The sequence below is a fragment of the Aythya fuligula genome, chromosome 5 (genome assembly GCF_009819795.1).
Source record: "Aythya fuligula isolate bAytFul2 chromosome 5, bAytFul2.pri, whole genome shotgun sequence".
Taxonomy (NCBI): Eukaryota; Metazoa; Chordata; class Aves; order Anseriformes; family Anatidae; genus Aythya; species Aythya fuligula.
The window spans coordinates 10,235,152-10,479,549 of NC_045563.1; the positions used below are offsets into that span (position 1 = coordinate 10,235,152).

Genomic DNA, 244,398 nt, shown 5'->3' on the forward strand with positions numbered 1-244,398 from the left:
CCCCAAAAAAAAACAAATGAGAAGTTTCTTTACTGTTTCTTTCTCCACATAAAACCAAAAGGCGCTAAAAGAAGGGAACAAAATAAAATGTAGGAAAGGGAGCTTCAAATTGACAGATATTAGCCAGTGGTGATTACAGGGTGGGTCATAGTTGTGGTGTAGTTAATGAGTGGTTCAGATTGAAAATTTATGCCAGGTAAGATGCTATATGTGCACTTGTGATGCAAATTTATGATCACTGAGTTAGTTCCTAAGATACTACACGTACTTCAAATAATGCTTTAGCAATTTTCAATTACAGAGCTGAGGAAAACAAGCTAGGGAAAAAAACATGAATCACTTCAGGATGTGCTTCTTCTTAGCTATAGAACCTAGCACAGTGGAACTGAGCTACATCAACATGCTGTCAGGTCTCTTAGATGTTAATGGAAAAGCAAGAGGAGCTTTTGCAAAACTGCCCCTGGAGCACAGTTAACTGCACTTTTAGGTAAACTTCACCTACTTCAATTCTAACACAACATCTGACTTGCTTCATTGTCTAATAGGAAAAGGAAGTACACATGGGAAACACTGCTGGGTTATTGAAATTGCACTTTCTGCTGGAAATTAATGCTGTCTGCAGCTGGGTCTTTCTTTGTTGTATTTCTGTTGTAAATTTCTTCGACTGTTTCAGAATACTCCTTCCTATTTGTGATCCTTAGCAGACGACTCTCTGCAAAGGGTAAGGGAAGTAAAATTGCTGTGTATCTTTCCATTTTTTTCACTTGAGGAAACTGACAGTCAGGTGCTTGACTCAAAAGTAGAAACCAACACACCCATCAGGTGATACGTGCAGTACTATTGATATGCTTTTTGTTCCTCAGTGGAAGTATATGCTACAGCATAGAAAACTGTGAGATATGAAAGGAGTGATCAGTTTACTTGCAGCATTGGCATCTGTAACGTAGCCCTAGGTAGAGAAGCGCTACACAATGCTATCTCTGCAGTGAATACTCATTTTAGAATGTGTTTTTTTTGAATGTGCTCATTTTGTATGCAAATGACCATTTAAAACCAGGGGTTTTGTCCATGTAGGTAATACTAACCATCCTTCACAACTCGACACTGGTAGAGGAAATGTTTATTGCTTATTGTCAGGTTGTGGTGTATTCATTTAGCCGCTGCCTCTTTATATTGCTGACATTTCTAAAAGGAGAGGATTAAATTCATGCTTTGTGTAGTGAAGTAGTTCCCAATTGTGCTTTTCATATGTTGCCTATGATAAGGTACTGGCAATGACAAAAACGAGCTTTTACAGTGTTAGTGGAACAACAAACTCCTACAGAGTTTGAAAAGCCTCATTCAATTACTGCAGCATCACCTTGACCAAGTTTTGCTGTGGCGTGCTGTGCTTTGTTTTTTTTAATCAGTGCAGAACATGAAAATTCAGAAACAGAGAGCTACCATAATGACAATGCTAATGCAAGATGTTTTGTTTGTTTGTTTGTTTGTTTTTACCATTTAAGTAGTTCTGTATTTGTACCTCGAAGCTCGGTCTTAGAGCTACAGTTCCTCATCGTGAAGCTATGAGATTTCTAGAACGTAAATTTCCAAGTCTTGTCTTACAGCTGAGAATCTATCCCCTGCATGCTAATAAAGAGTCATGGAATACTCTAGAAGAGCAAAATACAGTCAGAGCCAAGGAATCATTAGTCACAGGGCCCAACCTACTTAACCTCTTTAATGTATACCTCAGGGAAAAAAAAATAAATGTGTCTTCATGTTAATGGGGAGGATGAGTAAAGTTGCAGGAAATGATCTAAATTAACTAAAACAGCTGAAGTTGTCTCCTGTGTATCTTAATCATGATAGTAAATCATTGAAGTACAAATACACCCTGATACTGAGCTGCTATGTGTGTGTATTGCACCTTCATTTCAGTCCCCAAAGCAGAACTATCAGGTGCTTGTTAGACACAGGTGATTATGTGTGATGTCACCACCAGATGGCTGCAATGAAACTAAGTGAGGAAATCAACATCTGAAATCTGTTGTTTCATTCACGGAAATCTGTAAAGCTACTAGGAAGGAAGGAATAGTAAGATAGGAGATTCCCTTAGGCATTAAATATGTTGTTTAACAATCTGGTAAACAGGAGCAAGAAGAAATTACAAGATAGTTCTTGAACAGCAAGCTCTTCATCCTAATTTCATTACCTTTAGCAACTAACATTTTGCAGCTAATACTCTTTATTTTAGACAGCCATGTGACTGATTCGGTAATTTTTGAGGAACTCATAAACAAGAAATTCCTGAATTCTGTTCTATTGCTGCAGGCAAACCACTTAGAAACAATTACTCTCCCCTAACTCAGAATGAACTGACCACGGCAAGAATGGATTCTTTGGAAATTTTAATTAAATTCTGTTAAATGTACTGCACTTTCTTTGGCCGTGGATTAACAGAATGAGTACTCTGCCTGCGTGTGGAGTTTCCACCCTTCTACCACAGTGCTGTGCTTCTCTTGGTTGTGCTGATACAACAGTTTGTGAATAAGATTGGGCGTTTTTTAATAATTCTAGGTTTTTCTCTAAAGTAGGAAAGCAAGCATGTAGGGTTTTTGTATGTTTTACTTTGGATCCATCTACAGCTATTTTCACCATAGTTGCTTTATAACTTGCATTATAACAGACTTTTTTTTTCCTAAGAAAGTGGCAGATGAATCAGAATTTTATGTCCATTCACTCTACCAGCTCTCCTAAGTCCCTTACAATAATTTAGTGCAAGTTTCCTCCTCACAGCAAGTGACACACAAGATCAAAGAACCGTCTCTCCTTCAAGAACTGTCATCACTGTCAACACTCACAGCAATAAAAAGAATGCAGAACTCCGCCCTGTATACAAATCAGGAATGTCAGCTTGAGCTTCCGCAAAAAGGTAGAAGCTTGCTTCCTTCCTCTGTGGCAGGATGTCACTTGCTCAAATTTCTACTATGATTTAATTGGAACAAAAGCAAAAACGAACAAGTAGAGAATGGACAACATCTTGATGCTCTATTCTTGCAGAAAGAATACTTTCAGTTTCAGTAATAAAGGATAAGTTTTCAAGTGTTTCTTCAAATCAGAAGTTATACTGGTTGTCATTGAATGAAAACACTTTTAATTATGACCTTCAGAAACTTAAAGAACAATTTTTTTTTTAATTGGCATGACCTTTAACTACTCAATATCCATATATCATCACACTAACTTCAATTATCTGCTGAAACAAACAATAGAGATTTCTTCAGAGCTAATGAACTGTATTTGGTAGGAAATGATAATAAGATTCTGTGGGTGGTAGAACTAACAGCAGTATACTGAATGAATCCCATCTGTGATGACTACTTCTGCCTACACAGATTTTTCATGCAGTATCAGTTGTAGTCCTTTATTTCTTGTTTTAACCTGCTGTGTTTAGCATACTTTTGATAATATTAAGAATTACTGCAATTAAGGGGGAATTCTTTAGGTATTAAGTAGAACTGTTGTGAGGTATTTCATATGGAATGCTTTATAAACAAGCAAAATTGCAACAACTAAACTGAATACAACTAGAACGTTATTAAGAGGGGAGAGGGGATTAATAGAACGGAATAGAATGTGAAAAGGCATCTGATATAGGACCAAAAATACATGGAAGAATACTTTTTTCCCCCCTCTGCACTAGAAGCATTTCCACTTTTTTGATTAACTCCATACTTGCCTTGAGTATGCGCATACCAGTCTTAAGTGATACTGTTTTGCAGCAATGACTTTTTAGTCTTGATGCTTCAGATCTTTTACTTGAGTGTACTTGTATACAAAAATAGCCTTCTTTGAATTCCCCTGTATCTGAAATGACAGTTCTCCCCTTAGAGTCCTTTGTAAGTCATGTTGTATTCCATGCATCATATCAGATAGAGCTTGGGAAAAAAAAATTGGTCCCAGTTAGAATCTCTAAACTTGTTTTTAGCAAACAATAACTAGCAAAAAATTAAATGTTGCCTTTCTATCAGGAGGCTAAGAATTGCAGACATACCAGTCTTAACAAAGGATCTCAGTCTGTTTCAGTAAACACTAAGACATAAATACTTTTTAGCATACTTTGATTTAATTAATTCTTAGAATCATGTACCGTAACAAAAATATTTTCACTTTGCTTTCAGATTATGCATTCTTTCTTATTAATGCTAACTATCACACCCCTTTTTAAATGAAGGCTAGTAATTTAAACATGTACTCAGGCCTGTCTGGGAGGACAGAAGCAGAAGGCAAGAAAAAATTGTGTGGAACTTTCATATAGCAATGGGAATAAAAACAGAAAAGACGAGTTACTTTAACTTGTGCTGCAGCTTCTCCTTTTACAGAACAGAAATACTGGTTTTGAATTTGAGACATAAGCAATATACAAACCTTTAAACTAGCATCTAATCATCTCCAAGCAAGTAGATGATTATTGTGTGTACTCCACCGTGAAGAACGTGGTCCTTTCCATTCTTTCCAATCTCCTGAGGTTCGGCTGCATATTGTGATATCTTCTTTGAATAAATCAACCTAAAATAGATTTTAAGCATGTACTGGTGATAAATTTTCTACTGTCACAATTTCTAAAGCTTTTAACTCAGTCATTTTCAAAAGGGTTCCATCAATACCAATACAATTCGTCACCATTTGCTGTTGACATTCTGTTTATCCAGTTAACAATTTAAGTAAACCTTGTCATGGCATCATAACAGTAACAATAGGAATTATCCAGAAATACCGTTCTGGAAGGTTATGAGCCAAAGGCACTTAGGAGAAAAACAACAACAACCACCAACCTCTCTCATTAAGTTCCCTGGCCTAGAACATCATTACCCTACCTGGAGAAGCAATGTTTATACAGTTAGTAGGATGAACCTTAAGCATCAATATGGTATAAACAGTGGGTATTTTCACTTATAGCATGGAAAGAACACTGCAAATATGTTAGTTTGCATCTGCTGGTTGGATTGTGAGAGTGCAGGTGCTCTTCAATCAAAATGCAATACTAAAAAATGTCTCTGACAGAGAAACTTGGATTCAAAACAAATTGTATACACCTGTATAGAAAACAGTAATGCTCTGACAATCATTTGTAATCAAAAAACCCTCAAAGTCATCACTTACATTTTTTAAACACATTATACATCACAGAAATGTTTTCCATAGAGGTGTATCTTAAACCATACCTATGTCCTCTTTCCCAACTGTAATGGTATTTTATCTAAACAGATTTGATACCTTGTACTGTGTTTTTGGAGTCAACTTACCTTCTGTATTCAGATCTATAAAATCTGATCAATGAACACACCAAAAAAAAGGTAAGGAATGCTTTTATTTCCAGTACTCTAGTCCTAATAATTTGGTGGCTTAAATACTGAATATAAACAGATTATTATTTCTTTAAAAAACACACATTTAGTTTGGTTTATAATTTCATTCTCCTACCATATGTGAATATTGTTTTTTCTGCAAGCCTCCTTTGCACATCACCTTGTCTCAGTAATTGCTGAAATCCACCCTCAAGCATATATATGTGTGTATATAAAATCCTTAACTACTTACCTCAAGTAAGCTAACCAACAGTAAGACGTATTCTAGAAGAAACGTATTTCAAATTAGGCATTACTGGGTTTGAGTATGGGAATAACACAAAATGAACACAAATTGGCATCAGATCCAGTGGTAAGCATTAGGGAGCAAAGCAGGATGTTTTCAGTTATAGTAAATAAAGTAGTTGCCTATCTTAACCAATGAAGTGATGATTAACAGAAAAGTTGAAGATTAGCCCGCCATTCCTGCAGCATGGGGTTAAAACTAATCTAGTATCACAGAATTCTTTGTTAGGCCTCTGTCTGGGAGGGAGTATTTTAAATCATTTCATACAGAAATTGTCAAGAAAAGTTGAGTCCTTGACTCACTGCATCATGCATGAGATACCTAAGAACAATTTCAGACTTACAGGAACAAGTGAAACAGATGGACTCGACCTTAAGACATGACCCATCCTTCTTCCCCTCAAACTTTAGAAAGTGATACATACAAAACAAACTGGCATATAAAAAAAGGAATAAAGACTGAAGGATTGACTTTTTACACTCTCCCATCTTTAACTATCATTTCAACTAACATCCCATCAGCTAGTTAGTCACAAATGCTGCCACACATAGCCACATTTAGAATTAAAAAAAAAAAAAAAAAAAAGAAACATCTTGAGAGCCTGACTATAAACCTAAAGGTACAAGCAGAGAGAATCTCTTCCAGGAGATCTTATTGCTTTCCCTCCTCCTAATATAGTTAATGCTTTCTGCATCACAAATTACAGGGAGCAGAAGATTTTGCACCTGTAAAAAGAATGGCGTGTAATGTCTTATACAGCTATATCTTCTGTAGCTACACCATAAAAAATTAACAATACCTATTACTGTAAGAATTTTATAAGAATGTATACCAACACATTCCCAATGAGGCCAAAGCATTCTCCACTAAGTATGCTTTCTTGCATCATGTGTGTTGGATTAAGCATGTAATTTCTTTAAACAATAACATAAATTGTATCTCTAATCCACTAAATGCAGCGCCAGAACACATGATGTATCAGACATCCAAATCCCCAAGAAGTGCACACAGCTCACCTATAAGCAGATCATAGGGCTTCAGTTCTGCTTTAATTATTATGCTCCTTTTCAGAGTGATGCACTGTGTGCATTGTGCTGTGCAAACTTTAAAACATTAGTCATCTGGTCCAGCATACATTACTTTAGAATATTACAAGGTGGGGATGAAAAAGTATCTTTCTCCTATTCACGTGTCTCAAAGAGTGTATACAAAACAGACATCAAAGTGTTTCCTTTAGGTTATTATTTATAGTTTATCTCTGAACTGGTTTGGTGGGGTTGGAATGCACCAGCTATACACGAATTCAAACAGGGCAGCGTATGACTATTGTTCGGTATCAATTCCTTTTTGTTGCGTCCTTAGGAAATATGCTTGAATCTGGAACGAAAGGCTACTAAAGGCCATAGTAACACGTTTAAATACCTTTCCTTTAGACACACACATTTACTTTACACAGTATTTCAGTGAAGATTTTAAACTAGCAGTACCATCCGGTACAGCACACTGCACCTGCAAGCCTGGGAAGTTAGAAGTACCTGCAAAACTCAGCTTCTGAAATCGCTTACCTGCTCCTGTCCAGTTCTTCCAGCATTACAGCAAACACAAAATCTACTTTTTGGAAAGAGAGTTGTATTATGTAATAAAGTAATCCACTAAGCTATTTAAAAAGGATAGATTAACATTTTTGTAATACACAAAGACAAAAAAAAACTAACCGACTGCTACTCACTTTTTAGAGATTTTATTTAGCCAGAAGTGAGGAAACCCACCCTAACTGTGGCTATCTCAAAGCCTCCCCTCTAATCTCAGCTAGTCATCCAGGCTCCATCTTTAATCAATACGAGATAGGCACCTTCAAAGACCAAGACATTGAGATAGGGGGATGAGTATCTCGGAATGGAATGAATTGCCTGCAGAACTGCCTCTCTCCCTTCCCTCCCATCCCAGCTTATCTACAGAAGGAGCCCAGATGATGGATTTAGACTACACGTCTAACTTCTAAATTACTAAGGTTGGATGAGAGATGTATCCCACCCTAAATGTTTGACCTCCGAGAACATTTATTTCTGTCTATAAATAGTAGTACCTGTTATTTAAAATAATCTCCCACAAAATGAAGTCTTAAATTAATTAAAAATAAGCACTTATTTTCCTGTGACACCTCTGAAGCCTGAAAACATTTTCCTATGTTCCAGAAAAGCACCTCAACCAGTTAATGCAAAACTGGAGAAAGCTTGGATCCAAGAAGGCAGGAAAACTCATTTCCATCCTCCTATGTATGCAGGAAAAAAAATCGAGCAGGGAAAGTTCAGACCTGGTAGCTTTAAAAATCTAAAAATTTGTACATTTGAAAACTTGGCCATTAGCTACTTAAAAAATAACAACGAACAAACAACAAACCACACACCAAAAGGAATTGGAACCTTGTCGACAGTGCTTGTAAAAAAGTTCATTAGTTGTCCAGTCTCCCATCTGCATCTTTAGGAAACTGCTTCTCCTAAGAATGTTGTGCATGGTCATATAAAAGGCCAGCCAATTTACTAACTACAGTTAATATACTTTTTTTTTTTTTTTTTTTTTTTTAATAAATCTGTGTTAAATACAAAACATACTTTGATATTTTTTTCTCTGTGTACCCATGGAAGTATTTTCACAAAATATTGATGATAATTCATACATTTTGATCAAGTTTCAAATTCCAGCTAAACAAGAGCTCAGCCCAAAGCTCAGAAGTTAATTATACTGCAAGTGTGCAATAGCAAATCTTCATTTTTAATGAATATAGGTTGAACAAAGATCTGTTAAGCTCATAGTGGCTTCAACAGAAATTAAATAGTGTTGCTCTGTTGTGTTTTTTTTTTTTGCCTTTTTTTTTAATACCAAGCAGACCAGGTATTTGCATAATATGTTTTAATACCAACAAATTAGCATAAACACTTACTTTCCTTTAGAAAAAGGCCCACGAATTTAGAGTACCTCTCGCAAAGAATGTATTGGGAAGCAAGTAACTTGGATTCTGCATCTCTGGCTTTATCTGCTTCCACCAGCACTCCAAATTCTCTTGCCTTATCTGCTCAGGCATTCCTCAAATCATGTCTGCTTTCACACAACCTCACTTATCTGAAACAGGCAACTGGCTTGTAGGTATCATTGGCCCCTTTGGCCAAGCAACATAATTTCTACAGTTAGACCAGTAGTTTAGTATGGAAATGCTTGGGCAGCATGGAAGAAAAACAAAAGTACATGATTACAAGTGAATATTTTCCTGCTCACAGTAAACAAAACACCTGTTGACGTTTTAAGTCAGAATAGTTGGAATCGGAAGGTTTTATAATGGCTGCTCTACCTCTCGGCCAATAAAAGAGTGATTCTTGAGAAGATTATTCTGCAAGAAATATGCTAATTTACCACAGTACAGGCACAATTTTCAGTCTTATGATTCGTGAAGATTGGTTAACTTTTTTTTCTTTTTATAATTTCTATGGGAAAGTGGAGATGGGAAGGGATGAAGCAATAGGTTTTGTGTTTGTTTGTTTGTTTTCCCCAAGGCAAGTAGAAATAGGAGTTGGAGCAGACTTGCATATAAAGTATGTAATAGACCTTTTAAAGGCATTTCCTCCTAGTCCACAGTATCCAGTCTATCTGGTTGCTGAATAGGTTGGACCTGCACCAGCCAAAAGCAACTTGTCTTAAAGGCTGACAAAGGTTTTATACCAGAGGCCATTATTCCAGTGGAGGCACTGCGTGGAGGAGTGCCTGCCTTCCCGGTGGCAACTGTCTACACCCCGTTCTCCCAATTTTCATTGTGTCAGCACTCCTGCCAATGCAATGGGAAAGCAATACCAGGGTAGTATTTTTAGTATTTCAGCTTATATTAACAATCAGTGGAAACAGGGAAAAGTCAGCTATGACGTATGCCTGCAAAGAATTTATAAGTTAAGAATCTCTGGTTAACAAAAAAATATCTGACCTGGTTAATTAACAAGACAGTAACTTTTAAAGAACATTTGTGACAAAGTTTCATAATTACCTTGTTGATAAAGTTAAGAATTTCACCACAAATACTGAGAAAAAAAATCTATTCTGTTATTCTTTTGTTCACTAAAGTTCAATATCAACTTGCTGAAGATAAGTCCACCCCCGTCTTTTGTTTTAAGATAATTTAACTACGATCACCTTATAGCCTGTTTTATTTCAGGTCAGCTTAATTGCAGAATTAATACCACTATTCTCAGTAGATCTGAAAGTTATTTATTAGGTCAGAAGTATCACATTCTTACCTATTTCTAAAGCTGTGTGTGGGAGGTGGAATCATAGCTTACAAGAAACCGAGTATGATAATAGGGGTATTGTCAGCTAGTAGCACTCCAAATAATACTTGCAAAATAATTTCAAACCGACAAAGTATTATCTTGTGATGCTAATCAGATTTTCCTGTAGGACTGAGAGAAGCAGCAGCTTTGACTATCACAATGTTCAAACCAGATCCTGTAAATTCACTGAGAGGGACACGTCATGAGGGCTTAGGCACATATGCATTAAGGTAATTTATGCAACTATCTGTTACAGAATCTTATGGTATAGGTTAAATTTAACACACAAGCTCATGTTTGAGATTAATATGCAATTATCGTCGATATTATCTTGCTTAGCCTCAGAGACCTATGCAAACAGTACCTGAGGTCCTCCCCCAAACTTCCAAAGTTAATGTGTGTTTTTTTTTTCACTCCCAGCCGAGATCTGTCGCAGTGCTCTACAAGCAAAGTAACAAAGGCTGGCGATCAGCCACTGACGGGAACGGTGTGGGTCGATGTGTTTTCCAGATTGGGATTTAAGACTCACAACAATATGAAATTTGTCTACATCGCATGTGCGGCAGCACTAGCATATGGTGCTGTTTTGACTTCGCGTCGTGCCTGGCTCCTTCCAAGCTGTTAACTCTCATCTTGCTGCCGCAGCTCTCGGAAGAGAGGCCCTGGCGAAGCGAAGGAACCAAGGCTGGATATTAAAGAGGGGAATGGAGCATGGTGGAGCGTGATGCCAGGCTCCTTGAGGAGTGAGGCTGTTATGTAGGGTTTTGTACCACAATCACACAACCATAGCGTGCTTTGGGTTAGGAGACACTTGCAAGACCACCTATGCCCACTCCCAGCCACAACCAGGACCCCACTGCCCATCTTGAGGCCGCCCCTCACCAGGCAGGGCACACCCCCCCTCCATCATGGCCGCCCCCCTCAGCCCGCGCTCCCCACGCCCCCTCCGCCCCGACGCGCGCTCCCGCGCCACTCCCCCCCCCGCTTCCCCCTCCGCCGTGCCCGCGCCTCGCCTCGCCCCGCCCCCGGCGCTGCCGCCCGGGCCAATGGCGCGGCGGCGGCCGTTAACCCCTGACGGGGCGGCGCGGCGCGGGCGGAGCAGGAAGCGGCGGCGGAGGCAGGAGGCAGGCGGCGGCGGGCGGGGGGGGGCGCTGGGAGCCGGGAGCCGGCCGCTGGGGCTGGGAGCCGGGCGCTGCTGCTGCCGCCGCCGCCTGGGCCCCTTGGTTCCGCCCGCTGCAGGCAGCGAGCAGGGCACCGGGCACCTGTCACCGCCGCCAGGCCGAGCGAGGAGGAGGAGGAGGAGGAGAAGGAGGAGGAAGGCGGCCTCCGGGCTGGTGCCAGGCGAGGCCCGGTGGTGGTGGCGGCGGGGCTGGCTGAGGAGCGGCGCTGACGGCGGCGGCAGCGATGATGCCGGTGAGTGGAAGGGGCTGAGCCCGCCCTGCCGCAGGCCCAGGGCCGCGGCACCCCCCGGGCTCCGCCCGTGCCCGGCCCCCGGCGCCCCCTCGTGTCCGTGGGGGGGGGGGGCGGTTGTTCCGCGGTTCGGGGGATTGTTATTTTTTTAACCCCTTCGAAACACCCATTTTTTAAAAAATTAAGGGTTAATTGATGTTATTTCCCGCCGGGCAGGTAGCTCTGGCTCGGCCCGGCTCCCTTCTGGGCTTCAGTCGGTGACCCCGCGGCTTGCTCACGGCAGCTGCGGCCCCCCCGGTCCCGAGGAGCCCCTGGGGGTCGGGGCTGGAGGCACCGAGACTGAGACACGAAAGGCTCCGGGGGGCACTTGGGTCTTGGGGGGGCCCTCCTGGGTGCCCCGAGGGCTTAGGGGGTCCCTCCTGGGGGTCCCCCTGGTTGTGGGGGTGCCGTCCTGTCAGGGGAGTGCCTCCTGGGTGCCCTCCTGTCAGGGGGTCCCCCCCAGACCCTGCCTCTCTCCAGCGTGGGCTGAGGAGATGCTCTGGGGAAGGGCTCACGTGTTTGCGCTGATTCCACGGGAAAAAGAGGGTTTTATTTACAGGTCCTCTGCAGTGCTTGCAGCCCAGATGCCGCCGCAGAATGGGTTTCGGTTGGGGGATAGGGTGCTTTGCTCCGAGGCTGAGAGGAGGAAGCGAAGAGCTTCACCTGGACGTAAAGTTTCAGGCTGGGCAGCGCAGGCAGCGATTAAAAGCAGGCGTTATGGCGAGCTCGTCGCCGTGCCTCAGCTTCCAGTTGCCAGGTACCAAGACACCGATACTGAGAGAGAATTCCTACCAACAGATACCAAAATCCCCAAATTCTTCCCCAGTATCACCTGCTCCAGCTGGCCGTTGGCTAGCCAAAGCAGCACAGAGGTAACCGTCAGCTCTCCCAGCTTCCAGCACACCTTGGGTTGTGCTTTACGTTCATCGCATTCTTACCGAAAGCCCGGCGTGCCAATGACAGGCTAGGTCATCAGGAATGTATTTGCTTCCCATTGCTGCCTCGTGTGTGTTTCAGGTGAATGTCACAACTTCCGTAGTGCGGCGCTTGGCTTTCTGTAAAAGTCCCTCTTGTGTTTGTGTTGTGTGTGTTTTTTTTTAACTACTGGATGAGTGTTTCTGCCAGTGTTGTTGCCTTCGTGCTTGTTTAAATATAGCAGTCGCTTGTGGTTATTTGGAAGTGTTATAAGATTCAAACTTGTGTTATGTTTTTGAAATGTACTTCAAAGCGTTTTAATACTGGCGGCTGAGTCTTAATAAAAACAAATTACCTCGCTGCAGTGGTAGTAATGTTCCAGATTAGAGTTTACTGAATCTGAATCCTAGAATAATAAATATTTTGCCTTTCTGAAGAGCTTTTAAATGCTGTTACGGACTGTCTGTCAGAAGGTAGTTGGGAACATGTGCATTTAAATGGACACTTTGACAGCGCCATTAGTCTGACAGGTTTTTATCCCAAGTATTTTATTTCTGGACTGCAAGGATGGGGGGGAAAAATACTTAATGGAGTCATCGGCATATAATATCAAAATAATGTGAACATGTGGCTGTGGTACTGGGTGATTATTTTTTTTTTTTTGAGATTTCTTAGTCTGAAAAGGGAAAAGCTTGTACTCTAACTAGTTATGTGATGGAATTCCTTGTATTCAAATTCATAGAAACATTTTTTCCTTGATCCTCTCTTTTTTTTTTTTTTTTCCATAATTAGCGAAAGTATATAATAATAGTAGGAGGAGAGACTAATAATACTACAATTATTGAATTGTAACAAGTGGGCATAGCTACAGTTTTCTGTCAACAAATTGAAATGTTTGAAAAGTATCCAACTTTTCTCATTTTTTTAGTGACTTGCATTTATCACAGTTGAAGTACTTTATTGAGGCCGTTTCTGGATTCATAATGTTTTTACATTCCATACTGTCAATTTTAAGAAAGAAGTCATATCTGAAGAGTAGAAAATTGAATTATTGTGATATATTTGTTTGTTTGTTTGTTTTCCTTTTTCCTGTGTGGTGGATTTTTTTTTTTAATGTGGGAATAGAATTACTTCTGAAAGGTTTCATCATCTGTGATTTCTTTTGCTGACAGGTTCTATATAAATACATGTTGCTTACTCTAATTTGTTTTTATGAAATGTAAAAGCAACTTTATTGGTAGTTCTGAACACAGCTTGGCTTCCAAGGAGTAATGAGATGTGGACTGCGCTTTGGTTAATTCTGTGTGAAACTGCAGCTCTTCTTGAAAGATCATCCCTGAGGCATATTTTATATTAGACTAGACAGTACACAAGTGGATCTTGAATATTACAATGTGCATTAATATCTTCCTAATCGCTGCACGTGTTCCTGATCTGTGAAGATAGATAACAATTGATAAAACACAAACCAAAGATGGGTATCTGCAGTGGTTCTCTTTGAATTAAGCTGTCTTCCAGGTGAATTATAAAAAGGATATTTTTTTTTCCAAATGACTATATGTTTATCGTGTATTCAGTCTAAAACCTTTCCCAGCAAGTCCACAGTGCTCATTGTTTATTTCTAATTTAAAAGCAAAATATTTTCAAATCAGTGTGCACTGTTCTCTTGCTTAGAAAGGTCACTGCTAACATAATTCTACATTGTGTAAGTCTGAAGGAAGGCATACACTGTCATACACTTAGTACTAGGAATTTTCGGTGATGCTGAGATAAAATATATTGCAATTAATTCATAGCTGTATAATTAGCAGCAGTACTGATATCATCCTTGTTTGCTGAATAAATGTGAACTGACTGCAGAGAATAATTTGCAAGTTTATCAGCCATTATTAATGGAGTTATTTATTGCAACAAAGCTTAAAGGCCATTTCGTCTCTTTTGGATCATGTCACTGTTGTCTTAGGATGTCAGGATATGGCCTATTCTATGGGAAGTGTGAGTTCATAGCCTTCAGCATGTCAACAAAAGGGATGCTTTGTAGGCTACTCTGATGCTAGAACATGTAAATATACTTAATAGAGGCTTGTGGATTCTAATGAAACATGAGAAAATTCTGAGGCACATGATTGCATTTAGTGATGAAGAGAAACTAATAATGTAGATCAGATTGTCCATTATAGACTTTAGAGAGGACAGGTACTTAACCTGAAAGCAAAATGCCACTCCATCAAATCAAGTTATGTCAATCTACCAAGTTAAAGTTTGATGTAAAGTGCAACTCTTCTTACTATATTATAAAAAGCATTCTAGCTTATTCTTCTAATTTTTATATTAATACAATGTACAGGTATGTACATCGTGCTAAGAGTTGCTCATACATAGAATAAAGACATTGTCTTTTTAAGGAGAATTTGCAGTCTAATGCTCTATGTTAAAATCAAAGCTCAGATATCTTCTTAAACATTCAGGGACTTTTAGATCTTGCCAGACTCCAGCAAAGTCATTTATTTTTATTTTCCTTAAATTGTTGGAAAGTGTTGTTTTTAGGTATTTTAAAATATCATTGTCACTTCCATAAGCGTCTTCTTCATTAGTCTTGTATCCTGTGTCTCACTGGTTCTTAAATTACAAGACTTTTAAGTAAATAAATACTATAAAGTTTTAACACTTCATGCTGTTGGGTTGGTAGGTACATTTTTCTGGTAGTTTGGAAGTCTGCCATTAGAATCAATTAAACTTGGCAGCGTGTAAGAATCTGTAATGTATTAAGGATTATATCCAATTGAATGTGTTCAGTGTTTTGAGTTACTGAAAACAATTTTTTATGACAGGTAATAGTAAGAATATATTGTGCAATAAGGGATGCGATCCTTCAGGGGTTGATTTGAGTGTCAAAACCCTTAACGCTCTCAAGGGGACAAAGTGTAAAATCTGTAACAAATCAAAGGACAAGCAAATACATGAATTGTTTAATTAAGAAAAAGAACTGTCTTGAACCCAAATTTTTAGTTGCTTCACCTAGATTTTAAGTCACACTCTCTTTTTGCTTCAGCCTTGCCCAGAAGCTAAGTGTGTGTGATCTCGCCTGTGTTGGAGCGTGCAGGTTTATCGCGATGGTGCAGTAGGATGTTGGAGCGACTGAATTCCTTTCAAGGCTGAGGTTTCACAATGCAGATGAGCTGAATTCACCATTTCCTGTGGCCAGTGGAAGTGCCTGTTTCCTTCTTCCTTGCTTCTTGCTGCCCATTCCCACCGTTTGCTTTGAGCATGCTGTACTGCTTGCCTCAGGAAACTGATCGAGGGCACTAAAAATAATATAAAAAATGCATCCAAAGAATGCTGAAGATATAATATATACACATGTGTATGTGTATAATTTGCCAGACTAGTGCATTAAATCAGTTCATATTATGACTTCTATTGTCTGTGCCAGTACAGGAGGGAGCAAGCTGTTTGGCTGAGAGGGACAGAAGGGAAGGGGGAATCTTCCTGTTTCAGCCTAGGGTGGTTACTCAGGTTAGTCGTAAGGTGGTAGAAGCTGGACCCTAAGCAACGTATCTTGAATTTTGTTCCCTTAATACTTGCTATATCAGTAGAACAGTGAAATTAAACTGAACGATGTTATTATACTGCCGAGATCTTCAGAAATAGCAGTTATGGCTTTACCAGTTTTTACTTTTTTTTTTTTCTTTTTTTGCTTGTGAATCCAGTAATGCTTTATCTGTGCTCCCTGAAACGGGAGCAAGTGAGGGCTTGGGGTGCAATGTGTGGTCTTAGAGAAAGTCTGGAGAAGCAAATACAAAAGAAGTTGTGACCAAAGAAAATAAAATTTAAAAAAAAGAAGTGCAATGTTCAGGTCGAGGCCACTACTTTGCTGCACATTTTTTTCCTACTTTGCAGTATTATGTTCCTTCTGGCTTCTGCCAATTATTCTCACCTAATCTCCTAAGATTCATAGTGTAACTTAGCCTAGACGTTCACTAGTTGGAAGTACAGTTGAGATTTTTTGATTTCCAATTCATTGCTTTGCTTAGCAGCAGAGTTGTATTTACGGGTGAGGAGACTGCAGCTGTAAAACTGATATTTTATTTAAGGAATTCCAACCTCAGCAGGTAACAAGAGTTCATGTAATCTAAACTCATTGCAGACGGTGTGTTTCACCTATATATCTGCCTACTTCAAGTTTGACCGAAGGATTTCAGCTTTCCCATGACTAAAATATTGCTCACAAGTCAAGGCTGGGGGAAACTGAGGTTTCAGGTGTGTGTGTCACTGCAGGGGCTGCTGTGAGGCTGCCTTCCCTGCTGCCCCCTCTCATGCGCTGGTGTTTTTCTGAATCAGTGCTGAGCCACTTTACTTTGCTAACTCAGCAGGAAGTTGTTTGCTTTTTTTTTTTTTTTTTTTTTTTTTGTCGGGGTACTTTTCTGCCAGCTTAGCACACCGAAACCGCCTCGCTGCGGGGTCAGAGAGGCACCGGGACCAGCACAAGAAAGGGCAGAAACGCGGAGGTTGCCAGAAGGGCGTAATCGCTTTTATCAGCTTACCAATGGGATTTTCAGCCTGAAAGAACTCCAGGGTAGTGCACGAGTACGCTGAGATACGCGTAGAAGATTTTGGTATGTGGTTTGTGTCCCAGGTGGCAAATTTCCCAGCTCTCTGAAATGAAAACAAGAAAACAGTGCAGTGCCCCAGGGCTCCGCCAGGCTGATCTAGGAGAATTTTACAGATCCCAAATCCTATGGGTTGACCTCATGCACGTAAGTGCAACACATTAGCTAGCATCTGAATGAATCGTGTTCTGCTCCTCTCCTGGGAGTCAATTTTTGACTCTGAGACTGGCAAACATCACTCTCCCCTGAAAAAAAAAAACAGAATATATCCATCTAGATCTCCAAAGGTGAACAGCTGAGGGTTGTGAGAGTTAGTGTTGGATAAAAAAAAAAAAAAAGGCAGTATTCAGGGCTTCATTATTAATACATAGACAAAAGTAATGCTTGTGCTGCTCTTTGATCTTTAAGGAAAAGAAACAGGGTGGTCTGAGACCAGCAAGATTACCATAGCCATTAAGTGTAGTTTTACCTGCATATAAATGTTTTTGTAGTTTCTCCAGAAAGCTGGGTTAAATCTTAGTTTAGAATAACAGGTGCAGTTTAAGTTAGAGATACACTTTGAACATGTTTGCATGAGGAAATCTTTCTGTAATCCACTTTCTTAATGCAGTTTGTCTGACATGGTTCAAGACAGTGAGTGCAGCACCTGTTGGCATTCTTACTGCTCTTCTGTAGGTGGGACTTGCAGTGCAGCTCAACTTTTTTCTTTTTCCCAAAGCTTACTGCTCTTGGGTGAAGAAAAATAAAACAGGCTTCAGAAAGTATATGGATATCCTGTAAAATCTTAACCAATATCATGGGTCAAAATCCAAGCCCATCCCATCTAGCCAAAGACAAGTGTTCAAATAGCTCAGACACTTCCTTTGAAAAGATAAGTAAGAAGAGGGTACTTGCACGTTTCTATAGAATATTGAGTGTTTGTGAAATTGTTCTCAGGCTGTAAGGATTTTGTATAGAGAACAACACATTAGCCAGAGCACATACTGTGTGCTGATGTGGTCAGCATAGAAGCTACCACCTCTAACTGCGTGAGATACTTGGCTTTATTAGAAATACTCAAGCAGGGTCCTCGTAGCTCAAGTTGTTGTGCAGATGCATTGACAGAGAGAGGTTAGATTTTCCTGCTGTGTACTTAAAAACAGCAAGTTCTTGGAAATGAAACAGTTTTGTATGATTCTGCAGGCTAATGAATGGGCTAACGAATAGGTTAATTACTATTCAGGCTCCAAACAGTGGGACTGTATGTACACTTTGGGAGATGACTGAGTTCCTGAAACAGTGTCTTATGAAAATAAACTGTGAAACTCATCTCTGTATGCAGCTTCATCTCTGCATGCGGCTCTGAACGTCTCAGCATGCCTGATGCTTAATGTTCTTCCTCACTGCTTTATTGTCCCAAGTTATCCGAGTTTTGGAAAATTTTAGCTACACGTCTGAATCATGGTTTTCTGCTAGTGGAAAAAGATGTGTAATGGCTCACCTCCTTTACACTTGTTAATCATGTCAGCATCAATGCAGTCATTTCAAAAACCATGCCACTTGGATTGGTGTCTACTAGCCCGTGTCACTGGGAAACGTTTGCAGTCCTTTCTCTGACTAGCTTCTTGGAGTACTGATGCTGCAGTGTGTCCACTGCTCTGTTGTCATTTACCAGCACTTCAGCAAGACTCCGTTTGCTTACGGGGAATGTGCCATAAGAATCAAGGCTTTACATTGACACAAAGCAGTTCAAAGTGCGATGCTTGCAGCCCGTTCCCCCAACCCAAATTCCTGACTGCGGCACTTTCTTTACCTTTCTTTTTCGGATGATGGATAGCAGTAGTGTTTGCTTTTGTAGTGCTGATAGGAGGTGAAGTTCTGAACTAGGTTTAAATCAGCTTGAACTATAAGCTGCTCTATTGACCTCAGTGTGCTTCTGGGATCCAACCCAAATACTTAAGTTGACACATAAATTATATTATTTCAATATAAGTCCTTTTGCTCATTTTTTGTTAGAGATAAAGGCTTTTGAATTTCAATTCACTTTCACATTTGCCTACCTTTAGATTTCTTTGATAGCATTTTATATAGACTTTTGGTTTTACATTACGAAATTTCAGTCAGAAAAAGCACTTTGGGGATGTATAAACTACACTAAATAAAAGAACTTACTATACAGCATTTCCAGTATTTGTGTATCTGGAGTTTTCCTAACATTCAACCTAACAAGTCTTTGACTGTGATTTGGGTCTTCTAGATGCTACTGCATTATCCCTATTTACTGCTGCCCCTATCCCCAGCAATCCTAGCTGATTGAGGAAAAAAAGTGTCCTGAAGCAACCCGGTACTATTCCGTTTGCGCTCCCAGAGCTCGGAAGAACTGATGACATAAAATTGTAAGTGAGCATAATCTGGAGCATGCAGGTACTTGCCTGTACCTTTTCAGAAGCAGGATAAAGCTTTTGATTGGCTTTTTCTTGCTGTTTAACAAACTACACAGAAATTTTTAAAGGAGTGAGGTCTCAGCAGCCTCTTCCAGTGCTCAGGGCTGAGCATATCTTGGTTGTGTCTGAATTCCTTTGTCATCCTTTTCTCTTCCTTTCACCACCCTAACGGGGGCCAGAGTTACTCAGTTATCCTCCTCCTGTCAAGTACTGCAGTTTTTTTTTTTTGAGGAAAAGGTGTCTTCTGACATGGGAGCGGGCACAGTAGCACGAGTGTCCTCGTGTAGGTAGGTGTGTGTGCATCGGGGTGCGGGGCCTGGCTGGGACAAGCTCCCTGGTGTGCAGGGGGCTAGGAATGCCCCCCTGCTTCTGGCATCCTCTGGAGGACAACAAGGAGAAAAAAAGCTTCCCCTCTTCTCCCCCAGGAAAAGCATGCTAGGTATGTTCTTCTTCAGAAGAACATTTTTTTTGAATGTCTGTATTTAAATGTACATATTTGACATATTTAATTCAAATTCTTTTATGGCTTTGATTTTTCTCGAAGCTTTGGGGAAAAAGGAAACACGCTCACTACAACGCATCCTCTGCATAGGTGGTTGAGCTCACAGTTGGTATAGTGTAATAGAACATGATATTTTTACCTCAGTAAAATAGATTTCAGAAATATGTAAACTAAACTGTCAGTTTGCCTAAGTGGAAGTGATAAGTGAATCTAGGTACCTGTCTCATTAAGTATAATTAATTTAAAACTAACTTTGAAGAAAAACGATCATAGATGTGTGAGCTTCCTTTCTTTCCCCAGTATGATCCATGGATTTTTGATCATACTGCAGAAACTAAAGGAGACTGTATATAAAGCAAGCAAGCTGATTGTCTTATTGAATGTACAAATTCTCATAATTTTCATCTGGAAGTTAAGGTGCCTATTTAGTTGAAGTTTCCACAAGTGTGTACAAGCCTGGCTTAGAGGCCCTTTGTGTAATCACGCATGTTTGTAGTTAAGCGTGTTCAAAATCAACGAATTGCATGTATTAGGCATTTACAATAAAGCTTACTTAGGAGGAGCACAGAGGTGAAAATAGTGAGAGGGAGATTGGGTGGCAAAGTGGAATCCAAGTTACCGAAACAAGTAAAAGGCTTAAATGTAATGATACTATAAATACGGTGTTGGGGTTTAAAGAACAGCAGGAGTTCAGAAGAATTATACTTGTGTGTTGCTTCCTTGTATGGGCTGCTCGCATCTACCAATTTTAATCTATAGATTTATGTCAAGTAATTTTCTGTTCTGCAGTTGATGTAGAATTGTGCTTTATGGAATTACACTTCCAGTTCTACTTTATATTCTTTTTCCTACATCATTCCATGTGTTTTTCAGAGGCCATTAATGTCTTTATGATAAAGTGCTTTAGTAGGATCATAGACTGCGTTTTACTTTCCCGCTGAGTGATTTATGTCATCTGCAGTTGTATAGCATTGCTGAATATGAGCTTTGTTACACAGGGCAAGTCTTCTTGGACCTTATGTAGTTGCTGCATTTAATATAAGGTAAGAATTTATACCTGTGAAAAACTTCATGCACCTCATCTGCAGTTAGAGCATTCAAACCTCTTTACGTGCTGTGTGGAGGAGGAATCCCCTTATTTCTTTAACGTAGAGTTTTGAGGCTGATAATACATTACGCAACCAGAGGATGTAGCTGTGGTATCCTTATCTTCCTCTCCCTCCTAGATTTATAATTTCCTTCCTAGAAGTAACAGTTACAAATCAGTCAGCCACATAACTGTACTGGATCAGATACTCAATTTAGAGACAATATGCTTATGGACCATATGAGAAAAAGGAAGGGGCTACACTGTGCTTGTATGGCTTTTATTATTTATCTGATTTAACGAAGTACATACAGACATTTTCAATTACTTCCGAAGGGAGGATGACAGGATAAAAGAAGGAAGTCCAGTGATATGTCTTTTAAGTTATATGCTTCTTTTAAAAGATCCTGATCATCCAAAGGGCTGGTGGGCTTTAGATTTGGACCCTCCCATATACCTCCCAAATGCACATGTATGTTAAGCCCTCCTATTAATTAATACCAAGTAAGGTATTAAAATTTTTTGATTTTTTTTGTTCAGAAGCATTCAGCTTGTAGCAACAGTTGGAAGATGGGCACAACGTGTGTTAATATAGGCCCAGCTTTGCCTCTCAAATATTTATTCATGTGATACAGTTTGTTTTTCTGGCAGATAAAGATACGATCTGCTTTTGGAGAACAACCAGCTTAGATTTTTTCCATCCTTTTCGAAGCAAAACAACCCTTCCCTTTTAAGAAACATTCTCCCATTTCAAATTTATTTAAAATGTCCTCAGTTCCTAAGAGGTTAATTTTTTTTATTTTTTTTAAGTTGCTGCATTTTAGAAATCTGAAATTATTCTTCTGATTATATTCCCAGTAAACCTATCAAGGGTACTTGTTTGCTAAGGAGGAAGGAAGACTGCATGGGATCGGAGTGTTTGCGTTTCTGACAAAATGCATTAAGGGAGGACAATGCTATTTCTGAATGTTGAAGCAGGCTAAATATGGAACCTTACCAGTTTTTTCTTCCTTCTGCCGCTGCTCGTGGGGAAGGGTAATGTAGCAGTTCTGTGCATCGCAAATTAAACCGAGAACCTACTACTCTTCCTTCTGCAGTTCATGCATAAGGTGCTACACAGAAAATGTAGTTTATAATCTGCTCTGAGAGAGATGGGTTGTTTCAGTTCTGCTGTTTTTTCATACTGTGGGTATCTTTGTGTGTTTTTGTTCCCCCCACGCTGGGTCACTTGCTCACTCGTTCTGTTTTCTCTATTAAGGGAATGGGTCAGGCAGAAGAGCGCGCTTTGCTGCTGCAATGGTAGAGTGAGAGCTGAATGCACTGTTGGTGCCATCTCTGTCTGCCTCACTCTGGATCCTGGGTAGTGTTGACAGGAATGATGATAAACATTCCCTGTCCCTTGACATGAAGAGGCAATCAGAAACATAGTTTACCATTTTATATTCTCTGCTGCTTGAATTACATCCAGCAAGAAGAAAGACTCTGCCAAGAATGGAGGAGTGCTTGAACTATAGTATTTTTAGGCGTAAATACACGGTGGATTTTGTTGTTGTTTTGTCTTTAAGCTGGTTAGTTGTCTTCAAAAGTTTCACTAATTTCAGGAAAAGCATCATGTAAACATCTTTGGTAGATGCTAGCATCGTTTGCTCTTTGAACTTCTGCTCCCTATTGCCCCCTTCAATGGAAAAAATCACTTCTGTCTGTCCTGAGACAGACAGAGCCTTATATGTAAATTTACTTCGGATGAATACTTAATGTTTTTCATTATTCTAACATCAAACAAAGATGACTATTGCACAATGAGAGGATAGCAGAACTCCCCTACTGCAACCTTGCCTAATTAGGCGAAACTTGATCTAGCCTATCTTGTTCCTGTCACAACTGTGGCCTGTCTTGTTTCCTTAGAACATCTTATCACTGCTCGTCAACGCTGCTTGAATTCATGTGCCAGCAGACCAAAAATACTCCATTGAAGTGGGTTTTCACCGTAGTTGCTGCACAGAAACTGCTCTAGGCTTTAGCTCTGCACTATTATATTTCTATTCACTACTATTTACACATGAAGAATATTTTAAGGATGGTTCTTCACAATATTATTAAAACACCAAAAGAGAAATCTTGGCTATCAGGAAAGACTGGACTTAACTCTAAAAACTGGACAAAGGACAGAGTTATAAAAAAGAAGGTGGGATTACTTTGCTTTTTGTTTCTTTACTGTAAAATAATACACTTTGTGATTTTGTCTTGTAAAACTTAATGGTGATTTCTTATAATGGTTTAGAATGTTGTATGCGGGATTTTTCCTTGAAAATCAGAGACTATTGCCTTATATGGGTCTCTTTTGTATATGAAATACCTGAAACTTTAATTTTTACCTTGTGTAAATTCAGTTAAGTGTTTTTTTTTTTGGGGGGGTGGGGGGGAGAAGGGAGGATATTCTGTGTTTTTGTTTTTTTTTTTTTTTGATTCAGACAGAATGGATATCTGACAGGAAAATAGAAGGACTTTTAATTTTTAAATCTTCCATGTAAAAACTCCAGAAATGGACTGGAAAGAGTAATTTTCTATTATGTGCAATTTCCACCCTGATGATGGAAGGAAAACTCTGCAAACTGCCTGTTGAATCCCAGAGGTTATATTCTGTTTTCACTTTTTACGTTTTTGCCAAGCCAGATCTCAGATTGAATGGCTGGTATTCCCTGGAAGCAATGTGCTAAACAATCAGTATTTTGTTAATGCTTTCCACTCCCTGGGAGAAAGCTGTGGCTGTCCCTTCTTATTCTGATCTATTGAAGATTAAAGGAAAGAGTAGCACTGATTCTGGTCCCAACTTTACATATGGGTGTGGGTCTGGAGACTTCAAAAAAGTTGTTCTTTGTTTGTAAAATGGAAAAGTGGTGCTCAGTGCCCCAAATAGTCTTTATTAATTGACCAAAGGCACATCTTCAATGAAGATCTTATTTTAGTTGGTCGGTTTTTATGTGGTATGGATTTTTCTTTTGAAAACTCGTAAATGAAAAGGCACAAATATCTGTGCGTGTCCTATAATCTTTTGATGAGATTATTTTCTATGCAGTAGTTTGGTCAGGCTTTTCTGGAATTCAGTGGGGTTTGGATGACTTTGCAGTAGCTGTTGACAAGGTCGAACACAAGACTGTAGAAACATCAGCACCTCCCTTTCCTTAGCCTTGGCCAAAATGTTTTTAATAATTTGAGAACACTCAGTTCTGTGATACAAGTTCTGTGGGACACTTCTGTTGCATGCATACTTTGAAGGCTCTACTGCTCTTTCAGGAAAATTAACCCCAAACCTCACAGTTAACTCAATTCTTCTTCAGCTTTGCCTTGTGTTGTCATGATGAGTTGTCTTTCCAAGTATATTATAGTATTTTATAGTGTTGCTAATTCCCACATGCAAAAACCTTAAATAAGATTTTTTCCACATATCTCCCACCCAGAAAAACTAAAATTTTTTTTTTTGGCTTTTTAATCTGACATATGGTTCCTGAGTCTTTGAGGGGGAGGTCCTGTTTGTAGGGTTTGGTGTGTTTGTTTGCTTTTAACTTCTCTGTTTGAATACAGCTTTCCTTTTTTCTTTCTGAATGGAAAGCTGAGATTCATATTTAATAAAATGATGTCTGAAGCTGAGTCATCTTGAATTAATTTGGTTTTGCTTTTAATTTGTTGGCAGTTCACCTGAGTTTACTGCAGAATTTAAAGGAATTACAGTTGTATTGTTCTTCAGCATCATGTCTTCTTTAATGGTTTGGAAAGTCAAATATTTAATAGTATTTTTAAACATATTATTCATATCTCATCAGCTGGTGAACTGTTGTTTCAAGCTTGTCATATGCTTGTTATGTGATGTACTGATCACCTTGACAGATAGGGAAGATTTAGAGCTGTGAATGTGAGCACTGAATTGTGCTAGATGATGAGATGTGCTTGTAGTGTCACAGCCATTCCTCCCTTCTCCCCCAGGAGATTAGGGGGCCACACCTCATCTTGTACTGGAGTTCCCCACTTAACTCTGAACCATTTGGTTTAGAGGATGCTGAGTTGGAGATGTGACAAATAGTGGAAATCATGTTTGTATTTTACCAAACTATTTATATCTCAGCTTAAGGACAAATGGAGCTCAGGAAAGAGGACTGTACCAATGTAGCTATTGTTTTGATCTTGAGTCTTGCTGTTGCCCGAGTTTGGAATCACTGAATCACAGAATATCCCAAGTTGGGAGGGACTCACAAGGATCATCGAGTGCAACTCCTGCATCCCCAGAGGACCACCCAAAAATCAGACCCTGTGTCTGAGAGCATTGTCCAAGTACTTCTTGAATTCTGTCAGGCTCAGTGTTGTGACCACTGCCCTGGGGGGCCTGTCCCAGTGCCCGACCACCCTCTGGGTGCAGAACCTGTCCCTAACCCCCAGCCTGACCCTCCCCTGTCCCAGCTCCATGCCGTCCCCTCGGGTCCTGTCGCTGTCCCCAGAGAGCAGAGCTCAGCGCCTGCCCCTCCGCTCCCCTCGTGAGGGAGCTGCAGGCCGCCATGAGGCCTCCCCTCATCCTGCTCTGCTCGGGGCTGAACAACCAAGGGGCCTCAGCTGCTCCTCGTGCATCCTCCCCTCCAGGCCCTTCACCACCTCTGTAGCCCTCCCCTGGACACTCTCTTAACAGTTTTGTGTCTTACTTTATGTTTTGTGGTGCCCCAGACTGCCTGCAGTGCTGGAGGTGAGGCCACAGGGGCTCAGAGCAGGCCAGTCCCTCCCCTGGCCCTGCCAGTAGCACTGTGCCTGATGCACCCCAGGGTGCAGTTGGCCCTCTTCACACTTCTGCTGTGTGGTTTGTGCATTTTCAGTATAATCCATTGTTTAAGGAATTCTCATTAACTAAATATGTGAACAAATGTTATTGTATTTAAATACAGCAAGTGTTTGCTAGTTTTTTTAATAAGTTAGCAATTTTGTTTACTTCACGTAACAACCAGCACAGAATTGATGTGCTTGCTGATTTTTTTTTTTTTTTTTTCCCTGCAGGTGCAATAGATGAATTTTGCTGAAATTAGGCAGGCAGTAACAGATGAGGGTTTGTCATTCTAAGATTTACAGACAAAATGTATTCTAAAACATAAAAATCTGAGTGCCCTTGATGAGGCCAGCAAGTGTCATAGAAAAACTGTGTCTTTCTCAGAACTGCTTGATTCTGAGATCAGTCTCCTGTTTGTGGGTAGTAGTTGGCAAAGACTCCTATAGCAAATCAGACAATACCAGTTTGCAAGGTGAGAATATTTCTCTGAACTGTGAATGCTAGTCTTTCAAGAAGTTTCCAACTTCCACCTTTTAACAGTGGCTGTGTATATCATGAAAGATGGTATAATGGCCTACAGTATTTTAAATAGTGGAGCAGAATTATTTTTTTATGGAAAAATAAATCTTCGCATTTAAGCGGTACGTTGCTTTCAGAAAGAAATGTGCTCAGCAAGAATGTGTTTGTGTATCTAGATGTATCCCCGAAGCCTCTTACGTGGTAACTAGTGTCTTGGCAGTCCTTTGGTGGAATTATTTGCATCAAGGAGCAACAACAAGATCTCTTGCTGTTCCTCCAGATGTAGCAATTTAGGAATCAAGCCAAGAGATAATGATGCAGGGATGTTGAACTCATTCTGTTGCAAGTGCCAAATTACGTTTTTCCACTAGAAAACATCACAAGAGGCATGTCTTATATTTCTCTAACTTCAGGCTGTGTTTCTTTAGCTCATGACGTTAAATATTGCACTTAGACAGATTTCCTTTTAAATTAATAGATTTATTTGTAGTGCAACTTCTTTTTAACCTCTTTTTATTTTTTAACTTTGCCCTTTTCGGCTTTACCTGTTTTCCCTTTTGTAGCCACATGTTTATTGCCCATCTTTTAAATCAATTTATCAAAGCCCCAGCTGCTGCTTGCTTTCAAAGGAACCATCGGAATCTAAAGGAAAGCATTCCAGTGTTGTGACAAGCAACAAGCAGCCTGTATAAAAATGATGCCAGGAGAGCTGGATGTGGGTTAACAGCACTATGGCTTCTAATACAACAAAGTATAGGATTGTAATGTCTAAATGATCACTTCTATCTTAAGCAGATGCTAGAGACTTAGTATTTGTTTGGTGAGTCGTGTGTTGTGTTTTTTGTTTTTTTTTTTTTGTTTCTTTTGGCCCCATTTATGTCTTGCTTCTCGCAGCCTGTAGAACACCATTCGAGTCTGTGGGTTGCTCGTGTTGTTTATACAAGCATCTAGTCCTTCTAGTTGCTATTGTTTCATTAGGTTTTGTTTTCCTGGAGCACTGGAAGCCTTCCAGTCAGCTACTACTATACCTTTCATTAATAATCTGCAGACCTGTCTTGTGTAGTTGAATATATTTAAATGCCTGATGATAGTGCTCTTTCCTCTAGCAAAACTGCTGGCTTATTTCTCTGCCATTACTGAAGTCTACCTCTGGAAGAGTAAGAGACTCCACGTTCCGTATCTATAACTGGTGCTGAAGCTTTTTCTCTGTCAGTGACAAAGAACAATAAAGTGTCCTAAGTATTCCTTCAGCAAATAAAGAGCAAGTATGTATAGGTTTATGAAATAGTCTGAATCCTGCTGAACACCTGCTGTTAGACATGAAAGCTTATTTACTGAAGAAGACAAAGGCAACAGTGGTAAAGTTCTTGAGAGGAAACATCTGTGGGGTTTTCATTTAATTTTTTTGGCTTTATCCTCTCCATTAAGCTATTGCATATGTGCAGACATTACAAAATTGAAGGAAGATCTTATTTTAAGACTTCTTTTAATGTTCTACTTCCATATTTCTATAAGAGGTATTAAATATATATTTTTAAGTAATTTCTGTGCTCTGTGAAGAGAAGGAATTTAATACTCCATCACCAAGTTTCTTGGTACAAGTATTGACTGACACAGCTATCTTTTTCTTTTGGTTATGTAACAAAGTTGTCTTGCGCAGAGTCCTGTGAAGGTGGATGTCGAGGTAGATGTTTCAGTGACTGCAAAGCAGCAAGTTAATGATGCAATTATTTTATGAGCCTGTGCAAAAAAAATGCTTTTGTGAGTCTGCAAAAAAAAAAAAAAAGAAAACTTTACTCATTTCTGTATTCTTTGCAAACTGAAGACTCTACTCCACTTCTTTGACACTACCTTTCTGCATTTTACCAATGTGGTCTATAGGCATGACTGAGTCTTAAATTTTGGCCTAAACTCAAGTTATATGTAGCTTGGATGTAAGGAAAATGTGTTCCGGAATATAGAACTTGTATTGTTATTTCTTATCAATAAGAAATTACGTGGGAAAGGGGAAAAGACATTAAAAGGAAGAAATCTCCCAATGAAAAGCAATAAGAAATTTGCTTTCTGTCTTGATAATCTTATATGAAATGTCATGAACATACTGCAATAAAACTTTCAAGAAAACTATTTTTAAAAAGTATAACTTATAATGATTGGGACAAACCGTGCTGGTGAATAACTCAAAGATTTCTTTTTAATATATGGAAATGAGATGGTTAAATCTTACTCCTTTTCAGGTGTTTACATATAAGAACATCAGACTTACTTGGGATTTGTTCTAAAAATCTCACGATATAAAGAAATAGTTATGATTTGAGTCAAGAACACATCTTTAGGTGGTTTTAATTAAAACAGTTTTTTGTTTATAATTTCATAGTCTTATTTCATTCAAAATATAATTGCTTAAAGCTTCACCTAATCAAGTCCACAATCTTAAAAAAGAGAATGTTCATACTGCAAAGGAAATGAAATTCTGCTTTGGTGCTGGAGATGTGCAACTAGAATTTCTACAGCTTTAGCTGGTGCAAAATTTATGTAGTGGCATGAATTCTGTGCAAGCTAACTTGCACAGAATGATTGATAACCTGTGACCTTTTTTTTCCTGAGCATTCTTTGTGCAGGGTTGGGAATGCTGGCATGTCTCATCACCAAAGGGTTGGTTTTCCACCTCTTCGCAGTTTTTCTTGTGTCGCATGAGCTGATTTTTCTAGTAAATGAAAATGTCAGTCTTAATCAAAGTTTGTTTGAATGATGGGACTTTGGAATTTCAGTAAGATATGCTTTTGGATGTTTCAGTTAAAGCTGTATTGTAGTTGCACCTTAAATATAGATAAATACAGAGAATGGCTGGGCTCCCAGGCCAGCAGAATCAAGGTTGGGAGGCTATCAAAATGTGTTGGGAGATACTGAGGTCTCTGCTGTGTAAAAGAAGACTTTTTTTTTCTTTGACTATTCTCAACTTGGACTTACGGCAGCTATGGACTTAACCATGACTTTATCTGAAATGGCAAAGCACAAGCTCCTGAATGGATTTTTTTTTTTTTTTTGAATGCTTCATTAGGGGGAGATTCCTGGTGAGAAGGTAATGCATTCCAGTTCCCACGAAACAAAGGGAATAAAGCAGGCATTGCTGCCGGAATTGTTCTGTACTTTCAGTCCATTGTGTGTCAGTGTTTTAATAATACACATTTTGTATTTTTGAAGCATCTAACCACTTTTCTGCTGGAAGAGGTGGAGGTTATTGGTTTTGTTTTTTTAAAACGTTTACACAATGAAGTTTCTAGGCTGGTTTAAGGAAAAAAAAGCAAATGAAAAATCTGATAAGACTAAACAGCTGCTTGTGAGTTTAGCCATATTAAGTTATTCGGTATCCAGTGTATTCTTAACTCACAATCGGATAATTCTAAAGATGGTAGAAGTTCTTAACAAAAAAGATCTATTGTCCACTGTAGCTTTAATACCAGGAAAAGGAAAGCAGTGGATAGAAAAAAAGTGGGAGAAAAAATAGTGTCTTTCATGTTGTCAGGATGTTTTTTCTTCTTAACCCTTTCTATGCTGTTTGATCTTCATTTTAATCTTTCATAGACGGACTTTTCTAAGTGACTTTGTAGTTGTGGATATAAAGTAAGTTACCTTTGAGAATTGGAACAGTTTTCTGATCCCGTTTTTGTCAGGAACCCCGTGTTTGGGTGGAAGCGTGGCTTTTAGTTAAAAGGCAATCATACTTAAAGCAAAAATCAGGTGAATTGATCTTCATCCCTAGAACTTATTGGTTCTCTTTTTTTAGTTGAATATTAATATTATTAGTGGAAATCAACTCTAACATGCTTTAAATCCTAATATTTCAGCATGTCCTGAAATACTATTTTTTGGTTGCTTTCTGAAAGCTTAAATAATTCAGTTTTCTTGGAGTAGGGTATCAGGAGATATGTGCTTAGATTGGATTTTGTTAGCCTGAAATGCCAGCATTTGGTGTGTTATCGGAGTTAGTAAATTAACTTGTGTGTAAGGCAATGGAGAGACTTTATGTAAGGTTTATTTCTACTCAAGCACCAGTGTTTTATGTCTTGGTAGCATAAGGTAATCTTGGAGTAAGATGTATTTCTTTTTTTCCATGAAAATTGTTGTTAAAGAGGATTTAATTAAAAACATCCCTGTTCTTAATTTGAGGTACCAGCAGAAGATCAAAAGCATTGCTTTTTTTTTTTTTTTTTTGTAAGATTGCAGAAAAATGGTGAGGAAAAAAGACTTCATTCAGAAGTTGGAGTTCTTAACTTTCTAGGCAATTTTGCAACTAAGAACATCAGCTGCTGTCTTCTGTTCTGTTTTTGTGCAGTTCTCCTACTTTTACTGTACTAGGGGAGTGCAGCTGGAGCTGCAAAACAGGATAGCCTGCAGAAGCTCACAGAGAACAAGGGATGTTGGACTCTCACTTGTGGCCCTGTGGGACCTTTGCCGTGGTAGATGAGTTTGATGAGAAGAAAGCATAAAAACACCTGTTCAATGTATGGAGAGTAGAAAAACTGGTGTAAAGGACTGATTTGGCATCAGTTTCTTGATAAATGAGTGAAAAGCAATAGGGAGGAAGACTCCATATCACAATGGGGAAGTGAAAACTAGAAAATTAATGCATAAAGATGACATGGTTAAAGCCATAGAGCCATAGGCTTGAAAAATCATTTTTTATACATTGTGACTTTTTTTTTCAAAAAAGAAAGGCACATTAATGAAAACTTGAGAAAACCAACAGCCACATTTCCAAGCTCTGAGAGTATTAGCTGCACCAATTGATAGAAGAGATTATCCGTGCCTTCAATATTGTACAGTAGTACTGTGGATGGATCTGGGACACAAGACTGAGAAAATAATTGGTGTGAAAGATGTCTGTATTACAGCTCATAATGATAGGTATGCTTGTGTTACCGTGAATATGAAATCCAGGGAGTCATTGGAAATAACTGGGTAAGGGCTGTGATGGCCATGTGGAACTTGAATTGGTGGCCAGGTGTTCACAAGAGATAATTGGAGATGGTCAGGGTTTCAGATTCATCAGTAAGGGATCAGGTCTGGACAGATAAAACTGTCTCATCTCTCTGGAAGGTGCCTGTTGAAATTTGTGGGTGACATTATCAGTCTTTGGAAACAGAGGAGATGATAAATGAGGATAAAGATCTTGAGGATTTATCCCTCCCTCCTATTTCCGTGAGAAATGGCGGGGATGATTATGTGTGCCCTTCAAATAACCCAGGAAGTACGATGGGAGAGAATTGGGATGGGAACAGAGAAGCAGAGACAACATCCTAAGAGGAACACGTGCACCAGCCCGACTCCGTTGAGCAGAGAAGATTTGGGAAGGATTCAGAGGCTGTCCTAGCAGGAGCTTTTCAGGAAGCTGAGAAATGAGTGAAACAACGGTAAGAGTTCAGTTGTGAGGCTGATACAGCCCATCTGGCACGGGAAAGACCTGAACTGTGAAGGAATATATTAGAGGTTGGTGGAGAAGAGTAGAAAGATTCAGGAAATAATGAAAGCTGGAATAAAGCCATTGGTTGGGAAGCAAGGCTTGCAGAGGACAGCAGCAGACAGGTAACATCTGCATCTGTATTGAGGAAAGGGTAAGATTTGGAGCTTGGTATTACTGTGGAAACCAAGTATAATTTAGAAGCACTGAGGTTACATTTCAGATCTTACTGTGTGCCATTGTGTCCACACTTGAAGATTTTTGATGATTGAATTGAAATGTTGCTATGGTTATGATCTCATTTTTAAGAACATGCATTTCTGCAATTGTTCATGTTTGGAACCCATTTAAAATGAGAAGGATTTACCAGTTTCCTGTATCCTAATCTTGGGCTAAGAACATTTTTAATACTGCTAATTTCTTTCAGTGGGTGTACTGTCTATTTCATGCGTATGCCTCGCTCATATTCTTCAGCAGGAAATTTCCAGGCTCCATCAGTGCTTCTTTGTATTTTATCTCCCTGAATTACCTCGGATTATTATTCTGCCTTCACCATAAATAGGGATAGCTATGACACTGACTTGAAAATCTAATTAATACTGCAATATGTTAATAATTTTCAATATTTTGAGTCTTTCTTTGTATGCTTCAGGCCATCTGCTTCACAGTACAATGCTTCAGTTTCCACGGTGTTACTCCAACCACCTGTTAAAAATAAATACAAATCCTTACTTAAACGAGTCTGGGGAGTAGTGTGATGGCTGCAGCACCTTGCTGCCTCGTTAGAGGGACACCTCTCCCTGGGCTGTCCCCCAGCCGGTGCTGTGGGTGACAGTGTGCTTTGGAGAAGGCAGTGCTGGGGCAGGCTGAGAGCTGAGGGAGCTGAAAATGTTGTGTTTGAGGTACAGCAAACTTGGGCCTGCTCTTGCAAAGGGGGGACTACATGTTTATGTTGTGGTTGAGGTTTGAATTTATGGAGAGTTGGCAGAGTTGTATGGGATAACTTGCACCTCCAAGGCCTTTCTTCTTTTTCAGCTGGTCTGCAGATGTAGGCAGATAACCTTGAATACACGAAACAACTTTTCTGGGGCACTGTTATCTTTACAACAATACAGAAATCGAAACTTGGAAGCCATGTGAAACCACGTGATGTTAAGCTGTGCCGTTTAGTCTTTCACAACGAGGTAACAGGGCTTTGGGACAGACCATGAAGAAGCCTAGACCTCCTCTTGATTCTGGGAGTGCCAGTGTCTCTGAGCATTCTCATAAAAACTTGGTTTTCATCTTGAAATTACTGTCAAGTGTTATAGGGAAATCACTTCATAATACTGACATTAATAATTCACAGGTTGGTGTTTAAATTAAAAAAAACTATTGGTTACTTTTTTTTAGGTATACCTGAAATGTAACTGTGGAGAAAAAAGTCAAACAAGTGTTTTTTATCACTCCTGTGGCTAGGAGAAGAGCTAGCTAGTTCGAATGGTGGCAAGGAAAGTTTTGACTAGACTTTAAGGAACTTTTCCTTCCAGCAGGAATCCTGGGGTGGATGGCTGAGGGAAGTTGTGGAGTTTCCACCATGAAAGGCTTTTCAGAACAGGTTGAACAAGCATCTCTGCAGCATGATGGAGCTAGAGGTGATCCTGCCCCAGGCCAAGAGACTGGCTGGGATGACCTCTACAGGTGGCTTCAAAGCCTGTTTTTTTGTGTTCATATGTGACACTTCCCCTCTTAAGTATGAGGTCAGATTCCACTACTAGAATCTGTATTAGGTGTTTATTGTGTAAAAGATTCCACAGCCACTGAGGATTAACCGGGCCTGGACCTTTTTTCATTTGTGGAGAAATAACACTGAGCTGTAAACAGTAGGTGGTTCCAGACATCTGCATTATTAGCTGTGGTTGCATCCTAGCTCTACAATAGCTCCTTTTAGAGCTACTCTTGGAGAAACTCAAGGGTGAAGCTCTGGTACATCTACAGCCCTGGATGACTGCTGCTCGCATTGAAATGCAGTTACTGTGAGAACTTCAGGGTACTGCATACAAGCTTGGCAGGTTGAGGGAGAATAGGAAGATGGGTTGGAACAGCCTGCAGGTCTGCCGAGGAGACTGAGGGCTGGGAACCCGGGCTTTCTTGGGACTGGTCCCGTGCTTACTTCTGAAGTTGACGGTGCTGGGATGGAGTGCTCCTGCTCAGTATCCAGCTGTTACTAGTGCTCATCTCCAGTTTGGTGCATGTAATGTGTCCCAGTAGTGTTCTGAATGTGTTTGTTGTTTGTTTTTTTAAAGATATGCCAATGCAAATTGAGGCACAACTCCGGTTAAGTGGCGAGTGGTTATTTAATGAAGAGCTGTTAAATAATTAGGTTTTATCATTGTGGTTCAATATGTGATATTAAATCTTATTTACAGAGAAAGTTCTTTCAGAAAGAACTTTTTCTTTCTTTGTCTTCCTCCTAGAAGACAAAATTAATAATTTTGCCACATTCATTAGGGACATCTATTATGGTAGCTATGTCTTAAACATCACATATCTCCATCCCCCTAAGTTTACAGAATGGTATCATGACTAGTGTACTGATAGTAAATTGAGGCGCCAGAGAGTGAGGGAATGATAACATAGTTAAAAATACTTGTTTAATTTTGAGCAGGAACTGAAGGCTGAGTATCTTTCTGACAATTTAGTGTTACATTGAAAAACATGCTTCTGTATACAACTCTCAACGGGTCCTCAAAACAGTCCCACTCAGGCCTAAAATGAATCTTTTTAGTATTATTGTATTGGGACTTCGCTGTTTTGTTTTTGTTTCCTTACAAGCCCCTCAGCTGGTAAGGACACGCTTCCAGCTCTTGCAGCAAATGCCATAAGGGCCTACAAACAAATTCATCGAGAAGGCTCTGTAAGGGAGAGGTCCCTGATAGAGGGGTGCAGCAAACAAATGTATTATTAATGGCCATATCAGAACACAGTGCACAGAGGGGATGAGGTGGGTGAAGTTGATGTGCAGTTCTTGAATGCTTGACTTTGCAGCAAGGTACCTTTACTAACATGAGCAGGGATGGGAATAGCTCCAGCTCTGTGTGTTTGTGCACACCTTTGCTTAAGGTGGAGCAAAGCATTTGAACAAAAGTTTACTTCAACTGAGCTTAGTGCTCCCTCTTAGAGCTACGCTTGCTCCTTTATAGATTGGATTGTACTCTTTCTTCTTTCTGTTTTCCTTGATGTCAAGTTCTTTTGAATATTGTTAAGGTGGGGAGGGGAAGAAAAACTATTTTGTGGCAGCTTTCCAACTGGAATAGCTGGGAGCAGTTACTCGAGGGAAAGTTGTCCTTTGATGTTGTACAAGTACAAGTCAGGAGAGCATGCTTAGTGCCTCTGCAGGCAGGTTGCGTGTGCATCTGGTCTACACAGCAAGTGCAGGGTGGGGGCTGGAGTAACGTGGAAACAACTGACTTCTCAGAGGTTTTACCTCTAGCAAGTAACTAAACAAATGCAACCCCTTGCAAAATGTGACATTTCTATTTCCCGTTTGTATGGTGGTTTGGTTTTTACTCCAAGGCTTCCAATCCAATGAAATGTGAGTGGATCTTCAGACAAGTTGCAAAGGGTTGCCCACCTGTGGAGCTTTATGTTACTTTACAAAGTATTAATTCATAGCATTTAAATGTTGCAAATAATTTCAAACATCTATTATAGCAAAACTCATTCCTTCCCTCCCAGCCTCATTGTCAGACAGAACTATACCACTTTAACTGAAATGAAAGAGGAAAAACAAACACCACCAACCAACCCCACCCTCCAAAAACAAAACAAAAAGAAAAAAAAAAAAAAAGAAAAACCTTCCATTCACACTTACCAAAAAAAAAATCAACACAAAGTACTAAATCATTTGCTAAGTTAGAAGAAACTGAAAACTATTTTTATGATAATATTGACCAACCATAAGCATATAGTTCCATTTACAGAGGGTTTATAAATCTTACCCATATTCATATTCTTGTCATGTTTCTGAATATTCTGCTACTTTTTTTTTCTTTCAGATGATATTAACCGTGTTTCTGAGCAACAATGAGCAGATTTTGACAGAAGTTCCAATTACACCAGAAACAACCTGTCGCGATGTAGTAGAGTTCTGTAAAGAGCCTGGAGAAGGAAGCTGCCATCTGGCTGAAGTATGGCGTGGAAACGGTAAGCAAAATGTTTGGTGGAAATTGGTTTAAATATTTGTCACAATTAGAAGAAATGGTAAGGCTGACTTTTCAGTATCAATAATTTCTAATTGTTCTAAAGCTTTTTTATTTTCTTGGCAAACTTTCATGCAGAGTGTGGTATTTAGTATCTGTAGAGATTAATGCAGTTCTTGATTATTTTTTTTCCTCGTTTTCCTTTCTCAGCATGGAGTATTTGATAAAAGGCATATGTAAGATGTGTTAGTCTTTTGTATTTCAGATCTTCAGATTACATGAAGTATTCAGTATCTGCCTTTTAAAAATGGGGGGGAAGGATGGCTGTATTTTTACTTCTACACATCATTTATTTCAAATAGGCATACGGCATGTTCAGGGTTGGAGTAGGGTTTAAATAATTTGTAACGTCAGCGATGATCTTATACAAGAAGTGAGTGAAGGTTACCATCTGGATTCTTTCCCATCCTGTTTCCTCACTGTTACCCACATGATAACAACCTGAAATTTAAGAATTGGTATAACAGAATCATAGAACTGTATAATTTGTATGGGTTTTTCTTCCTGGATCGTAACTAACAGAAGTTCATACAGAATTGTGCCAGAATCATCTCCAACTTCTTCATGGAAGTGTATTGTCAAAAATTCAATAACTTCCCTTGGGGCAGGTAGTAGTGCCTGTCTTCTATTTGTGTTGTAATTGTTATTTCACAGAATGATGGGATGAGCAGTCCTTTTCAGGATTGTGTCAGAAAAGCCCTATTATGCATTCTGTTTCTAGATGAGTTCTTGCAATTAAGTGTAGTGCAAGCTTCCAGGTTATGATAGTGTATCAATATATGAGTAGGATCAGTGAATGGCTGAGGATAACAGGTAGGTTCTTACCTACCTCAATTACTAAGGTTACCCCTGTTTAAGCGGTTTGTCATCTATTCTGTATAAAGAATGAGGTCATAACTTGATATAGAATTCTTACTTTTTTATAGAGAGGGGTATATTTTGTTCAGGGGCTGTTTATTCATTTTGTCAAGCAGAGAAGTTTATTGCATTATTCAGATGCCTGTGGAGCTTTTAAGTATTAGCAAACTAAAATAGTTTCCTACTGGGATATCGTTTCATTTTTTAATGGTTCTAAGACTTTATAAGGAGAGAAGGTGCCTCGAAGTTGTTTCCTAATTAGATGGGAATTTGTAGAGTTTAGGCAAGAGTAAGCAGAAGGGAGGCTAAGCATGTTTGCAATTCTTGGCATACAAATTCAGCTTGTATTTATAAAACTGTCTTTAAGAATAAAACTTATAGGAAGGTTGCTATTTATTTTTTTTTTTTCAAATTAGAAGTTTAGGTTACAAAGAGTCAAAATGCCAAGTATATAACATATATAAACTGGATCTGCATGCACTCACTTATCCCTAATACTTTGCAACCACTGGTCTGTAAAAGTGTAACATATATGGTATTATTTGTCCTTCTGCTTTCACAATACTTGGAGGGTGTACTTTGCAAAAATGCAGAGAATGTTGTCAGCTAGCTTCAAAAGGTGACTGGAAATTCTAGCCAGTGATCCACAGCATCTTTATGGGGCACTTATGCCTTGCAACTGTGGCAAATGTAAGCATGAATTTTCTATAATGACTTCAAAGACTGGTAACATATTTTATTTGCGGATATAACGTTATTTCTGAAAATGTTGGATATCTGAAGCTAACAGTTTCTATGAAATGGAAAATAAAACTTACCTTGGGAGATGTGATGGAGGAACTAAAACTAAATTTGGGTATCTATCCTGTGATTTGTGTGTCTTTGGTCCCATTATAGTCCATGAAGATCTAGATCACAGAATCACTAGGTTGGAGGAGACCTCCAAGATCACTGAGTCCAACCTCTGACCTAACACTAACAAGTCCCTCACTAAATCACATCACTGAGCTCTACATCTAAACGTCTTTTAAAGACCTCCAGGGATGGTGACTATACCACTTCCCTGGGCAGCCCATGCCAATGCCTAACAACCCTTTTGGTAAAGAAGTTCTTCCTAATATCCAGCCTAAATCTCCCCTGGCGCAACTCTAGCCAATTCCCCCTTACTCTGTCACCAGGCACGTTGGAGAACAGACCAACCCCCATCTCGCTACAGCCTCCTTTAAGGTATGCAAAATCCTAGAGGGAATAAAATTAAAAATAAATAAATGAAACACCTGCTTACATTTCTGGAGCTCTCAAACAGACCTGTACTGTCAGCAAAAAATGTCCTGCACACTGCTTTTAAGTCTGTCTGACAGGAATTTCAGGACAAGCATTTTGTTTGCTTTTCTTAGATGTAGGATATCATTGTAAAATCTGTGTTGGTGGTCTCAACTTCTTTCCCCAAAGTCGGTGGATACTAAAGTTTCTGAGTGAAACAACTTGAAATTTCTTTTAAGGAGGGTGGGATGATAATTTTCCTTCAGCTGCTCCTGGGAGCTACATTAAGCTCCTTCCACTCAAATTCTAAAAATAATTCTAGCCAGGAGCAGAGATCTGTCACAGAAAATATAAGACTAAGAAGTGAAAACAACTCAAACCATTGGTTTGGAGTGCGAAGTGGGAAGCAATTTGCAATGAAACTGCTGTATACGGTGCCAGTGGAAGAGTATTTTTTTTAATCTTTTCTGTTGTTGCGTGCTAAAGAAATGGTTGAGGAGCTTCCGAAGAGTTGTAAAATAGATTGGGAGCTGTTTGTATTACACCTAAGAAACTGATTCTTCTTGGAGTTTCATGACATAAGTATTTGGTTTATGTGCATTTGGTTTTATTATTTCCTTCTCTGTTCCTATTCTTCTCCAGTTTCTTTAGGTGATTAATAGCTGAAAAAAGGCAACAGCGTTTGTGCCTGATATGTCAGCTAATTTTGTAGCACCTTGTGTTTACTCAGCTTGAAGTTTCCTTGCTTTGTATAGAATTCTCAGGCTATGGCAGGAGGAAAAGAAATATATTCCTTGTTGCCCAGCTATTGCGAGTCATGGTGGGTAAGGAGGTCAAAAGATAGGTATGATGCCAGGAACTTGTAGTGCGTTTCAAAAGAAAATGGATTTCAAGCTTTTAAATCTGTCCATTACCCAATTATCCACTTCATTTACATCTGGAATGGCCTTTAGCAATTGATATTGTTGGTCTTCCTGAATTTAATTACAGCCTAGACGTGAGTGACTGAAAGAAATGGAAGTATACTTGTAGTATACAACTGCAAACCTGCGTAGGTAAAGATGCTTTTCTGATCTTACAGTGAACTCCCAATTATGGACATAATCCATTACTTTGTGTTCTGGTTTCCTGTATAGCAGGCATAAACACATTTTATTACAGATGACAGAATACATGTAATCAGAATAAGAACAAATTATGAAGCCTAAAAATTACTCTGTTTTAAATATAAGATATATAGTTTCAACAGAACGATTTTTTGCAATTATCTATTAAAACACCGATGCAGTATCCGTGTTTTGGTCTTTCAGGATAGCTAGAACTCACCCAACCTGAAAACTTTTGCTTCAAAGAAAAGGTGTCTAGCTCATTGCTCAAGTTAATCTTTGAGAATTTTTGTCTAACTAAAAATTGAATAGTTTTTGCAAGTAATTTTGAATTTATACATAGATGACATTTTTTTCATTTTTCATAGAAATAATTTTTTTAAAATTATTGTTAAATCATAGGGATCAATCCTATTAATTACTCCTCCATATACAATCCTATTAATTACTCCTCCATATATATTCTCCTATTTCACCTTCTTTCTTTTCTTCTATTTGTGCAATTACTGACAATTATGTTTAAAGCTGTAACAACTAGAAAACATTTAACTGAAACGGTTTTTTTATTCTTAAAGAGCAAGTATTTCCAGAAAATGCTCCTTAGTGCTACCCAAACTTGCAGTAAACGTTAGACCAAGTTTTCTACCTGCAATTTTTTGAGGTTTATAGGCTTTAAACTGAAGGAAGGAACAGGGACTTCAACTCTTTGTTTCTTGTGTCAAATGTTAATGTCCCTTTCCTCTTCCTCTTTATTTTCCGAGTCTCTTTCACGTGCCTAAGTTGTGCCAAATGATTACAAAGTCATTTTTCTTCTGTTTCAGTACTGCTGCAGCTTGCTCTCTAATTTAGGGCTTCGTATTCCAAATTGTTTTGGTGGAAGTATTGCAAAAGAAATAAAATAAATAAATAAATAAAAAGAAAATCTTTCCCATTTCTCTCCATGGTCATGTCTGGAAAATTATTAGCCTTCATTCTTCAAGTCTATGATGTAAACAGGATCTTTTATTTTGAAAAGCTCCTAAAGCTCCTGGGATCAGGGCCTTACTAGTAAAGGGAGACCTGCTTAACCAGCAGCCGTGCTGCGACCACTCCTCACGGTGCCAGAATTAGCCCAACCCTGTTCAGACATTCAGTTTCTTGGTACTCATTATCAAGCATCATTACTTACTATATTTAGTTGACAGTCTTTTTATTTAGGAAAAATTCCTGAAGCTTCAGATCTTCTGTGTCCTAAAGTCCATGAACTAGGTATTTTTTAGGTATTTTACCATTTGTGGTCTTTAGAAGATTCTTGCTGCAATTTTAGTGGATGTGCTTGAAAGCACTTGAAATGTTACCTCGCACGAGGAGCTGAAAAACCTGAAAATCATGTTTTTAAAATTCCTTTTCAAGAACAGAGTTTTAGTAAGTTCCTGACCTTAACCTTGTATGCACAGACACTGTTTACAATGTTTCTTGGAGCCCACATGAGTGAGGGACAAGAAAAGGAAAATAAAAGCTTCTGTGTTTTTAAATATGGTGTTCTGTTTTTTGTTTTTGTCTGTTTCCTTTTTTGTTAGGCAAGGAGTTGGCTGATGAATAAAATTTGCTTCTGTTTTAAATGACCCTTCCCCACTGAAAGCAGTTGGAGCTAACTGTGGCTGTGTTGTGTTAATCGCTGTACTTGGAGTCCTGTAAAATTCTTTAAGGAAAAAAAATGGATCCAGCATGCACACTAAATAGTAAATGAATAACAGGGCTACACAAGGGTATTTTTTTTATTTGTTTGGATTATGAATTTTGAAAAATCTTCAGAAGCATTAGCAGTAAATGTAGTAGTAACATATTGACAATTATCAAGACTGTAATAAAGAAGAATAGTACGTTTCTTTTAACCTTCAGAAAGGTGTTTTATTGGGTAATTCCAAAATTGAATAGCTTGTCTCTGCAAATAACTTTAGATATTTCATTGTATATTTACTGAGTGTTTTTCAAAATATCCTTTGCCTGTTTTCTAAACTTGATCTTGCACGTGTTGGATAATGGGATTATATGGGTCACTGTTGCATTCTTCTGCCTGCTCTTTTTGTTTGGCTTCTCTTTTGCTTCCCTATTTTTCCATTCCATTAGAACTATTTTCTCCTTCTTCAAAGACCTATCCAGAAATACTGGAATGCTTGAAGCTCTCTTTACAACGTGAATAGCTAAGGATAAATAAAGGAAAAAAAAAAAAAGCTACTAGGGAGTGCCCAAAGGAGGGCTATGAAGACAGTGGAGGCTTGGAGGGGAAGATGCCTGAGGAAGGGAGGATGTACGAGGAGCAGCTGAGGCCCCTTAGTTGTTCAGCCCCGAGCAGGGCAGGCTGAGGGGAGGCCTCATGGCGGCCTGCAGCTCCCTCACGAGGGGAGCGGAGGGGCAGGCGCTGAGCTCTGCTCTCTGGGGACAGTGACAGGACCCGAGGGGATGGCATGGAGCTGGGACAGGGGAGGGTCAGGCTGGGGGTTAGGGACAGGTTCTGTACCCAGAGGGTGGTCGGGCACAGGGACAGGCTCCTCAGGGTGGTGGTCCCAGCACCGAGCCTGACAGAGTTGAAGCATTTGGACACTGCTCTCAGACACAGGAGCTAATTTTGGGGCGGTCCTCTGGGCACCTGTAGAGGACAGAACCCCCTGGATATCGAACATGTGGCTGATGACATGGGATTTTGCTTGATCTTAGGAAGTCTCTCAAAGCCTGACTTGGAAGCTAGAAGGGTAGATAAGGGAAAGGATCAATTTCTGCTTATTCTGTTTCATATGCTGCTTCCACAAGCATATGCTGCTTGCTGCTACTGGAAAGAGAAAACAGGCCCATGTGGACAGGTGATCAATCCACAGAGTTGACTTATGTTTTGATGCCTACTATAATCAGTATCATTTTATCTGTATCCTTGGCTATTTACAGTGTAAAAAGACTGGAAATAGAATAAGGAAAAAGCATGTGGAGATTTTTTTTTTTTTTTTTTTTTTTGAGGAGGTGCCCTGGAGGTGTTTTCCTCTGCAGAGTATTTTTAATCAGTTTTACAGTTTTCAGATTAAAACAAACAAAAAACATACACACCACTTCCCCCTCAAAAAGAAGGGGGGAAAAAAAGATTATCTAACAATCCAAGCTTAACAAATGTTCTCCAAAATCAAATGTTCTTCATGGAGAGTAGTATTTGATAAAATGCAAGTGCAAACAGTAGTATTTGTAGAGCTGTACTTGATACTTTTGAAATAACTGTAGAATTGAATGAAACTGAATAACTGAATTTTTCTAAAAGCTTGCTACTGTGTATAGAAAAGAAATATACCTATTACATACCAGATATTATCCAATAACAATATAATTATAGTGTTATCTTCTAGGTGTACCTTCTAGTATGTGAATTTGTCTGATCTTGTCATAAAATCCATTGTATTGGATTATGTTTTTTCTGTATCTTCAATGTAAAACACTTCCTTTAGTTCTAGCTGAAAACTCCTTTCCCTGGAAGGCATAGTTTTCTTGGAATTCTGCTTGATTTGAAGGAAATGACTAATGTAGAATGGGACACGATCTTGGCTTTTTCTTTTCTTAAATGGTTTAAAATACAGTGCCTTAGGGTGTGCTCATTTGTATGTTGGGGAGATCTTAGCAAGGCATTGATGAGATCAGGGTGTTTGACAAGACAGATTTTTCACAAGATGACTGCAATAATAAATACATTTTGAATCAAGTGATCTAAATGCATCGTCTTCAAAATATTTCAATGAAGTATCCCAGTAGTGTCAACATGTGTATACATTTACACAGTTCATTATATATATATATATATTAAAAAAAAAAAAGGTAGCTTGTAATGTGTTTTGTCTTCTGTTTTTTCCTGTAATCCATCCTTCCAAACTTTCTTGAAGGTATGTCATATATCTTTGTATCATTTCTGTCATCTTGCATCAAATGGGTTAAATTAGAAATGTCTAACATTGTTGGCAGTGTTCTGCTTGGTAGGAGATAGCGTGGTCTGACTTTTGGGGACATAAAGGATTTTCCTTTTAACATTAAAGAACACAAACTCCACCTTCTGGTTTCCATCCAAGCCTGTTTTTCTGTAGTAATGGTGGCTTGTATGAAGTGTATGTAGGACAACTGATTTAGATCTCTTCTAATGTCACTGTTTCGTTTGTTGTATTCTGATCAGGAGAGGTCTCTTAATACTGTGCTTAGTATTAGGAAGCTCTTAAGCTTTTTCTTACCTTAAATCAAAATACTTCAAAATAAGTTAAACAATAATTATAGAAACAGTGAAAATTTTTCTTTTGAAATACTTACTCATTTTGAGATACTGTATACATAGTGCATAGCATTCTAGTAATAGTAGATTTGATTTTGAAGAAATAACTGTACTATGAGAATGTTCTACGCTTCTGGGGAAAACAAAGATTACTGTTGCGTAGAACAGCCTTTATCTCTTCAAAGATTTGCCAATAATTTCACATGTACTAGAAATTAACATCCAGTCTAGTGTATTGGAGTGGAAGTACCCACCCAAGTTCGTAATAGGTGAAATGTCAATACAATGACATGTTTTTTTGTCTGTGTGGAAGCCCTGAGGTTCAAACAGAATGTATCATCTGCATAATAGAGCAAAATATCCATCTGCTGATGGGGAGCAAAGGTGCAAAGATCAGCACTGTGAAAAAGGTTGTGTTGAAGAATTCCTGACATAGCTAAACCAGAGTTTGTAGACACTATTAGTTTTTGTATGGCTCTGCAGACTGGTTATGTATTGCTGTTAAGCAGTGACCTGTGTTATAGTAACAAGCAAGCTTTTAACACAGTGCAACTACTTTCTGTTGGTGTATGCTTGCTTCTTTGACTTTGCATAAGTGAAAACACATTGGATGGACTGAATTACTACAAAAAAAGACATTTGTATTTTTAATGTTCTATAAAATTTTGCCTAACTTAAAATAGTTGTGATAGATTTGTTTATTTTCTACTGTTTTTAGAACGTCCCATACCCTTTGATCATATGATGTATGACCACCTGCAGAAATGGGGTCCCCGGAGGGAAGAGGTGAAATTTTTTCTTCGTCATGAGGAGTCGCCAGCTGAAAGTAATGAACAGAGTAAGTACACTTACCTTCTAATGCTGTTACCTAAATATCTAAAATGTTTTCTGAAGTGATTTCAATTATCAATTGCTCGAGTAAACAGTAGGTATAGGCAATCCAACTTCCTTACACTAAAGTCTTTTTGAACATTGTTCAGTGTCATGTTAATTGATGTTCTCAAATTCCCTTATCTAGAATAATTTCTATCAATCTGAGTAATGCTTTTGTAGTAAGATTGGTTTCTATTCTGCTTAGTACTGTTCCAAAAATGTTTGTTATATGAGACACTTAATGCATTTTTGCTTTTGAGAGAAAGTCACAATGTTTTTGAGAGGGTGGGATTGTGCTTCCTGACTTCCTGCTCTTTCAGTTGCACCCACAAAAAAGATTCAGTAAACTAATTTGCATCCTTTAGAAACAAATCTCTTTTACAGACATTGTTGACAGAGGTCTTAGAAGCTTTACTTTCTCTGTACTTTCTGTAGATATATTTATTGGTAGTAATAATTCACACCTTGAAAAATCCCTGGACTGTCTGTATTTGCAGAAAAAGTCTATATAAAATTACATTATCCATACCATATCCATAAATTACAAAATCCATATTACATTAGGGGCTTTCTTTAAAGACTGGGATAAAAATTAAAGTATTTTAAGTTTCTGATTTAAGTAGTATAGACTACTTAATTTATGAGAAGATTTTTGAGACTGTGCATTATACTTTATGGCTCTCAGACTGCCTGAGAGAGAGGAAAGGAAACTCAGAGTAAGTTGTATATTTGCATGCTCAGACAATCCTTACTCATTCAACTAACCTGACTACTTATGACAACCGAATTTCAAGTTTTGGCTAAGTCCTTATTGCTTTGAGCTGGGGTTTCTTTTCATATCTTTAAGTGGCTGATGGTTGCTTTGAGTGCCAGAAGTAGCAAGTCCATTAATATATAAGGATTTACATATATGTTAATTAGATACCTTGTAAAATACTTAGTCATCCTTTGGGCAATTCTAATTTAAAGTATGTTAAGAAATTTAAGATACACATGAAGCCACATTTAAATGTACAAATAAATGTCCCTTCTGAAGCATGCAAGGCCTATTAATTCATTATTGACCTGTGGATCAATTTGAAGAATAAAGTTGTTTACAAGGCATTGCAGAAGCTTCCTCTTATATATTAATTTATAGTACTTTCTGTGGAGCTGCTTCTTGACACAGAAGTGTGAAACTTCAGTAGTCGTTCTCAGTACATTCCCTTTCATAATATCAGTGCCAAAACACAAGCCAGAAAATTGGGCCTACATGTCTGTACCTTTAACAGAGGAAGTCTGTGAAGTTATGTCATATTTCTGCTGACTCCACTGTGTACAGAGAATAACCTAATGAGAGAGTCAAAACCAGCAGAATGAAAATTCATAGGTAAAATGTTATGTAAAAAATAAATCATGAAAAGTACAGATTAAAGACTGTGAACCAGTTGTGTTGAAAACTGAACTTTGCACTACAAATGATGCTTCACTTTTAGGTGGACGACAAGCCCAGAACCAAAGAAATGGAATAAACATACCTGTGGAAAAGCGTACAGAGAATGGGGTAAGTAATAAATCATACAGGTTTTTAATGAACTCAAATATTTAAGTTTTAAATTTTTTTGGTTTGCAAAATCTCTTGTAGGAACCAGTGGAAAATGTTTAATGCCTTTTCTGTTGTGATTTTCATGAACATTTTCTGTAAATTTTCTGCCTAGAAAGAAATTCACTTCTGTGAAGTAAGAAGCCATCAGCCTCGTTAATTACTGCATTTTCTCACCTGCTTTCCTCTCTCTTATTCATCCTGTGTGAGGAAAAATGCAGCTATATTACTCTTGCGTATGAGTATTGCCTGTCCAGGCATCTTTTCTTGATTATTTTTTCTCACTAACACTGATTTAGACTCGTAAGGTAAAACATGAAAATATATCTATGGATTGGAATGTTTTCAAACACTGATAGAAGAGGTACATACCCTTCAGAGTCATCTCTTTATACTGGTTTGCATACTAGGTTCATTTCTATGCTTTTAAAAAAAAAAAATCATTTTACAAAGTTGCTGATTTAAAAAACATATTGCATAGCATAGAGTACCTGCTTGGTGGCATTCAGTGAATTATGGTTTGAACATCATCTCTTTTACAAGTAAAATACAGGTTGTCTGTTTCAAAATTGCCATGGCTTAAAAACCTGTTCCAGAGTTGGAATTCCCTTTACTTTCTTCTCTCCCTTCTCATCCTCAATTCTAATAAAGACTCAACAGACCATAATCTGTTCTCATTCACTCAGGACCATTTTGCTGCATCTTCTGAGGCACTTTAGATATAGTTGATTATTCTTTAACATTTTTGAATTTCAAGAAGAGCTCACTAATTCATAGTTGTATTGTCTGTTGGAACACTGTTGATTTCTAAACGTGCCTTAGAGCTCTTTTGTCTGGGTAAAGTAACACTTCAGAGAAGTTTAAAGACAAAACTAATCAGATTTTTCAAGTTGAGATGTCTTAAAATATCAACTAAAATGTTAAAATCAATTGTGCAGGTTAAGTGACTCTGTCCTTGTATATTGCCTAACAACTGGCATCTAAAATCTCATACGTATGTTTAAACATGCAGCAGCGAAGTTACAGTTTCTTTTTTTCCATTCAACTGCTTAGTTACTTTTCAGCTTTTAGCAGCTGGTTTTATATATGGCATGTGGGGCTAGTGGAAGGAATCTTTTTCCCTATTCAAAACAGTTAATCATGTATTGCTTTCTATATTCCTTTTCTGTAGAGAACACTAGCTGATAACATCATCTACGTGGATCTGTTTATCCTGCTTCCATTGTCATATTGACAATGTAGTGAGATCATAGTACTCTAGTATGCTAAGGGAGCATAACTCTTTAATGACCTTCCGAGGTCCATTCCTCATAGCTCACATACTTCGTTTGAGACGACAGTTTCTGGAAATCAGAACTAGCATGTGCCTTCTAATTGTACTTCTTGGCAGCACTGAACTTTGTGTTTAGTTTGATTTGCTGTTAATTTTGTGGGTAAAGCTCAGACCTGGTAACTTGATAAACACTGCTACTTGTGTGCCATTCATATTTTTTGGCCACAAAATTAAGAATTATTAGGGAACTGATCATTTTTAAAATACACTTTTAGTAAGTTCATGAAATTACTAAAAGATGAGAAGGACATGAAGAGATTTTATTATTATAAGTTTTCATGGGTTTTATGCCATAAATGGTACAAATCAGGTTCTAAAAGTTATAAAATTCAGATTTTTCAACTGTACCAAGTTTTAAATGGGAGGGGGAGGGGGGGTAAAGAGGTGGCTTTGGGATCAAGGATTTAATCAGCTTACACTTACGTAATGCATTAGGCTTATTCATTGTTACTGGCATGCTGAATGTTAGACTAGCCCTAAAATCAATACAAGCCAATGAAACATTGAAGAGAGCTCAAATCTTACCAAATATTCGGCATTAAGGTATCTTTTTACTACGTGTATTGTTTTTTATGATGAAATGATTGATTTGTATTTAATATTGGGGCTGAGTTGGAAGTGTGACATGCATAGAGAACTTTTAGATACATGTTTGCTTTCATGTTTGAATCAGTAGTCTTGGAAAAAAATTATGATCTGTCTGGAATTCAACTTGGATAACTTCATGAATTGATATTTTGTCATATGCAATGTTCTTTTCTGTTCTGTGAAACTCCTGTGTGCATGATCAGCAATTATTTAAATAACGGTGAACTTAACATCAGAAGATTACATAAATATATGAATTTTATCAGATAATCTTCTAAATGAAGATTGAATGTTAAAAATGGAATAGGCTATGTGTCTTCAGACCATGAAATGTGCTTTGTTGTGAAGAGAATACTTATCTGTAAGTGCTCATCTGAGAGCTTTGCATCTCCATAACAAAGTCTAAGGAAAAATTATGTGAGTGATTCTCTTATTCCTGAAATGACCTCTCGGTGGGTTTGCTCTTGTTTACAATTTTCCTCTTGGAAGTGGAATTACGCTGTAATCAGGGCCTGATCTCTTTCCACCACTATCCTGAAGGTATACTTATGTGGAGATAAGACTTACATAACTACACATTTTCCTTTGCTGGGGAGATTGGTTGGTGTCTCGAGGGATTCACTTCTCTGAGAACAGCTGCCTCTTCCATTCTTTTGCATGTGTAGCTGAGCCAGTTTGATTTGGACACAATTTGTAACAAGGGAAATTCTAATTAAATATCAGGGAAAGTCTTTTCTCAATGACAGTAGTCAGGCTTTGGAACAGATTACCTGGAGTCTGTGGAATTTCATCCTAGTGGAGGTTCAGAATTTAACCTAATTTGGTCCTGAGCATCTTTGAGCAGGGTTGATTGAAATTTATTTTTTAGATACTGTGATCCTCATTATACTGATGCTGCAAACTTCCTTCTACCATTTAGTCATTTCTTGCCTTTTATCAGTGGCCATGAAACAGTGGCTGTAGAATGCTGGGTTTTGTTTTCTTATAGATGTCCTAGCATGATCCAAACTTCATTCCATAGAAATGACAGTGGTCTGAACACAGTGAGAAAGAGCAAATACGGTTCTATCCACTGGAGGTCAGTGGTACACAGGAGAGGGACTGGGAGCCACCCTATCAGTCATCAGTAGGAAAAATGGATCATAGTCTTATATAAAGGAAGTTCTGGAAACAGGACTGACCTGGTGATGACAGTTTTCCAGATGAAAAGGTAATCTAATGATTGAGAAATTCATTGGAAATGAGAAAATGAGAAAGCAAATGCAAGTCAGGAGAAAAAAAATGGAGTGCAGGGACACAACAGAAGAGAAGTGTATGAGACAGAATAGAACTCTATTAGTGTGATGAAAACAGTCTGTACATGATGGCAGATAACTCATTTGCAGGAAATGCAAATTTATATTATTTTTCTATTCTTAAACTTCTTCATTTACTTAGGGAGAATAAACTATCAGTTTGTACTCTTATGTACCATTCTTTCTTCAATTCATTTTGTTTTTTCTAATACTAAAATTGCCCCACTCCCCCACCCCCCTTCAGGGAAACTGGTATCTATATGCTTTTACCTTGATACTGACGAAAGCCTTTGACAAGAAATGCAAGGAGGAACCTGATTTTATTGCTCCCCAAGAAATTTTTGGCTTCAGTGTAAAACAAAACCCCTAACTGGACAATCAGTCCTTTAAATTTTCTTTGTCTTGAAACTATGACCAACACAGATAGCTGAGAATTAACTTCTTTTTTGCTGTTAGATAACAGAAGTGAACGTTACTGTTCAAGTGGCTCCAGTCAGGCTTTTTGCAGCAGGTTTGCAACACATAGCCCAATTGTTTTAGTATCAGGAGAACCTTATAATTCCATGCTCATGGAATTTCCATTAACAGGTAGGTAAAATCTTCAATGTTTATGTACACACAAAGCGCTTTTAATAGTACTGATTTAACTTGGGAGCAGTTACGCTCTTATTGGCAGAACCATCCAATGCAATCAGTGTCTCTGCATTAAAAGTAGTAGTAAAGAATAGTAAAGAATATACACTGCTTTTGAGTTCATGTGGTAAGGTTTGTCAAACTCTCGGCTTAGAATTTAGATAGATATATAGCTGGTACCAAAATTCATAAGTGGAATTTTTTGTTGTTTATTAATTTTCATGATACGAACGATACAACTGCAACCCCATAAAAAGGCATTAAACATCTTATATCCAGTTACACAATTAATTTTTTTTTAAACGTGTTCTAACAATCTTCTGATAAGCTTAAAAAATGGCTGAACCATTTTTACAAGGTTAGTTGTACAGCTTTCCACAGCCTGTCAGGCAAAGATTTGCCAAAATCTAATTGGGACACAAACACACACACACACACACACACAAACAAGTTAACTTTTTTAGTAGTAAACTCAAGAGAAAACTGAAAGAAGGGAAATATATTATACATAATTGCTTAAAGTTTCTCATTTGAAATGTTGAGGGATAAAGAGCTTAGTCGGAAATAGAAATTGCTCTTCAGATCTGAGCTACAAATACAATTTGATAATAGCCTGTAAGTATTAAGTACTTCCGTTCATAATATTTAATGATGTATTTGGAAGAGGCTGCCATTCACATAAGGCAAGTTTTAATGGCATTTGTTCAAAATGAGCAAATGACAGTGTCAGTCGTGGAAATCTAGATCCTTTTAGGGGTCTCATAGCATAGTCTAAACAAAAAAATTCATTAAAAGATGACACACTATTCATTCCTAAAATTCTTGTCAGATAGGGGAGCCTTACCTGTACCTTCAGTTCAGACATCTACTAAGAGCTGGGGGTCAACTTAGCAGATTTGACCAAAAAAAAAAAAAAAAAAAAAAAAAAAAAAAAAAAGAATAATAATAAATCAATAGAAAAGCTAACCCAACTAAGAAACCTCAGGGGAGGGAGGGGGAATTAAATTGGGAGAGGGAGGGGGGGAAGGCAGTCTAAAGCTAATTTTGTTGCAAAAAAAAAAAAAAAAAAGTCCCAGTCTCTTCACACCTTGGTAAAGGGTAGTTTGTCTGGAAACATCTGTACAAGTTTAGTAACTGCGTGATCTCATTGGAAGAATTTACATGAAACTGTAGGGAATTCAGATGCTCCTGACCTGGTACTTCACTCTGAGGCTTTTTATAAGCTTTTTAGGCAAAATCACATCATTCTGGGATTTGGAATGTCACGAGCGGTGTTTTGATGGGTCCTGTAGTTTCTCAAATGTAACTTCATCCAGTATAAACTGAAATACTAGATACTGACACGCTATGAAAATAATCGCCACGTTTTATTTACTATGTGACCATTTTTGTGTTATAATTTTAATTAAGATGGCATAAATTTATGACTAATATTAGTTCTTAATATCTAACTTCATTTGCTTTGAAGAATCTAAAGATAATTTCTCTTACTGGGAACAGGAAACCCTCTTGGAACATATGAAGGGACTGTTTCCCTACATGTCTTCTTTATGTATTTACATAATTTTTCATCTCTATAGACAGAGATACCAAGCATCTACTTAAATGGCTATGGATGTGAGAGAGACTTGCACTTTTTACTCACTTCTTGTGTGCGTATGGATATATTTTAACCTTGTTTGTCTGCTGCCTTCTCATTCATTTTAAATTCCATTCAGCTCTCGCTGTCCGTTCGCCATTCCCTGAGTATTGGGGTCTTGTAGTGTTCCTTGTGTTGAGTAGTTCTTTTGTTCTTCTGGGCACCAAAAGATAGTTCTGTGCAGCAGGTTACAGGGAACAACGATGTGCTACTCTGTGGAAGCCAACAGGTGGCTTCCCATATTTTGCAGGGGAGGAAAGACCTAAACTGCACCATTTACTCAATTTACACCTTTAGTTCCCACTTCTGCAGGTGTGACTTTGTTTTCTCTCAGGCATGGCTCTTTAGTTTTACAGCAACACTTAGTTGTGGATGTCTGTGGAAGAGGAATGGTGAAAAGTCCTGTCCGGTTTGCTGAACCTGAAAGTACGGTACATCTTTATCTATTTCTCATCCAGTGAACTTGGCCTAATAGATTCATACTTTTCTCCAAATTTTGAACTAAACAAAGCTTGTGGAGAATTGCCTCCAATTGTCACTGCGCATTGAGATCCAAACTTGCTTTTATATAAAGGTGGAATAGTTGAGAATATAGGGCTGTGTGAGCTGACACATAACATTTATTTTATGACCTAATGTGCGTAATGTTACCTGAAGAGCTCACTTGTTACTTCTCATAACTTCTCATAAGGTGTTGCTTTCCCAGTCCTTACACCGCTGCTGTAAATTTTAATGCCCTTTGCCATGCTTGTATCCTTCTGGAGTTGCATTAGTATAATTTTAAGTTAAACCAAATATTTTGATACAAATTTATTGCAATGAAGATGGGACTTGCCCTTTCCCTTACTTCAGTAGCTCCTTACAGGAGACAGATTATGAAATTCACTGTGTCAGTGCAGAGCTCTAAGAGCTTTAAATGTTCAAGCTTGAGAGTTCAGATTGTCCCTCTGTGTCTGAGCATCTTTCAGTTCTGAGCAGGAGACTCTTCTGGTACTTGCAAAGCCATCTGCCCCTTTTCAGGCCATCTTCAGTCATCTCTTTTATGCAGCCCTGTTGTCTGCAGACTAGTGCTTCCTCAGCATGCGTGTGTGGTGGCGTTTGCTTTTGTGCGTGTGTGCGTGCACACGTATGTAGTGCTGGCCTCCTTTCTTTGACGCACCCTCACTTGTTCATTTAGTTTCCTGTCCATCTGGCCTTCGGACACCTAGCGTACCTACTTCCCACCCCTAGGTTTTTGCCAGGCAAGAGAGCCTTTCCTTTTCTCTTTCTCCACAACTGCCTCCTGATCTAATTGTACTTAGGTTTGTTTCCCCTGCAGTCTTCCTCACATCAAAGTACAGAAAATGAAAGTCCCCGTGGCTAATTTAGGAGCAGGGGAGTTGAACTTGTTTTTCTTCCCTTATTCTTACTGGATGATCTTATTCTATAGCTCATACCTTTTCATGCTTGCTAAAAATAAGCCTCTTTATGTAGCTGGAATATTCACTTTATCGTGCTTTGACATACAGTTGTTCAGTGTCCTTATGGAGACCCATTTGGCTGGATCTCTTGTGTAAGTGCACTGAATCACGTTGAATTCTTTTCTTGAAAGAATGGGGAGAGAGTGAACTTGCATGCAATTCATGAGTTTTATAAGGTAAATTACAGCTTTCTATGTTTTTGTCTTGCATGCTATTATCATTTTTATAGACATAAGAAACTGGTAGTGGATTTTAATATTTTCTTTCATATTCAGCATTTAAAAATCCTGAGTTCTAGGTTTTGACTTGCTGCAATCTTCTCTGACATGAAACTTCTTGATGTATGCTATTACACGTGTTTTAGCTTCATTGCTGGCTCAAATATTTATCTTTTTGCATGCAGGATTTAGGAAAAAGACAAAACTAGGTAGTGAAGAGCATTATAGTAAACACCGATTGATAGTCTTCTGGAAACAACCTTTTCTATTTTGACTGCACTGTTTGCGTTTTTATCTTAGGCAGTGCTAGTTAAATAAACTGCCTTTGTTAAATTTCAAGTGAACTTTCAAAATTTGAGTTTCCTGTCACTTTAAACAATTAAATTAAATACAAGAAGTAATGATTTGCCTGATCTTTTTGGTATTCATTTTTTTTCTTCAGGGTTTGTAATACTACAAGAATAAAAACGGAGCAAATAATTTGTTGCCCTTTTAAAACTAAATTTTCTGTGTTGTCATATTTGCAGTTTAACCTGGTAACTGCGAATGAAATGTGTATTGCTCGACATTTTCCATTGAATATGAGAAGTGCAGTGAATCAAGCTGATCACAGTTGACAGCTGGCTTGATCTTGCAGTGATTAGGTCTTTCACTGCTGGCAAAATCCACTAGCCTTTTCCGTTAGCTGATTGTTGATGAATGCAGAGAGACAGTTTTTCATATTGATAAATGATTGGGGAAACATTTATTTCATATGGAATAATATTTATAAATATCCTACCTCCTATTGATTACACTGAGGCAAAAAGCCATACAAGAATGCATAAGATGCGTGTAGTTGTTGGCTTGGTTTGCTCACAGCGAACGGTTAAGCAATTAAGTGTAGACAGAAAATAACAGAAAGATGGAGTTGGAACATGCTGAAGCAACACAAGTGTTTACAGCTGATGGGCAGTGCTGCAAAATAAAGATGTGCTCTCTTACAATTACGTGGGAAAATAGCAAACAGGTAATTCATTACTTTTCCAAAGTTTTACACTTTAGTGGATGTTATTTAAATACGTTATTGCTTTCGAACTTCTTTAAGTGATTGTGGGCTTCGTTATCACATGGCCAGAACATAGACTGGTTTGTTTTTTTGTAAATGAAATTGAGTCAATCAAGATTTTGGCTGATGATTTTGCTATAATTTTTAAGTTATAAGACCTTACGAAAAGTTAGTTACTTCGAAGTGTCGTGGTCAACTTTTGTTTTTAGCAACTTTAGTTTTGTGGCATGTGCAACACTATGCTAAACAGGATATTTATTTTCAGTACTTTGGTTGTTTTGGAAATGTCCTATTCTGTTGTTCTCATATAAACAATATTACAGCACCACAGAACAACTTCGCAGTGAAACCATTACTTAAGGGAGGAATAAACATCTATTTGTTCCTAAACGTGTTATTCTGACGTATAAATAAATCTTAACCATAATGAGGTAGCCTATTAAAATAATGTGTTTTTCTTTAAAAAGATATTTTTTTCCGAAAGACTCACAAACATACAGTTCCAAGACTATTTTTAAAGAAACTCGAGTAATGTATTTTCAATGTGGATTGAAATGTGACTCACTAGTTATAATTACTCTGAGTAAAAGTATTGGTATTGTAAACAGGTCTGAAGTTGTGTGCACGACTGATCTGGTACTCCTAAATGAATGCAAAATTTCTTTTAAAATAGTTTTATTTTGTTAGAGAAGTACAAGGTTTGCTTCAAATCAGCTATTGGGTACTTACGTGTAGCAGGTTTTCAATATGTGCTTAAATCCAATTGTAACTTTGAAAATCTATTTTAACGTTCTTTTAATTTTTGTTTTGTGTAATTACGTTCTGCCTTTCCTTAGCTGCTCTGTCCGGAATAGAGGACAGTCTCACTTGGGAGATTTCTTTAGAAATATGTGTAAACAGTAGTAAACAAGGGAAATCTAGAGTCTGTGGCTTATGCTGAATAGACTTTAAATCTTTATTATGTCAAATTACGTAGTTGTATTAGCAAGTTGGAGGAATTAACAAAGTATTGTACTTTAAGGAAAGATGTTGGGGTTTTATCAAATATAGATAATGTGAGACTTCTCAGCAAATTGTAATGTACCTGAAGTAAGTTTATCAGTTCTAAGGAACTCTTAGTTTGTTCATTTGTGCAAATAAAATACTGCTTTTATTACAAATTTATGAATTAAGTAACCAGATTACATTTGTGATGTTAATTTCAAATTTATTTGATTATCAGGAGATAGCACACACTAGTTGTATTTTTCTGTAATTCCCAATATTCTGGGTGCCTTTTCTGGATTTAATTAGCTTGTTCATTTCCATTAAGCTTAAAAAAAAAAAAAAAAAGAGGAAAGAAAAAAGAGGCACATGCTATTGTCATTGGATTCTTTAAAATGGATTTCTGCTATCGGCATATTTCTGACCCAATTAAAAAAAATGCCAGGCAGAGCTGTGGATAAAGCCATTAAACTGGAAATAATGTCATCCATGTCGAGATCAGCAAAAAATCTATTTTAGTTTAAATAGAAACATATTTTCTTTCATCCCTTTATAGTGTTATGCGTGATCTTTCACATGAGATTAAGTTGCTTTTGTACTTTGCACTAAAATCTGGTTGTATGAAAACTGTGCTCAAAATCCATTAGCATTCTTAGCTTTGGAGATGTGCAGCCTTTTTTGGACCGCGGGTCAGTATTTTCAGAAATGTAAGTGCATCAGAGTTGGTCATCTGCAATAGATGGCTCCATTCTCTTCTCCTTTCCTCCTCAGGTAGCACAAGGAAACCACATGCGTTTTATCCAAGATAAATTTAATACAGCACTAGTAGAGTACAGAAAAAAAAAAAGCTCCCATCCCTTCCATGTGTTGTCCCCATTGTTATTGTTCTGCTGAGGACAGGTACCAGCAGTGTGCAAGGGCTGCTCTGATCAGACAACTTGAGAGATTTAACTGGGCAAGTGAGAGCATCCCCTAAGCTATGGTGTTTTGAATGAAGGTTAGGGCAGAAAAGTTCTGTGTGGCTGATGGGCTTCTCCCATGCTAACTGACAAGAACAGCAGAATTAAGACATCTTTTGCTAGATTGAGCAATCGAAGCAAGCTGTTCATTTCTTTCCTGCTCTGGTAGGTTGGCAGGTGAGCAGCCAGAGCTGTTGAGAGCCAAAGCTCTGCCTTTCCTGTATGTGCAGAACGGAGGAGGAAAATGCAAGGATGGGCATGTGAGAGGAGAGCTCCAGGGTTTTGGGAAGGCTGAGACTTCTTGGAGCCTTGATCCCAGTCTGGAATTCACTGGCAGGAGAGCGCGCCAACCTACCCTGTTTGTTTTGCGGTTGTCAGTTGCTTTGTGCTGGAAGTATGGTCATCTTTGTTCATGCACTCTCACACTTAATCTCAGAGCGATCAGTTCTGTGTCTGTGACAAAGCTGCATGGGGTTGGCGGCCTTACAAAGGTAAATTCTTGGTCTTGAGGAAGGTTTGGTTTTGTCCTGGGAAGGGAGAACTACCTAAAACTGCTACAGATTATAGAGAGCTGAGTCTTTCTGTAAGTGCTCCTAAAAGAGAGCCTTTACATTGTTTTGCATTTCTGTGTAGGTGTTTTAAGGTTTCTCAGGAGCAGTTTGTGGTACCTTTCTGGCCTTCACCATCTTCCCTATCATGCTGGTGAAGATAGTGACTTCTTTTTGACATGGTACAGCTGCATGTCTTACTGCTGGAAAAAAAATTTGCTTCCTCCACATGGGGGAAACTTCCACCTTTTTGATATGCTGCTGTTGTCCTAACCTTGATGAAGATTTTTTTTCATGTTTATTCTGGTAGGGGGTATGATTATTTTTCCCGTAAGAGACCTTTTGGGGAGAGAGTGGAGTGTGTGTGTGTGCGGAGAACTCTTAAGGGACGGCTTGTGTTTGTTTTGTGGGGGATTTTGTTTTATTTATCTCAACATCCCATTTGGCCACAATGTCCCTTACCTCTGCTAGAATTCTAGAGAGGCAGCCTGCCCTGTGCTATAAAGCACTCAAAGTGTAGCTAGCTTGTGGCTCGGTTTTAACGCACCATAGTATGTGGTGCATTATCTCCAGTATCTGCTCTGGTATCTGCTCTGTATTGGCTTCTCAGTGAAGTAATTGGTGGTTAAGAAGTAGAGGGATACGAGCAGAAGACTTGTGGGCAGCCCTTTTGACAGCCAGCATCAGAAGCAGCCATCCTGGTGTCCAAGCTAGGATGCAGACTGTCTCACCTGCCTGCTCACTGCTTGATTACATTTTATCTAGGTCATGCTGGCTAATTGGCAAATAGAGATTTAACCTCAGAATTATCTCTGACCATGGGAAGTGTTAAAAACAAGGAGAAGGATAGACTTAAGTACTAAAAGAAGTAGTAAATTAGGGAGTAAGTGTAGAGGTGATGATAGGAAAAAGGCTAGAAAACGTGAGAAAGTTCAAGTACGTGATTCATGGCACAGGAATACACGTAGGAGAGGGTGGAGCTCGGCTAGTTTCAGGAGGCTTGAGGTATCTGAACCTAAACTTTCTAGTGCAGAGCTTTGGGAACAGAGCTGAATTGTGTGGGTGATGGGTGTGAACACCTATCTGAAGAAGAGGGAAGGAGTAGATAAGGGAAGTTAATGACGTGGTGGTTCTTGCAAACCTAGGAAGAGATCTGAGGAGACACTGTACAGGAAGTGGTTGATAAATTCTTGGTCTGTTCTGGTTTTCTTTTTCAACGAATTGACTGAATTACGGTTTACGCTGGCTATTTTTTGAGTGGTTAGGTGTTGCCAAGCCTAAACGTGATATTGCCAGTCATTGAGGTGGTCTGTGAAGCTTTTAGACAGTTGTTGTTTTCCCTTAAAGCTGGTATTTCTGAAATCATAGCAGGCTCAGGTGTGGGTGTGGTAGATGTTTTATTTTCAAAGTAGCTTTCTGTTCTTCCTAATGCAAACTTAGAAAATCAAAGTATCTTTGTCTATTTCTCTGCCTTACTGCCTGATCCATAAAATCAAATCACATCCTCATTATCATCTCTTAAAAATAATCTATTTTGAAGTTCTGTCTCCTGGCTTTTTGATTTTAATATTGCCATGATTAGATTCCTCTTCAAAAATAACTTTCCAATGGGAGTAAAAACACAGAACCAATTGGAATCTGCCCTTGTGGCTTAAATGTTTGACTACAATACCTTCTGCTTGTCAAGGAACTAAATTGAGTGCAGATGCAGTTTTTCCTTTACTGTTGCGGGTTGTCAGTGAGTAAACCATTTCATAATAGCTCAGAAGCACGTGGACTGAGTAAAGAGAGACTGAGGAGTTTGTGACGATAGAGCAGCATAGTGTGAGGACAGAAATGAAGGAGGATCAAGAAGACGAACTTTGAGTGACAAGGCTAATGCGCAGAATTCATTATTAAAGGAGGTTCTCCCTCTTAATTAAATATCTAAGGTATGACTTGCTCTGAGGCTGCTTGTAAACTGGTTTCCAAACTATTTAATTACTGCTGTACCATTCATCTCACCTGTCCCAAAAATATTAATCATCAAATGGTAAAATACCAGTCTCTAGTAGGAGGCTAATGGCAGAAGCTGAAAATGCAGTTCATTACAAATTCTCATCATGACCTTTTAAAGTGGCATGCTAGACAAAATAAATACAATTCTCTTAGAAATTCTTGTAAATTTTAAGAAATTAGGGAATATAAGAGTAAAGTATTTTTGTATGAAACATCTGTAATAATTCCTCAGTGCCTAATATGCAGTGTGTGTTCAGTGTGATTTTATTTAGGAGTTCATCTCTGTGTGTAAATGCTTCTGTGAATCAATGAAAAGAAATTTACAATTCAGCAAAATTGTCTCCTTTGATGTATCACCATGTAGCAAATGAATCTGCGGAATCTGGAGGAGTAGATATTTGTAGTGGCTTTTTTGGTACCTCCTTTAGGAGGCAGTTCTGTGGGAGGTAGGTTTCTTTCTCTGCAGGAGAGAGGAGGAGGTCTAGACCTTAAATGTAATAGGCTCGTGTTTGTTATGAAAGGTGAGTCACTTCATGTATGAAATCGTTCATACTGGTTATTAACTGTACAAACTTAAGAAACAGGGAAACCAACAACCTCATTAAAGAACTGAGCACATACCCTGATCCATTTGCCTTGCATAGCACGAGGTTCTGAAGAAGGACTGAGACGGACTTCTTCCAGTGGTGGTATTTGCATACAGATTATTACGAGCCAACTCAACTAATACAAAATGCTCTAAGCAAATGGATTCAACTAGATCTCTGCAAGAGAAAGATTCACTAATTTCCAGGCTTTGTCAAAAATGCTGCTGTCCTGTTGTGGAGGCATAAAATCAGCAACAGTCTTTCTGAAAATACCTGACTTAATGTTGAAGAGGAATTCTGCTTGGTCAGTGTGCTGCTTTTGCCATGTGGATGAAAAAGAGCAAACTGCGAGTGAAGCTACAGGTTTAAAACTTTGTTTCTTCAGATTCTTCTTTTCTTTCCTAGGTATAATGTAGTTATTTTAAGTGGAAAGGTCATACATTGGTATTCAGTGAGGTAAACGTGAAGACATTTCTCATGGGGCATTTATAAGAATGGCTAATTATAACTGTTTTCCTGTGTTCTCAATGCTTTTCCCTATATAAAAATTTTCTAGACATTGCACTTTGTAAATGGAATATTTTACTGAAGTTAATAGCTTTAAGGAGAAGCTAATATTTATTCATCTCACAATTCTTTTTATTTCACATAATGCAAAATGTTGCAGTACCTTTTTCAGGCATTGTAAGATACACTTTCAAATATGCTTATTTAAAGTAGTGAAAATTCTGAGCTTTTGGGTCAAACTATTTCTTGTAACTGGTGTTTTTACAAACTGGGTTCTTATAGTCATTGTGTACTGTGGGTTACAGTTTTCACTTAGGAAATCTGTAATTTTTACAAGGTAAGATGGCTTGCTTACCTTGAAAAATGCATAACCCCTGTAGGCTTACTACAACTAGAGTCTGGGTGTATATTTTAACAAGATTTCTTAGCAATGTAAACCATGTATTTCTTGGACAGCGTTAGACTGAAAAGTATTACTAGAAATAGAATGAGTTGTCAGTGTAAACTTAAACTGATCATCAAAGTAGAAAGGAGAAGAAGCATTGGGAATAACTTTCATAGGTTAAAACTTGTTTCCGACTGTTTTTGAAACAGAGCATATGTGTATTGGAAAAACACTACTGCTTTTTCCCTTATTTTGACTTTTTAAAATCAGCGATCCAGAGGGTAGACTTCAAACTGTTCTGAGTCCCTCTTAATACTTCCCTACAGAGTCAGAGATTTAGGTTCTTCTGATGGAAAACCATGCCAAAGAAGTCAGCAGAGCCAGAACACCTCCTGGGAGCAGCACAAGTACACACAAGTTGTTTGGCCTTATTAAAGAATGTTGTGAAGAAATCATCTATCATAAGTCATGCTAGTTAAAAATAAATAAATAAATACACACTATTAAGTTCAGTCTTTTTTTAATTACTGTGTTCACTAGCAGATTTGAAATAGAAAAATCTGTGCTTTGGATGGTTTTTACCTTTTGTTTCAGTTCCACTACTCTATACAGCTGTATCTGTACATAAATACATAATTTTTTTGACTGACCTCTGCACCAAAAATAATTTTAATTACTGATGACTATTAAGAGGGTTTGTAATTTCCAGTAAGAATTAAAATTCTGCTCCATAATCTATTATACAGAAAATCTTCAAAGAAGGACAATAACTCTCTATAATGAAATTTTAGTCTGACATGTCTATATTGTACATTTAAGATACAACAACTTTTAAAAGTTAGCGTTCCCAATCTGGCTTGTTTTAGTGACTGATCTTGAGATGTATTCAATAATTACATGGAGAAACATGAAACACTAATTGGAGCTCAAGTGTACAAAAAAAAAAAGGCAATCTATTTTAAAACAAATATTTTCCTTTCCTGACTGAAGCTTAAAGAATCAGTTCCATATTATGCATTGGTTGGAGAAATGATATTTGAGCAATTTGTAGGAATATGAAACAAGACACTCAGAGTGGCTGAAATACTTGGTGTCAACAATATTTTAGAGGAGAATTTTACTTTGCCTAGAGTGGAGCACAGGCATTGTAGGGGATCTTGTCAGATGGGATCACTACAGAACTGTGTTGGAAGTCACTGGAGTGGGTCCAGAAAAGTAGAGCAGGTTTCCTCTGGGATCAGGTTTGATCTGATTTAAAATCTGGTACTTCCTTGATTGGTGTGGGGAATGTGTTTAGTGGGATTTTTAATTTTTTTCCTAATCTATAAAACTTTTAGACTACATTCTACTTTGTAAGCACTCATTCAACACACCTCTATTCTCAGTATATCCAAAACTTTTAATTCTTTTTGCTTTTTCAGCAGTGATGTACTGTGAGGGGTATAGGAAATCACGTAATTTCAGCGTGGCTTACTAATAGTAATTGTCATGTAGTTTGGTGAAGATACTCCATTGTTTATTCAAGTATTGCAGTGTGGTAGTCTGGCTTTTGTGTTGATCCATCACCTGACTGAATTACGTTTAAAATACCTTCCAACAAATGTTGGACTGCTGTGAACTTTCAGCTTTGGGGCATAATTTTTCAAAGGCTGGTATTCTCTTTCAGGAAAAAAATGTGCAATCCAAAGCCTGTGGCTTTTTTTTTCCTATTTCCTTCTTTCTGTCTTCCCTTGAGTAGCAAAGCAGGTATTTGCAAGTGTCAGCTTCTGGAATTTGTCTTGTTAAACTGCAGTCTTTCCTGTGATTGCATAGCAGGGAAAAAAGGGTTGAATTGAAGTAATTTAATGTAGTGATTTAAATTACTTATTTTTGGTGGCAAAACTATGAACATACTGAAACAGGATATTCATCTTTGGAAACACACAATACACACAGATTGTCACAGAATTGTATAAATTTTAAATAATTTTCATAATTGCCTCTGTACCCTGACTTCTGTAAATGTGTTAGTTTTGAAATGCAAAAAGGGTGACAAAACCCCACTCCTGTCTATGAGTTATTCAGTACAAGGCCTTAAACACTTACAATTTAGACCAAAGATTACTATTTTTATAGCAATTGTTAGCTGCCCTTCTTGTTCCTACCATTAAGCTTTTAAATAATGGGATTCTTTGCCATCTCTGTATTTGCCAGCCTTAGCGTAGAATTCCCATCTCTTTTTAGCTGTGCTAAAGCTTTTTGTGTGTATTGTATATGTATAAAGTCTGTTTATAGAAAAGGGGAAAAGACTGTATTAAAGCCCCAAATAGGCTGTTGCTGTAGCAGTACTATTACAATAAAGCACTGATAAGAAGAAATTTGGAGAAATTGTTCCATAGGTCCGGTGCCCCACTGGTTGAGCAGCGGGGGCACAGTTACTAATACTGCAGCGCCGTTACCTGCACCACCATTGCCATGGAATAATGCAGGCCTGTAGCACACACACTGGACTGTCACCTCCTTCACCCTTTTTCTTCATCCCTTGTGATCTATTGCTGTGTGGTTGACCTCTAAACAAAGCTGTCTTTGCTACTCCACCAGAGTTCCGATTTGCCAGTGTTAAATCTTCATCTAGCTTTTTTCCCCCCATGATTTTTGTCTTTCTCCAAAGCTTGCTTTGGTAACAGAAGAGGTGTCATTGATAATAAAGATTTCTTTCCTTTTTTTTTTTAAACCCCAAAGATCTCTAAATGCTCGTCTACATTTCGCTGACCCCAAAGTAGAACAGCAAGCCCTGTGTGGAACAACTTTTATCTGAAATCTTCCTGCGGTGCTTCCAGCAACATTTCTTGTCTAGGATTATTGCCATTCTGCTCAGTCTGTCGAACTGAAATCAGCAGCTAAATAAAAATAAATCCTGACATCTTTAAATAAAGGCAATACAGAGTTTTGTTTTGTCTTTTTTTTTTTTTTTTTTTTTCTGGAGGGAGGGGAGAAAGCTTCTCCATATGGCACTGGTTCTTCACTTTGATAGAGGTGGATTTGGGGTTGGGGGTCTTCTCTTCATTCAGAGCTTGCACAGTAATGGCTAATTAATTATCCAAAGTGGATCACCTTTACTCCACTTCACTTTGCACAGACTGTTTTTCACAGGTTCTGATCTTAAATGCTTCAGTCTGCCCAGAGAAGCTATGGCTGCCCCATCCCTGGAAGTGCCCAAGGCCAAGCTGGATGGGGCTTTAGACAACCTGATCTGGTGGGAGGTGTCCCTGCCCACGGCAGGGGGTTGGAATGGGTGGGCTTTAAGGTCCCTTCCAAACCATTGGGATTCTGTGACATTTCACAGTCTTGGTATGTGAGCTTAGTGACAACCTCTTTTAAGGGTTCTCGTGTGTACTTGTCCTGCACAACGTAAATAATGCTAAACAACAGAATCATCTAGGTTGGAGGAGACCTCCAAGATCACTGAGTTGAGCCTCTGACCTAACGCCAATAAGTCTTCTACTAAACTGTTATCACTGAGCTCTACATCTAAACATCTTTTAAAGACCTCTGGGGATGGTGACTCCACTGCTTCCTTGGGCAGCCCATTCCGATGCCTAACAACCCTCCCAGTGAAAAAGTTCTTCCTAATATCCAGCCTAAACCTCCCCTGGTACAACTTTAGCGCATTCCCCCTCGTACTGTTAATTCAAGCTGCCAAGGTACCTACACTGAAAGTGTTAGCAAAGGGAAGAAGCTTCAGCTTCCAGTTCCTGCTTAATATTCCTGCTTGCATGTCTACTATTGTGTGTGTTATATCAGCAGTGGATGCCAATTCTACAGAACATCTTAAGAAAGCAAATTTAAATGTAGCATGAGGTCTCTTTTCTCCTCTTTGTTTTGTCTCTTAGTGTTCCTCTCTTTCATCTGCTTTTCCCCTTCTTGCTTTTTCTGTCGCTGGTATGTGTGTGAACTGTGTCCTTTCTTTATACTTTGGTCTTCCTTCCTCTCTAACAGCTATCCATCATTTTTCTTCTTCTAAGGACTGGGGAGGGAGTGTTAGCCTTCCTCTGACAAGTGGGAATTTAGTTTCTAACATCAGAGCATTCCGTGTACATCACCACGTTGATGTAATGTTTTGTGATCTACAGGTTGGGAATCCACGTGTTGAGCTCACTCTCTCTGAACTTCAAGACATGGCAGCCCGACAACAGCAGCAGATTGAAAATCAGCAGCAAATGTTGGTTGCTAAGGTAATAATTAGCAGCAAACAAAATATAGGGATTGTAATAAATACAGATTTCTGTCAGTGTGTGCAAATGTGGGTTTTGGGGGTACAGATCAATGCACCCAAGTCACTTTAAATAAGCTTAAGTGGTTAAAGAAGCAACAGTTGTGTGTCTTTATAAAAACATCGCTAGTTTTTTTCTCTTTTGTGAAGCCCACTTTGTTATCTGTAATAGACCACCCACGACTCTATATTCATATATACTCGCTCATTCACTTCGATATAGTAACAGTGATGTGAGATGAGAATGTGCCCATTTCAAATATATTCATGTATTATATTTCTGAAGTCTGAGGTGTGACAATCTAAACAGAGTGGGTTTAATGTTTTTGACTTTGTTCTTGGTGTTATAAAATACAGTACACATGGGATGCTTGGAGTATGGCACAGTGTCTTTACAAGCAATAAACCTAACAATTCTCTTTTTTTTGGTGGAAAAAACATAGAAAAAGTAAATATTTTCACTGTGTCCACCAGGAGGACTGTCATTAAGTACTGGAACATTATCTTCTAGTAGGCCAGCTTGTGTAAATGTTCTGTTGGGAGTGCTTGGTGTTCACTGAGAAGCTTGATCGCAGTGTTGGAAGTTCATTTTGCAATGGTAGGAAAAGTATTAATAGCAGCAGAAGCCAAATGCCAGAAGGAAGGTTTCACTGATAGGCTTGATTCTTCAAGCAATACATAGTTTCACAAATCTGCAAAATTGATGTTTGGTCTAAAATTTTGAATTTCTTACCATAAATTTAACAAACTTATTTTAAAGAGGTATTGTTTTTCCTCAGGAGGACAAATGTATGTTTTAACTAGATACAAGTTTTTCTGATTGCTGGGAAAATAAGCTTAAACAAACCCCAAACCAAACAAAACCAAAAACCAGTGATCATAGAGATAGGCTTTACTAAATACAAGGGTAACAAGTACCTTTTGTCTTTTATTTTGTTAGGAACAACGTTTGCGTTACCTGAAGCAGCAAGAACGTCGTCAGCAGCAGTCTGTTTCAGAGAGTGAAAAGCTTCAAAAACTTAAAGAACGTGTTGAAACCCAGGAGACAAAGTTGAAAAAAATCCGTGCCATGAGAGGACAAGTGGATTATAGCAAGATCATGAATGGCAATCTGTGTATGTGGGATTTCTAAGTATACTATTCGATTTTATTTGCTGTTCACTGTATATCTGGCAAATAATGTCGTACACTGTAACAGGATTTCACATAGAACATTTATTTGTCATACAACGGTTGCCAGAAATTTCTAGGAAACTTATACATGATGTAATTTATTATCTATTTTTATAAAGTCATAAGTAATTAGAGTATCTGTTGTAAATGTTAACAATTCCTGATGCATTATAAGTAGTTTATTATGTGTATGAATACACCAGGTTTAAAACCAGTATGTTGTTCTTAGCAATACCCGTAGAATTAAAAATTATCAGTATCTTCTGCACTTGTTTATTATTGTTATCTTGTTAATTTTAGCAACTGAAATTGAGCATATAAGTGCCATGTTCCAGGAGAAGCAGCAGGAGCTACAGGCTGCAGTATTAAAAGTGGATCAACTTACTCAGCAACTGGAAGACTTACGGAAGGGGAAGCTGAATGGGTTTCAGTCTTACAATGGACAAGTAACAGGACCTGCAGCAGTAGAATTAAAAAAATTGTATCAGGAGCTACAGGTAAAATATTGAGAAATACAGTTTAAATGACAGTTGAAATAAGTCATATTACTGCCTTTATGGGTGGACACTTTGTTCTGTGATCTGATAAAATTGAAATATCAGGATGTCAATGCAAGCGTCCTCTTAAAACAGGATTTCATTAGCTTTCAAAACTATTTCTGTTGTTGCTCATACATATAATGGGGCAAAGTGTGAAAGTGTTCTGAAGGGCATTTCTGAGCAGTATGGAAGATACTGAATGTGCACAAAGTACTTGTAATCTCTCTCCAAAAGCAATTTTCATTTCAGTGCCTTTCTGATTTGCAAAGAACTGGATATAGCACATTCCCTTAGATTTTGTCTTAGCTTGGAGACGTGACTGGGCAGCAAATAAGAGTAATTTAAAAATATATTGTGAAAATATAGCTATAAGGAGAATGTAAATAAACAGAAACACATAGGAAGTATCATTTTAAGAAAATAATCAAAATTGTAAGCTGAGCTATATTCACTGCACTATTCAGTATGCTATACAGCACACTAATGTAGCTACACTATATTCGTATGTTATTCACTGTACCACTATCTTACATCTTTATCCAAAAATATTGGTACATCTGAAGAGTAGCTTTCACATCAATAATTAACTATTCCATTCACATTGGAATTTTGTCCAGTTTTTGTTTAAAATTTACAGTATACTTAAGAATACTTAATGTGTCAGGATGTCATAGTTGATTTAAACTATAAAGGTAATCAGTCTCCTTATTTACTGGAAACCTGCTGTGAAGGCTTCAGTTTAATCCCCATGCAGAGAGAAAAACTGGTATCCAGACCGGGTGCTAGCAGTTCAGTTAACTTCTCTTCCAGGCATCAAGAACTTGTGTGGAACTGGAAACAGAATTAAGAGCATAATTTCTTGTACAAGTTTGATATCACTTGTTTTTAGTTTCCATGATATTCAAACTTCCATTGTGGTTAAATGTAACTTTTAACAAGTGTTTTCTAGGACTTAATATTTCATTTTGGAACTGCTTTATGAAATGTGTTTTTGCCTAATTCTTTAATCCAGTTGGTATAAATGGGATGCATGCTACATGCTTACGAGGTATCCAATAGCTTGGCAAAAGATAGCATGTCCTAATGTTTTCTTTATAACAGTTAGTTGTTCATGGTAATTTGACAGGCTTTGTGGAAGCATACAATCAGATGTCAGAACATGGCTGATCCATGTTGCATCATATTTTATTTTTTTTAACAACATGTTAAAAACAACCTTGACAAAGACAAAATGAAGTAACTGTCCTAACAAGTGCTGTTTTTTAATGTTTTTTTTTCTCCTTTCAGATTCGGAACAGGCTTAATCAGGAGCAGAACTCCAAGCTTCAGCAGCAGAAAGAACTGTTAAACAAACGTAATATGGAGGTGGCCATGATGGACAAGCGAATCAATGAGCTGCGTGAACGACTATACAAGAAAAAAGTTGAGGCACGTCAAAAAGAAAACATTCCTGTAAGATAAACTATTCAAAGGGCCACACTTTAGTTTATCAGCAGCCTATTAATTCTACATAGAATGTCACTCTATTCCCAGCTGAGTAGTACAGTTACATGTAAAGAGCCCATTATAGAAGTAGTAAACTTCTTAACATAGTTTTAAGTTTTTCCATAGATAAGAGAAAACTGCTGCTTTTTTGTGTGCGTGTTGTACACGCCATATTTGTAGGAAGTTTCATTATGGGCTGTTTTTTAGAGCATAAAGGCATCAAAAAGGTAGGTTTTTTGTTTGTCTTTGTTTTTCCCTGGAACAGAAAAAATGATAAAAATGTAATAAAGGGTCTGATAAAATTAGCAGATAGTTGTCTGGGACTTTGACTAGAAATCAGTAGACATTTTGTCTGAGGACTAGAGACATCACTTATGGATTCCCCTGTGTATTCCTAGCTGGAGGTGTTGATTTCAATACATAAATTTATTCATTTATACAAAAGGTACATTGAAAAGAGACCTTTAGCAGTAAAAGTTTTCTTCATGAAAAGTATGTGCTGTGGCTGAGAAATTTAATTTTTGAGGTGTTAGTTTTAAGGAAAAAAAATTGTCTTCCTAGTTCTTTATTTTTTTTTTTTGCATAACATGGAGTAATTTATTAAAGTGAATTAGCTACAGTGCATGGTTCCAGATAATTAAATTCAGACCTCCTTTTCACGCACAAATGCCTAGATTAAATGGAAATTCACGTTTCAATTTGTCTGATTTTTAGTTGAATCGTATTAATGGAACTTCATCACCCCAATCATCTTTGAGTGCTTCAGGACGGGTGGCAGCTGTAGGACCTTACATCCAAGTTCCAAGTGCTGGCACTTACGCTGTACCAGTAGATCCAGTTAAACCACAGTCTCTCACCATTGCTTCTAGCTCAACACACGGGAGATCAAAATCTGGTAAGCACCTAAGTGTGATGATCGTTAATATATATTATTTGGAAAGGAGTAATAAGAAAGGGAGTAATTGTAAGAGATCCTGTGTTGAGATAATTTCTGTAGCAGAAAAGGCATGTTTAGATGTGTTCAAGTTCACTGGACAGTACTTGCTTGGTATGAGCCATTTTCACCTCTTTCCCGTGAGTTTTTCTCAGAAGGTAGAGTATGTTTTCTTTGTGATTTTACTAGGTGGTAAAACACTAAAAGGATTACATGTTCCTTTACAGATTTTGTGAATTAACTGTTCTGTCTTAATAGCTTTTGAATTAGTTTGTATGTTTGAATATCATAATGAAATCAACTTGGTGGCAAAAAATATTATAAACAACTATTCATAGTATATGCACAGCAAACCAAAACTAGTGAACTAGTAAAAATAATACTACTTCCCAGAAGGAGACTAAGTAGGAGAATGCAATAAAACTATGGGAAGCTTTTGCTCCTACAGAGAGATGAGTATTTGTGGTTCTTAAAGCATTTCTAAAGTGGCATAACCTTAGCATTGATGGTGTTTACTTCTGTCTGCCTTCATTAGTGAAGGAGCTGCCCCTCTAGAGTATTCTGCATAACTGAAATTGATTCCCATGTTTCCCAAAATTAATAATTCTATCTGTATTGTAAAATAGAAGACACTTTTTTAAATTTACATTGGAGACTAACAGAAGCAAGTCATGACACTTGTGCATTAAGTTTTCATTTTGGTGCAGCTCCCTTGTGTGCTCACATCTTAGCAAAATCAGAGTTCTTAATAAGTGGCTAGCTTAACATGCATAATACAAATAAATATTGATTTATAAATACAAATAAATATACATAATAAAAATAAAAAATGCACAGTCCAATCAATCTAATCACAGGACTTGATTTAGCACGATCTTCTGGGAGAGACCTAGAAATGAGATAAGAGATGAGACTGCTAGACCAAAGCTTCTGCAATATTCACATGCATTCCAATACTTAAAACTGGATACGCCAACAAAGCTTGCAAGATGCTTCCAAACAGGGAGGAAAAGATTGAAGGAAAGACTATCAGAACCTCCCTAAGTCTGTAGGAAAGAACAACAGGAACCCCAAAAATCCCAAAGTCAGGAAGTGAACATAAACAACAACAGAACTTTAAACAAACAAACAAACAAAAATCTTCACATTTTCCAATGATATTAGTGATCTAACAATATCTTTAGTTTGATTCAAAGGCTATAGAAACCCAATCACTGCTTTTATTGAAAAAATTAAGAGTATGGAAGGATTTAATTGTGAGGTGAAAAGACAGATTTGCAGCAGTTTTGGATTTGGATATGTGAATTCTTCTCCAATGTATGGGACAGTTCATAACTTTTAAGTTCACAAACCAGAAATAATTCACTGTTTTATAAGTCTTAACGTTACTAGAAACACATCCATACTTCTGGACTGACCTCACAAGGTTTTAAGATCTACGAATGAGAGCTCTTTGATTTTTATAAAAGTACTTATTCTACCTTAGGACTGACTTTGTATTTATTACTTTGAACATACTTGAAAGAAGTCCAGTAAGATAGATTTATTTTAGGAGAATTTTATATGCTCCCTGGAAGAAATAAAAATGGGATTTTTTTTCAACTGTCATGCTTTTGTTTCTCATTATCTGTGTGTTCCTGTTCTAATTTCTCCATTGTCATTGTTTTAATTTTTCCACTACTTTTTTTTTTCTTTCTTTTTCTGTGTAACTGGATCTGCCTTGGTGTGTCCGATAGAAACAGACTGGGGGTGTGTGAAAAAATCTCCAGACACCTGGAAGGTTTCTGATTTAGACATAATAGCGGATCCTATTCTGTCACCTCCCACTTCTCTTCAGTCTGCTGTTCACAATGTCATCCGTCTGGCACCTACTCTATTTGACACCCAGCACTGTGAGTCCGTAGAAGATACTTGGCTAGCTAAGAACTCAGTTTTTAATATGGTCATCTGAGCTCTTGCATACAGATGCATATTAAACAGCATCTTTAGAACTTGTGTTGTGGGCTGGTATGTAGTAGATGCTGTTGAGATGTAAAATTGTTCAGAAGTTGCTTTTCACATTTGAAGTAAATGGATTTGTGGCAAATTCATCCTTAGAGTATTGCAATAGCATTCTAGGGATGAATTTTCTTCATTGAAAAAAAAATGAGAATTATTATTAGAAAATTTGTGGTAAGCACCAAAAGATGTTCTAGTCTATCTCGGAGCAGATAGATGTATATATACACATTTAGCTTGAGTTATTTTGTGTGAAAGTTTGAGAGTTTCTGTTTTGCACTGGCCCCAGAGGTGGGATAAAAGCTCACCTTGTCCAGGTCAATAGCAAGAATCTTGCTGATTTCAGCAGGACAAAAATGCTATACTTGGCTTATACCTCAGTTGCTGTAGCAAGTATCATGGATCCAGACCTACAATAATCTTTAGGTAAAATCAGAGAAAATACACAGGAACTTGTGTGTCTATGTCACTGTCTTATTTATGTAAATACAAATCTGGTTGGTGGGAGTTGAAATGCACTGGGTGTTGGGTAGTCTTACAGGCAGGTAGACAAGAGGGTACATTTGGAAGAGAAAATGAATCCAGCTGGTTGAAGTGGCTGTGGGGTGGCTGAGAGTCAAACCAAAGGCAGAAGGGAGATGCTGCGTGGTTGCCTCCTGTGAGCACCTGGTGCCATACCATGCAGTTGGGGATCACAACAGCAGCTTAGTTAAGTGCATGAGATCCACCTTGGGTTGTGACAGTACATGAAAGGTGTGCTCATACAAAGTGCGTGACAGTTGCCAGTCTGCCAGACTGTCACATGAAGGACGTGAAGATGGGAGCGGTTACACTCTGTTACAGAAGCAGAATGAAACAGAAGTGAAGAGGAGAGAGGGTCTGGATTTAAAAAGGATGAGGCTCGTGTAGAAAGTAGTGGGGAAGTTAAATTCAATGTAATTAAAATATTTTATGCACCTTGTTCTTAGACTGTCATCTATACTAGACAGAGGATGGCATGAAATCCTATAAATAGTCTTGCTGATTCTATTTTCTAGGGGCTTAAGAGTGAAACGGAACAGGAAACATTGCCTGGTTGTAATTTGATTTTATTTTTTTTACTATAGGCTTTTGCTATGAGTTTACTATGGGGTCCAGAAATCTCAGTTAATCTCCTCCCCCCACTTAGTTGCCCTGGCCTAGTAAAGTGTTACATGTCATCTTTAAATGCTCCACTAAGTTAACTGCAGGCGATAGGGAAGGAGAAATGATCTCTGGTCACTCTAGAGACATCTAAAGTTTGATCTGTCAAAAGCAGATTTAAGCCCTAGAATCTAGCCAAGGATCTGCAGAGTTACTGTAAGCCAGATCTAATTATAAAATGATTTAAACTCTCTCACTTGGGGAACAGAAAGTAAATAGTCTGTTGCAGTTAATAAAGTAATGTATCAAAGCATCTAGGATTTGTTAAGGATTTGTTGCTGCAGTTTACATGCAGCTGTGCATGATTTTTTTTCATGCAATGAAGATAAAAGTCCAGGACTTGTATTTTGGCACTGTGACTTCTTGTTGTCAGCTGACCTTATATGTTTCTTTAAAATTAAATCTCTGAGGCAATGCTGATCAGGTGAGTATGTAGAGGAAAAAACAAAAGGTAAGTTAGGAGCCACATCCAGTAAAGGAATGCAGGCTTTTGTTCTACCACATTCTTAAAATGAGTTTTACTTCCTGTTATGAGTCAATGAGCCCACTAACAATAGGTTAAATTTGGAATAAGTCCACATGGAGACGTAGATTTAACGTGTGTCATAATTTGACAGTGTTCCTGGAGAGTACCAAAGGAAATACGCTTAAGTGTTTCTGTAAAGACTTCTCTGAACTTAACTTTGCCTTTTAATAGTAAAATGTGCAACACTCAAAGCAAAATTTTAACAATCTTTTTTCTATAGGAATTTGTGGTACAATTCAAATGTCAAAGGCTAACAAACAGCATGTTATATATACAGTGATTGGGCTTTGGGTATTGATTTCTGAATCAAACATAGCACTTCATCTGATTTCTGGAATCAACTTAATCCTGTTGTAATCTAACCTGTTCCATTTCGCGTGTTGTTATTGCTTGTTTACAATGGTGGTATGGATTATTTTAAATAGTGTTTTCATCTGTTTTCAAGCTAATGATGGAAATTGGCCATTACTTAAGCAGAGCTCAGCCCCTGTGGTAAAACCCCCTCAGATCTCCAACACAGACTGGAAAGAATCGAGCATGGACACTGCTTTAAAACAAGGAACTATATCCAGCCAACCTTTGCCAACTTCAGTATTAGGAAGTACTGATAAGCTGGTGGGTTTACTCTGCGGTGCATTTTTAGATCTGTTTTGCTGAAATTATGAACCTTTGGCTGCCACAGCCAAACTTGCTTCAGATATCTACACTTTTTTTTATTTCTCTGCTTATAAGTATTTAAAATGTCACAAGTGAAATTACCTTTGTATCCCTTCCCCCCTTTTCCTTTGTATTCTTAGCAGATTACAATTGATGGATTTTTTTTTCAGCCTAAGTAGTTTGTTGATAGAACGTTCTGTTCTTTCACATATCCGGTTTCCCCTTTTCTCCCCATTTGTTTGTCCTAATCCTCTTCCCCACCTTCCTATTTTTCCAATTCACATCTTTGTTACTGTTTTTCCTTGGTGCAAATTACCACTTCTCAACATGCTCTTTCTCTTGGGAAAAAAAAAAAGAAAAAAAAATAAATCCATCCTCCAGTGAGTCCACTGGTGGTGTCTGTCTGCACTGTTGTTCTTGTACTTCATGAATTCTTTAACACTATAATCTTTAAAGAATAATGGCCTTGTCTTTAAATTGTTTTGGTAAACTGTCACTACTATCACATTATACATTATCAATTACCAAATAGATACTGAGGTCCAGAACCTAGATCTGGTCATTAAGGCTTTGAAAGTACTCAAGTAGTTCTGGATTCATATTAATGTATTATAACTGAAGATGCTTCTAAACAGTAGGTCTTGGTGGTAAATTCAGGTAGAATCGTGTAGTGTTTAAGGAAGACAAATTACTTACACTGACTCCTTTCTTGTCACACATCATTAGTCTGTTTTGTTGAATGAAGAATATTCTTGCTTGCAAGTATTTTATTTAATGAGGTGTTACACTTTTTTTTTGTTCTTGCATAGGGCCTTGACCTGGGGAAAGTGCCACCAACAATTCCTGGTGTAAGCAAGCAGTTACCTCAAAACTATGGGACCTATCCAAGCCCGGTTCCCTTAGGAACAGGTTCTACAAATTCTCTAGAAAGAAGGAAGGATGGAAGCCTGCCCAGACCCGGAACGAGTATAACAAATCGGCAAAGACCTGTTCCACTCCCGCCGCCAAGCAACGTGCATCAACCCAGCTCTTCACAGCAGATTCAGCAGCGGATTTCTGTACCTCCCAGCCCCACGTATCAGCCTTCTGGCCCCCCCTTGTTCCCAGGAGGAGATGGCAGGCCAGAACTGCCTTTAACTGTGGCCATCAGACCTTTTCTAGCTGATAAAGGATCAAGACCTCAGTCTCCCAGAAAAGGGCCACAGACAGTGAACTCCAGTTCCATCTACTCAATGTATCTTCAACAAGCAACACCACCAAAGAATTATCAGCAAGCTGTATATAATACCTTAAATAAGTCAGTAAAAGCAGGTAGAATATACGTTAATTTTTTTGTCATTTGAAATAGACTATTAAAATCTATTCATTAGGCTTAGTTTATGTATCAATATAAATGACATCTTGTTTGATAAGCCTCTCTAAATCCGTGAGAAAAGTTTTGTGTGCTTTTTTGTCTGTAGTATGGCAGCAGAATGATCCCATTTCTTTTGGGGGTGATAAGTAAGCATACGTTCAGTTGCCTTTTATTTAAAACAAGATAGGAATAGAACAATACAGTCTGGATGCTCCATCTATGCTTTATAAGTAAGTTGAAAAAAACTGTGCATAGAGAGTTGGTGGTTGCCATCGCCAACAGGTGAGTACTTATTTTTGTTTTGATGGATTCCAACATAATTATTTTCTGTACTAGTGTCAAACAAGTAGCAACAAAGACATCTGGTTTATTTGCAAATATTTTATTACATAATTTGAGAATAGTTCTTCACTGTTTTCCATTGTTTTTTCCTTCAGTTTATGGAAAGCCTGTCTTACAATCTGGTTCAACTTCACCCTCGCCGCTGCCATTCCTTCATGGTTCTTTGCCTGCCCAGACTCCTTCACAGCCACAATCTCAGCCTCAGACTGAGGTCTCTGAAAAAGATCAAGAGCTGGAAAACGCTCCACCACCCAGTGAAAACAGCAACGTGGAAAACATTCCTCGTCCTCTCAGTCCTACAAAGCTCACACCTATCGTGCACTCACCCCTGCGATATCAAAGCGATGCTGACCTGGAAGCTCTGAGGAGAAAATTGGCCAATGCTCCTCGGCCGCTAAAGAAGCGTAGTTCTATCACAGAACCAGAAGGCCCAAGTGGACCAAATATACAAAAATTGTTGTATCAGCGCTTTAATACTCTTGCTGGAGGAATAGAAAGTGCTCCTTTCTATCAGCCAAGCAATCCCCAGGACTTCATAGGCATCTTAGCAGATGTTGATAACGGTAACGCCAGTACCAATGGCAATATTGAGGAACCCATCTCCGTGCAACCTATAGTTCCTGTTCCTGATGAGCCACCCCCTCCTTCATCAGATGCCAACGATAATGAATTACCTTCTCCTGCTACTGAGGAACTGATCAGCACTGAAACCACAAATCAAACACCTGAGACAACTGAAGACAACAACAACAATGTTGCTATAGTTCCTTCTACTGAAGAGTCGTCCAGTCCCACACCTGAGGTCAGTTCTCCAGTAGAAGATGAAGTTCCTTTGCAACCTGCTCTTCCTCCTCCAGTTCCTCCAGTAAGTAACTAAAAGACAAATTTTGAACTACGGAATTAGCTGTGTGTTAAGCTTACCCTCTTCCAGTTACGCTTAAGGTTAAATGGTATGCTTGCATTACGAGTTTTGATACTAAAATAGTAATATAAAAAAAATGACTCCAAGGAATAATCTGATGGAATAGCTTCTTTACTAGTGGAGTTGTTTAATAAGGAAAAAAGACACAGGCAACAGGAGGTTGTGTATGTAATTTAGGATGTAGAACTTCATCTGGGATATAGTATTGTTGTAGAAGCTCTGTGGTATCTGAGATATCATGAAAAATAACTTTTCATTTCCCCAGGGCTACAAAGCTAACTGTTTATATGAACCTATGAATTGCAGTGGAGATTTTTAATTTGCATACAAGCTGAAAAGCTATTCTGGGAGAAATGCATTCCTTTTCCCCCCTCTCAGTAGAGAGAGGTGAGACTAGGGCTGACGAAACTAACAGAAACACAGCTGACTTGTTTTAGCAGAAATGTTTGTTTAAGGGATTTGTCTCAATTTGAATTGCTTTCCAAGTCCTCATCCAGCACCAAAGTCTTTTCAACACTAGTTGCCTTTGTCAATACCAAAATCTACAGCATATGGAGAATTGAAGGTGGGGAGCAAAACGAATTTTATTCTTAGTTGTTAACATGACTCATTTAACACTGATTTCAAAACATATCTCTACTTCTTGACTCACCTAGAGTTATCATAGATTCTTTAGCAGAAACCTTGCATTCCTCTTACAATTTGACTGCAGTGTGCACAGGGCTTTTTGTGTGCATTTTCCAGGACAAGTGAACCAGGATACTTCTGGAAGAGTGGAGTATGTTAGCAACAGATATTACTCATATCTTGGGAGGCTTATTTTCCAAACCGAAATAGCCATGCTAAACGGGCGTAAATGAGAACAGACCTTGTGATGATACAGACTAAACACATTCTGGAAAGCTCTAATTAATAGTAGATTTTATTTTTCTGGAAAGTGGCAAGGACATGAATGATGCAGAATATTCTCAAACACATTTAAATGTGCTTTGGATCTTGAGGATGTTTCTTCTGATTACACCATCTAGAATGTTACATAAAATAGCCTTATGGACTTTTTCTCACAGCAAGTCTTTTTGGTACTGACCTACAGCTGACAATTTAACTAATTTAAGGCAGAAATTCCCCTGAGTAGAAACCAATTCTCATGTTTAATTGTCACGCTTTCTAGTCTAAGCTAAAGTAGTGACACAGTCTCAGACCATCTGCCAGAGATGTATTCAGCTCATATTAGACACAACTAAGATTGTGGTGCTCAAAAACCTTTGGCTTAATACTTTTGTCCCTTGTACTTGTTACCTTTAAGTAGGAGCTTCTAGCATGCTTTCTCATTTTAAACTGAGTAGGTTACAGTAAGGTATTGAGTATTCTATTAGTAGACTGTAATAGAAGTATTTGCATAGTTCTTACGGCCATCCAAGGCAAATGGAATTCCTCATCGGCATAAAAAGTAATGAATGTTTTTTAACACCTCTGCAACCTGAAGTAATGCTTTAAACCTTCACTTCCACCCAGACCAAACGTACCAACCTGAAGAAACCTAACTCGGAAAGAACAGGCCATGGTTTGCGGGTGAAGTTCAATCCATTGGCTCTTCTCCTAGATGCTTCCTTGGAGGGAGAATTTGATCTTGTACAAAGAATCATATACGAGGTGAGCTTCTAAGCAAATGCAACCTCTTTCAAATATTAAAAAAAGAAAACAAAAGTGCTGAACTGTTTTATATTTTCAATAGGTTGATGATCCCAGCAAGCCCAATGATGAAGGAATTACACCTTTGCATAACGCAGTGTGTGCTGGCCATCACCACATTGTGAAGTTTCTCCTTGATTTTGGGGTAAACGTAAATGCAGCAGATAGCGATGGGTGGTAAGTAATAAGATTTTTAACTTAGCATCTAGAAAAATGCTATTTTGATGCAAATCCAAAATGTAGTGGAGACCTGTTTGAGGAACAATTTCCTTCCCTGTTTCTCCCAGTAAATGAGCACTTTCTAATCTCCAGATGGTGACAAACTCAAATGTAGAGCTCCAGGATATTTAACCCACGTGCGATCACCCTTGAATCATAAATTATACTGTATTTTGTTTTTACCTTTTAGGTGCATTTTGTGTTTACATGCTGAAGTGATTTAAATAATGAGCGACAAAAGTTTATGCTTCATTTTTATGTAACCCATCCACAGATTGTGTTTCTGAAGAATAGGTCTAGCCTTCCAAGCAGATGTAGCACTTGTAAAGAGTTTGGAGATAGGAAACCATGCTATGCCAAGCACTTGTTCCCCCACCTTATTTTATAATTCAAATTCCCTCATATTGAAAAATATCCTTTTATGTCCAGCAGTCCTGCAAGCTATGAAAATTGCTATTTTTGTTAACATCTATTTGAAAACGTTTGGCTTTACTGGAGTCAGGTAAGCGTTGGAATCCACTCCAGGTTGTTCAGCAGGTTTAGAACAATGCACATATACACTATAATCATAAAGAGCAACTGGCTTTAAAAACAGACGGACTAAATGCTGTATTGCAAGACAAAATAGGATTCCTGGAACTTTATTTTTTTGATGCCTACACGTTTGCTTTATTTCAGGACACCTTTGCATTGTGCTGCTTCTTGCAATAGTGTTCATCTGTGTAAACTACTGGTTGAATCAGGGGCAGCTATTTTTGCTTCAACTATAAGTGATATCGAAACTGCTGCAGATAAGTGTGAAGAGATGGAAGAAGGTTACATTCAGTGTTCCCAGTTCTTGTACGGTAAGCTGTGATCAGACTTTACAAACTTTTTTTTTTTAGCCTTTGTAAAATTCCTCCCTTTCCTGTCACTCTGAAACATCTGCTTAGGCCCCAGACTTGAGAATATTGCCCTGCATGTTTTTTCAAATATTAAAAAAAAAAAAGTCTTTTGGTTATGTCGCTTACAATCCTTGCCTTCTTTGCTCACAGGTTCCTTCTAATGCTAATTTTTAAGTATTAATTTCATTTAATTTCAAGGAAATGTTTGCAGTGGGAGGTTCTCACAGTAACAGTGAGTTGTCAAGTATCTCAATAAAGACATTAACTTCCAGATGCACAATTTTTTAGCAGATTACATTGAGACATATTTTGCAAGAAAGTACCTCGATGGAGCAGAGAAATTTAATTTACAGAGAAAGGCTAAAAGCTTTGTTAAGGCTCTGTATACCTGACATTGTACAGATTTACAAAAGCTTCAAGTGTTACTATATAGAAGATCTGTTACAGAATGTAGGCCCATGAGAAACATGCACCAGACATCTGCAAAACTATTTTCCTTATTTGAAAAAAAAAAAACAAAAAAAAACAACAACAAAAAAAAAAACACACCATGGTTTCCATTGTACATATATGTATATATATATTTATATATATGAAGAAAACAACCACCACCACCAACAGCAAAAAAAACTCTCATGCTCTAAATTGTTTTTGACTATTCTGCCAGATTTGATTTTGTCACATAGTTAAATTTCTGAAGTTGTTTCAAGAAGTGCTGAAAATTGTTCATGGAATGGTATTAATGAGACTAATATTTGGGCCTCAATGTCCACCCTAAACATCTCAGAGGGGAAAAACAGGTTATTTTACCGTTTAGTGTATTGTCTAATTTGTTGTTAACAGGAGTGCAGGAAAAGTTGGGAGTGATGAATAAAGGAGTGGTGTACGCTCTGTGGGATTACGAAGCCCAGAATAATGATGAGTTGTCATTCCACGAGGGCGATGCCATTACTATTCTGCGACGCAAGGATGACAATGAAACGGAGTGGTGGTGGGCCCGCCTCAATGATAAAGAAGGCTATGTGCCTAAAAATCTTCTTGGGGTAAGTTCTAAGTTACTTTCTCCTCTCTCTTTTTTTTTTTTTTAATTTTGAAAATAGGACCACAAGATGGATCTGTGGTCAGACTCCCTCTGTGCACCATCTGAACGCTCCACTATTAAGCTGTGCAAAGCAGAGTATCCTTATTCTGTCAGGCCTCTATTACTGAAAACAGAAAGGAGAGGCTACGATTAAGAGATTAGTCCTACACTTATTTAATAAGTTATTACAGCCTAATATATACTAAGTATAGTAAGATTTACTTCCCTTGGTTAAAAGATAAGGCCCCTGTGCAAAGTACAGTGGCTTTATTAGGCAGCTGTAGGCTTTAGCCCAAAAGTTTAGGAAGGTTTTTAATACCTGGCACAAGGTAAGCAATATATTTATACAACTTTAAAATGGGAAGAAACTTTGAAGGTGACAGCTTCAGGAAAGTTACTTACGCTGTGCTCAGTCAAACGTAACACTGCTATCACAAAAGACCAGGAATGTAAGGCCTCTAAGTGGAGCAATACAGAGAACAAAATGTGTAAGAAAGCCTTATAGAGCTTGAAGCAAGCTCTCTCTAGGGCTAAACAGGGAACTCTTGTACTTACGTAGATATGTCCTGTAGTGTAGTTTCGGTGCTCTTTGAAGGAGTAAGTCAGTCCTTGGCTTCCCACTGTTGCTGGTTTAACTTTTCAGAAGTAACTTAAGAACATGCTGTAGCTTAACAAGCAGTAACGCATCTCACACCCATAAAACGCTTCATATCACTCAGTTCTTTTAAGTACCCTTTGGTTGTAATTAAATTGATTTATATTTAAACTGGTATCAACCATGCAAAGCCTAATATTTTCATTTTGTTTTTACAGTTATATCCACGAATAAAACCTAGACAGCGAACCCTTGCTTGATTTCAGTCATACAACAGTGCAATACCTTGATGGTAACTGGAAACTTAAAACATACACTGGAGCCATTGTTTTTGATCATTTCACATGGAGAAATAAAACTATGATATTTAGTTTTAATGGTGCTTTCTCTTGTTAAATGGACAGCATCCAAGATTTTCCAGATCTGCAGTTTGTAAATGAAGATTGTTTTATGTGACCCACCACTGATGAGGAGAGCGGTATCTCCACTACCTACAGTGTTCTACCAACTGTTGTCTAAAGCAGTGTATTAAGTTAAAGTTCCGTGGTAGGAGCTTTCTTGTGTTAAGTGTTCAGAGGTGTCATTTGCGAAGTGCAGATACGCTGTCCAGTTTGCTCCAACCCCACAGTAACTGTCCCACGTCAGGATTTTGGATATTTTGTTCAATACCAGTGAATGTTGAGTTCTCTCATTGCTGATCAGCTTTTTGGGTTCTAGGACACAAAATCTTCACCTATTACATGCATAAGTACGTAGTCACCAAAGCTTTATGAAGGCTAGGATTTTAAGTGTTAACGTGCTTACATACTTAAATCCTAGTCTAGAAAACCCCAACAAAAGCTTTACATAGTCTAGCATCTAGTATTATTTGCATTTAGACTCAAGCTAGAAAACTAACCAAACAAACAGCATTTGTACGCTTCTCAAAGCCCCTAAGGAATAGGTCACTTGGTGTTATATTTTCTTATTATTCAGCCTACAGCACCAGTGTTACCTCTACTAATGTAAAGGTTTCCCTACTAACCACTGCAGTTTGTCCATTCAGGACAGAACAATTATAGTGAACTTGCAGCAGCTTAAGGGATTTGTATGTCTGCATGGATGAAAGTGCAATAGTTGAGAAAGGTAAGAGTCAGGTAAGAGTTATATTGTATAATTTGAAGTCTGCCCAGGTCAGTCTAAAAGAAAATATGAAGGACTGAATAGAAGTAGAAAGTGAGGTGTGTAGATGCTAAGTCGAGGAGAAGAAAGAAATGAGGTATAGAGAGGGATTTAAGAAAGGCAATATGTAATTTTTAAGGACAGTTTCTGTGGTTCTTGGCAGCCTACATCTGTTGCCAAGGCAAGTTATGCAATAATCTATTCCACTACATTGTAGTTTCAAGCAAAAAAAAAAAAAAAAAAGCACTTCACTGGAATTTTAATTGTACATGATTTTATATACCAAAAGTATATTTTGAATTTCCCATTATAAGTTGTAGCCATATTTCTTGTAATTTTCTCCCATTAAACAGTATGCAATTTAATTAATTCTTCATGTACAAGTTCTGTGTATAATTTATATATCCATTTCTGCAGTGCTGTAACTTGCTTTTACCACAGATTAGCGTTAACTGTATATATTGTGGTGAAAAGTGAAAGGGTATTATTGTTGAAGAATTTGCTACATGAATGTGATGATTTCAAGAGCCTATGATACACTAATTCAGAGAACATGTAAATGTGCACAATAAAGTACTGCTAAGGCATGGCTGCATTCTCCTGTTTTTTAATAGCAACTGTGGACATGCCATTGGTCATAGTCTACATAAAAAAAACTTACCTGTATAGCTTCTCACGTTCTGTTGATGCAATTTCCTCATTGTTTTACCACTTGCACAGGAACTGACTTACCAAATAATTTTTAAAGCACCTTACACTATAAACTGCAGTATTCCAACCGTGGCAAATAAATACTTGCCTAGAAATGCTCTGCACACAGGCTGACAACTGAGCCTTGCGTGCTTGTTGAGGGAGATGGAAGGCAGAAAGACGCCTGGTATACAGCATGTGTAGGCAGAGGATTCGTGCCAGTAGTTTTAGCAAATTATCAAAGCTTAAGATCAAGATTAGGGTGCTGCCTATAACAAGTCAAAGCTTTCAGAGTTCAGACAGAGACCATACTATCTATCATTAAAGAAACTACACTGTGAAAGCATCAGCTCATTTTTTAAATAAGTGAATTAATTTATTCATTTTTGTACATTAAAATGTATACAATTCCAGATACCATTACAGTTAGATTAACAAAAGCTAGTTACCAAAAAGAAAATACAAAACTAAAAATTATTCTGGAAGCTTAGTTATTACAGATGGGAAGTTTCAAAATCATGTAATTCCAATTTGGTGGTATTTGGTGAGATGTGTTAAAAAAATCAATTGACTTCTATAAAATCATATCTAAGGCAGATTTTATTGTACATTGATTTTTAAACATTTGGATAGAGGGAAAAACCTGAGATCTAGACCCAAAAGCTATTCTCTGCAGAAGAGACATATACCTTTGTTTGCTTTTTGTGGCAAACAGTATATATAATTGTTACTATAAAAGTTGTGCTGTACATTAGCTGTAGTGCAGGTCACTTTCATATTAAGTGCCAATAAAGGTTTAACAAAATATACAAAGTCTTAAAAGGTGAGACTGTTTAAAGCATTAATTGTATACATATTGCACACTATAGTGAATACTCATGGTTCAAAATAAAACATTGCAGTTGCCAGATCTTACAGAATGAACCACACTGGAATGACAAAAGGTCAAGAAGAACAAGTGTTACCTAGCCGCCAGGTTAGCAAAGTGAGAGGCAGGTCCTTCAAGGCTGGTGTCTTCCCTCCAGCTGCCAACAGTCTGCTGTTCTTACTGGTCCCGAGACTCATAAAGAAGTTTTGTTGCCTAATATAAACACAAAACATTACTGTATTGACTGCTTGAAGTTTCACTTCTGCTACAAAGCTCCTTGCAAAGACTTTACACCTCCCTCCCTTACCTTATGCATAGCTGCCAGCCAGCTTGCTGACAACTTCTTGTTAGAGGTGTAGTCTTCACTGGCTGTAAACTTCATCTGTGTTAGCTCCTCTGATCCTGGTACTTTATACTGTAGAATCATACCTATGGCACGAGTATTACCTCCTGAAAAAAAAAAATCATGAACAAAACTTCACAAACTAAATAAACACAACTTTTTAGCTAATAGTCACAGTTGAAGACAGCTATCTCACCACTTGATTCAAAGCACTAAAAACTGCAAGTGCACCAAGTGCAGCATCAGGAGACTGTGACAAAAGGGTGTTAATGCCAGGCAGCGCAATGTGCAGACTCAGTATTGTCTAGTTCTGTCACTGAGGCAGAGCCTGTAGAAGCCACTAATTACAGAGACAAAACTCTTGTATTTCAGTGTTACCATCTGCCTTCTCTTAAATAGATACCGTGGCTTCACAATACAGCCAGCAGTTTCTAAACTGAACTACTCTTGTCCAGTTAGACTGGTATCAAACAGGGATCCTTGCTTGATCCCAAGTCTGGCACATCAGTGATAAGCCCCACCAAATTTGGCAAAGGTTGAGAAAGATGCTTCCACAATAGGAGCTGGCAAAAACTTTGTTTATTTCCTGAAGGAAATCCACTACAAAAGACATTGCTCTGACAGCAGCATGGTAAGAAGTTGTTTACATCTCTCCTACTCTAGCTGCACAGATAAACCAAAGCAAGAATACAGAAATGAAACAAAAGCTTTGTGTAAAACAGCACATTGATCCTTCACATTCAGTTACTGGCTTGCTTATTTACTGAAGTAGTAGCCACGAACTAAGTCACAGGAACAGCACCACCACACACAGAAGGACATTTTGCAAAGTTCTTTTTACAAAGACTGTTTGCACAAGAAGGTCCTGGAGGCCATGACAGTAATATCCAAGAAGCCAAACAAAGACAATCCTGGTCTAAGCAATGTGATCAAAAGCCTGCAGACAGCATTTGCAGACACAGCTATTTCCTCCTCTGGTAGGAGAGACTGCAATCCAACTTCATCACTCGCTCTCCTGCATCTACCCAGTCAGCCTAACAGCTCGTACCAGGTACTAGGCAGTACACACACAATATATTGCTCATTCCTGGTGTACAGAATTCAGCACATCTCTGCTAAAGTAGGTGATGGGTAGAAGTCCTCCCGCTTCTAGCACAGACATGTACATGTAGTCTAAAGGAGGAATCAAGTGTTTTAGTTCTCCTCCAAGCAGTTACAAAACATTCATTCTCAGTTTATTAAATAGATGGGAAGGGATAAATACATGAACATAACTTGTCTTAAGTTGAACAGCTATAGATCAAGCAAAAAACTAGCACTGCAAGGGAAGACAGATGGGAGAGGGGTCGTAACAGCATGCTGAAGTGAGTCATGCTCACACAAGGTACTGGCGATACCTTCAGTAATATGCTGGCTCTCCAGAAGGCTGGTGTAAGTGTGAATATCTTTTTCTACCATCAAGAAGGAAGGCAGGCAGGCAAAAAGATAAAGCGATCAGAATAGTAATGAACAAGAAATTACAGGAGCATTAAGCAACTCTGCAACACATCTGATTGATTTGAATACCAAGTTCATTAAAGTTAACATGCTGTACTGCCACTGCACGGACTGTCCAATTAAAAATTCCAGCAGTGACAGAGATGTTGCTTACTAAGCAATTATTAAAATTCCTGACCTTGTCTGCTCTCATTTCAATGAAATCATATTTAAGTTCATCCTGAAATACTAAGAAATCTGTCCAGATACGAGGCAGTTAAGTAGCTACCAAAGTATTCCAAGATATTAGCAGTTTCACTTAGCCAACCCTTCATCTTGAATGAAATTAAGAAAGCATAATATATATATTATCTTTTTTTTGAGTAGCTTCTCTTACTCTCCTCTAAGTTGTTTGCACAAATAGAAGAGAAATCTTAGCTGGATTCTGAAACAGAAGCTAAGACTGATAGCTCCCTCCAGTGAGCTTTCCAATCCATAGATGTTTAGCAAGGAGAATGGATCAGACCAGGTGACGATCACCTTTATCAAGAAGTTCCCCCATTATTAAAGTCCTAAAGTAATGTCTGAATTCTTGTTTCACCTAAAATCCCATCAGCCACATGGACAGCTTCCATGCACTACACTCTACTCCGAGAACCACTGTAATACAATGTAGTTACACCTGAGCTACCAGAAATGCACTGTCTAGCTTGAACAATAATTACCACTTCATCTTTTTCTTAATAGTCAATTTGTATTTAATGAAAAAAATTACCTCCAGGAGTAAATCCCTCTGTAAGTATCTGAACAGTTGAAATCTGTACAATTTCAATTTCATAGTGGCTGTTTCCATCCAAAACCAGGTATCTATATGAAAAATAAACTGTTATTAAGTTTCTTGTTTACAATATCAAGTCCAAATCAAATGAATTAAGTTAGAGTCTCTCATTGACTGGTAGCCTGTATACTTCACAGAGTGAGGAGGGAGCAGAGCCAAGCAGGTGAAGTTACTTTTCATTGAAGTGCTTCGCTTAAGACAAAAAAATAGAGAACTGTAGAGCAATTTGCCTGGAGACCTTTTCAAAATATTAAATGCTTTCCTCCAGAGTTACAGGGCAAGAAGAGAACGTGGAGTTTGAAGTGCTCCAGCCAGCCAAACTCTAGGGATGACCAAAGCAATGCTCTGACTGTAACATTAAGAAATACTGTGCAGCACTGGACTCATCATTCTGAAACGAGTGTTTTTTTTCAGTAGCTATAGATTTTTTTTCCCCGGTCCTTCTTCCGGTAAGCCTTTTGTTAGCTGTCAGAAACACTGAACTGCAGTGCCACCAAGACATTATCAAGGAGCGGAGCTCTGTCATTCCAAGGCATTCCAGCATTTCTGCTCCTTGCTGCTTCTGGAAACAGTCTTCACTGAACAAAGCAAGAGGAGTGCTTCACACCTCCGAGGGCCCCTTTTTCACACTGCTATTAAATTCACACACCCTTAGCCCAATAATATAATATACAATAACATTATATCCATCCTTTCAGTCAGATTATTCTTCCAGTATCCTCACTGGAAGCTATGCTTGTATTTTGTTTGGGTTATGATAACAATATAGCCGTGTTCACAAGTGCAATTTCTATCAGTCCTCCTCACCTCTGATTGTTGGAAAGTCGACAAACCATGAGCTCAGATTTATCAGATGTTCCCAGAGTTACAAAGAACGAAGCACCTGAAAAGAAATGTTTCAGTATTCAATGCAGAGTTTGGGAAGAAATATTCAAGAATCAAAAAGGATACTTACTGCACTGATTCGGCTCAATTAGGAGACTAACTGGAACATTAAACTGACATAAACTGATAAACACTGACAGGACATTCAAGTATAGAAAGGTTTTCAGTTAGTTCTGCACCATATGACCATTCACAATTACGATGCAATTCCACCTACACTGTAGATTAATCATGTAAATCATATTTCTAAGATAAATCTTTCAAAAATAAGTACAGATTTGGAGAAAAACCAGACGATCCTACCTTCTTAAAATTACACAGAAGAATCAAATAGCAGGATGTGACCTTTAGCTGCATGCTTAATAGATACTAAGACACCTCTCTCACTACTGAAGACTAGCTCAGTCTTACTTTGAGGTCAGTGAATTGCAGCCTTCATGTTGTATTTCTCTGCGTGCTCCAAACAGCTCCTCTGGCATCAGGAAAGTCACCTTAACTACATGAGCCAAGTGATTCATAAAGCAGACTACATGCCTACCTCTTTATTTCCTCCATGTATTGTTACACTCCCTGTATTACCTAATCCCAACACTGTTGGTCTGGGAAATCAAAAAACAAAACCAAACATACGGCACTGTCAATTGGCCTGTGAGCTATCTCCACAATCTGAATTGTGCAGCCTCAGAGCTTCACCTCACGATCTATTTCATAATAGCACCATGTCTCACTGACCCTCAGTATGGGGCCCCAGGCTGCTGCCGACATGAGACAGAGAGGGACCAGCAACACAACTGCCATGGAGATCAAAATCGCCATTTCTCTGAGATCTGAACCTCCACAGCAAGGCAGGAATAACTACAGACGTTAATTGCATAACATGAATGCAAGCACGACTTTTTTAGTATTTATTTTCTTATATCTTCAGGTTAAAATAAATATTTTTTAAAAGTTGTCTTCTGTGCATGGTTAAGAATGATTTGTATACTACCAGGGACAAATGTAGCTCTGTCTAGACCTAGAATCTCCGTAGGAACAAATCAGACTGCTAATCAGAGGCGTGGTTTAGCTTACCAACTATACACAGCTGCATCACGCTGAGTGAAGAGCCCATCAGAAGGCCCCAAACAATTAGAGAATATTTTGAAAACTGAAGATTCAGCTTTCTTAATATAATTGGAACATGAATTGCTGTATTGCATGTAGCTTTAATGCTGTGCAAAACTCACCAAGCTTACGACCTGCCATCAACCACAGCCATAGGCCATGCACAAGATCAAAGCACAGCATCCTGTTAATTGTTTTAAAAATGTCTGTTAAGCATTTTCATCCTTATTTAGCGTAACTAACAGAAACAGCTAAAAGGTGGACTACATTAATAAAGTGCCAACCACACACATCTATCCTCAAAGGCATTAAAAACCCCTTTGTCTTTAAAGAATTCTGTAAATACCTGACCCAAATCATACACTTCTTGCTAAATAAGCTGATAATATAAAATTAAATGGCAAACATGCAACAACAAATATGCATTTTAAGGAGACAAAACTGCAATGTAGCAGCTCATTTGACAAAAATTAGTCTTGCCAGTTATCAGATTTGTTTAACACAGCATCTGAACAAATCTAAGTGAGATTGAAACAGCATATATGTGCACTTGGTACTTACCATTCATGAGCACTTTAAGCTGCTTGTCATAAAACTCTGTTTCTTTCTGAGAGATGAGGGCACATTCAGCACACTGGCGCACGGGGTCCACAAAACACATGCGAGGCAGAGGCACTTTTTTACTGCAGCATTTGTCGCAGAAGCACTTTCCACATCTTCGGCAGTGATGCTAAGCATGAGAGGAGATTTTGTTTATTTACAAAAGAAATTATTAGAGAATAATTTGATAAAGGTCCCCCATTAAACATCCACCTCCCCAAGAAACAGCACAGTTTCTCAGGTGTAAAACGTACATGTTGAAGGGACAGGACAGTAGTCAAGTGGTAAATGACATCGAGCTGCTGTAGTGGTAGAAAGAACTCTCTGAAGACTGAACCCTGAAGACTGCGCGTAGTATGAAAAGCACTACAGGCCTTTGTTGGCACTCTGCCAAGAGACTTTTAAATCAGACCAGAGAAGACACTGAGAGGACCCTCCCAAATTCCTCGCCTGTCAGTAGAAATGCAAGAGAAGAGTAGTTTCTAGAACCCTTCCTACTTCCAAGAAGAGATCTCTCAGAGCTTCAACTGCAGATGCTGTTCTTCTCCCTCAAAACTTGTTCTCAAGTTTTTTTTCCCAGGGAAAATGCTAAGAAATTCCTAAAACCTAAAGCCCCATCTCTACCAGAAATATCAGGCAGCATAGTACAAATCCAGCAAAGTTGTAATAACAATCAGAGCAGCTCCCAAACCTTCACCGAGTGGCTCACACTCCATCACTACTGGGGTGTTACAGTCCCAGTAGTTCCTCCTGATGCAAGTTTCCATGTGATGACAGTATCTCAAGCCAGAACAAGTACTCCCAGGCAAGCCAGAACTGATTTGTGGCTCAAAGCAAGTTTCAACAGCTTGATACAAGGCACTGATAAACTGCAGTTCTGATCACTGTTAGACTTTTCTACCAAGTATTACGCAAAGTTCTCTGAAGCACCTATTACCTATGGCTACCTCCATTTACTTCCCAAAAGTAACACAAGTAAAATACAGCAGCCTGATGAATTACTGCTTCTCAACCAATCCATGCTCTTAACTCATCCAACTAAAAGGTAAATAAAAAAGTCTATATTCTCTTAGTTCTTATAATGTTCTTCAGTCTTTCTGAAAACTTCCATCTCTCTGGTACAGCACGTCAATATGTCTGTTTTAAAGTTTCTCCTTCCTTTTCCCTCCAAACAATACATTACAAATCATGACCTAGGTCAATGCACGCAAGTCACACTTCCACATCTTTCTGCACTTCCACAAGCAAATGCTAAACGCCCATCAGTGCAGTAATACAAAGAAACATTATTATCTCCTAAAATCATTGTTGGCTTCTTTTGGGAGACTGCCAAACCCCGTTCCAGCAGGTTTTCTGACAGCAATATTCTGTAAACCAGCAACAATTCCATAGTGGTCCGCTTTAAATATGTTCATTACATAAAAGTGGTTTTTCTTCATGCAGGGAACCTAATTATGGTTCACAGCAATCAAGGCAGTTTCTACTTTAATCAGAAATTCCCCTTTCCTGTTGTGAGATCAGTTGTGTTTCACTTCTAGAACAGACGGACAATCTGACTTTTGGCTCTCCACATTTGAGCCATACAGCCCTTTAACGTCAGATTGCAATTCATTACTCCTGAAAACATTTGCTTACATTTCCACAACTAAGCTTATCTCCCAGGACACAGCCATGTTAGTTCATCTGGTTTCTGTGTCAGTACTGATGTTAGCAGCCTTCTCCAGCGTGGGCTCCTCTAACTCTTCCTTTGAATGTAAATCCTGTGGGTACACAGCATTTGGGAAAAGCCCAAACAGACTGAGCAAGAGGAATGTCAAAGAAACAGAACATAAAAAAGAAAAAAAAAGTCCTCTACTCAGAAAAGGCAGAACAGAAAGAAAAACTATTTGAATGTACAGCAGACTTTGCATGATATTCTACTGAAATCATCCACATTTTAAACCAGAGCTCCATATTAGCATTTTGCAACAGTTAAAACATTGTATTTTGTTCATTTCTTACCTTTCTAGTTATGAAGTCAAATTTTGTATCACACTGCATACATCTTGGGCACTACAAAACAGTACAAAATAACGTTAACTAACAACATTTCTAGATTTTTAATCGTACTACTACCACATGCAAAGACTGGGCTTTATTGTTATTCCCCAAAAAGAACTGCCTCCGAGAAGTTTACATCCTTTAATCTTTTTCACCACAGTTTTCATTTATTTTAATACAGATGTAGCAAAATAACGTCATCCCCACTCACAAGACAAAAAAAAAAAGCAGCCAAACTCATTCACCCTAAGGAATACTACATCCTGTCAGCAGTCAAAACTACATTTCTGAAGTTCTTGTCATGCTTAATTACGTTTGGCTGTCCAGACAGTCATATATTCTGGAGTTAACTATGTTTTCATGCAAGTTGTCATCCTGTTGTGATGCTCTGTTGACACTCTAAAACACTGTTTACGTATTTTATTGCTCTCAATACTTGCATATTTTTAAAACACTCTAGGAGATTTTTGGTTTTCTTCCAAGCCACTAGGACTTATTTTTTATTCCAGCTACAAAATGTCACTACTTCCTGAAGCATCTCTTTCCTAACACAAGGTTACGCCCACGCTCTTCCCAAAAGAAAAGCCAGAAAAAAATTGAGGAGGCTTCTCTCTCCCAACTGAGTGTACAAGTACAGGTCAGCAGCTCTGACTTGCTTAAGTACCAGAAGAATTCAGTGATTGTTACAATTAACATTTTCTGTGCAGAAAGTCACCTTCCGCAGGGCTGATACTCTGAAGTCAGATTGCTTAATTTTCACAACTTATTTTTATCCACTGTATCAAAAAAAAAGGGGGTTGGGAGGAGGGAACACTCTCTGAGGCTCACAAGTAATTACTACCAGATTTATTTGCAAATGTTAATGCAAAATTACATCTCACATCTGAATCGGAACATAGTTGGATGATTCTTCAGTGAGTTTTGTTAACTCTGGAAACCTGAACTCTTCAAACCAAGCTTTCACAGAGTTCAGCAGAATGTCATCTTAAAAACATGCCCTAGGCTGAGCAGGTGTCATTTGCTAAGCACACAGTTATCACTGTTTGCCTTTAATTAATACATTTCAATACACAACCCTCTATCTTCTAAGAATTCATTCAGGTTACAAAAGTTTTGGAGTCTGTTTCAGGGATTTCTGTTTCACCACATTCCCAATCACTGTCACAACTTCTACAACAGTAACCAAGAAAACACTACAGCAGCTACGTTAAAAAAAAAAATCTTTAGAAACTTTTTAAGTAAAAGCTTGTTCGTAATTTACAACAGTTTATACAAAGCATTCTCACATCTAAACAGAAGCTTAGCAAATTAGAGGGTACCAGCCGTCGCTGCAATGGAAGAGAAATAGCTACTCTGCAATATTTGCTACAGGAAGCTCTTTCTAAATCCCAGACAAAGGAGAACCAGCAGTGTTCCTGCACTGTCTCAAGTAATGCACTGAACCAAGGCACCCAACCTCCCCTTTTCACAATGGCCATATAAAAGCTTATTCTGATATTCGCTGATTAATAACCTTGAGCACAAGACAACATCAGCATTCCCAAGGTTTTCTCTGTAACATGTAACACTCTACAGCTTACACCATGTTTTGCTGTGCACCGATCTTCATTTAGTGTTTTAGTTTTTTTCATGTATGGAGCTTAATTGTTTGCCCAGAAGCTGGGCAGGGCAAGGATTTCAAAATACTTTGAATTTACCAGGAGTATAATTCATTTTCATAATGAAAATTTGTAATTTTGGTTCGAAATCAGAAAGCAGAAGCCACAACCTAGGGGGAAAAAAGCTTTTTTTGTGTATGAAACCTTAATTAGGTTTCATACACAATGTTGGGCAAAACGTAAAATCTGTTTTCAGCAAGTAACGGAATTACCCATCTTCTTATTTCCTACAAACTACAGAAAAATATTTCTGAATTCCAGACCCTTCATGATAACGCTGCCTTACATAAAGTGCAGTCAGAGATAAGTCACAAAGTGAAATGGCACGCAGTGGCAGAAATCACAGAAGGCTATTTTCCTACCAAAATGTTCTGACACAAGCAGAGTCAACATACTGTTCCTTCAAGGCACTTCTGCTTTGAGTAACCAAACCCAAGAGAACCCGTTTGCATAACAACTTCACCAGGGAGCTCTTCCCAGGCACAGCAGCAGCATTTCCCCGGAGGTGAACCCTTCGTGTCCGGCCACGCGCTGACACCAGCACGCGAGCACTGAGCTGCTTCAGTTTGGTAGTGCATCGGCAAGAAGATAGTGCAACACCTGAGACACTTCTCATGTCCTCAAGACACAGGCTTTTTAAGACTACTGCAACTCTGATTTTTGTTTTGAAAGTAGAAGCACTCAGATACAAAATAAGATATTAAATAAAACCCATATAACGAGTATATTGATTTAACACACAGCCAGCATACTGCTCATTCTGGCGGATTGCTGCTGTCATTACTTCAGCAAGAAGAAAACGGAAGCACCAGCAGTCGTTGGCTATCAGCATTAATTTAGAAGTACTGAGAGCAAGTTCAGCACAAGTAGAGAGGAACTTCTGATGCATTTGCTGAAGCACGGTAACAAATTAGCGTAATTCCTCAGCCCCAGAGGTGAGAACAGTGCAGGTCGGCAGCAGGCTCTAGTTACACTTCATGCGCTGTATTTGCATATCCAGTAACGAAGCGATAGATGCGATGCAAGCTAACACCTGGCTAAGCACATTAACACAGCCAACATTTACCAACATGGACGTCTGCAAGCTCATTGAATCAGAGCTCAACGTGCCTGACAAGCACAGCTGGTGCCAGCAGCAGATGCCTTCTGATAACAGCAGGACTGTGCGCAACCGGTTCCTCGCCGAGGCTGTAAGCTCGCTGGGGTGCGAGAGCAGCCCTGTCACGCAACCACCGAGCGCCTGAGCCACACCAAGCTGGGTTCCATCGTATCGTTCTCCCATCGGCTGCTCTCTGAGGCAGGCATCGCTCCTCGGCCACCTGAGATCTGGGACACAGCCTGATGCCACAAGCTCTGTCCACCTCTGCATTGTAACACCCGAATTTTACAGTCCATGACTTCCCCCACCAGCATATCACTTGTTGAGCTCTTCTGGGGATTAGCAAGAAGCTTTGCTTCAGACCCTTGGCACATGCACTGACCAACACCTTAAGCTCTGTCTCAAGTTTAATCATGTTCACAGATCTACACACTATTACCAACCTCAACTCCTTATTCATTTCAATTTCACTGAAAGACTACCAAAAACGTTTTCTATAGTCCTGCTTCAGTCTTACACACTTCAAACTCCTCATACTTAAAGACTCAACAAGAACATCCTGATATTTACAGGCTGCACAGTCTTGCAATACAAAGTTAGAAAACTTAGCATGTAACTTTGGAATACATTTAAGTTTAACAAAATTACTAACTGCCATAACTCCTAGGACGATCATTTGACTTTTAAAAAACAAATCAGAAGACATTTCCTGCAGAAAAGTACTCAATTTACTGGTACACAGCAGAAGTCAGTGTATTTGAAAAGCCAGGTCAACATTGGGTAATACTCGCCCTTTCTCTTGGGGGAAGAAAATATGTTCTTTATTTTACTGGACTAAATCACTGTCAAGAGCAGATGTTCTCGTTGAATCCACTAACTAGCTAAGGCTGCCTCTTAAATTTGATTTTATTAAGAAAAAGATGAGTTTATAACTTCCTTGTTATACTTCCTTCCCTGTACACTGCATACTTAAAGAAAAATTTGTACGTGGTAAAAGCTAGTCAAATGGATGTCTGAATTTCAGTACACTTTGAGGTAAAGAAATACAGTAAAGCAACTTTTTCTTTCTTCACAACAATAGATGCACGATTAAGAATATGAGTGAACACAAGCATTTAAAACGTTTGCCTACAATACACCTCCTCTCAATAGCAAGTACATCTGAATTTGATGCAAAGGCAACATTCAGTCACTAATCATCGTTCTGTCGAACACACCACAAAGAAAGTCGTCTTAAGCAGAATGAATGCCTGCGGTACCAATGTGATAGAAAATACAAATTCACACCATGCACCACATTATGTCTATTAATTTTAGATACATCACTTCTTAAATACATCTAACTAGCTTCAATAAATTCTACAAATCCTCCCACAGCCTGCAGTTGAATTAAGATGGTACTATGTAGTAGACCTGGAAGCACCATTTTTTATTTACATGGAATTAGTCGGCTATAATTGAGAACTGCCCAGCTATAAAGCTACACTGTCCGTCTGGGAGGAACCGGCTTTCAATTGGAGATAACTGTTAGACAAATTGCATCCACTGCTGGCGATGTGTCAGCACTCAAGTTTCCAGATAGCTGAGGTCAAGGTACACAGCGCATCGAAAGTCACCTACCTGGCAAAAGCAGACTGCACACAACGCCCTGAGAAACCACCCCTTATCGAGTAACTCCAGATCCCACTTGGCTGCACGCTCACCAATCGATGCACACCTGGGCACCTGCATCTGACACTGCTCTGGTCACCGAAAACTGCACTGTAGCTATGCTTAAGGCAGACAGGCAGTTGCTACTGACAACAGGGAGGATTTTGTTCTCTAAGGTTGGAAGAGACTAACTTGCAAGAACTCCAGCAAGATATTTTATCTGCTTGCTCGTTTAAAATAGGTTGAAAAAGTGACTTTCCAAAACAAGATCATTATTTCAGATGAAACTTGCAACTGGCTTACTAGCCACAGCACTTTCTGCCAGGGAAGGCTAGGCTCAGTCGCTGCAGTGAAGGCTCAGTGAGTGGCAGAAGCTGCTGTAGCTGAGTGACTCTGCTGGTGTAGTAACTTTTACACCAAACTTTTTGCCTCCAGAGATACCCGGTAAGGGCAAAATTTTCTTCCTTTCTGCTGACCTACAGGGCAGCGTTCCTGTATAACACAGTCCAACCAGATCCCTATCTGGCAAAGAACGGGTCTGTTTAAAGGCTGCCTGCTTAAGTTCATATTGGCTCCTCAAAAAAAAAAAAAAACTCCAGTCCCGTTTAAATGCATTGGCACGTAGCCACACCACAGAAGGGAAATAAGTAAACAACTGATTCTGAACTCTGTGAGCATCTAGCTGCACGGACCAGCAACAAATAATGCATATTATGTGAAATGTACAAGACTGTCACGACTACACAGTTTATTTTAAAAGTGTTTAGAAGCAAAGCTGACTGAAAAGATTTTGTTTTAGATTTATTTAACATGCAGAACAGAACATTCAGACTACGTGCCACAAAGGGTGCTCTAACGCAGCCTTTTGCTATATTTTGTGTCAGTTTTTAAAGAAACGCTCTTCAAAGTTAGCTTTATTTGTCCACAGAATATCCCGAGGTGGAAGGGACCCACAAGGGCCATCGAGTCCAACTCCTGACTCCACACAGCACCATCCAAAAACCAGCCCGTGTCTGAGAGCGGTGTCCAAACGCTACGTTGAGCCCTGTCAGGCTCAGGGCTGTGATCACCTCCCTGGGGAGCCTGTCCCTGTGCCCAACCACCCTCTGTGTGCAGAACCTGTCCCTAACCCCCAGCCTGACCCAGCACGGGACGGGACGAGCAGCGCCGGGAGCCGCCAGCCCCACGGCCGGTCCCGCCTCAGCGCTGAGGCGAGCCCGCGGGCGACCGTTGGGGGACCGTTGGGGGACCGTTGGGGCCCGCAGCCCCCCGCCCAGCCGCGCTACCTCCTTATCGGGCACCCAGGGCGGCTCGTCGAGGCCGAAGGGGCTGCGTGCGGCGCGCAGCTCGGGCACCATGCGCAGCCCGCTGGCGGAGCGCACCAGCTTCTTGGCATCCGCCGCCTCGCTGCCCGACATCTTCTGAGCGCCCCCCCCCGCGGCTCCGCCACCGCTACTCGCCCTCTCGGACTGGCAGCTCCGCCGGCCAATGGGAGCCCCGGGAACGCGGGACGAGCGCGGCGCAGAGCCAATAGGAAAGGGGGGTTGGGAATACCCGCCCACCCGCCGCGGGCGGCCAATAGAGGCCGCCGCCGCACTCTGGCGGCCAATCGCGTGTCGCTCGAGGGGTGGGGATGGAGCGGGGTTCCTTGCACGCCCCTGTGGGAACTCGAGGCGCATGCGCAGAAGGAACGGCCGGGCTCGCAACCCGGAAATGAAGGGCGGGCACGCTTCGGCCGCTCCCCCGCCTTCCGCGCTCGAGGTAAGCACGGCAGCCAATCAGCGCGCGGGACGGGCGGAGTGGGTTCGGCTCCGTTCGGCTCCGTTCGGCTGTGCTCGGCTGGCTGCCGCCGAGCGCCGCTCTCCCCCGCCGCTCCCCTCCCAGCCCGGCGGCAGAGCCCCGCCCCACGCCCCGCCCTCCCCCTGAGCCGCGCCTCGCCATTGGCTGCGCCGGGCGGAGAGGAGCTCGGTCAGCCTGGTAACAGGTGACGCTGCGGGCGGGCCGTTTGCCTATTGGCTGCGGCGGCTGTGAGGGGGCGGTTGGGGGTGGGCTGAGGTGGCCCTGAGGGCGCTGAGGTGGCCCGGGGGGGGGGCGGCCATTTGCTGGGGGCTGTGAGGGGTTAAGGGCGGGTTTGAGTTAAAAAGTTAAAAATTAAAGCCCTTAACGGCACCTGAGAGGGCTGCTCTTGCAAGTCGTTGTTACTTGTGGGAAATAATTGATAAATAAAGAAGAAATAAAAATAAATACAAGAAATAATATAAAGAAATAGATAAAAAAAGAACGTTCCTACAAAACGTCACGCTGAGTCACACTTACTGCACATAGATCTGATTAAAAAATAAATAAAAACAATGTAACTAACCGCCTGAATAAATTAACCTGAATATAACGAATACAGTTAATTAACCCCCTGACGCTGTGTGCCCCCAGCGCTGTGGCAGGAGATGGACTGGGAGCAGCTGGAGCTGAACCCCAGGGTGGTCGCAGCCCTGAGGAAAGGTAACGGCCGGCCCCTGCCCGCTCTGCGGCAAACTCTTTCTTGTGTGCATGACTATAAAGCAATGGAAAGTATTTATAAACATTCCTCTAATTTCAGCTGACATAAAATCAATAAAAGAAGTTTTAAACCTTTCTGGAGCAGACTTGCAAAGACTGATGAAACTGTCCAGTGCAGATGCAGAGTGTCTGCTGAAAACCGTCTCTCACTCGCTGAGGAGAAATTGTATGCTTACAGGTAATACAATCAATACAAAAAATGTTCTTAAAATACTGTCACTGGGAGAAGATACAGTTTTGGTTCCTCGCTGATGCAATGATATGATTCTGAGAATGAAAACGTGTTTTAGTTTTGCTATAGCGGTTTAATTACCCTAAGGGCTGCCTCTGTGAGACCCTGAAGATAGATGGAATTGTGTCAGTCATTCTTTGGGATTATGCCAGTTTAAAACAGGACAAAATAATACTCTAGTCTGGAAAACTTGATTATATGAACACAATATTTTCTTTTTCTCTCCCTCTTTTTCAATATTTTCCTTTTGTGCTAAGACTAGTTAAAAAGCTTATATGACATCTTATAAACTACATAAACTGATTGGATAAGAAAATGTCATTCCAAACCAAGCAGGATTGGATAGCTCTTCCTATACAAGTACTTCATGGCTGCACTGTACTTAGAATCTATTTTCTTGTGATCAAGGTGTATCTTTATGCCTTGGCCAGATGCTTGCTACACTGTTTCATAGCCTGCTATAGCTTTCTCTTTCTGTAATTGCTCTGCCTGAACCTTGCTGGCAAGATTTTCCTGGAATATATTTTTTCAGAGACACTTCTTTGAGACAGAGAAAGGAAAACAGTTATAGGGGAGAACAGGGTTCGGTGTAAACGACCAGTTTTTGAAGAGGCGTTTCATTAGTAGGTTTTGCAGGGGAGACCAGGCTGAATTAGAAAATTTGTCAACAAAGCATCCCGTGTAGATACAAACCTGGTATACAGTGTCAGCATCTATCTATTTTGTATCATTGTGAGTTAGAAAGATACTAAATAAAATTTTCTTTTTCTTTCTTTATTTTTTTAAATCCTTGAAAAACTCTGCAGCACTTCAGCTCTACCAAGATAAAGATCATTTTGCCTCCCAACACCAGAAGCTAAGCCTGGGATGTTCGGTACTAGATAACTTGTTAAAAGGTGGCATCCCTTTAGTGGGAATCACAGAGCTTGCTGGAGAAAGTTCTGCTGGGAAGACTCAAATTAGTTTGCAGCTGTGCCTTTGTGTGCAGTATCCTTACAAATACGGTGGATTAGAGTCTGGTAAGTACTAAAATATAAATATTGATTATTAAATTTGCCTTTTAGAGGAAAATACTGTCTTTAAGAATGCCACCTGTGTATTGAGGTAAATGTGCGTATTCAGTGAGTGTCTTCCCCTTCTGCCATAGCATTAGTTGTAAGCTGCTTAGTAATGCAGCATCACAGAGAGAAAAGCATGCAGTGCACACGCCCTGCATCACAACGTAATTTAATACAGAATTACTGTCGTCTATTGTTTATCTGCATGCCACTGCGGGTAGAACTAAACACACATGCAGACAACTTAAGAAAAGTGTCACTGTCGTAAGTACTTATTGACTCCTCAGGTAACAACCACAGCGAAGCAGCCTGTCAGGTAATTTACCACAAACATCTCAGGTATATAGCATACATTCCCTAGCTGACAGTTTCAAATTCTGTAAAATACTTAATCTGATAACAGTAATTGAAGTGTTTAACAGAGTAAAACTGATGGAAATCTAGTTGAAGAAAGTATTGTTTGTAGCTGCCATTTTCCTATTTTGGCAAAAGTATGTAGGTGTATTTTTTATTATTTTTTTTTAACCGTCTTTATCACGTTGATCTAATTTATAGTATTTTCTTTTAGTATTATATGCTGTCTTAGAAGGGGGGAGATCTGAGTGACTTCTGAGAATTCACTGTGCTGATAGGCTGCCTTAGGTGGGTTTTAGCAGTGATCTTGCTCATCCTTCCATGCAGCACTGGGTTTAATTTGGCAGTTCTGTCGTTTGTTTTGAGGAAACTTAATTATTTCTTGTAATGTATTCACCCACATGGAAAAATCATGGAATGTCCAAATCATATTGCTTAAAGAGCAGAAATTAGCCTTTGGCTTATGTTAGTTTGCTTTAAGTTAATTAATCAGAACAGAAGCAAACATATTCTGTTCAATTCCATCCTGTGTTGCTGCTAACTGCTGCAGATAGTATGGGTGCAAACAGATTTTTATTTATGCCCCAGGACTTCTCCCTCTTTACGTTGAAAGAAAGGAACAGGCTAAACGGAGTACAGAAAAAGGTGGCACTCTAGTCTCAAGACTGTTCCTTGCAGGGCTATTAAATGGCAAATCCTTCATTATTTGTGTTTGAAGTTGCTTGATTTTTCTTGTGCTGTTTTGGTGCTGTTATGATTGCTTTGTTGTGTTTGTGTTCCCCATCTGCCTGCTCTTAAATATTTCATGGCTATCAAAGGTCCGGTGAGAGAACCAAAGCATTTTGGAAGAGCTGACAAAAGTTTTGAGTGTATCAATTAAACTCTAGTATATGTGCATTAAGAAAATCTAGAACAAAGGTACTAAATGTGACCTATTCTTTTTTTTTTTTATATATATATACTTTCCTAAGTAGGAGCTGCAGCATAGCAGATCATCGTCATAGTACATCAGAGCAGATCTGTTTGAACATTCAATTTAAGATTCTCAAACACAATCACAGTTTGACTATTAATTTATTGGATTTATTGAACTCTTTTGTGAAATCAGAATTCTTCAAAGAGAAGGAAAAAGATACTGAGTTAAAAGGTGTCGCACAGAACTCTGTGGTGGGTACAAGATTCTTAAGAACACTGTAATGTGGGCACTTCTCAATTAAATTATAGCCTTTTAGTTTGTGTTTCAGTATGGTCAGAAAGTAATTACAACTTGGAGAACCCAGGGTTTCATCTAATTTTCCAAAGTTGTAATTTGGTAGAAGGTAATTACTCTTGTCAGGCTTTTAGATTCTAAACAGCAGCAGCAAAATGTGAAGTGCTCTCTTCAGGCTTTGTAGTTTTTTAAAGATTTTTTCAAATTCAACTGAGACAAATTCAATATGGCTTGTTGAGAATTGCCAAATTTTGGAGGTGGGCAAGGTACAGAAGGCAGAAATATCCAGTTGCAAGAGTTGGAGTGCTAGAGCAGTGGTATCCTAATTCTCGCAGTTTTTCACTCAGTGTTATATCTTGCCATATCTTAGACTGCGAGGTCTTAGAAGAAGATGCTGTTTGCACAGCACTTAGAGAACAAAACCTCAATTTCTCTGCAGTCTATAACTGTGGAATGTGGTGGACTTATGTGGAATACAGGAACTGAAAGGTTAGGTTAAAGTATGGGACAGGTTTATTCTGTAGGAAATCTGAGGATGAAAAAAAATGTTTATTAACCATCAGAGAGGTTTGGCTCTACTTATAGGATATTTAACTTGGTGCTAAAACATAGCTAATTATTTGAAATTGTGTTTTTTGGTGGTGGTTGGCTGTTTTTTGTGTGTATGGTTTTTGTTGTTGTTTTTTTTTTTTTTTAGTACTAGAAACTTTCCTTCTCTTAGGTGGAAACGTTGAAATACATTCCTTTAGACAGTACGGATTTGCCGTGTATTTCCTACCTTTGACTTGGTGCTAATCTTGTTTACAATTCTCAGCTCTAGAAGGCTGGCAGTAAACCACGGAATGAGGACATCCTTTGCCTCCAGGCCATCTTTCTGCTGGTCTAAGAATGTCAGTTATGGTCTATTGCATATAGGCTGAATTTATTTAATATGTCCATATTCATGAGCAATACATGAATATAATGTGACGTGCATACCTATATTAGAATTCTGTACTGGGAAAAAAAAAAGTTAGCTGCTGATTCTTATTAACAAAGCTGGTTTCTGGCATGGCAGATTATGCTCACAGGACTGAAAATCCTTCCATTATCTGATGATCACTTGCAATTTTTTGTGGTGGGATTTTTTGTGCTTTTTGTTTGCTTGTTTTGGGATGTAGTTTTTTTGATTGTTTTGTTTTTTGGCCAACAATAAGTATAACACATTTATCTGCCTAAATACTAGTAAAGCACTAAGATCAGATAAAATACCTAGTTTCTGTTCGGTTGTTGTGGAACCATAAAAAAGATGCTTCTATGGTCACCGAGGATGACTGATTTCTTAAGTATCTCCCAGCTTCCTCCTCAAAAGTGATAAATATGACTCCTGAGTTGCTGTTAGTGTTGACAGCTTCCTAATAAGCTGTAAATAGCACGCTGCCGTGGGCCTTTCTGTTTGTGTTGTGCTAGTCTCATTTATTTAGGTTATGACAATTCACTTATCATTAAACGTATGTGAATATTATTAAGTGCTTTGGAGACATGAGTAGGCATCACTCCTTAACATCGTGTTTAATTATTTTAGTTATTTGTCAGTTTCTCCTAGCCCTTGTTACACTGATGTGAAGCACCTTCTGTGTTTCTAATTTACTGGTGTATATTCTTGGTAATCAACAGTTTCATTGTGTCACAAATGTGAAGCTGAAGAGCCTTGATAAAGGTCCAGCAGGAAAGAGAGCTGCTTCCATTTTATTGTGAAACTCTACTTTGAAGCCAAGACAAAGTTCAGCTTACATATGTTGTGTGACTTAATTCTCTTAATGTTCAAGATGAAAATTATATTATTGTTTTCTAAAATGAGCAAATTTCAGGAAAATGGATAAGGTTGTTCCTGTGTATATTTTGGAGAAATCACGGGTGGAACAGTTTTGTTCTCAGAATATAATATCTGCGGTAGTAAATTTAAGTGAAGGCAGAGAAGTGTTGCTGCAGAGTAGAAGTTTAGCAGGTGACAGAAGTAAAGCTGTTCTTAAAAAGAAATAATCATCTTTTTTACAAGTGCTTAAGTAAAAAAAAAAAAAAAAATGTGCTCACCAGATTTTAAAGTTACTGCTATGATTGTAAGAAGAGGACAGAGTGTATCTATTGACCAGGAATTTTAAATCTAGGTTGCTGGACCAGTGGAGCAGAGGGGACCAGATACTTGCTTCTCCAGCTGTTCTTTTTTGCTTCCAGGTATTATGGCAGTAGGATTACCTTGCTTGCCTTGACTTACTTCTTAATCATATACAAATGTGAAACTGGGATACAGCTGTGCATGTGTTTGTAACACAGTAGGATTGGTTGGATGGTTTTATATTTTGCTTTTACCTTACATTTATTTCTGTCACTGTTCTTATTACTGTACTGAAATCACTTGCAAAGGTCTTCAGCAGAATCTCACATTTCTTTGTCTTCAGATGAGTTAATTTTAGAAAAACGTATTTTTTCAGCAAGTTTCTCAAGTTTTCTGTTTAAAGTTGCTGAATGTTGCAATAACTGGGTTGAAATACTGTTATTTAAACAACAGAGCATTGATCTATTTAGAAATACAAGCCTGCATTTGAAAAAAAACATGAAGTCTGAAGTGACAAACATTCCTTCTTTTTGAAGTAAACAGAAGAGAGCACAAAGGATGCAGTGCTTAAGGCATCTGCCTTTTAAAAATCAGATCTGCTCTCAGTATAAGCCATTATTTGTGGTGAAGAAATCACTGTCTTTCAGAATCAGGCGGTGTTGTGCTAAAGGTAATCAGCTGTGAATAAGGAAGGAGAAGTCCAGAATGTTTTACTTCACAAACTCTTTTAGCCTTAAGATATCTCAGCACAAGTTAGCACAGCTTTTGTTAGCATGAAATTCAGAACCACACGCGCTTAAGGCAGCTGCATATCTTGGAGGGTTTTCGCTATTTTTGTTTGTTTGCTGGTTTTGAATTTGCACCTTAATAATTTCCAGTTTTGTAACTTAAATGTTGCAAGCCATAATTGGCCTATTTGAGCAACCACTGATGCTGGATACATGTAATGCCAAATTTGTGATTACAAGTTTGCTGCTTTTTTTTTACTTGCTAGCTTTTTAGAAATGGTAAAACTGAAAGTCTGGTTCGGAGTGCAGGAACTGCAGTGATTTATACAAGAATTTATGGAGGGGTTGGGGAATATTGAGCTGAAGAAGGAAGTTTAGTCCTAAAGAAAATTAGCCTTATGCTCATCTTTGCCTAATATCAAGGATTCTTAGAAATCAATATCCACTGTTATGCAGGTGTCCACCAGCAAAATATTTTTTTTGATATTGTAACCATTAGTTTTTCCTTGGTCCAGTCCTGAGCTCATCCTGTTTCTTAAAAAAGACTTAATCTTTAGGCATAACTATAATTTTCAGCTGTTTTCAGGTAGTTCTGGCTATTTCTGCAGTAATGGCAATAATTTTATTAAGAAAATATTGCACGTATTTATTTTCTTGCCCCATCATGTTTGATGCATATGCTTAATTTTCTCTGCAATAATGCATCCTTGTTAACCAGAAACCACAGTAAAAATACATAGACATCAGTCACAGTAATGTTAGTGAAATTTAATGTTTTTCTTATCTAGTGTACCATTTTTAAGAAGAGTTAGTTGGAATGAGTTTGGGTGAGTGATCCTCTTTAAAATGGTTAACAAATTATGGCAGTAAGTGCCCCTCCATAAGTAAATTTGACACCAAGAAAGTTCAAAAGAATGAATGAAAGTAAGCAGAACACTGGTCTAAGGCAGGCCATGCAGTATGACTCCATTTGTGGGTTGGATAAATTATGGTGCTCCTCATCACCCAAGTTAGGGAGGCAGGCATTCGGCAGCTGTGCAAAAAGTGTCACCTAGTGGATTACTGGAGAGTATAAAAGTGCAGTTGTGTCAGCAGGCACCAGTAAAGCACCTGGCAACCACTTTTGAGTGTATAATTCATTATTTTATTTTTGTGCTGTTGGGAAAGCTGCCTGTGTAAGAGCCCTGCTGTGATAACAGAGCTTGTTTCCTTCATTATAGGGGCTGTCTATGTTTGTACAGAAGATGCGTTCCCAAGTAAACGTTTGCAGCAACTCATAGATCAACAGCGTAAGTTGCGTGCAGATGTTCCACCTGAAGTCATACAGAAGATCAGATTTGGAAACAACATCTTTGTCGAGCATGCAGCAGACCTAGTAAGTAGGAGCACAGACTGCAAATACATGATTATAATGCTACAGTCCAGTAACCACAAGAGTTTTTTGAAGCATGAGACCTTTCAAAAGGCTACAAGTGAACTAAGATCTATAACAAATAATTCTTAACCTCTGCAGTTAATGTTAAAGAACTATTACAATGTTTTATTGTGAAAGATATTTTAAAATAACTATTAATATTTCTTATAATGTGGTTGGTTTTCACAAGGTATGCTTATTAAAATGTGGTAAAGTTTGTTTGTTGTGGTTTAACCCTGGCAAGCAACTAAGTGCCATGCAGCTGCTCTTCCACTGCTTTATGGGGGAAAAGGGCAAAAGTTAGAAAACTCATGGGATGAGATAAAGGCAGTTCAATTAGAGAGCGATATAAAAATATATATAATTTTTTATTTTATTTTTTTTAAGAAGTAAAGAAGTGATGGAACATCCCTTTGGCCAGTTTGGGTCAGGTGTTCTGACTCTGTGCTCCTTTGCTTCTTGTGCACCCCCAGCTCCCTTGCTGGCAGGGCAGTGTGAGAAGTAGAAAAGTCCTTGACTCTGTAAGCACTGTTTGGCAGCAACCAAAACACTGGTGTGTTATCACCACTTTTTCATCATAACTCCAAAACAGCAACATATGAGCCTCTACAAAGAGGTTAATTTATATGAGCAAAGAGGTTAATTTAAATCATATGAGCCTCTACAAAGAGAATTCATTTCATTGCAGCTCCTGGAGAGATCATTACTGAGTCTGGAGGCACCAGATAAATAAATAAGCAAAAGGTGTGGTGTGTTCTGAGTGACTTTTAATATAACACCAGAATCAGTAAAAATGAAAAGTAAACAGGTGGAAGGGAAGAATGCAAAAAATGATGCCTGCAATAAGTAGTGGCACAGCATAACTGCAGTGCAGCTGTCTTGCCCTTCTCTCCCTGTTAGACATCTGTACTGGGTCTGGCCCATGACATCTCAGTAAACTTGGAAGGAAAATGTTCTGCATTCTTGCCATGTAGAAGCCATGTTCAAGTGCTGCTTCTTTTCCTAAGTGGCCATGAATATGCCATTTATTGACAAACCATTGCAAGTTCTTTTTTCTGTAAGGCTTAAAGTAGCACGTCTTAAAACATTGCAATTGCTGTAGTTTTTTCTTAATAGTTTGTAAATGAAGAAGGTACTGTACGTTGCTGTAATATACTTGCCACTTTCACTGCTGGGAAGAAGCTAAGCAACCTTTGCTGTGTACCTTCCATTGGAAACATTAATTAAGGCTCTTATTGTAATTTCTGAAAGCTGTAGAGTACATTATTGTTAAAAGGAGAGACTCATCCTACAGTAGTACACAGATCTCTCTGAAAAGTAAAGAACTGCACTCACTGCTAATTAAAACAACTTTCCAATAAATTATTATAGTTCATCTATTGCTATGTAGAGATTCTGTTTGTGTGTTTGTGTGCATCAGTATACATAAAGTATACATTGTACCCCACAGAATATTTCCTAGTTAAACTTCCTGCAACTTAAATGCTTGGTGACTTCAAAATATTCAATTAATGAAAGTTTTTAATAAAAAGGGATGATATAGGTCACAGATACTCATATTAATAAAACTCTTCATCAATATGGATTTGATGTAGCAGCTGTATTTTTCACTGTCAATGTCACTAGTGGAACAGCAGCATAGTCTCTAACTGCTGTTTTGAATATTTAATGCTAGTCTGGAGTTCTCAGTGAGAACCATGCTGCAAAACAGGAATTGTTCAGGATTGTATTATTGCGTTCTTGAGATTTTGACATGTCTGTGCATACTTTAAATCAGAGCTGCAAATTACTGCAGTACATTATGCATGCACAGATAGTCTCTGATGTTTTATTACAGAAAATTGTGTCTGTAAAAATAATTACTAGCGAGACTTGAAGATCAACGAACTCATTTTATGATGAGAACCTTCATCAGCTTGCATTTCAGTGATGAGATCTGTAGCTACAGAGTAGAGTAGAGTTATTGGAACCTTTTTAATGCTGTTTGTATTTTGGGGTAGGACACCTTCCACAACTGCATTACTAAAAGGATTTCCCTGCTGCTCAAACGAGGCATGGTGCGGTTGGTGGTCATAGACTCTATCGCTGCGCTATTTCGATGTGAGTTTGGAGCTTCGGATTCTGTTTTGAAGGCTCGATATTTGCAGATGTTCGGAGCACAGCTTCACAGTTTAAGCACACGATTCAGCACTCCGGTTGTGTGCATTAATCAGGTATGGCATCAGAAGTGCTTCTCGTTGTATGGGGACCATTTCATCAGTTGCTGTGTGCGTGTGTGTAAATCTGTGTTGGTTAGATTTCTTGTTATTGTGTTTAACAGTCAGGTGAGTCTTAATAACTGATCAAAACTTTGTTTTCTGTAAATAGATGTACTTTAAAGTAGTAATTTTTAACTTTTGAAAAAGTTAGGAATATTAAGCTTTTATAGACCATTAATTCTCTCAAAGGAGACTTCCATTAAAGCTAACAAAAATGGGTATGTACAGCAACTGTGCAAGGCACCCAGCTGAACTAACAGAATTCTTTTGTGTGCTGGCTTCAAGTGCTGTCATCCTGTAGCTTGCTGTTGGAGCTCTGCAAGCACAGTTTTATCTATCCAGGGGAGGGTAAAATGCCAGGGACTTCGCTGCAGTTTTGTATAGCTCAGTGGTTCTGTGTAACTGCAGAGATTACTAAAACATCACAACGCAAGCAAGCTGACTTGAACCAAAAAAAGATACAGCCTCAAATTCCTTAGTGTTTAGCCTCCAAACCAGCTGTAACTCACATGCTAAGCAGTGTGGGGAAAGTGGCTTTTTATACAATTAAAAAAAAAAAAAAAAACACAACTGAACATAGAGTCTAGCTATAAAAGAAAACCTCATGGATAAGGCATAAAAATCTTTGTTCTGTGCAGAAAAAGCAATAAATTAAGCTCTTGACTCAGGGAAGTTCAGATTAGTACGATACCATATTAGTGTCTGGACTCTATTTTAGAGTACACAGAATATGATTCAATAGGTCAAGTCTGTAGTTACAGAAATAAACTGACTACAATATTGAGGAGGATTTGTAATGTAATCATTTCTGTACATTATATACAGAAAATAAGTACCTATAGCTTAATTTGCTGTGTTTTCTGAGGAACTTGTGCTGAAGAATCATGACACTAAAAGACAGCATAAGGAATCAAGAGGTGTGGATTTTGTCACTAAGTTGTGGTCAAAAGCAAACTGCTCCATTAGGCAAGGACAGATTTTTGTACTTTTTTTTTTTTTAATAAATTAAAAAAAAAAATCAGTAGTTAAACTAACATAAGCCGTAGCTAGCATAACTCTCTTCTAGCATGCCTTGGAAGAGTAAGGGTTCTTCTAACTTGTCGTAATATGTGATCTGTAAACCAATAAGTTGACTTAATGATACTAAATCATATCAGTATTGTTGATTAATATGTTGAATTTTGATGGCGTTGTTCCCTGCCCTGCTGATTGCTAAAAATCAAACACGTGCCTACAGGTCAGCCACAAACGCTGTTGTTTTGCTCTAGGTGACCGACGCAGTGGGCGAGTCAGAAGCTGCTCAGTGTGGCTGTGGGTAAGTCATCTGCAGGGGAACGTAACAACGTCGTACAGCGTTTAACCACTGTATGTTCCTGTAACTCCAGTACCAACTACCAGTGCATGTTAAGAGCAGCGGTGCATTTATTTACCCAGCAGTGCTGTATTTCCTAGAGATCAGTAATAGCTGCTGTGCCCTACAGTGGAAGAAACCATCATAAACAGTGATGTGGTAATTCCTAATCAGCAAGTTGAAAGGACAGATTCCCTGGAGTTAATGGCCGGTATACTTGCCAGCACAAGAGGAATTTTGCCTCTCTTTATTGATATAAGCAAGTGCATTTTCTGTTTGCTCTGAAAAACACAGCAAGCAAACCTTACGGGTTGTTTTTGTTGCTTAAGGAGGAAAATTATAACTATCTTTTGACACCAAGATATTAATGAGATTCAAACATACATATTTGTTGTTTGAATCCTAATGGTAAACTTCATTTATAGATAAGCTAGGAGCTACATAAATGTGTTTTTGTGAGGAGTTAATTACGTCCTCCAGATTGAGGAACTGACACAGAGCAAGAGTAAGGCTGCTTTTTTCCCTGGTTATCTTGATATCTTGAAATTCTTTTACTGGAGAGGTTGCAATCTCTCCAGGAAAAAGAAAAACAAAATCTGTTTTAAGCTTTGTTGAAAGTAGTACATGAAAGTAGTGCTGTATCTACCAAATGTTTCTAAATGTAAGTTTTAATGGAATTCAGGGCCAACAATTCCATAACTCAAATACTTAAATTCAAACATTTTCCTAATATTATTTTAATGTCACAAGAGAGAATCCCATCAAAAAAGGCAAGTATACATGGCAGTAGTTGGAAGAGTGACTGAATTACTCTGTACAAAGGCACTTCCAACTATCACCTTGTTACAGAGACCCTGGTGTGTAGCACTGTGAGTACACCCTGTGAGCTCCATTTTTGAAGCCATACAGCTTGAAATGTAGCAAACAGTAGATGGCTTCTGTTGTAGCAAAACTACATTAGAAGAACCAAAGATATCCCCTATTAAATTCATACATGCAAAACTCTGTAATGCTTTCTTTATAGTTCAGTGGATAACAAAGTCACTCCAGCACTTGGAATAACCTGGGCAAATCACCTGCTAATGAGACTGATGGTCAGCCGAGTATCACAACGCGAGCAGTTGTCTGGAGCCGTGTTTCACCACACTGGAAACGTGAGGACTTTAAGAGTGGCTTTTGCTCCTCATCTACCTCCATCCTTTTGCTGCTATACAGTAGAATTGGAAGGTGTGAAAGGAATAAAGTAAGTCCTTTGTATATTAAAACTTCCTGCTCCAAAAGTGTATTGAAACTGCTTTGCTTCAGGAAGGATCATTAATAAGATGCAATTCTTCCTTGGTGGGGGAATGGATGCTGAACTCCATGAGAGGTGATACGACAACACATTATGCGTTTTTTACAGTATGAGAAGGTCTTTTTATATTTGGATATATTTACTGGTGTTTCTAGTCCTCATTCTGCTATAAAGCACACAGCTGTTCTTCTATCAGCAGAGTCACAGAAGCAACCATTATCATAAAGCAGCTATCTTTTTTTAGAAAAACTATATATTTTTTAAATCCTGATATTAAAAAGTACCGGAAGGTTACTTGATTTTAACGTCTTACTGCAAGAGCTAAAATTGTACTGGTTTTGTACATATTTTGAGGAAATATGGAGGAAATCTTTGAGGAAATGTCTGCAGATAATTTGGTTCTTTTCCACTCCTTTCCCATTCCCTCCACTCATAGCAGAAGCCTAGTTGACCTCTTCCACTTAAATATCAACTACACACCCAAATCCCCTTGTTCTATTTTCCCCTATCTCAAACTGCATGGTAACCACACGGTCTCAGCTCTGTTCTTGTTCTTCCTGATTCTCTGCACTACTCCGTTTTGTTGGATAGAGGGAGCATTCTTGATTATCTTCTGCATCTCTTCCTCCAGCTGTAGTATCTGTCTCTACTGCTTTTCTCAGAGGAGTTTGGTAGAGCCTTACATGTTTTTCTTTGCATCTTTGTACTATTTATCACATCTTTTTTTCTGCTGGCCTCAAGCCTACTGCTACGATGGGTGCTTTTTCTGGTCATCGCTGCATTCAGGGCCAAAGAAAGCCAAATCAAGTTATTCATCCACAATTTCCAGAGGCTTTAAACCTTACTCTGCCTATGTTATGTGGGTGGGAGCTGTGATCAGTGGTTGATGCCCACTTGTATTGTCCTTGTTAAGCTTTTAAACAGATCCCTTCCCCCCAACACCCTTCTCCTTGCTTCCCCAGATCCCTAAACAGGAGCAGTGTCTGCCATGTTAGAGTCCTGGGTTTCTGTTGTTACATTTCTCAGTTCTGTCTTTAGGTAATTAGCACCTTTTGTTCTCCCTACTACACTCAAACCTTGGACCTGAACAAAGGAAACACAAAGCAAGTAGAATAATGCTGCTTTGCGTTTTTCTGACATCTCTGCAGTCACCTCAGGGGACCTTGTGCAATGATGTAGCAAGTTGGGTTTAAAGCCCTATTTAAAAAAAAAAAAAATCTTCATTATGTGTATTTGGATGTGACCAGTCTCTATTTTTTTTAATAAAATCCAACCATGAAGATTTTAAGTCTTTGCATACTCAATTTTAGGAAAAAACTGAGATCTTCTCAGTCTTCCAATCCTAATGGTCCATGCAGCATAGGTAACACTAAAATTCTCTTCCATTTCTCTTTACCTGGGACAGGGACCTTGACTGGTACAACGCTTATCCTCTTGTAATTTTTTTTTTTTAAAGCCACACATGGATGTAGCTGATAAACAGGAATCAGCCTACCCCTATCCAGTGAGCCTGCCTCCCTGTACAACACACTCAGAGCAGGTTGATAGACATTATATGATATTTTGATAACTTTGTTTGCAACCTGACTGCCCATAGCAAGGTGATGTTAAATAACCACAGGTGTTGCTGCAATGTAAGTTCCAGTTTACTTGGAAGAACACATTATCAAATGATTTAAATAACATCTTACCTGACCCAATCTTCCTGTCATTGCCCATGTTGGTTCTCATCTGGCTCTCCAGCTGCAATTTTAACTCTGAGTTAGCATATGGTGCAGTGAGGTTCCTAGATCCCAGTCACAAACAAAACCCAAACCACTGAAATGTAACCGACCTCCAAGCTTACAACAGTCAGCATGTTCAGCTGCAGTTTCTACCCCTCTTGTCAGTGTCACTTACTACCAGCCTCTGAAATGCTGTTCTTGCATCACTACAGCTCTGGGGTGCAAAGACTGGACAGCCCAAGTTATCTGATGAAGTATCTGCCTTGTGTTAAGTGTCAAAACACACAAGTTTTAATAAATGCAATTTAAGAACCTTCCCTTTATACAGCTTTATTCATCTTTGGATTTCACAACTGAGATTTGTTTCTATACAGGAAAAATTGAACTAATTTTTTTACAAAGATGATTTACATTCTAGAAGTACACTCATCTTTACCCTGTAAGACTGTTTTCAAATATTTCAATTTCTACACTTTGAAAAGAAATGTTAAATGACACGTGAGAAATTTTGAACAACTTTGAATTAATCTACAGCTCTGTGATGTATTTAGAGAGACCTTTTTCAGAAGAAACACAGAGTTCTAGAAACAGATTTCTTTTGAAAAGTAGAATTAAAACAAAGTTAATTTGTGCTCTGCAAAGATAAATTTACACAACTGATGCATTAACAAAACACATAGTAAAACACATTAAACAATCTCATCACAAGCTTCTTCGTGAAATCACAGTGAATTACTACTATTTGTTACAAATAACATTTGTTATGGGGTAAGACAAACAGGTGAACTCTGAAGTGGATTTCTTCCACAGCTGTAACAAATTGTAAGTACACATGGAGAGCAAAATGCAGCATCTTAAAGCCAATTTTAGCATGTTAAAGTTTTTAATCAAATATTAAATCCACAGATCTAAAAAACAAACAAAAAACCACTGATATCCTCAAGAAGGATAAATTGACATTAAAAATAGTTACCTGGTTTTGTTGTGTTTTTGTTTCGTTTAAATCATGCCCTAGAAAACAAAATACCATTGCTGATTGCATAGAACTCATCTGGGTGGAATACCTTACAGTGTAGAGTATCACAGTATTACAGTGCTACATAATTAAACCTAAAAAAAACAGTAACTTTCCATCCATGAACTGTGACTCGAGTGAATCTGATGAATATAGGGAGCCTAACCTAAGGATTGCTCCTTTTAAAACTACTTGACAGTGCTTATTCCGTGATGTCTAGAATTTTAATCTCTTACTTTATCATGTGCCAGCACAGCCTTTAGAGCACCTTTGAGCTTTTTGATGTAGCTGAAGTACTAAATGAACTTCAACGCTGGTTCTCTAAGCAGCTCTAACTAAACCACACAGTATAGACAAGTTTTTCAACTTCCCTATAGGCATAAACTTTTTCTCAAAAAACTCAAGTCTTTCAAACTCCGTTAGGTGGGGTGGCATTGGTTTTCATTTCTGGTTTACTGCTGTGAGCCTCCCCCTTCTTAAAAACAAAGAAAACACCACTGACCTTGGTTATTCAGTGTACAGAGACTACAGTGAACGGTTTGAAAAAAGAGAACCAAAGGTAAGTGTTCAAAATCTCCCTCAATTACAAACCACTAAAATAAAAAAAGGAAGAAGAGCCAATGTTTATATGAATATTTCTGTCTGTGACAACGTGAAGTTGCTAAAAGGAAACTGTAGGCTTCATAGTATCACATCACGTTTATTCTCTAAGTACAGGCAGACATTACCAAAATGCCATTTTCTTAGCAGCTTTCAGACAAAACACATGACCTATGGAACAAAACTAAACTAACTTGAACTCCTCAAAGTACTGCAAACACGCTTTTGATGAAGCACTGCACACATCTATTACTGTATATTTACAACAGAACCACACCATTTTCAAAATTACTGGATTCAAACAGTATGTTTTAAGTGCAACTTTCTCAATAATAAAAAAAAACACAACACGATTTTAATTTACCACCATTCAGGAAGGTTTGGGGGGTTTGGTTTGTTTTAAGGAAAGACACAAACTCTAATGGGCCCCATTTTCCATTGTTCCTTCCAACTGCTCTCTGCTGTACTCCAAGCACAGACATGCCAGCAGTAGCTAAGTTATTCCTCTCAAAGAGGAGCTAATCACCAACCAGTTACATTTTACAATAACATTTAGCAAGATCAAAACTCAAGGACAAGTATTGCCAGTGTTACTGAAGTGTGGTGCACAACCAGACAGATAAAGGACAAGAGGCACCTTGGTACCAGTAACAATCTGCGTGTGATTCTTCCTACATGCAACTTGCCAACTGTACACCTCAGAACCAACCACTGTTAGCAGGAGAACCTAAAGTAACTGGCATAGTCTGAAGTTTTTGTAACCTTTTTTTACAAGTTCACCTTTACAATTCTGAACAAAGAAAACCAGACCAGATTAAGAACAAGCTGGTACTGCCAAGGCTGTGGTTTTCCTAACAAGATGTCTGTCAGGTCTAAAGATAAATTTTAATTTTCTGTTTCATCAGAGCTGTTGATTTAGTTTGTTACTGAAGACACCCATGAATTATGCAGTCAGTTGGTTTTTTTTTGGTCTTGTACTTTATGCAGACTGTTAGCTACAACTGGAACAGAGGAAATTCAGAAAGAAAATCTTCCATAAAGGCAAAGTGAGAAGCCCACCTGAAATTGCACTGTACACAAGCCAAGTCATGACAGTAATTCATTTGTGATCGAACACAAGGAAAGTTGACCTTAAATTTGTTTTTGCACTTTACAAGTTTCTCTCAAACCACAAACAGCACACTGGCTCTAAGCTATAAGGTTATTAACAAGTTCTTGGCCATCATTCTTGGGGATCTATGGATTGGAGAATTCTTGAAATTTGGATTTCTTCACTGAAAAAAAAAATCTTTTAAATGTAAGAACTGTTTAATAAGCTGTAGCTCAACAATTCAGATTTATCTTCCAACACACTTTAAAATGTAAGGGTTTAAAACACTTAAAAGCACAGTACTGGTAATGCCACCAACAGTAAGGGCTATTTGAAATCCTAAATGAGAAAATCCACTCTGTATGGTCTTGCATTTTAGAAGCTTTTAGAAAGCATACATTTAACCATCACCAGGGCTAAGTATTTTCTATAAGCATTTCTATTTAAACAAGTCTGCAAAAAATATTCTTTAAGGATGAATGTGTTTGAAAATTTTCAATATATTTTTTAAATCATTCCTTATTACCAAATTCAGTTGTGTCCAAGCAGCTTTTTTTTTTTTTTTTTTTTTTTTTTTAAAGGAAAGTAAGTCAGACTTTTATAAACCTCTCCAAGTGAAGCGTTTAACTCTACAGAACAGTGTTACGAGGCCCGCTGAGCCACTCCTATAGCAGCAGCACCGTGCTGCTGTGAACCAAGGTGACCGTAATACAGGGCTACGTGCACTCAGAGCTTCTCATGGTGCTGCCAAAGGGACAGGTGACACTGCTGCAGGCTGCCAGAGCAGTCAGCAGCTGCGGCGGTTCTGGTGTCTCCCCACGCAGCCTGACAGCCTGGTCTACGTACGGTTCCTTCTACAAAGCCAGCTCAGGCTTTGTGCAGAGAACCAAATTCACCAGTGGGTACGTGTAACACGTTTTGCTTTAAGGGGAAAAAAGGTATATATATTATATATTTTTATATTAAGCTCTTTAATAAAAGATTAAAACTCGAGAGTCTACTTTATATGAGTATATACTGTTAAGATAACAGAGCAACAACTTGTTCTTGCTCAAGATCACTAATGAGTCGCACTGCTCTGTGCTAAACTTCTACAAATTAGCAGCATCGTATCTCACCGTTTCTAAACCGTCTTTATAGCAGGTATACCATACGCAACTTTCTTCGAAGAGATGCTAATAAGGTACCTCCTGGTAAACATAGTCAAGTGCATTACATATACAACTTTTTGCACCAGTTACTGTAACAACTTAAAACCAGATGCAAAACCAGTCAAATACTTCTAAGAAGTACTAATTCTAACGACTCTTCACAGCCTGTTCAAACTCTAAAACTTGTTTCTCTCTTTCACTTGGTGTTAACCTAGAATGAATGTTCCAGCTTTTCCCAAAGTTAATTTTGTTCTGCATTTTCCAACTCACAACTATGACCACAAATACATTTTTACACTTGTTTTACTTTCTCATCCACTCCACGTGACTTTTTACAAAAGATGAACAAAATTACAAGCTTTACAGAAAAGCAAAAGGAAATACTAGTATCTATAAAATACTTAAAACATACATACTTAGTTCCAGCAGCAGTCCTTTATACAGACAGCATATATATTAACCGTAAGTAGATTTAACATGGATGTGTGGTCAAACAAGTTGCTTGCCGCCGGTGGCCATCTAGTGCTTCCTCTGGGGCCCTTAGATTTGAGTGGTCCTTTGCACAGCAGCTACTCCACAGTGTAACAGCCCAGCCTGCAGTTGCCTGCTTCTGCTGTCATCAGCTATTACGGAGAAAGGATTTGGGATCAGCGTAAGGAAATGTTGGAGCACTTTCAGCGTACAGAGAATGGGGCTGTGAATTCCAGTGGACAAGCGAGAAAGTCAACCTGAGGCTTGGCGTTTCCCTAAGAGCAACAGCAGCTGCTCTGGGACAGCTGCAGTCCAGCACTTCAGTATCCTTCAGCCATACAAGATAAAAGTCAAAACGTTTTCCATTTGTTCTGATCAACGTGAGCTGACCTATCTCCATTGATTATTGTGCCCTAAGACCTACGTCAACAAGTATCAAAGTTATGGTCACATGTATTGCTATTCATGCTATCTAGATATAATGTCACCCCAACCGTCTCTTTTGCAGAATTTAACAGCTCAGTCTAGTGGTTAAGGAAGCCATGTCTAAGTGCCGTTTTGCCAGCTAAGGTTTTTAACATCAAAATAATCAGTGGTGCAAGAGAAATCCCCGCCAATGCAGTGTGCTCAATTTGAACTTACACGGTAATGCAAATAATTTATCCTTTTCCCCAGCACCGTATATATTTATTGCTATACATTTCATTTTGCCCACATTTTCAAACAATTTGCATTTTGGTATGCTTTAAATATGTTCATATTTTTACAATTTTTTGGCTGCTGTAATCCTCAGACCTATTAAAGAAAACATAAGTAGCATGAATGGGAGCAGTGCAATGAGCAATATACACCTATATAGTTTTCCTTTAGAAGAAAATACCCACTAATGCCGTGTTTAAAATTGTCCCTATTTAGAGAAGTAAAAACAGCAGTCCACTGAAAAAACAAAAATAAAAATCTACAAACTAGGTGTTCCTATACATAATGATGAGGAACCAAAGCTTTGAAGGTCTCAGTGCTTCTTTATTCACAAAGTATTAGCTAGCTTCTGTCCAAGAATCTCAATGCGCCAAATCAGTATGACTGACACTCAGAGCTCTCGAGTCTGTCAGACAATTATTTCGTTCCTGTGTGAAGGGGGGGAAAACAAAAAAAAAAGAAATTATGCAGGTGCCCAGATAGTTCAAGCAAATAAACAAAATTACTAACTTTAACAAATAGGAAGAAACAAATACAAGGAACTAGAGAGAACCAGCCTTGTTTATGTTGTTTTGAGGGACTTCCTTATTCTAACAAACATCTTTTCCCCTGATTTTCAACTACAGTACTGAAACAGACCTACTGAGATCAATATACACCCTCTAAAACCCTAGCCCAAGTCTTACTCAAAGCATAAACACCCATCTGTGGGAACCATCACAAGTGTCCGTAGCAAGTAAACTAGAGAAGTTCACAAGTCGATACCTGCTTTTAATACTGCACGTACACACAAAGATAAATAACTCATCCGGAATAACTCATCACTTACATACTAAGAACTCTAGGGCATGATGTTACAAAACCTTTGACTGTTGCTACAAAGAATTATGCTTTACCCTGATGGATTTTTTATTCTTGTTTTGGCTAAAGTTCACTCTAAGCAAAGATTAGCATACGTTTCACACCACAGAAACCTCTGTAGTACATTCATTAGAGATAGTACTGTTAAACCTTTATGCCACTCCACAGCAAAATGAGAGTCACACAATTTGGGTTTATTTGCTGCTTTCGGACAAATAGTGAGGAAGATCCTCGTGTACAGTTTCATTAGTACTGAAGAAGTTGTATCTCCCTAAAATTAGTTGCAGTTACTGTGTTAGTACAATGCACAACACTGTTTAGAACACGGAACACTGCTAGCATAAATGACAATATGGGAAACGCTGACTTATTAGGCAAAAACAAGAAATGGGAAGTAGCGATCGGGCACACCATACACAGTTAGGCAAGATAAGCTTATTTTAGCTGAAGCAAAAACTTAGCAGGCGTGTTTTAGAGACTATTCCTCTACAACCTCAGCAACAACTGAAGTAACGTTTAAGGAAATCTGAAAACGTACAGCAGTTAAGGTGATGGGGCCCTTTTCAATAAAGATGCTTAAGAACAAACACTTAGCAACTGAGTTTTACTAGTTCTTCTTGTTTTTTATTTTTAAAGCAGTGTTTACAAGGAGGTAAGATTTCAGAAGTTTCATATCCATCTTAATAGTTAGACAGTCCAAAGCCAGAGACTGCTTGATATCACAAAAACTAATGGTCTTTACTAATCTGACTTAAGTACTTGCTTAAGATTAATTCACAAAAGTGTTAAAGCATATGCTCAAGACATCATTTAGTAAACGTCTTGCTGAATTAGGATCTCGCCAATCACTGTTGTTTCATTATTTATCACACTTTTTTTTTGTTTTTTAAATCCCAAACCCTACCAATGCTATCTATTTTTGTAAGAATATCGTAGGGCTTCTTACTTGAAAATGATCTTCAGTAGCCTTGCCACCCATGTTAAGAACATTCAGAGAACTGGCACGCTTCATGCTGCAACCAGGACAGTGAACATGCAAGGATAAACCGATCAGAATAGCTGAAAACTAACAGCTCTAAAAACACACGTACAACAACGACCAATGCACAGTTAAGGGAGTTTTAACAATGCCCCCAAACTGATCGGAGGAATACCCCTTAAGATAATTATATGAATTAAAATATTTATTATATTCAGTTGTTAATTACATCTAAAACAAATTAGAAGCTCCTCAGAGCTTAAACACTTCAGGCAATTGATTTAATTGCAACTAAAAATGAAATCTCCGTTTTTAAAGCACATCAAATTAATACACTGATTTAACATTAATTTTTAATTTGCTAATCCTCATTTTCATTTTTGTGCAGCTTCTTACAAGAGCATCAAAACATTCAAACATTTTAGGCAAAAGTGGTGAAACAAATTTGTCACGTTGGCAGTATTTAACTTGGAAAAAGTAAAACAAACATTAGTTTAGTACTTTCTGCCTCGTCTATATAAATGTCCAAAATCTGTTATTTCAAAAAAACATTTTAGTATATTTTATCTTAAGCATTTCAAGGTGAGGAGAAATAAGATGGTTGCTGCTTTTATCTTTGGTCGTGCTGGCTTTACAGTGCTTCAAGCAGTGGTAACAACAACCCTAGAATACTGTACTGAAGGCAGCGGATGAGGAAAAAAAATGTAATCACCTATACAGGAACTACTGAGAGTCAAAATATCCCTGCATTTCCAGTAGTATCTACTGGTGTTTGAGGTAAGGATTAATAATTTATTTCCATTTCTAAAACATATATAACATCTAACAACAATATTTTAAAGTGTGTGTAATGAAATTCACATTTCTGTGAATTAGTCTGAAGTTTCAGATCCCAGTGACTACAACATCAAGGTCTGATGTTCTTAATCCCAAGGTATCTGTGCATTACTCAGAATGCCCTGGGTTTGCCTTGATTTTTGACCAGCTCTTTAATGAGTTAAGAACTCCTCAATGAGAGCTTTGAATGTTCATTGTTGAACCATACACAACAAAACGAGGCACGAAGCCTGCAGTGTTACCTACAGCTGTACCAGGTCCACACAAAGTTTCCGATGCCTTCCAACAACATGGAAAGGTTTATCCACACAGACCACGTTAGGCACTAACCAGTTTTTCTTTCTACTGAAGCAAGACAACTAACAGTCAAGGCCTAGCATGTGTTTTAAGTGCTTTCATAAAGCAAAGGCTTAGCAGAAAAACGAACCAAAACGCTAATGAACACAGGCAACAGCTGCTATGCAACACACGCCTTCTGTTTGTTGTTTTTTTTTTTTTTTTCCTAATAAGGAATTTGAATGTTTCAAAAGCCAGAATGCACACAATTTAAAATATTTGACATGAGTGTTAGCAACAACAAAGCAAAGACTCATGCATAGTATACACCTCTCATTTATTCAAGGAAATGTGTACAGCAGAGGTTATATATGGAAGTCAAAGTTAATTCGTAAAACACAGAACATCAAACTCTCATCAAAAAGAGCATAAAGGTTTATGGAAAACATTCCAGGGAAATAGAAAAATTGTAATTGTAAAAAGGTGTAAATTTTTACAAGTGGATTTATGTCCTTGCTGAAGTGCTAATTAAAGTATTTATCACACCACTTGTGAGGTATGAGATTTTTATTTTTAGAAATCAAAAACTTCAATCTTTAATTAAGAAATATTTAAGAATGTCAGTCTGGCAAATGCACTTACATTCCATGTTAGAAATTTGAACAATTAACAAGGACACTGAATTGTTTTTCTGCTGTATATGTAAGTGCAACAATGAAAGCTTTTTTTTTTTTTCCCCCATTTTAAATTACAAATCTCAACTGTTCTGTTCTATGATAAAATTTTATAAGTGGAAAAATTCAAATCTAACTCACTATAAGCAAAGTTAAATCACTGCAGAACTGAATTCTGAAATACGGTAAATAACCAAAGAACTGACACCATGCTTCTGCTATTGTATGTTTCAATGAACAGTTCTTAGGAGGTTTGTTTTTTCTTAAAGTAATGCAGAAGTCTTTTTGACAACAGATTTCCCTGGTAAGTTTTCCACTTTATTCTCTTCAACCTTCTGTGCCAAGCAGTAAGATGAAAATTAAGTCTCTTGTTCATGCTGTGATAATAATATATTTCTATTTGAGTATTTCTCATTTAGAATCAGACCATTTACTTATTACAGAAGCACAGTATAAGCATCAGGTGTAAATAAATTTCAAAATAAAGCAGCCTTCATAGAGACACCAGCAGGGACTGCAGAGTATATCACTAAGAAGGGAGCCACGTAAATCTTCTACCTAAACTGGCTGAGTTGGTAGCAAAAATGACATCTATATATGCTATGGCAGTATTGTAATATTCAGCTCATAATTAAATATCAAAACATCTGCATTATAAAAACTTAAAAGCCCTTTTAGTAAACTCAAACAGAAAAAAATATATTTAATTCAATTTACTAAAGTTTCTCCAGAAAATTAAATTAGAATGCCTTCTTAGAGTATCAATATGTACAGCTATGCTAATGATCTACAAAGCTGGTGTTTAATACCAGGAGTATTAGCTGTTTTTAATAAGAAATGCAAATATAAATTAGGATTTAAAATCTTCTATGTCTTACAAGAACCGAAAGGTAATATTTGTCAACACGCTCAATGTGCATACCTACATAAACGGCTGCCAATACAACACATTTATTACATGTTTTAAAAACAAACTATTCTTTGAGAATAACAGTGAAAACCAAGAAGATTTTGTCAAAAAGGGAATGCAAGAAAGATATTGCCATCTTTCCATATTTCTTTCATACTAATGTCTTTATTTGAGGAAATATCTGCTGATACAGACCACACAATGCAATTAACGTTATGTGGGTAGATTACTTTTATGTTGGTCAAATAACGTTACAGAAATGCAGGCAATAAAGAGGGAGAAGAGTTTTTACAGGACACTGCAAAGACAAATGTCTTCAAGTAGATGTAACTAATGTACTATATATAATCATGTACTTACTTCAGCTGCAGAAAAAGCGAGCTGTCTTTACTACAGTAAACAGGGAATAAAACTCTGGCTTCTAAGAAACTGAAGACCTTTCCATGTCTCACAAAAAGGAGGAGCAAATGCAGAATTAAATCTGAATATAAGCATATATATCCCTACAAGGCTGCACCTGAACTGTGATGTATGAACTTTAGCCAGAACTGAGTAGAAACATAAAACCAAAGTATAGCAATACTAATACTGAAAGCAAGAAGAAAATTCCTTTGTTCTTTTCTGGCTTGCACTTGCATATTTTCTATAACTCCTCCTACATCTGCATACTTCTTTCTTCTAATTACATGTTTTTCACAGTTTATTCCCAATCTGTCATCTCAGAGGCAGTTCTCAGTTATGTATCGATAAATGCAAAGGGAGTTTTGACCTTGAATTTGATTCAGTGCCTTCAACATCAAGTCTGCAACAGCTCAGCAAAAAAATTTCAATTAAAGATTTTAAAAATCAGATCAAGCTGAAGTTGAAAGTTGCCATCATCATCTATTCTATTACTCATAGATGCAGTCAGAAGATAATCCAAGCTCTCTAATTTAACTGTTTTAAAACAGTTCAAATTCACATTGGCAGAGTTTCCTATTAACTAATTGAGATCCAGTTTCCCACAGCAAGGGAAAGCTGATGGCATGCTGGGGGGTTAAAACCAAACCAAACCAAAAACCCAAGGAGTGCCATTATGAAAACAGGAGTACTAAATTTTTAACACTTCAATGTGTCTGCAGCAGCCAGAAAGCGATGAATGTTTTTATGCATTTACTAGAAATATACATATACCCAAAACCATAATCATATGGTAATTAGGAAAGTGTGAAAACTCTGAATCAATAAAATTTGATGCTGAAGGTCAAAATGTTTGAGATGCACAAGTAGGTTCAAGCTTTTCAAAATTCTCCTCTGCTCTCTGAAATCTGGGTTTTCCCAAAATACTGAGAAGGGCTCAAGTCAGTAATTTGCTTTATACTCACAACAATATGTTAATATATTAAAACTACAGAAATCCTTGTCTTAGGTTTACTGTATTCAAGCTTTTATTGTTGAAAAACAAAGGTAATATTTATCATCCTTTATTGCTGTGTGAATAGGAGAACTTTACTACTAATACTGACCAATAATTCTACAAGGCTTGTTTATTCAAGTGGCTAATGCAATAAAAAGGGGGAAAAAATAAAAATTGAGTTAATTCTTAAAAGCAAATATAATTCCTCAGACAGTAAAGAACTTTCATTATATGCTTAAGATAAGTTTTTCTATTTTATTTTTCTTTAAGATTCTATTCTACATGACATGCAGTTACCTAAGCAGAGAAGAAAATACTGCCTTAGGTACTGCACTAGGCTACAGCGGGGGCACAGAACGAGGGCACACCAGCACAGCTAAGAATAGATAATTACCCTGGATTCTTTGGTTCACTGTCTCGTGAACTTCCTCCCTTCAGCTTTCTAACCAGCTTCTCACTGCTGCGTCTAATGGAAGCACGAAGTTTGCTAAAGGAACCACTGCGTTTTAAAGATCCAGTGCCATCCTGAAAAAAATTGAACAAATGTGAAACTGCAAGAGCCTTTTGCCCTCCCCAAAACCTGGTTACAAGTATTTATTGATATTAATATAATCTTGGTACAATTACCTACATAGAGAATACCATATAGCTACAAGTTTACCAATCCAAAATGGTTCCTTCCATCAAACTGTAACAAAAATTTCTGAATTGTGAAGACATGCTCAAGCAATGATTCATAATAATTAGGAAAAAAAAAGCCACAGTATGTCAAACCATTCACCATCACCATGTTACCATTTCATAAGAACGCATCGTGTTTAACAGAGTACAAGCCCCAAGTGAAAGCATTCCATCAATCTAGAAAGAAAACTGTTTTATTTTTTTTCTAAATATCTATGGTACTTGCAAACATGTTTATTTAATCCTAAAGTCATTATGCAAAATATTTCTGATCAGAAGCATGTATGGTTAAATTGCTGTGCATCATTTTAACTCTCACCAAAGAAAACGTAAAACATGACAAAAATGCATTTTTTATATATTGCGTTCATGTTTTACACAGCTGTGCTCATCCAAAGAAATTTCCAACTGAGCACAATTCTGTTGGTATGTTTTACTCTTAAAAACAAAAAACAAAACAGTTTATTAAAAGTGACCACTTCCTACCTCAGAGATACCCTATGTGATTATGAAAGGAAGAGTTGTGGAAGAAGAAAGCAAAGTGCTACTAAGCAGACCAAGACAGACACCTGAGTTGGAGTGAGTTTATTAGAAGTTAGAAAGACAAATACACAAATCACTGAACACCAAGATTAGTAGAGAAAAGCATAATTGCCAAAATTTCACACAAAGACTAAACAGCAATGCTACTTTAGAATAATCATAAGTGAAGACATCCAGAGTTCCATATTGATGTTAACCATGTAATAGGTCTCTACATACATTTTAAAGCACTTGGAGAACATGCCTTACTTTTACGTGTTTTGTTTTTTTCTTTTTTTTTTGTTTTGTTGTGGTGTTTTTTCTCCTGTAAAGATCACCATCATGCCATTTCAATAATACCTTGTGTGATACTTTTAACTACCTTTTTTTTTTTTTCCATAGTGAACAGCTACTTATAAAGTTCATTGTTACTTCTTTACTAATGTATTACACAGCAAATGGTTGTAATAACATTTTGTATGACTAGATACATATTTGGCAAAGCTACACGTGTACAGAAATAGAAAACCAAAAAAGACACCAGCACTGAAGGAATGGCCAGTTTACAGGGAAGTGTAGCTCTGACAAGAATCTTAAGGGGTTTGCTAAAACACAGCAGTCAGTACTGAAGAGAGAAGTTAAAGCTTGAAGATGGTGCACGCCCGTCATGCAGGAGACAGTATAAGAACCACAAAAGGCATCTAGGCCTGTCAGAAACGGAGAGAGAAAAACTGAATGAAACTGTTGGGAAAAATTCAACAGTTTTCAATTTTGAACAGTTATGTTTACAGTATTTCTAGGTCACGCTCAAAACTATTTTTTTTTTCCAGAGTATTTGGACTGCGCTCAAGTACAAAGTGCAGGCCCTTGCAGTTACCAGAACATGAAAGTTTCTGCAGTTCAGCCTATATCACTGATGTGCAATGTACAAACGAGCATGAATGATGCTGGGCATTCATCACGTTAGAATTGGTACAAAACATAAAACATCTTTAAGAAGGGAGAGCCTTGATATTGCATTTTGTAAACAAGGAAAGGATTTTTCAGCTGACGTTAATGCAAAATAAAGGAAAAAATAAAAAGAGGAGGAGGAAACAGAACAAGGTGCATTCATTTCAGCTTTAACTTCTGTCAGGATTTTCCTCAAACAGAACTCTAAGAAGAACGAGGTCTGCCCCTAGCCTCCAGACAAAATTCTGTTCATTCCCTTAGGGAATTAGAATCCACCTAACTTTCAATTCGGTCTCTCAAATATGTTTTAAAACATTTATGTGTATGCATAAACACATACAAATATACATATATAAAAAAAATCCAAGTGGAAACTTCTCTCCTTTCACTACTGCAACAGGGCAGCTGAAAGAACTTGCCTTTAAAAATAATCTGGGGTTCAATCAACACAATCTCAACTCTTGGTACAAGTGCAGACACCACTACCTATACTGTCGATGTGTGTTGAGAGCCTTTATCTACAGCAACTGGGGCAGACAGCAATCAACATGAGTTTTGGAAGTGGCAAAATGCTGTGCTACCGAGTGACTGGGAGATCAAAATCTAACCAAAGAATAGTTGTGTCTCAAATCCAATTGCAAATGTTGGTCAAACTTTTAATATATGCTTCTGTTTGGGAGGGTTGAATAAACTGAAATGTAAAATTCCAGTTAGAAATATTCTATCAATGAAGGATCAATTATTCCTATGTTCTTAAACCAGTCATGTTGCAGTAGTCACAATGGTCCAAAGACCAAAGGCAAGACAGATTTGGTATGCACAGAGTATAACTTTTTCGCTAACATATTCAGAATAAGTAAACGAGCTTTTGGGTACTTCAAATCTGAAATATAAGCATCAAGCTTCCGATTTAAAGACTGACTGTAGGACTAACAAAACACCTTCAAAACATATTCAGGCTAAAAAAAATCCTAAATCCAGTGTAAGCAAAACCAGCACCAACAACAACCAGAGATATCGATTTCTATGGCAAAGTTTAACTGCTAATTTTTACATCACTCAGGGAATGAGATCACCTTTCTCTGTTTGCTTCCAGCTCCCCACCATTATCATCTCCTGTACTTTACAGCTATCAGCTACAAGGCCCATCTGATTTGACTGTCTGACGTTTCTCACTAAACTAGAGCAACTTTGACCAGCTAGTATATGGTAACAAAATTTACTGCTTTCATTTCACACCCGAAAATGGACTTCTTTGCCCCAAAGCCCAGCTTTTTGAAATATCTTTTATTATTCTAACCCATATATTTCCTTACACTAAAAAACTTTACCTTAAATTAAACATTATTATACCATGAAGATTTTTAACTGTCCTCCAGCTGGCTGCAAAATCAATTTACAAAAATGCCCATCTGATGTACTTTCATTTTCTTAAAAGCGGTGTAAGAGGGGACAGATTTATTTTCTTCTTTAGAAAGTGACAGTGATAAAAAAGACAGATACACTAAACAATAAGAATCCTGAGGTACAAGAACAAATTTAAAATATTTGCAAAGATAATTTGCTAGATTTCCAATTTTTGGTGTTTTTAGACAAAATATTTCATTGAATATTCAAATATCTTCTTAGATTTAAAGGACTGGCTTCATGAGAAACATTTAAAGATGCACAACCTTAGCTAATTTTAATTGTTAATGACAGATCTGGTTCAATATTTCACTTGTTTTTGTAAGAATATATGACATTACATTAAAGCACACAGTGCTTACTAGGAATTTCATATAGAAGTCAATTACAACGTCCTCTTCCAACAACAAAAAAATCATTGTTTGATGCTCTACAGACTCCATCTATTCTCTCTGACAGCAAAGAACATGAGTCAGCTTGAGCACCTCAGAAGAATCTAAATGGAAAAGGCAAGCCTTTCTTTAAACTCTACAGACAGCCTGATTAAAAATCTATTATATGTTGTGAATCAGAATATTTTGTCTGGAGGAAACACACAAAGGGTAAAAAAACTACACCATATATGTACAGGGAAGAACAGCACTGAGATAGAAACGCTAGCAGTGTGGAGGGAGAGAGAGTTGCCCACTTATATATAACATGTAATATAAATTCTTAAGAGGGAAAAACAAAAAGTAAATAATGAAGACCAGAATAAAGCAATGCCACTTGAACACATTAAAAAAGAAAAATTTGCCTTGGGAGGAGAAAATTTAATTTTTCAGATCAAAAAATTTTATCACTGAGTCCCATTCAAATATTGACCTAGAAATACTGTCCATTGTTTTTCCAGAAGGCCCTTTCAATCCAAAACCTGCATGCTTGTTTAATTAATGTCAATAACAGAAAAAAGTTTTATCCATTTAGAACATACAGTCATGCAAAGTACAGCAGAAATTCAGGGAGGAGTACAGTACACAGTTCTAACGCTGAATGGGCAAAATTAGAGTTAAAAAAAGTTATCCAACCTTTCTTTGGATTTATTAATGATGCAGTGTTATTCACGAGAGATGCTGATTGACTGTCTTGGCACTGAGAACACCAATGCCAAGAAAACAATGACAAGGAGATGAAAGAAAAGACGGAAAGAACATTCTCCTTTGAAACTAAACCAGTATATGTTTTACCAAGGTTCCTTTGGAACTTGTAGATTTCTAAGATTTGTGAAGCGTGGCTTAAAAACAGACAAACAAGCAAAAAGATTGCTATTGTAAGAGAAACGAAACTTCAGAGCACTCAGTATTGCAAAGTAGGCTACTTCCCCTCCCATAAAGCAAAAGCAGGCAAGTACACCACTTCTATCATCCAACAGAGTGTTTTCAGCAGAACTACAGCTGGGAGTTAGTTAACAGTGCAGTAGATATCCCATTGCTAGCAATGGGATAAAGCATGGGAAAGCTGGTGTGGGAAGTCAACAGGTACATAAACCTGACCAATAACTGAAAGGTTGCACTGTCTTTGAAATAAAGGAAAACAGTAGTTAGAAGATGTGTATGCAATCACATCGTGTGTGTGTTTTTAATTTGTGACCATCAGTGTTACGCTGTGAAGCCAACACATAAGAAAAACAGAAACAAGCCCTGACTCCAGTTAAGTTCCAACATGGGAAAGTGATAGTAATATTTCACTTAAGAAATGTGAAATTGCTGTCATTTTCTTACGTGATGGCATTGTGTATTCAAATGGATTGTGTAACAGCCTGAAAAATTACGCTGCTTCTTCTAGTAAGTTGTGTAAGGTGGAGATTGGAATTATTTTAATATTAGGCTCATCAATTTACTTTAAAACCTCTAACACTTAATACATCTCCATAGCAAATGTGATTCCAACTGATGCAGCACTTTCAAGGAAACATTTAAACTGTGGGCAAACATGGCATCGAAAGGACAAAAGCAAAAGCAAAAGTTTATTGCCAGAATATTTCTACCAGTAAAAAGAAACCCACTGAAAAGCAATTAAACATCAGACCATAACCAGGACACTCAATCAGCATTAATCAACTCAGAGTTAAATTCAACTGCTTGGGATTCTTTAAGAAATTTCACCATTCAGGACAACAACAGAAAGGATGTTTTAAAGTTTTAAAACATTACATTTGGTTTTGATATGATCTTATGAAAAACAAGATATTACTCTTTATTTCTTAACTGATTCTGCAGAATTACAAAAAAGGCAAAGTAGATCAACCACGGACCAATGACGATACGATAGGCTGGTGAGGATTTGTGATGGTGATACCTGATCTAGGCTATTTTCTTTAACTGTGTACTGTACTTACCCCATTCCATTCTACGCTCATACTCACTTCCTCGCCTCCATCAGGCCCACTCTCGTATTTTACCACATCAACATTGAGGCTTTCTCGGCTTCGTCTTTTTTCTATGCTCTCAGGGTCATTCAGCACTTCAGCAACTCTCTGTTTATGAACATTGTCAAGACCCTGAGAATTTGATAAAGCAGAAAAAGGTTTTATTTTATTATTTGCTGTACTCATCTGCAATTCACACAAAATAACCATATCAACAAACAAGTCAAATACGCAATTCCATTGCTCTGAGTTTGCTTTCAACAACTACCTTTTGCATCTGAATACCTAATTCCTATACACAGTTGCATTTTATCTAAGATACTGCCATGACACAATACAGTATTATACCCTTCAGAAAGAAATACAATAGAAGATAAATAATAGAATAGCATAATAGAAACTAAGCTTATAATAGGCAGAACAGACTAGATATACAGACAATAAAGTATATTTAGGCATTCTTTAAAATAAGCTATCGATTACCAAGTAATCCTTTAGATATCTTTAAGTGATAAAATACTTTCTATGAGGTATTTTACCCTGCACTAAAAGTAGTGCAGGGAGAAGTCTTTAGCACAGAAACTAGAATAAAAATAAAGCCCAAATCATGTTCACTTTCTTTATAACAAACCTAGTCCACATCATAAATAATTTTTGCTGACAGGAAGAGATCCCAGAAGAATACCCTGCACATACAAAAATACTCTGCATTTTTTACTTTGCAGCATCAGCAGCAAATAAAAGAGGGCATCTCTAGGGCAAATCCATGAAGTCCAGCACAACGTAAAAAAGAATACAGAAACCATGCAGAAATTCTACCTATTCTGTTTTTCCACAATGTTACATTCTAAAACAGAATTTATAACTGCAAATTTTAAAAATAGGAACAGGAAAAGACAAACAAATGAAACTGATTCTAAGACTTGCACCGGTCAGTGATCACCTGCTCAGAACTAACCACACAGGCAAAAGATAGCTTGTCAGTATAAGCAGACAATTATTCTTCACTGTGATTATCCAGTAAAAAGCGATGAAATCCACTGTTAATAGCTTACAAAAGCATTACATGTCACACAGGGTACTGGGTACACTATTTCTGATTTGAATGTAATCAGAATTTGGCAATTCTAAAAGGTAAACAATAATACACTTTTGACACATTCACTCTTAAATGCAGAGCAAATACATGAATAACAATGAAGCCTGCTGTCGTAGTGGCATGAAGAAATCAGGTTGTTGGATCCCAACAGCTGCTTTCCACTAACTGAAGAGTTGGACAGCCTTCCCTAATGGAATTCTACACACGCGGAACCATGAAACCAATATATAACAAGTGTGTATTTTCATTTCCATGAGGCCATATGGCACAGAAAAGCGATTTGAGTTCACAGACGGCAGAGTAGCATAGACTCAAAACAGCTTTTGTACCAATCCTTTTAGCAGCAGCTCATAAAAAGCATAAAGCTATTTTAATTCACCACTAAGGTGGTGATAACTCACATATGGACTTTAGGCTCTGTTCCAAAGCTATCATCTCATTTACCTCATGTATTTAAATAAATAAATAAAAATAATTATAAAAAATTATGAAAAACCACCACCACTACCAAAAAACAAACAACAACATATGAGGAGGAACTGCACTTTCCAAATTTGTTTGATTTTGTCAGGAAAGAAGAAGGGCAAAGAAAAGAACTTGACTGGTCTCCAAAAACCTAGCACGTACATCCCAGAAGCTAAGGCAAACAAAACATGCATGAAGGAGAACAGAGCCACGGAGGACTGATGCTTTTCCGCACCTAAGAACAAAAACACCTCTTTGCTTTTAGCGCAGAAGGGGAAAATGCATTAACCCTGCCTGTTCTTTAATGCCCTTAATAGAAAGGTAGTGTTCAATGCTGCTAGGAAGACAGCAATGTCTCCTAGATACCCAAGGCTAATGCTGCTTGTGATGTGACATATGAGACACTAACGGTGTATATATTACATTACACACCAATGAAGTTTTCTTTTCAATATGCAAATATAACTTCAAGCAATTTTTCTTTTCCTATACTATCATATTATGCCAATTTACCTTTGCTGTAACTACACTTTAAAAAAAATAATCAAAAAAATCACATGTAATGACAACAGTAAAACTAAGCACCAAAGGAAATACATTAAGATATATGTTGCAATGCACATTCATTTCTTATTTTCAAATCACATTTCAATGACAGACACACCAAAAGTGAACCATCAGTAAGAACGTAAAGTCATTCTCAATAAAATAAAGTATCTGTGTTGACTATTTCCCCCCACCCCTGAATTTTCGCTGATGAAGAACTTTTTTCCCACATTCATGCCTTGCTCTTAACAGTTTTTCCATTTATTTGGCAAACACTTTCTGGTTTTCCACCACTGTTTGTAGAAAAGTGAACTTGTGTCACCTTGTGTCAAAGAGAGCTATGGCTGAATTCACTAGGAGAGCAGGAGATTTGCCAGGTACCTTTTGCTCTATCACTTTTCTAAAAGTCTGCTTGTATAATGCACCATACACTGAAAAAAAATCATTCTTTAAATGGAAACTTCAAATTAGTATAATCAATTAAATAAAAAAGTACATTATCAATAAAGATATGGTCCATCATTTAAGTGATTTTACTTGAACTAAGAATTTAAGTTTAGAATTTTAGATGGCCACATAAAAAATGCTTCTGAAAAACATAGATCTTATTTACTATTTACTATTCCATAAGAAGACAATTAAAATTGAACTTTCCAAGTTTTTTTTTTGTTTTGATTTTCTTATTTTTGCTTTCCATCTCGACCATCCTTGTTTGCTTGTCCAGCGTTACATACTTTCATATTAGACATTCTATGAAATCATTTGAAAGGAAAGGAAGAAAACAAAAGCACTTTCCTATCTTTTAACACTGAGAAAGGGTTACTTGAACAGGAGATTTGACAACACAGAGACAGCCTTAAAAAAAAGCGGAGCAGTCTTCCTCAAACTTGAATCACCATCCTATTCTCTGCAACCGATAGGTTTGTAATGGTCTTCCAAAGGTTAGAGTCAAGCAGTCTGCACCAGTCACAGTCAGTGAGGGGCAGAACAAGAACATCTGTAAGTTTGACAGCTCATTATTAGCAGTGCATCTCAGACAGAACAGCAATACTGGCAAAGGAGATTATCAACACAAACTCTCCATTCTCCCTTAGCTACAGTTCATCTCCCAGGGCATGCATCCAGCTGAGGACTGCTGGCCAACACAAGGTTCTCCACTTTTCCATTTTCCACATAATTTCACCCACAATTTCAATCATGTCCCAGGTACATGGTGTCACTGCCACAGCAATTAACTGTTTGGATGGTATTGATTTATCACTAGATCAGACTGAAATTCAAGGGGGACACCAGGCACCAGCCAGCGAATAGCTAAATGTTTATATATTCTGCATGTATGATAGATACTGAAGCTGAAAGTCTGCATAACCATAATGTAGAGATAGCACTGAGGGGAATTTTCATACTTGCCTGTTTACGAGATCTCATTGCTGCCTCTTCTAATGTTTCAGCAGCTTCAAATTTGCCTTGCCGTCTGTAAAGTGCTCCAAGGTTCTTTAAGGTAGTTGTTACTGTTGGACTATTTAAAAATTAATACATTAAATTCTTTATTAGTTTGCGAATTAAGAAAACATAAATGAATATATCCACATTTTTTTGCTATTATTAAACCTGAAATATACCATACCTTATTCATGTACAGGAAGTATCTGTTAAGCCATTTCAAACGGCACTACTAGCTCACGCTAGGATTAGTCAACAGCTCTGTACCTGAACATTAGTCACAAGCCTCTAGAACTACCCAAGAGAAAACTGGAGTGCCATATCCTCATGTTTCTGAGATGCATCTCCAAAGGTTAAAATTTAGTTCAATCTTGATGTGTCCAGCTGAGTAACTCCGAAGCATCCAGAAAATATACATGCTCATACATACAGTGACTGTTACTGTAGCATGCATTAGTCACAAAACAAATGAACAATTCCTTTCATCAGTTATTAGTATCTATTTTCAGTTTCTGTGCAAACTAGGTTTGAACAATAAAACTAAGGAAAAAGATAACACATTTCATTAACAAGTCTCACACTCCAAAACAGACGTTTTTGATTCAATGGCACAATGAGAGTTAGAATTAGCTCAATGGCAATATTGTTGCTTGAAGGTTTGTTTGCTCCTATAACAGCAGAGGAAGGATTTCCTCATGCATTAGAACAAACTAGAACATGAAAAACAAACCAACAAAATACATGGCACCTGGAGCTCAGGGCAAAATAACAGGGCAGATTTCAACAGTACAAAGGTTTTTTTGCTTGTTAAAAGCAAGAATTCAAGTAGTGAAGAAAGAAAAAACCCTCACTGAACATCACTAGTACCGGCTTGCAGGCTTTTCTTCATTCACTGTACCATGTCATACATTAAAAAGACAGTTAAGGAACAAAATTAAGACAAACAAAAAACATTTCACCAACTATGATGCAAACTGAAATGCTTGTTACTTGTCTTCCATTTTAAAATACACAATTTCGTTCTCACAAAACTAATATTCTTCAGGCTTTAGAAACTCAAATAATGCAGAAGTGTAGCAATTTATTTTTTCTTCTGCCAGCTAGAAACCCAAGGCTCAGTTATTTTAATGTGTTCAGCTCTGGAGCCCTCAGCACAAGAAGGTCATGGACATACTACAACAAGTCCAGAAGAAGACCACAAAGATGATCAAGGGGCTGGAGCACCTCTCCTATGAACACAGGCAGAGAGAGCTGGGGTTGTTCAGCCAGGAGAAAAGAAGGCTCCAGGGAGACTTTACAGCAGCCTTCCAGTACTTAAAGGGGGCCTACAGGAACGCTGGGGAGGGACTCTTGGTCAGGGAGTGGAGTGACAAGGGAGAAAAGGGACAAGGGAGAATGGCTTTAAACTAAAAGAGGGTAGATTTAGATTAGATATTAGGAGGAAATTCTTCACTCTTGAGGGTAGTGAGGCACAGGAACAGGTTGCCCAGCAAATCTGTGGATGCCCCATCCCTGGAGGTGTTCAAGGTCAGGCTGGATGGGGCTTTGGACAACCTGATATAGTGGAAAGTGTCCCTGCCCATGACAGGGGGTTGGGATTGGGTGATCTTTAAGGTCCCTTCCAACCCAAACCACTCAATGTTTCTATGATTATTTGCACAGTCTCCTTTTTTCTTCTGGTCTTCTCTACAGGTTTTGCTGGGGCAATGTCAGAGAGAGCATGTGTGCCAGCCAACTGTATAAAAAGAAAGGTGACCTACACTAGATCTCATCAGCCTAGATTAAAAGCAGCCTCAGGACATGAAAACAGCTACTGTCTGTGTTCCTGAAACCCAGTTCTGGGCCTGAATATCTAATACTATAGTTTTTGTAGCCCCAAGCAAATTGCTGGTTTGTTTTCGTTTTGAACATGCTTTAATCTGACATTGTTGGACACTGCATGCTGCTATCTGGTTTGTCCTGTAAAAAAAAAATACCTACCTATCCACTTTGCAAGCTTTGTACCAGCCACCATATTCTCCAAAAGATGTGCCATCTTTTTGTTTTCCCTAAAAACAAAAATAACAATATTTAAGTTATAAATCAATTATTTTTATTTAATAAAAACTCCATAAAATTATGATGCCAACGGCCTTACTTTGCATTCTTCCCTCTCTTCTGCATGCATCCAAATAGGCTTATTTTCATCTGATGAAACAGAAGAAAATACTTTATAGAAGTACAAAGCTACAAAGCATTCATTGCAATATTTTCACCCTTCTGAAATAAGGCTGAGAACCACAGAGTTATGTGACTACCGCAACAGAGAAAATCATTGTCTGTACTACAGAAAGTAGCACAAGATCAATAAAACTTTCCTCTTTTACAGTTTTCCAAATCTGTCTTTTTGTTATCTGAACTTAGGAACAGTTACTTCTGAGAAGCTTTGAAACCCATACATATTGACATCAATTTGTCATGCGCCTAGTTATGTGCTAGCAAACACACATTTTTTTCTCTTATCGTACCAACTGTTTTGACATCTGAGTGGTGCATATGCTACCATCAGAGAATGTAATGAAAATTCTTCTCTCTGATTTATAGTTGATGATGAAATGCATTTGACTCCAATGCACAGTGTAAATTACAGTAAACACTTCCCCCCATTCTTTAATTGTATTAATGAAGGACTTGTATTAACAATATATTTATAATGTCATTAAAAATCTGTACTGACTTTTCTGTGAATGAAAAGTGACCTATTTTTTTGACTCTATAAAAATAGCAAAATTAGTTTCTGTTGTGCATAAATTATGCCAGAAATATGATGCATAAGAGATAAACCTAAACAAGTTTCCCTCATTTAAGAAAAACTCTCCTGTTGAAATAAACATTATTGTTGTATCTAAACACTTTCTTATGATGTGTTTTGCAGTACTTCAATGCATTTGTAATCTCACTTTTTAAATCTGCCTCAAGCAGACAACGATTTTAACCAGGATACAATTGCTCTCCCACAGATTTTATTTATTAACTACAAAAAATCAAATACACATTCAAATCTAGGGACTAAGTTACTTACCATCTACAGAGCCAAATTCCCGTTCATGAGCACGAGTAAGAATCTCTTTGTATAAAGTTTCTGCTTGCTTAAATTTGCCTTGTTTTAGATAGCAAGATGCCTAAAAACAAAATACCCCCCCAAAAAAAGGTATCAGCACACTGTTTTATTTAGGTTCAATAAATAATATAACAAATACATTCTGAATGAAGGTATGTTCAATTCATCAAAAAATGTTACTTTTTCTTAGATTTATTTATAAAAGGCTTACCAGGTTATTCTTTGTTTTTGCAACATTTGGATCATCTGGTCCCAGCTTAGTTTGGTAAATCTCCAGTGCCCTCTGATAGTAGTATTCTACCTCTTCGTATTTACCCTGGTTCTGGCATAGTAAAGCCAAGTTATTTAACTGTTTGGCAACATCAGGGTGATCTTTCCCCAGCACCTGAAAAATCAAAAAGCTTGCATTAAAACATTCTCCAGTCATTATATCATGGTTTAGAAATGCATTAGTTAGACATGACCCATTGTATTTTATTCCTCAAGAACTGCAACATAAGGATGATGAAAGCAAATCTTGCAATAGAAGGACATGAAAACCACTCAATTCTATTACAAACTGAGAAGGCTGTAGAACAATTTGCAATAAGATCTATGCTATATGTGCTATATTATGCGAAGAAGTCTGAAGATGCAGATACTCAGTCACAAGGACTAGAATAAATATCCACAGACTCAGAATAACCAAATTAAAAGCTTTACTGATATTTATTTTTTTAAATTACAATACTCTTGTCAAATCAAAGATTATTCAATCAAAATGAGAGAAAAAGGTAGAGAGGTTTATTAGAAAATACATAATTTAGAATATACCCAGAGTGCTCTAACAGCTCTGTAGGACTACTGAAATTTAATACCGTTTTGTACTTCAGACATTGGTAACTACTGTGATTAATCTGACAGATCTATCCAAATAAAACATAAACCAAATGTAAGGATGTTTACTCCCACCCTTACAAAAATCCATTCAAAGGTGCTCTATTTTTTTCAGTCATACCTTTTCTCTGATTTCCAGAGCTCGCTTACACAAAGGTTCTGCTTCTTTGTACTTTCCACGTTTACCATAAAGTACTGCAAGATTGTTTAGAGTTGCTGCCACCTGCCAACAGAATAGAAATATTACTTATTGGAATTTGCAGATACAAATATCTGACAAATACCATCAAAATTAATGTATCTGCAATGCACTGATGCTTTCAAATTTTCCACAATGCAGACCTCTTGAAATTTGCAAATAAAGAAATAAACATTGCCAAACAATACACACATAAAAAGAAATCTAAAAACAAAAACAAATAAAATCATAAAATAATTCATTTGTGGAAATGACATTTAGTACATTCTTGTCTTACAAAGTTACCCATCAAAATTATACTCAGATCCACCTCACTTTGACACAGGCTGCATGATGTGAGATACCCCAATTTTAAACACCAAGTACAAGTGTTTGATTTATGTTTCATTTAAAGGCAGCAGCAAAACAAATCAGAAGTATGCCTTCATTTCAAGTTTGAGAAAGTGATCTGAGTAAGCAAATTTAAAATCTTTTAATCTCCCATAGAAGATCCATGCAATCTGATCCAAAAATCAAGTAAGTGCAGATGATTCGTGGTGAAACAGCATCAAATATAACCTTCAAAAGGCACATTAAATATTTAAGAGAAAATGAAGAAATTTACAGTGTGACCTCCTACCTGTGCTGCTTAGAGATAAGCCAGGTCTTAAAAACTTTCCTGTTGAGTTTAATATTAGAATGAGTTGGGGGGGGAAAAAAAAAAAAAAAAATAAGCAGTCAAAAACACAACTAAAAACATGATGTTGCATGTATACAAACCGCTGGATGATCTTTGCCCAAAGTCTTTTCACGGATAGCCAAGGCATCATTCAGGAGATTTGCTGCGTCTTTGTACTTGTTCTGGTCTCTAAATTTTAAAAAGAGTCATAATTAATATCGGGGATTCAGAAGAGAAAATCATAACAGTGAAGCTGGCTTCATTACTGGCCTAAAGACTGGCTACTACAAGAGAAGAGTAACTGAGAATACATTCAGGAACCAGGAAGCGAAAACCTGAAGCCCGTATCTGTAAAGTAGCTGGGAGATCGAGGACCTTCCATTCTCCAATTTCTGTCTCTAGATCATCTGTAAGTGGGTAATCAAGACATGCCCCCTCGGTAAACCAAATAAATAAGCAAGCTTCACTCTCAAAACAAAAACACAGGCAAAAATGCAGCAACTTGTTTGTCTTTTAGCATGCGTAGACATAAATATTGCTGAACCCTCTTGAAGGTTTTAATAAAAACCAGGGAATGGAAAATAAATGCTGAACGCTGACAGCCTATAGCCAAATATTAGATATTTAGTTAGCTGACATTTATCTGTTGCTATACAAACCTGTACACCAAAGCAAGTATGTTCAACATAGTGGCAACATCAGGATGATCATGACCTGAAGTCTTCTCCAGATCTTCAAGAGCTTGTTTACAAAGAGGTACAGCAACCTCATATCTACCTTGGGATGCGTACTGAATAACAAGATTATGAAGGGTCCTTAATCTTGCTGGAATTTCATAGCCACCTTGTTGGGCAGCAGCTGCTGCACTGCTATGCTGCTGTTGAACTGAAAGAAATTCACAAGATTTTAAGTTGTTTTAAAAGATGACCATAACTTGAAAACATTTAACATTACTGCACAGTGACACAGAACGAGACTGAATTGTATTCCTTCAATACAAAGCATTGGTGCTAGAACATGCTTCACAGCAGTTATACTGTCTTGAACTATGACAGCAGAAAAGACCATTTCATTCTTCATATTCTGTCCTTGCTTTATAAGCAAGGGTACTGTATTAATATTATTTCACTTTTTTTAGTTGAAAGGGTCAAATCAAATAAATGAAGAAAATAAGAAACCATTTCAGCTCAAATTATTAACAGTTCTCAAGACTGTATCATAATTTTACACTCAGAAATATTGAAGTTTTCCTGTGGAAGGAACACTAACACAGAGAAGTCAAGTACCTGCAGAAAAGTTCAACTGATTTATTCTTTTTTCCTTTATTCTACTTCTCTAAATGTAGATTTTGTTTGCTTCCCTTTGCTATAACAGGAAATAATTAAGGTTGGCATAAAAAGGATTAGAACACCTTGGATGCCAGGAGTAATAATTACAAGAGAAAAGGCACCAAGACAAAGCCAGTGTCAACATTTTGGTTTTATTTACTAACCTTCAGGTTTAGCCACTTGTTTTCTACTAGCTACTAGGTTTTGGTTGTTTAAACCCCCTTCACATTCCTCTTAAAAAAAAAAAAAAAAAAAAAAATCTCGTTTCTCTTCAGCTGGGAGATTTCAGGAAACATTGAGGAAAATCATCTCTTACTCATTTTCATTAAATTCTAGGCAACACACAGGACAAGGGTTCCAGCCATGAGCTTGTCTTCTCTCTTTTTTATTAAAGGAAAAACACTCACAGCAAATGAGAGTCTTTTTACTTCAGTGGAATCATATAACTCTAAGCCTACACCCACAATTACTGCCTACTGAAGCATTTGATTATTTTTTCCTGGAGGTCAAGCAAACTACTGAAATGTCACCCTCTTCTTCCGTAAAGCAAAACAGTAAAATGACAGATGGACTATGCAGGTATAGAAACAGTTTTGCCACACAACTTTCCTAGTATAAAATTCTAGATAAGGCAGGATGAACTCAGGATGGTGCTCATGCTCAACACTAACCTCTTCTACTCTCTTCAAATCCTCCTTCCATTGCTGGTGTTCACTACCATGCTATCAAGCGTGCAGTGCACCTTGAGTATGAATCCATAATGGAAATTCAGAACTCAGATTACCAAGGTGGGATGAGTCAGATATTTTTTTCCTGTCATTTATCTACTGAGAATTATACACCACCAGCATACTGCACATACGCTACAATATCAATACATTATACATGTATAATATCAGCTTTACTACCATAAGAAAGGCAAAATATTTCATTAAGCAAAGATTATCTATTAACAGCTTCCTTCAACCCCTAGCTCAAACTTTACTCCACGCACATTGATCAGTCCTTCTGACCTGAAGACATCACTTCTAGAATGGGTAATAAACTAAGGAAGACAATCTTAGCAGAAGATTGCCTGAGAAAGACTTCATGTTGAAACCTGCCCTAAAATGTTAAATCAGATAATTTAAAAGGTCATTAACAGAATTTACCATCTGGGCAGACCATCAGAAAGCTTCACTCTTTCAGAACACGCCTCAGTCATTCTGCCACTCTGAGGCCCACAAAGACTCTGGGACCAATTTTGTGCTGAAGTAAGCTCCAAGAATTTTGCAACAGAGCTAGTAAACTGATTAAAAACCTAGGCCCTACACATATCGATCATCACAACCAGCTTTCTGGCTTTCCTGTTTCCGTATTCTAGCAGGGCAAGAGGCATTCAACACTCCACTCTATCCCAAAAGCCCCTAAGCATGGATTTGTTTTTCAGATTAGCATCTTTAGCTTTGGCACTGAAGAGATACATTGACATTGTAATTTGAAATGCACTTACTTCCTTGACCTTGGTCATCTTCATCATTGGGAAATAAGTCATCCAAAGGCTCTTTGGTGGAATCTGTATCTTTATCCTCCTATAGAAAAAAATAATAAAAATGTTACACTATTAAACCTAATGCATAAAAGGACAGGTCTATTTAACCTGCATTGTTAAAGGAACTCTCCAGTTCCAGACCTTTGGAATTGTCGAGAATAACATTTCTTGTAGAAGTTTAATTATGTTCAAATGTATTTACACACTCTGTCCTGAAACAATATGGGACACCTTCAGGAGAGACAGGAATAGAAATCAGGTCTCCTAGATTTCAGTCTTAATTTAAGCACACAAGAACACATTTGTTACTCTTACGAAGACATCATACCTACAGAAAATACCCGTGGAAGAGTGAACACTGCTAAATACACAATTGTGCACTGTACTTTGAAGTCATTTATGCAGTTAGAGATGAGCAAGGGAGAGAAAAAACGAGATTCATCTCCTGAAGGAGAATAAATTTGCACCAGCAATTTTAACTCTGTCACATCAATTTCTGAGGACTCAATTTCTGCACAAACAACAGGATTTTGCAATTGTGATCTGTAAAGTTCAAAAAGAAAAAAAAAAGCACTTGGAAGGAAGTTCATCTCCAATATTCAACTCCTGAAACCATATTAACTTCTGCAAGATCTATCAGCGTATATTGATTTTAAGCATCAAAAGATCATTCAGACTCCCACAATCACATAAAACAAAGAAGCAGATCATCCCCTCATCCTGGTTCCTATATAAGGAGCCTACATAATATTAACATTTCTGAGAACTTCAAATATTTATCTAAGTAGAAAATCCAAGAGCACATTCCTTTTATTCTGGCTCACTGTCCAGCACCTTTTCCCATGGATGAGAAAAAGGGATTTGCTGCTGTTGGTATTCAAGCTCAATGGTTGCAAAGTTGGGTGCTCTGCAAAAACAGCAGATTGATGAGACTGAACACCTGAGATCTTATTTTAAGTGTGCAGATTCCAAGCTTATTGTGAGTATACGCAGTTGGCAAAAGGTTAACAGAGACTGTCCACATGGTTAGTGAAACTATAATGGTGCTTTGCTTACTTCATCCCTATGTGCAATTTCAAATAATGGTGCTATTTACATCATCTATAGATTATAGTTCAACTTTTGGCACGCAGAAATCCCAGTGCTTCCTCCTCTGAACTGTTTTCTTCTCCTTAAAGAAAGACTACCTAACAGACTTCACTGGCAGTATTCAACTGCTAATATCACTGAGAAGTTCTGCATGCATCTGACAAAAACAGCTCATGGTACATTAAAAGAATTTGGTCAAGCAATTGGTTAAGCAAGACCAAAATGCATACACTTTCACCCATTATATTCCTAAGATAGCAGGTTATGAAAAACCGTCCTTTCCAAGACGTGGCTGAGTACATCTGAACATGAAATGAGATCTTTCTCTACAATACTACCTAAAATAAGAAAGCTAAATAAAAGCACAACATGAAGAGCAAGTAAGTTATAAATCTTTTTAAGTATTAAGTTACTTACGTAAATTAAAATTGTAACCATCTTCTATCCTAATTTAAGAATATGTAACACAACAGGTTAGCTAAACATGACTGAAAACATGCAGATGATCACAATGTCTGGCAGAAGATCCAGAAAGGGGATTTAATGATATCCTATCCTAGTGTACAGCCTATATTGAGGCTACAGAGACTACACACTACTTTCACTTGACCAAAAAAATAAAATAAAATCCTGCAGTCAATATAAGCAAATTCCCCACATTCCTACAATCTGCAATAGTTTGCACTCTTATTTTAACTTATTTTAACTGTTAACTTATTTTAACTTATGTTAACTTATTTTATGTTAACTTATTTTAACTGAGTATAGAAGGAAGTTTTTGGTCTCAAGGTCAGTTCTTCATATTTTTTATGCTAATGTGATGCTAACTAAGTATTCATGGATTTTTCATCCTCATATGTATTTTATTATCTACAGGCAGTAAAACATGTACTTTCTTAAGATAAGAACTGAATTCTAAGAATCTAAGCTATGTGACACTGGTGCAAGGCAAGCATTTTTAAACATGCTTACGTGAGCAACAAATGAGGAGCTCGTATCTGCCATTTCTCTGTAACTAGGCAGATTACAACACATACATAAACGTGCACTGCTTTTTACTGTACAGCTACTTACTGATGGTGAAATATCATCGTCATATTTTTTTAATTGATTCATGAATTCTAGATGTTTCTTTTCTTCCTCCAGTTGGGCCACAGATTGCTCACTTTTCTGTAGTTTCTGTTGCGTATTGGCTAGTTCATCCCGTAGCCACTGATTTTCCTGGCACAGTCGGCGAACCTGAGCACGCAGTTTCTGCTTCTCTGATTCCACTGCATTTAAGTGATTTGACAAGGCCATCATTACCTGAAAAGCAGAAGGTATCTCATGACATACTTCCTCCAGAATGCAGTCCTGTATTTAACACACAAGCCTTTATCACTTAAAACCTGCATCATCTGTGAAATGTGGTAAACATTTGGATTCCACCTTAATACGTATCTGATACTTGCTTTTCCTCTATTATTTTTATAAACCTTTTGTTCAACCAGAATTAACCCACAAGTAGTCTTTGCTGATTACCGTTTTTCATGATGCTGTTAGAATTCAAACTGCTTTAGAATCTCTCCAAGATTACATATAATCTTAAAACATTATGAAAAATTTGAACTAGGATTCAGATTACTGAAATGGAAATTTCCATTCGATTAACACAAAATGGAGCAGTAATGCTTTTAGCCTGAAGGATCACCTTCCCTGTAAGAACTAAACGAGAGTACTGCTAATTTGACAGATTACAAATAGAGAAGGATTCATATTTATGTTTGGACTTCATAAGGATGAACTCTGCATAAAGATAATACTTCAAAGTGACAGTTATACTACTTAGATCTAAATGTGCACATGAACACACGATTATATAAGTACTTTACCTATATACAAATGTATCACAAGCTTGAGTGTGCTTCCAGTGTGTTTGAACAGTCACATAAATAGGACAAAACCAGAATAGTCATAAAAGCAGTCTATTTGGATATATATATTTTTTTGCTAAATGATGTCAAATGAAAAATGAGCACATTAAGTGAAAGCCAAATGCTACACAAAGAAGACACTCTGCCTTCACTGTTTAATCTACCACTGACACATCTATAAAAACACTTTGTTAAAAATGGCCAGTGGTGATAATAAAAATCAACTATTAGATGAAATACTAGTAACTTCAGGGTGTGAAACTCATCTTCTCAATTTCATGGTTCTTTAAAACAAAGTAACTTTGATGTGTTTTTGAGCTAAGTATTTCATCTGAAACAGATCATGTTTTTAACCAAAATTTTCCGGTTTCCAGGAAACACCATAATAAGGAAGAAGTAGTTTCTAGAGAATTCATGTGAGATGAAACACCACGGATAATTTTCCTAAAACCAGTCCAAACTTCTGGACTTCAGCACCTGCCTATTTACATATTCAAAATAATTTAAATTAATTTGCCTGTTCAAACAGTTTCATTTGCAACATCAAAAAATGTACTTAGGGAAGTTGCAATAATACAGTCAACGTACTCAAACAACTTTTTATAAACTACAACAGCAAAGTAACCCCAGAGAGTAAGGTTGCAAAGGATTCTACATGAAAGAAAACTCTGATTACTTCTTCAGCAAAATCAGTTTCATCTCGATGGAAGTTAACATGTACTTCATCATATCTATATGTCACTCAAACACCCATAAAATACTCCCATATCTTAATTTAAATTAAGCAAGTGACAAAATACTACTTTGTTAAAACCCAAAGAGCACAGGAGGACTGGGCTTATCAGGCCTGATCAGTAGCAGCGTAAAATACAGTTACTTTCCTAACAAAGGCAATAAATGTGGACTTGTTGGCTCCTCAGCTGCAGCTCACAAAACACCAGCTAGAGCAAACAAGGCAATATTAGCAACTGAGGCTACAGAGACTGACAGAGCCAAAAAAAAAAAACCAAAACCTACCTTTTCAGAGTCCCAGTACCATGCCGAAGTTAGAAGACAAAGGTAACTCATGCAGTCACAAATCTTCCACTAACACCCATTAAAGGTAACTCAGCTATTATAGTTTTATGCTGTGTATCTTTTAGCATTTTCTTCCAATACATGGCATCAAAGCATGCAAATAGTAAGGCCTAGCAGACTGTACCAAGTCCAGAGTTTCTACATTCCCACGTGTAGCAACATACATTTGTTCTTTTTCTCAGACCTCCACTCACCATTACCCAACACACAACTTCCATAGCACCAAACAAGAACAATCCAGTTAAGAAGACTAAGCACAATGACAGCCCAATACAAAGCCTATTAATATAAAGTTATCCCATCAGCACCTTCAACTCATTTGCCATTTTATCTTGATGAGTGTGTTGCATCCCATATATTTGGTACTGGATCAAAAAACCATGAAACTCCTGAAGTTGGAATGCCAACAAAGTCCCCACATTCTGACTAAACATTTTCTCAAATCTCTTCTGCAGATGATACCTTCCTTCACTAAGATAGTTCACAGAAGTTAGTTCTGAACCCTTTATTTTAAGCATAAATGAAAGTTGTTCAGGTTCTATACTAAACCCTTAACCTTTAAAATGTGTTTAAATTCAATTTTGGTTTCACAAAGCATTCAATAAACATTCTAGATTCTTAAGGCCAAGGAGCATCATGAGCATCATAAAAGAATCTCAGAATTAAGGCAACAAGAACATGGATTTAAGATCACAGAAGAACTCAAAGGTTGGGTCTCCTAACCCTGAGCAAAATCTGTTTTATATTATTAGTGTGCATTCTCCCTAAACAATTGCTCAGAGTTCAAATGCCATTGCTTAGTTCTTGTTTGAGCAGCTCATTACCTGACCAATGCCATTGAAAAGTCTAAACAGAAAATAGCAACTATCCCACTGAAGTTGAAGTCAAGGGAACCTCAGTTACGGGATTTAGTGCTTTGATATTGAATGTGTAATTAGTTCTGCACCACAGTAAAACAGCCTCTAATAATTAGAGCAGTCTTTTTCCTTAACATACAATAACAACTCACACGTCTCAACATGCTGCTGATATTCAGTAAAGCAAATGTACATTTGCCAGAACTGATCTGTTTATTTTAAATTCCAATTAGAGAACAAATAACGATCTTTCATTAATTTCTTCATACTAAAAATTCAGACAAACTCTGAAATGCTTTATTTTCACTTCAGCTTTACCTGTGCTTCACTAAGGCCAAGTTCCAGCATCTCCAGTGACTTTCGAATCATGTTTGATTTCTCTTCAACCAGATTAGTTTCATCATCTTTCTTCAAACATTTCAGTGTTTCAAGTAAGCTCTGTAAAATTGAATTGTGTTCATTCTTCAGTGCCTCTAGTCCATTAATCACTTGCTTAGTTTTGGCAATGATTTCATCTTGAGTAAGCTTCTCCAACTTCTCTTCCTTTAGATACACCATTGTGGACATGTTTTCATACATTCTGAAGAAGAAGAGCATACTAGTTAACCACAGGGTACAAAAAAAAAAAAAAAAAAAAAAAGCAACAACAAAAACAAACAAACAAAACCCAGCCAAGCCATTCTCTACAAGTGAATAAAGCTTTTCTTTAAGTAGTCATTAAAACATAATTGTTTTAAATACATACTCATAATGTAATGATATTTTTGCAGAGCTTTCACAATGTTTTACATCCTGGCTTTGAACAGCACTTCAAGATTTCCAGTTTCTATTTCCAGAGTTAATATCAACACTAATTCATAAGGCAAACAGATGAAAATAAACAAACAAACACGGCAAAAGACTTTCCAATAAGGCCTGAACAATCATGCTGCTTTTCTAGGATTCTGGTTTGTGCAGTAGCTGGTGTATAAAACATATGTTATAATACATACAACTGAAGCCACTGATCTACAATTATCTTTACAGCTATTCACAAACTAGAATTTGAAGAAATACCATCCAACCTTCTAAAAAGGTTGATCAATCAAACTTTGTCCTTTTCCAGGAGCAAGAAAACACCATCTTGATCCTTTTCCAGGGGGGTACAAAAGCTAGTATCTTTATGTATTTTGAAAACAACAACTGCCCCCTAAGATTACTTTACATCCATTGTTGTTCCTGTAGAATTTGATATAGATATTCAATTGTCTACAGGCCTAGACACAACTGTTTTGAGTAGGCTACAACAGCTGTTACATGCTAGAAAAAATGATTTGTATAACACAATCCTTGTGATAAATGTTTCACTGTGCTATTTAGTCAGCACGTTGCACGCTTTATTAAGGCTATCAAATTTCTGGATGTTTGTAAATGCCTCAACCAAGTGCAAACTATAGAAACTCTGGTATTTCCACCATTATATGTCCTGCTGCTGAAGTGACAACCAAGTATAACAATGCTGCAATACGACCAGAAGACAGAAATCACTTGATCCTGTTTCTGTATCACCAGAAAAATGTTCTATAATGAAAAAAAGAATTCAGGAATTGTTCCTTTATACTTAAGATATAAATAGCTTCAAGTGTACCAGAAGTATAAATTAGAATAAAGTAGCAATGATTTTTCAAAAACCTTTTCACATCTATACAAAGACACTTGGGGAAGTTTTGATAAATTAATGTTTAAAGTGAATTTGCTAAATTGCATTAACATCAGTGAGTATAACTTAAGAAGAAAGCACCCCCAAAAATGTATAATCACTTAAATCTTGAATAAGAGTGTTTTAGAAACAAGCAATACATACACACACGCCTTCATGGCTACAGCTGAAGGATGTGCTTGTACTCTACTGTATAGTGTAAAAGAGGTTGTTCATTCTCTTTACATACACTCAAATCTCTGTTACGACTTCCTGCAATGTGATTTGTAAAAAAAATCATTCCCATTTGTCACAAAAGAGCCATATGCTACACTAGTTTATTTTGTTACAATCTATTGTCTGAAAACACAGATAACTTGGGGAAGCAGTGGATTAGGTTTGATCACAATTTAGTACAAGAACTTCATATTCACAAACAGATGCATAACATATACATCTGTATCAAACATCTACTCTAGCCTGGTGTAAGAAACCAGCTCACCAAAACATGATGAGCAGAACAATTATTACACAATTCCCATTCAAAATATGAGAAATACTACCTAGAATGTTTAAATACCATTTAAAAAACATACTCTCTAAAATTGTGTGTAAATGGATTGCAGTTTAATGCAAACCAAGTCTGTAAATAAACGCAACAAGCACAATCGTGTAAGAAATTGTTGTGGGTTATGCTAAATTAACCTATAGCTGAGCCCTAATTACCATCCAGCATGCTGCCATGCTTTCAATTAACAGCTTCTGCCCTGAATGCAAAGAACTGAACCTTTGATCATACAGAAATAAAAGAGCAAAGGACATCTTTTGAACAGGGACTTTCATTTTGTACTTGAGAAGCTCTGAGAAACGTCATTTGTAAATACCTAGAGTTTTTCTACAACATTTAAGTTTTCCAAAATAAGCAAGTGTTAATTTGCTTCTGTCTGATGTGAGCCGGGACAGCAATTCCTCTGCGTGCTTCAGTGCTTTGTAGTCATTCTGTGACATCAAAGATGGAAGGCAGGTATGTGGGCACGTGTAAGGTGTACATAGAGGCTGTTAATAAAAATTGCACATTTTAACCACCAAAGCAGAAGTTAAATGAATGCAGATAAATGATCAGCCATGCACTGTTACAAAGAGGATATACAAACCCAAGAAAGCAATGCCAAAAACTACATCGGGTGTTCTAACACTCCTCCCTTCACGCAAAAATGAATCACGTAGCCTGGGGAGAACCTATCCAACAGCAGAAATCCAGAACAAGAAAATAATCTGTGTGCACCACCACATCTTAGGTGTGAAATGGACACCAATTTGTTACTACAGGGAAAAAGGGCTGTCAGATCCTAGCTAGAATTTGGCACGTAGTTCTGGCTGCATACACAGAAGGCGCAGGTCAGGAAGGCTAAGCCAGCACAGAAACCTTTGAAGAAAGGAAAAGCAGGTTTAAGAATTTATTTTATACCCAATGGAGACAAAAAAGATGTGTAGAACTGATCGCATAAGGAAAGGAATAAATCTTTCTATGTAGGTTTTGTAGGATGTTTAAGGATCTCTGAACAAAACACTACAGAAGTTTGGATAATGTTCTCCACATCAATAACGTATATAACTGAACAAGTGAGAAAAAGGGAAGATATCAAATATACAATTTATTATGCTATCAGATTCTTTGTAAGAGTAAGATTAATAAATATTTAGTATCTTTTAAGAGTAACATGGAGGTATGGTGCTATTTCTATGATTAAAAAAAAAATCCATTTTAAGAGGGCAAACCTATTCATCAAGCATGACTGTATTTGACAACATAATCATGTAATTAGTTTGGCATGGCCTGAGCCCCTAAATCCCATACAGGCAGCAAAAAACCATAAGCTTGTATGCAAAAGTAGACATGCACACATCCAAGTGAAAAAAGATAAAACCTACTGTACACTTCTATTGCCTTTTTTTTCTTCCCCAGAAAAAATCTTTATGTTCCCCCACAGAAAGGAAAACAAACAAAAAAAATAAAACAAATGCACAAAACAGCACACAAAGGTTTCTTAAGCCCCTTTCCATTTTATCCTGACATCAGCTTGCAGTCCAAATTTTACCTGTTACAGAGCAGGGGTTCTAGGTTCAAATACTAATCTTGTAATTCAATTTACAACTGACCAAAAAAAAAAATAATAAAAAAAATCAAGATGCACAAAGGTTTAGAGCTGGAAAACAAAACCATGGATCAAGGGAAAAAATGCAATGTCAGAGTTACAGACTAGCCTGCTGGCTTAGTCAATTTATGTATCAGATTAAATACGTGCCTGCATAGATCTTGAGTGTTAGCATCCTGTTTATTTACCACCAGACCATTTTGTGTACTAAGTCGCTTACCACTTTTCAAACACCTTTAAAAAGGAAGCAGTTTGCATCTAACACAAAAATAGCGAACTTGGCCAGTTATAAAAAGCTGCACAGTTACACCTACTAAAGAGGTTTTTGCAGAATTTCACACCAATCACTTTTGTAACTTCATTCAAAGAAATAGATTGGGAATACTAAAAATCTAAACCAGAGGAAGCAGGAACGAAGGAGAGACAAGGCCACTGTCATGTAGCTGCTGGGATAATCCCATCATATACAAACTACTTACAGGCTGTATCCTTAATCAGTTTAAGTATTTTTTTTAGCCATAAAACTTTTAAAACAATAACACTGGTACTGCTGACACTACAATTTGTGCCCAAGTTCTCCTACAGACACACATGTATCTAGTGAACTTCTCAAACTCTTATTTAAGGATCTCGTAAACACAAATAATTTTCTGTACTCACCTACTTTAAAAAGCGTCACTTCCCTGCAAATTCCCTCAAAGGATAAAAAGGTTCACGTTTAAGGTGAAATTTTACTTAGATAAAAGAATACAACATCATTTCTGATTTCTCGAATGAGATTACACACAACCATACAAATCCTCCTCTGCATACAAGAACTTATCAAGGCAGAACACTTCTCTTTTCTAAGAAACCCATGACGTTTTTTTCCTTGCCTAAAAACAACAATAAAACAGCTGTAAGTCTTTGTTAAAACTTTATTTCCTTATTATATATCTCTAAAAGTTTCTTCTCTCTGTATTGATATTTTCATGATTTAATAGGTCACATTTCAAGTACTAAAAGCTTGGTAGAAACATTTTAAAATGCATCTAGATTCTGACCATCACTGCTTGAAAATACAAAAGGAAAAAAAAAAATCTGTCAAGTCCGGCAACAAATCAAATTCTCCCTGAAATTTTTCCTCTGAAAATATAGACAGGACAACTGACACAGAATAAGGTATCTGCATACAGGATAAAAGTAAATAATTTCCCTACCAGCAAAAGCTACAGGACCTCCAAGCCATGCCTACTTGCCCCATCATCTCCATGAGCTGGAAAACTCCATGGATACAGCAGGTATTAGTTTGACCTTTCTGTGTTTCTAAGATGTACCTACCAGCTCACTGTTTGGTAATAATAATTGGTGTATTGGAGGGCTTTTAACCCTAATTTCACTTAGTGTCTCCTTAATTACATAGCGAGGCTCCATACGCTGTACATGCTGGTTTCATTCTGTGTTAGTTGCCATCTACAAGGCCTTAATTCCCAGCTCAGCCCAGACGCACATCTCACTGCATCGTGGAGCTCCCCATCTTGAAATGCTGCTACCTGCTTTACTGCTCATCTGCAAGGGTGGGAGACTGCTTCTCAAACAATTCCAACAAGATCACAAGCTTTCCAAGCACAAAAAGATCATCATCAAACACAAAACAATGCCTGCCATGGAAGAGGAGTACTATGTCAACCACTACATGAACTGCACCTCCTCCTAACAAGGCAGCTGAGGGCACACGCCCGTCAGAAATGGCAGGGATGAATCACCCAGGGATGTCTTTCAGACACTCAAAGGCGTTTGTAAAAGGACTTGGGTAAGGAACAGCCAGTTTGAACATACTGCTGTTACAGCTTACAGTCACATATGTCCAAGTCTAAAATATATATATATGATATATATAAATATATATATCATATATATATATATATATATATATATACATATATATATATATACACACATATACACACACACATACAAGAATGATTCTTTCAATCTAAGATGTTACTTTCTCTCCATGAGCCTATTTCCTACTACCACAGGCCATATTCCCACACCCAAAGAAGTGTACACCCTCTCTTTTCCTTTGACTTGCCCTCCTTTTAATTACAATGACCTTTTACAGTCAGGCATTTTATTCTGATACACGCATCTCTGATGCCACTGAAGAAACAGCATAGTTTTTCCTCTGTGTTTGACACATGCAGGACTGTGGACGAACTGCCAGTGCTATATATGAGTCTCATCATAATACTATATTTGAGTCCGTGTATGAGCCTCTAGAGAGCAGAAAATCTTGAACTGTCTGGAAGCAGTGCTCTGCTGGAGGTCAGACCCAAGGTACCCTCGCTGGCCCAGTTCTGCAAACAGAGTCCTGCTGCGCTTCGGTACTGCCTCGGGGTTCCAAAAAGGCGAGCTCAGAAAGTGTCTTTGCAATTTAGCACATGCATACACAAGCTACCTTAAAAATAACTTGGTGAGAGCAATTATAGCATGTACTGGAGTCCATAAAACTGCTGACCAGAAGCAGACAAGATGGACAAGCAACCAACCTTAAGCTGTATGAAGGCCTTTAGAACAGGACATGTCTAAAAAAAGAATTAACCCCTTGGACTCACTTTTTTTTTAATCTATCAAGTTCCTTCTAGTAAGCATCCAAATTAAATAGAAAAAAAGCAAACAAACAAAAATGACCCCCTTTATTGCGCTCCTTCTGCCAGAGGTAACCCTGAACGCAGAAGGCTGCCGTGCCACCTGGTTAAGAGGAAGGTATGCAAGGTAAATACTATAAAAAGGACTCTTGTACTTCTTTGATGTCAAGGGCATGCACCCTAAAAAAGCTCAGAATTAACTTCATAATTTGACCTCCAACCTTAACACTGCAAGACATATTTGTTGGTAAGCAAACCAGACGCACACTCACACTGTGCAATGGCTCAGTGCTTCTGAAGGTAAGCCCAGGAAGCATAAAACACCAGAAGACCCAAATACTGCAGGGATTTCGGCCAGACTAGCACGTCTGTTGCTTTTTGTTAACACTGCTGGGTGCAGCCTGCTGTCCACATTGCTGGGATGAGGCTGCACAGCCACGTGTTCTACACCTGCATCATGCCCTTCAAAACCCACCAGCCATCATTAAGCCTATCCACGGCATGAAACTATGTTTAAGTGAAGAGAACTACGTACCAGTTTAACCCAAGAACACAGTCACTGTGCATTTGCTTTGATAAATTTTGGAATCTTTCAACCACATAGCTTGCTAAAAAGATCATACTTTATGGGAGAAACCTTTGGATTCTTTGCAAGATTAAAAACAATTAAAGGAGAAAAGCAGGGTCACAAGTTATATTTGCTAATAGAAGATACAATAGCAAAACAGAACTCCCAGCAAGGGTGATGCTGTCAGCTCTGGAAGAGCACAAGCTATGAAGATTTGCACTGCATCCCCCTAGCTGATGAGCCACCAATGCAATTATTTCCTCTTAGGTTCAGCCGCGCCTGTAATTCCATAACGCTGCAGCCCGTGGCCAAATCCCATCTTGCTCCTCCTGCTCCCTTACTGCAGCAGACAGAGATCCCCCGTGATACAGCCACTCTGCTACGCATTGCTATTCCTACCCCCATTATTTGTGTACAAGTAGGAATGGCATCAAATGCAAGCATCCTCCAAGCACAGCTCCCCCAGTACATTTTACCATTCTAAAGTACTAAAAATTGACAGTGATTAAAAACCGGAATAGTGACATATCCTAAAATTACAGTGGATCACAGCGGATTATTCTCTCTCTGAGAAGTGGCATCTCCTTGGATGCTGCAACCAGCCCACACACATCATGAGCATGAAAAATTTAGTCTCTGTATACATTCCCAAGTCCTAACATCTCATGAAGCTAGGTGGAAATAAGACTTTTCTAGCCACTTGTCAGCACATCAGAGATTTCTCTTTGTCAATGCTGAAGCAAGTGCATGAGCAATCTGACAGGTGCATGCCCTGTGTGTTTAGCAGACCCAGTCAGGTGTTCAGAGGAACTATGCCAAAAGCTGTCCTTTCAAGAAGATGCACGCTTCCTAACTCTGTTAACTGAGGTTAATATCATCTCTCACAGGTTGGCAGGACACACCTTCCTTTCTCTCCATCTGGAACAGCGTACTTCTTTAACATCCATAGACCCCCAGTAAGATCAAAACCCCAATCTTTTCCGAAATAATAAAATGGAGCACAAACTTCTTCCACTGCTTGGTAGTCTTGGGCAATGAGCTCTAGTGGCAATTTGTTAATTCCAGTTGTGCCCACGTAGCTTCTGAAGATGGGCGACCGCAAATCTCAGCCTCCTACCCCCCGGAGCAAGGGAGTCGCTGCTTTTGTGCATGACTGCTGCGTCAACACCAAACGGCGTCTGGGGCTTTTCTCCAAAGCCAGTACTCCCTAGCTTCTTGTGAGCACTAATAAGCACTTTCAAGCAGCCACAAATAGACCTCAAGAAAAGCAGAGCCTTTGCCCTGTTCCCTACGACACCGGCCACAGGATTTACCTTGTGCTTATGGCCATAAAGCCCACCTCGCTGTGCACACTGGAGATTAAGGTGCATTTTAGCAAAATGATCTGTGACTATATTGAGTAGTTACATAAAGACAGAGTAAGCATTCTTAAATGCATCAGGAGGCAGAATGATTTTAAAAGTCATCATATTTATACTTAGCTTATAAAAATTAAAAATGCTTGTCACAAGAATCAAAGAAAAAAAATCATGGATAATTATTCAAAAAATGTGTATTGTGGTTTAGTATGCTGTTATTACAAAGACATGCTTCATAAATTACCTGCTTAAAGCAGACCGAAAGGAAATTTTGACTGTATTTTTAAAGAAATGCTGTCAAGATGATTTGAGTTACAAATCCATCATCGCTATCAAATCCCTTATTTTTTACCCTCACTATTCCAACCGTCTATATTTATTTCTGTGTGGGAATGGCGCTTGGCTCTTGAGAGGCTTATCAGCTTGTGCAGCCGTGTCTTCAATGAATCCTGAGTCTTGATGTTTTTTGTAGACTGATTCTAGCTGGTTGAGAGAATCTCTTTGGGACTGGAATAGAGAGGTCTAGTAACTGCAAAGTGGTTTTAATTATATACGTTTTGCAATTTTAAGTTGTCAATAGTGTAGACAAACCATTTTTTGAGCTTGACTCTAGTTCTTTCATTTTGCATTTTTATTTCTGAGACATGAACTACTTTCCCAACTAATTCAAGTAATCATCTATTTATGTTATCTAAACTCTAGATGGCACTTAGGTAAAAGTAGGAGAGTGTTCCCATCAAATCACACTTCCACAATACATTAAAAACCACATCAGCTTCCACTTACTAACATCAGACCTATAATCTTTACCAAATTTACTTTTTATGGCATTTCCATGAACTTTAATAATAATAAAATGCATGCAGGGAAGGCAGAGAAGGCCACATTCTGCCTCACATCACTGCCAGCAGTTCTTCCCATAAAGGGCCAATTTACTGAAAGTACAGATTATGTTACTCTTGCAGGCTCATGGATGTTGAAGGGAAGGGTTATCTGTATCAAAACTGAGAAAACCAGCAACTCCTTCTGAAGACATAAGAGCCCCATCCACTAACATTGCTTCAACATGGGCCAGCCTTTAGATTTAACAAATCCTTAAATCTGATTTTCAAGTTACCTAATAGCCTACATTAAGATGCAGAAACTATGCAAAGAGTCTCCCCTTCAACCTTTAGGGTAAATCACCTTCCCCTTTATCCTTTCATTTAAGGAAGAGAATAAAATCCCCAAACCAACTAACCTCATTCTTCCAAAGTAACTACAGGAGGAGGCACACAATAAAATTGTTCAGATGTTGTCCACAATATTAAGAAAAAAAATCCTTCTATACCATTAAATATTCCACCAAAATTGATGCTTTCAACGGCAATCGCCAGTTACCAGACCGACATATTACACCTTGCAAATTTCACCTCACAGGAAGTGTAGCAAATGATGCAATCCTCCAGCAGAACAACTTTGTATCACTCACTGTGTATCTCACCCAGCATAGCAGAGAGCTGATTTTGCTAGAAGGTTGTGAATCATGTCCCTTTTAAGTGCTCTGTAATCTGCAGTGCTTACTCAGATGGTCTTGAAGTCAATCAGGGCTGGAAGCACAGAGCAGCACAACAGGCCCTAAGCCCAGCACGTGACAAAGTCTCCCTGGCACTCTGTGCTCTCACACCCGAGGATCGAAGCACAGTTTTAGCCCCAGCTCCAGCCCTCTCTCATAATTTATCTTAGTGATTGCTGGGGCACTGGGATTCCTTGGGGACTCTGGAAATATTGGCTGCATCTACAACACTCACTTAACAGTTGCCATCGTCCTGCTGCACCAGACTGCTCCTCTTGTGCACTGGCAAAGAACAACACATTAAATTGAAAACAGACACAACAGACATTAAAAGTAACGCTTTGAGTATTGTATTTTAAATGGTCTTGTTTGGATAAATATGATTTGAAAGCATCCCTCAGTACTGCGGATGGCAGAACAGTCACTTCCTAAAACAACTGTGCCACTAAGAGCAACAGATCACATATTTTTGAGTATTGTTCCATGTGCAGCCAGACCAGCAGAGAGGGAAAAAAAAATAAAAAAAAATCAGCCAGCATATTTCCAGGCCATTTGTTAGCACAACAACTGGGTGGGGATCAAGAAACAGAATCAGCGGACACACAAACTACACGCAGGCAGTGTAACTCAAATCCCACTGACTGCTGCTTTTGAAAATATGCCGTGCATCTTTACCTTCATTCTGCAGACTCAGCACTCAGGGTTTTTTTAAGTTATAAATTGTGTTCTAACAGCAAAATCTAAATGGACTCTAAAAACGACATATAGCATATAGTTTCAACTTAAAAGTACTGTGAGAGAAACTGTTACTGAGTAAGAAAGGCTTAAAAGCAGAGTTATTGAATCATCAATCAGTCCTTACCTCTGTTCTGAGCAATGGAGAGCAGATGTAATTAAGTATCAGCAAATTACTGGGCCATCCAGTCAAAGTCACCCTGTGGTGCCTCTTGCCTTCTCAGAAGATAGCAGATGGGTAACAAATTTTTGAAAACGAGGACATCTGGCTAAAACAGGATCAGTATGATAACAAAACCTTTTCTGTCTTCTCTGGGCTTTGTTTTAAGCCACCGGGAACACCCACCAAGGACCAGAGCTCTGTGCCAGAGCACTCAGAGCAGAACACAACCAGCTTTTAGCACGGCCTGTCTGTTAAATGAACTCTGCCTTACGGAGGCACAGGGATCAGGTTTGCACCCACTGAGCCTTCTCAATGTATACCACTCCTCAAAATGAATGTATTGTCCCGAGGATTCATTCCAGCAAGACCTCTGGGTCACTGTCGAGTGTGCTAGCACACTGATAAACATCAGCACGACTCCTGCACCCTCTGTATTGCAATACAGCAGCATCCAGTATACTGAATGCAACTGGGCTACACCCAAAGAAATCATAAACAACTGCATTCCTACATCTTCCGTGCACTACTATCTGATATGAGAGGATTTACAGAGAAATGAGATCAGAGGAGGACTTTTATTTTAAGCAGACACAAAAAGAAAAAGTCTGGAGCGGAAACCCAGCCAAAATCTGTGTCACCCCGCTGCCATACAGACAGCTGTGTTAACAGAGTGAGGGTGTGGAACAAGTGGCAGGAGTGTGGAACTACATAAAGCAGCACCCAGACTAAACAAACATGCAACTATAACCTTAGCCACTGATTATATATTACTATTTTGTCAGCAGAAACAATTTACAAGGTTGCTGCCTTCCAATCTCAAACCTGTGACCTCTCGTTCCCTGTCCCGTTACTTGCATTAATCCAATTACACACAGCCACCATCTACATCAACCTGCGGGGGGAAAATATCCTGCTTCTTCAGCCATCCCTCCTGTCTCAAGACACAAACGCAGTATGACTTGGGAGGGACACATCCAGCTTAACCACATGAACAAATGAAATGTTAAAGCCGAGGGTACAGCAAAACACATTTGTGAAGATGAGGGAACAGCTGCCTCTCAGAAATGGAAGCTGCTCAAGCTGGAAGACACAACTGTGACCTTCCTACGTTATTTGCTAAAGGAACATCCATAAAAGCATTCAATCTTAAGCACCATATTGTGTTCAGAAGCAAAAACAGCAGAACCACCCCCACCATTGAACCCACCTCCTCTCCTGCGAGCCCGTAAATCTGCGCAACGTGCTTGGCAAATCATTCAACTGCTGTCAGCTGGAAAGGAGCAAACTCCAGATATATGGCAGGAATGCAGCCACTGCGGTCCTGTAGGAAGCTTACAGCCACCACCCTCTCCACAGCAGAATGGCACATGCCAGTAACAACACACTGAGAGCACTTGCAGCGTGCTCTTAACTTTTAACTGCTGCTGTTGCAGGACAAAGCACAGCATTAGGACGCTACACAATATGAACAGCAATATACTGCTACAAAGGATAGCAGCACACGATGTGAGAAACAGTTTATGGGTATGTAATCAGTGGTTGTATATCAGCCATAAATACTAAGATTTACGATAGACAGCCAGTTATCTGATAATGTTGAAAAAGTTAAGTATCGTCATTTAAAAAAAATGTTTTTAGATACAGCTTTGTTTCCTGGAACATATATAAAACACACAATGTAAGAAAAGCAGATATTAACTATTACCAAAAAGGTTAGCTTTAAATCAGACATTTCTTGACCTTATCAATGTTAATTAGTGCATCATTAACTTTTTACATGGTTTTCTGGGTACATACAAGTGCAGGGTTACAATCCCATAGTAATTAGGGTGTCGTTAGCCACCACTCCAACCCTACCAATATATAAGGCAGATAGCACTACTGACTGATGGGTTACATTTGTCGCTATATTCACTTTAGAATATAGTAAAGTCACCTACAGGTCTGATGTAACCCCCAAAACACCACCTTAATATAATTAATAGGTTTTATGGCAATTATTTACAAAGAACCAACGTAGGAAACTGCTCGGTTTTAAGACTACCTGCAAAAAGTAATTTAGTACTTTTACCTGTAGGCAAGACCTGATATTGAGAAACCAGGTTAAAAAATCTGCATGTTTATGTAGACAACAGGGGGGAAAGCGTGTTTGGAGTAGAAGACCACAATCACATGATTTTGAACACACAAAAAAAAGATGACCAATAATAATTATTTGAAAAACTCAGTTCAATTCCACCTGCAGGTCAAAACTGCTTCTAGGGTAAATAGTGTTTTTCTGACTGTACTAAAAATAGTTAAACAGCAGAGCCCAAGGGAGATAAGCTGGATTCAGAGAAACAAACAGTGATTATATCAACAGTCAGATACTATTACTTGCATCTGTTTTCTTAGCTAACTCAGTCTGAAGAAACTATCAAGTATGAGAAATTAGATATGCTAATTGTTTATACTGTATAAAGAAAACTAGTATTAACTGTACTTTAGCGTTTGCCCTCTGAGAACAAGTCCTTTGTTCACACACTGAAATATATTTCAGGTACTGGAAGCATACATCCTCAGCTCTCATGCTTGCCTATCTGCTATGGCTTGTCATTATTAATTATACTAACTGTCTAGGACAATAAAACATTTTCCGAAACAAGCACAGTGTCATCTGTCAAAGAACCTCACACAAAACCCTGTGGAAATAATTCCTACATCACTGAAAGGATCTATAATTTTGGCTCTTACCCTCTAACAAAGTGCTTGATTCAAATTCCATAAGTACAAGCAACAGAAGCATCTCAGCAAATCTAAGCTAGCAGGAGGGCATCTTTTTCTTCTCAGGCATTAATTGATTTTGGTGACTGATAAATAATTTTTCAAAGAAAGCACACTTATTTCTACAGCCTGCTATTACACAGAAAAATGTTTCACTACAGAAAATTATTGGGAAAGCTTTAGTACCTCAAAAATACCCAATGCTGAGCATGACTCAGGATATAACCATTACAACCAGCTGTATTTTGAAGTCAAAAAGGTTTTTTTTTTTAACATGAGCAATGTATTTGACTGTTATGTGGTATCTGTTAGACATTATATGCTCAATGATTTTGTTTTAAGGAAAATGAGAGTTAACATTTAAAATAAATGTTTTTCTAAACTTTGGTCAAGGTACCTAGTATGTTTTTATAAATCAATGAAAAAACGCCTTGGAAATATAGTATTATCCAGGCTGTATTAAGAGGAAAGCCTGTGACTAGCCACTTCTGTTGCAATGATGAAGGAATTGGCCACATCCCATTTTTGTGATAGATGTGTCATGCTGAACTATACCTGCAAGCAGACAGACCACAAAAGGTTTATTTAAATAGTCCTAGTAGGCATTTCCTCACCACCATCTGCTACCAAACTCTTCAACTTTAAATACAAAAGTATATTTTGCTTCTTTATGAATGTTCCCAAACTCACCCATTTTCCAGTTCCCTTATGAAAATATTATTTTCATAATATTATTAACAACTATTCGTACACTGAATTAAGTTTTAAAATAATTATGGTACACATCTGAAAAGATGCTGTTAATACCAGAATAAATCCACTCATATGTCTTCCAGAGAAGCCAAGCAGAATTAGAGATGAAAGAGCACAAGCCCACGATGTCTCAAGAGAAACAGAAGCTGCATTAAGTGGACTCAGAGCAGAATGAGAGGCTACAGTATTTCCCCAAGCTCCCAATTAAGTGACAGCCATGTAGGTATGTGTGTGTACACATATAGATACAGATATAAACACACACACGCAGATATACAGAGAGAGATGTATACTGCCTAAGGGTAGCACACGAGTGAGGGTTTTCTGACATCATCTTGGTAAGTTCTTCATAAACAGAGCAAGCAGCAATTGCTCTTATATCCCTTATGCATCTGTACTGCATTGTTTTCATTACTGTATGTCAAAATGTGTAGTAGATTGTATTCTGGACTCCTGCAAATTTTTCTTTTATGATTTTGAACATGATTCTTCCTTCACTGAAGAAAGCCTTTTTTAAAATTAGTTTCCATTAGGCACTGCTGGCATGTCACAATATTTTAATGAACAGTAATTGATGCAACTTCACAAGACATTTTGGGAGTAGCATTATTCCCTTTTGAAATTAGATATCATAGCATGTTTTCTTTGATTAGAAAATGAATGGAATCTAGACTTGAATTGCTGTTGGAATTTCTCATTAATGGAATTGTCCAGTTCCTTCATCATCCTTCAGGAAACAGAAAGGTTGCCAAACTTTAACTGCAACATGATGCAGAAGTGATACTGCATTGTTGTGTGTGTGTCTTTCAGGAACTGACAACTTAAAAAGCTCTGCATTTTACTACATGGTTCTGCATTATATAAAAAGCATATCTAAATGGAACAACTAGTTTTCCATATTTGTCACAGTTTCACAAAAAGGTTCTCTGAAACCATGTGTTCACAAAAAAAAAAAAAAATCTGTAAGTGACTTACAAAATATGAGGTCTTCTGCTCAGAATCACCATCTGGATCGGTTTTCTCTCTGCTTCCAGTCAATGCTGAATGTGTTACTTTCAATTGTATCTATAATCCTAGGGTTATAATATCCTCTATCATGTTTCGCTGAAGCTTTGGAATTCATAATCAATTAAAATAAAGCTATTTTCCAGAACAGTTTGAAACATTTCTTTTTAAAATTAAAATGCTAAGCTGTCCAAATCTCGAAGGTTCCTTTTTAGCTTTCCAATGGACACCCTTTGGACATAAGTTTCCTATTTAAGTGAAGTGCAAGTACAAAAGGGGAAGTAAAACAGATAATTACTTCATAGAGTAAATGTTACTAAACCTTCTGCCAACTGTAAGAGCACTAAAATGGTACTTTAAGAGCCCTCATTTAATATATTTTTATGCACAGCTGCAAAAGAATTTATATTATGAGTGACACTGCTCACCATTTTGCTGTTCAAAGCAAAGTATAAGAACAAACTTTCGCTCTTTTCTGGCTGCTTTTATTTTCTGATTTTGTCAAATCAGAAAATTTTTGACTCCAAACATGGAGTCAAAATTGTATTTTGACTCCATGTTTGGTACTTGAATACCGCTGCTACATTTAAGTCATATGCGCCAAGGGAAATGAGTAATGGGGAAAAAATAATAGAGTAAAAGCACCCTCATTGATTTAGTAGCCTTCAACAAGCTAGTCAGTAGCATTAATTTAGGTGATGCTGCTTTGGTTGTTAAAATGTGCTTCAGTGTGCTCATAACACAGCGTTCAGTAAGGAGGCAAGTCCCTTTTTATGATCACAGACAACTGCTATGCAGCTTTACAAATCAGACATCTTGTTACCTACAAACATTAGGAACGCAAAGCCAGGATGAAAAAGACCGGAAAGTGTCTTTCTAATTGATCTGTGCCCAAAAGATGCAGTTATCAGTAAAGTCAGGTAGGGATTAGGGCCATTTTGCCAGGGTAACGTGTTCCTAATCCATGATTTTCTTCATTATTTTAGCACCGCACAAATCTGGCCGAGATCTCAGTGTTAAGACCTCAGCGCGCAGCACGACGGGTGGGTGACCTGTACGGCATAAATCCGGTCCCTATCGACAAAAAAAACCCGAGCTGGAAGCTGTCTCCGCCTCTCCTTCCACCATTTCAGAAGGAGCAGCAAACCCCAGCAGCCAAACCCGAGCACGGGCGAAGGAAAAACAAAAGCGCCGCACGGACACGGGCTGACCGCGGCGGATGGGCGAGGCCGACGGACCCCTTTGGCCCCCCTCAGACCCTTTTGGTCCCCCTCAGACCCCTTTGGCCCCCCTCAGGCTCCTTCAGACCCCTCCAGCCCCCCTCAGACCCTTCCAAACCCCCTCAGCCCCGCTCCATCCCCCTCAGCCCCCGGGCCCCCTCCCTGGGCGGCGCCGGGCCGGCACCGCAGCGCTGAGGGAGGGAAGGGGAAGGGACAAAGCCAAAGCCTCCGGGGGGATGCCTCGGCTCTAGCGGATCAGCAGGGGGACACGGAACAACGGGGAAAGCCACCTCCCATCCTCATAAATTAAAAGAAACCCCAACCACCCGAGCCGAGGCACCCCAGGCGGCGGGGGCAGGCTGTCAGCGGGGCGGCGGGGGGTCCTTTTGTTGTTTGCGCCGAGAGGAAGGGGAAGGCAGCGGTGTGGGGCCGGTGCCCCCCCTGTCCCTGTCCCTGTCCCTGTCCCTGTCCCCATCCCCGTCCCCCCCGGCTCACCGCTCGGTGCTGCAGGCTCGGGCGATGTGCGCAGCGCTCGCAGGGGCGGCGGGGGCCGCGCAGCCCGGGGAAGGGGAGAGGGGGGAAAGGGGGGAAGGGGGGGGGGAAATAAGGAAAGGAGGCGACCGGAGGAAGGATGTCAGCGATGGGCGGGCGGAAGGAAAAGGGTTCTGTAGGGCGAGGAGGGGTGAGGAAGAGGGTGGGCGCCGCGGCGCCTTCGCTGCTTCCCGTGAGGAGCTGACAAGCCCGGCAGCGGCGGCCGCGGTGCGCTCGGCGAGGGGCCCCGGCCCCTGAGGAGCGGGCGCTGACAGCTGCTGGCAGCCACCGCCCCGGCTGCTGGTGCTGCCCCCGCCCCACACCGCCCCACACCGCCCACCGGCACGGCTCGGCACGGCTCGGCACGGCCCACAGACCCGCCCAACATGGCGGCTCCCCTCCTTCTCCCAGCGGGCCCCGCGCGCCCTTCTTCTCCCTCCCCTCAGCGCCGTGCCTGCCGCCATGGCGGTCGGTGGGGAGGGGAAGCGGGAAGGGGCAGAGCCCCCCGCTCATAGCATCCCCCTCACAGCCCCGAGGAGGGGGCTCGGGTTGTGTCCGGGCTCTGCCCGGGGCAAAATGCGGGGTTTCCTTAATGCCCCGTCAGGTGTCGCAGGGCTGGGCAGGCACTGGGGTTGGGTACCGCTGGTGATGGTCGTGTCAGGTGTTTTGGGTGTCTGAGGAGTTTTAGGGTTTGCTGACAGCGAGACTCGTAAATGCTCCAGCTGAACCCCTCTGGAGCAGCAGCAGCAGCTTGTGGTGTACGAGTCACCCAGGAAAGCAGGCAGAAGCCCAAATCCTGAGGAGAAGGCTGGGTGCCCCCTCTGGGCTCGTTGGGTGCTCCTTGCGTGTTTCAACACCCTTGTCATGGATGCACGTTGGATCCACTGAAGGATCCCTGCTGTTGGACAGGTTTATGCATAAAATTTAAGAGTTTCATCAGAAAGGCGGTGACACGTGTCACAAGAACTACTTTGCAGCTTCCAATTCACTCCCACTCCCTCTAACGAAGAAAGAATGGTCACAGTGTTTTCTTCATGTTGTTTAATGTTCCACAGGATACACATTAATCAGAAGAATTGAAGGAAGAAATTGAGGTCCGAGATGAAAAACAGTTAAATATAATGCAGCAGTGCAATGTATATTGGGAGTCATCAGGGGACAGTGACAGACTAACTTTAAGGGTATTATTAACGTCTAGACAGAATATTATGGTGCATTATCACCCCAGCACCACATGCGTAACTCCTGCAGTATGTATAGGTATGAATCATAAGCTTATAGAAACATATGGAGGTGTAGTGGAAAATCAAAATGTGCAGCCTCACCTCAATGGTAAATTGTATAAAGGTATGCTTAAAACTGTTTGCACTCACATAAAACATTGAACAAATTTACAAAATGGCAGATGTGACAGCAAGGATCAGGTGAGAAAGCAAGACTCCTAAGAGGAAGATGGAATCAAAGCTAATGTAGTAGTCAGAGAAGTGTAAGAACAGGAAAAGACTCTCATATGGAGGACTTGTTAGTGTTAGGTCAGAGGTTAGACTAGGTGGTCTTGGAGATCTCTTCCAACCTAGGTGATTCTGTGATTCTAAGGCCAACAGAAACAAAATCAGAAGAAAATGGATCGGCTACAGACTGTGAGTGCAGAGTCACTGTTGGGTTTGAAAAGCTGAGGGAACTGTATACTTCCTGAATTCTTCTGATTCTTATCTTGCACGGGTCAAGCTTTCCAACAAAAACCAGCTGTGATACTGGTACTTCAGAGCAGCAGCTTCTTGTGTTTTTCATCTCCATTTAAAATACTCCTCTGGCAATTTTGTATTAGTGGTTTATCATCACACTGTAGCTTGTCCTGACAGGGAAGTCAGGGCATTGGCCAGGCAAACTGTGTATAATGATGTGAAATATGTGTTTGAAATAAATATGAAAGGGGGGGAAAAATTGAAGGGCATTCCTTTATACAAACTGCATTTTTAAAAGAGCCATGCCTATTGGTCCACAAGTTCATAGGATTTCCATGAATATGCAAGAGATTTAATTAAAAATAGAACATGCCCTAATTACATAATTATGCAAGAGAACTGATTCAAAGAAACCTCTCCTGTCTTTTGAATAAACAATATTCATTGCTTTCTTCCTATCACACGTTTGCTTTCAAAGGTTTCCTGCAATTAGCTGCTTACCCAAGGGATCTGAGTATCTCTTGAACAAAGCAACTACTCCAGCTATGACCCTGATTCATAATATGCTGCCTAATGAAGTATATGCATGCTTGCAATTTCCCAGGTAAGTATACACACTATAAGCTCCCTCGTGCAGGAAGGCTGCTTAGCTCAATGGAACCAAAGCGCAGTATCACTTCCCTCTGTTTATGGCACACAGGAGAAGAGCAGACACAAAAGAGACTTGGGGAGCATGCTTCTCCCTCAGGCTCCTGCCTGACCTGAAAATCACAAGTTCCTCTCCAATTGGATCTTGTTTTTCCTGTGCCATCTACATAAGAATTATCCCTGTTCCTCTAGCAGTAAAGCTGTTTGCTCTCCACATTTCCATCTTCTCTTAGGGAACTAGTTATGCTATGTGCCCTGTTTTTAGGATGAAGTGATCTAGACATGCTGTCTGTAGAATGTTCTCTGTCTACCATCAACAAGGTCACAGCTTTTCTGCAGACATCTGAGTGGGCACTACAACAAAATCCCAAAACATATTATTGAGAATGCTGAATTCTTTATTCTCAATATACCCATTTCCCTCCTCTCCCAGAAGAGGGTTTAGTTTTCACATTAGGAGGGGAAAAAGCAAACAGTTTAGCTAATGCAGCAGAAAGCTCTTAGGTTTTGAGGTGCAACAGTGTGAGAAATACACACAGCAAACTAAGAGTTAATTTAACTGACATCCACAATTACAGCAAGCCTCTATAAGAAATTCGGGTTCACTTTGTTTAAGAAGTGTATGCCTCTTTATTTTACCATTGTTATTAAATATATATATAAATATATAAATATATATATTTATATATATATATAAATATATATATATCCTCTGGAGTTAGAGGCTCTTTCCTCCAAAAGAGACAGAAGTTTTTAAAATCTAAGCCTGCAGTCATAGAAAATCCATAAGTTCATTCTATAAATATGGGCTACCATAAAGCTTTACATTGGAACAATTTCAATTGCTCCTAAAGTGCTGTTTAAAAGCATTCTGGCAATAATATTGAAAGGCCAGATTCAGCAACCCATCTGGCTTTTCATCACTATTGCTTGACCGTTGCATGTGCTTTTAGTTTGTATTTCCTACAAGAATGCCCTTTATGGAAAACAGGAAACTCAAAAGTGTAAAGTACTCCGTCCCAGACACAATTTTAGCCTAGCTACTTTGTATGTATTTGCAAATTACTGCATGTGGAGATCCCTTGTTAGCATGGAGTTCATAGATCCTTAGAATCATAGAAAAGCTTGGGTTGGAAGAGAATATAAAGATCACCCAGTTCCAACCCCCTGCCATGCGCAGGGACACCTCCCAACAGACCAGGCTGCTCAAAGCCCCATCCAACCTGGCCTTGAGCACCTCCAGGGATGGGGCAGCCCTAGCTACTCTGGGCAACCTGTGCCAGTGCCTCACCACCCTCTGAGTGAAGACCTTCCTCCTAAGTTTAGGTACTCCAGTGTAACAGACTCATTGTCATAGTCAAGATGCCCAATCATACCATAGGAAACCCACTATTTGGTATAGCATTAAAGTACTACATAAAATAAATACTGAACATGATCTTGCTTCCAAAGTCAATATGTTTCATTTCCACACAAGTGAATTCTCCTTTTTCAGAGTCACAAAGATTGGTAACAAATGAAAGTGGGCATGCTTCTCTCCGCCATTCTTTATCCATAGTGAAATAAAAAGAAAATAAAGCAGGCAGTGTAATTCAACTTCAACAGGCCATTTCATGAGTAAATTTCTGTTACTTTTTTAAGGAGAGCAGGATGCTTACTGTAGACATTTACATTTTGCTATCCAGAATTCTTTTCATCTCGTAGCTATTACCAGGCAGTGGCATTGTTAAAGCCCAAAAGATAATGAGGATTTAAGCCCATTTGATTAGTTTCAAAACATTTGCTATTAAGAAAAAACCACTCAGCTAATACAGTTAATCAGATGAATGCTAGAAACAGACTATTTGCATGTTAACATTAATATATGAATATGAAGAAAAATATTAGACAATATAGTCCAACTTCTACTGTGATCTTCAAAGTAATAAATGATCAAGCAGTTGAGAATCACACCCTTTGACAAACTATAGTACTCCATGCTATATGAATTTACGGGCATTGTCATTATTTCCCAAGATCCTACTTTTAAGCATCAAAATACCCAACAGGTTAAGGGTTGGCATTGGAGTTTCTGATGATACTCAGACTTGCATCTTCACTCCCTGCATGTAAGTAGGTTCCCACCTCTAGAAGGGACTGCACACACCTGTACATACAACTCTGCCCAGCCAGCAATTGCTGTTCCTTCTTTACTTCTGCCACACCTCTAATTTCATTGAAAGATGAAATGATCTTCCTTATTTGCTTTCATGTTCTATAGTCAGCTGGTAGTTAACTACCAGCACCTTCTTCTCCATATTCGCTCCATATGACTTTTAGTGCTTATACAGCAAGGAGAACATTCCATTTATGCTCCTTTCCTCCCTCTATACTCTTCCTTTTCACTGAGTTTATTCTCTCTTGGGGTTTTAGTTGCTCATTCAAGATGATAAGAGTTATTAATCACTTTGTATGAGTCGCAGGAAGTTAATTTCTTTTTTCTATTCACTTACCTCAGTGACTGAACCATTGGAGAAGTTGTGTTAAAGCCTTCAGAGGGAATCACCATCACTGTGTTGGCGGAGTATCACAAACTTGGCCACTACTAGAGGAAGGACATTCAGATTGCAATACAATACGACAGTGCTCCTTTGTCTGTCTGCTGGGATAAGGCCTGATTTGGTAGGAAAATTTTATTCTGCAAACCCAACGAAAATACTCTTCCAAACACAAAATCTTCAATAACCTGTGTTCAAACTGTGTGTTTCTTATCTACAGACAGAAAACAGGAATATGACCTCCATCTATTTCAGAGTGCCTGCTTTAATCCTGCTTACATTCTCCCCTCCCTTTCTTTCAACACCCGGTGTTTGTTACCTGTATGGTTTGTCAGCATTCCTTTATGGAGGTTTGCTAATGCATCAGGCTTTGCTGACAGATTACTTGCAATTAGATTAGCTGAGACTCTCACCTTGATAATACTGGTGGTGGTTGTAGGGATTTTTGCATAGCAAAGGAGCCTTTGTTTTAGGTACTTTCTTCTCATGAAATTCTCCAGAGTTTCATTATGAAAATCACTTTTTCTGTAGTCCCATTCCTCTGTGTGTTTGCATTTCTAAGGAAGACCTCAAATGTAACACCTCTCTTTTATATGCTGAAATCATTCCTCATGAAATGACATTTCTCCCAGGGTAAACCCCTCAGGTGTTCCTCCCTCCACTCACCTGTCCAGAGGATTCTGCACTCCTTTCTCCCTTCCTGACCACCAAGTTGCTTGGCTAAACAAACTGAACCCTTTATCTCTTGTAGGAGAGATTTTACATCTCCCTAACTATTCCAGCTGTCCCTCTTTTCCCCTATTTGTTTAATCTTTCATGAGCGTAACATGCTACAATCTTGTGCCATGATCACTATTGAAAATGTTTGCTCCTCAGTCTGATTTGTCATTAATCTCCCTTTCTGCTGATGTATTGCTTTTCTGCACATGCTGCAGTAATTGCGGAACCCTTATCCACCTTTCAATTCTTCTGTTAAATGCTACTCTCTCCTCCTTAACTAATATTCCCTGTATGGAATTGCACCAAATCCGTTTGGCATCCAGGCAAAATTGATTGCAATTTCTTGTATTTAATGCAAGCCCATTTTACATTCACTTCTCATTTTTGGAGTCTGTTTTGGTTAAAAGGGTATTCAAACCAAAGACATACTGAGCTGCACAGGACCAGGGAATTTATTGTAAGAGTTTGTCCCAAGGGGAAGGGAAATGGAAACGTTTCTGCTGTGTGACAACTATTTCTGTAGCTTCTGGGCCAATGACCCATTATGCCTCTCCAGAAAACAGCTTCTGTGAATATGCCTTTGGCTAGATGGATAGTACGCAGTACGTGGGGCTGAGAAGGGCAGAGTCACTGTGGAAATCAATAGGAAACAGAACAGCCTGTGCTAGGCATTTTGTTCCCCATCGTATCCCTGCTGGGAAATAGAGCAGGTGCAGGACAAGGAGAGATGATCGTATTATTCCCAGGGGTTTCGATATGAATTCAGTCTCCTTGCTGCCTCCTTCTTCCCACTGCAAATACGTATTGTGAAGAGTTTTGGCTTTGGTTTCAGATGTAAATCCTATTTTTATCTTTCTTTTTTTTTTCTATTTTTATCTTTATTTTATTTTTTATTTTTTTCTTTAAACTTAATCTGCTTTAACGTTTTCATGCTGGACGGTAGAGAAATCCACTGAAATGTATTAAGTTCAAAGACATGCCACAGACACATGTCACTTCTGTATCTTTGCAATGATATAGAAGACATGTATATCACTCTTGTCAAGTCTTAAGACTTAAAACATTGGTGAAATGATTGCTTAAGTCACTCCTGCAGGCCTTAGAAACCAGCCTGTTTCTTTCTTTCTCTGAAGAGAGGGATTCCTCCTACATCTGTGTACTGTTGTTCAAGAGAACATTACAGAAGAGCCAGTGAAGGGATGTTACTCATTTGTCAAGTTTGGCAGACACTGCTGCATTAGATCATGTTCTGAAAGTTTTCCTTGTGCCAAAAAGGCCAGGCTCAATTTAGGTGAGCTGTAATCTATGCAGAAACTGGCTAAGGTAAATGCAGTTACCTCATCAGCATGTAGGCCATCACTGATACTCTGAGGCTACAATTTTACTTTAAGAAAGGGAGAAAAATTAAAAATAGGAATTCAAAGCATGTCTTCTTGAGCTTTGACTTTGGTGGCCAGCTGGGCATAATTTAGTTCACAGAAAGCAGAGCTTTTAGTAATTTTTTTCCAGGAAAAAAATGCCACCAGAGTCCTCTAAACCTGAGCATCACCTAAAATACATGGGCTGTTAGAAGTGCTTTGGTTACACGGATCAGTTCACTCAGTCACATCAATTAACCAGTCTCCTGGGGACGTTGGGGGGAATTATTGGAACAAGCCATCTGCAGTGTTTTTTAATCCGGCTACGCTAACATTAAATTATTCCTTAATATTTAAAATATTAGTTATATTTTAATGGAAGTCTGAAAAACACTGAAATTGGTTCCATGAGTGCAGTTTTACACAGTTTATCAAACCCTAGTCATTGAAAATAATCGAACTGTAAACAGGAACAGAAACATGCCTCAATAAACACTAGGAGAAAGCTGGGAACAACTGATATCATATAAACTAGCCATGAAAGGGAAATGTATTGCCTACACGCTGTTATGCTTGCTATTACACGCTGAAGGGCCACAAAGTACACCATGACCGTATGCTTGAAAGCTCTGGTGACTCACACAGAATAGCCCGATGAATAATACCATCTTCCTTCATCAGTGTACAACACTGACCAGAAATTTACCCAATAAACGGTTCCATTGTGAGCAGCAATTTACCATGCCCCAAATCCTTATAATTAACTACATAACCATAAAAAATGTTACTGCCAGGTTTATAACGCATCAGTGCAGAAAGCTCTCTAAATATCTTTAAAGGACGGTTCACACATTTGTTGTTTCCCATCCCACTCATTTTACAGCCAAAGGAGGCTGGAATGCTGTGTTGCTGGCCTTCCCATTAATTTGATTTACCTTCTTTCCCTTTGAATTTTTGCTTCTGAAGTCTATCGGGTAGTGCCTTATAACAAAGTTCATACTGTAAATAAGCCAGATTGCTTTTCCAATTTACATATAAATGCATAAAAGAACTAAAAGTTGAAATGACATTGTTAATTACAGACGAAATTGAACACTGGGTTCTAAGCGGCAGTTAGATAATACCTATGAATTACAGACTCAAGACACTAAGTAATAAGCTTCTTTGCTGCTTTTAAAGTACCAGCATGAACCTTGTGATTCAAACGCCTGAGAAAAAATCTTCCTAAGACGGAAAAATGCCCTGTCCAAGGGCTACTCTTCAGCCACATTCTCCCAGCATCAGCCTATTTGACTCAGTCCTACGACCACTGGTTAGGAGCACTGGAGAAGCAGCAACAGAGGAGCATAGCAAATGAATTAATTTTTACTATGTCTTTCCAATTAAAATTGCTCTGTAATGTCCTATGGCAGAGTTGATTTTTTCTTTGAAGTGAGCTGAATTTTCCTTTAACACAAATTAGCACCTGTGGCTATTTACTCACATCATAGTTAGCTTAGGATTTTGTTCTGTTTTTCACGGTAAAAAAATTTCACAAGGCCTGAGGAAACTGGAGGTTTTCCAAACATGAGATTAAAAATGAAATATTTTGGTAAATATAAGAGACATTCAGAAGACATTTTCTTACATATTCATTGGAACTTAGTTTCCATTTTGTCTTTCAGTCTCACAATCTTGGTCAAGAGCTTTCTACCTAAATATTTATAGTTTCTACAACTACTAGAGTCAGGACTGCTTTACTGTGGCTTTTTACAGAATATTTATGCGTGTCATACCACCTATTTTCTATATGACACTCCAGAATAATGAAATCAATTGGAAAGCAATCAAGGCAGTCAATTAATCCTTTTTTAAATTTGCAATTCATGGATTTTGCCCTCTAATATAGCCCTGACTACAGAATCTGTTTTGCAGAATAGATCCCCCTGCTTAATAATTAATTAAATTAATTAATTAATTGATTAATCTAGACTTCTGTTTACTCAAAAAATTCTAGACATTAAAATCTGTAACTTTTCTGGATCCCTTTAAAAACAGCCAATCAATCATCACATGAAAATTTTCCCTGGCAAGGATTTGTTACGAAGTCGGAGCTAAAATTTGTCAACAAGAAGTTCTTTAATAATGAGATATGAATAGTGACACGGATTTCTCATGTTTCTGAAGCTTGCATTTTGCCTGTTGATGTGTTTTGGCTCAGCTGATGAAAGATATCACAGCCAATTCTGCCGCTGAATCAGATCAGTGGATCCTTTGGAGGCGGTGGTGTGAACAGACCACTGCTGAATGACAGCAATTTTTGACAGGCATGGGGGCTGTTGGAAACTCTTGCCAGTCATGGTCCATCAAAGCAGCTTCAGGGCTCCTCCAGTTTATACTAAGTGCTAATTGCCTCCTGGCAGTCCCAGCAGCCAAGCAATGCACGCAGCCATTCTTGCTGTCTCCTGCCCTTGCAGGCCCTGCTGAGAACACACCTGAGCCAGCCCTAAGGATGAGAACCTGAGTACACCAGAACAAAAAATCACCGTGCTTTTCCCTCCAAAACGTAAGGAATAGATTCAGTGGGTATCTCATTAGTACCAGTAAGACAACACAGGCTGCCGTAAGAAACAAAGATGTTGTCTTCAGAGCATTTACGTGGCTTCTAAAACTCTGATTGAGACAGTGGGTAGTACTATAAAATATTTCTCCTGAATAATATCACGTATTAAAAGAAATCATGTAATCTTTTGTCTTTGCTATTTCTAGCCAAAAGTACTGCTTTTGCACTTCCGCAGCATCAGCTATTTGAATACGTCAGTCAACTAAATCTCAGAATACGTGGGTAGATCCTAATCCATTAACGAATGCAAAGTCCGGGTACAAAGAAATAATTTCTGCAGTAATGACTATTGATGAGAATGCATTTCAAGATGATTACATTCCAAGTACTTAAGAAATAACCATTTAAGAAATAAACTCATAAGAAATAAAGTAAATTGCATTTGTTATTTTTTAAGTAACGAACCTGAGTATTTATTTATGGGTTTATTGCTTTGTGACTCAGATTACAACAATCAGGGGATACATTTTTTAATATAAACATGTTATTTGTGTATATTAGAGGTCCAGACATACATTATTATTTCCTGAAAATACTTCAATCTCCCAGTCCTTATGCAAAAGCATGGCCCTTGCCCTCTGGGCAGGATGTAAATTAAATTCTCATTTGGCTAAATCTGATTGCCCTGTAGGTTACTAATATTGCTTAGTGACAGTGGAAGTTGAAAATTGCAAACAGAAGAGCCCCCTTAAAAAGAGGCAATAAAGTGTCAGCTTCTACATAACAAATTGGACTTTTGAACTAAACTTTTTCACTAGGAATTTTCAGTTAAACATTCTCAGTAGTTTCTACCATTACTTCTGAAACTGTAATAAAATTGAGAAATGTGATTTATTTCACAAAGGTTAAGGTGTTCAGATCCTTCAGGGCGCTGGAATCACTTCAAACCAACCTTTAGTTTGTCTGCCTGTCAACTCTCATCTGACACTTCTTCCTACCCCTCTCATATTCTATTGAAATAAATGCTCCAGTAGAGAAATTCTTAGCAAAAGAATTAACACCCCCCCCCCCCCAGGATTCCCAGAACACAACCATCTCCAAGTCATTACAAACCTTCTAAAATTAGTTGAATATTACCAAAACGTTGTTGTTTTATTATGCATTTATGGATGAGACAGATTAAAAAGACACATGCTGACACTACTAAATATGAAATATTGCTGTTCCTTCTGACAGGATTAGCTAAATACCCAGATGATGAGAACACTCCTCAGCATTTTTCCTATACTCAGATAACGTACATTGAAAAGTCACTCTTTGATCTATTTCAGTAGCTCGTTACTGTAGCAGGCCTTTGTATACATAAAGTTATTTTCAGTAGTCTATGGGTGCTCCTCTTTCTTGCTTTGATGCATAAAGGATTTATAATCAATAATAAGTGAAAGCAGCTCGCATTACTACAACTGTTCTGAGTCAAGAAAAAAACACCAAAATTAATGCAAAAATGATACGGCCTTTGACTTCAGAAAGTGTAATTATCTTGGTAAATGTATGTGGTTTTGGTAATGAGACTCAGAATTTCAGATGGATCACTTTTAATAGCATCTTTTCACGGTGGCTTTATTAGATATTCTAAATCAGAGCTCACCGCTTACCGAATCAACACATGCCTTGCTTCTTCGGTAGGCTTTAGACGAAGGAGCCCAGCAAGCCACACAGAACCTTAATGAAGGAAATGCCTTACAGGCAGGAACTTCACCTACAAGTATCTCAGAGCAGAATCCCCATATGATCCCTCTTATGCCGATTACCTTGTTTTCAGGTGACTGACATACGAATACATACTCAGAAGTCAGTTTTGTAACTGTGTTTTTGTTACTGAAAGTGTTCCCTGTTGCATACTAAGGAGTAGCTCCAATGAAACAGAGCAGAGATTTGAAGTAGTTTCACAACTACTGCGAGTTGACTGAAGTGCGATCCAAACCTTCCATCTCCATTCCCACATCTCCCTTATGCCACCAGTAGAATTCTTCTATCTGCATGCTGAGGCTCATTAATTCAACTGACATCTACCACTTTTTTTACTTGGATTAGTTCTAGTAGTGAGTCAGTTTCCTCGTCTTGCTCAGCTGGCAGACACCAAAGTGTTTGTGTTAATAGAAGTGAGCAGCTCAGATGGAAATGGTTCTTTTGATTGACCTCTACCCACTTAGAGCATGTGAAACTACCTTGGGGACCTTAAGCATGGGCTGTCGGAACATATGGCTATCAACCACCAGTCCACTGGGGTTCTGGTCTCTGCCTTTTGGAGATATTTTCATACATTATCCAGTCATTTTCCCACATTTTACATTGAAATTGTTTATTAAAATGTGCATTCACACTGTGGTCAAAGCACACATGCTGCAACATGTGATTTAATGTAAAGCCCTGAAGAATTACATTTACATAGCCACAGTAATCTGTTTCAAAACCATATTTCCCTAAATAAACATATAATTTTCTATCTTTTTAATAAATATATACCTTTTACCTTTGATGTAGTAAATAGCATTCACAAATAATATTCTCCTAGAACCACTGTTTTTCCACCTCAGACACTATTAATAGATATGTTAATTTACTAATAACACACCTATTAGAACCACAATTCAGTGACCATTTTAACCCCAATGATATCATCATTGTATGAAACACTGTGATCCATTATGGTCTCATTAATATTTAATTTTCCAGACGAATCATTAGTTCATTAGTACCAACAAGCCAATTTTTGCTCAAGCTGAAAAAGCTTATGAATAAATCATGCCATGTTTAGATAGGAAAAACAGGTCAATGGCTACAGAACTCACGTTTCCAAAACCAGAACCTTCCCTACAGTGTAGCTTTGGGGAAACATGCTTCATTGACAGCATACTTTTTATAAAAAGATCCTCTCAGTAAGCACTGCATCAAAACAATCAGTCCATTGAACGGTATGATAAGACACTGAATTTTCCATACTCTGGATGTTCTATCTAAGAAGACCCTATCTATTGCTTTAGTCATTTATCTGAAATTTTATATTAAAATTGCATTAAAAATAGAAAGTCACATTTTTTAAAAATGGATTATTCTAAATCAATAGTGTGTATACTCTCACAAGTCATACTTGTTCCTTCAAACATGTTGTATTACTGTGGGTAACTCCTGCCCTAGACAACCGCTGCAAAATGAGACATTTTTGTGTTACATGCTAATATAGTTGAAGACTTTCTCTGACCAAAGTTCGGGCACAGCATACTGAACCATGTTGTATGAGCTATGTCTCTGCAGTAGAAATGTGACAGAAGAGATATGTTCCATTTAATATAGATGAAGAAAGCTTTTGATAGTTTTCTTGGTTATTTTGGACGGGGAATGTTTTAGATATTCTTGAAATAAAAGGTAAAAAAAAGTCTAAGTAGCAATTATAAATTAAGACCAATAGCAACCTTTATTTACATAGTCTAAAAAACAGATGCAAGCAATTACTACATTAGACATTCAGATTCTGAACATCACTATTAACACGTTTGTAGCAGGCCTAGCTACTGTTGCATTCTTCACGGAGCTGAGATCACTAATTTCCAACACTTTTCTTTTTCCAGCGAAGCCACCTCAGAGCTCTCACCAGTGCTACTTGTCCCATGAGGAATGTGATTGTAAAGTTACGTTTATACCAATCTCTTGGATTCCAAAGCCAGGAAAACAACCAGCACACAGAACAAGAACAGGAAAAAGGTACACAATTATATTAAAATACCCTTTGGCATTTACAAATGACAATTCAGTGTTGACCTACACCTTCCATTCTTTGCGGTTACACTTCTATCTAAATAACTTAAAAAAAATATCTCTGTATGAACAGATTGCACATGGAAGATACGGCTACAGCTATTCAAACTTTATCTGTAAAAAAAAAAGTTAGGAGATGAATAATTTTACGACTAATTGCATTTGAAATCATATAAGATAAAGTAAGTGGAACCAAATTTCATGTTTTAGCAGGTCATCAAGCTATCTGTAAGAACTTACGTACTGCCAGTGCTGTACTGCAGGTAAGATTTGTGCACACATGAAGATGCATGTATTGAAAAGGATATAACTGCTTATCTCTGAAGGGAGAAAAAATCATACTCCAAAGCCTAGTTATATAACCCAATACAAGAAACATTTTGTTTCTAAAGCAGTATCTTAACTACGATGCCTTTAGTATTGCCAAAGTTAGTCATCTTGCATGCATGACTTGTAGAATCAATTCAAAATATACCCATTTTTAATCTCTGGGAATTTGCTTCAAATTCGTGCCCCTATTACGAACTAATTTAATCATTTCCTTCAGGTTTCCATCAAGGATCCCTCCCCTGCTTTGTAAAATTCTGCACAAGGAACTATTGAATATGTTTATGGTAGAAGTAACAGGGAATATTACATTACACCTGGAATTTAGGTCTTCTTTCAGATCTCTGTTAGAAACCTAGTATGTACAGATTAACTTAAACCTGAGATATTAACCTCTCAGTAAGGATGGCAGCCAAAATCACACTGACAAGAAGCACTGAGCTACCCCCTAAAATGTCATGTTAAATCAAAATATCACGCTAACACTGCAACTGTTTCTTTTCCCCTGTCATGTCTCATTTCCTATGCCCTTCTTGATTTTTTTTAAACTAGACTATTTCCAGTCTCAGTACCCTGAACTATATTCATAGTGTCTATGCACAGTCATTGTCTCAATTCTACCTAAAGTTTAGAAGTTTAAATATTTCAGCAGCCAGTTTTCAGGCCAGCTGGCATCTCTGCAAAAGAGCTATGCTAAGTGCATTAAAAAATCTTTATGAATGTGACCCCTTGAAGATCAGAATGCTTCTAAGCTCCACTGCTTTCACGGCTGTGCATTTCCACTTTGAAACTACAGCACAGCTGCCCAGCTGATTTTAGAACAAAGCAAAACCAAGGAATATTTAGAAGAAGAGCCTGAATGATATTACCTAGAAGATGGGACACTAGCCTGAGCTGACTACAGCAATGGCCTCTGATGGTCAATTCTAAGATAAACTATTTGCTTGATCAATCATTAGTTAATATACCATAGGCAATTTGAACAGCAATCCTTTTATCAAAAATGATATATTTTTTTAACCTTTCCGTATTTTCATGCTGTTCAGTTGTGTTGTTTTTTTTTTGCCTCCCTCCGAAGATGTGTCTGCTTCTTGCAGTAAAACTGCAAATTGTTCTTACAGTATAACATTATATTATATGCACAATATGTACAACTCTAAATCACATTTTATTGTAGGTCAATTACAGTTGCAGTAGAATTCTCCCTTATGTTACATGATCAGGAACCCAAGAACACTTGGGACCTTGGAGCCCAATCATCTTTCAACCCAATAAAAAAATAAAAATAAGTTCTGATTTCACGCACAGTGGGCAGTGCAACTGTAACTGGATTAAGTACTGTCCTCTTTCTGCTTCCTTGTATCTAGCTCTTCACCAAGCGTGCACAGCTACTTGCAGGGTGGTAATGTGAATTTGCAAGTCATTTCTCAGTTGTTTCAGATCCCCAATCCAGTTTATCAAGTTGTTGTACAAACAGTGACACATAAAAAGCAGCAGATTTGAGGAGACTGGGTGGCTGTGGGCTTACCCAACTGTAGCCAAAGTTCTATTCAGGATGAGTGCAGGGGATCATTTTACTAAGGCTTCACCACACAAAAAACTCCCAAACACAAAGCCAGTCAATTTCACTTTGAACATATACTTGCAAAATAATAAAAACAAATAAGAATACTAATTATTACTCTTACTAAATGATTTTCGCTTGAGACAAGTGATATTTACTAGATCAGTAAATCCTTACTTAATTTAGGAGTTAACTAGAGTATGTTATACAGAAATTTCAATTGTTTTACTCATACATTTATCAGTTTCAGTTGGCAGCACAAAAATATCCATCCCATAAGGCGAAAAACTTGAGGGCCTGATATTGTCTCTCTGCAGTTTCAGGAAGGAATGACACCAGATTCCATTCTCCACAAAATCAACAATGAACAGTGGAAGAACTCAAATGATAATGCAAATTTCTGTCAAATGCTAATAATAGCATTAAAAAAATTATAAATGAGAGTTTTATAACTTTTTAAGTCTGATCCTATGCTTTTTGGCTAGACTACAACCTGCTCGAGCAGAAGGTGTCCCTCCCCATGGCAGGGGGGTTGGAACTAGATGATTTTAAGGTCCCTTCCAACCCAAACCATTCTATGATTTTGTGATCTTACAGTCAACATAAATACCATCTACATACCTGTTATAATGCATATGCTTTCTAAAATTTTTACTTAGAAAGTCCTTGTAAAAGTCAGCCATTTCTTCTGCATTCAGTGTTGCTTTTTGACCTGAAAATAAGTTTTGGCATAAGAATGTGAAGATGATCTTCATATTAAAATACTGGGTTCAGATTCAGGAGAGCTAGGTCTGACTCCTTGCTTTTACAGGGTTCTTGTGTAACCTTGAATATGTTATTACGCTTTTGTCTTTTAACCTTTTAAAATTTTTCAAGGGAACACAGCAGATTAAAAGCCACTGATCATTTTGAAACTGACACGGTAACTCTTAAGCCCTTGTAACTTGTGAAAGTGATGATGTTTAACAGGTCTTACATTATCAAAAAAACTTATCAAAAACTTATCAAAAACTTATCAAAAAAAGATAATTGACCTAGGAGTATCTATCCTTTGATTAACATTAATTTCTCATAGGTCCAAAGTCTAAACAGCACCAGTAAGAGCACTTAGTAACTTATGTTTCCATGTCTAAAGTAAGTCTGTAAGTACAGAAAAAACACTACTTGTGACTGTCAAGATATTTTCAAAGGTACAATTTTTTTCTGTCACCGTTGGTAAATTTAAAGTAACTTATACCAAAAAGCATGTGTTCTGAGATGTCACATTTATTAACGATACGGTAGACAATTCTTTTGTGAAGTACGAGAGTATGCGTCTGACTTTGAACATGCCATTCACATAGAGTAGAAAATAAGAGGAGATGTATTCTCTCCACAGTACATGAAATGCACGTCCGTAGCTATTCCACAGAATAGCATCCGCAGAAACAGTAAATATTCTTAATTCTAATTCCTGTGCAAACTTTCTGGCACACTTTCAGTGTCTGGTGGTCAGCTTTGAATGTCCCAGGGAACGTGGATGTGATGAGAGAAAGAACTGTACGATTCAACTTTTGTTACTGTTCCAAAATACATTTTAAAGCACCTGAGACTAACCATTGAAATGTGTATTATTGATCAATATCATCATGATCAGTATAATTTGTCAATATTTAAAGATATACAGTGGATTTACATACTATGGGATAAATTCATCATAATAGTATTTGAAGGCTGCCTACTTAACAGCTATAGTTAATTTGTTTCTTCATAATGGTAGCAGCAAACTGAAGATTCTCTTATATAATTTTTTTCGAACTACACATGTATATAGATTTTACTTTTATTTATATATATGCACATGCACGCAGTTGTGTTGTAGAACAAAAAGAGCTATCCAACACGTGCAGCCAATAATTTTATTATAAGGGATGTACAAGCTTTTTTTTTTTTTAATCCTAGAAATTGAAGAAAAAGAACAAAACAGCAATATAAAATAAGCTTTTTTCTTAACAACAGGAGTTAATTTGTTTTTCAACCACACGCTGATCACTGGGATGAACAGAAGAGAAACATAATGGTCTGCAGTGTATAGAACATCACAGCAGATGCTTTACTGAAGTCAAATAAATCATTATTCTATAAACAAAGTGTTCAAACTAATACTACAATGGCCAGCTCACTGTATAACGAAAGCATCTTGTTTCCTATTTCACATCAGGAATTAGTGAGGCAAGTATTTTACAGCAACTGTGATCAGGCAAAGAAGGTCAGAGAACAGCTGTTGTTTTCTTAGTAGCTGTCTTACTCTCCACTCAAGGAAAAATACTGTATTAATTGAATACACAATGGACCTGAATGAAGAGTATGAATTTATCTGCCAAACCGTAACATGCACTTGAGACAAATACTCTGTATGTTTAGCTCAGCTTGCTCACATTAAGGAGATGTGAAAGATGAAAACCCATTCCTCCTGATACTGAAAAATTATTAAAATTATTTGATTAAGATTTTAGCATGTTCCCTTATGCTGGGCACGCAAGAATTAGAAGATTAACAGTGCAAGAGAAGATCTCACCCCCCCAAATGCATGCTCCCAAAAAGCACTTCCAAATCCTGCTCTGAAGAATTACTTGTGGCAGAACACAAAGAGCATAAACAAACAATACTGAGAGTTAAACAAAATTCAAAACACATCCTGAACTGTACACGGCAATCCCACTAACCTGTTTCATCTCTCACTGCCAGACCTTTGGCTTTCAGTCTTGAATAAATAAATTCTTCTTTTTCCTAAAACACGTTTTTCCACATTAGAATTTGAGGTACTCATACCTTAAAGTTAACCATTGTTTTTAAATCACATAACAACTTAGTGCCCAATACCGTCTGATATTCACTTAGATCCTGCTAGCTGCATTCATCAACTGATTCGTGCAAACACTGCTGAAACACATGCAACTTATTTTTGGAATAAAGGTATAACTGAGCTTTGGTATTGTTTAGCTAGATCTAAACCTTAAGTTTACAAAAGATGTACAACCCAGCTAGTCTCCACAGTTTAACCGAGAATTTCTGCATACAGAAAAAACACGCAGACTTAGAAATTGAAGTTACTTACATGAAAATAGAGTAATTCTCCTTACATATTTTTTTCAAGATTAATAAGCAGTTCTATGGAATTAAAATTAAAAAAAAAATTCATTTCCCCTCCCCAAGATCTTCACAAGTTTTGGGAGGATATGATGATCGAAGACCATCAGAAATAACAGTGAATTCTGAACCATTATTCTTCTTCCAACAAAATTCAGTGTCTCCTAACCAATAGTGCAATCAGAAAAAAGGCAGACCACAACTAAACATGTTCCTGCTTTCAGCTTAGCCAGGCAACAGGGCATGGCCTTTTATTTACCCTTAGTGATTACATCTAATTTCTCTCCCGTAACAGAGCAAGAAAATCTGCAGCGTCATTTTCAACAGCAGCTCCAGTCACACACAGGCTGTGCATGCAAGGTGGCTACAGCCTGATGCTTTCAGTGCACGGTACGAAAAAACAGAGGGCAAATATCACTCGATAGCAATTGAATACACGGGATCTGTAGCTTTGTAAGAGACTTGGAGGTTAATATTGCAAACAGTGACAAAACATCATTTCCAGGTAGATACTGCACATCTTAAAAAAAATATGTAGGAAGAGTAAAAGCTAATAAATGATTGTAGGCAGAACTGAATACTAGAAATCGCGGGTTTTTGGTGACTATATGAGATAGCCAGGCAGCGCAGGAGGCACAGCTGAAGGTTACCTCCTGCCCAGCCACCCAAACCCTCTTAAAACCGAGGATCACCGCCCAAACTCGCAGCCTGCCAGCGCCGCCCAGCGGCCCCGCTCACCTGCTGGAAGGCGGCGTTCTGCTGCGCCCAGAAGCGCTGGTTCCAGGCCTGGGCGTCCTGCCGGGCCTCCCGCAGGCGCCGCTCCAGGGCGGACTCGTCCCGCGGCACATGGAAGATGACGGGCCGCAGGTTGGACAGCCGGTCGGGGGGCCCGATCCAGTCGTGGCGGGAGTGCGGCGGCGGGCGGAAACCCGGGCCCTTGAAAACACGGACGGGGCTCGTTATTAGGAGCACTTCAGCAGCGTTTTTGTGGACATCACAACTCGAAGCAACCTCTAAAACCCCGTACAGCCGTGCAACAGTCTCCACACAGCCTTAAAACGTGTAATTGTAACGCGTCCAGAAGTTACACGCCTTTGTTTACCTCGACTGAAATTTGCGATGTATTTAATTTTTTACCTTTACTTAGAAATCTATCCCATAGAGGACACCTTCAACTCTTTCCCCAACAGCCATAAATCACGATTTTAAGGACTTCCCCGCGTTTGTTTTTTTGTACCACAGATGCTCCAGGACGCTCGCTGGCAGGACCCGGTCTGTGTGCCAGCCCCCCCAGTGCCTGCCCGCAGCTTTTTAGGCTCGGCTCCGGAGCAGGGGGCTCCCCCCCTCCAGCTGGGGAATCATTTTGCCCCCTTTGCCCTTCACCCCTCACCCCCCTCAGCGTTCAACAAGCACCTCCCGGACACCCGGGGGGCACCGCGGGCTCTCATCCCGCCTCCCCCCAGCCCCACCGCGGTCTCCCCCCGGCCCTTCCCTTCCCCTCCTTCCCCTCACAGCCTCCCCGGGCGGCTGCGGGCTGGGGATTTACCGCTCCGCCGCCCGAGGAGGAGGAGGAGGAGCAGCGGTGGCAGCAGCTTCCCCCCGCCGCCCTCAGCGCCCGCCCGGCCCTGGCGGCCGCCATCTCGCGCAGGGGCAGGGCTGGAGGCGGTGCTGCGGGAAGGGGCCGTGGCCTTCAGCCCTCCTCCTCCTCCTCCTCCTCCTCCCTCGCTGCCGCCGCCGTGGCGCAGCGCCGCGCCGGGCCGCGGGTGCCTCAGCCGGGGCGGGTGAGGAGGTGGAGGGTTGGGCCGGGAGGGGAGCGCTGCGCTGCGGAGCTCGGTTGCCCCCCTCCCCCGGCACCTCCCGGAGCGGGCGGGGAAGGGAGGGAGGAGCGGGGCAGGAGCACGGAGGGCCGCGGTGAGGCCTCGGCAGCGGGCCGGGAGGAGCGGGGGAGGCTCGGTAGGGGGGTGAAGCCCCGCTGGCCGCAGGGGTTTTAAGGCGGCCGCAGCGCCCAGGTGCTGGGTGGGGGCTGATCGCGGGTCTCCTGTCCTTGCAGTTCGTCTGACGGCGGCCGGGAGAGGAGAATGGACATGGGGAACCAACACCCATCCATCAAACGGTTGCACGAAATCCAGAAGGAGGTGAAGGAGATCGAACAGCAGGTGGTTGTCTTCAGCGGTTTGTCCACCGACCGGGATTACAAGAAGCTGGAGCGGTCGCTCACCAAGCAGCTTTTTGAAATCGATTCCGTAGACACCGAGGGGAAAGGGGACATCCAGCAAGCCAGGAAGCGAGCTGCTCAGGAGACCGAGAGGCTGCTGAAGGAGCTGGAGCAAAATGCCAACCATCCGCGCAGACTGGAGATTGAGGCGATATTCAAGGAGGCGCAGGCACTTGTGGAGCGCGAGATTACGCCTTTCTACAAAGGGGGCAACTGCATCAACGATGAGTTTGAAGAAGGCATTCAGGACATCATTCTGAGGCTTACCCAGGTGAAAACCGGAGGGAAAGTTTCCTTACGCAAAGCGAGATATCGCACGCTGACCAAAGTATGTGCTGTTCAGGAGATTATAGAAAGCTGCGTGAAGCAGCAACTCTCCCTGCCACTCTCTAATGATGCGCATCCTTCTGTCTCCAAAATTAACTCTGTAATGTGTGAGGTGAACAAAGCGAGAGGAACTCTTATTGCGCTTCTAATGGGAGTGAGTAGTAATGATACCTGCAGGCATTTATCCTGTGTGCTTACAGGCCTTATTGCTGATTTGGATGCTTTAGATGTCTGTGGTCGCACGGAAATAAGAAATTACAGAAAGGAAGTAGTGGAAGAGATCAATAAATTGCAAAAATACCTGGACTTGGAAGAAGAAGCAAATTCTACGCATGCTTATGATTTGGCACAAAACCAGTCCATTCTAAAAATCGAAGAGATCCGCAAGAAAATGAAGGAAGTTAATTCTTTACTTTTAAAAACAGAGAATGCTTCTGATTTGTATTTGGGATCCAAAGCAGAACTGCAGGGATTAATTGCCCAGTTAGATGAAGTGAGTCCAGGAAAAAACCCTTGTATTAGAGAAGCCAGGAGAAGAGCAGTCATAGAAGTGCAAGCTCTCATAACGTACATTGACTTAAAGGAAGCACTCGGAAAAAGGCAAATGTATCCAGAGCAAACTGCTGCAGAACCTCAGTCTCACAGAGCGGTTTGGACTGTTCTTGGAAGCTTGTCTCAAATTCAGCAGGAGGTGATTTCATTTGATGGAAACAGAACAGATAAAAATTACATGAGACTGGAAGAACTCCTTACAAAACAACTTCTTGCACTTGATGCTGTTGATCCGCAAGGTGATGAGCGGTGTAAGGCTGCCAGGAAGCAAGCAGTAAAGCTGGCACAGAATATTCTTTACTACCTGGACATGAAAACAGATGAGTGGGAATATTGAAACAGCCATGGTCTAACATGAGATAACATTTTTTTTTCCTTTGGCACTTTATCTAGACTGAAAGTTTCAGTGGCAGCACATAATAAAAGCTGTGTGTTGTATGCTTGCTTAAATCACGGAGGTTGCATAAAATGTTGACTTGGCTATATGTGTGCTCTCCCACACAGTCACCCATTTGCCATGGCAACTGTCAGTACACCAGCAATTCTGGTCACTGCTATAAGCAAAGAAATGTTCTCTGAAGGAGCAGCTTAATAGTTGATCACATGGCTTTTTTTTTTTCCTGTTTTCATTTTGATAACCTTGTGCAATGTTCAGAAAATGCAGATTTGTCAAAGATGCAGAAAACTCCTTATGGTGCAGTACTGGCAGAACTATTTACAAAAGATGGGACACCAAAATTAGTGTTAAAGCATGAAGCTCTCTCCAGCAACTTCATAGCAGTCTGGATGTACTCTTAATGTGCTGTTATGATGGAAAGTATTAAATGCCAAAGAACCTGCTGGCTTTTGGTTTGTACTTGATGTATTCCATCCATCACACCTTTCTGGTTGTTTAGATCTCTTTAGATTTCTTACGTAACAGAACTATAATGACAACTTCAAATTAGCATTTACATAGGCATAGCCACTTAGGCCTATTTTTTTGTAAGACCTGAGACCTATGATTTACAAAAACGTGTATTCTGCTGGTGGAACCTTTTTCATATTTTTGCTTTAAACTACTGAGACTTGAGAGGAAAGTCTATGGATATGTACTGACCAGATAAATTGGATTTTGAGGATTTCACAGTGCCATCCATAAGTACCTGAAAACTGCACTGAACTTGACTTAGTGGCTACTTCTGTGTCTTTTTAAATTCTGCTGTTTTATCTGTTTTTGACTTGTCTTTTCACATTTGATGAGAACAGAATTCACTTTGAAATGAATGAACATTTTGAAATTATTTTTATAAAATTAGGTAGCTAGCTCTAAAGGTGTCCCTAATGATGTAAATGTGTGCTATATATTTCATACTGCTCAGGTGTGGCTTCAGGCATGTCTTAGAAAAAACTCATGGCATATGTCTCTCCTTACAATTCACTGCTTTATTGATTTAGTAACTTCATAAATAAGCTTGATTGTACTATTTTATGTACCTACCTTTATTTGTGGCTGCTAGCACCAATCACATTTCTACTATAGCGTGTTTTTTGGCATTTTTTTCGAGCATGGCATTAAATTGAATTGATATATAGAGATATATTTAATTATGAAAACTTTGCACTTAGCTCTTTCATGTTGAATTAATGAATTGTTGTTCTGTAAGTGACAATTTGCACCACTTTAAGGAGTAAAAACCATTTTGGATGTTAAACTATAAAAAAAAATAATATATATTTTTAACTGATTAAAAAGACAATACTATCTGTGAGAGACAAGTGCCTTTATGACACCACTAACTTGCACCACCATATGTAGATACAGAAGCTGCTTACTGGCGGCTTGATGCATTTGTAATCTTTACAAACTGGATTTATTGTATACATAGTTCTACTATATCTGAAATTAATGTAGTACAATATGTGAGAATAGTTCTATAGAGTCCTGAGAATAAGTATCAGATATGGGAAAAATAGATTCTCTTTAAAAATGACTTTATTTATTTAAAAATAAATACGGAGACTGGAGACTTCTGTGCCTATTACTAAAAGAAGAGAATATGCGTACTCTGTAATGTGCTTTCAGTTGTTGATGAAAGGCTGTGTAACTTCAGAGAGTGAATGTATTTTGTTTCTGATTGTACACGTGATTTATTTGCAATTTACTTGCCAAAAACAATCTATTTTTTCAATTAAGTACAGTACCTAAGGCACAGTTTGACAATGCCAGAACGTTTGCTGGAGGATTCTCCCCGCTTCTTCGGAGATATTAACCTGTTGAATTTATCTGTCCTTACCTCAAAAAAACATTTCCCCTAGGTAAAATTCCAATCTGTATTTATATAGTACATGGCTAACCCAGAGAATTAATATTTTAAACCCAAATTATTTTACTCATTTCAAGATTTCTACATGTTTGAGCTGCGACTTCTAAATTATACTTAAGGCTTTAGGAAATATAAGAATTTGAAAGTGCGATGATGTTACTCATTTTTCTTTTGTACTGCTGTCAGGTCTGCAGTGGTTACCTGTAGGTTGTTTGACAATTCAGTGTCTGTTCTTTGGAGGTTACATGTAGCTTTATAAATGTTTGAAGTTCTTATGTAAAAGTGAGTAAGTATAGTTTTCAGATGTGTTCTCTTAAATTTGCTTGTCTTTAAGCTTTTCTGAATAGAAAGTTAAGCCTGCATCTCTGAAAAGGCAAATGTTTAAGGTTAGCTTAATTTTGATTAACTGAGTAGAATTCAGTAGCAAGATATCGTGTGAAATAAGTTTTTTTTTTTTTTCCATCATTCTGTAATCTAATCAATTGACTACTTAAATTTTATGGTAAAATGCTCATTTGGAATGGGATTAATTCACAGTTTTTGCATGAATGAAAACTAAATGTGCTTAAAAAAAAAAAAAAAAGGCAGACATTTCTCAAAATCTTGCTTTTGTGCCGAAGAATGTAGTTACACTGTTTTTTATATCCAAAGATTGAGGAACACACGACTTTTCCTTTCAGTGTGGTAGGCTAAAATAATCAGCAAAATGTAAATGGACCAAATTGCAAAAGCTTGCGTTTTAGTACTGTACTGAAATATAATAACTTTTCTGTGTGCTGTGTAATCTATCTTAGAGCAAAATAAACGAGTGGATATTTTGGGGAGGTAATCATACATCATGATTTCTATTTGTTAATTGTATTTCTTTTTGAGATTTTTTTTTGTTGTTGCTATTTCAATGTTTGTTGTTTATCTCTCAAAGGAGTTTTTCTGTGTTACCAGTTTGGAGACTTTCATGACGTATGGTTCCTACTTTTTCAACTTAATAGAAATTATTGTACATGCTCCTATAGTGTATATGTCTTGAGTTATTGCTGTGTAGGATATGGCATTTGTATATACAAATTCAAGATTAAATATTGCAGTGTTGTATTCCTTATTATTAATAAAAATGTTACTACCTTTTACTAGATATTGATTTGAATGTTATGCCCTGCTGCCTTTATTTATTTCTGAATGTGAGTTATCAGAATGTAAATGATTTTTGTCTTAGAAAAAGTATTTTAATTAAATATATAAACATAAAACTCTCTTTTTTCCTCCTTTAAGAGTTTGCTTTTTCATTGCTGTATTTAGGAAAATAAAGTTATTTGTGTGGAAACTACTCCTACCTCTACTTCCTAAATCTGGTGTCTTCTGGTTTTCCCCGCATTCAGCCCTGTATTACAATAATTACACCAGTTGGTGCTTGCTTTCTTCCTTCAGTGATAGCCTTGCACACTTCTGGGCTTTAGAAGTTAAACTAATCTTATTCTGAGCTGTATAGATGAGGCATGTTCACATGATTGTCCTGATGGCTCAGTATGTTTTCTTAGGATGCAGTAAGCCAAGTTATCAGCTCACTGCTGCTGGAAATCAGTACTTCTATTTCTGCTCAGAAAGCTGCTGCCTGTGTGCTGTTCCTGCTGCTTGGCCAACTCCTATGGTCTGATTTAATGCAATAAAACAGGAGAAAAAAAATGCAAAAACGGGGAAGGGAAAATACAGCTTTTATGTCTTTCGTGAATCAAATTGGCTTGTAGAAAAGCCTGAATGTGGGCCAGAGCTACTGTAAATTGAATGGGTGGTTCATGCGGTTACAGGTTAGGGAACAAATGCTAAGTGTTTGAATAGCAGTAAGCCATTAGATCAACCTGCATAGATCAATCTCTGCAGGGGAAAGAAGGAGAGAAGGTGGCACTGTCAACTCCTACAGATCAGTAAGAATGTGCTGCCTTAGTAATGGAATATGGTGAAGGCAATACAAATGAATCATATATGGAACACAAATCAGTTGCTTTCAAGTGCTCTTTCATGTTGCACGGTAACGGTTTGTGCAATAAAAGCCATAAGTGGTCATGCAGAAGTACTATATGCAGTAAGTTCTTATCCAGAAAACATCAGATATGAATAAGGTTTATAAAGATAGAATGTGCCTGTATGTAACAATCCAATCTATCTTCTTTCTCTCCCTTTTAATAATATACCTTATTTAAGAGAAATACATTCTTCAAAGACTAGTAAAGCATTTTGGCAATGGCCCTAGGTGTTGCTCGGCTGACCTGTTTGTCTCCATCAGCTTTTTACTTGTGAAAGGAGAAAATTTGCCTTGCTGAGAATTCTTTGTTTTAGACATGCAGATTTAGGTACCCGAAATGGTTTAGCTGGAAAAACGGTGGCATCTCTCTATTTTATTTCCATATAGGCGTATCCTCTCCTTTGGAAAATTCTCAGCTGAGAACTTAAAGAAGTACTTTGGTAGTGAACTCACAAATAGAAAGCCTGGGGGTTTAAGCTGGTTGCCAGCAGGAGACATTTAAGCATCAGGATTTGGGAAAACTTTTCCTGCTAGAGGAACCTGCTAGCAGAGACACATTCAAATGTTTGGAGTTTATGTTTTGAGTGAGTTCTGTGTCTGTCCTCCTGTTTCTTATGGACTTTCATTATAAAGGTGGATTCTCCCCAGGACAATAGTCCCAAGGAACTGTCAGGCTTTTGCTTTAGATCAATGTGAGCCACAGCAGGACATGTGCTACATGTTGGGTGGTGTGGATGTCATCCTCTTTTGCTACATGAAACGATAATAAACGTAATGCTTTCAGCTATATTAGTAGGCATGCACGCGTAAGTTGAAAGCTAGTCATTAGCTGGAGAAGCTGAGGAAGATGAACTCTTTTGTCAAAGGCTTTGAACAATGCTTATCCTTTCTCTCTGCCAGCATTTGGTTCTGGGGACTGCCAAATATGGATGAATATGAGTTGTCAGCCTCAATATAAGGAGGATTCTTTCTAAGTCTGCAAACTCTTCCTACAGGACATAAATCATAGCAGGGTTTCCCATTAGAAATGGAGAAGTGCAGTGTGCTTCTTAATTGGATCATTTCACCTCAATTAGTTTTGCCAGACAAACTTCTGTGCCAGAGTTCCTTGTGAAACCTGTATTTCAGGAAGGTAATCAAAAGCATCTCACGAGGGAGAGAAGCACAGTGATGCAGTTCAATGTCCTTAATAAGGTCCTGTCTTGTTTAGTTCCCAAGTTGTATCAGCTCCTGAACAGATACTCAAAAACAAGTCTGAGATCATGACTGCCAAGGTGTTTTTAAGACAAGTTTAAAAAGGCCACAGAGAGAGAAGAAAGTCTGGAGGAAAACAAAATGTTAGTAAAGTTGTCAGGCAGTTGTTTGCTCAATGCCTTTTAGTTTTATGGTGCCAGAAAAGAAAGCAAAACAAAGCTCCTCTCTGCTCCCATGCACATTGCAGTTATATGGAGTCTACACCCCACAGTTCAATGCTGTTTTCCACCATCACCCTAAGTGCTTCTCCAGGGCACAGTCCAACCTCTGGTTGATGGGGGTTAGCCCCAGTGCACCCTTGGGCAAGATGATGCCACCCATCTCTAGGGATGCCGTAATTACTGTCATTTACTGTGAAATTTTGGGTAATGGCAACCCTTAGCCTGCGCTTGGAATGTCAGTGTGGCTTGCAGAAGACCATGTATGAGATGAAGACTGTATCCTGTAATAAACTGATAATTGGAAGGGATAGTAAAAAGACTGGTAGCAAGCCCGAGTAAGGTATCATTAGGGTAATTGTTTATGCTGATTTTATTTTTTATTATTTAAGGAAAATCCTTCATAAAATTGTTTTATTCAAATCAATCTGTTGTCATTTATCAATTATCTGCAGACTATTTCTTACCTTCTGGGTGCCTCGTGTTAATACCACTTGAAAAGCAGATATGAAGTGCTCAGCCTTTTATTGATATTAATGAGTGGCCTCTGGTCACTTTCAGAAACCTACTAAAAGCCAGATTTTCCAGAATATTTGGCATCCAAGAGTTCCCACCGTGACAAGTAAGGCTGTGTTTTGAAAGGGAGTCTGCCAGCAGGCCCAGGCACCCTGTCATTTCTTGTCAGACAGCCATGGGATGGGCCTTCCAGCTAATAAAGCCTCATCTGAAAATGGCTTTGCCTCATTGCTCTAGTGAAAGGTTGTTCCAAAGCATCATTGCTGCGAGGATTAAGTAACCTTCTAATTTCCAGAGCAAACACGCTCATGAGAAGCTTTTCTTTTCCTGTACTGTGTCGTCTGGAATGTATTTATAGGCCACAGATGAATTTCCTCTCAGCTCCTGTTTTACTTGGCTAAGGAGCAGATACACCCAGAGAAGCCAAGGTCTTTTGCAAATCTTTACTCTGTTGATTCAAAGCAAATCCTTAACAGTATTTTCCAATTTTTCAAGAGATTTTCCAGTTCTAAATGGCAAAATCTCCAACACAAAGTCAGTCAGTATCTTTCAACAGGTACATTGATTAATGCATTGTTTCAAAGGAAGTCTGAAAAAGTGAATATCACATCCATAGCAGCACAACTGTGGGAAAAAAATTAAAAAAAGTTATTTTAGTACTTTCTTCATACACTTGTTTTCATGCTCAGCCTGCTTTGCCATTCAGGTGTTCTAGCAGTCAGCAATTCAGAGTGACCTGCAGAAAAGGAGCAGAAATACTTTGAACCTCTGCTGAGCTTTTTTTTGCATTAGGCGTAGCAATGCTATTGTTTGAAGAAACCATATGCAAGTGTACTGAGGGATTTTTAGATCAGAAGCTATCACTGGTCATTTCACTTGACTGGAAGCATGAGTTAATTTAAGCAAGTCCAACAGTATCAAAACTATATTAAAAGCTTCCCCAGGGATGATCTGCCCTGACTCAAGACAAAGACTTTTGAAATCATCTATTAAAACTTGAAACTGCTTATGAGGTGTGACTTTATTGTAGAGGAACTGTTTACACTGACATAATATATACATGTGTTTTCAAATCCGAACACATTAGGAGTACTAATCAGTGAGAAAAACTATCTAATAACCTACAAAGTGTCTTACCAACCATACATATACAAGGGAACATTCATATGGTGTGTACGCTGTGGTTTCCAACCTTTCTCAAATTATAAACTCAAAAAATAAATGTGGCAGATTGCAATCTACTGACAACAGCTCCCTTTCAGGAGCTTCTAAAAGCATGCCAGGGATCCTTAGGAGTCTGCAGGATACAGGCTCTCTGAAAGGTTTAAATAAGTTTAGAGCAATGAGGGCAAGTAATGTTAATAAATAAATAAATAAATAAAAAATAATAATATCAAAATGCAGTAGAGCTTTGGGAATGCTCAGAACAACCTCATTCTGATTCAGTTTTTTTGAAAATTTCTCAGCATCCCTGTTTTCAGATGTTTATTTCTCTGTGCTACTGACATATTTTGTCTCTGTCTTGTCATAGCCCTTCAGTTCAGTTCTGTGTCAAAAATCTTTCCTTTTATTTATTTATTTATTTTTATGTTTATTCTAGTTCATTTTGTTCTTCCCAAGCTCAACTTCCTTCCCAAGTTACTAATTCTTTTACAGAAAGTGTTTTCAACACTTCACTGATGGCTGAATTGTATCTCTGTCCCGGTGGAAACTGTACAGCTTAGGTTCAGGATGGATTTGTTACTTGAGGTTTCTGGCAAAGATTAAGTCTACTCACTTAATCAGGCCTGGAGACCCTGAAAAAAGACATGCACTCTGCATGAGCTCCCATGTCGTGGATTGCTGGGATGAAGTCTCTGGTAATTGTGGAGAAACTCCAAGATATAAGATACCTAGGAGGATTTTTTGAGCTTCATATCTGATACAGAGAAAGAGACATTAAGAAGTTGTAACAACAGATGGGAAAATATGAGAGGGTAGAAGAGTAACCATCAACATGACAAAAATACAGATATCGCTGATATAGTCAGCTGATGGAAGGAGTCAGGGGGGCAAGACAGGGAATGGGATGAAGTGCTGGGAGCCAGCATGACAGCAGGGGAGGCAGGGCATGGCAGGTCTGGTAACGATACCCAGCCTCAGCCAAGAGTCCAGATTGCCAGTCCAGTCTGTTGATAAGGCAGGTCTGAGGTTAAGCTGGGAATTCAGACAGTGGGCTGGGGTCAGGGCCTGGATCCAGACAATCACAGATGATAATAATCAAAGACAACAATGGCTTAGACAGGTTTTGCTAATTAGTTAGGGCGTCATTAAAAAGTTGGTGATAGGAGTTAATCAGTCAACACAAGGATAAAGCATGGAAAATCTGTTTTTGATCTCATCTTATACAGCTGCATTCATACAAATTCAGAGAAATATTCAGCAAAAGCAGCTGAACTGAAGATGTCAGGGACCTGAGCATGGAAAAGCTCTGGACATAGAGTGACTATGCAGTTTCCAATGCTGTGTATGTTTCTGGTAATAAGATAAAGTGACAGTCACATGACAATTATATTCACCTGTTCATGATGCAATTGCATTCCCGCTAGCTGACTATGGGATGATGCTATATGGATGATGTTATATGACTGGAGCCTAGCAGATGTAATATTTGTACATAATGCAGGGGTCAAAGTGATCTTGGCTCACAGAAGCTGCACAGAACTTCATGCGGAAATTTGTGTGGTCACCACAGCTTCACTTTCAATTTTGGCACTACCTCACTGAGAGCTTTCTGGGGTATTTCTAGATAGCTATCCATATGGTATGGCCAAAAAGAAGAAAAAGTTGCTCCTACAGCTTGAGTTTGGAGAGTGATTAAGTAATTAGTTATGAAGTAATAAAATAGAGATAAGTAATCCCTTACCATTTATACAAAATGGCTGTTCTCCCACCTCCCCCTTGGGCATTTGCTTTTATAGATTGAGCATCCAAACACCTTTAATCCCGCATCACAGAATAACATCACATGTTATTTAAATTTCTGTTGCCTGTGGCTCTCCCATAGATGCTCACTATGGGCCTATTCCTTTGAGTACTGTTCCCAAACATGGACACGGGAGCACAGCTGGGGAGTCATTACCAATTAGTAGCATGGCGTAATTACCTTTCATGCTTCAGCTATTACGTTCCTGTAAATACAGCCAAGAATACCTTTCTTGCAAGAGCATCACTGAGTTGACTCATGTTCGGTGTACGATCCTGCATGGGCCCAGACCTGTCTCATCTCACACACCGAGACCCATGCCGCTGGCTTCTGCCCCCAGCCTGCCTGCAGTGAGGTTGAGAGCACAGCTTTGCTGTGTGGGGTAGAGCCCCCACATGCCAGGCACGGCTGGTTGCCCCCACCTGCAATTTTTTTTGCCCCTGCCAGCCACCAGCAAGCCCACCTGGAAGACTGGTGCTCCTGTCACAGCCCGGAGCTGTGCCACTGCCCCGTCATGTGAGTGGAGGCTCCTGAATGTCCAGGCAACCTGGTGTGGCATGAGTTTATGTGGGTGCTTGAAGAGTCTGTAAGCCCCAGATCCTTCCTAATTCCCTGTCTGATCCTGTGATCTTCTGAAAGTTCAATATGCAGAGAAGACTTGGATGGAAACTTGTTTTCCTCCCAGAATTATCAGGCTTGGCAACTGGAGAAAAGGTAGAGGCATGTTTCAGCTACTTCATCTGAAACCTTCACAAAAAAAGTCTTGCATTTATAGAGAGTTCCCAAGCATTTTCTGAAGTTGAAGCACTGCTCAGAGAGCTCTAACAGGGCACTTACAAAGATCTCCATATTCAGTGGAAACCTATGAAAATCTTGGTTCTTTTCATGTTGCTGAGCCTCCTCCTGATTCCCACACCCATCCTTAGTTTTACATGCTCAGCTGCTGAAAGTAGGAGTGCCTTCTGTTTTATGGCATGCTAGTCTTTTCATGTAATAAAGAACACTCTTTGGGGTTTTATAGGCTTGTGTGTCTCATTGACAATGAATACGTTTTCTTCCATGGTATGGATTAAGGTAGATGCTGCATTGCATCACCTAAATTAGCGATTGCCAGGCTTCACCTTAAAGGTGAAGCTTCCTTTGTGTACTCTACATTTCTGATCTCTGTTCTAGCTAGAAGGGAATAATATTGCAAAGTGAGATACTTGTGGGTGGTCATCATTACTACAGGGGCAGGAAAACCTTCTTATGACAGCTGGCCCTTGAATTGCCAGCTTCTGGGTCAGTTATGGTATTTTTGTCTCTATTGGTTCAATAGCCAGCACAGTGAAGTATTTGACTGGTGACACGAGGGACTGGGTAGTTGGCCATGAGTGACTCGAGTACCTGTCTTGGTCTGAATCCACGGGCTGAACTGGAGTGTCCACACCAACTTCAGCGACCCACCTCAGCTCCAACCCTGGATGTGCCTGGATGGAGGCACTGGGAAGCTAAGCCACCACAGCCAAGAGCAGAGCAACCCTTCCTAAAAAAATAAAAAAAAAAAAAAAAAAAAAAAAGTAATAAAAAGTAGTTCTCACATCACTGACTCTTTTAATATGATTTTTAAATGCCAATACTGAGATGTTTGCCTTGCTCTCTCCATGCTCTCTCCTTAACTATTTTTTAATGAGACACAAACATCTGCAGTACAGTCCCTACTTGTGATTGAGCCACTCTCCAGGGAAAAAGCCCTTCTCTAGCTGGTCCAGGCCTTCCATGGGTATGCAAGACCCCCAGCCCACCTGAAGAAACCAGCTTGCAAATGAGTGCAAGGCAACTGCAGCCTTCTGTGCAGCTCACATTGAGCTACCCTGTTCCTCTTGCCAAGAGCTTAACACCTTGTTTCCTTTCAACAGGCACTTCCAGCCGAGTATTAGGTGCTGGGTGTGTTGAGATTGCCTTGTCTGTGGAGAATTGTCCTTTCCTTCAAGGCACCAGATTGCTCTCTGCTGCTGGTTGCCTCATCTCTCCTCCACATGGGTGGAAAAACCACCTCTGGCAACACCTAGCAGTGCCTTGTGCCACTCCCTGATTTTCTGTCTGATTTGGTACTCGCTGCGGCTCTGTATCACTGGGATGTTTCTGCTCTGAAGCACGAACCCACGTGCTCCCCGAGCTGCAGTGTTTTTGCAGTTGGGCGGGAGCAGGTTTCGTTTGGGAAGGCAGGGGGAGGGATGGTACCGGGTTTCTATTTCCGTACACCACTCCAGAGCCTCAAGCTCCCACTCTGCCGTGCACGGCTGCTGCCTTGCAAACACTGAGAAATTCCATTTCTTCCCTCTTGTACTCAATGGTTTCACCTGACTTTCTCCTGCACTTGGGCGCCAGTCTCATACCTGGCCCCCTAAATCCTAAGAGGGTCTAGAAAGAAACTGGGCACCGGCTAATCTGCTGTTTTCTATATATATAACTGGAGTGCATGACACACTTCCCAAAATAAGCTGCAGTACTCAGCAATTGCTGCATTGTCATGGGGGGCAGAACAGGAAACAGCTCCTCAGCTTTCAGGAGAGCTTTTATAGCTAACCTGACTTGTCACTTTTCGGACTGAAAGCAGCAGGGTTTTTCCTTCTTCATTGGCTTCCCCTTTTCACAACACAAAGTGGTGTAACAAATGAAACAGATGTAGTTTAATGGCATTTTAGCAGTGTCGCTTTTAGTCATGGAAGTCAGAGGGATAATTGCCTGCGGACCTGCAGGGAGCTCATTCAGCTCAATAATTTAATTAGAGAATTCAGCTCTGACTTTCATCGCATGACACTTTTGTCAGTTCTTCAAAGCTATCAGGGATGCCACCTTGCAAAATCTGCAGCTCCTCATCACCTTCAGTGGCACGGCCTGGCTGGTGTTAAATTCCCGAAGATGTGAGCCTGTGAGGTGTCTGATGTACTCTTCAGAGAGGACGCTGCAGCTAGGCTCACTCAGTGCCCAGTGAAGAAAGGAGTGCGATTTTGCACAACTGAAACCATAAACTGGAAGTAGAGGAACGCGTCCACATGGTTTGGACTGGGTAGATTTCTTAAATACAACTCGTCAACATAAATGCTGGCACATTTTTATTAGTCCTTAATGAACATAAATGGTAGGAAAAACCCGAGGAAGCTCCGTGAGCAAGAGGAGGGGTAAGTTAACAGTGTTCCTTTCAAAAAATATCATGAGACTAATGCTTAGGCAGGCATTTTTTTTTTTTTTCTTATAGTTGTTGCTGGCAGCAGAAATGAGAAGTCTGTGACTTCAGCCAACAAAGCCGTTTGTATGTGGCAGCCTATGCACATGGGACAGGAAGTCTCAGCTAAAAATTTCATCCAGCCTTTCTGTTTGATGTGCACTTGTGAAGTCCGGTGTGCTGACGTGGGGGTTTCATCCTCCTGCTCCTGCCGGGTTAGCACATGGAGAAGGGCAGCGCTTCCAAGAACTGCTTTCCACCTTGTTTTGACGGTGGGTTAAGTAAATGCAGGCGATTTCAGGCTCTCCAGCTGTGCGATATGCCCTGGGGACACACCCAGGGCACCCGTCCAGCTCCTCGGTTGCTCTATCACCAGCAAACAGCTCCCAAACCACCACAGCTTGTGCCCTGAAGGGACCAGAGCAAATGCTGAGCAGCCCTGCATTAGGTGGCACTTTGTGGGCCGCTGACTGCTGACCACTGCTATTGCAAACAGCGCTTGGAACAAATCCCCTCCACAGGGGGACAAGTTGATCATTTTTGCTCCCACTGCCCCCCGGCTAGCTGCATCTTGCAGTTTCCTACCTAAGACTGCTGTCAGCCAGCTTACAGCTACTTGTCCTCCTGCCAGCTGTGTCCCCCAGAAGTGCTTCCTCCCCCCGACGTGTGTTTACACAGCAATCCTCCCCAGCGCTGTTTGTGCAGTGTTTGAGGTGTGTGCAGAGCCCCAGGCTCAGTGGCTGCTGCCTTGCAGGGCGTCTGGCCTGGGGCACGTTGGCACCAACACCTCTCTGCTGCCTCTCCTTGCACACTCGAGTCCCTACCCAGGTGGCACACAGAGCCTTGCAGGAGCCCTCCCTGCCCACATCTCCCTTCTGGCAGCTCCCTCTTGCTGTTCACCACCTTGGCTATTGGCTTCAAGCTTTGCAACCTCTCTGTTCAGGATGGGAAAACAGATTTTGCCATCCTGAGCGGAGCCCTGCCAGCCCTGTGTTAGTTCCTCAATAAATAACTTCCTCACTGTTTGTCCAGAGGTCCTCGTGTGTTCTCGGAAAGTGTCTTATCTTTGCATGAATTCATTCCTGGCTGCTTTGCCTCCTGCCCATCTCTGTGAATTCAGGCAGCATCGCTTGTGTCATCCAGGGCACTTCAGTTAATGTTTTCATGAAAGCTGTCTTATCCAGCCTGCTGCAACACCGGCCTGGCTGCACACAGCTACTCCTGGAAAGGGAACCCTGTCCCTCCTGTGCAGGAGGCTGGAAAACCGCCCATCCTCTCAGGAGATGCTGGACATAAGCTGTTAGGTGTGAGAGGTGCAGGTGCTTCCACAGGGGGATTGTTTGAAGAACAAACAAACCAGCCTGGCTGTGTGGAGACAGCTCGTGGGTGTTGTGTTTGCTGTATTTGGGTCAGAGACGAGTGATAAAAATAGGGCTGTACATGGCTTACTGGGCAGGATGTGCAGCACCCATACATGTACCAGCACACAGCACTGGTCACTTTGATCCCCTGGTTGATGCTGCATTCACTAAAAGCAGCTGGAAGTGGGCACTGACAGAGAGCCACTGCTCCTCTTGGTTCCACAAATGCCCTCTGCAACCTCACAGCTCTGGGTTTTCCTTTTCTAAGCAAGGGCACTCTGCAAGCTGTAAGGGGGTAATCTGTGCCTCCAGCTGTGTGTCTGCACCTCGGCATGCCAGGTAAGGGAGACCGTGTGAATGGAGAGAGAGCAGAGCATCATCTGTGTGGTTGGGAAGGAGGGGACATAGAGGACCCCTGGTGAATGTCAGGGAGAATGACTTGGCTTTACCTTCTCCCTCTGCTGTGCAGCTTGGTGAGGTTGGAAAGGAAAAACAGACTTCTGTATAGCTGAAATCTGAGTGCATTTACATTTTTGATGCCCTTATTGTGAGGAACAAATTACAGGAAATTGGTTCCTGTCCTCTGCTTTACAGATATTTAATCATTTGCAAGTATAGCTGCTAATGAGTCGGTCGGATAAGGCTCCTGACCCTGCTTTGCCTCCTGTGCAAATGAAAGCCCTTGACCAGGGGGCAGGACTCCCTCCCAGCCCACTGATGAAGACTGAGGACAGGGGTGGCAGGATTCGTGCTTCTCACCCCCTTCTCACTGCCTCAGAATTGCAGAGCAAACCCTCACTGACCCCTTGCAGCCCGTGCCCTTGCTGGAGGGAAGCACAGAGGGGTGTGCTACTGCTTGCCAAAGCTGCACAAATTGACTGTGCCTCCTGCCTTTGCATGCTTTGTGCAGTCTGCCAGCTCAAGCATGGGCTCTTCCAAACTGAGGATTAGCAGGAAGATTTCTGAAATAACGTATGAGTTTGTTCTGTGGGTACATGGTGATGTTTCTGAACACCCCTGCAGCCGGTGTCTGCCTTTGCAGGCTACCTCTGCCATCAATGCCTCTCGCGCACATCTCCCTCGGCTTCCAGTTCACTTCCACCAGAGGCAGGGCTGTGCCTCCCAGAGGTGCCCTGCAGCCACCTGCAGGTGCTGGTGGCAAGAAATGATGTCAGTCCCACGGCCAGCCCTCACATGGTGGGTGCTTGCTTTGGCTTGCATAGTGTTTGGGTTGGCGGGTTTGCTCCCAATGCTGCTTTGATGTCATCGATCACGAGCCCTCGGTGAGTCTGTGTCTGAAGCAGCATGCCTCCAGAAATGCCAGGGCACACTGCAACAGGCGCGTCTCCTCCCTTCCTTTGCCTCCAGGGCCCCGCTGAAACCTCAAGATTTTTGAAGAACAAGGTGTCAGCTGGTGGCTGTGCTGGTCATGCTCTTCTCAGAGGGTGTCTGAAGGCACAGATGCATTGCCAAATGTTTCGGTGACCTTGGTGAGAGAGGATGGTGACCAGTGATACTATGACACATTACCAGAGACCAATGTGTCCCAGTACTTCCTGAAGATTTTTGCTGGCTGAGAAAGCTCGTCTACTCAGTAGCCATTTAATTAATCTCTGAGTGTGACACACAGAGCATCCATCTATTTTCATTGCCAGTAACTCTTCATGACGCAGGATGTCACGAGCTCGAATCCCAGCAGATATACATCCACATAATGAGGGAAAAATAATTCCCTCTGCTGCACGAATTGGTGGCAGAGATTCCGGCTTTTGCTATGCAGAAGTCATGCTGGAGCACTGCCACAGTCCCTCTGGACCTAGTGGTATGTGGCTCGTGTCTTGCAGGACAAGAATCATTGAAGCAGGGTCAGGAGGGTAGGCAGTGGGTGCTGTTAGCCCTGATCCCCCTGATCCTTGAGGACCTTGGTGGTGGGGACCCTGGCAGCAGTGGTTTGGGAGCAGCCGAACCTGCCCTGCATTCGGCACGTGCCTGACCACAGGCTGTGTGCTGTGGGGTGGTTGCTCCTCTTGCACCATCACACTGGCATCTGTGAGCTCAGCCATCATCCACAACGGGACACTGAGAGTTCTTTCACGCGTCTCAGGGCCCATTTGCAGGCCCAAGGTTGTAGCAGTGGAAGAAGACCTCACAGGGCCCTACAGCACACAGCGTTTTAGTCTTAGCTGTGAAAGCAGGTGAATTTAATGCAAAAATTTAGCACAAAAAAAGGCTCTAAGTCAGGAGTTTTCCAATCAAAAATGATCAAGACAACACAGCTGAGATGCATTATGTGAAAATAATTGTATTCATAGGACTCGTGTCCAACTGTGTATTGGATGCAATGACAAAGTGGAAGCAGCTTTGGTAAATGTAACACTGATGTGAATAACACCTTATGAGTGAAATTCATATTTTGTCCACCTCAGATGGGCTTTAGGAAAGCAACAGAAATAAGATGCCATGTGGGCAGAAGAAGGGGCTGTACAGGCCCAACAAGAGCTGCAGCGTGGCGCAGCCACGTGAACTGGCAGCTGCTCTTAATGAAGAAATTTTGCCTTTGGATGATGAAAAGGGGATATTTTCTTCTGTATGGGCAGGACAAAGGCTTTGTGGGAAAGCTAGTGTGATGAAGAAGGAAAGCACCTACATTTACTGGGGGTTTTCAATCGGAAAGGATGTTCTATACAGTTCCCTGACTTTGTTTTGTCAGCTATGCTTGAAATATTGTGTTTGCACAGAGGTCATGGTCTCTGGGAGTTTACAGTAATGCAGGGTGACACACACTTGTGTTGGTCAGCCTCAGCTGGAGGAGCTTCTCAAAGGATGATCTTGCTGGATGTGGCCTGACGACTGCTGGGTGAATCAGTGACTTGTCAGCTCCAGGTTGGTGCAACCTTCCAGTGCAGAGAGAGGCATTTCTAAATTTATTGTCTGCTGGTCAGAGTGGAAGAGTGGGATGATGTTTTCCCATCCATGAAAGGACACGAGACCTTGTCTGCATCACAGAATCAGAGAAAACTTAGGTTGGAAGGGACTGCTGGAAAGCATCTGGTCCAACCCCCTGCCCAAACCAGGGATAACTCTGAAGCTAGATCAAGATGCTCAGGGCATTTTCCTGTTGGGTTTTCAATATCTACAAGGATGGAGAGCCCACCATTTCTGGGTCTCTACTCCAATGTCTCAGCACTTTCATTGTGAAATATTATTCTAATATATCAGCTTAGATATATCTCTTCATCTGATATGCCTTGCTTGTAATAATGCTTGCTCTTCTTTCTCTCTCCCTCTCTCTCTCTTTTTTTCTTTAAAGAGCATGAGGTTCTAGAAGGATTTGTGTTTTACTCCCAGGGATCCTTAAATAAAGTGAGATCGTGCTCGATATTGGTTTCCTACAAACAATGTTATAATGAATACTTATTCTGAATTCTTACCCACTTCATGCCCTAGTAGAGCAATGAGGGACATTGTTTTAAAAACTAAATGTAGTTATTACAAAATAATAATAATAATAATAATAATAATAATAATAATAATAATAATAATAATAATAGTCAGCTTCTTTCTAGATTCCTTCTGGGAAAGATAATACCATGGTCTGGTGTACGTAAGCATTGCCTGCAGTTTCTCTTAAGAAGCAGAGATATGCAGGTTCACAAACAACTATTTCAGTCATTCATATTTTATATTTGAGCAGCTTGAACAGCCTCTGCAGCAAAGACTAACGGAGATTATGAAAGCCTGTTTTAGCTAAAAAGCTAAACTTCAGGCTGCATCATTTCTTAGTAGGTACTAATGCCACCAATGCAGGTGGAAAAGCAGAGCTCCTCTACATGAAAACTGGGGACCAAACCGAATGAAATTCTGTTCCTACAGAAGTCAGTAGGAACTGTGCCCCTGTCTGGGGGGGTACCTGCTCCCATGAGCACCACAGCGTGTCCCTCAAATACTCCCACTGAAATGCTGAGCCAGCCTACTTGATCCAACTGGTGATAGCTGGTAGGAACATAACACCAGAGATATTCCTTCCTGAGCAAATGAGCATTTGCAATTTAAGCAGAAGCTTTTTCTCATAGCTTAGGAAAACAGCGATGAGATCATTGCTACTACATTTTGAAGACAGCGGGTGAGCGAAAAGCAAGACTTCGCCATCAGGTGGCACTCTGAGCATGCTGTTCAGCTGAGGTGTCACTCAAAATGTTCCTAGGCTGGAGGAAATTCCTTCAATTCAGTAATATGACATAAACTTCATGAGCTGTGATTCATTTCAGGTTAACACCCTTTATTTATTTCTGCAAAATTAATCATCCAGCTATATTTGTTGCATTGTTTTCAAACACAGGAGTCCTAGGAATAGAAGTACAGCAACTCCATGTTTTCATAATGTTTCTTTATCTAAACAGTTACTTGGCTTAATATTTTTGCCGAAGCAGACTAAATCCACTATTTGTTCTCTATAGTAAACTGGCATATCTTGGCATCTGTTCTGTTTGCTTCTGTCTTTGTTTTAATTCCTTACCATTGAGCTGATCTCAAAATAGGAACCTGAGTTAATGGTCTCATTTTTTTTCCCCTTATTAACCTTTTCAGCCGTTTAACTGTATTTGTGTATTTGCAGTCTCCTCTATTGTTCTGCATGAGGTTTCACTTGGGAAGAATTTCAGTTAAGACTTTTTTTTTTTTTTTTTTAAGGATTATACTTCTAGACAAAACATAGAACATAAAAAGCCTTTCCTGTTAGCTCTCCCAGTTTATTTATTAATTAATTTATTTATGCATTAGGGTGGTTTAGCTCCACATTACTGCTTCTGTAGAAAGAAATTGTAGTTAGGGTAATTGAAGGGTGAAATTAAAGGATTCACGGTTAGCACTGCAGAACAGCACTGCAGACTATAAAATTGCTGTTCTGTTTCTTGAAGCCAGAATTTCCTTACTGGTACGAGTGGGAGAGAGACCGTGCTTTCCAGTGCATCGGTAAGTACTGCTCAACTGCAGACGAGAAGAGGGCTGGAGGATTTTTGCACAAAAGCCTCCCCTCCCTCCAGCGTATTTGTAAAACCTCTTTTTTAAACCTTTTCAACCAAACGACCACTGAAACAAGTTCAAGTGCTCCAAATCCCAGCTCTCACCCCTGCATCCCCTGACCCTAATACTGAGTGTACTCCCTGCCATTCACCACTCCCCTCCCCAAAGCCCTTAACAATGTGGCGCTTGTTACGGGGAAAAGCATGAGCTCATCCTTTGTAATCATCCGACCGCATTAGCTGCCGTTCCAAAGGAGGTTTTGTGGCAATTTATGAATACATTCAGACAAGCCAGTGCTGTATAAACTTTGGTTGAATCTTCAGGGAGTAAAACGGAGTGGATTAAGTCCTCATATCTGCTGTAAGAATAGGTTTTGTGAATACAGGGAAGCCCTGGTTATTCAGATAATACAGTCATGTTTCAATCTAAATACAAGATCTCTTAGAGGCTCAGGGAAGCAATGCCCCAGCGTAGTCTTCAGGCACCCACACGGCCGGGTTACACAGATAATCCTCTGATCCTCTGACATTCAGGACTGGAGGGAAACAAAGGTGAGAAAATGAGAAATGCAAATGAGTAATTCTGAAAGTGTGAAGGGAAGAGTGTGTTGAAGCCTAAGCCTGACAAAAATAGCAGCGAAACAACTGCATTTTAGGCAAATGAGTTATAATCACATGTAAATTGCATTTTTAATTGGGTTCACTGTAGCTTTCAATTTAGAGACCTGCTTGAACTCTCTATAGGTCCATAGTCTCCGTGGTCTCTATAGTCTCTGTGGTCTCTCTTCCACCTGTGGCACTGAAGAGCAAAACCTTGCTAAATTACTGCATGTTTCCTGAGTCCTGAAAATCCGGCAACTGATGCCTTTTGTGCATTAACCACCCCAAAGGTCTTCAAAGATAAAGCACCAGTACTGTGCTGTAGTCACTCGCTATCAAGAACAGAATTAGATGGCTAGTATGAGTTTTCCCACTGCATACCTGGGTACAACGAAGGTGTATCTCCACCTCCATACAATCTTTTCATTACCTGGAACATTAAAGAACAGACCAAATTCTGAATTTTGAGCATTACATAACCTACCTAAGTTACATAATCTAGTTAAGAAAAAAGTTCGGTGGTGAAGTTCTAGAAATCTTCACCGGTTTGCTTGTGTGACCTCAGGGGAGTCATTTTTCTCCTCTATTCATCCATTTTCCCCAGCCATTACATATTACATCTTGTTGCATTCTTTTCTGAGGATTCACACCATGCTCCAGCAGGGACAAGGGAAGGAGTGCTGTAGCTTGTCCGGGATTTCCTGCACCTGACTTGCCTAGGTTGGCAGAGAGAAGTAATTTGCATGCAGGCCATGATTTTCCCTCTTTGTAATTAGTCTTTTAAATTTCCCTGTAACCAAGATGAGCCTACAAAAAACGTCACGGATGCAAAGGTCTTCACACTTTTCTCATTTTAATTTCATAATGTGAGCCTGGCCTTGAATCTAAAAATTAGGAGCTCAGACTCTCCTCTTACTGCTGTGAGGGCAGTAATCTCTTTACGTAACGTGGGGAAATGGCACCACTCTGCCAGACAGCAGAGAACTCAGTGGGGAGCGAGGCTTTCAGATCCTTATCTATTGTTTCCTATACTGGCTCATGCGAAGTCATTTTTCTATGGTTTCTCATTTTTAAATATAATGTAATTCTGGTTTATTTATTTATTTATTTATTTCTCCCAGCCACACAGCTGTCTTTTATAATACTGACAGGTTATATTAAACCAGTGCACTAATTATCACTGCATCAAGAGAGAGCAGCATGAGAACTGCAGATAAAATGGGAAATAGAGCTACAGCAATAAGTACAGAAGATTAAACCTCACTCACGACCTTTTAAGACTTCTGGGTTAGCTCTGTGCTACACACTGTGATAAAGTGGAATTTCCTGGCTTTAACAGAGAGATACTCACATCTTTTTGTTCCAAAACATAAAACACTACCGCTTAAGTAAAAGGAAAATCATCCTCGTCATATGCCAGGCTGCTGAATGGTTTTTACTTTGCCCAATAACATGCACAAGTACATATTTGGCAGTCCTTTATGATAATTAGTATATTCTATTACTAACATGCAGTCAAGAACACCAAAATAATTTAATGTTGTAGTAGCCAGGAAAGTAAACAGCTACTTGTAGTATTACCAGCTTACAGGTGGCACAGAGGAACAGAAGGATAGAGGGATTTATGTGACTTGCCAGACATCAGGAAATGAAGCTCTGCCAGAGCCAAGAGATATCCTCTCTGTCTCATGTTTTAATCCCTAGTCTTTTTTCTTTCCATTAAGATAAAATATGTTACCCTAATCCACAATATCTATTTTATTTTATTTTTTTTTCAGGTAAGCCCTAAATCACTGGTATTCTCCAAAGGTTCCACTTTAAAAAGCAGTGTGTGATCAGCTAATGCCCATGAATATTTTAGCTAGTGTCATTATTTTTTCAGGGTGGTAAATGTTACAGGGAAGAGCTGAGAGCCAGCACCACTCTGCGTTTTGCTCTACTCAGGAACAGGACCATGGAGTCACAGTATTCAGGACAGGCTGCTCGTTAGCCCTCACTGTTTACTAAGCATCTCTTCATGTATGAAGACTGATCCTCACAGTGTGTGTTTTTAAGCAGCTCACAACGCCTGCCTTGTGCAGAGAAATTTGCCGTTCGGCTTTGCTGCTGCTGCTGCTGCCCCCGGGTCGCCACACGAAGCCCTCCTGCACCCCCTCCATGTCACCAGCCACCGCTAGGTGATCTTCAAACACCTTCATTTGCTGCCCCGCGTCTGAAAGGGAGACGTAAGCAGCCGACAAAATTTTCCACAGAGATGCTATTCATGAAAATATTCCGTGCGGCTCGGCGGAGCGCGAGCTGCAGTTTTGAGTTTCCTGGGAAGAAAGCCTATTAAGCAGCCTTTCTGGGAGGATTGCCATAGCAACCCTCACACAATGCCAGCGGCCCAGATTTGCTTCAGCCCCTTGTTTCTGAACTGACAGCAGTGATTTTAATGCTCCTTGAACCAAATCTTAGCATGCGGAGACCGCTTTAGAAAAATGCTTTTAATCAGGGCCAGTTGTTCTCTCTCCTTTATTCCCGAGAGGCGAGCGGGGATGCCTTTCAGCACCACGTCCCCCTCCGCCCCCTCCAAGTCGCAGCTGGATAACAGCCACAAAGCAGTCCCAGGTCCTGTAATTTCAATATCATTCAGTGTTAGAAGACACCCTGGAAATGACACTCGGGTTTGCTTGCACGGGAGATTTTTTTTACAGAGTTTTGCCACTTCAGGCTGGGAAGTTGGGAGCATGGCATGGAAATAGAAATGGAGCTGTCGCAGAAGCCCCCAGTGAAGTGAGAGCAGGACTGGGACTCGGGACGGCAGCACTCTGTAAAATGGAGCAGGCTCCTCTGTTCATTTTAAGCATCCCAAGGAGGCCAATATCTGAACCTTGCCAGCTCGGTAAGCTGTAGCAGGGGCCCCTGGTGACACTTGGTAGGGCATAATGCCACAGTCAGGGCTGCCTTGTGGTGCAAGCTGGTGACATGGGAGATGGGGGAGCGGAGCCAGCAGCTGAGGATGCAGCTCAGAGCCAGTCCCCTGCCTGGGTAAAGCCACTCGCCATCTGACCGCAGGCACTCCACACCCCGGGTGCCCAGGGCTGCCAGCGAGCCAGCATATGGGCTGGCAGTTAGACACAGCTCGAGACAGGAAAGGAATGAAAATCAACCGTGTCTGACAGCAGTGACCCAACAAGCAAGCAGTCCCAGTCCAGGGCTGGTATTAGGGTGCAGGGCTACCACAGCCCCCAGACATTCCCTTTTCCTTCTGTCCCCGTCCTCTGCCCTTGCCTCCTGCCTGTCCAAGGAGCTTCACATCTCATCGTCTGCAGGGCACAAGAGGGTGGCAGGTGAGGGCAGCCTGGGGACAGTCCCTGGGGGGACTAAGTCAAATAATTTGTTTGCCCCAGGGGCTTGAATTGACAAAGCTGGACATTCAGCTCCAGCAGCATGGGGCCCTGCACCCCACACACCCCACCATGTGTACCTTCTGTGAGGGGATATAAATCAAAGCTATACATGTCACACGTTTCTATTGCTTCGTCACGTCTGCAAAGGGCCAGACACCAGCCCCTCCTCACAACTGCATGCAGCTCTTCATATACGTTGGCAGCACTCCTCAGATGAGTTGCTGTTTGCTGTAAGCATCTGGCCCTCAGCAAGCATGCGGAGGGTAGTGCTTAATGCTTCTGTCTTAAAAATCTGTGCAAACATAACGAACAGAGCTCCTGAGTCACTGCATCCTGCCTTGGGCTATGTCAGGTAAGCACGCTAGGTGCTCTAATTAATCCTCCTGGTAGTCCTCAGATGGAGGGATGAGCTGCCTGGGGAAGGCAGGGCTGAACCAAATGTCAGCCCAGGTCTGCAGCACCTCATATCCTCCCCGTCCTGAGGCTGTGCTGGTCAGTAAATATGAGCAAATACGGCTCAGACAGGGGCCCAGGAGCCCTCAGCATCCCTGAGAGGGCACCAGGCCTCCCTACAGCTGACCTTCACTCTCTGCAGCCGCATCCTCCTGTGAGCCCTGCTCTGGCAGGAGCAGCAAGCGCCTGGGAGAAAAGAGCTCCCTAAAGCAGGGGCTGGCAGAGGCTGGCAGCAGAGGTGATGCAGCAGATTCTCCTGAGCTGTGAGTGCATTTATATCCTTACCCCATCTGCTCATGGAGAAAACCCTCTACTAATGCCATGGGCTGGAAGGAAGCCACTTTTGTGTTTATCTGCATTTCATGCAGCTGGTGGTTTCTGACAGCGTCACCCAGGGCAGCAGCAGAGGTGGTGAGGGAGGGGAAGGGAGATTGCCCTCATGCATCCACCACTACTGTCCATCACAGCAAAGGGAGGAACTATAAACTCTACCTTATTATTTCTTAGAAAATAATAATAATAATAATAATAATAATAATAATAATAATAATAATAATAATAATAATAATAATAATAATAATAATAATAATAATAAATGTCCCATTGGGCTTTATCTAGCACAAATATAGCCTTTGTCCCATTCAGAAACACAACAGCCTGTGCAAAATGAGTGTTTACAGGATAATTTGTCACTGTGGGAAGCAGGCAGGGTCATAGCCTGACCACTTGGGTTATCTCTGCACTTGCACAGCACTCGAGGAGCCGCAGACAGCCCTGACTCCCCAGCTGGGCCACGCTGGTTGGTGAGGCTGCTCCACTGTCTTCCCTCAGCAGTTTGCAGAGACAAGAACAGAAGAAATATTTGTGTGTGAGGAAAAAAAAAAAACAAAAAAACAAAAAAAACATGCATTTTGCTTGAGGACTGGTGGCATTTGTTTTACCATGCTATGCCTGCGAATGTTTGTAAACACGGTGGGAATTTACCATATTACAGCAGTGACTGGAATTTGTTGCTTTTTTAATGGCACGGATGCACAGGGAATGCTTTGTGGCTTTTTCTGTCTTTTAAAGGGCAGCCTTCTCACAGGCTTTCTGAGGGTGCTCTGCAGACCGTCCCCACTGAGCCTCCCGGCTGGTGGCTGGGGGCACGAGCTGCACGGCGCTGAGCCAAAATCCCCCTGCGCAGGCCCAAAGCTTCAGCACTGCAGGAAGCTCTGTGAGCACCATGGGGATAGCTGGGAGAGCATTTAAAGCTTGTGCTGAAACCCAAACTAGCTCTGCTTTGTGGAGGTGGTAGATCCTGCTCAGAGGACAGATCATTCTCCAACAAGCAGGGTTTGGGTGTGCGGGTCTGTCTGTTTCCGTGCTGGATGTGCCGCAGTGCAGAAGACCTGCGGCCTCCTGGAGACATTTCTCTCCACCCAGTGACACACAAATGCCCACTCACTCGAAAATACAAGCTTCTGCAGTGGCTATTTGCATAGCTTGTGCTGTGAAACAAACTGAGTCTGCAGCCCCATGGAGAGGCAAAGTCTTTTAAGAAGCAGGTTAGGAATTCGAGTGTCTGCAGAGGGTCCACATGGCACCAGCAGGAGATGGGCAAACAACCACAGCCTTCCTGCTGCCTCAAGGCTTATAATCCCTTGAAATCCCCAATCATCAGGCTGCCTGTCCACGTGCCCTGTTCCCCGGTATGCTGCTGCTTTCCTTCCTACCCCCAGTAGCTGCTGCACCTGCCCCCAAGGACCACATACCATGCTGTGTGAAAATGCAAGACCAGCAATTCATCTCTACAGATATATTGAAAAAGCTCCTGTGGAGGAAACGCGCCTGGTGCAGCACAGCCAAGGCACAAGCAAGTCTTCAGTCAGGGAATAAGGCATGAGACTGCCACAGTGATGTGCTTCCTTAAAGGCTGAAGCTCAGGTTTGGCAATGTTAAGGGACAGCAGGCTGGACAAAGCCTTTGTTCAAGCATTCCCAGGCTTCCTGTAGCTCAGAGTACATTTATTTCCTTAGGTGAATGATGTGAATGCTGGAAGATAATTAGTGAATAACAGCAATTTAGTGCAGGGACAGGAGGCCTCTAGAGGTACCAAATCTGCCCTCTCCCTGGGGAGTTTTGGAGGTCTCTATGGAGCCTGACATGGGAGGACTACAGTCTCCTGGTGAATGCCATCCCGGAGACCAACAGATATATTAAATCCATCTCCCCTGGGGCTTGGGGCTGGGCTACATCCCCCCACTGGTTCAGAATGGGGCCTGCCATAGCGGCTCACAGCTGGGCATCGTTTGTTCCTCCTCCCTTGGGCAGCCCCTGCCAGGACGTGGTGTGTCGCAGCTGGGAGCAGGCCGGCCTCGGAGCCCTTCCCAAACCTCTCCCAAACCCCATTGCCTGACATCCTGATGGAGAAGGCACTGAGCTCATCCTCTGCTGGGAATACTGCTGGCAACTCGCGTGCCATGTCTCCTCCGCCAGGCCCTCGTGCTCTCAAAACAGAAAACAGCAGAGGAACCATGGGAAAAATCATCCCAGAAATGTTAAAACGTTGAGTGGCTCCTTTCCCTAGGTCCAGTCATCCCATCTGGAGAACTGAGGACTAATGCCAAGATGCCAACGAGCTGCTGGGCCCCTAGGACAACTGCAGCACAATATACCCTCAAAAACTCTCTTGTAACGGGTGTGAGGGCCTCTTTGTTGTAGAGGCTCACATTTTCATTGTGGAATAAAGTTTAAGATGCTAGGAGCCTGACTCATCTGGGCGTGTAACATTACAGTTTTTATGTGACTGAGTCTTCTGGCAAGAAGCAAACTTCAACCGCTTGCTTGACCCAACTCAACTGTACCTGGGACGGGGCTTGCCAGATAATCCTGGCGCTGCACTAATCCTCCATCGTAAAATCAAAGCTTCGCATGCAGCTCCCAGCTGCCTCTCATCTCCCAGATCTATGACACATATAAGCCCTGAGATTATTCATTTTATCTAATTTGCTTATGTACTTAAAAGGTGCCGTGCATTTGCAATCTGATGGTCAGGTGGGCACTGGCTTTACGTGTAGGTGGGGCCTCACTCCTCTTCTCACTTGGGGATTTTCTTTTACTGCTAAATCTGTCTCTACATATTTTACCATCCTCCTTCAAGCTGGCTGAGCCTAACTCCCCTTTTTGTTTGTTATGAATGCTGGAAAATAGACAGGAGGTCTGTCTGTGACTCCTTGTTGGCTCTTAAAGACTTCAAGTTTTCTGCCATGCTTTTTTTCTACTAACAAGGAGTAGCAAAGCCTTCCTAATGCCAACTGAGCTGGATGATTAATCCATGAATGCTTATAGAAAAGTGCTGGAAGATGGAACAGAAATATATATATTCCCTAATTTGAGACCTGCAGCATTCTGCCTGATTTCTCTGGTGGAGACACCCACAGCTCGCCCCTCCAGCCTCCCTCTGGGACAGTGCCTGATCCAAGCATACTCTGCAATTTCTGCCCTGTTGGAACATGCTTCCAGAAAAAACCCCACATGAGTAATATCACGCTCCCAAAGCTCCCACTGACTGCCAGGATGCCCAGCTGCATGGGAAGGAAGCAAAAACTGTCCCATGAGGATCCTTTTGATGGTGGAGCTCTGTCTGCAGTGCATTCGTCAGAACCTCTCCAGGCAGCGCTCCTCAGGCAGCACAGTCTGATTTGCAGCGAGGCTTGGTTTGCCATCGGAGATGCGTGGTAATGAATTCCCTTTGGGTCAACTCCATCTACAGCAGAAAACAGACAGATGGGGCCTGAGGGAAGCATTTCCATAATGAAGCGGAGAGGCAGAGCACCTCTAAGGATGCAGGAGCTCCCGTGTATTAACAACGTTCTTAACTAGCGCTTTTGATAATCTTTTCCCACTAGCTGCACTCCTCAGATGACCCTTCATTCAGTTTTGCTGCTTCTCATTTTAGAGAGCTCCGTGAGCTTTTTTACAGCCCCATTCATGGATTTTTATTGTATTTCAGTCCTTTATGAGCTCATTGGTTGATTTCTTGCAAATCCAACAGGGCTATTTATTAACTGTGCAGGCCAGCAGTTATCACATACACGAGATACCAGTTGGAAATGTTAAATTTAGCCTCTTCTATTAAACTCAGGGTGTTCTTTTCCCATCAGAGATGAACAGAAACAAAAAAGATGTTTGTGAAGTGCAAGAAAGGGAGATGGAAGAAGGCAAGAGTGGGAGGAACATGCAAACGGCTTTCATGAAAATAACTTTTGAATGGCTTTTATTTTTTTTTTTTCCTGTCACTGGAAGCTCAAAGATTAATGCACAACACGGAATGCCCTTATTCAAGGAATATGCCTTGTCCACCCACTGTCAGAAGTGTTCAACATGTCACGTCCTTACCTGTGGGCACACATCCATGGACTTGTTTACATGGCCGTGTCCTCCTCCCCAGTTTTCAGTGACAAGCCATACCACAGGGACAAGACCTCAGGCCTCTCAGCTTTCTTCTTTTAAGAATATGAGCAGTATTGACTGCTTTTGTACATCATTTTGTACTGGAACAAATTGTCCTGGGTTAATCTCCACTGCAAAGTAATCCAAGATGATCCAGATGCCAGCTCAGCAATTAGCCCTGTTTTGTGTTTTAATGCATTTTTCTGCTGTACTTCATGAAATTTTTATAGCATACATGAGTGACATTGAGAAGTCTGACTTGCTAATTGTACTGCCAGCTGCAACGGTTTAGAAGCAATGGGACTGATTTAAAAATCAGAAGTCATAAGGTAATACCTTTTATTTTTATTTATTTGTTTTTCTACTCCATTTGTAGGCTCAGACTACAGCCACAGACACATTTCAGGCTTTATTTCAGCAAAAAAGGGTGCATGTAAAAGGGAAAAAAAAGGGAGGGAAGGAAGTGTCATGGTTTTCAGGAGGCTTCAGGAGCTGAGACCTGCAGAAAGACAGCAGCTAGTGTTAGCTTTGATAAAAACAAGGAAGGCAGCAACTCTGTATTAAATATGATTTTGGAATTTAATTATAAAACCTGCTTCATTCCATGTCTGCTGCCTTTAGTTAATTTTCATCCCAAGCTAACTCTGCTGTTGCTAAGCCTTCCAGGAGAGAAACTCGTGTTTCTAAGGGCCCTTGCTGTTGACACAGCAGGACTTCGGCTGAAAACTAATCTGATGTGAAGGCTGGGTCTGGAGGACACCCTGGTGCATGTTGCCGTGCCCCTGGCTGCTAGGTCAGAGCACATTCTGGAGCTCAGCACTGCGGATAAGGGTTGCAATTGTGCTGGTGTTGTGGGTGGTGAGACACAGGCTGTTCCTATGGCATGGGGGAGGGATGGGAGGTGGAGGAGCTTGGGGAGGGGGGAGGCGGGCTGGGTTTGCTGCTGCTCCCAGGGTGCTTAATTGCAGTGGCATACATGGTGATAAGCTGCTGAGCTGCCTTTCATCAGCCAGGAAACCCAGCATGTGAAAAAATCCAGTGTGTCATTGTCTGCTTGCATAGCTGGCTGCCTGACCCACCAGCGTGCACGCAGGGCCCGGAAAAGAAAAGCAAACCCACGGCCAGAATTGGCACTGCAGGAGCCTCTGGCCATCGTGCTGCCTGGCTGGGAGAGGTGCAAGTCTCAGGTGATGGAAATTAGCTCACTTCTGACATGCTGCATGCTTTGTTTCTCCCTTTTTCGGGCCACAGCCTGTGTGACAAAGCTTTTTCCCAGCTGCACAGGGGTGGCTTGGCCGTAGGGAGCTCAGGAGGGTGTGAAGGGTGGCATGTGCACTGGGGACAACCTCACTTGTTTTTTGGTTTCCGGGCCCAACTCTTGAACACGGAGTGTTTGCAGGAAACCTGTAGTTTGCTTATTTGTTTATCCAGCTCTTCCTGTGACTTCCAAGGAACGGTTTCGTTGTCTCTATGCTAATTCGAGCACTGCTGAATAAAGGGGCCTTTTTTCCCCCATTCTGTCCTGCGAGAGGTCATCTTTATTCAAGAGCTATGAATGATGTGCGCAGGGTACTAATCGCACACAAAGAACCACGTCCGGAGCCAGCCAAGCATACAGCTGTCCCTTTGTTCACATAGATGGAGATGGGACCTAAAAAGTGCTCCTGACCCAGGGACAATAGCAGTGGCTCACGAGACGCCTGAGATTTGGCAGGGCCCCTCTTTCCTGGCGCTAAAGGGCCTTTATTAAACATAAATCACATCAGCTGCTGCCACAGCCCTTTCTCAGCTTATAAAAGATTCCCCTTTGCTGCTTAAGTGACATGATGGAAAGGAATCGCTCTGAAATACCCCGAAGAACCGAGTGAGGGACTGGGCTGGGGACAATTGACACTTCTGGCTGTTTAATATCAACACTCTTCTGTCGTGGTTACAAAGGTGTTTGCAGCTGGGTTCATTTTTTAAACTGGCCGGTGATTCAGGGTGCTTTATTGATTCCACGTTGGCTGGAAATGTTAAGAGGCCATGAGGTCAGATTTCATACCTGTGAGTTATGAAGAATTATGTAGAGCACCACAAGCCCTAGGATAAACATGTTGCCGGCACTAATATCATTGGAAAAGTGTGATGCCTCGGGCACCAAGAAAATAAATAGGTGTAGAGCATCTCTGCAAAGAGCAGAGTGCCTCTGTCAGTGGAACTATTATTAGACTCTCCTATTCTGTGATGTGAGACCGGACTACTGCATTTCCCTGGGAAGGGAAGTAAACACTTTCTTCTTCCCCTTTGAAACAAAAGGGCAGCCTGAGAATAAGGAATGAAATTGCTCATGAAATTGCTCATGGGAAATGTTTTGCTTCAGGTAGCGCTGTTGGCAAACCCTGCACCTCATTACCAGCTGGGGTTCCTCTGCGAGAAGAGGGCCCGAGGTGTGACAGGGAGCACAAGATGTGGCAGCCACAGGAGCTTCAGGCAAGACGTGGATGTGTCAGGAGGAGTTTGAGGTCCCTCTGGCATGTCAGGCAGCAGGATGCTGGTTGTGGCTGGAGCTGTGTAGGGAACGACTTGAAGGACTCCCCCCAGGCTATAACTGTCTGGGTTCATTTTCTGCTTCTTGAACAGAAAGGTACCAGGCCAAGCAGCTATCAGCCGTACACTCTCTTAATTAACATTTGCATCCACCACTTGTTTAAAACTGCACTTTAAAAGTAGCAAGAGCTGACTCAGACCAAGCCTTGCCCCATCCCTCCTCCCCCCTGCTCCTGTTAAGCTCTGTTTCCCTTTAGTGGATGTATCTGATTTTCCAGCTGTCACGCTTGCTGGAGGACAGTTGTCACAGGGAACATATTTCTCTCCCACAAACATCCCTGCCCGCCGTGGTGCTGTCTCTGTTCCAGTATCTCACTCGCTCTCACATGCCGGGTGCACCAGGGCTGTGTGGCAATTAGCTCAGCCCATGCATTTGCATTACCCGCTGGAATAGGTACTTCAGTAGGTGGCATTAATCCCCTAATTCAGCATCCGTGCAACGCTCGGTGACATTTCTGATCCTCACCTCATGGTGTTTGGGAAAGCAAATTAGTGTCTCTCATAGGTGGGCTCCTGCTGTCACCGGGTAATAAGCAGAGCAAGTTTTTCATATTTCCAACACACTCCGTGGCCTTTGACAAGGATCCCCACTGATCTCCCAAGGACTCACATGAAGCTGAGAGTACGAGCCCATGCCTCGTGGCACAGCTCCTCTGCAGAACAAGCCATTGCTGGAAGCCAGCTCTGCTGCCCCAGCCCCAGGTGCTGCATGGTTTGGGTGCGCTCTGCCTGCGCTGCCCACGCAGCTCTCCGGGGTGCAGCTCTCCATGCTGATAAACAAGCAGGTTTCTCTGTTTTGCTTTTGCTGTCTGTTTGCAGGAAGCTCAGCTGGCTGTTTGGATTTTCCAGGTGATTTATGGTGCGTTGCTGCATATTGTTAGTGCTGGTTTTGAAATCAGTTTTGAGTGGACTAGCTTTTTTTCCTTGAAGGCTTTATCTAATTTGTGAAACATCAGGCAGGTTTTAGGTCTGATTTGGTCCTGCCATGTTCTAGTGCAACTTCTGCAAATCAATGAAGAGTCACTAGCTTGTACCAGCAGTAAATTTGTCCCTGCAACAATCAGTTCCCATTTGGAGAGGAAAAAAAAGAAAAAAGCTGTGCTGTCAACACGGAAACACAGACAGTGGGTTGGTTTGCCTTACCAGTGGTTGGAGCTCTTTGCATTTGCTATTTGCCTTGGTGATCTTGGCACCCAAATGGAGGTTATTGAGAAAGACACGTTTTTCCTGGTACTGGAAGTGGACTGGAAAAAGGGTGAATGGAGTATCAGTAACACAGAAACCAGCCACCACATTGCTATCTTTGTAAAACTCATCAGTATGAAATGCTCACTATCATTTTTACAGGTGTCATTAAACTTCAGTTTTCTCCTGCATGATGTATGTTAAAACTGAGATAAATATCTCAGTCCATGTCTCAATGCATTTCTCATATGCAAAATATGTAAACCTGAAGTAACAAAGCTAAGTGTACCTAAGTAAAGCTCAGAGTATTAATGCTTAGTATAGCTGATGCGAATGAAAGGCAGAGAGAAAATCAGGTATAAAAAGCTTTGATCTTCAGATAGATTATTTTTAATTTGCTATAAACCAGAATAAAATGCACAATAGCATTTCACTGAGGGTATCATCACTCTGCATACTCTTTGCACTGAGAATCTTTGAGCCATTCTAGGTGTTTTTTTCCCTTTAAAATATTTTTTTGGCTGCTAGGATGCACTAACACAAGTTTCGAATGTATTTCACTCACTCATTAAACAGAAGAAAAAGGACAACAAATGTCAAAGTGAAAATGTGCAGAGGATGGGAGATGATTCAGCCTTACTGATAGCTATTTACCATGGCATTTGCTTTATAAGTTGCAGATGTAACTTTTAGCAAAACAGGATCGTTTCAGAGTGTTTGCGTTTTCTCCTCTGTGCCTTGGTGTCTCCATCAGCAGAGGAACTTTGCTCGGGCTGAATATGTAATTTGTGGTGAGTCGCAAAAAGGGGAAGGCAGATTCCCACAGCTCCTGCACACTGAATTCAGCTGAGCTGTGGCCGCTCGCCCCCTGCACCGCGTGGTCTGCTGCATTTAGCAGTCGCCCTGAAAATATCTGGGCTGTCGGAGGGATGGGAGATCTCAGCAGATGGGAGATCTCTGCAGATCTTCCCCATTTGGGCCCTGCCTGAGAGCACAGATGTCTGCGTGTGGCCAGCCTTGTTCCTTCACACCCACGGAGGGCCACTGAGCTCTTCTCACATGAGTCACAGCCTCAGGAGCCGAGGCTGTGCCATGCTTGGCTCAGCTCTTCCCAAGCAAGTTCTTGGGAACTCGCTGCTGTGCCCAGTTTCCAGCAGCATCCACAGCTTTTGGGTGTGGACACCTGTGATGTGCCCTCTGAGACTGCTTGAGCCATCAGAGCACAGGTGCTCCTGGAAGGCATCCTGCAAGGGTCACCCTGCTTTTGGGGAAGGATTGCCCAATAGCACAGTGCTGAACTAGCAGAGCAGCAGCTTTTCTGAGGTAGGCATGCTACAGCTCTCCACGGACTGAGTAAAAAAAGCTTCATATTGCATGTAAATAATCACAGATAGATAAATACACTCCTGTTCAGCCTGGTGTACTTCTGCTGAACTGGGGAGTCTGTAGGGATGTGGGTTTCTGGCAGTGCCCTAAAAAGGGAAGTGTAAAAGATTCACTATCTATTTTTAAGCTCTTATTACATCACAGGATGAGGGTTCAGATTCCTGATTTTTTTTTGCCACCAGTCCCTCATGCCAGTGAAAAAGAGATGTGATTCCAGTCTGCTCCCTCCTATGGCACAGCACCCTCTTAAGATAAAGGATATAAACTTAATTACCCGAAGCCTGCACTTTTGCCTTTACTTTGGTGCAATTCCTGCCCTGTATTCTTCTGCTGTCTCCTGAATAGCTCCTGATAACTGGGTCCTTTCTATAGCCATGCAGAGCTCTAGCCCCAAGCAAGCTGGATTCTGGGCCAGAAATAATCTGAACCTGCATACCTGCAGAAAAATGTGCTCCGATTGATATTTTTCCACTGAACAGCTATGAAGCTCTTATAATCCTGGCAAACGTCTTCATAAACCATTTTCCCAGCCCAAGTAGCACACGCTTGATTGGCACTTCTAAAAAAAAAAGGGGGATCTGAATGTGAAATCCTAATTTCTCATGTAGCATCACTCACATTTAGGAGCTGCTGGATGGCTGCACTCTTCTGGGCCCAAAGTAGTGAATTCATCCCTTGTCAGCAGGTCCGAGGGGAGACCAGCAGCATTGCCCTGATGGTGCCGATGGGTTCGGCGGAACAAGGTGCTGGGAGCCTGGATTGGGAGCTGGGCAGCTGGAAGGGGCTTGGCAGAGCAGGAGGGGAGGGTGCCCCACTTCTTTAAGAGCTGCAGAAACCACACGGGGCTTGCTTCCCTCCTGTCGCAGCCCAGCGAGCTCGTCCTGCCTCGTGAGACGCCGAGGTGTGCTGGCTCAGAGCGGTTTTGGTGCTTAAGAGGCAAACAGAGCTGTTGTCTGCAGCCGGCTGGAAAGACAGGCAGGGTTTTAGGCTGCCAACTGGGAGTTTTTAGGCTGCTGTGAGAAACCCGCAGTATCCGGTGCCTAACAAGTGAAGGTCGTTGGCGTGAATTCAGACGGTGACGTTTACATTTCGATCGATTACAAAAACTCAATCCTTTTTTACTAATTCCTTCTGTCTGCAGGTGAGGATGCCAACTGCAATCAAAGCAGAAGTTTTGCTGCCTTTGTTGGCCTTGCCTCAGCCTTCCCCGCTGCTGTCGCATGTGACATTGGCTATTTTTATCCTCCATAAAGACGCTACCATCAACTCCCTCTGCTGCAGAAGGAGCTCTGATGGATAATTTAATAGCAAATGCTTAGATGGTTAGTGATGCAGGGAGGCTTTTTTACAGTCAGAAGGAAGCTGAACAAGCGAAGGCTGCATTGTACTTCTGAAATCTCCCCAAAATAGCAATAAGGAAAACCTGTGCAGGCAAAACTCTTGCAGAAGTGTAGAAGGATGAAAGAGACTGGTGGCTCACGGGGGACAGAGGGGCTCAGTCGCCAGGCACAGGCAGAGATGGGTCACAGCCCTCCAAACACAAGGCTAATGAGCAGTGGTATCCTTAGAAATGGGGCTGCTCACCTGTTATATCCCCGTTACACCTGTTACACCCGTTACACCCCTGCCCGGTGTCACCCAGCCAGATCGGTTGGCTTCTGTTGCCAGAAGGCAGATCAGCAACTGAGTCAGGCCACAGTCAGGCTGCCTTTAATCACACCATTGCTGTTGGGCAGAGAAAAAGAGTAAACAACTCTGCTGTCCTCACTGGAGGAAAGACACAATTTCTTTGAAGAATCTTTCTTAACATTAGAAAACACTATTTATTTTTTTCCTACTTTTTGCTTACTCCCCTGCGTTGCTGCAGGCAGGGTGCTTTTCTTTTGGAGCAGAGCACGTGTTATAATAGACATCATTCTCTTTGATATCTTCTGTTGGCTGGAAGACATCCTCATGCTGAGCATGCACAGGAGAGTCGTGTCCCTACAATTTAAGTGGTAAAACTTCTTTTGAGTGGGCACAGTTGTGTTGATATAAATACATCCTTATTGGGATAGCTGCTCCTGAGCAGAAATGGAATAACTCTCCCAGTCTAAAACATATGCACCAGTATAACCTGTGGACCAAGAGAGGTAATAATATAACTATATAAAGTGGTTGAGATGGGATTTACCTGCTCGTGAGGTGAATAGTTCCTGGTGCAGAAAAAAGTTCAAGTCTGTTGTTAATCTGTCCTATGTGGTAGACACAGTACGGACCATACGGATAGCGGTACCAAGTGTCCTGTAACAGTTTGAATCCCAGATACATCAATAAAAGCTATACCTTGGCAAAAAAAAAAAAAAAAAAATTATGTCAGCACAAAGCCTGAGCATAAGCCCAAGTGTGGCGTGAAGAGCTGTGATGAAAGCCGGGGTGGCTCCCTCTCCATTGAGGTGGTGAACCCCACACAAAAACCCTTCTGGCTTTGAGATTTCAGTCATACCTGTATGATAAATAAGAATCCTTTTTCTTATTTTGGATGTTTTAAGAAGCTCCTCAGCTAGTGTAAAGCCCACCTACATCAGCCAAGAGAACAGCTTGTCAGTGGGAAACCCTATCTAAGCCTAAGCCAGGTGTCCAAGGCACTTTGAGGGGAAGACATGGTAATTTGAGGGAAAGATTGTGCTAGATCACCCCGACCATCCTCCCAATGCTCAGGCCATACTTTCTTCTCCCTGGCCCTTTGCAGGGGGCTGGCACCAGGGAGAGGCCAGGGATTGCTCTCTGCATGGATGGAGCCAGCTTCGGGGCCACCACAGACCCGCTCCCTGTCCCTCAGATGTGCTGAGGGGTTGGTGGGACACGAGCGTTAACACCGAGCTGCAGCATTTACATTCCTCTCCTGCTTGTCACCCTTTTCTTACATTTACCTAAGTACCCAGCCCTGAGAAGTACAGCATCCGGCCTTTGCTAATATTTTGCTAGAGCTCAGCAACGGGGCTTCTATTTTGTCTGGCAGGGCTCATTTCAGACACCTGGTCCCTGGAGGGGCAGCTGACATTCTCTCTTTCTCCATTTCATCCTGCCAGCTGTCTTCTCATTTCTGACTTTTAGACCTGTTTTTGTTCCTGAACAAAAACACTTGCGCAGGTCAGCACTGAGTTTTGATTCAGTAGCAAACTAAATAAATTTTCAATGGCATAACGTTAGCCTTTTTTAATCCCTGCATAAATTCATTCTCCTATAACCTGGATACATTTAATTTGATGGCAACAGTGAGTCACATCAAGAAAACACATGGCAGAAGAGGTTAAAAGACGAATTCCCAAGCTCTTTTGTTCTACTTTCTTAGGAAGAGTGGCTTTACAGAGTGGATGGAGGATGCACAAATATACCTGACACTGCATCTCCTCCGTGACTTTTCCAGGCCAGCAGAGATGTTCCTCAGTACCTGTTATTTCTGATCCTGGCTCAGCCACAGACGTCACTCTAAAAAGAAATGTTCCATCATTTGCTGGGAGCTGCTGACACAGTGAGTAAGAAGCCAGGAGCAGAATCACACTTGGTGTCTCCCAAACCAACAGGGAACATTACGATGGCTCCCGTGGCCTTTGGAGGTTCACCAATACCAAGGTTTTTCTCCAGAATGAAAAAAAAAAAAAAAAAAAAAAAATCATTTTTTTTTTCAACCAAAAGAGTATTCTTCCTGGCTAAAAAGACCCCTCTGAGAGCCATCCCAGCCTCTTCTTCCCCACGGTGCCAATCACAGCCGCGTAAGAAGCCCTCCCCTCGCTTTCCTTCCCTTCCAGCCGTTCCTTGGTGGTGTGGGTGGAATTGCAGTTTGTAGGTAGCAGTGCCCTGGGGCTTCATTTTGTGAATCGCACTCCAACAGTCACCTCTTCTTATCTGCCAATCAAGGTATTATCTGACTAGTCACTTTACAGTCTACCATGTAAACCTTGACAATCTACTGCAGAGTAGACATTTGCCAAGATATTTCATGGTTTATTTGGAGTAAATGCATGCTAATCTCCTTTAATCTAGGATGTATGAACTTCCCCAAGCTTCCCATCCTCTTTCTGTTCTTTGTTTACAAAAAAGTGCATCTCTTCCTCCTGCAGCTTGGATGCTAGCAGGACTCTAGTATGCTCTGTGTGCATTTGTTTCATTTTTTTATCTTTTCTTTCCCTTCTTTAGCTGAAAGCGGATACCAGCTTCTTCTCAAGTCAAGGGCAAGGTTGTGATGGACTTCAGCAGGTGAAAGCCTGGGCCTTTAGCTACTGTGGTCACATACCAGAAATGAGAAGAACAGAATCACCTCCGTGGGACATGAGGGCACCTTTGAAATCCATTATCCACCGTAAAACCCAGCCGGTCCGGCAGCACAGCTGCAGGCACGCCAGTCGCACAACGACAGATTGAGTTACCAGAAATTAGGCTTGGAGTTACCAGACTTACCCTGAGCGTGGATGAATTGCAGGAAGGACTTTCAACATCAGCCCTGGCAATGCTGAGAAGAGAATCATGCTACAAATCATACTGTGCCAAGAGAACTCGCTCGACCCCAGCAAGCTAGAGAATTGTGCAAGAGTTGCTACAAATATATAATGTCACTGGAGAGCAGTTTAATGTCCTGAGTGGTAGGGAAAATTTTGTGAGAGCATTAATGGTAGCACTTAGATGGGCCCAGCTCCTACAGTGCTGCTCCCAGTGAGCAACCTGTGCTTCCCTGCAGTGCCTCTTCCCTTGCCGTGCAGGAGCATCGCTCCCCAGGCAGCGTGGCTGAGGATTTGAGCTGATGGGACTTACTCGTGCTCAGATCAGTGATGCTTCAGAGACGTGTATTTCCTCCATCAGCACTAAAACCACTCAAACCCTTCACTTGGGCTTGCCCCAGGAGCATCAGCGACTGCTCCCCGCTGGTCCCCCCATCCTCACCTGCTCACACCACCTGCCCCCCAGGCTGTAAGCCCCGGAGTCAAAGGCTGGGCTGCAGCTGCTGCAGGCTCGGTGCCCTGGGTCTCCGCATATCACCCAGGGATTTCCTTTAGGTAAAGAGATACGCTGACTGAATTCCTTCTCCCTCCTTCATCCTTTTCTGTTCCCTTGTCTTTTCTTCTTCCTCACGTTTTGAGGAAGCCTATGAGCTGTGGGAGACCTGGGGGACATTGAGCAGACAAATACACAGCGAGGAGCCCAGGATTTTGTGAAATTGCTGGTGTCTGGCAGATGGTTCCTACCGGGAGGGTTTGTTATGAATGAAGTGTGTGGGGATTGTGAAGCCACAGCAGGGGGCAGTGCTATATGGTAAATCCATGTATAGGCTTTCAGACATTTTGAGCATGGGAATTTTGAAATTACAGAGCCAGAGACAGTAACCTGGAGTTTAATTTCCCTCTTATTCCCTGACCAAGAAGCAGCACTTGCAACTTCAAGGGCTGGTGCACAGCTGGCGCTGCAAACCTTAGTTTCCAGCTAAAATGCATGCTTGATTTTGAGGTTGAAGGAAATAATCAAGAGATGTTTCAGTGTTTAAATCCACGCATATACTTCCCCAGCTGTATTTGCAGTCTCTTTTGGCCCGAAATACCTTCGACCGCTTCTAGAAAGGAAACTCCAACCACCAAGGAACCACCACAGCACCCTGAAGAGGGAGCCCTCGGCAGCCTGCAGCCTTTGTCAGCCAACACTGAGAGGACCACGCGCTACCCCACAAGGGGCCACCTCAATTAAAGCTTGAAACGACTGCCAGCCCTCCACTCGGCTCCAGCTTCAGCCCTTTTCCTGTGTTTACTACAGAGCACATCCTGCCCCGACCCTATCCAAACAGGACAGCGTCTCGCAAACAAACAGAGGGCCCTGAGGTCCCAGCCTTTTCTCCTCCCCGACTGCGGGCTCCGTCCCAATTTGCAGCAGGACAGGCGGCCTCTGAGAGCTCGGCTGCAGCTTTCTCCTGCTGCTTAGGCAAACCGAAGGCTGGTCGAAGTAGAGAAAGTGGCCACTTTCCTGCAGTTTTGGATGGTCTGCTCGCTGGGAAGCTGAGCTGGAGGCACTCTCCTGGCTGAGACCTCCTCCTGCCAGCCTGTAGCATGCACGTGTGGACCTCCACCACATCTCCTGCAAATGTTGGGGTAGTGAGAAGGTTTTTGTAGCTCATTGTTATTTATTTATTTGCTTACACATGTAATACAAACAACAGTGAGATTTCTCTCATGGGTCCCTCCCTTGCTCTCCCATTCATGGAACCTCCATGGATATTGCAGCAACAGCATATGTGGTAGAGTTGAGTTCAGTAAGGATTTTGCAACCTTGAGGAAGCCTTTTACACCTCAGGCTTTGTCACCTAGCTCCCTGGAGGCTCTGCAGGTGCCTGGAGCCACCAGGAGAGGCACGGTGGAGCAGCCTGCCCAGGGGACCTTTGTCCTTCAGGGGACACCAGCCTGGCCCTGCACTGTGCTTTCTGTTTTTGCCTGTTCTGATCTCTGCTCTCCAGCTTATCCTCTCACCCCTTTCTCCTCCCCTCTCTGACGTGCTTCTCTGGCTTTCCCAAGCGTGATGCCAAGTCACTAATTACTTTTCTCATGTTCCTGCATTTCCATTAATGGCTGAGGACTTGAATGCGTTCTTTGCTCCTTCTCTCCTCCCAGCTTACCTGTTCTTGGCCCAGGAGCCAGTCCTGCCTCAGGGAAAGAGGGCAAGGTCTGGGCTCATCGCTGATGACAGGCTCCTAAATCCCAGCACCCTGCATCCTGAGGATCCCCCTTGTAGCTCTCAGCTCTCCCAGCATGACCTGAGCCCAACAGCCACCTTCTGGGGCAGCCCTGCAGCCAGAGGAGGGGCTGGAGCAGATCTCCTAGGGCTGAAGCATGGTGATGGGGTTGTTTTCAGAAACCTGCACAGTGTCCCTCTCAGCACAGAAGAGCACAAAATCACCCAGAAGATGAATCTGGAGGTGTCACGGCCTCCCAGAGGGCAAGAGCCTCAGAGGAGGCCAGCTGCGAGCAGTCATGAGACAGGCTGTGTGCTCACCAAACGTGTATTTAGAGGGTGGAACGCACTGCCCCAAGGTTACACGGATTCAAGGAGCAATTAGACAAACTCACTGAGGGAAAGTATGCCTGGGGCTATTAAAAACACAGATGTCACCCCTGAACCAGGGCGGCCCTGAGCTATGGGTCGGTGGAGGCTGGGTGGGTGTGCTGGGGAAGAAGGAGCACGTGCTTTTGCTCTGATCTTCCCTGGGCATTCACTGCTGATCGCTGCTGGAGGCAGGAGCCTGGGCCAGGACGATGCAGCCTGGGTTATGAAATGCCTTCTGGAAGCAGCTCCACAGGGAGAGCCGACAGCACCTCCGTGCTGCACCAGCAAGAGCCCTGCAAGGTCAAGAAAGTCATCCCAGACCATCAGGCCTCTTCCAGGAGCCTCACTGGCCTCAAAATGTCCCCACTTGCAGCTTTCCAAAATCAGGGAGCTAATCTTCCGCTTCAGGGAGCAAGGATCTGGCTTCACCTTGCGAATGCTGTGCCAAGGTGGCAGTGGCTTAGCCGGCAAGAGAGCACACGCAGCCCGCTGCCTGTCCTTGTGCCTGGAGGCACGGGATGCATCATCTCGGCACCAGCAATCCTCTTGTTTCACTGTCTGTATCTGAAAAGGCCTCTTTGAGCTTCTGTGGTGGTGTGCTGGAGGCCACACTGGACTTGATGGGAAGCTCCTGCAGGCAATCTCCATCCTCAGAGTTTTGCTGCTTACCCAAGAGATGCTGCCACTACTGCCCATCTTCCCTGTGCACAGCCTCTTTGCTCTGCGGGCTGGGAGCCTGCCCCATGCTCGTGCTGGTGATGTCCTTTGACTATCCTCTCTTGGCCGTGCCTCCCCCTGGCCTTACATTCTCAGCAGAACAGGTCTGGGTCCCAGACCCTGTCCCTATATACAGGAGGGGCAGCCCTGGGAGCCCCCTCACTGCGTTACACGAGTCCCCCAAGACAAACTGTGCCAGATAAGTTTAAAGGAATCGTCACCAAATGCTTATGCAGCACTGCTCTGAGCAAAGGCTCAGGAAACTCTTGTGCAAAGATGACCTAATTTACAGCTTTCGGTGCTATTCTAGTAGGTTTACTTTTTTTTTTTTTTTTTTTTTTTTTTGTGTAGAGAAAAGGAACCTGGCATCTATCCTCATTTAATACTGATCTCAGCCTGACTTTGAAATGTCCTACCAAAAGCACAGCCAAGGGATTTTTTTATTTTTTTTTTCCCAAACAGCCAAGGGGAGTAAATAGCAAGGAAGAGGGGGGGAGAAAGAAGCAAACAAACAGCAACCAAGGATTTGGGTACTGCAGTCCCAAATAGCTTCATGAATAACATTATCCCCTGGAAATCAAGCTGCTGGAAATGCTGGCCTGACCCAATATGCAAATCTTTTCTGGAAAGGACAGGGGCAGACGGGATTTCGGGTATGCAGGCAGGGGAAGGAGAGTTCCCTTGGCCAGGCACAGCCTGAGGCTGCTGGGCACAGCCGGGGGGCTCGGTGCTCTGCTCCTGCTGCCCCACCAGGGCAGCTCCCACCAGCAGAGCCGGGGTCACTCCACAGCAAACATGCCTGTGTGTGCAGCTATCTGTGAATTACGAGCTGTTCCTGACACGGCACCCAGGGAGGCAACGGGTCCTGGGCTGCTTTTTGCCAGCTGGCTCCTGAAGACATTTTTGTGTGTGGTAGGTTCGGTTTTCCAAGGGAGAGAGGCCCAAAATCAGAGCAACTTTTGCAAGTAGAGGTTATTAGGTGCTGATAATGCCTGGAGTTACACAGATATCTCCCTGTCATGGATGCACACGCGAGTGCTTGCCTACGTACGGCTCTCCCTGCGGCTGCCTCATTGGCACCAGTCGGTGATGCACATGGGCTGACATCCTGGCTTGGCACGGCACGGAAAAACCTTGATCAACATGTCCTGGCAGAGGTGCTGGCACAAAACGTGCATTACTACCCTCAGCCCCATACATACCGCAGTTTGTGTGAACCTTTTATTGGGCCATTTCAGCTCCCCTCCAGGGATCAGTCTCCTCTGGATGGCTCTCCTCACTCTGAAGGCCTTTTGCTTAATTTCTTGCAGGAATTTTATTCATGTAGCTCTATTTTGACTTCCTCCCCTTTGCCCTCCTTGGATAACCTTGCCGGTATGTTTTTTATACAGTGTTATCGCCTCTCTTTATGGTTGTCCTTCAGGGAACATTGCAGGGGAGTCTTCTTTTGTTCTCATGTGACATGCCGTTGCCTATTCTGCACTTTATTATTTTACTATTATTATTTTGGAGGTTGCCCCCATGTACGTTATGGATCTGTGGGTCCACCAAACTGCCCCTGGTGCAAATAACTCAGAGCACCTCCTTAGCATCAACACCCCTTCCAACTATTTGGCAGTGTAGTGTTACTGAGATAGCTCCCCGAGCTGCGATACATCTTGTCAGTCTCACATGAGATGCCAGGACATTGAACCTGAGCACAGGGTGCCAGCGCTCGAATTAAAACTAATTGCTGTAGCACATTGGTGCTTGGAATGAAGCTGATAAAGCTGAAGCCAGCAGAGAGCAAAATCAGATTGGCAATTTGCTTAGGGGGCAGCTTACTGACCTCTCTCCAGATGAGCTGCAGTCTGGTTGGTCCTTCTTCAGCACAAGGACCGATTGCAAAACTTTTAAGGACTGGAAATTGTTTTCTGTACCTCACGCCGTAGTACACTTGTACAGTTGCATAGATTTTGAAGGTTGAGTCCTGAGTGGCTCTCTTGGACTCATGTCCCTAATAGTTGTGTTGCCTGGCTTGTTACTGGTGGGTAGGCTCAGTGCTCTTACCCTCTGCCCTTCGGTCCGCAAACTTCCACATGGCAAAAGCCATCCTTCCAGCTACACGGCATGAGGCTTGCATTCCTTTCTTAGCCTGTTCAATGCCATTGTGCTTAATTTGTGTGGGATGGACTTTTAATTTTAATCATTGGTCATGCAGCTGAGCCTAAAGGCTCTGTTGTTCTAGGATGAATGTAAAAAGTTCAAAATAATTGCAGTGAAATTGCTAATGAGAGGGTCAGTTTGAACACAGCACTCAGTCTGAACCACAGCTTTGAAGACTGACCAACTCTAAAGGTAACCAAACGGGCCCAACTGAAGGCATGATTTCTGCTTGTGGTAGGACAAGCGAATGGCTGAGCTCATAGGGAAGAAGCTGAAAATCAGACTCCAGGCTTGCAACAGAGATTATAGTCCCCCTGGGATGTAGCTGTGTGGAACAGGTCAGTGGGAGGTTTACAGCATGGCCTGAGGTCTCCAGCCCAGGTTATAAGACCAGAAGCAACCAACCTCCTGTATGACCATGCCATATTTCATTTTGGGCAGTTTTATAGCTCCATCAGATTAACTGTTTAGGGACAGAGATCTCCAAACACAGGCACGCTTCCAGAGAGCCAGCCCAGCAGCTGGGCCTAGGAGCGGCGTATGAGATGGTGGCTGCTGGAAGGGGAATTTCTTCTCCCATCTTCTCCCCTTGCTGCTGCCACTTTTTCTCCTGTGCCAGCAGCGTGAGGTTGTTCAAGGAGACGATCAGGAAACTAATCCCAGATGGAAAAGGAGGACAGTTGGCTGGTTCCTCAACAAAGCTGGAGCTTCTGTGTGAGAGGAAGGTCTCAGCTGTGCAGTCAGTTTAACTCTACTGCCCGGTGCTTTCCTTTATTTTTCAATGCTTTGCCCCCCTCCCAGGGACATTCCTCTCATTTCATGCATGCCACCAAAACACAGAGAGGCAGTTTCTGCAAGGCAAAAGACAGGTAGCCATCAAATGGCTTTAGAAAACCGATCAGGATTTTTAGAGCATGTGCTGCGATAGGAATCTTCTTCACCTGCTCTTGGGAAGAAGATACCTCAGCAGCTGTGGGTATAAATAGCACTTATCAGGCAGCGGGAAGGAAACAAAGGTTTGGGTAATTAGAAGGAGAAAGGTCTAGCAGCAGATTTTTTTTTAAAGGGCAAGTAAATCAGCTCTTGTGCAGCTGGGGAGGTTGGGAGGCACCTGGCAGCACGGCACGGCACAGCCTGCTCTGAGCACGGTCACGCAGTGAAGGTCAGGCAAGAGCAGTGGCTGGAAATTTGTGCATGTATTGGACCAAAAAATTAGAAATAAAGGACAATGAGTTTAATAGCTATGCTGGGGTTTCTCTGCATTAGGAACCAGAGTCTGATCTTCCTTCAGTTAAGGACTATGGTGACACAGATATTTTTTTCACAAATAGCACTTTTCCTATACCTTCACCTTCCAGGGATGGGCTGTGGACAATATAGAACATCATTTATTTGATTTGTTAATTTAAGAAAAGATCTTGGGAGTGACATCAATGCAAGTAGGCCTCTACACGCTGCAAAGCCCCTCAACAGCAGTGGGCCTATGCTCAGAGTTAGAGGGTGGGATGCAGCTGCAATGGGATGGGGATGGGGATGGGGATGGGCTGTGCTGCATCCTTCCAACAAAGTGGCCTGGAGTGTGTGGGCCAAAAAGAAAGTCAGCGTGAGCAGGCAGTGTGCAGTGAGACCGGTGGAGCTATGCTGGTATAAATCATTCAGGGCCCAGGTTATTCTCTCAGCACAAACCGCATGACCAGACATTTGTTTGGCTGGCTTCAGACTGACTGCACCTACCTTGGCCCTACCTGATCTACCAGTTCTGCCCCTATTGAAAAAGGGGCCAGGAAATGTTTGACTGAGGAAAAAAGTGCAATGTAAAATATCTAGCTCTCACTAAAGCTGTGTGAGGCCCCATTTGCTGTATGCAGGTGTACATTTTGCTTGTGCATTGCTTGGATAAATGGCATGTGTTGCCTGAAATGTCAGCAAGGTTTCTGGGATTTCTGTGCTCCAGCTGTATTAGCGATTTTTTTGCAGTGCACTTGCTTGTCCTGGGTGAGGAAAATGGCAATACAACTGCATAGATAACCCATCTGCTAATTTATCTCTCCTGATGAAAACTGGTGTGTGTGTGTGAAACAATGCTGATCATATGAGAGCCAGCAAGCAAATGCAAATATCTAAGCCAGCCTCGGTATCTGGAAAAAAAGAAAAACACATCCCAGGCTGACACAGAGGCAGACTGTTGGTCACTTAGCTCTGTCCTGATTTGACTAAAATAATTTCCTTCCAGCTTCCATGGTTCTAGTAACAAGGAAGGACAAATTGCAGCTGTATCATATAAAAAAAAAAATTACTTAACCACACTGCAATTTGCTTTGCATTAACTGTTTGGAGGCCAGCACTCCATCCCAAAGGCTCTGGTGTGGTTTGAAATCCCACAATAGGAGCAACCAGAGGGAAACAGTTTCCATGAGATACGGCTTGAAAGCATGCTCACCTCCTTAACACATTTCTTCCCCCTCCTCTCTCACCCTGCCATGCTTAGCACAACAGCACCAAAGCAAAAAGAGTAAATAACAATAGATGGCTCCTCAAATTTTCATAAAGATGCATTTTTAAGAAGTGATGCTGGTGCTTGGCTTTTCAGTAGAAGTCGTACTCCTGTCTACAACTGCCTTTTTGGAAAGCAGGCAGAAAACATGCTGTTCCTTGACAAACATCCCTGTCTGTTTTTGGGTGCCCACAGAGCATCACTTTGTTTGCAGCCCTGGGTCCCGGGACGTGCCCGGTGTGTGCTGTGGGAGACGCTGGGGAGCTGAGGGTTAAGATAAGCAGTGGTCGCTTTTTTAGCAAGGCAAACAATCACAGTGCCCAGCACAAGCTCTGCCTCTTTCCATGATGAGTGCTCAGGCGTGCCAGGCATTTTTTCCCTTTCTGAAATAGAATCTACTCTATGGAAGCAAAATTAAAGAGAGGAAGAAAAGTCTGTGTTTTGTGATTTAAAACTCCTCCTTAAAAGTGCTCCCTGGTCTCGCTGCATTGCAGGGTCTGCTGTGAGCTTCAGAGGCCACTCGGGTGGTTCAGACCCTCCGTGGCATGAAGGCCTTGAGATGGAGAGACAAATCCTTGCTCCTGCCCTCCGCCCACAGCTGGAGACATCCCACTCTCCTTCTTTGGGTCTCGGCTCCAAGGCCGTGTGGGGACAGCTCGAGTGCCGCTATGTGTAGTGACATCTTTATGTGTTTTGATTTTGATCAGTATCGGTCCCATCTAGGCGGGCTGCGTATCTCCCTGTTCCCCAGGGAGGCCACTGGGATGTGGGGGATGTGCTTCATGTTGCTAGCCCAGCTGAAAGCCAGCTGGCCCAAAACCTCATACAGGCCTGCCAGGAGCACCAGCAGAAGACTGTCCTGTTCACAGAGTAGCATTATAGATCCTTTTGGCTGCTCTTCTCGTTGTCCATCAATGCCTGTCTGTCAGTGAAGATTTTCTAAAGCTTCCACCCAAATACCTGGTCCTGAAGATGTGGGGTCAGTACAAACACCCACTGGCACTGAGAGTAAGGGCCCCTGTGAGGTCTGCATCAGCAGCTTGCATCCTGCTGTCTACCCTAACCTCTGTTTTAAGAGTAAATGCAAAAAGGAAAATATACCGAGGGGAATCAGAAATGCCAAGGAACCCAAAGGGGCTTTATCAAGGAGTTCAGCTGCAATGTAGTGTAAAATCCCCGGCCCTACATTCCAGTAGCACTGTGGGGAAGGATTGCGGTTTTGCATGGGCCTGTGTGCAAGCCGCCTCCTCAAGGCACACCCGAGTGAGAAGAGCTAATGAGGTCCAGACTATATCCGAGCTGGAAGGAACACAGTCTGCTTCTCAGAAGGATTAAGAATTAAAGAGCCACTGTCAGGTCCCATAAGTGTAAGCACAAGGTACACAACCCAGCAGCCCTGAGCTGCCGATGCTGAAAAAGCTCCTTGAATTCTTCAGGGCAGGACACAAAGGGCATCAGTCCAGCAGTGTCTGCAGAACAAGGCCTGGCACTGTGTCAGGAGGAGGGCTGTGCTGGGCACCTGCCTTGTTCTTGTAACAGGTTGAAAGTGCAACGATCACCAGAGGGGGATTAACATCTATTTACACACCAGGAAACTTCAGCCTGAGGGCTCTCATGCCCTATGTTTCTGTGAAGATACAGCCTCTTTGTATTGATCTGGTCCAAAGCGCACCTCAACACGTCTCAACCCAAGCACCCGGCTGGCAGCACGTCACCCAACAGGTAGCGGAGGTGATTCCTCAGAAGTCACCCATCTTCAGCCCGTGGCAGTCGTGAGTCACCGTGCTCTGAACCCAGACGTCTGAGTCAGGTCCCACTTCCCCGCTGGGCCAGGAGGGTTTGAATCAGATCACAACAGGGTGAATCAGGACTGGAACGAGCCCTCCGGACTGTCAGGAGGCTTTGAATCAGGCTGTGAAACAGTCCTTCCTTCCCAGGCACGGAGTCAGGAGCCGAGCTGCTGCTTCTGCTCCTGAGCAGAGGGCATTAGTGGGCATGAAGGTGAGCATCCCCAGCTGGCAGAATGAGAAGAGAGAACCTAATTGTGTGGCTTGACTACAAACTGCCTGGGTGGTCTCGTTTTCAGCCAGGAGGTTTGCTAAAATTTCACAAACTCTTTGAAGCAGACAGAAGATGGAGGAACAGAGAGTATTCTTGAACAGGACTCCTTTTGGAAGAAGGGCACGAAATAGAAGGACACTTTCAATGTTCCCCTGGAGATGACCAGATCCCAGATAGTAGATCTAGTGGTCTCATCATTGCCCCTACGTTTAATTCAGGGGAGCACAGTTTGAACTGAGTGCTGTTGAGGTTTTGGGGATTCCCACACAGAAGTAGGAGCACACTGTTTTGGGCAGAGCATGGTTATGAAATAGGAGAACCTTGAAAAGCACCAAATCCAGGCAGGCCACAGTGGAGAACAGAAGGCAGCATCTCTGCTTTGCAGAAGGGAGATCATCCAAAGTCACCCAAGGGCACGGTGTGGCCAGCTCAGCTTCAGGCTCAGCTGCTTTTACTATTACTCATGGTTTGCTGTGCCAATACGGGCTTCCTCCCTCTCCATCGGGGAATAAGGGATGCTTTCTTCAGCTTTGTTCTTTTTTTTTTTTTTTTGCACACATTCACTTTCATGCTTCGATTCATTGACTTGTTAGCGATGGGAGTAATTAGTGCAGGCTCTTCCACACTCTTTGTCTTTATTATTCTCCTTGACACTACTAATGCTCTCTGGCTGGGATCTTGATGACTCGTTGACATTCATTGTCATCTGAGAACTGAGCAGACGATACATATTTTCTTCCATCCAGGGCCATGGTAGCATCTCCCAAACCTCAGCTGTATCTAGGAGTGCTTCTGTGGCATGAGCCATGTGGGGAGCTGGAGGTTTACTGCAAGGGGAGGTGGAGGCAGAAGGAAATGCTCCTTGCAAGCGTGGGCCAGCCCCACCTGTGCGCCCAGTTCTCTGGTTTCAGGGTGTGCACGGGGCAGGACAATGCGGCCAGCCAGCGTTTCACTGCTGACAGCTGATGGCTGTGAGATAGCAGCGGATCAGCTGGGATTGCCCGAATTTTTTCTCTCCACCTTGGCAGCTGCGAATGCGACAGCATGGGTGCCTGCTCCCAGCCTCCAGTGTCAAGGCAAAGGATATCGGATCGCAGTGGGAGAAGGAGGCCAAAGAGCAGCACTGCTGTGGGAGAAGACGTGTTACGGTTGGAGACGAGAGTGACTAATATCTGGCAGGAATGAGAGGATATTTTGAGCAATCTGTGTAACCTTCTGTTTCCTCTACTTTTTTTCCTATAATCTTTTCTCCTTCCATTACTTGCAGCTGTTGTATCACATATCTGCTTGGGATCTGCTCTCGTGCCCCTGGGAATCCCTCTGCTGCCCGAGGAGATCTTTGGAAGGGACTTCTAAACCAATGGTCTCTGCGGCTGGTAGGAGAATTGTCATGTTAGGTTGATGATCAGAGTACAAGTAGTGAATTCAAAATAAAATAATAACAACTAAGTGGCAGCTGCACTCCAGAGCTCAACACAAACCAGAACAGGCTCCTAAAAGAAGCAAAGCCCATCAAGCCATTTCAGGCTACTGAAATGCAGTGCAATCATGATCCAGAGAGAAAATTAGCTGTATTTTCCAATTCCCGTATTCTGGAAGTCTTCCAGCTCCTAGCTTGAAGTGCCTGGTTTACCCACAGGGGAGTACCCTGCTTGTTTAATAGTTGTTGATTTCTGATTTGAATCTTTTCTAAAAGGTGTGTCTATGAGCAAAAGATCATTCCACAACCTTCATTTGCCTAATTATTCTCTATAGGTCAGCTCAGGAACTAAATGCTATAGGTGGGCTAAAAATGAAAAACGTCCTTCCTACAGACTGGTGTTAAATCTAAGAGATATTTCCAGTACTTTACCGCAGCAAGAAAATGTTATGGTAAGGAGAGCAAATGGAAACACTTGCAGACAAAAACTACATCCAATGCAGAAAATACAAGAAAAAAAAAACACCTCTCATGGCCTTGTATGTTTAAGTGGAATTAAAGTGCATGTGCTTAAGACAGATGTTGTTTTCAGTTTCACTAGGCTAAAATGTACAAACCGGGATGCAATTAATGTAATGATTATTGAGATGCCCTGGGGTAGAACAGCTGTCACGCAGCCCCATTCCACATGGCTGATGCCTGTTCCTTGTGAGACATCGGTACCCGGCAGTTGGAGCCACTTAAATCCGGGACTGCAGACACGTGCTGTTGGCACTTGGTGCTGCTTGCCCCTTGCAGCAGAGGCCACACACCTAGGGACAAAGTGGCAGTGCCATGCTGTGCCATGCCACCTCCTGCACATCCCCAAGGACACCAGCCCCAGTGAGCCCGCTGGCAGCCCACCATCCCCAGGGGCTTGTTCCAACTCTGCCCACCTTACGCTGGGTTCATGCATCATGGTGGCATAAATGGCAGGGAAACATTAATTTAGGCACCAGGGTGGCCCACACACTGCCCCAGGATGGGAGTGCTGGAGGTGAGCGAGCAGCAGCCAAGGGTAGAGTCACCTACAGCTCTATCACCAGCAGAAAAAAATAGTGCTATTTTCCACCCCTTTTCCACCCACCAGCCTTCTTCAACATCAGGTAGCAGTCGTGTCGCCAGCAGAATTAAGAGCCCTTATTTCAGGCTGTTTGAAGAGGCTCTCAGTACCTCAGTTTAAGTGCCAAGTCACAGCAGGAGGACACTTCCCAGTCTGGACAACACCTTTGCGTTTAACCACAGCGGGGAGTGCTCTGGACTGAGTTTTGCTTTTGTTTTGCTGTAAACTTGTAGTATTGCCCAAGTGCTAAGTGCTTGCGAGAAGAATGAGCTCTCCAGTTTCCAAGAAGAGGGCTGGTGGGAGTGCAATGACATTGATTTACCTACAAAGCATTCCAGCCGGGCAGGTCGGGATTGCAGTGGGAGGAGAGGATACACCTGAGCAGTGTTGGCAATTTGGGCAGGTGTTTTGAGTCTGCGGGCTGTAGGCTGTGAGGACACCACTGCTCAAGGCCAGGGAGAAAGCCCTGCTCCCTCAGTGCCTGCAGCTCCTTCTGCGTGGCAGTAGTCCATGTGGGATGCTGCTGTGCCAGCACCACATCCTCAACCTGCCCTGCGCACCCAGGTGGGGACAGGACACGTCCTGGAGGTGTGAGCCCAGCCTGGATGTGAGCTAAATCCTACCCACAGGGCACCTGCTGCCCCTGCCCGTGGCCCTCCTTGCTCTTCTCTCCCAAGCCCCTTGCTTCAGGAGGGCAGGCGCGCTCGCTAATGGCAAGCTGACAAGTGAATCAGTGCATACGTGCAATCAGTGGTGCCGTGGGAAGGAAACAAGGGCTTATTCTCCCCCTGTTGTTTTAGACAGCGCTTCCGCTTGCAGCCTGAGCTCCAGTTAAGGACGTTTATTGATTGTTCCTTTGGTTTACTACTGGCTGCCCAGGGAGCAAATAACAACATTTTAAATTAGCAGCCTGAAATATGGCAAAGCAGGACTCGGCAAGCAGTGATTAAGCAGCTCTCTGATCCAGAAGAGGGTAGGAAATAAATGGCAATATATATGTGTGATGGCAAGCACAGCAGGGGAGAAAATTAACTCACTGCAAGAAGGTGAGGGATCTTTCAGCTACTCCTGTTCCTGTCTGGTGATTGTGTTGCCAGAAGGAGGTATGAGCCCAAGTACACTTTTAAAAGCGTCACAGCAGAGCACTACGTAGCCCTGTGCCTGCAGGACTTGAAGAAATGAGGGGCTGCTTGAAAGGCTGCTGAAGCCAATGTGAAGGTTTCCAATGAAGTCGGTGGGTTTAGATCCAGACCCTAAAACCTAGGCATGGTTTCACTGAGAAAAACACTTCATACAGGGCAGCCTTGGAAAGTGGTCCCCAAACCGCGGTCCTTAGAAGAAAAAAAGCATTGCTGATGGACTCCAGTAGCTCCTGGGTGCCACAGTAGCATGTTGGATCATGGCCATCCAGTTTTATATTATATATATTAATGTTACATTGCTCATCTTGAGCATTTAAGGGATAAAAGCCACATTTCCTCCAGCCTGAACCTGAACTGGTGCATTTAGGCTAGGTTGGAGGGTCCTCCCAGTGGTGCTCTTTAAAGCCTTTAGCTAAACGGGTCATTAGTGCTGAAGGGCTCATTCCTTAAAGTTAGTGCAAATAAGATTTTAGACGTAAAGAATCCACCTGCTGTCTGCACAGTACCATGTGCTACGGCTGTGTCACCTCGAGCCCAGGTACCGTAATCACACGTGCCTGGTGGTGCAGGTGGATTTATCTGCTGATAGGAAGTATTTGCATAAGGCAGAGAGATTTTCCCTTTTTGTATACATCCTGATAGATGAGGAAATAGGTTCCTGTAATATTGGCAGAGGACAGGAGAAATACCCTAGTGCCTATGCCATCCCACAGCGACCTTTAGTCTCCCTCTATCGCAGGTCTTGCCATTGTTGGTGGGGCTGGAAGGCATTTCAAAGAGCTCGGGAGCAGGTAGAACAAGTGCCAGCCGCTGGGGCTGAAGGTTATGGGCTGACGTGGGGCTGGCAGTGACAGATCTAGCAAACACTGGAAGTCAGGTGCTCACCTTGCTTTTTTTTTTTTTGCTGCACATGAATTCAAAAGCCTTTGAAGGTCAAGGATAGAGTTTTCTAGTAGGCTGAAGGGAAAGGGCTGTCTGCAAATAAAGTTTTCACCAGATGCAATGTTGCTGTAAAATCAAAGTCCTCTTCGGTTAACAAGGATAACAGGTTTATAAAGATCTTATCGCCGTTAGAAGACTACTGTTGCTTAGCAAAGGCACCCAGCAGGTTGTCTGAGAGCACAGGAGTGACATTATAACACATTAAAACCTACAGGTAAAAGGACAGTTTTTGCTTTGAAAAAAACAAAAATCAAAAACCAAAAACCTGAGAAAGCCAATTCCTCAACTTTTTGCAGGCAGGCAGAATGCTGGGGGACCTTATGGGGGTGTAGCAAGTTGTCCACATCACAGGATGCTGGACTGAACCTTAGAAGAAGCTAGAGAGAAAGCCCAAAAATGGGTTTGTATGAGTTGAGTGCCCTGGGTATGATTTTCAGGGGTCCCATGGCAGCAAATGGCTTCCACAGGTAGTGCAAGCTAGCTTTCACCTTCTTCTCTGGGCTTTTTCCCCGCTTCTCATTAAAAGTAACATTCCCTGCTGATGTTTCCTCATGGCTGCTGTGTGGTAGTTTGTTGGACTTGCCCTGGGGCGAGGTAGGTGAAAGGCTGCATCATCTAGGAGCCAAGGACTTTGGAGGAAGGTGGAAGAAAAGAAAGCTGCAATTCTGAAGAGATGAAAAAAAATCACAACACAACAACAACAAAAAACATTAAAAACTGCTAATTAAGCTTTTGAAAACAAGGCATTTTTATGAATAAAAACTCATTAAGACCTCTATCAGTGCTAGCTCTAAGGAAGAGACATTTTAATTTAGCTCTGTGTGCTGTGAGGAAGAGTGTTTGAGATTCTTGATATTTAGACTGAAAAGTGGCTATAATTTATGGAGATCTGCAGAAAAATAACCAAACACTTTGCAAGCTAAATTGAAGCATCAGACAGCAAACGACCTGGGAACATTTGAGCAAGAACTCAGCACTGTTGGCCAACCATTTGAATACCTCCCTGGGCAGCTGGGACACCAGGGGTTTGTGTCCACCACACAGTCAAGAGCACCAAAATCTGTGGTTGGACTTCCTGGGTCTGATCATCTCAGTGGAAATCAAGGGGCTCACTGCTGGTTTTGGTAGGGTTTATAGGGTCAAACAGCATGGTCCAGCAGCAGAAACAGGGATGCTGGCCCTGCTCCATCAAATTAAGATTTCCTGCACAGGTATTCACATTTTCCTTCATTTCTTTGCTTTGGGTTCGTGAGAAACTGCCCGTGCAGCAGGGATTCATTGCCTGGATGGGAAGCATCCTTCCTCCCCTCGCTGCCCATCCTTCGCTTTGCTAGTGAGTGCTCACAACGGAGCATGTTTATTTGTGTGGAAGGTACAACGCTTTGTTTCCCCCAAACAAAACCTTTAATGCAGAAGCCACCCTTAACTAATGCCTGAAGTCACAGCACATGACGGGCCAGGCAGGTCTATCAGGGTGATTAAGGAGATAAAGTCGAGGCTGCTGACTGCATTGCCCTCGCATGTGCCAAAGTGCCAACACGCCTTTCGGGGCACAAACCGACTTATGAGGATGCACAAGGCCATGAGGCGATTTGCAGGCATTGGGAAATTTGTCCCCACAGTGCCACCCCCACGAGAGCACCTTGTGGCCCTGCTGTCCCTGCCAGAATGGCACCGAGCAGCCAGGGCACTGCCCGAGGAGGGACAAAGGCTTGAAAGGACACCTTAAAACGAGCCCCAGAGGAGAAGCTGGGGGCGAAGTTTAAATTAATGCTTTGGAGCTGCTGGAGCTTATGCTTGAAAATAACATGAGAGGGGATTTTGGGCCCTTTGCTGTATTTCTAAATGGCTCTTTGCATAAACAGAGATGAATTCCAGAGGGATTTTCAGTTCGAGGTCCAGGATCCAGAATCTCTGCTCAGCCTGCAAACAGGCTTAATCCACGCAGTGGAAAAAGCCTGATTTCAGCTGCTGCAGTTGCATGGGGCAGGGGCAGAAATTTGGGGAAGGAGCGTGCTGATTGTATGTGTGTTTGCACAAGGTTTATGCAGATGACTTTGAGATGTATTTATTGTATCTGGACAAAAGCGTATGATGCGACACAACCACCTTTCAAATAAAGGAGCATATCGTTTTCTGAGAAGTGACAAAGTGTGTACCTAGTGAAAGGCCTACAAAAAGGGTTAATTTTTATTTAATCTTCAGCTTGATTTTCCTGTTAAAGAACTAGCTCTGTAGTTAAAAGTCTGCTCACAGAGAAGTGTGGCCATTTTCTGAAACCGCCTTGAATCCGCATTAAGGGGAACAAGCCTGCAGGAAGAGCTGGTTTGTCTTTCCAAATACATTTTTTTTTTTTTTTTTTTTTTTGGAGGGGGGAGCATGGGGAGGAAACAGATATGAAAGTGAAGTAGATATTATTATGCTATGGTTAGTTCCTGCTGACATTCCCCAGCTACTGTACACAGCACAAAACCACCCTGATCTGGGCAGCCCGGAGCTCCGCTGACTGGTTTTGCTCTGGCTCCTGGTGAGGTGAAAGAGGAATTTGTCCTTCTGCTGAAGCTTGGGCAAAACTGATTGCCCACGCTACCCCCCTGGCAGGCTCTGATGGAGTCTAGGGGGAGCTGGTCAGAGCAAATTGCAGCACAGCTCAGTGCCAGTGAGCTCGAGCAGGAGGCTGCCTGTAAAACCAGTGGTGGTGGGAGCAGGACAGCACCTTGCCTGCACCTGGCTGGCCAAGCAGGAGCACCAAGACGCCTCCGAAATTCAGCTGGGATTTAGCAAATGCTGTCACGCTGCACGTGCCGGGTCTGATTCTGGAGAGAGCTTCCCACGCACGGCCACGCTATTCCTTCGAACACAGACCCTGGGGAGCAGCATCCTCCGGGACCGGCACCGAACCTGCATTTCCAGTGCAAATTTGTAGGTGCCCGGCTGTCGGTGGAAGTTGTTGGATGGATCTTGAATGATGGGGTCATGTTTACTTCTTGTGCTAATGCCACTGTTGCAGTCAGATGGCTTGGTTTACCTCTTCTCTGAAATTCTGTGAATCTTGGACTTGGTTCAAGACTTGACTGGATCGACTGGGGACTTTCCATTGTTTGCAGTGATCTTCGGAGCAGCTGTTATTGTTCTTCATCATCTCCTGGAACATTTATTGTCTCCTGAGGAAACTTTCAGAAAACTTTCAGAGTAATGAAGCCTTCACATATTGGCAAAGTGATTTTTGGGTTCATTCCCAGTGCAATAGTCATAGTTTTTCCTTTTCACCGACGTCATAGCTTTCAGATGCGCTTGGACTGACTTGTGGGTGAATTCAATGTTCGTCTTCACAGCTTCTGCTAGGTTTTCCCTTTTAGCCCACGGCAGTTTATGTCTACTACTTCCTACCAAACCATGTTGAAGATTGAACTTGAGTCAGAAAAAGGTCTTTATTCTTGAAATGTTTGGGGAAAAAGCATAAATAAATCGCTGTTGCTCAATATCTTTTTTTTTTTTTTTTTTTTCCTTTCACAAAGAAAAAATTCTCACACATATTTCCATCTGTAGCCATTTTTCTGGTGCATCTGCGTTTTGTCTCTCTCTCCTCATGGGAACACTGATGGGCATTGTCAGCCTTTTCCAAAGCTGTGGACTTAGAGATCCAGAAATCTACTAATTAGTTCATGTTTAATCTGCACGATCTGCAGAGCACTTCTGGAGTCTTGTAGATTTGTTCCAGCACAGTCAAATTATGCTGATTAGATTGGTAAAAAGCCAAAAAAAATCATAAATAGCAATTATTTTAAATAAATTCCAAGCACATAAAGACTGATTTTAGCCTTGGGTGTTGAAAAATATTCATGCAAATTGCAGTGTATGTTTACTGCTTGTTTTTTTTTTTCCCCTTCCAAACCGAGTGCAAGAGTTGGACTTTGGGTTGCTCCAGCTGCCTTGCGGAGCCCAAGCCCTGTGCAGGTGAACAGGCAGAGAGGTGTGGGTGTAGGACATCCCCATTTATCCCCATTTAGATGAACAACTGCTCTCAGACAGGGAGCCTGGCTCTGCTGGGGACCAGCTCTTGGAAGGATAATGATTTTTTGGCATTCATCTCCAGCATCTTCCCAAGGGGGCTGCCACGCTCCCTCCATCCCCACTGCACATCAGTGCAATGCAAGAGGCTCTTCTTGTCATATCAGGGTTCCCCCCTCTTTTGGGGGGAAGAAAGGAGCTTCAACAAGGGATTTCAGTGCCTGGCCTTTTGTTCATCACAAGTTTGGGAGCAGGGGCTGAGAGGTTTGGCTGCGGGTAGGGGGCTTCTCCCATCCCCGGTCTCCCATGATCGTTGCTTTGGCTAAACAGCAACAAGCACGCTCAGAGGATAAATACAGGGTACAAAACAAGGCAGGCGTAATCTGAATGTTTATGGACACAGCTGAGCAAGCCCTCTGCTTTTCAAAGGCTTTCACATGTTTAGGAAACAAAGTCGTAATGAAAACCTCCCATCTCGCAAGTGGGCAAAGGCTCTGCTAAGCAGCACAGGAGTTTTGCAATAGAAATCTTATTGCTGTGGTCAGAAACAACTGGGACTTTAATCCAGCTTGCACCCAGCAGCCATTACGTGTTTTGGGAGGTGTCACGGGGCTTTAGGCTGTCATAACCAGGAAGGTACAGAGGGAGGATGGGCATCAGCTCCGGGCTTGTCTACCCTTGGGTGCACTCGGCCAGGAGGCTTCGAGCAGCTCGGAGGAGGAGCTGCAGGTGCTCTCCAGGAGCCCCGGCCCACTCCATGCTGTGCCTGCCACATCCCAGCACCTGGTACCCAAACACCCATCGTCTTATTTTCAGATGGGGTTGTTCCTCTTTCCCCTCACCTAAAGAGCCCCTTGCATTTATCTACAGTGAACTTCCTACGTGCTTTATTGCCCAGTCAGTCGTAACAGGGACTCACCTGTGAGGTTTTTCTGTAGCTCTTTACAACCTCTCCTCCCCCGTACTACCCTAAATATCTCCAGGCCATCAGCAGACTTCCTCAGCTAGCTGCTCCCCCTTTCTCCAGCTCATGTACAGCCGCCTTGGGCTGCACCAGCACGGACACACGGACACCAGCGTGACCTCCGCCCTCCCACAGGACCCAACCAGCACGTCCCCAAAGCCATCACCAAGCCTTCATCTACCAGCTAATGGCTTCAGAGAGCGCCTTAATTCCATTAGAGCCCCCTGCTTCTACAGGGCTGGCTCTGCAGCCTCGCTCATGTCCTTTTAATATTATTTTCTGGGTGTACAATTTAATACAACCGCTGGTACGTGCTCTGCAACAAAGTGGGGCAGGGAGGGAGGAAACCACGGGCTGCCTGTCGTTTGCAGTAATTAGCAGTCTATGCGGTAGTTCTGCCTTGTTAATTTTTACTTGAGCAAATCAAATGCTGGCTGGTTTTCTAGGGAAGTGTACCAAAATGTGACGGCTAGTCTTACTGTGTTGGGTACAGACCACCCGAAACCAGTGCCACACTTTGGCTGGCTGGGAAGAAGTACAGGATCTGTCCGTAGTCATGGATCCATCTAATTCACAGGGAATTTAGGGTGCTTTTTTTTTTTCTTTTTTTTTTTTCTTTTTTTCAGCTCTGATGAAAACATTGCAGCACGTAAGCCTCTTCGAGTCATCCTCTCTGCTATAAGATCAGCCACAAACAGCTGATTTCTGCGAGGCAGATGTATTTATAGACAGAATATAGATTTAAAAATACCACTTCTCTGCTTCAGAGGGACTGGCTCCCAGTTTAAGCTGTATAAAATTAATGCAGCGAGTTAATGAGAATGGCTATGGACTAGAATGAAGGCAAGGTTCAGAAAATCATTAAGCGCTGCCATGGCTGCGTGCTCTGGCTTGGTGACGAGCTGTGACACGGGGAAGGTTCCCCAGCCCTGCAGCACCTGGGTACTGCAGGAGCTGGTGGGCAGCCACGTGTTGCTGCAAGAGCAGGAACAGCTCTGCTTTGGGGGAGCTTTGTGCCGAGCACCGAAATGCACAGGAGGAAGGACTGCGGTGCCCATGCCAGGAGAGAGCCCTGGGTGGCTGACACTGCGTGGTGCTGCCCAACACTTCACGGTGGTTTTGCTCTTGGCCTGCTTGGCTGGAGAGCTCTCGCTGTCAGCCCAGCCGGGCCTCTTGGTGCAGTGCTTATGACCCGTCTGAGGAGCACATGGCCCCGTTTACAGTCTACGTAGGAAACCTCAAAGAGCCCGGTGCCGTCATCCTCGCCTTGACGTGGCCGCAGGCTGGCAATCAGCTGTAACCATGTGAATTTCTGCTCTCTCCACTGGAAAAGGGCGCTTTTATTTCTTCACAGTACTGCTAAGGCCACCGAGAGAACATTAAAAATGAATGATCCTTCTTAAATATTTCCACCAGATTTGACAGAGGACACAAAAACACAGTAAGAGAACATGCAGAGACTGCGACTGGTTTCTTTGCCAGCCCTGATTTCTCAACATGGGCAATCAAACCTCTTTCTTCCACCCAGCTCGTGCCCAGCAGTATATTGAAGTGGGTGATTCTTTCCTGTAGTATACACATCATATAACTGTACTGTTTATTTTGCTAAGATTTGAGACCCACAGTAAATTTAGACCTCAGTGCAACTCTTGTAACGTGCCACACAAAGCACATGCAGTCCAACAGGTTGACCTGACTGCAGAGCCTTTAAAAGCCTCCTTTGCTCTCCCTCCTTTTCACTCCATCAGTTCTAGACCCCAGCAATGCCACCGCCTGCATGCCTTGTTAGAACAGGCTGATTAAACTGAGCCAGCAAAACGCAAGATTACAGCTGTCATTAATGAGCATTTCTGAGCCACGATTTTTAAGGGGAACATCTGCAGCTTTCTGGGAAATTGCCTCTTCATTGTCAAAGTGCAGGAAGCCTTTTCCAAGAAGCCATTTCCTACCTTGCTGCTGGTCTTTCCTTTTCTTCCTCCATGCAGATTTGGTTCTCGGATACAGCCGATTCCTACAAATAGGCAGCCCCTGATTTTTTTTCTAGTAATATTTTGAAATAGCACCACATGGACAATTTCTAAGGGCACAGGGGGCCAAACTTAAAAAAGACCATGGAGCCTATCATCTCATCACCTCCCTCACCCCCACGTGGAATAAAAGAACACCTGGCTCGTGATGTTCTGGCATCACGACCTCTCATCCCACATGCCCAGGGACCGGCCACTTTGAGTCCCACACACCTGCATTGGGGGTAGCCTCTGCTCAAGAACCGCTGAAGGAGGGGGATGAGAGCCCCCCAAAGCAATGTGAGGGAGGAAACACCCCCGTAGATTTCCCTGTCCTGCACTGCACCTGGAGGGAGGTTGATTGTGCAATGTTTTCTGCTGGCTGACCAGGACCAGTCATGCACACGGCCTTCGTGCTGAGTCAGTATCGGTGCTATCTGGGGAAAGATGGAGAAAGCTCCTTCTGCACTTAGATGGCTTTGGGTGCTCAGCCAGCACCTCTGGGATCTCTGAAATCACCTGCTCTGGGTCTCTGACATTTCCTGCAGCTGTCCAGACCCCGTGGGAACACTTCCCTGCAGCTCCAGGGGAACCATTCGTGCAAATCTCCCTCTCCAGCACCAGAAAGGAGTATGATATTCAGCATCAACACCCCCCCACTGAAATAACTCCAGGCTGAGGTCTCAGCAGCTTGAATGAGGAATGCCTGCCTCTGCCAAAAACCTGGCTGTGAGCTCTGTCACCTTGCAGCACCAGGCAGAGTTCATGCGTGCGTGCTCTGCTAGCTCTGAGTTGGAAGGGAAGGGCCCACGTCCCAGCAGGCTGTCTGCCCTAGGAGCCAGGTGAGGAACACGGAGGCACAATTAAACACTCCCACAGGCCAGCACAGCCTTCTGCATTTATTTCTATCGGTGTATCAGCCAGCTGACCTAGGATTTGAAAGCTGCTGCCCACCTGCAGAGAACAGCGTGTCCTCAACAGCCACCAAGGGGACGCGGAGCTCCTGGGGGAGATATGCAGGTAAATGCCAGCGAGGAGGATTGTTTTTGTGTGGCAATTTCATTCAAGGTTTATTTGTTCCCTGCACCGATACTGATGCCGATTCATTCCAGTTCAGAAGCCGTCGTGCAGGGAGAAAGGAAATAACACAATCTGGCTCCTGTGTTTTGGCATCCGAACAGCACAGTTGTTCAGGAGCACTCAGGAGGCCAGCAGCATGTGAACGCTTTCCCTCATGGTGACACAGACAGAGCTTGCTGGTAGTGGAGTAACCCCCTTCCTCCCCACGAGGAGCTCACAGCTGCACGTACCTTTGGTGTAACATCATGGTTATGCAATGCTGACTCTCCCACTTCGCTCTCATGGTGCCTCGCTCATCCTTGCGCAAGCAGAAGCCGAGGTGGAGCCCTGCAACGGCCTCAGAGAGCCCAGCAATTTTTTCTCAGCCCTCTTTTCCTGAGCCTGCCCTGCTCCCGCTGGCACCAGAGGTGAGCTTGGAGCACTCACCACCGCCTTACGGCAGTGCAGGAGCTCAGATTTGTCCCAGTCTGTGTTCAGAAGGAAGCTGGCAAGGCACGAAGACACGGGCTGCCCGGGGCACTTGTGCACCTGAGTGATGCAGGCTCTGCTGGGGTGCACGGTGGTGTTTGCGAGGCTCGCTGCATCTCCGAGCCCCCCGCCTCCCTGGGTCACCCTGACTTCCGCAGTCGTCCCGCTCACCAGGACTAATGGAGCACAGATGTGCTCTCGAGGGAGCAAGCGAAGCAGAACCCTCATCTCTGGAACGCTTCCCAGCAAGAGCCATCTCCTCACCATCACGTATTCCACAGCACCTACGGAGAGCTCAGAGCAGGACACTGAGAAAAGAGGAAATTCAGAGCATTTTTGCTACTTTATCCCTTTAAGGTTCTCCAGCAGGATTTCTGATCAGAGGAAAGGTTGTGTGCTAACAGGTAAGCAGGAAACAACCACAACGAGATAGAGATCTGCAATACTTTAATTAAAGCACAGCTAAACAGCGAACAACAGCAGGCCTCTCAGTGTTTCACAAGCCTCGTCTTAGTCATGACTGTTTGCCTTGTAGGTTGCAAGGTGCCTGAGACTGCTGGCTTGTAGGGCACGGAGCACAACGGGACAAGTTGAACCTGGCTGTCAAGCAGAGACGTGTATTGGTGCTTGTCCACAACAGCTGAGGGATCCAGGCGCAGAGCCAGCAGTGAAAATGTGAGGCCTGACGACGTGTGAGTGAACTGTGTCAGGTCAGGAAGAAGAGATGTTTCCTTCTAGACTGGACTAAAATGCATTAAAAGGAGAAATGAGTCTTTGAAAGCGTGGCCCAGGCAGATTCCCCCAGCGTGGCAGGAAAAACCCACTGAAAAACTTCTGATTTACCACTTTTGGCAGCAATTAGAGGCAGAATGTAAAACACGGGTGATCCTAAGCAGAATTAGACAGCGGGGTGCTGGCAGCACAGTGCCGCCCATGCTGGACAGCGTGGGGTCCTCCCTGCGACCCTACAACAAAGCAACAGCAGGAAGCAGTGTGGTGCTGGCCGTAGCCCTGATTGGCAACAAAAACACAGAAGCCTTTTTAATATTGCAAAGACAGAAATTAAATCCTCCTCTTACGCAATGCTTGCCCTTCCTCAGCAGGGATCAAATCAATATGGGACCGTGCAAAGTCAATGGTTTATTTCAAGGGGTTTTGAATTGGGCTTTGTAGCAAAGAAGCACCAGCCTTGTTTCAAGCTCCATGAAGACACATCAGTGTTTCCATTCCATGTCTATTTGTAAGACAGAAACATGACTTTGTTCCTCTTAAGTCCTTAATGTTACACTATTTTAAAATAAAGTCTGTTGGAAAAAGGAATCAAGCCTAAGGCTGGAATTATCCCTAGTGAAGCTTGGGGACTGCACTTGTTAGAAAGTGGGGATGACCTTCAGGTGAGTTAAGAATGCTCTGGTAGCACCAACTTTGCATTTCCTCATGCTTTCTTCTGGCTTACCTGAGTACTTTAGTATTACTTCTGTGGCTGCAGTTTAAGCACACCCAAAGGTGCACACGTGTACACGTAACACAGCTCCCAAACAGCTCCATGTTAGCAGTTCACTGCGTGCCTTCCTGGAGGACCTCCACAGCAGTAGAAGCAGAACTTCCACTTAATTTCTGGAGAAAAGTGACAATAGCAGGCCTACTTACATAACTGATTTACTCCAACAGAATTGC

The 244,398-nt window shown here is 40.6% G+C and overlaps 6 protein-coding genes and 1 long non-coding RNA gene across 16 annotated transcripts; 4 read left to right on the forward strand and 3 right to left on the reverse strand.

Moving 5' to 3' along the window:
• Window positions 1–11,202: 11,202 nt before the first annotated feature.
• PPP1R13B (protein phosphatase 1 regulatory subunit 13B) lies at window positions 11,203–81,681 on the forward strand. Of its 4 annotated transcripts, none has more exons than XM_032188196.1 (18): window positions 11,203–11,363; window positions 35,758–35,905; window positions 44,180–44,299; window positions 45,810–45,877; window positions 64,211–64,312; window positions 65,291–65,465; window positions 65,824–66,020; window positions 67,350–67,514; window positions 68,262–68,442; window positions 70,218–70,373; window positions 72,633–72,802; window positions 73,654–74,155; window positions 74,636–75,405; window positions 76,978–77,115; window positions 77,198–77,331; window positions 78,052–78,218; window positions 79,101–79,300; window positions 80,152–81,681. In XM_032188196.1, the coding sequence occupies exons 1-18, from the start codon at window positions 11,355–11,357 to the stop codon at window positions 80,191–80,193; spliced, it is 3,444 nt and encodes a 1,147-aa protein (XP_032044087.1). In that variant the 5' UTR covers window positions 11,203–11,354; the 3' UTR covers window positions 80,194–81,681. The 4 variants fall into 4 exon arrangements, with proteins under 4 accessions (XP_032044087.1, XP_032044088.1, XP_032044089.1 ...); XM_032188197.1 differs by having other exon boundaries at window positions 67,350–67,490; XM_032188198.1 differs by lacking the exon at window positions 70,218–70,373 and having other exon boundaries at window positions 11,204–11,363.
• Window positions 81,682–82,135: 454 nt separating this feature from the next.
• ZFYVE21 (zinc finger FYVE-type containing 21) lies at window positions 82,136–95,771 on the reverse strand. Of its 2 annotated transcripts, XM_032189306.1 has the most exons (8): window positions 95,632–95,771; window positions 89,900–89,950; window positions 87,860–88,028; window positions 86,117–86,192; window positions 85,247–85,338; window positions 84,393–84,446; window positions 82,960–83,102; window positions 82,136–82,865 (listed from the first exon to the last, which is right to left on the reverse strand). In XM_032189306.1, the coding sequence occupies exons 1-8, from the start codon at window positions 95,761–95,763 to the stop codon at window positions 82,830–82,832; spliced, it is 753 nt and encodes a 250-aa protein (XP_032045197.1). In that variant the 5' UTR covers window positions 95,764–95,771; the 3' UTR covers window positions 82,136–82,829. The 2 variants fall into 2 exon arrangements, with proteins under 2 accessions (XP_032045197.1, XP_032045198.1); XM_032189307.1 differs by lacking the exon at window positions 84,393–84,446.
• Window positions 95,772–96,045: 274 nt separating this feature from the next.
• Window positions 96,046–124,933, forward strand: XRCC3 (X-ray repair cross complementing 3). The gene is made up of 9 exons (XM_032189447.1): window positions 96,046–96,106; window positions 96,776–96,844; window positions 96,942–97,079; window positions 97,940–98,152; window positions 103,799–103,953; window positions 105,993–106,205; window positions 107,519–107,565; window positions 108,626–108,844; window positions 124,829–124,933. Exons 2-9 carry the CDS (start codon window positions 96,790–96,792, stop codon window positions 124,896–124,898), a joined length of 1,110 nt encoding a protein of 369 aa, XP_032045338.1. The 5' UTR covers window positions 96,046–96,106; window positions 96,776–96,789; the 3' UTR covers window positions 124,899–124,933.
• KLC1 (kinesin light chain 1) lies at window positions 113,875–179,374 on the reverse strand. 5 transcript variants are annotated; one of them, XM_032189440.1, is made up of 16 exons: window positions 179,137–179,374; window positions 144,046–144,307; window positions 140,955–141,185; window positions 138,753–138,831; window positions 136,592–136,817; window positions 136,034–136,121; window positions 135,197–135,298; window positions 134,411–134,584; window positions 134,161–134,260; window positions 133,237–133,286; window positions 133,080–133,147; window positions 131,067–131,175; window positions 127,517–127,678; window positions 121,973–122,103; window positions 117,453–117,519; window positions 113,875–116,073 (listed from the first exon to the last, which is right to left on the reverse strand). In XM_032189440.1, exons 2-16 carry the CDS (start codon window positions 144,304–144,306, stop codon window positions 116,008–116,010), a joined length of 1,914 nt encoding a protein of 637 aa, XP_032045331.1. In that variant the 5' UTR covers window position 144,307; window positions 179,137–179,374; the 3' UTR covers window positions 113,875–116,007. The 5 variants fall into 5 exon arrangements, with proteins under 5 accessions (XP_032045331.1, XP_032045330.1, XP_032045335.1 ...); XM_032189439.1 differs by lacking the exon at window positions 179,137–179,374 and adding an exon at window positions 178,745–178,804; XM_032189444.1 differs by lacking the exon at window positions 179,137–179,374 and adding an exon at window positions 160,807–161,124.
• On the reverse strand, window positions 173,785–180,807 carry LOC116490345 (cytochrome c oxidase assembly factor 8). The gene is made up of 5 exons (XM_032189448.1): window positions 180,715–180,807; window positions 179,907–180,104; window positions 178,745–178,808; window positions 176,661–176,751; window positions 173,785–174,039 (listed from the first exon to the last, which is right to left on the reverse strand). The coding sequence occupies exons 1-5, from the start codon at window positions 180,805–180,807 to the stop codon at window positions 173,934–173,936; spliced, it is 552 nt and encodes a 183-aa protein (XP_032045339.1). The 3' UTR covers window positions 173,785–173,933.
• Window positions 180,808–180,866: 59 nt separating this feature from the next.
• BAG5 (BAG cochaperone 5) lies at window positions 180,867–185,706 on the forward strand. Of its 2 annotated transcripts, none has more exons than XM_032189445.1 (2): window positions 180,867–180,949; window positions 181,219–185,706. In XM_032189445.1, the coding sequence occupies exon 2, from the start codon at window positions 181,247–181,249 to the stop codon at window positions 182,597–182,599; it is 1,353 nt and encodes a 450-aa protein (XP_032045336.1). In that variant the 5' UTR covers window positions 180,867–180,949; window positions 181,219–181,246; the 3' UTR covers window positions 182,600–185,706. The 2 variants fall into 2 exon arrangements, with proteins under 2 accessions (XP_032045336.1, XP_032045337.1); XM_032189446.1 differs by lacking the exon at window positions 180,867–180,949 and adding an exon at window positions 181,054–181,079.
• Window positions 185,707–210,214: 24,508 nt separating this feature from the next.
• On the forward strand, window positions 210,215–223,190 carry LOC116490392. The gene is made up of 3 exons (XR_004253362.1): window positions 210,215–210,276; window positions 218,517–218,621; window positions 219,287–223,190. It is a non-coding gene; the product is annotated as an uncharacterized LOC116490392 (long non-coding RNA).
• The last annotated feature ends 21,208 nt before the right edge of the window (window positions 223,191–244,398 follow it).

Bases quoted from the DNA above. Each gene is read 5' to 3' on its own strand.
- XRCC3 (XM_032189447.1), top strand. From the start codon at position 96,790: ATGGACTGGGAGCAGCTGGAGCTGAACCCCAGGGTGGTCGCAGCCCTG. The intron at 97,080-97,939 runs GTAATACAATCA...AAAACTCTGCAG, and splicing joins GAGAAATTGTATGCTTACAG to CACTTCAGCTCTACCAAGAT. The intron at 108,845-124,828 runs GTAAGTCCTTTG...GTTTGCTTCCAG, and splicing joins GAAGGTGTGAAAGGAATAAA to CTCCCCACCATTATCATCTC.
- KLC1 (XM_032189440.1), bottom strand. From the start codon at position 144,306: ATGTATGAAAACATGTCCACAATGGTGTATCTAAAGGAAGAGAAGTTG. The intron at 135,299-136,033 runs GTTTGTATACAT...TTCTGTTGGCAG, and splicing joins TGGGCAAAGATCATCCAGCG to GTGGCAGCAACTCTAAACAA. The intron at 133,287-134,160 runs GTAAGTAACTTA...CTGTTTCATCAG, and splicing joins GGAATTTGGCTCTGTAGATG to ATGAAAATAAGCCTATTTGG.
- BAG5 (XM_032189445.1), top strand. From the start codon at position 181,247: ATGGACATGGGGAACCAACACCCATCCATCAAACGGTTGCACGAAATC.
- PPP1R13B (XM_032188196.1), top strand. The intron at 67,515-68,261 runs GTAAGATAAACT...TCTGATTTTTAG, and splicing joins GTCAAAAAGAAAACATTCCT to TTGAATCGTATTAATGGAAC. The intron at 72,803-73,653 runs GTGGGTTTACTC...GTTCTTGCATAG, and splicing joins TAGGAAGTACTGATAAGCTG to GGCCTTGACCTGGGGAAAGT.
- ZFYVE21 (XM_032189306.1), bottom strand. From the start codon at position 95,763: ATGTCGGGCAGCGAGGCGGCGGATGCCAAGAAGCTGGTGCGCTCCGCC. The intron at 85,339-86,116 runs GTGAGGAGGACT...TTTTTCATATAG, and splicing joins CGACTTTCCAACAATCAGAG to ATACCTGGTTTTGGATGGAA. The intron at 83,103-84,392 runs GTATCGCCAGTA...TTTTTTTTTCAG, and splicing joins GAGCCAGCATATTACTGAAG to GAGGTAATACTCGTGCCATA.
- LOC116490345 (XM_032189448.1), bottom strand. From the start codon at position 180,807: ATGGCGGCCGCCAGGGCCGGGCGGGCGCTGAGGGCGGCGGGGGGAAGC. The intron at 180,105-180,714 runs GTAAATCCCCAG...CGTGTTTTCAAG, and splicing joins CCTCCTCGGGCGGCGGAGCG to GGCCCGGGTTTCCGCCCGCC. The intron at 174,040-176,660 runs GTATGTAGATGG...TTGGAATCCAAG, and splicing joins AAGCATATGCATTATAACAG to AGATTGGTATAAACGTAACT.